Source organism: Rattus norvegicus, chromosome 7 (assembly GCF_021556685.1).
Source record: "Rattus norvegicus strain SHRSP/BbbUtx chromosome 7, alternate assembly SHRSP_T2T, whole genome shotgun sequence".
Classification (NCBI taxonomy): Eukaryota; Metazoa; Chordata; class Mammalia; order Rodentia; family Muridae; genus Rattus; species Rattus norvegicus.
Genome location: NC_141540.1, coordinates 71012611 through 71300968, shown reverse-complemented (window position 1 = coordinate 71300968; position 288358 = coordinate 71012611). Strand labels below are relative to the sequence as shown.

At 40.7% G+C, this 288358-nt stretch overlaps 1 long non-coding RNA gene and 1 other non-coding gene across 10 annotated transcripts; one reads left to right on the top strand and one right to left on the bottom strand.

Moving 5' to 3' along the window:
- Positions 1 to 74103: 74103 nt before the first annotated feature.
- Positions 74104 to 110699, bottom strand: LOC102552423 (uncharacterized). 4 transcript variants are annotated; one of them, XR_015624737.1, is made up of 4 exons: positions 109629 to 110031; positions 109246 to 109426; positions 76073 to 76560; positions 74104 to 74594 (listed from the first exon to the last, which is right to left on the bottom strand). It is a non-coding gene; the product is annotated as an uncharacterized LOC102552423 (long non-coding RNA). The 4 variants fall into 4 exon arrangements; XR_015624736.1 differs by lacking the exons at positions 74104 to 74594; positions 109629 to 110031 and adding exons at positions 108031 to 108100; positions 110544 to 110689 and having other exon boundaries at positions 76196 to 76560; XR_015624735.1 differs by lacking the exons at positions 74104 to 74594; positions 109629 to 110031 and adding an exon at positions 110544 to 110699 and having other exon boundaries at positions 75948 to 76560.
- Positions 110700 to 112376: 1677 nt separating this feature from the next.
- Positions 112377 to 198753, top strand: LOC102552637 (uncharacterized). Of its 6 annotated transcripts, XR_015624740.1 has the most exons (11): positions 112559 to 112835; positions 113153 to 113303; positions 122957 to 123083; positions 139739 to 139877; positions 140498 to 140619; positions 142640 to 142720; positions 164148 to 164279; positions 165444 to 165533; positions 166402 to 166622; positions 171206 to 171325; positions 198650 to 198745. It is a non-coding gene; the product is annotated as an uncharacterized LOC102552637 (transcript). The 6 variants fall into 6 exon arrangements; XR_015624744.1 differs by lacking the exons at positions 139739 to 139877; positions 140498 to 140619; positions 142640 to 142720; positions 165444 to 165533 and adding an exon at positions 112377 to 112411 and having other exon boundaries at positions 112560 to 112704; positions 198650 to 198753; XR_015624742.1 differs by lacking the exons at positions 139739 to 139877; positions 140498 to 140619; positions 142640 to 142720 and having other exon boundaries at positions 112422 to 112835; positions 113184 to 113303; positions 198650 to 198746.
- The last annotated feature ends 89605 nt before the right edge of the window (positions 198754 to 288358 follow it).

The following is a 288358-nucleotide window of genomic DNA, read 5'->3' as shown; positions in this document are numbered from 1 at the left end:
AACTGTCTTGTTGATAAATGTTTTTCAGTAGTTCCATTCTGCAAGGAGCTTGAACTCACAGTTACACATAGCATTTGTTTGTTTGTTTGTTTGTTTTATAGGGGACAGCATTTGATTGGAGCTAGCTTACAGGTTCAGAGATTCAGTCCATTATCATCAGAGCAGGAAGGCAGCATCCAGGCAGGCAGGACACTGGAGAAGGAGCTGAGAGTTCTATATCTAGATCCAAAGGATTCCAGGAGCAGACTGGCTCCTGCATGGTTAGAAAGAGGGTCTCATTCACCCCTATAGCAACACACTTCCTCCAACAAGGCCACAGCTCCTAATAGTGCCACTCCCTGGGCCAAGCATATTCAAATCGTCACACCTAGCATGTTAGCCAAGGAGAGGGAAAGTGACACGGTGACTCAGACAGTAGGAAGGCTTAGCAAGCAGTTGCCTATAAGCAGTTACATCCATTGGGACAGAGGCTTCTGTGGCAGGGGTACAGTACACAGGCCAATAATGGACAACTGTTCCTCCTACCTTCCTAATATGTTCAGGTGTACCATGTGTTGTGAAGTTTCACACGTAGCATTTATAATGATTTCTGTAAATGATGATTTTTTTTTCCCTGCAGCTCCCTTGCACATTTTGTCCTGCCATGGTGTTACGTATATTCGGTATTCCTGGTATTATTTAACTATGGTCTCATTTAATTTTAACAACAACACCTCATCTTATACAGAAAAAAAAGTCTGGGAGAGGTGACAATCATTAGCACAATCGGAGTAAGTCTAGGTTGTGATGGATTAGGAAGAACCAAAGCTCAACCTTGATGAGTTTTGGGTAAGGTTTGGAAAGAAGTCTTCCAAGAGAGCTTGGATTTAATGTGGTATGTCAGTTAGCAAGAAGTCTAACAGTAAAACTGCAGCCTCCCAAATTTTACTATATCTGCAATCTCTCTGACCTAGTGTCTCTAGTTAGATTTTTGTCAAATGTATATGCCGATAAAAATTAATTAGTCTTATACCATATGTTTGTTGTAGAAATTAGCAACGCTTACGTTAGATCTATGGAGTGCAAAAAATACCATCAAAGACATTCACAGGTTACTAAGAGTTGATGCTGTTAAGAGAGACAGGGTGAGCTTGCAGTGTCCCACTGACATACTGGTTTATGAGGATCTGTGTGGCTGGTGACAGTCAGCGGACTTTTCTAAGCTGCCTCTGTGTGCACTCCTTGTCCCATGCTGTACTGCACAGCCATATCCACCCAGGCAGAGAAAAGGCGCTGCCGTGCTTAAAAAAACCGAACAGCTGCTGCTCTTGCAAGGGGCACAGAAGTATTTTATAGCCGACATCACAGTCTAGCAAGGGCTACAATAAAAGTAAAAGAGCCAGGAGATTATAGATGAGGGTGAATGATCACCATGAGGAGAACTGAGGCAGTTTGGAGGAGAGGTTACAATGGATGGCCAGTAAATTCTTCCTAGTGGGCACGAAAAAAAAAAAAAAAAGCTGAACCAATAATGGGGTTAAATTCTGGAGTCCAAGAGATTAATCAAAGACAAAAAAACAAAAAATGTAAATTGTGTTGGCATGAAATTTTATCCATCAGCTGAATAACTGATAGGTTTTTTTTTTTTATTAACTTGAGTATTTCTTATATACATTTCGAGTGTTATTCCCTTTCCCGGTTTCCGGGCAAACATTCCCCTCCCCCCTCCCCTTCCCTATGGGTGTTCCCCTCCCAACCCTCCCCCCATTGCCACCCTCCCCCCAACAGTCTAGTTCACTGGGGGTTCAGTCTTAGCAGGACCCAGGGCTTCCCCTTCCACTGGTGCTCTTACTAGGATATTCATTGCTACCTATGAGGTCAGAGTCCAGGGTCAGTCCATGTATAGTCTTTAGGTAGTGCTTAGTCCCTGGAAGCTCTGGTTGCTTGACATTGTTGTACATATGGGGTCTCGAGCCCCTTCAAGCTCTTCCAGTTCTTTCTCTGATTCCTTCAACGGAGGTCCTATTCTCAGTTCAGTGGTTTGCTGCTGGCATTCGCCTCTGTGTTTGCTGTATTCTGGCTGTGTCTCTCAGGAGCGATCTACATCCGGGTCCTGTCGGTCTGCACTTCTTTGCTTCATCCATCTTGTCTAATAGGGTGGCTGTATATGTATGGGCCACATGTGGCGCAGGCTCTGAATGGGTGCTCCTTCAGTCTCTGTTTTAATCTTTGCCTCTCTATTCCCTGCCAAGGGTATTCTTGTTCCCCTTTTAAAGAAGGAGTGAAGCATTCACATTTTGATCATCCGTCTTGAGTTTCATTTGTTCTAGGCAACTGATAGGGGTTTTAATGAGCAAATGGTGCTTTCTCTGGTTCGGTTCTAAGTGTTTTCCATGGAATGACCTTAACACATTGTGACCTTAACACATCGTGGCTTGTTTGGGTTTCGCAATTTACCCCGTTGAATTCAAGACAATTGACTCCAACAGGCTTGGTAATTTAAAAAACAAAACAACAAAAGAACCCTGAGACAACCAGTTCCTGTGTGGCTCTTCTTAAATGCTAAGTTTCTCTTCTGCAGGGCATGAATAAAATCTTGGCTGTGACCTGTAATATTTCGACTTTTCCAAAATTGTAGAAGTAGCCTGTAGGCCAAAATCTCCAAGCCCCAACTCTGGGAAGTCTGATCGCCTTCAAGGCATCCATAGATGTACTGCTATGTGAGAAGAGTCCCAGTCAACTTTAGAGCAGTAAGTCAGCCTATAGGAGCGATGTTTGAAGGACAGAGAAGGCTAAGCTAACCCCCTGCACCCTTAGGAACTGTGCACTGTAGGGGTTGAGAGTATACATAGTTACACATATATGCATTTTGTTTATATAATGATATATCTAGGTACACGTCATATATGTAAATATGTAAATGCTATAACTGTATCATCTCCTACCTTTCATATTCTTTACTCACTTGCTCTATCCAGAAACTTTTACAGAGAACTTCCTTCATGTTCTTGATTGGATTGTTGTGCATCCAGAGCACAGTCCTGACAACTCTCCCTAATGGATTTTCTACCTCAAAAGTGGTGAGAGCAATGAATCTAAGACTGTAGTAGCATACCTTTGCTTTCCTTGCTTCACGTAAGTGGTTCCAGAGGCTGTGACCCCAACCTTTCTACGCCTCTGCTGCGCTGCCACTGCCACAGGCTGCTTCCTTCTTGAATATCCTGGCCAACCCTTATCCTCTGCCTCTGTATGAGGGCAAATTCCTAATGATGGGACTTGGGGCTGGTCCTGAAAAGACCACACCGAGCCACACGTCCCACATAGGGGGTTTATTAGTAAAGAAAGGGGTACAGAGGCAGCTTCTGGGAGTGAGAGGAAAGAAGGGAGTGGGGGAGGGAGACGCTGACTTTTATTGGGACTGTGGTGCAGGGGCATGGGGCAGGCACACCTCCTGGGCAGCTACAGATGGGGTGTCCTGTCTTAGGGCCCTCACACACTGGCTGTAAAGATGCCTGATTGTGGCTGAGTTATTTTCAGCTGTCCGTGGATGTGCCTGATTGCTAACATCTAACCCTTTTTAATTATTTTCTGTCCTCTGTGGTCGCTTCAAGAAGAGTCCACACCCCCGCCCCCCACCTTCTCATTCACCGTATGTAGGATTTCCCTCCATTATAACTGCATGTTATTCTGAACCTTTTTTTCATGGTTGACTCGGAGCCTCGGGCATAGCACTTTCTATATACTGACTGGTTAATGAAAATGTGATAAACACATGTAAAATTGGGAGCTCTTTAGAAATTATTACTGGAGATTAGATCATATCAACACTGACTCTTGGAGTCTATTCATTTTTCCTTCTTCCTCCTCTTCCCTTTTCTTATTTTAAAACTTTCGAACATTTACTTACTGTGAGTGTTCTAACGCTAACTAAAGCGTAGAGGAGGAGGTCAGAGGGCAGTGTGGTGGTTCCCTCCCTGAGGATCAGACTCAGACTCTCAGGCCTGGCAGCACCTTTATCTGCAGAGCCATCTCTCCAGCTCTTTTATTATGTTTTACAGAGGATCTTTCCACACGGTCCAGGCTGGCCTGGAACTTATGTAACCAGGAATAGCCTCAAACTTGCCATCCTCCTGCCTCAGTCTTCAAGGTGCTGAAATTACAGGCTCACAGCAACATGTTGTCCAGCTTCCACTTCATATAGATAAATCAGAAAGTCACTGAAATCAAAAGGAGTAGGAAGAAGGTTTCATCTTTTTTTTTTCTTGTAAAGAATTGCATCTGAGATATAGCTCTTCATAAAAACGCACAGCAGAATGATCAGGCGGGTGGGGAGACTTGTCTGGGATTCCTGGGGCATTGGGAAGCCACAGGAGTGTGCCCACACCATCAGTTCCTGGGATGCTTCAGGATCAGCTACCCCAGAAGACTGCGGCTGTCTTAACCCACCATGGCTCAACTTCAATCCTGGCTTCTGATGGACTTGGAACCCTGTGGTGACATATTCACTATAAATTTGGTTACAGCTTCCCTTTGAGCCAGCTTGACCACTCTAGCTTATAAAAAAGCACTATAAATACCAAGATCTAGCTGGTACAAGTGTTATTTTTCCAATGGGAAAACCAAATTCAAGAAATGCCCTGCTACATTCTGTTGGATTGCCTTGAATGAGCTCTCTCATGTATGTATGTATGTATGCATGTATGTATGTATGTATGTATGTATGTATGTATGTATGTATATACACACATATATGTATGCCTGTATGTATCCTCTCTCTCTCTCTTTCTCTCCCTCTCCCCGCCCCCTCTCTCTCTCACTCTCACTCTCTCTCTCCTAGTTAGGGTTTTACTGCTGTGAACAGACACCATGACCAAGGCAACTCCCCTAAAGGACAACATTTAATCGTGGCGGGCTTACAGGTTCAGAAGTTCAGTCCATTATCACCAAGGGAGGCATGGTGCTGGAGGAGCTAAGAGTTCAACATCTTCCAAAAGCAAACAAGAGAAGACTGATTTCCAGGCAGCTCGGACAAGGGTATTAATGCCCACACCCATAGTGACACACCTATTCCAAAAAGGCCACACCTACAAATAGTGCTACTCCCTGGGACAGGCATTTTCAAACCACCACAATATGTATAAATGTATGTATGTGCCCATCTCTATCTCTCTTTCTTTCCCTCTCTCCTTAATAGAATATCTTTAAGCAATATCAGGAACTGAGAAGAAAACACAATTAAGAGGGTATTTGAGGAAATACATAAAAAGCTAGATTTTCATCTTTGTAGGTTAGTTAGGAAAATTTCACAAGAAGTATTTTAATAGACAGATGCTATCCCCTACTTGATAAACTCTGAAATATGAATATCTCAATCCAAAACCTCAATCCTTACATGACTATCAGATCCATCTTTTAAAATGATGTTATTTATTATTTTTTATTTATTAGTAGGAAAAATAAAAGATTAAAATTGAATATTGAAGTTGGAAATCAGGAATTGATAGACTTGGGGAACAGCTGAGAAGCCTAGAATTCTAAAAACACCTTCTTGAGGAATTACCATTACTGACTTTCACATGAGTAATTTTAATAAAGCAGTACAAAAATTAGGCCATTAAATAGCAGATTAAATATGTAATGGTTGACAAGAAAAGTAAACTCACTATAGGAAAAATTTAATTCAATGAACTTGTAAGAAAAAGGACTATAGGCAGCAGTGGGTGGGAATCATAATTGAATAAAATTAATTTTTATCATGATCACTTGTTAGGAAGTAATGAAAAACAAAGCAAACAGAATCTATTGAAAATTTCAATCCTGAGACAGAAATGTGGCCCACAGTCACATGCTCTCATGGTTCTCAACCTGTGGGTCTTGACCCCTTCCAAGGTCACATATCAGATATCAGATATTTACATTATGACTCATAACTCTGTCGAAACTACAATTATGAAGTAGCAATAAAATGATCTTATGGCGGGGGTCACCACAACATAAGGAACTGCATTAAAGGGTCACAGAGCATTAGGAAGGACGAGACCCATTGGCTTAAGAGTTAGTCTGCCCTGCAGTGTACACAGGATTCTAGCAGAAAGCCAGAATTGTTAGCTAGAGCACCAGAAAGGGTTTTGGATTTCCAGAGCAGCTGGCAACTGAGGGGGAGGGGTCCAGACAGGAAAATTGATGAATCCCAAGGTGAAGACCACCCACATCATCCTGCACATTGCCCAGAAGTGCATAGAGACACCATTGAGTTTAGCAGAAAGCAACAGCTAGACTGAACACATTAAACAGACATTTCAGCTGCTGCTAAATTAAGCCGGCTAAAACTAATAAAACAGTCGACCATGCAAGTATTTGGGAGGAATTACATCTTTAATATACCCCTGGCAAAAGTGTAAAATGGCCAACCGCTTTGGAAAAATGTGCTGGATCCAGTCGAGCATTCATCAGATACAGGATTTAGCCATTTCACTCTGAGGAATCTGCCAGACTCATGGACATGGAGCCAAGAAGATTCCCTCAGGGGTTGGCAGGCCCTTCTAGTGGGATGGACATTCTCAGGTCCCAGGAGAGACCTTGTCTGAAAAACAAGGCCAATAGTCCCTGAGGACCAGCAGTTGGGTGAGCATGTGCACCCACACTACCACTCCCCCGCGCCCCCACCTCCACAGGCACATCCAAGTACCTGCCGTACTAGGGATACTTACATACGGATGCCCTCAGCACTGACAGGGGACGCTTACATATGGATGCCCTCAGAATCTTCATTTGAAAAATGGGAACAACACAAGAGTTGGGAATGAATGAAGCTCTTGTGGATAACTGTAATGCAGAATACTACTCTGTAATCAAGACGAGTACGCTTCAAATAGACTCATTCCTCAAATCTCTGATATCACTCCGAGTGAAGGAAAGCTATGGGCATAAAGCAATGCACGTCCATCATTACATTTATATTGTATAAGTCACATATTACAGTGACAGTAGGTTGTGGCTATTCGATGAGGGGTGGGCACAGTGAGTTGTTGGTAGAGATAATTACTCTGTGAGGTGATCACAACCTCATTCCCGGATCCGTATGGTAAAACTCATCAATTTGCATCCTCTAATTATTTTCATGTCTATTGCTTTGTTATTAAATGTCAGCGACCATATTTTAAATATTTTCTGGTGAAGCACACAATACATGCCTCATTTATTCTTTCGTTATAACAATATAGCATTGCCCTAAGGGTACAAACCAGCAGTAGACCCCATATGTTGCAGAAGAGTGCTAGGTCAGTTTCCTTCTCTAGTCATCTGGAGATGAGAGGCCTGCCTCAGTATCCGTGGGAATTGTCTCTAGAGCTAGTACCCCTAGTGGTTTGAGATCTAAGTTCAATAAAGCCCTTTATGAGGAATGTCACAGAGCTTATGACACGTGGGCATCTTATATACTAAACCATCATCAGATGACTTCCAGCAGACTATAAATGCTGTGGATGGCTGTCGTTTTGTTTAGCAGATGATAACAAAAAGAACAAAAACTACACATTCAGCAAAACACAATCTTTGTCTCATCATGTTTTTGATTGACCTGAGCTTGTCAGATCCAGAGATGTGGAACCCAAAGTAATAAACAGCCAACTGTAGTAACACTCATGCAGACACATTAATGGCTATAAATTGGAAGTATATATGAAAGGGTGCCACAGAAAAATGACTCCAGGAGAGTCTTTAATCAACCTAATGGAGTATCTTACTGTTAATCCTGTGCACCCACAACCAATACTAAAATGATACCGTCTTTGTGAACAGCCGAATATGAACTGCAGACACCTTGAATGAACGCTCTTCTAAAACTAGAATTTAAAAACAAAACAAAACAAAGAAACCAATCCCCCCACAATCCAAAAAACGTTCCAGACTTTTGTATATGAATGATATGTTTTGATCATATCCATCCTACCCCTTATCTCCAACCCTTTCCAGAACCCCAATCATCCTCTCTCTCTTTCCCTCTGTCCCTGTCTGCTGTCTGTCTCTGTCTCTGTCTGTCTGTCTGTCTCTCTCTCTCTCTCTCTCTGTGTGTTAACATAGTTTACTGAGTCCCTTTAGTGTTGCTACTTGCCTAATGGGTATGAAGCTATCCAGTGAACATGGTCAGCTTGCCAGAGGCCACATTCCTGTGAAAATTACTCTCCTTTCCAGAGTAGCCATCAACTGCCACAGTTACTCAGCTGGGAAAAGTTTCATGGGCTTCTCTCTGACTCATGCTGGAATGCTGACTGCCTTAAGCTTGTTCAGGACTTTGCAAACATTATGCAGGACTTATACAACTATTGCTACTCTTGATTCTGAGTACCATGACCTGGTAATGTCCACAAGAGTCTTTTCTTACTTCTGGTTGTTTCAAACTTTCTCCCCTCACCTCCACATTTTCTCCCCCGGTGTTCACTAAGCCTGGCCTGAGGTGGGGATGATGTAACCACAGAATTCCATCTTTTAACAAATGAATCTTTCTCAATGATTTTAGGTGCTCTAAGGATATGAGCCATGTGTTCATGTTGCAAACAATAAGCTTTTGCATATAGTAGCTTGGTCTCCACTGTGATCTACTAAATACAACAAATATTGTGCCTTGGTCTTGGCTAGCTTTAAAGTATTAATTTACATAATATGAATTATGGGAGCTACGCATTGTAGTTTTATTTTTCTGGATGAAAAACTGTAAAGAACATAGACATCTACTTTCCATAAACAGGCAATATTGAAATCCATCTTAAGACTCAAGTTTCCCTAAAGGGACTGATCATTGATAAGCCTGTTTAGATATGTGCTTCCATAATTATAGTTCAAATAGACCATCAACTTAATGCTACAAAAACTCTACCAACTTTACAAGTACGTCCATCAATTTGGTCTCTATTGTCGATCAGGATCGTTCTTAGGTTTTACGTGGCAGTTTTTTGCTTCATTTGCTTAAAGCACTTTTACATATTTGCATTGACTCAACACCAACACAGTCTCCACAAAAGGTAAAGTGAGGAGCATTAAGTTTCATTTCACAGTTCAGAAGATAAAAATACCGGGTGGTTAGTGGCAATTCTGGTTTCTTAACTTCCCTACCTCTAAATTGCAATTTTCCAAGCATCTTAAAATTTACATTAAAGAATAACCTGGACATAGAGAAAGTACAATAGCTTAGGCATGATTCTTACAGCTACTACCCACACATCATCACTAAAGAAGTTGATTAGTTACAGTCACTTCTCCCTCTTCAACATCTCTCTCCAGGTAGCTTACAAAAAGGTTGCGTTTCAGTTGGAATTTGATATTTGACTTTAGTCAAGCGTCCTGATATTTTTGTCAGCTTGATGCTAGCTAGTTATCTGGGAAGGAGACTTTTGTTAAGAAAATAACTCTATCCAATGGCCTGTTGGAGCATCTGTAGGGCATTTTCATGATTGAGGATTGCTTTGAGAAATCTTAGCCCTCTGTGATTGGTGCCCTCTTGGGCACATGGTCCTTGGATGTGTGAGTAAAACGGAGAAAGCCAGTGCACAGTACTCCTCCATGCCTTAGCTCCTGCGTCTACATTCCTGCCCAGGTATCAGTTTTCGCCTAGATGTCCCTTGGTGAGAGACTATTACCTAGAAACTTAAGATGAAATACAGCCTGGTTGATTTTGGCTATGGTCTTTACCACCTAAGTAGAAACCTAAGACAGGAATTGGTACCAGGGGTGTTGCCGTGAGAGACCCGACCGTGTGTGTTTTGGGGGAGGATTGTGGTGACATCTGAACTTTGGGGAGCACTATTAAGTGAGTGCTCAGAACCTGATTGGCTACAGTTGTGGGAACTTCGGAACTGATGCAGAAGGTAGCACAGGCGATGGAAGCCTGGCTTGCCACACTCCACAGGAAGGCAGAACCTTCACCAGAGCAATATTTTGAGTTAAGGGTTTGTGACCCTGATCAGCAGGAGTTGAAGAATCAGTTAGGATTCAGACCATAGACACTAAAATGAAATCTCTGGAGACAGTGGAGACTAGTGAGCTGAAGTCCAGACCTTAGCAGTGATTAAGAAGAGACCTGTATCATCAAGGTGGAATCTCCTGGGGTACTTCTCAGGGTCAGCACACGCAGGCTGTGCTCCACCGACAGTTGGGGCAGCATCCCACACAAGCTATGGGACTGTCTGTGTGTAAGATACCCCAGCCCCATGTAGTTTTGGTTTTAAAGGCCTGGAGGGGTCATTGTGAGCAGGTGAGGCTTGACGCTGTGTGGCAGGTCTGGAACCCCCTCAGCAGAGGCCACTCATGAGGGTTCAGCCTCAGTTTCAATGGAGAACTCAGCATAGAAGAGATACCAGTGAACGAAGGAAAGAGATAGAATGCAATAAAAAGGTAGGAGGAGAAAGTTTAGGTTTATTGTAGATAAAGAGGAGGGACATCTGGGAGTGGACATGGCCTTGAGCCATGGGGGGAGGGGGAGGAGAAAAGAGAAAGGGGAAAGAAGAAAGAAGAAAGGAGAGAGGAGAAAGGAGAAGGGAACAAGGTGTAGAAGCCAAGAGGGCAAAGATACAAAAGGGCAGATAGTCAAAATACTTGGATTATATAGGGAAGAACAGTCTGGCCCCCGGGGTTGGAGAGTTCAGGGCAGGGGGTAGGGTATGCAACCCAGGAGGACCCTGTCGGAACTGAGAGATTCTGGGCCAGATATGCCTTGATATGTTGAATAGGCATCTCAGTCATTTGTCCCAGGGTTTGAGATTTAACAACCGGTGCCCTGGAGGACCTCCAAAGCAGATGTAGGCTAGAGCCAACTTGAGCCTTCCAGACAAACCCAGTATGCCCTGAATGTGAAGCTAGCCAAGTGCAGTCTCCCAATACCTTTGGAATTACATTTTTGTTGTTGTTGTTTTTGTTTCTGTTTTTTTTTTTTTTATTTAGTTGTGAATTTGCCCATGGTTCTTCCTTCTTGGAGCAACAAACAATGCAGAAGTCCACTTCCAGGTCCTGAGACAGGACGGGGAGCTGGTGAAAGTGAAGACACCAGCCATCTGTTGATGGGCAAGCCAGGGGGTCCGAATAGCTCGAGCTGTCATTATTTATACGATTACAATCTTGCTTGTCTGAGCAGTGGTATCATTGGTTATTTTATTAAAAGAAACCACTAAAACATCTCCATCATTACAAAATGCCCCCAATAGTTTCCCTTCTCCTCACCTGCTTCCTGCTAGGGCAATCACCCCCTAACTTTATTTTGCACTACAAAGCACAATTACAGCAAGTCAAAAATAAATGTCTAGGCAGGCATGTCCCATAGACTCGAGCACATACCCAGCTGGTAGCAAATGCCATTACACAGTTATGCAAGAAGAGAGACAGATTAGACACTTGTGGGTATAAGTCCAGTCACCAGATAGCACCTCCCCCAGTCATAATACCGTTTAAATCGCAGAGACCTAATCATTGTACTAAGCAACCTTCCCTGACATGTGCCTATCATTCCTGAAGTCATCCTTCTAAGAACCATCTTTGAGTCTATTGGTCAGACTTGACTTCCCTATTTTCTAAGTCTCTGTTGATCAGACATAGCTTCCCCATTTTGAGTCTCCATGGATCAGACAGAGCTATGTCAGAACAGTTAGGATTCACCACTCTCCACAATGGACACAGGCTTACTCAGTGTGACTGTAGCTGTTTCTCTGTCTCCAAAATTCACAGGATTAATGATTTCGTCTAGAGGATCGATTGGCGCAAAAAGAGGAGAGGAAGATTTTACCTCTCGAAAGAGTATGAGAAAAAGCACAGAATTGTCCACAGAATTTTGGGCTTGCGTGATCCCGGCGTTGCTCTTGGATGGACAAAGTGAAACTCAATATCACTGTGAATATAAACAGGCTAGCGAAAGCAAGGACAGCCTGTAGCACACACGATCTAGGTAATAAGCACAGAGGCCACCGAGTTCCCCACAGGTTCTTGCCAAGTGGGAAGTGTCTCCGTGGGCCTCACCATAGCACAGTCCCATCAGTGAAGCAGCACTCAGACGCTGTTCCCTGCCGATGCTGCATGGGCCATGGCCAAAGGCTTATAACTTATTTTTAATTTTACAGTAACCCACAGTTGAGAGAGTTGCTCACTTAAAACTGACAGAACTTTTAAGGTTATTTATGCCCACCTAGTGGCGTTAGTGTTGAGATCTTGCAGATGAATGAAAGGGAAAGGTTATGGTGGAATATGGACATGTTTGTTTGTGAAATTGGCAGTCCTTTGTTCTGGTTCATTTTGCAACTTGACATAAGCTAGCCTTAATAGCAAGAGGGATCTTAATTGTGGAAATGCCTGAATCATGTTGCCTATACAGGAGAACGGGGCCTGCCCCTGGAAAGGTGTGCCTGGTCGGTATACGGAAGCAGACTGAACAAACCAATGAGCAGCACTCAGCCTGGACTCTGCTTTGGCTCCAGCCTCTAGGCTTCAGCCTTGAGTTCCCTCACTGAGGGACTGTTAACCGGAAGTATAAGATGAAGTAAGCCGTTTCCTCCACAAGTTGATTTTGGCCAAGGTCCTTATCTCAGCAATAGACGCAGAGCTGGCATGTATGTAAAGTGCCACGTGGCTCTCACCTGTACCCTGGGCTATGAAAACTCCTACCAGTGCAGCCAGCAGTACTGGATACCTGGAGGCTGGGGTGCACAGGTGGGGTAAGCTCTGTTGTCCAAGTCTCTCCTGAGACAGAAGTGGTACCTGTATATGTTCCCCTTTAAGCTAGCTAAGCTTGCGGTTCATGTAGGCGTCTCATCCATATACACACATACTCACAAAGATACACAGACATACACACAAAGATAGGTGCACACACATACACACCTCACACACACAGCCACAAGCATACATATATACACACACGGACACACACAACCACAAACACAGACACATGGACATACAGACAGACACACACAGATGCACAGATGCACAGACACACAGTCACACACACAGACATATATATATATATATATCCACACAGACACACACAGAGACACACGGACATACAGACACACAGACATACACACAGACACATGGACATACAGCCACACAGGCACACATACACAGACACATGGTCATACAACCACATAGCCACACACGCACATAGACACATGCACAGGCATACACAACACACACACACACACACACACAGCCATAGGCCCTCTGCAGACACATATACACATGCACACACACCGCACATATCACACACATCACACACAGACACATGCACAGACACATGTACAATGCACAGATACATGTACACATACACAGACACAGATATCCAGCCACAGCAGCATACACACACACACACACACACACACACAGATACATGCACACAGAGACACATGCACACAAACACACACACACACACACACACACCTACACTTTTAAAAAAAGGGCTTATCCTCCAACAGTTGTTTTCTGCCATAAGGAATCTATTCCAACTCAGCATTAATTGACTTGTGTAAGTGTGTGTGTCCATTCATGTGTGTATGCCAATGTACATATGTGTGCATGTGTGCATGCTTGTGCAATACGCATGTTGATGTGTACAAATCTCAGAAGTTGTTCTCAGGCTGGCTAGCTTTCTAGAAACAGGCATTCTTTTGTGTGCAGAACTTAAAATTGCTCACATAAACAAGTCTGGCAGACTCTGCCAAAGCTTCTAACTGCTGATTCTCTTCTAGAGGTTCAGCCGGAACGGAACTTCCCAAAAAAGTTGTTTAACTTTTCCCATCCTCTTCAGTAACTTGTACAAGCTGAGAGAAAGATACACAGAGAAAGAGGAAGAAAGAAAAGAGGAAGGAAAGGGAGGAGGGCAGGAGGGGGCTAGAGAGAGAAAATGACACACGCAGAGATTGAGAAAAATAAGAGAGAAATGCAAGAAAGAGGGAGGGGAGGGGAAACACAATGAGAGAGGAGGATGGGGGAGAAAAAAGAGACAGGAAGGGAAGAAGGGAGAGAGGGGGGAGGAAAGGAGAGGGAGAGAGAACAGAGAGAGACAGGGAGGGAAGAAGGAAGAGAGGGGAGAGGAGAGGAGAGGAGGGGAGAGACAGAGAGAGAGAGAGAGAGAGGGGGGGGGAGGGAGGGAGGGAGAGAGAGAGAGAGAGAGAGAGAGAGAGAGAGAGAGAGAGAGAGATCCAAAGATAAATCACTATGAGCTGATATCGTTTCCTTGCCCTGTAAACCTGTATTTCTTGGTGTTGCTATGCTAAGTCAGCTGGAGCCATTCACATTTAATTCTTTATAATTTAAAGCAGGTGTGTAAAACCATTGAAGATTGGTGTGTGTGTGTGTGTGTGTGTGTGTGTGTGTGTGTGTGTAAGATGGGAATGTTTACCAAAGGGCGTGAGACACAGTGGGTTCCTTGATTGAATGTCATTTTTAGTCATTTCTCTGTCTTGAATTCCTTCCTCAGAGGTCTGCAGCGAAGACTGACGAGCATCCAGCAGAGGCCTGAGTATCCCCAGGTCCTGCACTGGATCTCCAGATGTGTCTTTTCATGAAGTTGAATGCAGGAAGGATGGGTGTATCTTAATTATTTAATAATCTCTACAGTTCTACCTAAGCTTTCTGTCAAGTAATTTTCCATGCCTTGCCCGAGTACACTCTTGTTTTGACTTCAAATTGTAACCAAGATTGATTGCTTAACTTTAGGCTTAATTTTAAGATGTAAACAATTGGTCCCTAAGCTCTCACAGTTGCGTTCTTTGCTTCTTATTATCCACTCTACTAAATACTGGCTGTCCTTAGAGAATATACATTAACCGCCTTTGTTTTCAGAGTCTCCAGGATGTTCTGCTGTTAGGATCCATATCTTAATAACCTGGCATTCTTGCCTGTCACGAAATGTAAACTCTAGGCATGTAACTATGGTAGACATGCCCAGGAAGTCAGGCCTGCACTTTCAATCTACCATGAAATTTATAGAACAAAAAAAAAAAAAAAAGAGAAAAGAAAAGAAAAAAAGAATCCTCCTTTGCATGTTTGCTTTAGAATAAGAAACTGTAGTCTCTTGAGTTCTAGAGTTTCTATAAGACAGCAGCAGAAGGAGCACTCAGCCAATCTTTAGGCTCCATATGTTTCATTAAAGCGGCCAGATGTCCTGCATTATTAGGGGAAAGTCTCTCCTCTCTCTCTCTCTCTCTCTCTCTCTCTCTCTCTCTCTCTCTCTCTCTCTCCAGTTTTCCTTACCATTCTTTTTATGCCTTGCTTTAAGCATGTCATCATTGATAACTGTTCTTTTTATTCTTTTTACACCCATGATGTCACTGTTTTGAGGAATGACATTGGCAGGGTCTGGCTATCCTTTGTGGCTCTGTGGTTTATTCTTCTACAAGTGTGTATCAGAATTGTCTTCCTGCTTATGACGCCCTATATACCATAGTTTAAAGCAGATGTGATCTAATTTATTATTCTTTAAAGACTCGGGCTCAATGGACATTTGAGATTTTTGTTTCGAGTACTGAATTTAAAAATGCTGTCAACAGAGATATGCATCACGTCCAAGATTTGGAAATGGAAGCAAGGCATTTCTGGGCATCCTTCCTCTCACGCTGTGGATGATTTGTCCATCAGACCCTTCAAAGTATCTCTTTCATAGGTGCTGTGCTAAGCTGTGTGTCTCACACCTTTAACTCAGAACTCCTTGCATTCTTAATTCTAAGCTAAGAAAATGTCCCGTATGTAGATGCAATAGACTGATAATCACCCCATGAGAAATTAGAACTCAACACTTAGAGTGTAGTTGCAAATTTATTTTAATTTACAATATTAAACCTAGCACTTTTAAACATTGGCACTTGCTTATTTTCTGAAAGAGGTTTAAGGTTTATTTATATTTTTAAATTATGGGCGTAGTTGTATCCATATGTGGGTACGTACCCAGTGTTGGTATAGAAATCGAGGCTTGTGTCTGAACAAACCACACCAGGCCAACACGGTCCCAATCGGAAGAGGATTATTTCGACAAAGGGGGTGGGCAGCAAGAGTGGGAGAAGAGAGGGAAGGAGGAGAGAAAAAGAGAAGAGGGAAAAAGAGAAGAGAGAAGGAAAGGGGGGAGAAAGGGCCTGCCTTTTATTTGACCTGTGACTTAACTGATTCCAGGTGAATGAAGGTGGTCGCTGAACCAAATGTATGCTGGGAATGTATGGCTGTTGCTATGGCAACAGATGTGCAGGTGACGTCACTGTTGGAGGAGGAAAGCAGTTCCAGGGACCGCAGGTGTCTGTAGAGACCTCGGGTACCAAATCTCCTGGAGCTGGAGTAACACATGGTTGTAAACCACGGTGCTGAGAAAGGAACAACCGTCCTCTTCCAGAACAGTATGCTCTTAACTGCCGAGCCATCTCTACAGCCCTGAAAACTTTTTATATTTTCCAGTGTAAATTTTCAGAATTAAATATTGAAACAAAGTGACACTAGCTCACGGTTTTGTAAATTTCTGAAGTGTCAGCCTGCTGGGCCATGGTTGGCTGGGCCCATGTCTGCTTTAGCTTCACATCTGCTCCAGTCTCCGTTTTCGTTGAAGTGTTCATAAAAATATTTAGCCCTCAGAGCTGTATCTCGAAGAGGAAGGATGTTCAAACAATCTTTTTATATAAACTTGGACAGTCTTCTTCGCTGTTATTTTAGAAACAGGAGAAGAGTGGATTCTGCAGTAGCATGTCCAACGAGCAATCAGAAACATTTGTTCAAAACCCAGCCTGACACAGTGTCACATGGTTCACTTATTCCACTGAATTATGCAACTTCATGCATTGGTCACTTAGAAATCATTGGCACCGGGCTGGAGAGATGGCTCAGCCGTTAAAGGCTAGGCTCACAACCAAAAATATAAGAAATCATTGGCATGTGGCTAAATATTGATTATCTAGATGTTGATACAGATTACCTAGTACTAAAAATCAGGTATTTTTTTTCACATTACCCATCTTAGACATTTTGCAAATCAAATGTTCTAAAAGCAAGAGCTCTTCTGTCTGTGCTGAAGCCCACTTCCAGGTGTACCTGACATTAGACCTAGGGATCTCACTGAAGTATACAGCCTTTTAACGCAGTATATCCCTTTAGAGCAATAACTCCACAATGATGGGGAAAGTACGTCACATTCAAGCATGCGGGATTCCTCACAACATTGCTCACGACAGAGAGGGATTTAAAATAACTGGAGATTTTTCATAATAGACACAATGGTTAAAGAAAATATTGGAATATAAAAAGCAGAGATCATACTCATTAAATACTGTGAGAAACTGACTATGGCAGCACATACCTGGGTCCTAGCACCCTAGAGGTGGAGGCAGGAGGATAAATGTTTAAGGTTATCCTTGGTTTCCTAGTGAATCCCCAAGCCAACCAAGGTTATAAGAGATACTGTCTCAAAAACAAACAAAAAACAACAACAACAAAAACAAAAACAAGCGGAAACAGCAACCAACCAGTCAACAAGTCAAAGTTCTCTGTGTGTGTATATAGAGACATGAGAAAACCGTACAGAAGTCCACATTTAGCACGTCTCGTTTAGCGTGGAATTTTTATAGGAATGATAGACAATGTTTGAAGGAGATTTATCACCATGGTATCACACACATGCTGGGGTGAGATATTTGGGAAATTTTTTTTCTTTATTATTGTTGAACTTTTGTTAACTGAAGCATATATAAAGTTTTACAGTCAGGGGACATAACGAGCTATTTTCTTTTTGGAGACGAACGCTGGTTTTGTTTCTAAAAGTAGAAGATATAAATGTGTTTTATTTTGACAGCTGATGTGGAGAAAAGTCCAGGGCAGTGAGCTCGTGGTTTATGTGCTTGTGGAAGTGTGAGTGTAACCTTCCCGGAGAGGAGTTTGACTTTACAAGATTAATATTTCTGTCTTTATGAGTTAAGCTGGTTCGCTGTACTAATGGGTCCAGTAGATACACTCGGCCCTGCATCCAAAGACTTCTATAAAGCACACGGGCCAAGCACAAAAGAAATGGTGTGAAAACGTGCTGCCTCTATTTCTTGGCTACCAGGGCGAGGATACTGTGACACTCTGCCTGCTATCAGTGAAAAAAACCTTGTCAGTTAGAAAGAGGTAGGATCTAAGGACGGGGTCGCACCCCTCTATGTGCACTGTTTTCTGACCACGCCCCTCTGCTGCTTTCTGTAGGATCTGCCTTCTGCTCCCTCTTTTCCCTGCTCCTCCTGGACTTCCAATCTTCATGTTTTCTTGGCCTCTGGCATGGGCAAAGCCTGGGCTTTATGTGTCTCTGTGTTTGCCGCTTGGCTCAAAACAGCAGGTACACATTCCTAAATCTTTCTGCTGTTTTACATTCCTAAATCTTTCTGCTGTTTTACTCCCAAGACTGAACACAGAAGGGCACCGTCCTTCTGCCTTTGTTCTACTTTATGAAGAAGTGTGTGAAATTAGTATGCATAGCCAGAGATATCAGAGATACCAGGGTATACACTCTTCTTGTTCCAGGAAAAGAAGTGACTACGTACATAATTGTTAGACTTCTTTTTAAAGGAGATAGTTAAAACATGCATTTTCTGTTCAAGTCAGAGGGAGAATCCAAAGCTGTTCGAATCATCTTGTGCATTTAAGTTTCTTTTTCTTTTTAAAAAATTGTCATTGTTGTTAGTGTGTGCACAGGTATGTACGTATGTGTGGGCATATGTGTGTGTGTATGTGTGTATATGTGTACATGTATGTAAGCATGCATGCATATATATGAAAGAAAGTGTGTGTATATATATGCAAGTATGTAAGTGTGTGCATGTATGTGTGTGAATGTATGTGTATATATGTGTGGGTGGGTGTGTATTTGTATATATTTGTGTGTGCAGGTGTGTATGTGTATGTGCATATGTGTATTTTGTATATATGTGTGTTTGTGTGTGTATTTGTGTATGTGTGTGAATGTATGGGAATGTGTGCGTGTGCGTGCGTGTGTGTGTGTGTGTATGTGTGTGTGTGTGTGCAGCACATGTGGAAGTCAGGAGTCAACTTTCAGGAGTCTGTTCTCTCATGCCACTGTGACATCACAGTGATCATCAGAGTCTCCAGCATAGGACTTTTGTCTGCTGATCCATCTCAGTAGAGCTCTATTTGAGACAGGAAAATCAATATTTTTAATGTACATGTTTGTGTTTATTCTAATAACTAAATTTTCTGGATAAAACTGCTAAGGAGACTTGGGGAGATGTTCATTCATTGCTGTGCAAAGAGAGGATCTGAGTTTGGATCCCTGACATTCACAGGAAGAACTGGGAATGGAGTCACATGCCTGTCTATGGTCCTGCACTGGGGTGAGCAGGCAGCTCTGGGGCCATGCTATCCAGCCAGCCGAGCTGAGATGGCTAAGGATCAAGGAAAGACTTCTGTTAACAATATAACGTGCAGAGTGATAGAGGGAGGAACCCAATATCAGCTTTTGGCCTCTATATCTGCCCATGTAGGCACATGCTTCTGCATACATACCAATACCCACCACACACACACACACACACACACACACTGAAACAGTGTCACCATTAGAATTAGAGTGTTGTTTTTGCAGCTAGACCCTCGCTCTCAAGGTAGGTATGAACAATGTGCTTACACAGTCACCACTATGGTTTTTTTTTTGCCTGTGCTCATAAAGGAGGGAAAAAAATGGAAATCTTTTTTTTCTTTTTCTTTCTTTTTTTTTTTTCCGGAGCTGGGGACTGAACCCAGAGCCTTGCACTTGCTAGGCAAGCGCTCTACCGCTGAGCTAAATCCCCAACCAAAAATGGAAATCTTCATAGTTGAATAAAATGTCAAATGAGCAGTATCCTTTTGCCTCTGTTTTAGAAGTGGTACTTACTCTCTCCACTTCAGTCATAAAAAGATGTTGTCATTATCTCTGGATCATCTCTAAACTTGTCATGAGCTCTCATTCCCTCCTATATCCAACACGTAAATTTTAAGGCAAACACAGAAAGCAATAGAAACAGCAGCCAAGGGGTAAGAACCCACCACGGACAGACTTCACTCATTCTGCCCCACTACAGATGGACTTTGCTCACTCCGCCTCAGCTTCTGGGCGCTCGCTCCTGTTGGTGTTCCTGTTTTAAAGTCGTGTGCCGCCTGTGTCTTGAAAGTGCTAAAGGCTGGGGGAAACCCACAGGGTCTGTGTAATTGGTTTATGCAGAGACCCCCTGCTCTAGTCTTATTTAGGTAAGGATTCAACTAAAATAAAAATTTCCCGAGAAGATGTCATAGTCTTGCTTTTACTGGCCACACTTAGAATATATTATTGTTATTCCTAATAAGAGCAAAGGCCGTGTTGGCATGGTTTAAGCTCCAATCCAGCTCAAGGTCACTTTCAACTTGTGGAAGAACTGCTTCTGTAGCAGAGGAATCTGATCACTGGGCTGTTAGGGTGGGTTGACTATATTTTAGCATGTATAAATTGGAAAAAAAATCATTTTTATTCCCCTGGGGGGGAGTCTAGTCATTACGTATAAATAAAACTATTATATATTTTGATCAATATTATACTATACAGATATTTTATATGTTATAAAATATTCTAAATCACTTTTTTCTAAAAAGCACATTTTTCAAGAAGGTTCTAACGAACACCCTTGTATCACATTTTCCTTCTGGAATGCGCCTGCTTTTGCAGTTTTAAGAAAATTATTCTATGTGTGCAGAGCTTTGTCTGAACGTATGTCTGTGGGCCAGGGAAACTGTATGCCTGATGCTCAGGGAAACTGGGAGAGGGCACTGGAACCCTTGGAACTATACTGGAGTTATAAACTGTGAGGAAGTGGGCTTAACTGGTAAACCAGCTTTAGAGTCCCTGCTTTTGCTGTTTTAACATTGTATGGCCAAGGCTTTTCAGTCACGTGTACTCCATTGTCATACCAAAGAAATGTTGGCATGACAATACAGGGTGATTAATGAAAATGGCCTGTGTGGGTTCACCATCATCAGACACTTCACATTTATATTTTTCTTATTTATCAATGATTCCCCCCCAGGCCCTTTCTGCCTCTGTGTGTGTGTGTGTGTGTGTGTGTGTGTGTGTGTGTCCGCACTCAGGAACCCACATGAGCCACAACACAAAGGACAACTTGTGGGAGTCGGATCTCTCCTTCCACCGGGTGGTCACCAGGGATTGAAGTTAGGTCCTAAGGCTTAGTGGCAAGAACCTGTGTCTTAGGGTTTTACTGCTGTGAAGAGTCACCATGACCAATTCAACTCTTATCAGGACAACGTTTCATTGGGGCTGGCTTACAGGTTCAGAGGTTCAGTCCATTATCATCAAGGCTGGAACATGGCAGCATCCAGGCAGGCATGGTGCAGGAGGAGCTAAGAGTTCTACATCTTCATCTGAAGGCTGCTAGCAGAATACTGACTCCCAGACAGCTAGGATGAGGGTCTTAAAGTCCACCCCTACAGTAACACACCAACAAGGCTACACTTCCAAAATCGTGCCACTCCCTGGGCCAAACATATTCAAACCACTACAACCTGTATTTATTGAGCTATTGTCACCCACCTGGCATTTTATATTTACAAAGATATTTACAGCGTAATTTCTCATTGCTTAGCAAAATAGCTCCATTGTATACACTTTCTGTAGTGTTCAGAGTATAGTGTACAACTCAGAGAAAATAATCATTAGTTAATGGTGGATACAGAAGAAAAAAAATCACTGAGTTCTCCTGACCCCTCAGTGAGTTTTCTTTTCAGGACTACATTGAAGGAGGGATCATTAACTCAGATCCTGGAGGCCATCACAGTGATGTTAATCCTTGATCATAATTGACCTAAATTATTCTGATCTACAGCTGTTCAAATTAAAATTCAACAAATAATTGCTCAACTTCTCTTTCTGCTGACTGTGGAGACCTGCCCTTGGAGGGTCTGGAGAAGGAATCTATTACTCAGAGAATAAAGAGAAGCTCTTATCGGGTTGAATTAAAGTGATTCATTTCCCTTTCCTTCCTTAAAGATCTTTTCATTGATTGTGATTTTAAACAATTCCCTTGGGAAAGTCCTTATAAATGAATCAGTTGATTTTGTGATAAAGCTGAGTTCTGTTACTTGTTTTTTCCCTCTCATGAGTGTTGGGAGCATCCCTTCCTTCGTGACCAACCTGGCTTTCTCTACACACCCCCTGGCCATCAACAGTCTTTTCTAGTCTCTCTACCATTTTAATCTTTTCCCCCATTCACTTAAGGCAAGTTTACTGCAAAGACATTTCAACCAGTGGAGGGGTATTTTAAAATGAAACTGTAGAGAGTATGAATGCCCTCAACACTTGCGTCTCTCAGTAATACTTCTTTTCATTATTGTGCATTTTATCATTTTATTCTCTTTTATCTGTACAGATGCATATGGGTATATCATATGTGTGTGTCTGATTCTGGAGAAGACCACAAATTTGATTCAATGTGGCTGGAGTTACGGAAGGTTGAGACACCCTATAGGGGTTGGGATTTGAACCCAGGTCCTTGGGAAGAACAGCTGTGCATTTAACCACTGAGCCATCACTCCAGCCCAGCGTGTGCTTTTATAAAGGTATTTTGAGCTGAGGAAACCTACGTTTTAGTGAGCCCAGGGACCAGTGTGTCTTTACACTTCTGATAACTACTTTTCAGATTCTAAGTACAGATGAGGCCTGTGTTGTCCAGTAGTGATGAAGACCCAGTCTGTAGGATCTCATGCCTGTATCTATGTGTGGTTGGTGTACATGAATGTGGGTGCCTACGGAGGCCAGAGGTGTTATCCACAGCAGGATTCTTCACAATTGAGCGTTACCCAATGTGGGCTGGTACAATGGTTTGAATGAAGATGACCCCCATAGGCCCACAGGGAGTGACTCTGTTGGAAGCTATGGCCTTATTGGTATAGGTGTGGCGCTATGGGAGGATGTGTGTCACTGGAAGCAACTTCGAGGTTTCAGGAGCTTAAGTTAGACCAAGTGTGACTCTCTCTTCCTGCTGCCTGCTGATCTGGGTGTAGAACTCTCAGCTCCTTCTCCAGCCCATGTCTGCCTGCGTGCTACCATGCTCTTTGCTGTGACAATAATGTACCAAACCTCTGAACCTGTAAGCCAGCCCCGATTAAATGGTTTCCTTTATAAGAGTTACTGTGGTCATGGTTTCTCTTCACAGCAAGAGAAACCCTAAGGCAGCTGAGAATCAAACTCAGGTCTTTTAGGGGAAAAGTATTCACTCTTTAACCACTGAGTCACCTCTCCATCCCTGTCTCAACTATAGTAATTTTTAAAATTCAGACAGAAAATACTTTACAGGAAGTATATGATGTATCTCATCTATACACCACAACACTGAGGTTATTTAAGTTTTTTGATTTTTTTCCGTTTAGCTGATTAAAATATTAAAATTGTGTCTAGCCACAAAGCCAGTTGTTTTTGAGAAGCCTAATTCATGGTTACTGAAGTCATGAGAGCCTATATTTCATTGGTTATGACCTGTGAAGGTTTGATACTTGAGACAGGTGTCTCTAAATGCTTGCTGTTTTTATTCTGCACTAAGCAGGATCTCTTATATAGATCTGTTCTGCTTGGATGTAAGGGCTGGGTTTCTGACAATAGTGTCCTCTGCATCAGGACCTCTGAGTCAGGACAAGCTTCTGTGGCTCACATGAGACCTTAGTCAGGTGGTGAGAGCAACCTGATCATGGGTGGAAATATTCTCAGTGTGGATCCATGTGCCAGTGGCTGAATTTCCTTCCCCTTGAGAATGTGTCTGCAAGTGTACTCTAAATGATGTTCTATCTTTTCTGCTCATCCAGTAAAGCCCTTCCATGTCTCTTGTTGTCGTCAACTTAATCAATAAACTCTTCCATAGGGATGAGCTGAAGAACACAGTCTGACTAGTCAAAGCTAGTTTCTTTCCAGTGTGGCCTGTGAGCGTCACACTCCTGAACCTAGTGCCCTCCTTGGCTTCTCCACATTCCCTAGTCTTCCTGCTGGATTGGCGTGGAGATCCAGCTGAACCAGCAATCTGGAGTTCTTATCTACCCAGTAAAGGAGATGTCCGCTTTCCTCTGGAAAGTTGCCAAGGCACTTTTGATTAGGATAACCCAACACTGTGTAAGTGGAGACGATAATGTTGAATTCAGACTGTTTAGGAATTAAGGGTATTGGACTCTTTTTTTTTTTTGTTTGTTTTTTTGACCATTCATTCCAAGAGTTGATGTTTTCTATATTAGTGCTAAGAGAACACAGGTGTTCATTCAAGCATCTAATCATTTATTTTCTTGTGATCCAGGGCCCTATATTTTTGTATGGATCATATTATTAAAGAATCAACACACATGCTTCAAAGAAACGACCATTTCTGTTGCTTGTCATGTACATTTAACAAAAGAGTCTTATATTAGTTTCAATGACACATACACATCAAATGGTGCATACACGTGGGGATACTTGTGCATAACCATGACACTTGTATGCAAGTCAGGATTAAAAATTGACAAATTATTGCCTGAGCAGGAATGATTCAGTGTTTGTCTCTCAGACGGACAGTGAGCATGAGAAAAGATGAGCACCACCTTCCATCTCTAAGACCCACGGACTGCTAAACAATTGCTTTCTAGGCAACTAAGGGGAGGGGGATTACTCTAGGGCAGAGGTTCTCAACTGTGGGTCACAACCTCTTTGGGGGCTCAAAGGGCCCCTTCACAGGGGTTGTGTAAGACTGTTGGATAACACAGACATTTATACCATGGTTCATAACAGTAACAAAACTACAGTTAAGGAGTAGCAATGAAAATGATTTCATGGCTGTTGGGGTCACCAGACATGAGGAACTGTATTACAGGGTTGTAGCATTAGGAAGATTGAGAACCACTACTCCAGGAAACAAAGAAGAACAGAGAATCAGGAGACCCTGGGGCCAGGAGATTCCTTAGAAGCAGGGAAGGCCTGAGATGGGGAGAGATGAGGGGACTCAGGGTGAATGCCTGAAGATTCAAGTAGGCGTATCTTCTTACTGTGTCCCACGTGAAGAAAATTTACCTTTCCCAGTTGTGCTCATAGTTGTGCGTGCGTGTGTGTGTTTTTTATAATGATCTCTTAATTCCCATGACAACTGTGTGACAGGCATGCACTCCTCTCTCTGTGTGAGAAGGCTGAGCCTCAGGTATGAAGTGGCTCACTTAAAGGTCCAGAGTCCATAATCAATGCAATGGTTATCATGTACTCCCCCCCCCCCCCAGTGCTATCCCTGGTGGACGCAGTTTTGGTCCTGCAACCATGTCCTGTTGATCTATGTCAGTTCCCAACTGACTACCCAGTTTAATGTGGGTGAGTCAGATGCTGAGACCTCCTCTGGGTTGCAAGAATTAGAGACAGGAACAAGCAAAACCTATGCAGGTGACTGTGTTTCTGACATTTGTTCAATGCAGGTACTGTGGTTTAGTACCTCAGTAGCTCTATTGTTTGCATCGCTGTGCTAAAATACCCAAGTGTATTTAATCAAGAGAATAATTATCTATTTTGGCTCACGGTTTCAGTGGGCACGGTCCACCTCGGTGGTCTCACATTCTTGGTGACCTATAGATGTGGAAGTGGGAGCCTGAGGCTGCTCTCCTACATCTCAGAGGAGCAATGGGCAGGGAGCCCAGGCTAAAAGTGGCTATCAACTCTAAGTCATGCTTTCTAGAGCTTTAAGCAAACCCCACCCACCTTCCAGTGATCCCCAAACCTCCACAAACAGCAGCATTAAATGAGACTAAGTATTCAAGTACAAGATTCTGGGTTGGGAGGCCTCACCAGGCATTCAAACTCTAAGGACGATTAGATAGCTTTATGATACAACCTCTCTGTTCCCGTACTGTAGGAAAGCAAAGCGAATTCCTGGCTCAGTCTTGTAAGTATGTGAAAAGGCTTGGCTACCACCCGACTCTCTGACTTCAGAGCCTAGGAGCTTCACCTCTGTGTCCAAACATCTCAAAAGATACATGTTCAGTCCACTCTGTAATAACCCAGTAATTAATAAATAATCCAAACTCCCCACAGAAGCTTTCTAGAATACCGTGTGTGTGTGTGTGTGTGTGTGTGTGTGTGTGTTATTCTATTCTCCACCTTTTAAATAATGAATTTAAAAATTCGTTAATATTGTACACGTGTGCATGATACGTGTGGGCCCCAATAGGACACAGCACATATGTGGAAGTCAGAGGGCAACTTTGTGGAGTTGGTTCTCATCTTCTAACCTCATGTGGGTTCCAGGGGTCAAACTCTGATTGCCGACCTTCTGTAGCGAGTGTCCATGTTTACCCCCTGTGCCCTCTGACCAACCACCATCCACCTTGCATTTTGAGACATCTTCTTTAACATAGCGCCCCCTGATTTGGCTAGATTGGTTGGCCATGGAGCTCCAGAAACCCCACCTGTAGCTGCCTTCCCAACAGAGGGCTTACAGGTGTGTGCTCCTGCTGTGTGTGGGTTCTGTAGAACGAGTTTATCTTCATTTAACTCCATTTATCTCCATTTCTAGACTCTCTAAAAGATAAGGGTGTTCTACTGTATAGACTTGAAGGAAAGATAAAAAGGAGCGGAATCAGGACACTGGCTGGATCCTTGGCTTTCTATTATTCCAAGTTACATTCGTTTCTTTATATTTAAAATGCTAAGTGGGGGCTGGGGAGATGGCTCAGTGATTAACATCACAGGCTGCTCTTCCAGAGAACCCAGCACTGACAACTGTCTGCAACTTCAATGCCATTGTATCTGACAACTTCTTCTGACATCCAGGGCACCAGGCATGCACACATGGTATAAAAACATTTATACATTCAGGGAAAAGAGCCATGCACATAGATATATAGAAAAATTCTTTAAAAATCACTAAGTGATGTGATACATGCACCGTACATTTGGATATTAATGATGGCCCTGTTTTATGGTTTTTCTAGACAGCGCGTGTTACAGAGAGGGAAGTCTAACGTTCTGTCCCTCCTGCCACACTGAAGGAGTCGTGCTTTTCAAAGGGAGGTGGCACCACACTGCCGGACCGTTCTAGCTCACCCTCTAGATGGAGATGAAGGAGAGGCACCTCATCTTCAGCAGACTTGGATCTGCTAGGAATCTCTCTGTCTTCCTGGGGTCCCTGGGTTTTTCCCCATCAAGTAATTAGGATAGGAGGAAATACTAGAAAGACGAGAAATAAAAGAGCATCAATTTCAGGAGATGGAGTACTAATGGTCCGGCCGCGTTTGGAATCAAGATTCCGGGTGAGAAGGAATCAGAGCTCAATCACGTGGTAGATTATGGCTTAAGTCATGAGCTGCTGACGCCATGTGGGGCAGCAGGAACGATCATGGGGAAACCGCAGCGGTGAAGATTCTGAACACACGGCAACTAAAAATTAATTGAAAATCAAACACACGACAGATGCTGGCTGTGCACACGGCCGATGTGTTACCTCACACAGCATCTCTTCAGCCTTTGCTCCAAGCATGCGCACCAGGTGCTGTGTGTGTAGTCAGACCACATAATACCACAGAAGCCTCCTGAAACACCGGTACAGACTCCAGTATCTGGCATGTTCTAAACTGCGGCGTCTTACTGCACACCCAAGATTTTCTGCTCTTATGGAAACATAATTGTTTAATTACGGAAATGAAGACTTTAAAATGTTTTTACCCTTACTGCTCAACATGTGAGAATCAAATCACTACCTCGTGGATTCTATTGCGCTAGGAATGTTTGAGTTTAAAATTGCTGTTTCAGTTGCTGGCTTGACTTTTACGCTCACAAAAATAACATTAATCTTGCCTTGGGATTCGAGCAGGATTTTCAGATTTTCCAACATTTCTCCCAAACTATGTATTATCCTATTTTTGTAAAGCAACATTTTCAGCATCCATCAGTATGGAATCAGGAATCGATCAGCTCTGAAAAGTGTTGCAAATACTCTGTCTTATAGTATTAAATATCTGGACAAACTTTAATTTTTATGTGTATGCGAGCAACCATATTATCTTAGTAAGCACATTTACCTTCCTTCATTTTAAATAGACAGTAAAATAATACCCATCATAAATGACTATATTGCAATAAATTGATTTATAGGTATCAGTAAATATTTGATTTGTATAGATATTTTATATCCCTAGGGACCTACTGCTACATAAAAATTGTCTTGAGGTGGAAGGGTCTTGAATATAAATATTTGCAGGGTCCCCATGGTCAATGAGACGTAGCTGAGGAACATCACAGCTGGTTCTGTGTGGTAGATGACTTAGACAGCGGTGTGGAAAACGCCTGTGTGTGGGGAAGCTGACTCTTTGTGCAGCCCTGTTTACCACAACAATGCTTAGGCAATAGCGCAGTTTATTTCTCCAACACCCCTGGTTTATGCGGTACCGGGGTTTCGAACCCCATGCTAGACAGATGATCTGTCAACTGAGCTGCATCTCCAGGGTTGGATCTAAGGTTTTGAATACTGACATTGATTCTTACAGGCTTGATTTTGTATTAGCAAAATGACATTAACTGTCACTGCTTTACTGAGCTATTGGAGGCCTGTGACGACTATGTAAAACGGACGTCTCTGAAGGTTTCCCTGGTGGTGGTGAAAGTGTTCAGACACTTAATTTCTTACACAATTCTCTACGTTTCGTTTGAATTTCCGGTGCACGGTCTGTGGTGAAGTGGGTGCTACACAGGAGTGTCATAGTCCTGCTTCCTGCAGCTTTCTTCGCTGCACCAGAAGGTTGAGTGTGGTAGTTTAAGATTTTGGAGCTAATTGGCTCATAGAGAAGGCTTTCAGAGAGCTCCACCCCACACCAAGAACTATTTGCGTATTCATGTTTGTTGCTGCTCCCATAGCAATGAAATGTGGTCGTCAGCTTAGTAGCCCATCAATGGACGAGTGGGTAAGGAGAGTATGGTGCCTGTAAGGGTGGAATATCATTCAGCTCTAAAGAAGAAAATCACAAAATTAGGGATATGGAAGGACTTAGGCTGTATTACATTAAGCGAGTGACTCACACAATCGCTGAAAGAAACAAACAGGTCTTATATTCTCCGCCATAATAGCCTGTTAGCCTGTTAGCAAACGTCTGTGTAAGGAAACAGATGGGCGCAGTGCAGCATTTAGAGAGGAGAACAGGAAAGCGAAATTTGAAAGAGGCAGAGCTCATGCTGGGGAGTTTATATAGTATACTTTCAGGCAGTCCTGACTGTCCTCTCAAGGTGTAACACTTTCAGTGCAAACTAAGAACTAAAGTGACCAGTGCCCACATGAGAGTCCACGAGGGGCCGTTAACTGAGAGACCTGAATGTGAAATTATGGTTTTATTGATTACAGGTTGTGGTTCTTTGTAAGAACTGCTGAACTTGGTGTGTTTTCTTTAGGAACAAGAATTTTGGCTATTCAAATAAGACTGTTAGGATCACTGGAAGGATGTTTAAATTATCATCATTCTGAAAATTCTGAGCATCCAGGATTGAGTGAGACTCAAGAGTAACCATGCCAGGCATTTGAAAACACTCAAAAACATGTCTACCTTTCACTTTATGTCCTATTTCTAAAAACATGTCATTGTTGATCAATAAATGTACTTTGAAAACGGTTTCAGAAAGGTGGATGGAATTAAGAAAAATGCAACTTGCTCTCCCAATAAATATCAGCATATTATAGAACGAACGCAAACAGCTGGGGGAGGACCTGCTGTAAAACAGTGCCCTGCGGCTGTTCAAATACTGATGGTTTCCCTTTATTTTTGTGATTATATTTCGATGTCATTACAGGAGAATGACTTCTACTTATCTTGAAACAGAAAGATGTTGTCAAAGTCCTAACCCCACACGAAAAGGTCCTTTAACAATTTAACTTACTTTTATTTCTGTCTATGTGGGTGCCTGTTTCTCTATCCTAACTGCCTCATACATGCAGTTGCCCCGAAAAAGTCAGAAGAGCAGCTCAGAACCCCTGGAACTGGACTTTAGGCGGTTGGCTGTGAGCCACCATGTGTGTGCTGGGAACTGAACCTGGGTTCTCCGTAAGAGCAGTCTGTCCTCTCATCGCGGAGCCATCTCTCAGGGGAAGTAGAAACTGTGACCAGCAGTGGGGAACACCTCTAATGTCACTCACAAACATGTCTCCACCCCCCACCCTCAGCACACACATGCACACTCACACAAAATAAATAAAATTAGAATGCAGTATAAAATTAAAAAAACATGTTCACAAATAAATGAAGTCCTTTACTGTCTTCTTGACCCCAAAGTTAATTTGGTCCTTAGGTGGTGATTTATAGAGAAGTCTCTGACATATTCTAGGGTAGAGCTAAATTTGTGAATCCTCTTACTTGGAGGAAGATTGAAAAGAGATAAGGTTTTATACAGAAAGTAATTTAGCAATCATTTCCAGAATCTCTCTCTCTCTCTCTCTCTCTCTCTCTCTCTCTCTCTCTCTCTCTCTCTCTTTCTCTCTCTCTCTCTCTCTCATATTGCATCTGAGTTCAGACTCGTTTTTCTCGCTCCATCTCAAAACTTGATTCCAATTCTGTGGATGATATGCAGGGGACGATGAACAGGACAGCGCCTGTGGTAATTAACTCGTATATTCCAGGTGAAACCATGCAAGGTCACGTGCCATAAATACTTGATCAGCTGCGGCCACACAATCCTAATCCCAAAGACAAATAATCACTAAGGAAGGAAACTTTTGAGGGGAACAAAATCAAAATCAAAAAGTGTCAAAAGGACTTCTGTCAACTGTCTCCGAATCGACCTTGTTTGATTCTGAGGGAGAGGAACTTCTTGTCCCTTTATCTGTATGAGGTGCAGAAGCTGGGGCTGCACCCGTGAGCAGACAGCTTAAGCAGACATCAAACATAAACTTAACTTCGTATTGGTTTTAGTTAACCCCAAGGAAGAGATCAGCCTGCGTGTTTGATAACAGACTTGTTGAAGAGTATATAGAATCGGGGAGACATCTGCTAGGAAGAATGTGCCATAAAACCAACCAGTTTACAAAGCTGGGGGAACTCGCAGGACCTCAACTCAGACTTCTCTGAGTCCTTCCTGTCCTTCCTCTGGATCCAGACAGGGCATCTCTCAGCTGATGAGAGAAGAGTCAGAGACATTTCTGCTTGTCTAGTCTCAAATTCTTAATTTACTCACTGTGCCTTGGCGCCAAGGATTAGCGTAGCATACTCCTGCCAGTCGTGCCCTGGTTTTCTTTTTTAAAAACAAAAATTTAACAGAAGGTTGGTTTTTCTTTTCCTGTTTGTTGATTTCTTTGAAGAAAGGGTCAAACATTTACCTTCAAATACCAGTTATAGAGATGCATACAAATAAACCAAAAAAAAAAAGTCCAGATTTTAAAGTGACAGCAAAATATCATTTCTCACTTGACTCATTTTTAAAGTTGGAGAATTGTACAGAATGGCGCCTGTGCAGCTGTGTGCATGCGCGCCTCCCACCCCCAATTTTGGGTAGTTCTTTCCTGTACAGGAATAGAAGAGCTTCGCATTTGGAGTTAGTGTGGAGAAAGGCTGGACAACCACACTTGAAAGCCACACTGTCAGTTCAGGCTACTGAAGCTGAGCATCGGGGACGCTGGACCTTGTCACAGATGCTGGGTCCGAGACTCCTGAGATTTCCTGAGATTTCCCTCTGCTCTCTCCCTCCCCCATAGCCTTCCTTTGTTTCCCTGGAGGGTTATTTATGTTGCTGATTCAAGACTTAGACTTGTAGGATAAACCCCCATGCGGTGTGTTTACAGCACAGGCAAGCCGGAACCCTTGGTCCCTTTGATTGGAGATGATTTTCACATGTTTTCTCTTTCCCCTCTTTGTGAAGATTTATCTTCTAACTCGAGGCTTTCCTTCTCACTTCAGACTTAAACTTCTTAAGTCTAGAAAAGCAAAATTGTTTAACCAAACTTACTTCCCTAATAACTTCAGAAGAGTCGGCCAACAAATTGTTTACTTGAGAGGACCATAGCCTTTTCTTCCTCTCTTCAATCACCCGCAAAGGAGATGGCAGATGTGAGTAGCTGGGATGTGGTGAAGCACACCGGAGCGTTTGCCCAGCGCAGTGGTTACTGCCCTCTGTAGGGTAAAATTAGGCTTACTCTAATCTGCTAGATTGTCTTGCCCTCTAGTGGTCAGTACAAAAAAACACTGAAGGATCGGGTCATTTTGTTAAACACAAAAATTTCAAGCGAAAACGATGGCATAAATATTAAGTCTAATTTAAGATGCAACTTACAATGATTGTGTCTCAACGTTCATTTATAGGTAGGTGAATCGAATTATTATTTAGTAAATCAATCTGCTATCGTGCAACAAATAGCGAATGTAGTCGGTCGGGCTTCTGTGTATGTTTTTATGGGGGTATGGAGTATGGATCCGTTGCTCTTTGCAAACTAAGTATGTGCTTGGCCACAGAACTGCGTGTCACAGAGAAGCATCATATTTTATTGAAAATTAAATGGCCACTTTCAAAATTCCTTAGGTGATACATTGCCACATACAGTCATACATTTTGATGGAGCATCAACTTACATTGTGGTATGTGCACATATCACATGATATAAAATCCAGACACATTTATTTCCTCAAACATTTATAATTTTCTGATCATGAGAATAGGTAGAATCGTTCCTTGTAGGTTTTTGAACCACACAATGCTGTTGTTATGCACAGTGACCCCATTTCCTCCTCCATAACTGTACATTAGTGCCTCTTAGTGAACATACTTAACCCACCCTTCCCATTCGCTCCAAACATCTTACTCGTGTTTTCTCTAACTCATACAGATTTCATTTATGAATGAACTCTTGAGGCCATTGGCTTTCTGTTGTTAGATTATCTTATTTAACATTCTAATCTCTGGTTCTATCTGTGTTTAGTTTTTTAATTTTTGAGTGACATATTGTAGTTTGAGTGACCGAATTGTAATCCATTTTAATATGCACTGTATCCATCGATCAATCAAGAGAAACTTAGAGAGCTTCTTCAGCTTGGCTATGGTGGATTCTATTTGTCTTAGTTAGGGTTTTAGTGCCGTGAACAGACACCATGACCAAGGCAACTTTTAGAAGGACAGCATTTAACTGGGGCTGGATTACAGGTTCAGAGGTTCAGTCCATTATCATCAAGCCAGAAACATGGCAGCATCCAGGCAGGCATGGTGCAGGAGGAGCTGAGAGTTCTACACCTTTATCTGAAGGCTGCTAGCAGAATACTGACTTCCGGGCAGCTAGGACGAGGATATTAATGATCACACCCATAGTGACATACATATCCCCACAGTGACACAGCTACTCCAACAGGGCCACATCTCCAAATACTGCCACTCCCTGAGCCAAACACATAAAAACCATCAGCATTTCAATGAACACGAGGGTACAGATAGCTCTTCAATGTGCCCAATAAATTCCCTTTGGATACCCAGTAGTGAGATGGGTGTATCATACAGTAGTTTTATTTTAAGGAGCCCCAATACTATTTTCCATAATGGGTGTATTAGGTTATATTTCCAACAAGGGTACACTAGGGTCCCTTTCCTTCCTGTCCTGACCAGCATTTCTTGGTCTCTTGTTACATTGATATCAATAATTCTTACGGGAGTAATAAATACATGGTAGCTCTAATTTGCACCTCCCTGGTGATTAGGAACTGACGTTTCCCACAATCTACCTGTCATTGTATGTTTTCTTTTGAGAGATATGTATTAAATGATGTGTTTGGTTTCAGACCCTGGAACAAGGGACTAAGGTACATCTTTTACATATCAAAGCAGACCTGGCATTGAGATTCTCCCAGCATTCCTCAGTCCCTACCCTTCCAGCCTAGGGGTTGGGCTGCCCTTCCCTCAGAGGCTCTCCCCTCTATAATCCAGACAATTTGGTCTCTCTCTTCTTCTCTCCTCATGCTCTCCTTTCACCCTCACCCCCTCCATGTGGCGATCTCCCTGGTCTCTTTCCTTGGGGCTGTCTGAGAGCAGCTTTCTGATAAACCTGCCGTTAGTATATTCTAATCTGGCTTGAATTGGCTCATTTCATTGTTGGAGAAATAACCTATCACTCTGTTGCTAATTTTTTTAAAAGGAAAATATATGGAAACTTTAATAAAAACAAATATTATATAAAAGTATACCGTAGTATATTTTTTTACTTCAGCACTGCAATGCAGTGTGGAACATAAAAAACAGTAAGAGAACAATACTCTCATATCTGGTGCAGACCTTTGCTGCTGGTCCTGTGCTTGCTGCTCCAGTGTCCATGAATACATATAAACTTTGGCCAGTTGATAGAGGGTGGTAGCATGTAGTTTTTGTTACCCTGATTTAAGCTCTGGGTAGACCATGCTACCAGCCCTGCCTAGGTTCTCTCAGATCCATGGATGAAACACACACACACACACACACACACACACACACACACACACACACACACTAACTAGTTTATCTTTGGGATGCTTTAGCTCAATGGTTGGGCTCTTCCAAGCCTTCCTTGGCTATGCACCCTTCTTTTCACTCCCGGCTCAGCACCCTGAATCTGCCCTCAGCTTAACTATGCTTCTAATATCCCACCTGCTACCCCAAGCCCAGTCAAGAAAGTGGCCAATGGCCTCTCCACTCTAAATCTCACATGGCTGGTGGCTCCTTCTTCCTCCAAAGCATGGTTAAAACTTTCTCTCTTCCCTTGTATCTGCTAGCCTGCCTGTGGGAAAACTGGAAGTCCCGCCTATTCCACCTAGTTCATTGGCCACTGGGATCTTTATTGATCGATCAAGAACTGGATGGGGAACAGGACTTCAGGGATTCCCAATCAAGACATCAGAAGCACCCCCTACAGAGTGTGTTCTCCTGCTGTCCTCCATGCACTCTGGTCCTTGTATTCCTTCTGACTCCTCTTCCAAGGGGCTTGGTTCCTGGGCTCCGACTCACTGCTATTGCTATTACTGAACTTTCGGAGTATGTTACACGTTTGTATAGTTGGTGACTATTCTTTCTTCTTCTGAAGGCGTCACACTGTTTCTCTTGCATTTTAGTTTGATATAGTCATATTTGCCCATTTCCCCCTCCTATTTCTCTTTTGAACTCTTTCAAATATTCTTTTCCATTCCTATGCCCTAAACATCTCTTGTACATTTCCCCCTAGCTATTTTATAGTTTCTGGTCTATACTTAATTTACTTGAATTGTTTTTTATAACTACTAAGAGATAAAAGTATAGTTTATTTCTTCTGAAAGTGGTTGCCCAGTTTTCAGGCACCACTTCCCAGAAAGACCATCCTGTCTCCTAAGGGTGCTTTTGGTTCTTGGTAGGAATCAGCTGACTGTAGATGAGAGGACTTATGTCTATGCTACACTTTCTGTTCAGTTCCTTTCACCCGTGTGCCTCTGAAATGGAAATGTCTGCTTTCTTTGGAGAATCAGTTGTGTCATATGATTTTTTTTTTCCTGGAAACTGTCTTTTGAGAGAATGGTTTTGTTGAAGCAGACACGTGGTGTTTTTCTGGAAGCATCCTAGGAAAAGGGCATGTGATGTTTTGCTAGAGCAGACACCTGAGAGAACATGTGATGTTTGGAAGGGTAGACGTATAGACCAACAGACAATGGACAAGCCTGGGTGGTAATGGTACACCTTGCCACTCTTTGCTGGTTATCTTTGGGCTTTGCTGACACTGGTCTTTACTGACAACACTATATGGCATTGGTACACCTTGCCACTCTTTGCTGGTCATCATTTGTCATGACTTCATAGACAGAAATGCACCAAAGAACTTCTGGTGCTGTTTCCACAGGTTTTTGCTCCTTCCGATTGGCAGTCTCTCAGTTTCTTCTGGATTGAGCTGCTGTTGCTGATTTGTGAATGGTATCTGTGAGTGGATTGAGCTGCAGCTACCGGTTTCTGTGAACTGAACTGCTGACATCCTGACAATGAAGATTGGATTTCCTCCAAAGAACTCTTTCTAAACACACCCATATCCCCTTTGCTCTATTAACCTTTCCTTTCCACTACCTCTGGTGGGTGGTGGGCTAGCATGGGGGTTACAGCATTTAAGAACCCTTACTGAAAGTAGGTATTGAAAAATCTAACCCTACATACCTCTTTTACACCAATACTGTGATTCAATGATTGTGACAGACTTGTACTGTCTGTATAAGCCAGAAGGTATGATGTCTTCAGTTCTGTTCTTCTTACTCAAGTTTGTTTTGATGATTTAGGGCTTCTTGTGGTTCCATATAATTTTTGCAGGCTCTGTGAAAAATTAATACTTAGATAGAGATTGCATAAAATCTGTAGATCACTTATTATAGTATGGGTGCTGTGGTAATGTTGGTTATTCTGATCTATTAACAGAAAATATGTCTGTCCAAGTTTTGTGTGTTCTCTTCAATATATTTTAAATGTTCATAGTTTACATGAAGCATCCTTTGACTTCTTTCATTGAATTCATTCTAAGCATTTTATTTTTACAGCAGTTTTAAGTGAGATTGCTTTTCTCATTTCTATTTCATGTAATTAGTAATAAAAAACACTATATTTTTTTGTTTTTTGTTTTGTTTTGTTTTGTAAGTTGATTTTGCACACTGAACTTTGTACCTTACTTTTCTATTGCTACAAAGAGACACGGTAACCAAAGCAAATTATAAAGAAAGGCACTTAATTGGGGACTTGCTTATAGTTTAAAAATATTAGTCCCTGATCATCATCATGTCAGGGCTGGCAGGCATGACACTGGAGCAATAGCTGAGAATTTATGTCTTATCTACAAGTTGGAAGCATAGCGAGGGGAGGGATCTGTAGGGAGACTCTGAAACTTCAAAGCCCACCTCAGTGGTACACTCCTCCAACAAGGCCACAACCCATATTCCATCCCAATCAGTTTCATCAACTGGGGACCAAATATTCAAATACATAAGCTTACAGGGGCCATCTCAGTGAAACTGCAACACTATGTGAAATCTATTAGTCCTAACTAACATGTTTCTAGCGAAACCTTCGGGATCTTGTTTTTAAACATTTATTTTATTTTTGTTTGTGTGTGTCTGTCTGAATGTATGGCATATGTGAAAGGGGAGCAGGGGAGACAAAAGAATGCATTAGACCCCTTGGGGATGGATTGCAGGTTATTCTAATTCAATCAATATTATTAAAATACCCACTCTACTGTAAGTGATCCACGAATTCCGTGCACTCTCTACCAAAGGATCAGTTCTTCAAAATGTGGGTGCAGAGCACTGAATTCTGCCGTAAGAGCAGCAAGTGATTTAACTGTTGGGCTATCCTGCCCAGTTTTCTTGTTTTCAAGGTATAGCACTATGCCCAGTGCAAACAGGGAAAAATGACTTATTTTCCAAAGCATGTGCCTTTTTGATTCTTTCTATTTCCTGGTCGTTCTGGCTGGGTTTCCAGTATTATGTTGAATGCAATTTATAAAAGATAAGCATCCTTTTTCTTATTTTAAGAGAAAACGAAAAATTTGTGGCTGCATTTTACATCTGAATCAACTCACTGCTTCCTTTCCCCCCATCTCCTCCCCCAACCCCCTCTCACTACTTCTTCTTCTTAAAATCAATTTTTTTGAAGTAGAATGGAATGTGTTCACTAAGAGCAAGATTCTACCAAGGAAAGCTGAAGTAGGCAATATTCTTTTATTTTTCCCCCTTTCCCCAGCACCCACACACAGTGCCACCTACAGAGGGAGGTAAGAAGGGCTGAGTCACAGTGATTTAAACAAAATAAAAATTTAACTTTTTATTGATGAATAAAAATTCATCAATATTCACAAGAATTCTTTGTGAATTTTATATCACACACCCAATCCCACTCATCTGCCCATTCCTTCCTACCCACCCTCTGCTCGTGCAACTTCACCTCCAAAACGGAAAAAAATCTCGTCATAGAAGCTGTAGTGTGTCACAGTATACTCTGGTCCACACTTCTTTGCCTGCCAATGTCTGTTGCAATGGCGTCATTGGTCTGGTTCAGGCCTCTCTCTAGCTACACTATCAATACTGGAACCTCACTGGGTTCTTCTGGGATAGTCTGTTGTTGACCTGCACCGTGGAGATCCTACCGTTTCGGATCTGTAGGATAGGCCCCTTCATGCAGCAGTTCATAGATGGGGTGAGACAACTCAAAGCCCTGGATTGGGGCATCAGTGGTAGCGGGAGTTTGTCAGCCCACTCAGGGTCTCTGGACACAAACTGTCCGGGTGAGTTCTGCAGCACTGCCCTGGCTAGCTTACCCAATGCCACAACTGGCAAGGGTCAGAGACAGCGCTCAGGCTCTCATGCCCTCAGGGTCAGCTCACTCCATTCACACCAAAAGGGCTAGGTCCATTTTGCTGTCCAGTTGAGGTGCAAGGCTGCTCTCGTGAGTGCCTCTCAACCTCTTGCTCCCTTCAGAGAATACCCTAGGCCTTAGAATCATGAGCTCTGATGAAAGGTAAACTATCATCCATTGCCTTAAAATTAGGTCTGTCATGTGTTGGCCTGGAAGTACAAAACTGCCCACCCTTTCATTGAATTAAAAATGAACGTTTTCTTTAGCGTATTATCCCAAACTTCTAGAGACAAACACGGATAAAGGATAGATTCTATAGGGAAAAGGGGCAGTTATTTCTAGACTAATGAAAGAAATTTACATGTTTTTTTCCTTTTCTTTGTAATAGTGAAGATACCTTATCTGTTGCATTTTATTTATTTTATTGTTTTTTTACAGGTCATATTTGTTGCTTCCAAAATTGTAACTTGGACAGGAATCACCCGAACCTCTCAACTGAGCTAAACCCTTTGGCCAAGTGATGCCGAGGCAGTCCTTTAATCCCAATACTAGGTAGGCAGAGGTAGGCGGGGCTACAGATGGAGTTCTAGGGCAGCCAGGGCTACACTGAGAAACACTGTCTCAAAAACCAAGGGAGAGTGAGTGTACACTTTGCTCTCCTGCACACTTTGCTCTCCTGCCAACAGGGACGATACTCAGCTGGGTAAAGAGTAGAGATTTGTGGTACCGACTAGTTGAGCACTGATTATCTTGGGATGACAGATTTAAAAGGAGAAGCTTCTGTAATTTTCCTCTGTTACTAAGTGCCTGGTAGGAAGCTCACTTTGCCCTCATGGGCAGGAACCCTCTCTGCTGACCTGGCATCAAAGTCTCTTTGACCTTATCTCTGGGAGCTTTTTTTCTCTTTTCTCCTGAGCTGCAGTTCATTGTGAGTTCTAGTTCATATTTTTTCTTCTTTTATCTTCTGCTAGAATGTACACATTTTATGGTTGTGTCCTCACGGTTTTCTTCACTGCTGTGGACTTTATACCTTCCATTTTCTTTACTACCAAGTGAGTTTGTTTAGGAATGTAAAAAGACTGATGTGAGTAGCCTTCCACCACTCTGAAACATGTCCTAACCCAGAGAAAAGAAGCTGAGAGTAGACAGTGACACTGGGTTGCTCAACAATACATGTTTTATCTGATCCTCTTATTGAATTAAACACATTATCTTTATTGATATTTAATAATAGGATATTTAAGTCTCTCTGAGGTCACCTTGGCATGTGTCAGTTGGCTGCCTGGCATCCTTTGTGTCAGTCTCAGCCTATGATGTGCTTGGTTGTCTTCACTGAGTAATTCATGGGGGGAGCAAAAAACACTTCTGAAAACTTATCCTGTGTTAGAAACTGCTTCTAAAACAGAATTAAATTATTTTCTCATTCTATCCCTCAAATTTACATTTATCCACTAAATTAAAATCATGCTAATCTTTATCAATGATGAACACTAACGTTGCCCCTAAATTTAAACACTGCTTAGACCTAAATTCACATTAAGGATCGCCATTCATAGTTTCAGAATTATGATTTTTTTGTATGTGTACTTTTAGAATAAAAGCATTGTTTGACCTGATTGCTTATCATTATGGTTTGAAGGTCATTTTATGAGAATAAGTATACAAGCAGTTTATTTTAAACTCCCAGATAGTGCTCACTGTGTGTATTATAGTTCACACACCTGGCCTAAATGTATCCATTATCTTATGTGTTTCTTCCATGAGCTACAATGTAGTCCTACCCTTGTATATACCTACTGTAGTGAAATAGATATGTAATAGTTATATATCATAGTTTGTATGAACCATAGTTTGCTCTGACTGTCTCTAAAGGTAAATGTATATTTCTAACCACAGTGAATTAGAATCTTTTCTTTTTCACCCCAGGCTAAAGCAGGAAATCAAAGGCCACTGTAGTTTTTACTAATCAATTAGATACATTGGAGCCTTTGTTTCTTCTTGTGACACTTTCTCCTTTCCAAGATGTCCCTTTGTGAAAGATCTCTCTGTCTATCCTGAGGCAATCATAGGGTCAGTGCAGGTCTTCCTGACTCCAGACTGTGCCATCCCATGAGCATTGTTAAGAGTATTCAGAATTCTAAAACAGCATTCGCTTGATTGTTTGATGCTTCAGAAAGAATTTAAAACATCTCAATAAAGAGCAACTTTGTCCTCATACTTTCCTAAGGCTGGAAGAAACCATTGATACCCATTATAGTAAATTCCTGGTTTGTGGTTTACAAGGGTGGGCAAGAAAAACATTGCAGAGAAATACCACTGGATTCAGAGAGTTTTTTTTTAAAACTCATTAACACATATGGATTTCTAACATGCTAATTATCCATTAGTTGAAGCAAAAGTTTAAAAAAAATGAAACTAAGTAATATAAAAATATATTTTTATGGTCAGGTGATGGTGGCTCACGCCTTTAATCACAGTGTCTAAAAGGCAGAGGCAGGCAGATTGCTTTGAGCTTCATTTTGCTGCATATTTTCTCACAACGAAACACTCAAAATGGAGCCAATGAAGTCAGTATATAATAGTTTTTAAACTTTGAAAACATGTAGAGAATACTTGTAAATTATTCTATTTAAAACATACAGCGTATAACACATAAGTTCACACACATAGATAGAATAGCTGTATTTACTATATTTAAAATCTGATAACCATCTTTTAATGTATTTAGGGACTAAACAGCCTGGGAAAACTTTTCGATGTTTAGTTTTGGTGAGAAATGGACAGCTGTGTTGTGACAGGTGTTGTGTAATGGTAAATCACTACAGGGCCCCCAGTCTGTTCTTTCAGAATCTTCCCAGCGAGAGTGAGCAGCATCCTGCCTAGACAAGGAGGGCACCTGTCACATGAGGATCTTCCTGGTATGAAGAATAATAAGGTTCCAGTTTTGGGTTTGTTGTTGTTGTCAATGTTGATGATGGTGATGATAATGATGACGATGATGATGATGATGATGTCTTTTCTTCCTAGGAAAGCTGGCTGGATGGTGTTCTGCTGGGGCGAACCCTTGAAGGACCATTTTGTTAAAGTGGACACAGGTGAAAGAGTAATGCAGACTCGTGAAGGAACATTGTGCTAAAGCAGACACAGGAGAGAGGATGTTCTGCTAAAGCATGTGAAAGGTCACGTGATGAAGGATTTTTCACTAATGACACATATTAGTGGTCTGCCTTACACTGTGTAGTTGAGCTACATTGTCCAGACACCATAGAGAGAAACACAACAACAAAAAAATCTTCTGGTGGAGTGCTGCACTTTCTTGCCTCTTCCGAGGACTCGGGCTGATTGGCAGAGTGATGTTAGCTGAGACAGACGCACGTGCTGAGGTGAGACCTCTGGAAGACACGCGGTGTTTGGAGGCTGTAAGTAGGACTAGAAGGATGTGGAGGGGACTGAGGTAGGCTTGCTTATAGAACTAGTCATACAATGCTTGTGGGTCTTGAGTCTTTGATGATCTTTGCTTCCTTGAGAGAGGCACAGCTGAGAACTTCTGGCATTTCTCAGCGTCCCTCCTGCTGGCTCGAGCCAAGGTTGAGGCCCAGCTGTCTATGCTAGGTCAGGCTACTGCTGCTGATTCCTGTTTGCCATCCTGACTCTCCCAAACTGCACTACTGGTGTATCCGTGAAGTGTTTGTGAGTGTTCAGATCGAGCTGCTACTGCTGAGCTGTGAACTAAGCTTCCGGTTTCCAGACGACACAGCTGAGAGTTTCTCTAACGAACCTTTCTAAACAGGTCCACTTTCCTGTATCCTTTCTCACTACCTCTGGTGGGTGATGGGATAAAAGGGAGTTTAAAGCTTTTATGAACCGCTATTTAAAATAGGCTTAAAAAAATGAAAGTTACATTCTCTATTTAAGATGTATGCTCCAGTTATGCACTATGTCCTAATTCCCTTTGTTTACGGAAGCCATGTATTAGGCAGGGTTGTCTGTGGGAACAGAATGTGTGTGTGCGCGTGCGTGTGTGAGTGTGCGTGGGCATGTGCGTGTATGTTTGTGCGTACTCACCTGTGGGTGACTCCTTGTGTTGTTTTTGTCTTCCATGATAGGAGTTTGCTAGCCCAACAATGCCCTTTGCCCTTTGAGCTCTGGAGAGGAAGAGAATCCAGTAGCTGCTCTATCCAAGAAGCTGGGTGCCTCAGTGGGTCCACTGAGATGCTGAAAGCCTGGAACCTCCCTGGAAAGTTGCTGTTGTGAAAGCCAAAGATTTTGAAGGGTGACATCCGTGAGGAGTTGAAAGCAGTGAAGGCAGGCACAAGCTTACTCTCTTTCCTTTGATCTCTGGGCTGCCTGATGGGGGCCAAGTGCTTTGAGGTCCTCACCCCCACCCCCATCATCCTTACAGGCTCGCCCAGAGGAGGCCTGTCTCCTAGATGATTCTAAATAGTATCATGGGAGAGTCAAGGCCAAACATCCAACATTCTTTCATTGATATCTGCATTGCATACATTACACCCTGAGCACTTCTAACCCTTTACAAATATTTGGCCTTTCTTTATGTACTTACTCTTGAAGTTCTGTGTGCTTTGCCATAATCTCTTCTCCCTTTATGTTTCTTTTATGTTGCCTTCCCCAGATCTCAAGTTCTGAAGAATTTTACATTATTGTTACTTTAACTGTTTTATTTGTGATTCTCTCTTACCTTCCTGTGTCCCCCTTTATTCCTCCTCCTCTTTCTCACTTCATTAATTTTTATTACAGGCATCTATGTACTTGCATGTATTCCCCTAAACACGTAAATACATCCTGCTCAGTTCATCTAATGTTACTTGTATGCACAGACCTGTTCTCAGGACTTTCCATCTGGTATTGGATACTCAACTGTGGGCTCTCCCTCAGGGAAGACTGCTTTGCTTCTCCTGCTTTCTGCATTTCTTAGATACCCATAATTCACTGTCCAAAAACTTTTATTTGACCTAGAACTAAAAAAGTTTAGATGTTTATTTTCCTTTGCCCCACTTTCTGAATGATTGGTGACATTTTCAGTTATGCTTTACACAGTGCACTGATAATTCTAATTATTTTGGTAAAAAAGCACCCCATTCTGTTTCCTATAAAAATCTGCTCCTTGACTCTCACTAGCCTGTAAGAATTACTTCCCACCTGTTCCTTTTGCTCTGACCATCACTGTATGGAGTTTATTAAGTTGCTCTGATCATCACTGTACAGAGTTTATTAAGTTGCCGCACAACTTGCCAGTACCCTGGAATCGCTGGAACCTCGTGGCTCAATTTCTCCCAACAACATTCTCTTTTATAAATGTGAAAAAAGGATGGCATGGGAAATATTCTCTATTTCTTTTATCTCCCTTTCTCTTCTTTCCTCCCCTTCCCTCTCATTCATGATGATGACAGAACCCAGCTCTTCCTTTATGACAGTCATATCCCAGGACAGATTATTGAATTAGCAGAGGTGGAAGTTCCGTGTATTTCTGTTCATAGGTCTTCTGACACTTAACAGCTCCTGCAGGGAACTCACCTCTTACCGTTTGATGGCACATGTATCTTTGGTTCTTTTCGGCAGATAATAAGAGTTCGTCGATGAGATCTTGAGACAAATGCTATCGGGTACCTTAGCCATTCTCTCATTACCAGATTTCAAAAGTGAAATTTCAAACCAAATTTTGCCTCACCTACAAGCACAAGGAAACCAGGTCTTTCTGGATGAGCAAAGGCAATTTTAGCTCTTAATATTTCGTTACTTGTTTCAGCAGTAGGCACGGGTTTACACAGATTTCAGGATGAGCTTTTATTAACCAGGCATTTGAAATTTAAGAGAAAATGTGTAACCTCTAGATTTCACAGTAAGAGAGATAAGGACAGAAGGATTAGTTCGTGTGCTGCTGCTTTGGGTGCAAATGGTCCCCATAGGCTTGTATGTTTGAATGCTTGGCCCCCGTTAGTAGAGCTTTCTGAGAATGTTAGGAATGTTTCTGTTGGAGGATATGTTTTTCTTGAGGTGGGCTTTAAGCCTTCAAAAACCCATCCAGATCCACTGTCTCTTTCTTTCTTTTTGCTTGTAACTTGTGAATCAAATGTGAGCTCTCAGGCGCTGCTCTAACACCATACCTGCCTGCCTACTATCATGTTCCTGGCCATACTGGTCACGGACTAACCCTCTGAAACTATGAACAAGCTTAAAAGCTTGTTAATGGCTTCCTTCATAAGTCATCTTAAGCATGGTGTCCCCTCAGAGCAAAAGAACAGTACCCAAGACAGTTTTTTAAAGCTGACTCCTGCAAGTTAGAGAGACTCTCTGAGCAACACCATCTCGAATAATTTTAATTTCATTGTTGGGAATCTATATATTATATTTATCTATTGTTTTGATACCTTGTTCCTAGGTTACACATATTACTTAAGACACATTGGACAGTGGAGATGAATAAGAAATCACATGGCCCCTTGAGTAGGGACTTCCTCCATGACCTGTCTGACCGCAATCGGACTTCCTGTATTGTTCTAGCTGACTGTTGTTAGCTTGACACATGGTATTAGCCTCTTGGGCTGTGGATTAAGTACTGTGGATCTCATCTCTCCGTCTCTTCAGGTTTTAAAAATGAAGTACAGTGATACTGTAACACTTATCTTCTGAGGAGGCTGCATCATCAAGCAAGAAGTGTCCTGAGGCACTTCAACGCATAGGTCTAACTTTTCCGTGCTTTCTCTGTTCTTCTAACAAGACATCCATTTTCTGTTGACAAGAAAAAAATGCTGACACCTCCGTTCTGTGCTGTGTGTCAGCTCGCTTTCCTTGTCCTAGATTTGTGCTCATTAGAACGCTGTGCTGCCTTCTACCATAGTGGGGTAGCAGGAGGGGCAGACAAATTTAAATTATTTAAACCCTACCTCTTAACACTGTGGAACTTATTCTCCAAAACTTAAAGACATTCGTTTAAAAAAAATTAACTCGTTTAGGTTATATGGGCAAACAAATACATTTCCTATCAATGTTTTCTATAAAATCCTTTAAACACACACACACACACACACACACACACACACACACACACAAGTTAACAGTTCTCAACATCTTTCATCTCCTTATGTAGAAAAAAATGCTCTATAAACAAAAGCAATGAGTTGGAGAAAATTAAGAAGCTAATTAGTTTGACGGTCACAATTTTAGATTTTTTTTCTGTTATTTAATAGGTGGTTTAGCAGTATCAACAAATTGAATTACAAATAAAACAATAGTAGATTATAATAAGTCCTTCAATTGTTTTCTAAATAATTAATAGGGATGCTTGCAAAATAGTTACCATTGTGGAATTTAAACAGTTGATTAGAAGATTATTTACTAAGTCACGGTGAAAGAATCTTTAAAAGGCAAAAAGGACAGAGGAGCAGAAAAACAAATAGGAGAGACTATCTCTGCTTGGGAAAGTAATTGGTCAGCTTCTGGGGACAGCATTTGTCTCGCGAAGAGAGCCCAGAAGGCAGCTCCTCCGGTGGAACGCCAGCTTGTCCCAACCATGTAAAATAGACATTCCATGTTCTGGTTTCCTTCGAAGGCACCATTCTTTGCGGAAGGGCTGAATCTCGAAGTTGGGTTTCACAATCTAAAATCTTCTGACTGTTCAAAACACCTAGGGCTGCATTGGCTGCTTTGGCCTCAATTTGGATCATGCTGGCTTTTTTTTTTTTTTAAATCTTGCTATCTACTGCCTCTAATTATAATCAAGCTGCAAAATCAGCCACATTTAAGCTCTATTTTGAGTGGGCTATATTTTAAAATCACACTGGGATATTCTTGAGGAAATTACAAATACTAGAAAATGAAGTCCTATCTTCACAGCTAATGTCTCACTGAGTGTGAACTATCTAATCACATCACATTTAAAAATAAGCTTATTCAAAACCTCTGACTTTGAAATATATGTCTCCTTGACATGAAGATAAATATAAATATATCAAAGTGTTGGCTGTTCTGCAGACATAACTTTAGGCTAAAATAGTAAGTACCTTTTCATTTACTGTCTTAAATGAAGGAAAAGAAAGAGAATGTCCAAACTCTTCCACAGGTAGTCTGGCTTCACCGATAATCAGCTACGACTCTGTGGCATCATTGAGTTGAAAAAAATTCCAGAGAAATGAATTATTTTGATGAAATAATTTATGGATTGAAATACAGAGAGATCACTCCAAATGTCTTACTTGGCCCACTTTAAAATGGGCTTTGACAATCAACTATAGTGATAATTTTAAATTACTAAAATGGCTCTCCCTCTTTATATCCACGTGATGTTGTAGATCAGAGCTCTGTTGAAACAAACCAAATCTACCCAGTTTTTATTCAACATAATCATTTTCTTTCTAGGAATCCTAGTCTATCATATTCTTATTATATAAATGTAACAGGATCACATTCCGCAACATTCAGATAACTTCAACTTAGTAACTATTTAAGACTGGTTTTTATATCTTTTAAAGTATTACTAAGAGGCAAGTACTATATTATCTTCACATTTTAAAACTCCACATTTAGTCAAGACTTAAAGAAACATACTATAATAAACAGATTTGGTGGGAGGAAGTAAATTTAAAGTATTTTTATATTAGTAAAAAAATGAATGATGTCTGTACTCTCAATTCTATTTTACAATTGAACTTCACAAATAATAAGTAAATGAGTTGCGATTAAACAATTTAATTTAAAAACAATGATAGATTTCAGAAAGAACTCAAAGTCTTCTTTAATATTTGGGAAGGAATAATTTTTTTCTAAGCTATCTAAGACCAGTGAAATAACAGTTTCTGTGAAACTATAGTATATGTTTATGATAACAGTGATGAAAATGTGACTTAGAATATACTTAAAGCCATAAGATAATAGGTAAACAGTTTGTAAATAAAACTGTTTTAAGAAACACAAGACTATTTCTCTCTAATACTATTCATCCAATTATAACATGAGGAAAACTCACACTGTAACAGTTACTCAAATCACTTAGAAAAGTGATTTTGGTTACTCTTGCTACATTGAAATACATTTGATGTCTGTAAATCAACAATTACAAAGCTATTAAAGCTCAAAACAAGTAGCCTCAACATTGTAGTTACTGTTAATCCATTGCTAAACAAAACAAATAATTTATGAATACCAATTTTCTGATGCATCATTTTATACACAATCAGTAATATATGAACACAGAGTTATGTATAATCCATCATCCATCTATATCCATCATCTATTATTCATCTCTATTATCTATCTATCTATCTATCTATCTATCTATCTATCATCTTCTATCTATCTATCTATCTATCTATCTATCTATCTATCTATCTATCTATCTATCATCTTCTATCTATCTATCATCTTCTATCTATCTATCTATCTATCTATCTATCTATCTATCTATCTATCTATCTATCTATGGGGTGGCATCCAGGACTTTACTTTTCTACCCTTAGATGCTGATATTATGGACAAGTCTTCTCTCTAAAGATGGTAAATGTGAGTGTTTCTAGCAGCAAAAAGCCTCAAGCACTGGAAAAAATTTCCTGAACAAAACACCAATGGCTTATGCTCTAAGATCAAGAATCGACAAATGGGATCTCATAAAACTGCAAAGCTTCTGTAAGGCAAAGGACACTGTGGTTAGGACAAAACGGCAACCAACAGATTGGGAAAAGATCTTTACCAATCCTACAACAGATAGAGGCCTTATATCCAAAATATACAAAGAACTCAAGAAGTTAGACCGCAGGGAAACAAATAACCCTATTAAAAAATGGGGTTCAGAGCTAAACAAAGAATTCACAGCTGAGGAATGCCGAATGGCTGAGAAACACCTAAAGAAATGTTCAACATCTTTAGTCATAAGGGAAATGCAAATCAAAACAACCCTGAGATTTCACCTCACACCAGTGCGATTGGCTAAGATCAAAAACTCAGGTGACAGCAGATGCTGGCGAGGTTGTGGAGAAAGAGGAACACTCCTCCATTGTTGGTGGGATTGCAGACTGGTAAAACCATTCTGGAAATCAGTCTGGAGGTTCCTCAGAAAATTGGACATTGAACTGCCTGAGGATCCAGCTATACCTCTCTTGGGCATATACCCAAAAGATGCCTCAACATATAAAAGAGACACGTGCTCCACTATGTTCATCGCAGCCTTATTTATAATAGCCAGAAAATGGAAAGAACCCAGATGCCCTTCAACAGAGGAATGGATACAGAAAATGTGGTACATCTACACAATGGAATACTACTCAGCTATCAAAAACAACGAGTTTATGAAATTCGTAGGCAAATGGTTGGAACTGGAAAATATCATCCTGAGTGAACTAACCCAATCACAGAAAGACATACATGGTATGCACTCATTGATAAGTGGCTATTAGCCCAAATGCTTGAATTACCCTAGATCCCTAGAACAAACGAAACTCAAGACGGATGATCAAAATGTGAATGCTTCACTCCTTCTTTAAATGAGGAAAAAGAATACCCTTGGCAGGGAAGGGAGAGGCAAAGATTAAAACAGAGACTGAAGGAACACCCATTCAGAGCCTGTCCCACATTTGGCCCATACATATACAGCCACCCAATTGGACTAGATGGATGAAGCAAAGAAATGCAGACCGACAGGAGCCGGATGTAGATCGCTCCTGAGAGACACAGCCAGAATACAGCAAATACAGAGGCGAATGCCAGCAGCAAACCACTGACCTGAGAATAGGTCCCCTATTGAAGGAATCAGAGAAAGAACTGGAAGAGCTTGAAGGGGCTCGAGACCCCAAAAGTACAACAATGCCAAGCAACCAGAGCTTCCAGGGACTAAGCCACTACCTAAAGACTATACATGGACTGACCCTGGACTCTGACCCCATAGGTAGCAATGAATATCCTAGTAAGAGCACCAGTGGAAGGGGAAGCCCTGGGTCCTGCTAAGACTGAACCCCCAGTGAACTAGTCTATGGGGGGAGGGCGGCAATGGTGGGAGGGTTGGGAGGGGAACACCCATAAGGAAGGGGAGGGGGGAGGGGGATGTTTGCCCGGAAACCGGGAAAGGGAATAACACTCGAAATGTATATAAGAAATACTCAAGTTAATAAAAAAAAAAAAAAAAAAGAAAAAAAAAAGAAAAAAAAAAAAAGCCTCAAAACCAAACTTTCAGAAAGACAGGTCTGGGGGAGTGAAACAGAGAAGTCAACCTTGCTTATTCCCTCGCTTCTGGAGGCACGGCATCACCAGATAAGCAGGACTTAGACTCAATCATAAATTCTATCTGGACATTTTGGAGGAACTGTAAATAAGAAGCATTATATTTATATAAAGATGTCAATACAATCTTCTAATTTACTGTGTAATTGTGGAACTTGGGCGGGAATTACCAAACATGCGAGGGACCACACAGTATGACCTGCCGCACATGGCTGTGGGTGGACGTGATAAAACAGATCCTTGTTTATCCCAGATTTTCTACTCTGACAGCACGTGGAGCGTGGTGAACCGTGAGGCTAATGCTTATTTTCTGTATTTGATATTTTTAAGTCTGGACTATAAAAAGCAATTGAGAAATGGGTTCTACTGTTATCGGAAAAACTGGAGTTAAATAAACTAGATATAATAGGAATATTAGTTATTGCAATTTGGAAATTAATCCATGCATAGCATGAGAATGGATTTTAGCATGTGTACTTCTCATAAATGCAGAAGAAAGGAACATCTGATTTAATTAATTCATTAATTTTCCTCAATCATTAAATAAATGTTGCATGAATACCTACAACATGTAAATCTTATGCTGGCCCTGTAGGTAGAATAAAGATGAATAAAACATGTCTCTAGCCTGGGGCACTCACTGTCAGGGTCTAGTGAACAATAATATAGAACTAAGTACATGAAGAGAGGGATTTATGTGATCAATCTGTTAGGAATTAAAGCCTGGTAGGCCATCTATCCACAAAGGTGAATTATTGATTTCTACCATATCCTATTCCAACAAGAGGGTTTCGGGAATGAGAAAGACACAATGAAACAAATATAAAATCTGGGCTTATTGAGGAAAAAAATAGCTCATTGAAGAAGTAGAAAAAGAATGAGCCTGTTTGCACAAAAAGCAAACTAAAGCCCAATAAACAAGGTTTTTTTTTAAATTTTATTTTATTAAAGATAGAGAAAGTACCAAGACAATGAGAAGAACACAGATTCCCTTTGGGCAAAGAAGAGAGAGCACGTGTGTACCCTTTAAATATTGTTAAGCTTACTTTCTAAAGCTTCAAAGAATTCAATATCGTTCTCAGTGTGGGATGGTACGCACAAATGTACTTTAAACTCTTCAAAAGGCGACGACAGCACTTACTCTTGGCTGCTTAATCTCTTCGTACATTTTATCTCTTTGTACTTATTGTCAAATTGCTATGACATTAAAAATGGAAAATGAAAGAAGATAAAAAAAAAGCTTAAATGACTGTCATTTTCTCACAGCTTCCCCCAGAGGTTTGGCATCATCTTGACTCTTGAAGCTACTCCAGGATCAGCCACTTGGTGGCCTGTGGCCTGAAGAACCAGAGCACCCTGAGCTCTGCAACCATTTCCTGTCATATCAAACAACTCACACTCTTTCCCTGGGGTCTCTGTGACTTGTATTATTACTGACAACAGAGCATGCATTAGCCTCAAGTCTTGGACTAGCTGCTTGATTAGAAGACCCAAATATTCACTTCACCATTTAGCTGAAATACATGTGCAATGCTTTCTAGGTTGATAAGGTTTGTTTATACCATCCATCCATCCATCCATCCATCCATCCATCCATCCACCCATCCATCCACCCATCCATCCACTCACCCACCCATCCATTAATCCATTCACCTATCCATCTACCATCCATCCATCCATCCATCCATCCATCCATCCATCCATCCATCTATTCATCAACCTATCTGTCCATCCATCCACCCACCATCCACCCATCCATTGTTTTATTTCATTTGGTTGTTAAACTGAGAGGAAGAGTGCTTCTACTGGATGTGGAAAATTAGCAAAAAATGGGTTCTACTAATTCAAGACATATTTAGGAAAAAGCCCAAAAGGGTGTTTCATTTTTACAAATAGCATCTGCATATACTCCCTTACATGATTTTTATTAGCCACAAGTACAGAATAGAAATTATTTTGCAGTTTCTATCTAGAGATCTAGCACTAGAGATCTCTGATCTCCTCTTCATCTTCTTTTATTCATAACATTCCACTTACCTTCCACCAATAATGTAGAACAATTAAGCATTCTTTATGTTGCTATGAAGAAGATACTAATGATCCTTAAGGCCCAGGCTAATTTTTAATGTAAAACTGCAATTTATTAAAATATTAACTGCCTTTAAAACACAAATCCATGCAAAGACAGGAAAAGCTAAAGAAGCAGAAGGTATTTTCCCTAACACAAGTGTAATCAATGATTTTTAACTACCACCCACCAGCACTTATGGTTTACTTGGTTGCTTCTTGATTCTCTAACTTGCTTAATTGCATCCTTTGTGTCTCTACTCATATTTACTCAACAGAATAGAGAGAAATTCCGAGAACATATTCACTAGCTCCCTTGCTTTCCAATGCTCTGATATTTATAGAAATGGGACTTGTAGACAAATAGCCCCATTTCAACTCGGTTTTGTGTTTCAGGTGCTTAGGAGGCATGAGCTAAATGGTGACTGTGTTAGTCATCTCACTGAATAGAAAATTTCTACCATGGCACAAACCTCAAGGAGGAAGTGTAGCCACTGTGTTCCTCACTCTGTCTATCATGTCTGACTCATGCGTGTGCGTTCCTGCGTCTGTGTGTGCACGCGTGTGTTTGTGTATGTGCTATGTGGGGATGTAAGTTACCGTGCAAGTACGTAGCTAGAGGATGATGTCAGATTTCTTTCTCTAGCTCTCTCCACCTGAATTTGGGGAGAACAGTGTCTTTCACTGAACCTGGAGCCTACCTATTTCGCTAGATTGGTTGGCTAGCAAACTACATGGATGTTTCTCCAGTGCCAGAGCCTTGTATATCTCTCAATGGTACAGTACGATTTAACATTTAATGGTCATCTTGGGCTGGAGAGATGGTTCAGTAGTTAAGAGTACTTCTAATACAGAGGGCATGAATTTAGTTCTCAGCACCCACACTAGGCAGTTCCAAACTACGTACAACTCCATCTCTATGTTGTGGTTTGCCCGGAAGTTATCTGTGTTCTGATGCTAACTCCACTGCCCCAAGGACAGCTGCCTAGTCACATACTCAGGACTCAGGTGACTTCACCAGAACCTTCTCCCCATTGAATTTATAAGATACAGGTGAGGGGCAGGTACAGGATAGAAGGAGGCCTGTCATTGGATGGGAAGGAAGGATGGGCGGGAGAAAAGTTTGTAGGAAGAGGAGACTGGAACAGAAAGAAGAGACAGGAGGGAGAGGGAAAGAAACCTTGGCGGGTGACGCTAAGATTCCACACTGTACTTTATAAGTTGTTAAAAATGTTTTTAAGGGATGGATGTGTATTGGACTTTGTATGTTTAGGTGAGCAATTATATCTTATCAATTGGGCCAAAGGTGTTGTGTGGTCTTTCATGTAGCGATTTAAGTGTAAGAAAGTGTGTGGCACCTGGAGACACTGGGCCGCCGCAGAGTTGGGATGTGTTTCTGCCAAGATATCCAGCAGGTATCTTGGGGCACTGCAGTGCTGAACTTAGCGAGGTAAAAGACAACCCTACTTTTTTTATTTTTTATATTTTTACAACAACAGCTCTAGGAAACGCAACACCCTCTTCTAACCTCAGAGGGCATTTGCACTTATAGGCCAAGACACTATGCCATACACAGATACACGTGATTAAAAATAAAGTCCTTTAAACATAGTAATCTTAATCACATTCAGATAATTTTGAATACAATGATGGAACTATATGAAGGCAATCAAGGGTTATTATAGGGTTGTGGTAAGTAAATTCTGTTAGCAAGCAAATACAGATCACCCAATCACCTGAAACATGCCAAATTTGGCTGAATCTTTAACATTATCAGAGCATAGTCCTTATACCAGGACTTCATTTTAGGTATTGGTGAACAATGGCAAAGATGAAATAAGAAGGCTTTTGTGTAGGTATTAAGTACCAAACACTCATGGAGTCACATCACTTAGACAGTAACTGAATTCAAAATCTTAGGGAAGAGACTATGTAACAATACAGCAAAATAAACATATCCAGGTGTGGTAATCCCCGCACTCGGGAGGCTGATCTAGGCAGATCACTGTGAGGTTCGGACCAACCAGAGTTATGCAGTGAGACAGAAAAAGAAAATATACTCAAGATAGAAAAAAGTCTTGACATATGGAGGTCTACACAAAAATGAATGTTACTGGAGATTAGTGAAATAAACCTGGACTGTGATGAGGCCAGAGAAGCTTCCTAGAAACTGCTGATGAATTTAGAACCTGGCTGTGAAATGATCTACCAGATAAATAAGAATATTTCAGGGGCCGGAGAGCAGTTGCTGCTTTTGTTGAAGACTTGGGATTTGTTCCCAGCATGCATGAGGTGATTCACAACTGTCTGTAATTCCAGTTGTAGGCATTCTGATGCCCTTGTCTGACCTCCATGGCCATCAGCACTGTGCAGTGTACTTACAGAAGTGTAGACAAAACACTCATGCAAAATAAATCCAAAAGGAAAAAGGGAGCCCAAGTAATCTTACCCATAATGCTTTCATATATTCACTTGCTTTGAGCAAACAATATAGGTGAACCTTCATTTGAGCTTTGAAAGTATTTCTTTTATGCCACAATAAAAAAGTTTTTACACATGCAAACATTTGCAGTCCTATAATCTTCAGCAATAGGGACTTCCAGGCTGTGTAGTACACAGTGTGAAGACAGTAGCCCAGTGTGATGGTTTGAAGATGCTTGGCCCAAGGAATGGTGCTATTAGGAGGTGAGACCTTGTTGAAGTATGTGTGGCCTTGTTGGAGTGGTTGTGTCACTGTAGAGGTTGACTTTAAGATCCTCATCCTAGCTGACTAGAAGTGAGCCTTCTGCTAGCTGCCTTTGGAACACAAGGTGGAAATCTCAAGTACTCCAGCACCATGTCTGCCTGGACGCTGCCATGCTCCCACCTTGGTGATAATGGACTGAACCTCTGAACTTATAAACCAGCCCCAATGAAATGTTGTCCTTTATAAGAGTTGCCTTGGTCATGGTATCTGTTCACAGCAGTAAAATCCTCACTGAGACACCCAGGGAGTAAGGAAGGGGGACTTTGGGCTGTGAGTAGGTCACATTTATCGTTAAAATAGATGTGAGATTTGTAGGGAGAAGCCACAGATGCTGAAATAATCAAGTCAGAAAGAGGATAACAATGATTGTATGCTAATGGCACGAGCAAAATGAACTAAGTTGATTTTGCATCCAATACAAAATTCAAAGCCAAATATCGTTCTCTCCTTTGAATAACAATTGAGAATCTGCACATGGCTTTGAAGTGACCATACTACTGCCACACTCCTGTAGACTCAGGTTCAGAGCACTGGCAAATAATATTTCCACCCTTGTCTGCACTGCTTAATGAGACAGTGAGAGCAGTTGACTTCAGATGTGTCATGTGGTATAACTCATTGGGTTATTAAGTTTAACAGGGTCAAGTCCTGCTTCCACACCCACTCCACAGCATTAGTGCCCAGAAAATAGCCAGAGAATGTGGAATAATAACCCACATGATGGGTTGTAAGTAGAGTGACTCCCTCTTCTGCATGAGGGATTTAGTTGAAAGAAACATCTATAGGCATCAAAAAGATGATAATCATGAACATTTAGATAAAACCCTGAACTAAATGTCTTATATCTATTCTCTAGTCAGGACGTGAAAAGAATGGAAAAGAGACAGAACCTGTAGAGACCTTATCCAGTAGATAGGCACAGCCCCCAGTTGAGGGATGGGGCCACTAACTCATCTCAAAAATTTTAACTCAGAATTGTTCCTGTCTAAAGGAAATGCAGGAACAAAAGGTGGAGCAGAGACTGAAGGAAAGGCCATCCAGAGACTGCCCCACCTAGGGATCCATCCCATCTGTAGACGCCAAACCTAGACACTATTGGTGATGCCAAGAAACACTTGCTGACAGGACCTGGTATATCTGTCCCCTGAGAGGCTGTGCAAGAGCCTGATTAATACAGATGCAGATGCTCACAACCAAACATTAAACTGAGCATGGGGACTCAAATGGAGGAGTTAGGGGAAAGACTGAAGGAGCTGAAGGGGTTTGTAACTCCTTAAGAAGAACAATAATATCAACTTACCAGACCTCCCAGACCTTCCAGAGACTAAACCACCAACCAAAGAGTCCACCTGCATATGTAGCCAAGGATGGCCTTGTTGGGTACTAATGGGAGAGGAGGTCTTGGTCTTGTGGAGGTTTGGTGCCCCAGTGTAGGGGGATGCTTGGGTGGTGAGGTAGGAGTGGGTGGGTGGGTGGGGAAGTGCCCTTTTAGAGGCAGGAGGAAGGGATAGGGGGTTTGCAGAGGGGAAACTGGGAAGAGGGACAACATATGAAATGTAAATAAATAAAATAACCAATAAAAATTATTTTGCTATTGTAAAAAAAGGCTTGTGTCTATAATCATAAATTATTCAATTCCGGTGACTACCCTAGTCTTTGGTTATTTCATGGGTTCTTATTTTAGTGTCATATTGGAAATGACAGTGCAATTGCCATACCTTTAGTTAGTGCCCTGGGGACTCTCCTCTCTTTCCCTTTAGCTCTTGCTCATTGGGAACAGGCTCTCACTATGAAACGAGTTTGCTTCAGCTTAAAGAGTTCTGGAATTACAGGCAGGAACCTCTTGCTACTATGTATTTTGTAAAGGAGGGGATGGCTTCTGTGTTGCCATATTTTATAGTCTAGAACCAAGATAGCCCAGTGATTGTGAGGATTCCTATCTATATGCTCAGGTAATGTCTATATGCTCAGTCTACAGGGAATGGGGAGATGGCTTAGTTGCAGTGTTTGCTACTCAGGAATGAGACATAGATCCCTAGCACGCATGTAGGGAGCAGGCATGATGGTGAGCATATGTAATCCCAATGCTGGGAGACAGGAGGTAACAACAGGCAGGTAAGCGTGATCCTCCCAGGCCAGCCAGTTTGCCCAATGTATGAGCTCCAAGTTCAAAGAAAAAAAGGATGAAGTATGATTGGGAAGACACCCGATGCCAACCCCTACCTCCCCCCATACGAGTAACTATTTCTGCATAGCTAAGGATATTTGGGTGGATTCCACCTTTAAAATAACCCAACTGGTTCACAGCTTAACAGAACAGCTTCTGTATCCCAGGAACTAAGAAACAAACTATAGCTATCATAATTAGGGAGAAAAGACAGTAAAGCCACCACATTTAAAACACCTGTAAGAAAGCGAACCTACAAATGGGGAGGGGTCCAGGTATGCATAACCAGCATAATCAGTTTCACCAATTTTCTTAGTTAGGGTGTAGGTCTAGCCTCAGGCACCTAGCTGAGGAAGCCTCAGCACTCACTGGGCAAATGGTCTAGATTTAGGATTCCCACAACCTGCAAATACATGAGCTTTATCAAACAGAAGGTTGTGAACAGGGAAAGAAACAATTCTGTCTTTTCTTTTAACACATTGTATCTAACCAAGGGCTTGCCTGAGAGCTCCACTCCTTATAGAACTGTTCTGGCTAAATTCTAAGGGTTTTTTTTTTTTGCCTACCCTCTAAAAATTCCCCGTGTTTCCATCACTATTGGAATCACAGAAATCAACCAGCTAGCCAGCCGGCCAACCTCAGTGGAATATGAGGCGAAGCACAGGCCAAGAGTAATAGTGTAATTTGCCAGTTTTCTCCAGATGAGCCGATCTTGGTAACTTAGTGCTTCGAATTCTATTGTTCCCGCTGATTGGATGGAGAAGGCAGAGGAAGATTTCTTGCCCCTTTGTTCCTTCCAGGCTTAAAAATCCTCAGCAGATGCAGTGATACAAACCTACGTTTAAGTCCCTTGTACTTTTCTTTATAGACGCAACTGTGAATTGCGCTCTTCCCGCATTTGTAATTAGCGGGTGAAGCAGATGGCAAAGGCTGAACAGAAAGAGACGTCCATTAAAGCAACTTGCGCTGCCAAGAGATTGCTCATTCCAAGAACAGATTCAATTTTCTCTATGCGAAATCCAGCAGCACACTCATGCTTTGAAGAAACTTTGCTACTCAGAGCACATAACGCAGGATCCCACCATTTACTGAAAAGTGCATAAATAAGTTATTCACTTTTTTCTTTTTCTTTTTTTTTAACAAACTGATGGTGGTGAAAGTTGAGGCTTGGTTGGAAGCTCTCAAAGATAAATTTAATATGCTGACATGTCCATGGTAAGGCTGCTGTTGTGTACAGCAAAAGTGGAACATTGTATCTTAGTCTTGCCCTGACTGCTCCTGCTCCATTCATGTCCTCACCCGGACTCCCTCATGGCGACTCTCTCCTCTCTCCACTTGTGTCTCCTCACTGGATGGGAAGTCCTGAAGTCTCATCTTAACTCTTTGCCAGCTATAGTCTGAGCAGCTCTTTATTAACCAACCAGAGGATGATGGAGAATGATGTTTTACCAAATACTGAGTCATTTCAAGGTCCATATCGCAACCAGATCTCTGGGTACAGAAATCAGCATGTGAGCACAGAGTACACAAAATATGCTCCAGCACAGAGGTTGATCTCTCTAGATTCTGTCAAGTTGGCAATCTGTATTTACCATCGCAATGGGAAAAGGACCACATACCCATAAAAAGAAAACTCAATTTTTATGATTAGGAAAATGAAAATGGAATGATGTAGTTTTTTTTTAAGTGTTAAAGGAGGGGGTCTACTGGAGAAGAAAATGGGCTAGTGGGAGATGGGCTGGGAAAGAAAGGGTAGAAAAGATGTGGGTGTAATCAAAATATATCTTCAAAACATCAAACATCTATGAAACATCAAAAAAGGAACCTATTGCTTATACAATTAACAACACTATGAGCATTCATTTGATACAGAAAAGGTTAATCAAGTGAAGGAGACACCATTTTCCTCTACTGGACTAGCAGAGATTGAAGGTTGTGAAGTACTAAGCACTCAGGGTTATTTGGGGAATGAGTTCTCCTGTATTGTTGGTTAGTATACAGAGTGTTAGGGATTCAGCAGGGCGATTGGACAGCTTCTGTGCAAATGTGTAAAACACTGAGCATTTCATTACAGAACTTAGACTGCCAGTGGTTTCTCTGGAGAAATGTTCTCACATTTACAAGGTAGTTTGACCTAAAACGTTCTTTGTATTGCTTTAAATGGAAGCAAAATTAAATGGAAGCATGAATGAAAATCCATTCTTCCTAATGAATGAATGAATGAATGAATGAATGAATACTGAGATGTAAAGTTTAGTTGCTATATAAATCATGGCACATTTACACCACAGCGATTGGAAGAGGGATGGAATTTATGGGATGTTATATAAAGATACTCAAGACATTGTTTAGGATGGGTATGCTGTTTGCTCTGGTGTAACTAGTGTAAACACAGTGTTCCATCTATAGTCCAATGTGCCATACCTGATGCAGAAATGGAAAATAGACAAAATATGGCACATGGTGAAATCTCTGCTTGGTCACAGACTGACAATGGCTCCTAACTGGTAGTTTTAAAATTTCTCTTGAAACTATTTTAGGCATATGTCCCTTAAGACATAAAATAAATGATACACTTACACATTGCTTTATTGATAGAATTACTAAGGATGTACTTAATAATATTTGAAATATGTATCATGAATACTTTTAATTGCATTACACATAAAAATTTACATACATGTATATATAAATCATTTGCCTGGCTTTATATGGCCATGTTTTTTTAATAACTGCAAGTTATTTTTATTTATAATTGTTTGTTTTCACTTTTTAAGAATAAATGGCAAAGTGACATCACTATTTTCCAGGGAGTAGGATGAGTTATTGAATAAAATGCTCCAAAATTAGGGATGGTGTGGAATTGAGTTAAAAGAATGAGCTCTGAGCTCCCTGCTCCCAAACCCTGTGGGAGAGAGAGCTCATCACCCAGACGTGTGGGCAGTCCTGACAGTGCAGGGCAGGAGAGACCGCCACATCTATCACCTTTGCCCACATCCATGGCCCAAGAGGAAACTGTATAGGGGCTCTGGGAACAGGAAAATAGGGGCAGTGAAGCTGCAGGAGCCCTGCGGGACAGACTGTGCCTGGATCTGAAGGGACCCAGTCAAACAGCTCCCGTTGGAGGGAGAGCTAGACCTTCAGAGAGGCAGACATGCCTGGGAAACCAGAGGAGACTACTCTCTGTCCACATTTCTGACTCTTGAGGAAAACACCTAGCACCATCAGGGCCCCCTGAGCACAGGGACCCAGAAGTAGGGGCAGGCCCTTCTGGTTACTGCCCTCATGGAGAGCTGAAACCTAGCCCGAGGAGCGACTTCAGGCCTGAGACCAGAGCTAAGACCAACTTTTCTGCCCCAAATGACCTGCCTCATAGACTCAGGACACACGCCCACAGGAACAACTGAAAGCCAGTGGATAGGAATGACTACACGACTGAAAGCAGAACACTCTGTTACCATAACTGGCTGAAAGAAAACAGGAAAACAGGTCTACAGCACTCTTGACACACAGGCCTATAGGACAGTAAAGCCACTGTCAGAAATAGCAGAACAAGGTAACACCAGAGACAACCTAATGGCGAGAGGCAAGTACAGGAACCCAAGGAGTAGAAACCAAGACTACATGGCATCATTAGAGCCCAATTCTCCGAACAAAGCAAACACTGAATATCCAAACTCACCAGAAAGCAAAATCTAGATTTAAAACCACATTTGATCATGATGATGGAGGACTTTAAGAAAGATATAAAGAACACCCTTAAAGAAATGCAGGAAAACACATATAAACAAGTAGAAGCCCTCAGAGAGGAAACACAAAAATCCCTGAAAGAATTACAGGAAAACACAATCAAACAGGTGAAGGAATTGAAAATGAAAATAGAAACAATAAAAAAAAGCACAAAGGGAGACAACCCTGGATATAGAAAACCAAAGGAAGAGACAAGGAGCCATAGATACAAGCATCACCAACAGAATATATGAATCTCAGGAGCAGAAGATTCCATAGAAATTATCGACACAACTGTCAAAGATAATGTAAAATGGAAAAAGCTACTGGCCCAAAACATACAGGAAATCCAGGACACAATGAGAATATCAAACCTAAGGATAATAGATATAGAGAATGAAGACTCCCAACTCAAAGGACCAGTAAATATCTTCAACAAAATCATAGAAGAAAACTTCCCTAACCTAAAGAAAGAGATGCCCATAAACATACAAGAAGCCTACAGAACTACAAATAGATTGGACCAGAAAAGAAACTCCTCCCATCACATAATAGTAAAAACACCAAATGCACAAAACAAAGAAAGAATATTAAAAGCAGTAAGGGAAAAAGGCCAAATAACATATAAAGGCAGACCTATCAGAATTACATCAGACTTCTCATCAGACTGTGAAAGCCAGAAGATCCTGGACAGATGTCATACAGACCCTAAGAGAACACATGTGCCAGCCCAGGTTACTGTATCCAGCAAAACTCTCAATTAACATAGATGGAGAAACCAAGATATTCCATGACAAAAACAAATTTACACAATATCTTTCTACAAATCCAGCCCTACAAGTGGTAAAGAACAACACAAGGAGGCAAACTACACCCTAGAAAAAGCAAAAACTAATCGTTTTGCAACAAAACAAAGAGAAAACAGGCACACAAGCATAATCTCACCTCCAAATACGAAGATAACAGGAAGCAACAATCATTATTCCTTAATATCTCTCAATATCAATGGAATCAATTCCCCAATAAAAAGACACAGATTAAAAATCTGGATACGTAATGAGGACCCAACATTTTGCTGCATACAGGAAACACACCTAAGAGACAAAGACAGACACTACCTCAGAGGAAAAAGGCTGGAAAACAATGTTCCAAGCAAATGGTCTGAAGAAGCAAGCTGGAGTAGCCATTCTAATATTGAATAAAATTGATTTTCAACCAAAAGTCATCAAAAAGATAAGGAAGGACACTTCATATTCATCAAAGGAAAAATCCACCAAGATGAACTCTCAATCCTAAATATCTATGCTCCAAATACAAGGGCACCTACATACATAAAAGAAACCTTACTAAAGCTCAAAGCATACATTGCACCTCACACAATAAAAGTAGGAGATTTCAACATCCCACTCTCATCAATGGACAGATCATGGAATCAGAAATTAAACAGAGACATAGACAGAGTAACAGAATTTATGAACCCAATGGACTTAACAGATATTTATAGAACATTCTATCCTAAAACAAAAGGATATACCTTCTTCTCACCACCTCATGGTACTTTCTCCAAAACTGACCATATAATCGGGCACAGAACAGGCCTCAACAGATACAGAAAGATAGAAATAATCCCACGCTTCCTATCAGACCACTACGGCCTAAAGCTGGTCTTCAATAACAATAAGGGAAGAACGCCCACATATACATGGAAGTTGAACAATGCTCTACTCAATGATAACCTGGTCAAGGAAGAAATAAGGAAAGAAATTAACGACTTCTTAGAATTTAATGAAAATGAAGGTACAATATACCCAAACTTATGGGACACAATGAAAGGTGCTAAGAGAAAAACTCATAGCTCTGAGTGCCTGCAGAAAAAAACAGGAGAGAGCATATATCAGCAGCTTGACAGCACACCTAAAAGCACTAGAACAAAAAGAAGCAAATACACTCAGGAGGAGTAGAGGGCAGGACATAACTCAGAGGTGAAATCAACCAAGTAGAAACAAAAAGAACTGTACAAAGAATCAACATAACCAAAAGCTGGTTCTTTGAGAAAATCAACAAGGTAGATAAACCCTTAGCCAGACTAACCAGAGGACACAGAGAGTGTGTCCAAATTAACAAAATCAGAAATGAAAAGGGAGACATAATGACAGAATCAGGAAATTCAAAAAATCATCAGATCCTACTACAAAAGCCTATATTCAACAAAACTTGAAAATCTGGAGGAAATGGCAATTTTCTAGACAGATACCAGGTACCGAAGTTAAATCAGGAACAGATAAACCATTTAAACAACCCCATAACTCCTAAAGAAATAGTAGCAGTCATTAAAAGTCTCCCAACCAAAAGAGCCCAGGTCCAGATGGGTTCAGTGCAGAATTCTATCAGACCTTCATAGAAGATCTCATACCAATACTATCCAAATTATTTCACAAAATTGAAACAGATGGAGTGCTACCAAATTCCTTCTATGAAGCCACAAATACTCATATCTAAACCACACAAAGACCCAACAAATATAGAGAACTTCAGACCAATTTCTCTTATGAATATTGAAGCAAAAATACTCAATAAAATTCTTGCAAACCGAATCCAAGAACATATCAAAACAATCATCCATCATGATCAAGTAGGCTTCATCCCAGGTATGCAGGGATGGTTTAATATACGGAAAACCATCAACTTAATCCACTATATATACAAACTGTGAGATAAAAACCACATTATCATTTCATTAGATGCTGAGAAAGCATTTGACAAAATTCAACACCCCTTCATGATAAAAGTTCTGGAAAGAACAGGAATTCAAGGCCCATACCTAAACATAGTAAAAGCCATATACAGCAAACCAGTAGCTAATATTAAACTAAATGGAGAGAAACTTGAAGCAATCCCACTAAAATCAGGGACTAGACAAGGTTGCCCACTCTCTCCCTACTTATTCAATATATTTCTCGAAGTCCTAGCCAGAGCAATCAGACAACAAAGGAGATCAAAGGGATACAGACTGGAAAGGAAGAAGTCAAAATATCTCTATTTGTAGATGATATGATAGTATATTTAAGTGATCTCAAAAGTTCTACCAGAGAACTACTAAAGCTGATAAACACCTTCAGCAAAGTTGCTGGGAATAAAAGAAATTCAAATAAATCAGTAGTCTTCCTCTACACAAAAGAGAAACAAGCTGAGAAAGAAATTAGTGAAATGACTCCCTTCATAATAGTCCCAAATAATATAAAATACCTCAGTGTGACTTTAACCAAGCAAGTGAAAGATCTGTACGTTAAGAACTTTAAGCCTCTGAAGAAAGAAATTGAAGAAGATGTCAGAAGATGGAAAGATCTCCCATGCTCATTGATTGGCAGGATTAATATGGTAAAAATGGCCATTTTTGCCAAAAATGATCTACAGATTCAATGCAATCCCCATCAAAATTCCAATCCAATTCTTCATAGAGTTAGACAGAACAATTTGCAAATTCATCTGGAATAACAAAAAACTCAGGATAGCTAAAACTATCCTCAACAATAAAAGGACTTCCAGGGTAATCACTATCCTTGAACTCCAGCAGTACTACAGAGCAATAGTGATAAAAACTGTACGGTATTAGTATAGAGACTGGCAGATAGAACAGTGGAACAGAATTGTAGACCCAGAAATGAACCCACACACCTATGGTCACTTGATTTTTGACAAAGGAGCCAAAACCATCCAATGGAAAAAAAGATAGCATTTTCAGCAAATGGTGCTGGTTCAACTGGAGGTCAGCATGTAGAAGAATGCAGATCGATCCATGCTTATCACCCTGTACAAAGCTTAAGTCCAAGTGGATCAAGGACCTCCACATCAAACCAGATACACTCAAACTAATAGAAGAAAAAGTGGGGAAGAATCTCAAACACATGGGCACTGGAGAAAATTTCCTGAATAAAACACCAATGGCTTATGCTCTAAGATCAAGAATCGACAAATGGGATCTCATAAAACTGCAAAGCTTCTGTAAGGCAATGGTCACTGTTGTTAGTACAAAACGGCAACCAACAGATTGGGAAAAGATCTTTACCAATCCTACAACTGATAGAGGCTTATATCCAAAATATACAAAGAATTCAAGAAGTTAGACTGCAGGGAGAAAAATAACCCTATTAGAAAATGGGATTCACAAAATGCGAATGCTTCACTCCTTCTTTTAAAGGGGAAGAAGAATACCCTTTGGGAGGGAATAGGGAGGCAAAGTTTAGAACAGAGGCAGAAGGAACACCCATTCAGAGCCTGCCCCACATGTGGCCGGAACATATACAGCCACCAAACTAGAGAAGATGGATGAAGCAAAGAACTGTAGGCCGACAGGAACCGGATGTAGATCTCTCCTGAGACACACAGCCAGAATACAGCAAATACATAGGCGAATGCCATCATTAAACCACTGAACTGAAAACGGGACCCCCGTTGAAGGAATCTTAGAAAGGACTGAAAGAGCTTGAAGGAGCTTGAGACCCCATATGAACAACAATGCCAACCAACCAGAGTTTCCAGGGACTAAGCCACCACCCAAAGACAACTGCATAGGTAGCAATGAATAGCCTAGTAAGAACACCAGTGGAAGGGGAAGCCCTTGGTCCTGCCAAGACTGAACCCCCACTGATTGTTGGGGGGGTGAGTGGTAATGGTGGGAGGGTGGGGAAGGGAACACCCATAAAGAAGGGGAGGGGGAGGGGCTAGGGTGATGTTGGCCAGGAAATTGGGAAGGGGAATAACAATAGGAATGTAAATGAGAAATACTCAAGTTAATAAAGATGAAAAAAAAGGGGTTCAGAGCAAAACAAAGAATTCACAGCTGAGGAATGCCGAATGGCTGAGAAGCACCTAAAGAAATGTTTAACATCTTTAGTCTTAAGGGAAATGCAAGTCAAAACAACCCTGAGATTCTACCTCACACCAGTCAGAATGACTAAAATAAAAAGCTCCTGCGACAGCAGATGCTGTGGAGGATGTGGAGAAAGAGGAACACTCCTCCATTTTTGGTGGGATTGTAGAGTGGTACAACCATTCTGGAGATCAGTCTGGAGGTTCCTCAGAAATTGGACATTGAACTACCTGAGGACACAGCTGTACCTCTCTTGGGCATATACCCAAAAGATGCCCCAACATATAACAAAGACACATGCTCCACTATGTTCATAGCAGCCTTATTTATAATAGCCAGAAACTGGAAAGAACCCAGATGCCCTTCAACAGATTAATGGATACAGAAAATGTGGGTCATCTACACAATGGAATTCTATTCAGCTATCAAAAACAATGACTTTATGAAATTCATAGGCAAATGGATGGAACTGGAAAATATCATCCTGAGTGAGGTAACCCAATCACGGAAAAACACACTTGGTATGCACTCACTGATAAGTGGTTATTAGCCCAAATGTTCAAATTATCCTAGATGCACAGAACACATGAAACTCAAGGATGATCAAAATGCAGATGCTTCACTCCTTCTTTAAAAGGGGAACAAGAATACCCTTAGGAGGGGATAGGGAGGCAAAGTTTAGAACAGAGGCTGAAGGAACGCTCATTCAGAGCCTGCCCCATATGTGGCCCACGCAACTAGATAAGATAGAGGAAGCAAAGAAGTGCAGGCTGACAGAAACCGGATGTAGATCTCTTCTGAGAGATACAGTCAGAATATGGAAAAATACATAGGCGAATGCCAGAAGCAAACCCCTGAACTGAGAATGGGACCCCTGTTGAAGGAATCAGAGAAAGAACTGAAAGAGCTGAAGGGGCTTGAGACCCCATATGAACAACAATGCCAAGCAACCAGAGCTTCCAGGGACTAAGCCACTACCCAAAGACTACACATGGACTGACCCTGGGCTCCAACTGCATAGGTAGCAATGAATAGCCTAGTAAGAGCACCAGTGGAAGGGGAAGCCCTTGATCCTGCCAAGGCTGGACCCCCAGTGAACTGGATTCTTGGTGGGAGGGCAGTAATGGGGAGAGGATGGGGAGAGGAATACCTATAGAGAAGGGGAGGGGGAGGGGCTAGGGGGACGTTGGCCTGGAAACTGGGAAAGGGAATAACATTTGAAATGTAAATAAGAAAAAAAAAAAAGAATGAGCTCTGTCTTCAACATTCATCTCATAGAAATATGTGGGTTGTGTCTCCATGTAAGGTTTTGAGGATTCAAGTATGCATGTCTCACACCACGGTGACTCATAAGAGGACAGAAAGATACACTAACACCAGATGCATTCTGTTAAGTTTTCTTCCTGTTGATTTGCCATTAAAGTACAGTATTTCAAAGTTGGAGTTTGGGAACAACTTAAAGTAAGGTGGTGACAAATGTTGAAACAGGGTAGATGTTTGCTAGCTGCACTCCTCCCCCTTTTTTCTCTAGTAACAGTCTTAGCATGATCTTTGTCTTGAGCTCTTCAAATTTACTTTAGTTTTTATTGTCTCAGTTCGATATTGAAACAGTGAAATAAAATTACATCACAGCCTTACAATGACAAATACATAAAAAACTGTGCAGATACGGATTCTGGAGTCAACCATGTTACCTCTGTTGTTGCTTCAAATAGTTCTCAAAGTGTTGAGGTTTAACAATGTGTCCAAATTGGCATTTACATTCAAATGATCTTGAGATCCGGCATTTCTCCTCCTGTGCTTGCAATTCTGTTGCAAAAGTTATTTTGTCAAATGGAGCACTTCTAGGGAGTAGTAGTTATTTTGTTAAATGTACTTACATTTTAGGGAAATGATTTCCTTCCTTATAGGGAATGCCATCAGATATTTCAGACTATGTGTGAATAACCTGAGGATGGGCTTGTACAGATATTTATCTGACCTGAGGAAGAAGAGAATTTTCCCAGCCGTGAGCTGGCTTCCTAGGATCAATCGCTGTCAAATTGTGTTTTAACCTTGGACTAGTGTGGGAACCAGCCTTAGTTGACCCAGCTGCTCCCTACAGGGAGGATCCAAAGCTACAGCATCTGACCCCATAGAGGAAGATACAGGGAACTCTGGCATCTGTCAACACATACAGACATGATTGGGACTTTCAACTTTTTAAAATATATATTCGTTTAAACCTCTCTTAAAAGAGCATGCTGAAGAACAGGCCCACAGTGAATGTGCCCATTAAGACAAATGTCACTTGAATTCTGACTCCATCTTTAACAGTGGTGGTGGGCAGTTTTATTTAACTCAGAATCAAGCTCATAACTTTCTGATAACGACGTCCACTCCAGGTTGTCATGTGCCTCAGTCTCTTCATGTTTCAATATCAAAATTCCATGAATTAAGTCTTTCAAGCAACAATTATTTCTCTCAGTGCTCAAAGCTGAGGAGTCCAGAGCCAAAGTATTGGTGCCCACTCCCTGGTTGATAAAGAACATTGTATCCCTGTATTCTTGTAAGACATAATGGGAATGGCAGCTCTCTAGAAACTTCTAAAAGGGCACCAAAGATATCAATGGCAGCTCCACTTTTATCCTTAATTACCTCCCCAAACCTCAGTTAACATAAGAGGTTTGGAGGGGACACACACTCATTTATTCTGTACAACATTATAAGTAAGTGAGAAAATGTCTTTAAAATATTTCTCTCTCTCTCTCTCTCTCTCTCTCTCTCTCTCTCTCTCTCTCTCTCTCTGTGTGTGTGTGTGTGTTCTTTCTTATTCTTTCTGAACTCTGGGTGGCTGGTTCAACTCAACTCTTCTGGCTCAAACTCCTCTCCCAGCTGATTTATTCAACCTGGCTTTTCTCAGCCTCTGAATTGCTTTATCTGGCCTGATACTAACTTTGGCAATGTGTTCTAATCTTCTGGCTCCTTATTCTCTGGATCATTCTATCTTCAACCTGTCTCTGTGCCACTGTCCCATTAACCGCCTTCTTTCTTTCTCTGCACTGCTCTCTTTATGTCACTTCTATTTCCTCTCTCTTCTCATGAAGAGTCAGGTATGTCCTATTCTGTCAAATCCTTCTCTGATTTGTCATTTTGTCTGTCACTCAATTACACACGACTTTCAAACACCACTGATTCCTTTTATAAGCTAACTTTACAAGGGGCTGAGGATTTAGCTCAGTGGTAGAGTGCTTGCCTAGTAAGCACAAGGCCCTGGGTTCGGTCCTCAGCTCCGGAAAAAAAAAAAGCAAAATAAGCTAACTTTACATTCCTTGCTTGAGATTAAAGGTGTGTGTGTGTGTGTGTGTGTGTGTGTGTGTGTGTGTGTGTGTGTGTACACTAAAGGGCATGTCTGCATTCCAACCAAAGTGATTAAAGGCGAGCTACACTGCAACTAGAAATAAGTTTTCCCAGTAAACAACACAATCTCAAGGTTCACAGTGTAATCAGATATCCTTCAACCAAGGAGCCTAGGTGAAAAATAAAGGATTGGAGGGAGGTAGTTGAGAAGGACAGGACAGGTGGTAAAGTGCTTGTTTCATAGGTGTGAGAATGAGGTTTTGCTCTCCAGAGCCCAACTTAAACACTGAACATGGGGCACACTTGTAATTTCAGTGCTGGGAAGGAAGAGATAGATGGGTCCCTGGAGTTTGTTGGCCAGGCAGCCTAATCTACTTGGCAAGCCCCAGATCAGTGAGAGACCTTGTCTTCACAAACAACTAATAAACAAACTAAAAGATGGGCATCAACTGAGGAATGACATCATTTCTGGTCTGCATATTCATACACATGTATGTGCATATGTATCTGCACACACACATATGCATGGACACAAATGACTTACATGCTTTGTGAATTCCAATTAAAGCAGGTGAGATTTTTTTAAAGATGAGTGTGGGCCTTAAGACATTGCAATTGAAATATAGAATCCCTGCTCTCTGAATAGTCTCACCAGATCTTTCAAAAACTTAAAAAAATCTCATAAGGAAGTAAAATATTATGTGAGCCATAAAACTTGACTCCATCTGACCCAATAAGAGGGCATTTGTAGTGTTTATATGATCTATGGAGTGCATTGACACTGGACACTGTGTACTAATGCTTCACAACTCTGTACTTGGAAAGATCCATTGGGGGCTTGTATCTTATGACACTTGGACAGTCTCTAAATTTGAGAAATATATGATTAAAGGTGTGAAATCATACATTTGGTTGGAGAATAGTTTTGATCTTCATTGGAATTGCTGTCTGAACGCTTTAAAGAGAAATTGTGGGGACTTTATTTCACTACACAAATTACCTTGAGAACCAAAGTAGGAAATTGTAAATTAGTGGGTGAGCGATGTCTCAGTTTGGGGCAATGGGTACAAAAACTGGGCATCTGTTCTCTTTGTTTGTTTCTTTGTTTGTTTTTGGTTTTGTGAGACAGGGCCTCTTGGAGGATAATCCCCTACCACTGGACTATCCAGAGACAGGAGCTCTTGTGGCCCAGCCTGCTCTTGAACGCTCTATGTTACTGAGTTACTGAGGTAGACCTTGATTTCTCCACCCTCCTCCAACACTCTAAATGCTGGGATTAGAAGCCTGTGCTACCCCCTGTTGGCTCCAAATATGGATTATTTGAGTTTTTGTTTATTTTTCTTTAGATATGTTTGTATTATTTTCAAAGCCTATGATAAATATCTTAATCAATGAGCCAACTCATTACCACTGTAATTCCTTGTCTGGAAATTACATACGCTCAATACCTGTTTACAATTGATTAGACCTGAAGCAGACAGTGATCCATGACCAAACAAATCAATAGACCGGCTAGATCTTTGTCTTCTAGGGTTGGACTTTAGATGAGCTGGCATCTATCTTTCTTTTTCTCTCAGGAATCTGATACAATGTCATGATGTCGTAAGACTTAAGACCATGGAGACTGAATTTAGAGGGAGCCTTTGTTATGAGGTGGGGGAATTGTGACCGAACAATCTACGAAAGTAGAGTGAAAGCAGCAATTATTTCATGGGAGATGGTAATTCAATGAAGGAAAGAAATCAGACGCCAGGAAAAGGAAGAGTCCTTAGCTCGTTGCTAAGGCTTTCCTAACTCCTGCTTCTGCCAACTCCCACATGGCCCTAGGAAGCTGCTCTGTTGTGCTTTGGATTCAGGTGATTTGAATCCTCTCTGTTGCTTCCAACTGGCAATGAGTCCTAACTAAAAGGGTATCATGGGTTTAAGATACTTACACTAAAATCCAATTTTGATTAACTCTGCTAGGAGTTAATACCATGCTAGAAAAAAGAAATACAGCTTACTATCTAGAGATATATAAAATCTGGGGTTGACAATGTAGATAAATGTCAATTTAGTTGTCTTACTCTTAGGGGAAAAAAAATCTTACTTCCCCTTCTAGTATACAAGCATTTATAGCTAATTCTGGCAGCTGTATGCAGCCACGTACGTGAGAGTCAGCTTATGGGTTTTGTGTGGAAGTGGGGTGTTGTGATTAAAGCTGTAGAAACGCTTTCCTTTCTCCTACTCATGGTGATGATTAGTGCCAGGAGATGTCAGAAACCAGAAGATGACCTCACTGTCTCTATCAGACTGGGTCAAAGTGAAACAGGAATACCACCTGACCCATTATATAAAACTCTCACCTAAGTCTGAAATAAACATCATGTAACCCATTAAAACCTGAGTATTTATTTCTAGAATGGGCCTAATTAGTTAATCTCTTTAATTTCCAAGTACAGAAAAATGCCATCTAATTCTAACCTTTCCCAGTTTATATTTTCTTTTGAAAATATATTTGAGAAAAAATATAAATGTTACACAAATAAAATATTGAATTGTTTATTCTAATTTATCTGCAATAATCATTTTATTATGATTTGAAACATGTTTTGCAAATACAATACTGTTTCATTGAAGTGATTTCAGTTTCATGGCTATCTGTTTTATTTTTTTCCACATTTGTGTTTATGAGATTTGTCATTAAACATTGACAAAGGGAAGGTTGTTTCTAGACAGGAGGCATCCTCTAAAGATATCATGTGTGACTGCTGTGACAAAGCCCAGAGCCAAGGGATGGCCTGTGTATGTCTTGCATATTTTTGAAGTTCTTCATTATGACACTTTTGTTTGTTTGTGACAGGTTCTTACTATGTAGCCCAGAGTATCCTGGGGCTCCCTGTGCAGTCCAGGCAGACCTTGAACTAGTTAGTGTCAATCTTCCTGCCCCAGCGTCTAAAACACTGGGATCACAAGTGTGACCCACCATAGGGCAGCCTATATAGACAAAACAATTTATCACACACCACACCCCCACACACACAAACACACACACACACACACACCCGCATGTTGATACCACTGTCTGTCTTTCTCTTTCTTTTTTTTTTTTTTTTGGAGCTGGGAACCGAACCCAGGGCCTTGTGCTTCCTAGGCAAGCGCTCTACCACTGAGCTAAATCCCCAACCCCTGTCTGTCTTTCTCAAAGGAATGCCCTCTGCAATTCACAGCTGTTGTGCTAGGAGAGAGAGGGGAACTTCAGGAAGTAGCTCCAGTCCCGGGCAGGGCCTCTCCCTCTAAGGGTCTGAAATTCCTTTCTTCTGTAGGGTCTATTGTTGGGCTGTTACTCTTGAATTCAGTGTCACAATAGTCTCTTATTGTCAGAGAACAGTTTGCACTGTGTTTGCATTATTAAGTGTATCTTGCAATATAAAACCAGTCCTTCTAATACGTCAAACAGTAGTGTGATTGAGTGCTAACTAAAGTCAGTTTACAGTGGGTTTGTAACAACTGACTTTGCCCTTACTACCCACAATTCATTCCTTCAAAGTACTGCCTATGACTCTCAAAACACAGATTTATCAAATTCCTTTTTGGATCACGTCCCAAAAAATTGCTTAGGAAGTTTATTTGTTATGGATTTTCATCATTAACTTTTCTATGTTCAGTAAAATTCCCAGTTGTCCAATTTGGGGCATAATTTCACCTGTAAAACAATGTTTATAAGAGAACACTTTCCCTAAATAGAATCAATGGCGTTTGGACCTTAGAGATTGCTGATTATGGAGCTGGAGTGATGGCTAAGGAGTTAAGATCCCTAATGACCTTCCAGAGAATCTAAGTATAGTTCCCTGTATCCATAGCAGAAGTTTACAATATCCTATAACCAACTCCAGAGGATATGGCTTCTTCTGGCCTCCTTGGGCACTGAACTTATTTTTTTTTCTTTCTTTTTTTTTTTTTTCCAGAGCTGGGGACCGAACCCAGGGCCTTGCGCTCGCTAGGCAAGCGCTCTACCGCTGAGCTAAATCCCCAACCATGGGCACTGAACTTATATATGAACACATATGAACTTATATGAATACATCCCCACACAGATATATATGGCATGCTATCACTGGTGTAATGGAGGGATGGATGTCATGGGACTAACCAGTACTTTTCAATTGGTCTTTGATTCTACTGGATGACTGGCACAAGATCTGCTCAAGATCAAGCCAACCTACATCTAGTATAGATAGGGAGGGACTCATGAAATCCTACCCCTAACTGTAGAGCAATTGATAACTGCTGGTGGTGAGACAGTCAGTTTTCTTCAGAGATGCAGCCCCAAAGAGATCTGTGTACCTGCAGGCAGCACCAAGTAGGGTCAGGAAAGGTAAGTAGAGGCAGGGAAGGAGTTGGAGGGAGGGGATGGGAGGAGTTGATTTGATCTGAACACATTATCTAGACATATGGAAATCCAAGAATAAGGAGATTGTAAAAAAAAAAATCTAAGAAGAAATTATTTCAGTGTGCAGTTCAGTTTCCAAACCTTCTTTCTGGCAAGGCTGTCCACCCCTTGCCTGTATTCATTCTCTTTTGATGACACCTGTGATCCAGAAGAGTTCAAGACAAATTCCCTTTGGTTCTGTTTCCTGTATCTTAGGCAAAATGATTATAAAACAGAAACTCGCAACCACGCGTCTGAATTAAAGTAAAGTTATCTATTGCTTGGTTTCTGAGAGAATCATTTTTGCTTAGGTAGAATCTGTCACTATTCAAGAAACTTGGTACACCCATAAGACTCTCAACAATCTTTCTCTCTTTTCCTTATCCAGTGAGGTGAAGCAGCATAATCTGATAGGGATAATAAGTGGTCTAAAAGAAAAATCAATTTATATCCCATTTCTGATACTTGGTATGAACGTTCACTTGACCTCTGAGACCCAGTTTAGCCTTGTGTTAATGGGAAGGCTTGCAACACTCACATGAATTATGTGTTAATTACATAGGTCTTGTTGAATGGCATTCAACAAATATTGTTGCTACAAGATGTTTGTGCACTAAAGAAGCTAATGTATTTCTGTAGAACACACTGTGGAATTTATTTATGAAAGGCAAAGAAATATGCCTATTTGGTCAGAACGCATTGTGTTGTGCAGAGTTCATATGCAAACAATATGGTTTGCTTAACAATTCATATCATATTTAAAAAATTATATGTAAACTAGGAAATACTATATTTTAAACCACAAGAGAAATTAAAAAAATGACTATCTTCATCTAGAATTGTGTTTTCAGTGGTTCATTAGAGAGGAACAAAATCCCATGAGGAGACTACGTCCTTGTGATGGTTTGTATAGGCTTGGCCCATGGAGCTGCATTATTAGGAAGTGTGGACCTTGAGAGTAGGTGTGACCTTGTTGGAGGAAATGTGTCACTGTGGGTGTGGGCTTTGAGATCCTCCTCCTAGCTTCCTGGAAGCCAGTCTTCTGTTTGCTTTCAGAACAAGAAGTAGAACTCTCAGCTCCTCCTGCACCAGGCCTGCCTGGACACTGTCATTCTTCTGCCTTGATGATAATGGACTTTACCTCTGAACCTGTGAGCCAGCCCCAATTAAATGCTGTCCTTATAAGAGTTGCCTTGGTCATGATGTCTGGTCACAGCACCCTAACTAAGATAGTTTTATCTCTGGTAGTGTTGGAGATTGGAGTTGATCACGTCAGAAAAATGGTAAATCATCCACAGTTTCTTTAATAAGAGAAGGGGAACCATGGAAGAACAACACAGGGCTCCATCTCAGACTGACCTTACAAGCAGAGGTAGAAGCAGGACTTCCGTGCTAAATCTGGGGGTTGGGGGATGCTATTGAGCTGGTTTGAATAGGAAATGGCTCCCACAATCTGGCATTTGACACTTGTTCCCAAGTTGGTAATGTTGTTTGGGGAGGTTTAGGTGAAAGGGTCCATGGTAGAGGAAATTCAGCACTAGGGGGTGGGCTTTGAGATTAAAAAACTCCAGCCACTTCTAGTTTGTTTTACCTGTTTGGTGGTTGAGGATGTGATCCCAGGACTCAGGATGCAGAGGTGGAGTGGCCACAGGTTCTAGACCTAGCTTAGCTACCTAACAAGACTCAGTCACAAAACATCTGAGGCCTGATGGGAGCTGAACATGTAAGCAGGAGACCACATTTGCCATGACTCTTTGCCAGTTCATATCCCTGAAAATAATGATATAATTTGCCTTATTAAATAGGAACAAGGAAGAAACTTTCCCAGACCCATATGCCTAACTAATTGTGTCTATTTAGAGAAATTGTAATCTAGGAATGAAATATCTTTTGGTTCCTTCCAGCTACTTGCCATACTTGTAAAAAAAAAATCATTTATACAAATGACTCTGCATGTTGTAAATGACCAAGATCATTACCACCTAATTACAATCATTATCATTATCTAATGGTATTTCTGAAAGAGACCACCTGCCTGTCCTAGCAGACGCTCCAAGTGATGGATTGGTAAGTAGATCATTATGTTTGGGTGCATTTGAACTGGTTAAGGATTAAATTTGGAATTAAACTGGAGTAAGCTTGGTAACACTTTCCTAAATAGGAAACATATTTAGAGAGAGAGTTTTTTTTTATGTTATTGGAATTTTGAAGTTTGGTTTTTTTGTTTATATAAAACTCTATGTAGCTGAGTCGACCTAAGAAATATATGAGGCGATGCATTGCTTGTGTGAATTCTGCCTGGAAAACGTGTGTCACATGGGGAGCTTAATTAAATAGAAACATATGCGTTATAAGTGGGCTTTTACAGTAGGAAAGCACTGGCACATAGGCTCCCTCTGAAGGATGTGAAGAAGCATTACCTTACATGCCAAGACAAAGAGAAAAAGAAAGGTTAGCTGGTCATTGCTGGAAAGTCAACAAACCAGTCACTCGGGGGCCAACTGAGAGACATAGCTCTCTTGGTATGGTAATTCATCCTTAAAATATCGGGCTAAGATGTATAAATGAGAGTCCAGCTTAATCACTCCAAATGTATTCATTATCGAGCAGCATAAGCAACGCGGGTGATGTTCTCAGGCTGCCGACTTCAGAGCAAAGGCTGTATTTAAGTGCTGTGTCCAGCCTAAGTGAAAGTAGATGGAGCACTGTGGTATTCCACACTGGACATGTTGGGAGCAGTCAGGAACAGTAACGCTTCAGACATGTTTAATGATATGGTGAATATGAAGTTGTTCCCTGTATGCAACAACATGATCCTTTTCAGCAAAAGACGATTAAAAGAATCCATCGTGTAACAAAACTTCTCAGTCTAATGTATGCTCCACTAAACTCCAGGCTCAGGAAAGTACAAGTACAAGCTATGAGGTAAAGGGATAGGCTTTTCCCCCACACATTAATGTGAGGTGAGACTGAAGACAAGATATGCCTTGAACAACTGGTGTCTATTTCCGCAAGAGAAGCCTCTACCTCTGCAGTACAGAAAACCCTGAGCCAATGAAAATGCATGCTCTAAGGTCAACTTTGTTGGTAATTTTAAAATATAAGCTGGAATTCATAAGCATCACCAATTTAACTATTCTCCTTTATAAAAGAATGACCTATCATAGCGATCTGTAAGATAATCTGAAAGTATGTAGACTTAAGGAAAGAACATCATAGTAATAATAACTCAAGAAACATATCCATACCAGAAGAATGGTGGCTGGGGACACCCCTCAATGGTGGCATAGCAGAGTGCTTATGTATCTTCTGTGCCATTTAGCACACATTTGAATGTTGGGGAATCTTTAAAGATCAAATGCAACAAAGTATCGCTATTTGAAAGAACAGATATGACATATGATATTGAACTCTACATGAATAGACTTTTGCTCCATGACAAGAACTTGGAATATAAAATAACGAGGTGAATTAATCCAGACAAGAGTCATGGTGAAGACTTTGGGCATTAAGACAGTTCTTTAGGTTGTTGACTTAGGCATGGCACATTAAGATGATTCCTTAGGTTGCTGACTTAGGCATTGGTACCCTCTCCACTCTTCCAGTGACTTCTGTCATTTCAGTGCCTTGAACTGTACCAGCTTTAAATAATCTTTGATGTTATGTGATTTAATCTTCTCAATGAGCTGCAAATCTGCCATCTTTGTTCTGGCCTGACCAGGGAGCAATCTTTCTCCTGCAGAGAAAACATAAATTATGAGTTCAGGAGGGGAAGGGGGAGACAGAAAGAACAAATGGCAGATGGATAAGATTGACCATGATAAGGCACACGGAAAAATTAGCACTTCTCACAGCACACTGGAATGTTCAAAAGATGTGAGCGCTATTCATGATTAGATGAAATGAATCCATCCTTAGGAGCTTCATTAACTTGTGTTCTAAGAGGCCATTTGAAAAACATCGAAATAATATTAAATTAAACTTCATGAATATTTATTAGACGAGTCTGTACATTTGAATACACATGCTTGAGTTAAAGTGATTTCAGTAAATCACTTTTATTTTTACACCATCAACTGAGAGTTCTCTGTGAAAGTTTGACTCCAGATACTGCATGTCTGGATGATCTATCTCCTTATTGTCTCATGTTTTAGGAACAATGAAAGGATCATGCTATACTGTTTGCATAATTTTTAATTTGATAATTAGTATAAGAGATGCCAAAATACAGGAATGCAATTCACTCTGATTAATAAATGTATGCATAGTATAGTCAATGCTTATGAGTGTGACAGAGAAAAAAATTACTAAGAAACCAAGTGGCAACAATAATAAAAATTATATGTAAACTTTTATATATATAATATAATATAATATAATATAATATATGTGTATGTATACATGCATATGAACTGTGTTTTGGCATATAAAATGAGAAAGACGTTTTATAAGGAGGAGTACAATTGCAATTATTGTGACAATATAGAAGGGACATAGCACACAAAGCAGATACACAAGCACCACCATCATTGAATAGTCTGCGTAGACTGACTTGATAAAATAATACTGTTTAAATTTCACTCCACCATAGATTTGTACATGACATTAATTTTAAGAGAACTTTACCTTCAACCTTTCAAAATAGCGTTAAGACCTTAAATCATAAAATGACTCCAAATGTCTCTTCATTTTAGCATGTAGAGACACTGAGAGGAAAAAAGGCGAATGCCTTTGAGATACAAATTCCCTGAGAGAGTCTTCTGCCACCTTTACTCAGTGCCACAAACTCAGGTTTAGTCTGTCGATGCCTGGGACGTCTACTCTTAGGAATACTGTTTATCCTGTTTCCGTTTGTCATAACCGGTGTGATAGATGGACACAGTTCAACATCCGCTAGGATCTGTTAGGCAAATCCACCAAGTAATGAGCTGAGCTAAGACCAGATCAACCTCATAACTGTTCCTATTCTTCATTGCTTCTTCTCTTCGGGGAAACATTCTGCTTTATTCATTTATTTATTTTCAATTTTTTAATTGGATTTTAAAATTTACATTTCAAAAGTTATTCCCTTTCTTGGTTTGCAGGACATAAACTCCCTATCCCATCCCCCTCCCTTTCTTCTATAAGGGTGTTCCCCTCCCCATCCATCCCCCTTCCTGCTCCCCTGACATTTTCCTACACTGGGGGTCTAACCTTGGCAGGACCAAGGGCTTCTCCTTCCACTGGTGCCCAACAAGACCTTCCTCTGCTACATATGCAGTTGGAGCCATGGGTCAGTCCATGTATAGTCTTTGGGTACTGCTTTACTGGGAGCTCTGGCTGGTTGGCATTGTTGTTCCCATGGGGTTGCAAGCCCCTTCAGCTCTTTCAATCCTTTCTCTAATTTCTCCAATGGGGGTCCCATTCTCAGTTTAGTGTTTTGCTGCTAGCATTCACCTCTGTATTTGGCATGCTCTGACTGTGTCTCTCAGGAGAAATCTATATCCGGTTCCTGTTAGCAAGCACTTCTAAGCTTAATCGATCTTATCTAGTCTTGGTGGCTTTATATATATGGCACCTGTGGGGCAGGATCTGAATGGCCATTCCTTCAGTCTCCACTCCAAACTTTGCCTTCCTATGAATATTTTTACCACCCCCCCTTTTTAAGGAGTGAAACATCCGCACTTTGGTCATCCTTCCTCTTCAGCTTCATGTGGTCTGTGAGTTGTATCTTGGGTAATCCAAGCTTTTGGGTTAATATCCACTTATCAGTGAGTGCAAACTATGTGTGTTTTTCTGTGATAGGGTTAACTCACTCGGGATGATATTTTCTAGTTCAATCCATTTGCCTATGAATTTCATGAAGTCATTGTTTTGGATAGCTGAGTAATATTCCATTGTGTAGATGTACCACATTTTCTGTATCCATTCCTCTGTTGAAGGGCATCTGGGTTCTTTCCAACTTTTGGCTATTATAAATGAGGTTGCTATCAACATAGTGGAGCATGTGTCTTTGTTGTATGTTGGAGCATCTTTTGGGTATATACCCAGGAGAGATAAAGCTTGGTCCTCAGATAGTGGAATGTCCAATTTTCTGAGGAACCTCTAGACTGATTTCCAGAATGGTTGTACCAGTTTGCAATCCCACCAATAATGGAGGAGTGTTCCTCTTTCTCCACATCCTCCCCAGTGTCTGTTGTCATCTGAGTTTTTGATTTTAGCCATTCTGACTGGTGTGAGGTAGAATCTCAGGGTTGTTTTGATTTGCATTTCCCTGATGACTAAGGATGTAGAGCATTTCTTTACGTACTTCTCAGCCATTGGATAATCCTCAGCTGAGAATTATTTGTTTAGCTCTGCACCCCATTTTATAATAGGGGTTTGGCTCTCTGGAGTCTAACTTCTTGATTTCTTTGTGTATTTTGGATATTAGCCCTCTATTGGTTGTAGGATTGGTAAAGATCTTTTCCCAATCTGTTGGTTGCCATTTTGTCCTAATGACAGTATCCTTTGCCTATAGAAGTTTTGCAGTTTTATGAAGTCCCATTTGTTGATTCTTGATCTTAGAGCATAAGCCATTGGTGTTTTGTTCAGGAAACTTTCTCCAGTGCCCATGTGTTCGAGATGCTTCCCCACTTTTTCTTCTATTAGTTTGAGTGTATCTGGTTTGATATGGAGGTCCTTGATACACTTGGACCTAAGCTTTGTACAGGGCCATAAAAATGGATTGATCTGCATTCTTCTACATGCTGATCTCCAGTTGAACCAGAACCGTTTGTTGAAAATGCTATCTTTTTTCCATTGGATGGTTTTAGCTCCTTTGTCAAAGATCAAGTGACCATAGATGTGTGGGTTCATTTCTTAGTCTTCAATTCTAATCCACTGATCTAACTGCCTGTCTCTGTGCCAATACCATACATTTTTTTTTAAATCACTATTGCTTTGTAATAGAGTTTGAGGTCAGGGATGGTGATTCCCCCAGAAGTTCTTTTATTGTTGAAGATAGTTTTTGCTATACTGAGTTTTTTGTTATTCCAAATGAATTTGCAAATTGTTCTTTCTAACTCTATGAAGAATTGAGTTGGAATTTTGATGGGGACTACATTGAATCTGTAGATTGCTTTTGGAAAAGAATTTTTTTAATATATTAATCCTGCCAATTCATGAGCATAAAAGGTATTTCCAATTTCTGAGATCTTCCTCAATTTCTTTCTGCAGAGACTTCTAGTTCTTGTCATACAGATCTTTCACTTGCTTAGTTAGAGTCACATGGAGGTATTTTATGTTATTTGTGACTATTGTGAAGGGTGTCATTTCCCTAATTTGTTTTTCAGTCTGTTTATCCATTAAGTAGAAGAAAGTTACTGATTTGTTTGCATTAACTTTATATCCATCCACTTCACTGAAGTTGTTTATCAGGCTTAGGAGTTCTCTGGTGGAACTTTTGGGGTCAATTAAGTATACTATAATAACTTCTACAAATAGTGATATCTTGATTTCTTCCTTTCCAATTTGTATCCTTTGACCTTTTCTTGTCTGATTGCTCTGGCTTGGACTTTTGAGTACTATACAGAATAAGTAGGGAGAGAGTGGGCAGCCTTGTCTAGTCCCTGATTTTAGTGGAATTGCTTCAAGTTGCTCTCCATTTAGTTTGATGTTGGCTACTGGTTTGCTGTATATTGCATTTGCTATGTCTAGGTATGGGCCTTGAATTCCTGATCTTTCCAGTACTTTTATCATGAAGGGGTATTCAATTTTGTCAAATGATTTCTCAACATCTAATGAAATGATAATGTGTTTTTTTTCTTTGAGTTTGTTTTATATAGTGGATTACATTGATGGATTTCTGAATATTGAACCATCTCTGCATCCCTGTGATGAAGCCTACTTGATCATGATGGATGATCATTTTGATGTGTTCTTTGATTCAGTTTTCGAGAATTTCATTGAATATTTTTGCATAGATATTCATAAGGGAAATTGGTTTGAAGTTCTCTTTCTTTGTTGGGTCTTTGTGAGGTTTAGGTATAGGCATAATTGTGGCTTCATAGAAGGAATTTGGTGGTGCTCCACCTGTTTTTATTTTGTAGAATAGTTTTGGCAGTATTGGAAGTCTTCTATGAAGGTCTGATAGAATTCTGCACTAAACCGATCTGGTCCTGGGCTCTTGTTGGTTGGGAGACGTTTAATAGTTATTTCTATTTCTTTAGGAGTTATGTGGTTGTTGAGATGGTTTATCTGTTCCTGGTTCAACTTTGGTACCTGGCATTTGTTAGAAAATTGTCCCTTCATTAAACCCGTCGTAGGACACCTCATCGCCCACAAGGTTCCATGCCTTAGGTAGAAGTGAAGTTGCCCGTCGCTGGGCAAGGTCATTCACATATACTTAGAGGCGAGGTGCAACTAGGTCTTCTGAATGACCGTAAGCCAGGCTTGAGGGGACTGTCCTGCTTCAATGGCTGTAAATGTCTGTACCACCATAGCCGCGTGCCGCCTCTGAACAAACCTCATTCTACAGAGACACCACAGGCTCACTAGGGAGACCAGCAGCAAGAATCTAGCTAGGGCTCCCATACCCACCCACTCTCTAAGATGATTCATAGCAGCAGCAATCCAAGATGACCAGTCTAGCATCTGCATGTGTGGAGTTCATGGTCACGATGGCTACACGTATCTGATCCATTAAGAAATCGAATTCTCCAGTCCACTTACCTAAAAAATAACTTGACAACTATTTAGATAAATTAGAGGAGTGGGCTTAAAGGTCATGACGTATCGTCATGGGTCTTGGGAACACCGAAAATTGGCAGCAGCCTGTTCATTGGCATATTCAATTAGAAAAGCTCTCCAATCTAGATACTGTCCTGGACTAAGGCACGCTCGCACCAGGGTGGTCCAATCATTAGAAGTCATGCAAAATCTGTGTAGAGCCTCTATCTGAGCAATAGTAAAGGAGGCAGTGATACCATATGTCCTGACTGATTCTGCCAGGGACTTGATCACCTTAAAGTCTAAAGGCTCATGATACCTTTGTTGATTAGCATCCACATAAACAGGATAGGCCAGATGTAGTTCTGTGTGGACTGCCTTCCACACTTCTGGGCAGAATGTACTACCTGAAACTCTACTTCCTCCCTCTACTACATTGCAGGGAGGAAGAGCCGAGGGGAACCGCCCAGGAGGTTCCTCCACCATTTTAGGCTTTTTCCTTTTCTTCTTCTGTCTATTCCTTAGAGACTGTTTCCGCATTTGTTCTATCAACTCTTGTAACTCTTCTTCTGAATCTGTTTCGTTTGTTTCCTGCTCTGTATCTGTCTTTTCTGAGTCTGTCTCCTTTGTGCTTCCCTGCTTTTCTGACCTCTCCTCTTGAAGTATTTCTAGGGCAGCTTGCCCCTTCTTTATAGCTGCCTGACAACATTTCTGATCCTCAAGGCAACTAGGCACTAAGCGCCACGCTGGACGGACCCCAGGTCTTAGAATCCCCTGTTCCCGGGCAAAATCAAGGTCTTTCCCTAACTTGTCCCAGCTCTCGCCACCGTGAGATTACCAGAGGCTGCAAACCAGGGTGCAATGGCATCGCATTCGCTCAAAAATCTCTCTATGGTGCTTCTTTTTATTTTTAGTTTCTTTCGCTCAAACAGCTCTTGAAGAGCCAGAAAAATTGGACGAGACTGTGAGGTTCCCCATGACAAAAACTTTCTATGCTGCTACGGCTAAATTCACCGCGCGTCTTGCTACTTTCAGTTCGCTGCTACCGTGAACTTTACTTTCAGTTCTCTGCTACCGCGAACTTTACTTTCGGTACGCTGTTACTGCGAACTTTGCTTTCAGTTCGCTGCTCCTGAATAAATTTTTCAGGTGGTCTACCTCTATCAAATCTGATCAGTATGACTCTGTGAGGTTTCCAGAGCCTAATCACTCCTTTTAAAAGCACAAAGACAAAATCTTTATCCCAAAATACTGTGTCCCTTAGTCTGAAACCGGAAAAGCTTGTATCTTGTACTCTCTCCCAGAGTAATAATATAACCATAAAACTCAAAGTCACACCCATCATAATATCTGCTTGTTCCTGGAGCAAATCGACCCTTTGATACAGCAGCAAAATTCCCGCTTTTAACTATTAATATTACCCTGAACATCTAAAGCTTCTGCAACACCTGCGGATAGATTACTTATAGCTGCAGAAAAATAATTTACAGCTGCCGCAGTCTGTACTACGGAGGTATGGGATATGGCCGCAGCAATGGCTGAGGCGGCAGAAACTGCTATCAACAGTAACAATGGCTGTAGTAATGCAGAAAACTCTCCAGATTTCCAGGTGTAAGCTATGTCCCTCTTAACTTGTCCCAGAACTGGGAACCTTATAGTCTCAATCCGAGAGCTTTGCGACTTGTCCCAAAACCTGGGAACCTTATTGTCTCAATCCGAGAACTTAACCCTCGTCCCAAAACCTGGGAACTTTATTGTCTCCTTTTGGTTCGCTGTTACCGTGAACTTTACTTGCTCACTACCCTGAGACTTTATAGCCGCTTATTTTCCGCGGTCTTTATTGTCCCACCTTACCTTGGGAGCTTTCCAGCGCTGCCCTGACTACAAGAAGTTCTGATCTTGGAGAGAGTTGAGTCCCTTTACAGTGGATTCGAGGATTCCCTGTACGGGCCACCACTTACCGCGCCCAACCTCGACCAGCAAGGTAGACACAACCACAGGAGATCTTCTTCAAGGAGTTTTACTCAGGAATCATGATACATCCTTCTGACTCTCTCTCTCTTCTGGCTCTGGCTCTGGCTCTGGCGCTCTCTCTCTCTCTCTCTCTCTCGCTCTCTCTCTCTCTCGCTCTCTCTCTCTCTCGCTCTCTCTCTCTCTCGCTCTCTCTCTCTCTCTCTCTCTCCCTCTCTCTCCTCCTGGGGAACACCCTGCACCACACTTAAATAGCTAGCACTGGCCAGTCCTAGCAAGCCACGTGGGTCATGTAGATAGGCTGTCACTATGCGGAAGCTAGTGGGCCAGGCAGACATAGCCAAATAAGGACTTGTTTACTGCAAGGAGTGCTCACCGTTGGGAGGGTGGAAGGTGGAAACAAGCACCATCTTTGAGGCGTGGCACATCGCAGCTCTCTACATTTTCCAGCCTTTTACTCTGAGGAAGTGTCTGTTTTTGCCTCTGAGTTGTGTTTCCTGTATGTACCAAAATGCTGGGTCCTCTTTACGTATCCAGTCTGTTAGTCTTTGTCTTTTTATTGTGGAATTGAGACCATTGATGGTAATAGATATTAAGTAATAGTGATTGTTGCTTCTTGTTATTGTCGTTGTTAGGGGTGGAATTATGTTTCTGTGTCTCTTCTTTTGGTTTAGTTGCAAGGAGATTACATTCTTGCTTTTTCTAGGGTGTAGTTTCCCTCCTTGTGTTGGAGTTTTCCATCTACTATCCTTTGTAAGGTTGGATTTGTAGAAAGATACTGTGTAAATTTGTTTTTGTCATGGAATATCTTGTTTTTTCTATCTATGTTGAGAGTTTTGGTGGATATAGTAGCCTGGTCTGGTATTTGTGTTCTCTTAGGGTCTGTATGACATCTGCCCAGGATCTTCTGGTTTTCATAGTCTCTGGTGAGAAGTCTGGTGTAACTCTTATAGGTCTGCATTTATATGTCACTTGACTTTTCCCCCTTACTTCTTTTAATATTCTTTCTTTGTTTTGTGCATTTGGCGTTTTGACTATTATGTGACAGGAGGAATTTCTTTTCTGGTCCAATCTATTTGGAATTCTGTATGTGTCTTGTATGTTTATGGGCATCTCTTTCTTCAGGTTAGGGAAGTTTTCTTCTATAATTTTGTTGAAGATATTTACTGGCCCTTTAAGTTGGGAGTTTTCACTCTCCTCTATACCTATTATCCTTAGGTTAGATTTTCCCATTGTGTCCTGGATTTCCTGAATGTTTTTAGTTAGTAGCTTTTTGCATTTTACATTATCTTTGATGGCTGTGTCGATGTTTTCTATGGTATCTTCTCCCCCTGAGATTCTCTCTTCTATCTCTTGTATTCTGTTGGTAATGTTTGCATCTATGACTCCTGATCTCTTCCCTAGGTTTTCTATCTCCAGATTGTGCTTTCTTTATTATTTCTATTTCTAGTTTTAAATCCTGGCTGGTTTTGTTCAATTCCTTCGGCTGTTTGGTTGTATTTTCCTGTATTTCTTTAAGGGATTTTTGTGTTTCTTTTTTAATTGTTTCTACTGGTTTACTTGTATTGACTTGCATTTCTTTAAGGACATTTATTTATGTCCTTCTTAAAATCCTCCATCTTCATCATAAAATGTCATTTTATATCTAAATCTTGCTTGTCTGGTGTGTTTGGATGTCCAGTATTTGCTTTGGTGGGAGAACTGGGCTCTGATGATACAAAATAGTTTTAGCTTCTGATGCTTAGGTTCCTGCCCTTGCCTCTCACCATCAGGTTGTCTCTGGTGTTACCTTGTCTTGCTGTCTCTGACAGTAGCTTGACTCTCCTATTGCACTGTGTGTCAGCACTTCTGTAGACCTGTTTTCTTTCATCTAGCTCTGGGAACAGAGAGCTCTGCTCTCGGGCATGTAGGCGCTCCTGGCAACTGGCTTTCAGCTCTTGGACCAGGGATATTGGAAATGTTGGCAGTAGTGGTAGTCTGTGCTGAAGTCTCAGTGTGCTCTGCCCTTCTGGGTGTTCAGCTCTCTTCCCCGTGGGATTTGTGTGCAGGGAGCTGTTGGCTCATTCAGATTAGTTACGGGCACAGTCAGAAACTGGGAGTGCCCTGTCCAAGAGGACTTCTGCCTTTGTGTGTCCTGAGTCCATAAGTTAGGTCGCTTGAAGCAAAAAAAGTTGGCCTTACCTCTGCTCTCAGGTGTGTAGGTGCTCCTAGTGACTGGCTTTCAGCTCTAGGTGCAGGCAGAAGCCCAAAGGGTCCTGCTCTTGACTGCTCCTAGGTCTCTGTGCTCAGGGGCCACAGATGGTAGTAGGTGATTTCATCTTGGGTTGGGAATGTGGGCAGAGAGTAGTCTCCTCTGAGTTCTCAGGCGTGTCTGCATTTCTGAGGGTCTAGTTCTCTCCTTACATTCTGTCTTGAAACTACATTAAGGTCCCCTACTTTCTTTCCTCCCCTTCATTATAGAAAAAGCTTCAGCTAGCAATCTGCCTCAAGTCTGTTGTTCTGCCTCAGTGAAGAGACTTTGTCTATGTGCATTCATTTACCAGTATGGAGGTGAGGAAGAAAAGGAGCAGAATACATAGTCAATTCTGATAAATGGTGATAAGCATGATCTGATGTGCCTATACATAATTTCCCAAGGCAATGGCCTGTTTGGTATACTCCAGATCCCTTCATCTGTACACAAGAGAAGCAAACCAGAACAAGACGCCAATGACATTCAAGACCCTGAGAAACCCTGAGCCTCATGACCTTTATCTCACCAAATAAAGCTGAATGGCCACAGTCTGGCTGTCGATGTTTTCTCTTTTTTCAAATCTTAGTAAAGCGAATAATATTCCCCAACTCTATGCCATTCCCAAAGAAACACAGACAAAATAATATAGTAGGTGGTGGCTTTTGAAAAATGATCAATGCAAGGGTATTTGACCATAAAACTTGATGGAGGTATGAATGCTCTTGCTTCCTAGGTTGATCTATTCGAGGAGTTCAGAGCAGTTGTGTTCCATTAAAAATGCTTCAGAACAGGAGCTGAGGCGCTGGCTCAGTTGGTAAGGTTTTCATGTGCAAGCATAAGTTTACTCCCCAGAACTCATGTAAGAGTTCTAGACAAGGCAACATGCCTTGTAACCCGAGAGCTGGACGGCAGACAGGAGGACGCTGGATCCTCTTTGCTAGCCAGTTGGTGAGCTCCAGATCCAGTAAGGAATGCTCCTCATGAACTAAGGTGGAGAGGCATTGAGAGATATAGCCAGTGTTGATCCCTGACCTCTTCCCCCCCACACACAGTTGCATACCTGCATGCACATGCACACATATACCATGCACACACATGTGGACCCATACACAAGTACCTGCGTACAAACATGTATGTGTGTTTTGAACATACATATACATGCAAAATTTGAGACACTTCACAAATTTTTTTTCATACTAATGAACTTGCATAGAAAATAAATCTTGGAAGTGTTGTGCTTTGGATGTACCTTGTCTCCCACAGGCCTATGTATTTGAATCCTTCATCCCCAGCACATGTTCATGTTTGGAGAGGTTGTGGAGCTTTGGATCAGGCTGGGTAAGTGGAACTTTGTGATCATGAGACCGACCCCTCTTCCTGTCTCCACTCGGCTTCCTAATCCACTTAGGTGACATCAAATTCCCATTCCTACAGCCGCTGTCTCCTCTGGTCCCCACGTGTTCCATGCCCCAGCTACCTACATCCCCTTTCACCATGAGCCGAGATGGATCTTCATGCATTAAACTGTGTAAGCCAGATATGCTGTCACTGAAATTAGAAAAGCAACTAAGGAGAGGTATTTTTGCTTTAATTTTTCTCTCTAGGAGCATACAGTTAGAATAGTGCCACAGTACCTTTATTATTTAATTTAATAAATCTTAGTTATTTTTGTCTTTGAAACATAGACATTCAGTTCTTTAGGTAGAATCCAGTCTGCGAGTCAGTTGCAAGAAAACAAATGCATTTTCCAGTCACAATTTCAGCTCCTCATTATGATATACACCTATCCTTCCTGAAAACTTAATTTAAAGCGAGTCTCTATTTTAAGAATAATCAGAAAATCACTCACGGTTGAGAAAATGCCCTTATTGCTCTAACAGAATTTAATTTAACAATACTTAAGGAAGGCAGGACTCGGCTTGCTTGTGTTCATCTGCTTTTTTATAGCGAGCAGCTACAAAGTATCACATAAGGGTTCTTGTTTGAGTTTAGATGAAACTAGGATCATGAGGAAAGAGTGATTAACACACTTGGCTGACCAGAACCAGGGGTGGCAAACATTTCATTGTCAGTGTAGTTAAAGAATAGACAGCTATAATTCAAACAATGTAAATAGGTAAAAGTGCACTAGTGGCTGAGTACTTGAATACATACGTTAATGTAGTTTGTCTAAACACCTCTCTTTGCTCTTCCCCATTCATTAAAACTGGAGACAAACCAGGTAGAGAAACTGCATCTCTGCGGCGTCACCAAAGTCCTGATCATCAGACCTTGCACAGATTGAGGTTATAGGGAGGTTAAGTAGTAAAATGGGAGAAAATTAACTTGTCAGTATAAGGCTGTGAGGCTGGCGGGCGATGGTTGCTAGGTCCCTGTGTGGGTGCGGCACACTGACTGAGAGGTGCACCTAGCTGGAAGGAGGTCACAACCCCCTAGAGTGCATGACAATCACCCGATTTAGCCACCAGCCCAGGGTCAGCATGGTTTTACTAAGTAATCTCTCAGACAGGGTGTACTCTGACAGGGTGTGTTTATGAGGATAAATTCCAGTCCGGTGCACCCCAGGAATGGCTTGCTGTTGAATGTGAAGGTGAAAGAAAGACAAGTTTAACTAAACAGAGTGCAGAAGAAGCCCACTGCTAAGTGACTATCAAGTCACAGAGAGAAAAGTATTTATTTTCGTGTTTTATAATGCAGGCTGTTGAATTCATTCTGTTACAATGGGGTTTTATTTTCACATTCCATGTTTAATATCCTATTAGTAATGACAAAATTGTGGTTTGTGTATGTATATATACATAAATAATCTTACGGCCTAACAGATTTGCAAAAATGAATGCATAAATCTGACAATGTAATCTAATGGGTTAAGACTGGGAAGATGGGTGGTTACACACATTACTGCTGGTCAGAAACTATAATTTACACCACCTATGAATGGTAGCTCAGCACTGTTCCTTAACATTCATGTTAAGTAACCTCCCATTTTCTAGGAATCATTCTCTAAAATACCTTAAAATACACACACACACACACACACACACACACACACACACACACACACACGCACACACGCACACACAAGTGCATACTGTCTTGAAACCATTCACCACAGATCTACCTGTGAGAGTGAAGGACTGGAAAAGACTAAACATCCTTAGTGGGATTCTTGCTGAATGACGCGTGGCTCTGGGAACAGATCTCTAAAGGATAGAAGGGATATTTTATGTTCTGATATGCAGTGGTTTTCAATTTTAGGGTAGGGAAGAGCACAGTGGAACAGGTATGTATTGTACAAATCCATTTGCTCATGAAAGAGTTGTGAGATTAAAATATATACGTATTTTCTCCTGACAAAACCAATAATCCAATATTGAGCAGAAAGTTACTGACAGGGAAGATTTAGAAGAGGTATGAATAGAAGTCACCTTTCTCTGAATAAATCAGCTTTTGCAGACTGGGTTTTGACACTATGTAAATATTTTATAACGCAATTAAATTAAACTTTCAAAATGCCATCCTTATAAAAGAAAAGCAGAGCCAGATGAGCCTAACTGTGTTGAGGATGAGCTCTAATTACACACACTAGTTTCAAATAACATTAAAGCACTCTTGCTTCACCACGTAACTATGAGATACACCCAAAACCTGGAGCTCTAGGCTATAAGAAGTTTAGGTAGAAAAATAGTTCTCATTAACTTTGTCATTCACATACATTTGAGTATCTTTTACTTTTTATATTAAGGCATATTCATAATCAGGCTGATGTTTGATAGGGAGTGAGGGAGTGGGGAGAGAGAGAGAGAGAGAGAGAGAGAGAGAGAGAGAGAGAGAGAGAGAGAGAGAAGAGAAGAGAAGAGAAGAGAAGAGAAGAGAAGAGAAGAGAAAAACATGACCAAAGGTAGGAGAACTCTACAGTTTGAATTCGAAATATCAGAAGAATTTCGTATTTTATCTTAGAAGGATATAGAGTATTTGGAGAAGTAGTTGATTTCCATTTTGGAATGAGAAATGTTCAAGAAGGTTCTGGGATGTCATGCCTGAGGAGGAAGGGAAGAAGTTCTCCAGACCCAGTGGTGGAGTTGGGTCTGGAGAGGGAATATGCTGATTTCTAGTGATTCTGGCTTGACAAACAGGAAGGAGCCTACATGTGGGTCAGAGCAATAAGTGCGAGCAACTAAAAACACCTCAGAAGTATTTGCTTCCACAGATCACGGTGAGAGTAAAATGGGTTGGATAAATGCCAGCAGATCCTATAATTAATAATTACAGCAAAAGCTGTTAAGTAAAATGAGGCAAATTAATATCAGGAGGAGAGCACTGAGCCCTATCCTGTCACTTGAATTTTTTATTGGATTTTTTAAAATTTATTTACAATTCAAATGTTATCCCCCTTTCCTGGTTTCCCATCCAGAAACCCCCTATCCCATTCCTCCTTCCCCTTCTTCTACGAGGATGTTCCCCCACCCAACCATCTAACCCTTCCCACCTCCCAGCCCTGACATTCCCCTACACTGGAGGTTAGGCCTTGGCAGGACCAAGGGGTTCTCCCATTGGTGCCCAACAAGGACATCTTCTACTACATATGCAACTGGAGCCATGGGTCTGCCCATGTGTACTCTTTTGATGGTGGTTTAGTCCCTGGGACCTCTGGTTGGTTGATATTGTTGTTCTTATGGGGTTGCAAACCCCATCAGCTCCTTCAATCCTTTCTCTAGCTCCTCCAATGGGGACCCCATTCTCAGTTAATGGTTGACAAGGAGAGTACACCTCTGTATTTGTCATGCTCTGGCAGAGTCTCTCAGGAGACAGTTATATCAGGCTCTTGTCAACATGCACCTGTTGGCATCCTCAATAGTGACTGGGTTTGGTGGCTGTATATATATGGGCTGGATCCCCAGGTAGGGGCAGGCTCTGAATGGCCATTCCTTCAGTCTATGCTCAAAACTTTGTCTCTGTATCTCCTTCTATGAATATTTCTGTTCCTCTTTCTAAGAAGGACTGAAATATCCTCACTTTGGTCTGTCTTCTTGAGCTTCATGTGGTCTGTGGATTGTATCTTGGGTAATCTGAGCTTTTGGGCTAATATCCACTTATCAGTGAGTGCATACCATGTTCTCTCTCTCTCTCTCTCTCTCTCTCTCTCTCTCTCTCTTCTTTCTTTCCTTGTGATTGGGTTACCTCACTTGGGATGATATTTTCTAGGTACATCTATTTGCCTAAGAATTTCATGCAGTCATTGTTTTTGATAGCTGAGTTGTATCACATTTTCTGTATCCATTCCTTTGTAGAAGGACATCTGGGTTCTTTACAGCTTCTGGCTATTATAAATAAGGCTGCTATGAACATAGTGGAGCATGTGTCCTTGTTATATGTTGGAGCACCTTTTGGGTGTATGCCCAGGAGTGGTATAGCTGGGTCCTCAGGTAGTACTATGTCCAATTTTCTGAGGAACCTCCACATTGATTTTCAGAGTGGTTTTACCAGCTTGCAATCCCACCAACAATGGAGGAGTGTTCCTCTTTCTCCACATCCTCACCAGCATCTGTTGTCACTTGAATTTTTTATCTTAGCTATTCTGACTGGTGTGAGGTGGAATCTCAGGGTTGTTTTGATTTTCATTTCCTTGACGACTAAAGATGTTGATCATTTCTTTAGGTGATTCTTTGTTGAGAATTCTTTGTTTAGCTCTATTCCCCATTTTTAATAAGGCTATTTGATTCTTCTAAGTCTAACTTCTTGAGTTCTTTGTGTATTTTGTATATTAGCCCTCTATCAGATGTAGGGTTGGCAAAGATCTTTTCCCAATCTGTTGGTTGCCATTTTGTCCTAATGACAGTGTCCTTTGCTTTACAGAAGCTTTGCAATTTTATGAGGTCCTATTTTTTGATTCTTGATTTTAGAGCATAAGCGATTAGTGTTCTGTTCAGGAAATTTTCTCCAGTCCCCATGTGTTCTAGGCTCTTTCCCACTTTTTCGTCTATTAGTTTGAGTGTATCTGGTTCTATGTGGAGGTCCTTGATCCACTTGGACTTGAGCTTTGTTCAGGGCAATAAGAATGGGTAGATTTGCATTTTCTACATGCTGACCTCCAGTTGAACCAGAACCATTTGTTGAAAATGCTATCTTTTTTCCAGTGGATGGTTTTAGCTCCTTTGCAAAGATCAAATGACCATAGGTGTGTGGGTTCATTTCTAGATCTTTGATTCTACTCCATTGATCTATCTGTCTGTCTCTGAACAAATACCATAAAGTTTTTTTTTTTTTATCACTATTGCTTTGTAATAGAGCTTGAGGTCAGGTATGGTGATTCCCCCAGAAGTTCTCTTATTGTTCAGGATAGTTTTTGTTATCCTGGGTTTTTGTTATTCCAAGTGAATTTGCAAATTTGTCTCTTTAACTCTATGAAGAATTGAATTGAAATTTTGATGGGGATTGCATTGGATCTGTAGATTGCTTTTTGTAAGATGGCCATTTTTACAATATTAATCCTGCCAATCCATGAGCTTGTGAGGTCCTTCAATCTTCTGAGATCTTCTTTATCTTCTTTTTTTTTTTTAGAGACTTGAAGTTCTTGTTGTATAGATCTTTTCCTTTTTGATTAGAGTCACACCAAGGTATTTTATAATTTTATATTATATGTGACTACTGTGAAGGGTGTTCTTTCCCTAATTTCTTTCTCAGCCTGTTTATCCTTTGACTAGAGGAAAACGAATGATTTGTTTGAGTTAATTTTATATCCACCCACTTTGCTGAGGTTGTTTATCAGGCTTAGTGTTCTCTGGTGGAACTTTTGGGATCACTTAAATATACTATCATGTCATCTGCAAATAGTGATATTTTGACTTCTTCCTTTCCGATCTGTATCCCTTTGACCTCCTTTTGTTGTCTGATTGCTCTGGATAGGATTTCCAGTACTATATTGAATAAGTAGGGAGAGAGTGGGCAGCTTTGTCTAGTCCCTGATTTTAGTGGGAGTGCTTCAATTTCTCTCCATTTAGTTTGATATTGACTACTGTTTTGCTGTATATTGTTTTTACTATGTTTAGGTATGGGCCTTGAATTCCTGATCTTTCCAAGACTTTTATTATGAAGGGGTATTGAATTTTTTCAAATGTTGTCTCAGCATCTAATGTTCATGTGTTATTTTCCTTTGGGTTTGTTGATTATGTTGATGGATTTCCATATATTGAAGCATCTCTGCTACTTGATCATGATGGATGATCATTTTAATGAGTTCTTGGATTCGGTTTGCAAGAATTTTATTGAGTATTTTTGCATAGATATTCATAATGGAAATTGATCTGAAGTTGTCTTTCTTTGTTGGGTCTTTGTGCAGTTCAGATATAAATGTAATTATGGCTTCATAGAAGGAATTGGAAAGTGCTTCTTCTGTTTCTATTTTGTGGAATAGTTGGACAGTATTGGTAATAGGTCTTCTATACAAGTTTGATTGAATTCTGCACTAGACCCATCTGGTCTTGGGGCTTTTTTGATTGGGAGACTTTTAATGACAGCTCCTATTTCTTTAGGAGTTATGGGACTGTTTAGATGGTTTATCTGTTCCGGATTTAACTTTGGTACCTGTTATCTTTCTAGAAAATTGTCCATTTCCTCCGGATTTTCCAGTTTTGTTGAGTATAGGCTTTTGTAGTAGAATCTGATAATTTTTGAATTTCCTCCATGTCTGTTGTTATGTCTCCATTTTCGTTTCTGATTTTGTTAATTTGGATACTTTCTCTGTGCCCTCTGGTTAGTCTGGGTGAGGGTTTATCTATCTTGTTGGTTTTCTCAATGAACCAGCTCCTGGTTTTGTGATTCTTTGTGTAGTTCTTTTTGTTTCTACTTGGTAGATTTCAGCCCTGAGTTTGATTATTTCCTGCTGTGTGCTCCTCTTGGGTGTATTTGCTTCTTTTTGATCTAGTGCTTTTAGGTGTGCTGTCAAGCTGGTAGTGTATGCTCTCTCCAGTTTCTTTTTGGAGACTCTCAGAGCTATGAGCATTGCTTTCATTGTGTCCCATAAGTTTGAGTACGTTGTGGCTTCATTTTCATTAAATTCTAAAAAGTCTTTAATTTCTTTTTTTTTTAAATTTCTTCCTTGACCAGGTTATCATTGAGTAGAGTTCCATGTGTATGTGGGCTTTATGTAGTTTTTGTTGTTATTGAAGACCAGACTTAGTCTGTGGTGATCTGCTAGGATGCATGGGATTATTTCAATCTTTTTGTATCTGTTGAGGCCTGTTTTGTTATATGGTCAATTTTGAAGAAGGTGCCATGAGATGCTGAGAAGGTGTATTCTTTTGTTTTAGGATGAAATGTTCTACAGATATCTGTTAAATCCATTTGGTTCATAACTTATGTAAGTTTCTCTGTGTTTTTGTTTGTTTTTTGTTTCCATGATCTGTCCATTGATGAGAGTAGGGTGTTGAAATCTGCCACTATTATTGTGTGAGCTACAGTGTGTGCATTGAGATTTAGTAAGGTTTCTTTTATGAATGTGGGTGCCCTTGCATTTGGAGCATAGATATTTAGGGCTGAGAGTTCTCCTTTGATGAATATGAAGTGTCCTTCCTTATCTTCTTTGATTACTTTTGGTTGAAAGTCAATTTTACTTAATATTAGAATGGCTACTCTTGCTTGTTTCTTGAGATCATTTGCTTGGAAAATTGTTTTCCAGCCTTTTACTCTGTGGTAGCATCTGTCTTTGTCACTGAGCTGTGTTTCCTGTATGCAGCTAAATGCTGGGTCCTCTTTATATATGCAGTCTGTTAATCTATGACTTTTAATTGAGGAATTGAGTCCATTGATGTTGGGAGAGATTAGGGACCAATGATTTTTGTTTCCTGTTATTTTTGTTGTTAGAGGTGAAATTATGTTTGTGTGGCTATCTTCTTTTGGATTAGTTGAAATTACTTTCTTGCTTTTTCCAGGGTGTAGTTTCCCTCCTGGTGTTGGAGTGTTCCATCTATTATCCTATGTAGGGCTGGATATGTGGAAAGATATTGTATAAATTTGGTTTTGTCATGGAATATCTTGGTTTCCCCATCTATGTTAATTGAGAGTTTTGCTGGATATAATAGTCTGGGCTGGCATTTGTGTTCTCTTAGTGTCTGTATGACATCTGCCAAGGATCTTCTGGCTTTCATAGTCTCTGGTGAGAAGTCTCATGTAATTCTGATAGGTCTGCTTTTATATGTTACTTGACATTTTTCTTTTACTGTTTTTTTTAATATTCTTTGTTTTGTGCATATGGTGCTTTGACTGGAGGAATTTCTTTTCTGGTCCAATCTATTTTGAGTTCTCTAGGCTTCTTGTATGTTTATGGGCATCTCTTTCTTTAGGTTATGGAACTTTTCTTCTATGATTTTGTTGAAGATATTTACTGACCCTTTAGGCAGCAAATCTTTGTTCTTTTCTATACCTATTATCCTTAGGTTTGGTCTTCTCATTGTGTCCTGTATTTCCTTAATGTTTTGGGTTAGGAGATTTTTGAGTTTTACATTTTTGTTGACTGTTATGTAAATGTTTTCTATGGTATTTTCTGCCTCTGAGATTCTCTCTTCTATCTTCTGTAGTCGGTTGGTAATGTTTATGTCTATTACTCCTAATCTCTTTCCTAGTTTTTCTATCTCCAGGATTGTCTCCCTTTGTGATTTCTTTATTGTTTCTCTTCCAATTTTTAGATCCTGGATGGTTTTGTTCAATTACTTCACTTGTTTGTGTTTTCCTGTAATTCTTTAAGGGATTTTTGTCTTTCCTCTTTATGGACTTCTATCTGTTTATCTGTGTTGTCCTGTATTTTTTTAAGGGAGTTGTTTTTGTACCTCTTAAAATCCTGTAACATCATCATGAGTTGTGATTTTAAATCAAAATCTTGCTTTTCTGGTGTGTTGGGGTATCTATGGCTTGTTGTGGTGTGGGAACTGGATTCTGATGATGCCAAGTGGCCTTGGTTTCTGTTGCTTAAGTTTTTGCCCTTGCCTCTAGCCATTTGGTTATCTCTGGTGTTAGCTAGTCTTGCTGTCTCTGACACTATCTTGACCCTCCTGTAAGCCTGTGTGTCAACACTCCTGGAGACAGGCTTTCTTCCAGCAGGATCTGAGTACAGAGAGCTGTAGGACCAGGTCATCTCCAGGCGCAGGTGGAAACTGGAAGGATACTGTTCCAGACTGCTCCTCGGTTTCTGTGTCCGGAGGGCTCCAGGTGGGTTCCTGTTGGGCCAGGAATGTGAACAGACGTGGTGGTCTCTACTGTGCTCTCAGGACTGTCTGCATTTCTGAGAATCCAGCTCTCTACCCACAGGGTCTGGGTACAGAGAGCTGTGTCCCAGGGTCAGCTCCAGGCACAGGCCACCTGAACTTTTTATAATGCAAATTGACATTCATTGACCTCTAAGTTCCACATTCTGTCCCCTCACTCTGTTGGGCCTGTGACTATTGTCTGTGAAATCCAATGCAAGGTCATAAATTATAGCAGAATGGTCACTTCTAGATATCAATAGCCATGATGGACAAAGTCAAAGAAAGATGAAGTATTCCAGATGATAATTGGAGATAAAGCTCCCAAAAGACTGCAATCCTGCTCCCTATGTATGAGAATATGACTTTCTCTGTCTTGAGCCAAGTAGCTGAGAGCAGCTGACCCCAGAATCATGAGAGGTGATAACAAAGTAACCGTGATTGTTTGAGCTCACTAGATTCAGGGATATACTATGTAGCTATAGATAACTGCATCATGGGAGAATCTCCATTTTCCAAACAGTGATGTACACCTCAGGTAGCAAGGAGATGGTAAGAAGATTTTAGAAATAATTATTTTAGCTAATAAGTGCAGAATATAATATAGTGTGAATAAAACATATAATCTATATGGATTTAGGCAATGCCACCTATGATATGCTCTGCCCAGGGTGTGGCCTTGTAGTAAATGTGTCACTGTGACCCAATTCTAGCTACCCGGAAGTCAGTCTTCCACTAGCAACCTTCAGATGAAGATGTAGAACTCTCAGCTCCTCCTGCACCATGCCTGCCTAGATGCTGCCATGCTCCCACCTTGATGATAATGGACTGAACCTCTGAGCCTGTAAGTCAGCCCCAATTAAATGTTGTCCTTACAAGAGCTGACTTGGTCGTGCTATCTGTTCACAACAGTAAAAGCATAACTAAGATAGCACCACACAAAGTGAACATTACACAGTTCTACCTGCCTCTTATGAACCATTCATTGCTTTTACGTTTATTTATCTGTGAGGTGGGGGGCATTTATGTGCTCAGGAGAGAACGTGGCGATCAGGAGATGACTTCACAGAATCAGTTCATCTCTCCCCTTGTGATCCTGGGAACCAAATTATGTCTTCTGGTTTGGTGTCAAGGGCCCTTAATTACTGATCCATCTCTGACACCCACAAGACACTCTTGTTTAAAAAAAAAAAGAAACCTGAATCTAATTATCTATGCTTGTAATTATAATTTTACACGAAATACACAGTACCATAATGTTTTCAGGACCTGAGATTGAGTTTAGGGCATCAGACACAGGAGGCAAGTACTCGGTGACATGAAGCCCCCTCAGAGGAAGGTGCTCAACCACCAGAGATACATCCCTAGCCCCAGACACACAGGGACCATGTCAATACGATCGTCAAACTCTAGCTGTGGGAAATGCTATAGAAGAGATGACCTGATCTTTAAACAAGGGTAGGAAATATAGAGAAGAGATGAAAACCAGCAATTTAGAAAATAAGCAACCAGCTGCAATCATTGTATCCTTATTCAGTCTGACAAACTAGTTAAAATTTATATTGCTATTCAGTATTTCCAGATAAAGAACAATAATTGAAACACGAAGTTGACGTGGGTGATTTTAAAGGGAAATTCCAATATTTTAGAAATGTGTTCCAAAGTATATTGCTGTGTAATGATTGCTTGGAAATAATGTAGGGCATCCACATAGATGAAGAATGTTAGGTCATGGGTCAGGGTTGAGAACAGTGAGGCAGAAGGAGAGAGCTTCCTATTATTCAGCTGTTGCACAAGTTCGAAACTTTCTATCATGTAAAGTTTTTTTTTAAATGCATTTGGACATCTTATCTCTTGAGAAAAATCCATTCCCACATTATGGTGTCCCCAGTCGATGAACCAGAGCAGCTGAACGTGACCATAAAGACTCCTAAAGGGAATTCTTACAAGGGCCCAGAAAGAAAAGTCTCTTAAGTCTTATGTTTTTCCTTCCTCCAGTGATTTCTACCCAATTATAAAACTAAGTAAGGTGAAAAGTCTAGGCATAAAGACAAAATAAAAGTAGCAAACAAATGAAAACATTGCTTCAGAACTGAGCAAATTACCGGAGGCAGTATATTGGAACAATGTATTGCTGAGCTCAGTGAAACTAGATTCCTTTTTCTAGCAATTCCACTAATAAGGGAGTGACCTCAGGCAAATTATATAATTCTGTGGCTTACTTTTTCTTATCTGTAGAATAGCCCTTTTGTGCTGCTGTTTCTCTATAATCTAGAAACCACAGGATCTTCATCAACTCATTGTTCTTCCCTCTCCCCTGTTAATCCCCCCCTCTCCCCGCTCCCTCCCCCTTCCCTCCCCTGACAGCCTCTCTCAGCCCTTTCCTGTAACCTTCTACCTTCTCCACTCTATGCCATTCCATTCCATTGTGTTTGGTTTGGATCTATTCTGTTTTCCTTCCCATATGATTTGTTTAAAATATGAATGCAATGTAAACATTAGTATACATTGTCTAGAGATGGTATTTGTGGGCAGGGTTTGTGGGAGACATTCTCTAACAATGAAAGAAGAATCTTATTGACCATGTCAGCAATTAGGGCTAGGAGAGATAATTAATTATTTTTATGTATCCACTCTAGTAACTAGGCTAGACATAAAGTGATACACACATCAATATTTCAGTCCCTTTTAGTGAGGGAATTCCAAATTCCAAATACTTTAGCACTGACATTGTGCTTCCTTTTTCTTCAGTGTGATTGAAAAGTTCTAATTAATTCATGTGACAGAGAATTTGCACAGGGTGATAATAAGTCTCAGTTTCCTCTTGTGAGCACTACAAATGTTTCTGTAGCTTTGGGCACCTTTCTTCATCTAATATGGGCACACAGAATCTCTATCACTGAGGGTGATATTAAACTTCCTCTTGACACTCCCATGAGTATCATTAAAGTAATATGTAAAAGTATCTTTTATTTGCCTGACATAATTGTCTCTGAGGCTTACTGGTGTTCGGGGTCAAAGTCCTCTGCAAGCTGATGATTTGAAGGACTTCTCTGAGCTTCAGACTGAATTGCTCTGCTTGGAAACACAGCTTCTGAACTCCACTAAGGAACCCAGTGGCACTCAACTGCACTGTACAGAACTGTTTTACTCAACTGACCTTATCTAAACTTAACTTACCTTCTCTGCTCTCTCCCTGCACTGCTCTTAAGTAGCCTCTCCTCTGTTCTTGGAGAGTTGAACGTATCCTGTCTCTGACCCATTCTGTCAAATCTTTCTCTGATTTGTCACTTTGTCTGCCTCTCAATTAGAGACATCACTTTCAACATGGATGCCTCCTTCTACAATGAACTTTGCCTTCATTGTTTGGCGCTAAAGGTGTGTTTGCACTCCAGCCAGATGGATTATGGTGTGTGGCATGTCTGGTTTCCAGGTGGATCACACATACCTACGTCTTTGATGTGATCTCCTGCCAGAGAAAATAAATCACTGGATTAAAATCCCTCTACGGTAATACTCCTTGCATTTTGTACTCCTCGTGGTCCCCATTTGCTCCACTGTTTTCCAGCTGATGAATTTGCCAGAAAGAAATGCACATGCTCAGGCCCCTATGGTTCTGTAGGCCTGCTCTCAGAGTCTCTTCATCCTCTGCTTGGGGTGCTTCTGCTTGCCAGCCCTGCTGGGCTCTGTCTCCCTCTTGCAATGAAATTTGAGTTAGCACATTTGTTCACAGATCTAAACTGATGCCACACTTAGTAATAGGATTTCACTGCCATTGCTCCCAAAGTGAGTTAAGCTTCACTTTTGGGTCACAGATGAGAAGACTAGATCTCAAAGACATGACTGATTCATGATACCAGCAAGCTTTACAGGTGAGCTCTGATTCCATGGGGGAGTCTATGAAAGACCACGAGAGGTATGGCTTCAGCCTTTTCCTGGAGCACACTGGGTAATGAATCTTGCAGGTGCAGATGGAGGACAGGGATCAACTGTACTTTTATTAGGAGTTAACATGGAGCATGTGCCTTGCTAATACCAAATCTCAGAATTATTCAGGGTTGCCTCCATAGGTATGGGTCAGACTGCTAAACAGTTACACTTCTTAACCTCTTCGTATCCCTCTGTCCTGAAGCCCCCAGGGAAGATCTGGCCTGATGAGTTTTGATGCAGATTTCAGAGACTGGGAAGCCTTATTCCTGCTAGTGGCTTATTCTCTCACTCTGAAGAGAGAGGCGGGATAAGCCTGCCTGAATTGGTGCTCTCAGTTTGGCAGTGACATATTACTCAACTTCTTCTGAGATGGAGTGCAGAGTTATACTGAGGGTACAGTGTGAAGGAATCACCAGGTGTGGAGAGGAAGTGTTCATATCAAACTCTCAAGATTCACTTTTCTCTCAGTCCATGAAAAATGAAATCATAACACATATTGTATCCTAAGGACGTAAGAAGGAGAGATGCATACGTTTCAGGATGGCTAACATCCTTAGCCCGCCATCCCTTTTTATTCTCTTGGTGCCCCAGACTGCTGTCTAGAATTTGCTTCTAGAATGTCCTAAAATATGTATGTGTACTTCATTAAGCAAGTCAATTTTAATGCCAGTTGCAAGACAAAGCTTAAAATCCATTCTGTTCTCGTTCCATCTCTAAATCATGTCTAACTTCATTTTTCCAACAGTGTGTCACAAATTCTTCAAGGAGAATTAATGATAACAAAAAGAAAAAAGTATAAAATTTTTCTGGTTGTAAGATGCCAATACCAGAGAAAATACCTCAAACTTTTATTATAAAGGCCCCTAATGCTATAAAAGTCTCAGGGCAAAGCTGAAGTTCAAAGATTAAATCTCCTTTCAAGTGAAAGTCAAAATATATTAAAGTCTGATATCAAATTATTTCCTCTGTGGAATTAAATGTTTGAAGTTTGAAACTTGTAAGTTGTAATTAAGACTTAACTCTCTTCGTCACTCTGTAACTTAGCCCCTCCCAGAGATTCTGGATGCCTTCCTGGACTTGATCTTTTAATGGCTGTGTTTCTGGGTGTACTTCCACCCAATACACACATGCACAGACAGAATACATAAAGCACACATATGTATTAATGTATAAACATATGCAAACACACACATACATACATGCACACATATACATACATGCATATAAACAAACATACACTCATGCACACATATGAATACATATACACACATACAAACATACACACATATGCATAAATGCATACAAATACACAAACATACACATACCTACACATGCACATACATGCATACGTGCATAAATTTATAAAAATATACATACACATAGCACATTCATGCATGCATATATACATATACATACACAAACATATACACTCCTACACATGCACACATACATATACATACACACATAGATGCATGCACACATAGGCATACATGAATGCACATGCAGACATGCACATACATACACACTTCCTTAGCAGCAGATTTCTAAGATGGCTACATACAACAGAGAAAGGTTGAAAGTGCGGTCTTCATTCCTGCTCCCAAGCAGTAGAAGGGCTCAGAGATGCTGATGAGATCCAATTTATCCTTTACAAAATCTACAAGATATCTCCTTAGAGAAGGCAGAGGAAGAGACAGAGAGTGTAATGTTCATGAACATATGTATGCACATGTGTACTCTCAAGGAAAGAAATCTTCCTTTCATCCCTACAGCCATTTCCAACCGGTAACAACTCTTTCCCTCTTGCACTTGCTGACAGATGCACATCTCATAGACAGATGCCCACCTTTACTAACCTACTTAGTATTTGAGATTCCTGGGTCCTGGGTTATACTTCTATAAAACAATGTACAGGTCTGGACAAATAGAGCAGAACTAGACTCAGCAAAGTACAGTTAGCTAAAGCCCAGAATGCTCAGAGGCTTAACGCAGCCCATTGCAGTAGTGGCACCTCATGTTCTCCCCACTAATTAGCATGGAGAGCAAAGTCGGTGTGAAGCAGTATTATGAAAGGAACCAACCCACAGGTCAGTGAAGAGGCAGAGGAGAGCCAATGAAGAGAATTTTATTCCTATTTCATTCCTGTTGAAATGGTCTTCTTTATTTAAATGCTTGACAACACTTAACGGAGCATAGTAGTCAAAGTTGTAGGAACAAGCCCCCTTCAACCTTCCTTCTCCTCTATTTTTTATCTGAGGAGGAATTCATGACACATTTTCCAGAATAAGTCAAGCGATCTTTGTTTCACTACGCCTGTTGGTTCTGATTTGGGCCACAGACATCCACATTGCTTTAGATCTGTTATTTGCAAAAGAAACTGAACATGCTATAATTAATAGCACTGGGGAGATGGAGAGCAAATAATTCTAATGGGATAAATCATATACCATTTACTAGAACTATTCTTTGGGGCTCACTTTATGAGTCACAACAGCACACTATTTAGCAACCTCTAACAAGTTTCAGGGGGAAGTGTTATTTTGTGACTATACAAAGAGCCTTGGTATATAGCCTAAATTAGACAGCACATTAAAAATTAATGGTAGGCCAATTCCCTACAACTATACTTTTGTCAGGGGAGCAGAGAGCCTGGTTTTCATGATATTAGCAACTTTTAGCAGTGAATTATTTTTTCCACACTTTCAGATGGTTCAATTTGTCAATGAACAAAAATAGTTCGATGCTTCTGGGAAACAAATTGAAATTGTCTGTCAATTTATTTAAGAATATGGGAGAACAGTGGTAGACACTAGGATGAATTGCCTGGAACTCTCTTTGAGAAATGAAGGGCTGATTTGCACAGTTTCACAAATCATGCTAAACTTCAGCTAGTAGCACCAACTCTTAAGGTGATTGTCTCTAGTGAAGGAGGTTGTTTCATCCAAGGTTTCTTCTCAATGGAACCCACACCTTATGGCTACCAGTGTGGTCATGTAAAGGTTTGGTCTTCAGCCACTAAATTAGATAACTTATAAGTTCAAGGTACTGATGGGAAATTCCCCTGCTAACCCAGGACATGTTACCCAGCAAGGCTGTCGTTTAGAAATGAGAAAGAAATGCAAACTTCTCCAGACTAGTGACAGCTTAAGGACTCTACCATCATGTGGCTTGACAGACTACACTCTTCTTGAGTGTTTTAAACTGAAAGGAAGACCGATCACTGGTAATAAGATACCAGAGTGAACCCACAGTGGAATGAAAGTACACAGTCTCACTGGTAATTCTACAATCCCATATGGTGTGTGAAGTCACGTTACCACCACACAAGGATTGAAACAGCACCCTTGGTAGCAAATTTCACTTTCTGTAAATTACTTGACAAGTTAGAAGAAGACAGAATATGTCTGGGACATATTGACACTAAAATAGGATAACACACTGCAAGAAAATTAGAGACCAATATTTCCCAAGATAAAATATATCTTTAACTACACATTAGCAAACTGAATGTCTGTGTGAACATTGATGCACTTAACGTGTATCATATATGCTGAAGAGATGCCTCAATAGGTAAAGATATAGTTACTTTCCCACTCAACAAAGATCCTCAGGACACTGCTTAAATTACACAGCAGATTAAAAATTAAAGACAGTCCAATTCCCTACAATTATTCTTTTAATTGTTCTCTCACTGCCAGACTTTAATACTTGGCATGGTAGAAGAGGAGAAATGATTCCTACAAACTGTTGAGTTCCATGTGCCTACAGTGGCACGTGTGGCACACACATGAGCGCACATGTGTGTGCATGTGCACACACATGCACACACATGTGCACACAAGCACACACACATGCACACTGAATAAGAAAAATATTTTAACAAGTTCAATGTGCTAAGAAGTAGAAATAGAACTGCTAATGCTCTAGAAATTTTTCATGGTTGTTTTAAACACGCCTATTCACTCTAACCTTGAGGGCGATTTTTCTTTTTCCTGATAATTTGAGGAGAGGATTTCATGTGATAAGGGAAGCTGGAAGAAAAAGTGCCACCCTTAAACACTCTTGTAATCAAGTGTCATCCCTGTGAGAAACAAAAGGGAGGTTTCCTGATTTTCAAGCTATGTTTTATTTACAGTGCATGTTGCTCTTAGTGATAATTTGTCGAAGCATGTATCTGGTTAGACCATGGGGAGACTGCCTTTAAAAACAGATCTACGATGACACGTTATGCCACGGTCCCTCCCCCATCAAGTCATCCTTGACCCAAGTCATCTATTTGCACATACACACACACACACACACACACACACGCGCGCGCGCGCGCGCGCGCGCGCGCGCGCACACACACGCACACGGATTACAGAGGACATCAGAGTGTCCCCAGGATGCAGAGGAGACTTCTTAAGTAGAGTACTTGCTCTCCTCGAGCTGGTGTACTGGCCAGAGAGCTATAGTCATGGACAATGTGAGTCACTGAAGTTAGAAATACAAAAAAAAAAAAAACAAAAAATTCAAACATTCCCCAGCAGTGGAAACATGGAGAGTATAGAGCACTCCAAACCCTTCCCCACCTCTTGTGACTTTGAACATGGAATATAAGTATGAACCGTGCCATCTTAAATAATTTTCTCGATATCTCCAAGCCTTGGTTCTTTTATTGTATTAAGAACACTGTGTACTTATTGAGTGACTCCAGTGGGATGAAGCAGAAGTTCCTGGCACATAGTAGCTGTTTAATAAATAACTAATTTAGTCTTCATCTTCCCCTTTAATCTCTCATGCGGAATATGTGCTAATCTCGGAAGAAGCCGTACGTTTCTATGTAAGTCTTCCTGGGTTGAAAACCACAGGGAGAGACAATTAAGTTTAATCAATGAGCCGATGTAAACACCCATTAACAGATGCCCCATTTATAGTGGCAAAGGCTGACTGCTCTGCAATTGCTCCTTATAAAATATGACATTAATCAAGAAGACTAATTTTGGTGCTGATGTGGTTTAAAGTGTTTCCACTCAAATTCCACCAGGGGACAGTAATATGTTCATAAATGGCAGCCGGGGGGCAAATCCCTGTTGCTAATCTTACCTATATTAGCTTTCCCACCCATGGGAGTGTGATTAATTTCAAAGTCTAACAGAGAAAACAGGATGCAGAGAGAACTGAAAATTTAATTTTGTGATTAGACAACATTTTGGTTCTTAGGACATTACACATTGCTTTCTTTTCTTTTTTTGTTCATTTCATTGGCTCATTTGTTTTTTCTTTTATTACACACACACACACACACACACACACACACACACACACACACACCAATACATCCTGATTATACTTTGCCCTCCTTCTACTCTTCCTAGTTCCTTCCCACTTCCCTGGATCCACCCTCTTCCTGTCTCATTAGAAAACAAACAGATATCTAAGGGATAATAATAAAATGTAACAAGATAAAACAAAACCAACCACATCAGAGTAGGACAAAAGAAGCAAGTGGAAGTAAAAGAGCCCAAGAGAAGGCACAGGAGACAGACACAGACACAGCTGGTTTGAACACTCATTAGTCCCATAAAAACACAATGCTGGAAGCCATAATACATACACAGAGGACCTGTAGCGATTAAACAACCACCTTCCTGCCCCCCCCCCCGAAAACATCAAAATAAAAATCAAGATAAAGTAAATGAAAAATGGAAAATGAAAAAGCCCTGACGCCACGTTACAAGACTTTCCAAAGATGATGTTGGTTTTGTTTCTGTTGGGCGTCCACGCCTGGGCAAGTATCCTAACCTTAGGAGTAGTTTGTTTCTTCAGCGAGAAAACTAAATTTTCATTTGCACTGTGGTTGTTCATAAAAGAATGTTTCTGAGTTAGGAATGGGGTCATGTGTCCATTTCTTCAATCTCTACAACTCCCTTTGGCTCAGGCCTGTCCTTCCTCAGTCTCTTGTGAGTTTGTTGGTCCTGATGTGTTGAGAAGGCCTTCTTTCTGTGGTGTCCTCTGTCCCTTCAGGCTCTTACTATCTTTCTGCCTCCATTTTTGCAGAGGGTCCCCTGAACTCTGAGGGGAGGAATTTTAAAAAGACACTCTGAATAGAACTAAGTGTTTCAGGGTCTCTCACTCTCTGCACATTGTCTGGCTGTGGGTCTCTGTATTTGTTCCTGTCTGTTGCAGAAGGAAGCTTCTCTGATGATTGGCTGAGCAATACACTAATTTATGAGTATAGCAGAATGTTGTTAGGGGTCATTTTATTGCTTGTTCCTTTAGTAGAATAGTAGTATTTGGTTTTCCCCTAGGTCCCTGAGCTATGTAGTCTTAGGTTTTTGGTCACCCAAGCAGCAGTCTTGGCTATGGGTTTCATTTCATGGAGTGGACCTTAAGTCAAATCAGATGTTGATTGGTTACTCCCACAAGATTTGTGCAATAGCGTGGTGTATACCATTGTAGACAGAAGGTTTTGCAGCTGGGTTTGTGTTTTCCCTTTAATGGCATGCAGGGTACCTTCTGATACTGAGAATAAGGGATGAAATCTCATGGTATGGACCAGCTGGAGCTTCTGTATTCAATGACTTGTGCATTGAGTGTCCTCAGCAAACGGGCCTTTCTGTCAGCTTGTGGAGAACAATCCTCAGCCTTGGCAACAGCTTGGGATGTTTGGGGCTCTTAGTGGACCCCTTTAGCCAATAGCTCTATTGGATGTAGCTAGTTCCCAGTTCTGGAAACTTCCTTTCGATGAGAGAGTCTTTTAGCTGAGTCTTTTCCTCCTGTTTGGTGATTTCATATGACCACCTTCCTATGTGTATGTGTATATGATATATATGTATATATTCTACTGTAGTAGGTTTCCACACTACCCATCAAATGGCTCTTAATGTTAGCTGTCTCTGCCCTTATTTCCATTTGATCTTTGGGAATGGGGGCAGAGATTGAGGAGGGGCCACAACAAGTTCTCTTCTGATACAGAGCTGGAGATGAGACTGGGGGTTAGAGTTTGAGGAGAAGATGAAGTGGAGGTAAAGATGTTAGGTTAGCCTACCTGCTTCCAAAGGACATTCTAAGCATTTCCCAAACTACTATTTGGTGTGATATGATCAACAACACTCCTATGGAGGACCGAGCTGACCTACGCTTTCTACTCATAATCTCTTCCTGCATCGGATAATGAAATTTCACTATATTTTATCACTTAAGACATCATATTACATCCCAAGTCTTGCTTATACATTTGGCCATGCACACAGATTCCCGAAGGGCTCCATGTCACGATGTTGTTTTCTGAAGCGTGTAGAATTGCAGCTTGTACGTAGGGATAAACAAAATGGAACCATAGCCATTCCGCACCACAGAAATGAGGCATGGATTCACAACAGCTCTTGAAAAGAAATGCTTAGAGAAGTTTTACTCGGTATTGACTTACATTTCAGATACTGAAGCACCACAAAACTTGCACAGATGTCCGGTGAGCGGGAGAGAAATGAGCTCGGAAAGCGATACCACAGCTGTGCAGGTAAGTTAGTGTTAAGTCCCCAGCACAGAGTCCTGGACCAGTCCGCTTACCTTCAAAACTACTCCTGTCTCAGTTTTGTGTGACTGTGTGCTGCTTAATTCCACAGGCACGCCTGTGAGGGACAGTCTGACCTAAGTTAACTGAGGTGAGAGGCCCGTCTTTGCTGTGGAAAGCATCATTCTGTGAGCTTATGTCTGTAGGATAGTTCAAGTTCCTGTCAATAGAGAAATCCTCTCATAACACCTGTCAATAAAAAAGCCAATGGCCAATGAGCTGAAAATAGGAGGTGGGACAGTGGTGGGAAGAGAAGATTCTGGGAAATAGAACCATGGGAGATTTAGGCCGGAGCATCGAGGAGCAGTAAACCTGACGGCAGATGAACTCAGGACAGAATAAAGAGGATTAGCCCGGAACTTGGATACATTCTGAAGCAAGGTAACTAACCACGTGGAAGACACAGAATAGTTTGAATGGGGTAAATACATTACTAGAGCTAGTCGGAGAATGAGCTAGAGCTATAGTCTAGGCATTTATTAATAAATAAATAAGTAGTCTCAGAGTCATTGTTCCTGGAGCAGAGACTGGGAGGGAAAACTGATTCATTTTTGACATCTACCATGATTCCTCCACCACACTGGTCTGTACCTGTGAACGTTAGCCAGCATCCATAAGTCAGCATCCACCCTTTCTTCCCGAATTTGCTTTTGTCAGGTGTCTGTCGGAAGGAAAGAGCCATCTAATGCTGATAGATTGTCGAACCTCTGCAAGCTGTCTATTTTCCTTATTTCAAAAATGGGCAGGGAAATAGTTGACACCCCCTGCCCCCAACATAGGATAAAGCTTTGTACAGACACAGTGTAGGGTTTCAAAAGAAAGCCACAGGCAACTATGGTTAGCTAAGAGTAAAAAGGGATGCTGGGATTTGTCGTGGACGTCTCCAGATGCCTAGGAACCTACACAAGCCTTGTGTAATTTCCCGCATTAGGAGCGGACACGCGTGCTAAGGCAGCGTTTCTCTAGTGCTTATGTTACAGGGAAATGGATTTCTGTATATTTAATTAGGGTTTCTAATCAGCTCTTGTGAGATTAATTAAAACAGATTATCTGGTGGGCCCAATCTGATTCCGGAAGCCGTTTAGAAGAAGCGGTTCTCTCTGGCTATGACTTAAAGGGAAGTCGGAGATTTACAGCAGGTGAGCATTCTGCTCACCCGCCCCTGATGATCAGGAGGCATCAGGCCCCAAGCTGGAGGCTTGTCTCACAGTCGGCAGGGAGTGAGGACTAGACTTACAACCCCATCACCCCCAAGGATTTGGCCTCAAGCCAGGCATACCTCGGTCTTGTCTACAGTATGCAGAAAACACCTCAGTAAGGCTGCCCAAAGTCTCAACCCTCTCAGGACTTCCCCCAAAGAGCAGCTGTCAAACATGCTTGGATTTTTATCCCCGTGGTCAGTCACATGGTAAGGAAATGTGCAACAGATAGGCCCATGGGGTTGTAGACCACGGCTACCCAGCATCAGCTAATAAAAAGATTCTTTTTTTTTTGACTTTTTGTCAGGAAATCTTTGAAACTGTTTATCTTAAACATGACTTCCCTCCTCTCTTTCCATTTCTACAATGTAACAGGCTTGGTTTTTAGCTCTTGGGGTCTTTGCTACTTCGTGAACAAGGCGGTTGGCATAATTTCTTCCTTTTTAAAATTGGTTATTTTATTTATTTACATTTCAAATGTCATCCACCCCCCTTTCCCAGTTTCCCCTCCGCAAGCCCCCTATCCCATCCTCCCACCCCCTTACCTCTATGAGGGCGCTCCTCTACCCGCCCTCCCACTCCTGCCTGAGCGTACCATTCCTCTTACCTACAATGGGGCATTGAACCTTCACAGGACCAAGGGCCTCCTTTCCCATTGATGCACGATAACGGTATCCTCTGCCACACATGCGGCTGGAGCCATGGGTCCCTCCATGTGTACTCTTTGGTTGGTGGTTTAGGGTTAGCTAATAAGATTCTTATGGCTTTCTAGAAAACAGGCTAAGATGCTGCAAAGAGAAATGACAGAAATTACCGGTGGGCCGGGGAAGAGAGACACCAACAGCTTTAATCGAAAGGGATGCACACATGGGATGGAGGTGCGATCTTGGAGGGCCAGAGTGGGGAACAGAGATAGGCTGTCCTGTGCTAAGCCCTGACTCTGTTTAACCCCCTCTGTTAGTTTCTGTTCTTGTTGCTGTGATGACACACCTGACATGCGTTTCCTCCAGCATCTCCCCATATCCTAAGCATTCTTTCACAAACGATGCCTCCAGCTGGTGGTGCACACAGTCAGACGTTGGACTCAGTTAATTCTGATTGGTAAATAAAAATGCCAGCAGCCAATAGCTGTGGAGATGTGAGAAGGAGGCGGGGTTTAGGTTTCCTAGGCTTTAGGATTGAGAGGGAGAGACAGAAGGTAGATTCTAAGGGAATGGAGGTCAGGCGGTTAGTTGCCCAGCTGTTGTGCTGCTTAATTAAAATCTAAAGGAGGCATGTGCCTTTCGTTCAGGAATGTAAATGCTGAAAGGTGGGAAGAAACCCCGCGATGGGATTTAAATAATATTTCATACTGCAGTTTCTGATGTTTGTTAAGCCAGGGATGGATATGGTGCTGAAATCCCCATCTTCTGAATATTTGGAGGAACGGGATACATCCTTGCAGGACTGCTGAAACGTCTGCGTCATAATAACAATATTAATGTGTGAACTTGTTTCGTGATGTGTCCACAGACTTTTCAGAGAGATGAAGACTTTCGGACCCAATTTTTAAATCCTAATTTTGCAATTGAAAGCTGATCCTGGTCAAATAAAAGAACCCCTCCGTAGAGGCGCGGTTCATTACAGATTTCCTAGTGTTTCGGGAGATTTCCTAGTGTTTCGGGAAGATCTCAGAAAGATGATTTTCACTTCATACCTGCGATGTCGCATTGTTACACTGGCGTGTGAAGATTCCCGTTTACTTAAGATAAAAGTGCTGTACTGAACTCTGCAGTAACCTTTCTTCATTTGAAAGTAAACTCTGACGTTTTAAAAGAAGCATCTTTACGCAAACCAGAGCTGCACTGAGATCCCGCTCTGCCACATTCGGAATCGAAGTAATTAAGAAAATAAATGCAGGCCTACCCGGGTGTGTGTGATCCCAGAACCACTGAGGTGATATTGCAGGTGGAGACGGAAAAATGAGAACAAAGTCGGTTAGCCTGGAGCACACACTGCAGCAGCAACAAGAGAGACCCTTCCTCGCATGGCAGCTACTCCCACGCCCTTTGGGGTCCATGTGTGTCTCATACACATACGTCACACAGGGATGATGATGATGATGATAGTAGTGATGATGATGGTGGTGGTGGTGATGGTGATTGTGATGATGATGAAGAAGATGATCAATAATAATTTTAAAAGAAATAACAAATGCTATAAGGACAAAATCAATCAAGCAAGCAAAAACCCCCAAACAACCCTAAACACCGAGGGTGGGAATATAAAATAATCCATTTCTGAAGGAAAAATATGCAGCAAAAAATATATCTCCCATGCGATGTTTATATATTTGTGGGTATATCTCTATGTAGCACAGAGATATTTGTACATCAGTGTGTATCACAGCACTCAACTAGTTCCAGTAATCGATGGTAATTATACAATAGTCAATATTTATTGTGACACAATCCATGATAGTGGATTATAGAACCAGCCTGTGCCTCCTCTTTGCATAGTCCAGAGATGGACCCAATTGGTAAGGGAATGAGCAACAGGCAGATAAATGGACACATAATGGGGTGGCCTATGCTCTCAAGTGGAGAAGCTGACACATCCTAGATGCTCAGCATGTTGATTATATAGAGTTGAACAGGGAGGCGGTGTTATCACACACAGCTGGACAGGAGTCGGGGTATCAGGTGCATGGCAGAATCAAGGAAACAGGTTTAGCCAGTCTTAGTAGGAATGGACTCCATAGCAGGCCATCTTCAAGCTGTGAGTGTCTGGAGGAAGTCATGGTGGTCATTTCCTGCTCATCTTGTTAACATTCTCACATGGACCAGAAAGCTAGGCCACTTCTGGAGCCTAACCTGGGGAAGGGTTTGCCATTTCCTGTGGGTCTGAGGCTCATGTCAATGGCATCCATTCACCCAGGGTCCTTTTCATTCCCCACAAACCCAAGCACAGAGGGCTACATAAACAAATGTGGTAGATGGGTGTCTCTATGAATATATATCTATTGTTCCAGCCTGAAAGAACAAAGTCACCTTGGGAGGGAATAGGGAGGCAAAGTTTAGAACAGAGGCAGAAGGAACACCCATTCAGGGCCTCTTTTTCTTAATGTCGACAGATTTCTGTTTTTTTGCCATGCGGGTGTTCCTAACATCCCTTGCTTCTATGAAAATTTATACAGATAACATAGTTCTTGTTTAAAATAATGGATCTTACAATTTTTCTGTCTGTCTGTCTGTCTGTCTGTCTGTCTGTCTCTCTCTCTCTCAAAATAAACTTTACCTTCTATAAAGTTTCTGTGGAGTATATTTCCTTCCATTCATGGCTAGTTGGCTTTCTGTCTGATGAGGTCTGTGTATATGACCTCACATCACACAACCTTCCCCTTTGACATTCTTTTTCTCCCTCCTAAGAACACTCAAGTGAAAAGGAATAATGAAACAAAGACAAGAACAACATATGAAATGTGAAAAAAAATCTAGTTTAGCCAGTTGTCTCAGCACTCTTCACATCAGACTCACATAAGGTGCTGGCATTTTAGGAGCTGTGCTTGACATGCCTTGCTTACGTTAGAATTTCATTCTCTAACAGTGTTCATTGCTGATGTTCATGACTGAAACTTACATTTGATTATGACTATGGCTTCCTTTGTCAATTAGTGAAGGGTTTTATTCACTAATTAGCCTTAGAGTTCCTGTTTACATCATAATAGGGGGAGGGGACCCCAGAGGCCTTAAGAAACACAAAGTTCTAAATATGCCAAAAAGAACTGCCCTGTGGTTAGTTCCTTTTGGGTGGTGTCAGCTGAAAAAATACATCCTACCCCTGTTTTAAATTTATCATTGTTTTAGGTTCCCGATGTTGCTGTGACCAAAACCCTGACTATGAGCAACTTAAGTGAAGAAAGGTTTTGTCTTTCACTTCCAGGTCAGAGTTCATCATTGAGATCCATCAAGATGGGAATTCAAGGAAGCTCTGCTTGTTATTCCACAGAGCAGTGCTACCACCCAAGGAACCCACTTCATAGCCAGGAAGTACATCACACTTGCGTACCGTGTGGAAGCGTCACCTGGTAATTAAAAGCTGATTGGCCTATTAGCTGAGACAAGAAGTAGAAGGCAGAACATCTGGCAGAAAGTTGGAATTCTGGGAAAGAGTCAACCCTGAAGTTTGAGGAAGTTGGGTGCATGAAGCTAAGGAGAGGTAACCGAGCAAGTAGCAGGCATGGATTGAATAAATGGGTTATAAAAGTCACGGGTTAGTCTGGGATTGAGTCAAAGCTTTTGGCCTAGGCATTCATTCATAAATAAGCCTCAGAGTTGTCATTCTTGGAACGCAGAGACCAGTTAGGAAAGTTCATGGTTTGAATCAGAATGGCTACCTTAGGCTCATGTGTTTGTAAACTTAGTCCCCGTTTGGTAGAACTCTTTGGGAAGGATTAAGGGCGGTGTGCTATCATTGGAGGTGAGTTGCTGGAGGTGGGGTTTGAAGTTTCCAAAGTCTATGCCTTTTATCTCTAGCTTGCAGATAAACATGTGATCCAACTTGCAGATCAGCGTGTGATCTTTTAGCCACCACTCCAGCACCATGACTGCATGCCTGCTGCCATGCTTCTCGCCATGATGATCGTGGACTCTAACCTTTCAGAACCATGACTCCAACAAACATTTTGTAAGTTGTCTTGGTCATGGTGTCTCCTCACAGCAATAGGAAAGTAATTAAGACAGACCAGGACCATAGGCTCAGTGAATGGCAACCCCCGCTGTGGGTACATTCTTACATTAATGAACAAACAAGTACTTCCAGGCATGCTCAAGGGTCAATCTGATCTCATTTCCTTAATGGAGGCTCCCTTCTCAGGTGATTCTAGGCTGCCAAGTTAATAGTTTACGGTAACCTCGACAATCATATTACAAACATGAAAGTTGTTTTACCTACGGAATAAAGTTAATATTTTATGGAGAATCCATCATTAGGGAGTAATTCAGAAGCAGTGGAGCCGTGTTATTTTTACTGGATTCTACTGACTCATGTTTGGAGATTGCTAGAACTGGCCTGTGGGTATCCTGTCAAAGAAGAGTGGAATCTCCCCAAGGAATTACTTTTAAACAGACCCACAACCCCCTTTTCCTATTAACCTTCTTTCTCCCCTACCTCTGGTTGTACATAGCATGTAATTTTAAAAATCCACATTGGATCCGGCTAGGTGCGGTCTGGCCCATTCCCCACAACTAGCTTGGTGCCATGTCACTCTGTCCGCCAAGGTCTGGCTGTCTCTGTCTCTTCCGGCCTGAGACTGTGAACATTGACGTTTCTCCAGGCAATGGCTCTCTCACAAATGCTGGCTCTGCCTCTCCAGAGCTCGGAGTTTGCTCTCTCGCCACCCAACCCCACCCCCCCAGTTATCTCTTTATCTGAGCTTTGCCAGACCAGAGCTCCAGTCTGGCTCAGCTCTGCCAGACTGCCCATCTGAATCATTGCCAATGGAAAACACCAGCCCATCTTAATATTAAAATTAACCAGAATGACACAACCGCTGGACATGGAATCTAGCGTCCTAAACTGATCATCTATTTTATGTAGGCAATTTTTTCGGTGGATGTCCGACAATTCCCTGGCCTATATCCTGCACCCTTCCCACTCTCTACCTTGCCAGAAAAAAAAATCCATTCCTTCCTCCTGTGTCCCTTTCTCAGACAGGGAAAGCCTACCTTTCTCCTCTTTGCTCAGAGATTGGCATCTTGTCATCTTTATTAGCCAATCAAATAATTAGGGGAAATTCCCCTACATCTGGTCAGTGGGCTAGAAGGAAGGTTGAAGCATTTAAGAAACCTAAATCAAGTAGGTTTTGAAAAAAAAAAAAAAACCTAAGCCTACATTGTAAAGACTAGGGAAGATCAATGGGAAAGTATGTTTCAAGAGGGTGCTTAAGGATGATGTCATCAGTAGGAGCCACAAGGAGGGGGCCTCTACCTCAAGAGATTGCTTAGCGATGACATCATCATTAGGAGCCACCAGGAGGGGGGTGTCTCTGTTTCAAGAGGATGCTTAGTGATGATGTTGTTAGTAGGAACCACAAAAAGGGGTTCTCAGTGTAATATAATATGAACCTTTTTATCAACAGTGATTAGAAAGGTTCCTGAGTTGAGAAAGGCAGACCTTCTCCCCAGATACTGGCCAACCATTTTTTAGTCAGGCCACAAACAGGAGAATTCAGAATAATACATACATATTATGTGTGTGTGTGTGTGTATCAACATGGGGCCTTGCTTCTGTCAAAGGATTTCTGAAAAAGTTACAACACCCCACTTAGCACCTCACAATAAAGTAATCTCCTATTTTAGGGTCACCCCTTTATATTTCTATCCATTAGCATTAATTGAAACTTCAGTCAGTGCCTTGACTCTGTCATTACTTGTGAGGACAAAATTACTGTATAGGGGGGATCCAATCCTCATCAGGACATGTTTTCAACTAATAATAGGAAGTTCTAGGATGCATTTAGTAAAAATTGGTGAAACCACCAGAAACAGGTTTGCACAAGCAGTAGGGAGATCAATACAAACTGAAATAGCTGACCTTGAACTTGTCTTCTAGAATAGATGAAAAATTACCAAGTGCTGATCTTGAAAACAGGCATAATTGCTACATAGTGCTGAATGTAATCGACAGGAGTTCATTTTGAGTTAGTAGTATGTAATAATAGATCACACTATACGGTGGCATTAAAGAAAATTCTACAGCCAAGAGGGCCTTAAGAGTAAGATAAAATTTAACATTGTGTCTGCCATTTTTGAGGAAGATATATTTTTCACAGTAGGGTTAGAGGTAGCACCATTATCCATTTAATGAAACTAGATACGGTTAAAAGTTATTTCAAAGAAAATGTTAGCTCTTGGTATCACATGGAAGGAACAAAATCTGTAGTGATTTATTTGTATAGAGCGGAAATTTGGTTCTTTGCTGGAGTTACTTTTGTCTCTGTCACAGTTTTCTATATGACTTTGCCATTTGCACACCAGGTACATGGCGGCTAGACCCCACCAGCTCACCACAGGGAAGACCAGTTTGGTTTTATCGTATCTGCAAGGTGAAGTTAAGGGTCCAGTACAGCATTCCTAAGAGCACAGGTTAGATTCTCAGCATCCAAGGCCACCAAGAACAACAGAGATGGAATTGCTACCGAGAGGAAATCAGGGTGAGGACAGAGGGCTTCCTGGAAGGAGGTAGATTAGTTTACTTCTAGGTGTTGTCTTCATAGGAAACAAGTAGAAGGGAGCTAGTGGGAATGGTAGAAAGAAAGAAAGAAGGTGAGGCCACCCATGAACATGAAAGTTTACTAACAATTCCAAAAAGGATCTGACCCAGCGTGACCACCAGCTCTTACCAGCAGAAATGTGGGCCTCATTCAAATTTTCTTTTCTTTCTTTTTTTCTTCTTACAAAGAAGAAGGGGAAGGCATTTTAAGTTAGAGTTCTTTATCTTTGAGGAAAGCAAGCATTAGCAAAATATGTTCTTAATATTTTGTCCTTTTTCTCTCCGACACAGTAAAATTGATTTTAAACCATCCCAGTCTTTAACATAAGAATCACCCTGTGAGATTGAATGAACTAAAGACAAAGGCTTCCTTCTTCCCCAACGTGCTTCGGCTGACTGGGCCAGTGGAGACAGAATAAAGAACAGCCATGTGCATTTGCTTTAAAGCTTGAGCATGTATTGCTTATCTGAAATAAGACAACACAATGGTTATTAATTCTCCTTTTTGTGAAGTTTTGCTGAACAAAGATTTATCCCCTGGTGATGTTGACTTGCCTTTCAAGAAAATCGTAAACTCATCAAAAGTATCCCTGGACCTGAACACCTTTATGACAGATGATGTGTATTAATTCTGAGAGTGCTGGTGACACAGTCTCTTTCACGGGCATCATGTTGGACACTGTAGTTAAGCTGACTCAGGTTCAGTCCTGTGAATCCTGAACTACACAACCCGCATGCCCACAGACCAATTACCTTATCCTAACTTTCCCCCTCATAGCAAATTTATTTTTTTAAATATATAATTCTCAGAATATCATAGTCCCTTTTCAACTTGTTCAATGTGATTTCCACCTTGACCCCTTGGTGACCTCAATGTTGTCAAACCCAATGAAAATGAATCCACACACACACACTCATTCATATGAAGTATGAACTTCAGCTGATTTCCTGAAGTACTTAAACTGATTGATGTTTCCCCTTAAAACTATCTCCTTACTTGCTATAAAGTATAAATAAGATAAAATTCAACTTTCCTTGTTCTTTGTGAAGACTTTTAGCTTTTCCTCCATCAACTCATTATGAAATTCTTAATTATTGCAGATTGGTGATTGCAATTATTAATAAGATCATCATTTATTTCAAATTCTGGTTTAAAACTAATTGAAAATCAAATTATCTTGAATGTCCTTTCTTTTCCCTCAAAGTCAGAGTCCTCAGCTTATGTCCGGTCACACATTTCCCTAGGTGATTTTATTTCAACCTATCTGTAAAGATCCTCAAACGTATTGATCCAGGCATGATCTCAGTCAATGATCAATAGGAGCTGCAAGTTATGAAATGAAAAACAAATGTCCTTCCAGGATAGAAAGTAAGGGTAACATCCCGTAAAGACTAAAGAACATTAAAGTAACTTTGAAGTATGTATGCCGCTTTACACCTGTATCCCAGCACTTGGGAAATGGGTAGAAAGATGGTCAAAGATTCTAGGTCAACCTGGTTTACAGGAGTGACCCTGTCCCACACATGTGCATGCACACACACACACAAACCAGCATCACCACCACCACCATCACCACCAACAACACAAAAAATAACAAAGCAAAACTTTGGAAAAGCAGAAGAATATTTGCTCATTTTCCACACCCCCAAAAATGGTTAACGGTTGCAGAGTTGTTTAATTTCATTTTAAGCTTTATTTATGTAAAGAATCATTTAATATATTTTTCTTTTTAAGATTATAATATAATTGTATCATTTATCCCTTCTCTTTCTTCTTCCAAACACAACCATGTATGTGTCCTTTCTCTCCTTCAAATTCATGACCTATTTTTTTTAATTGTTGTTACATCACATAAGGAAATAGATGTGTGCATAAGAAAATAGATGTGTGCATAAGAAAATAGATGTGTGCATGTGTGCGTGTGTGTTCTTAAGTACAACCTGACCAGTACAATAATATTACTTATATGTATGTTTGTAGGACTATTTGGCACTGGGCAACAACTTGTGCTCTTCTCAGGGAAGGCTGCATCTTCTCCCAGCATTCCTTGGTTGCCTGTAGTTCTTTGTTTAGGATTAAGGCTTTTCCTGTCCAATTTTTGCCTGTTCATTGGTGTCATTCTTGTTCATCTCAGGTTTGGACAATAGTGTCAGTGAGATATTACAGGTATAGCTCCTCAGACTGGTAGGAAACTCACACTCCCTGGTCTTCTGGGTCTTACAGTCTTTCCAGCCTCTCTTCCACAGTGTTCTCTGAGCCTTAGGTACTGGATGGATCCACTAGGCCTAGGCTCTAGAACTCTTTGTTTTGATTGGTTGTCATTTTCTGTAACAGCCTCCATCTGTTGCAAAGAGAAGTTTTCTCAATAAAGAAGGAAGACTACATACTAAAAATAAGCAAATAGCCATTAATCTGCAAGTGAGCAAGGAGGGGAATAAAAATAACTTTTAAAATGTTCTCCCTTGAAATAATGTTAGCTATTGCTGAAAGAAATTAGAACTTTCTCCAATTTTTAAAGGTAGTAAATTTGGGAAATTTAGTGTGATAGTAAAAATTCTAACAGAAAATACCAGAGTTTTCTAACTTCTGTGATAGACAAGGAATGTTCTGATTGTATAAAATTCAAAACACAATTAACATTTAAGGCAAACTCTGTATAGAGAAGGCACTTCTGTTGTGTAACCTCAGAAACAGATATTTGTCAAAGAACACTGTGTTGACTGAAGTGATAAAGGACAGCTTGGGCAAGAAAGGGGAGCTGACATATTGGGCTTCAAGGACAAGGCAGCATGGAAGGCCAGGGTCAGAACACAAAAGCTAGCTCAATATTCCACAGGGAATCACTATTCGATCCTTTTAAAGTACTCTGTGCACATCCCAAACAATCTTCTATTAGAAATCTCAGCAAGAACAATTTGCAAATTCATCTGGAATAACAAAAAACCCAGGATAGCTAAAGCTATCCTCAACAATAAAAGGACGTCAGGGGGAATCACTATCCCTGAACTCAAGCAGTATTACAGAGCAATAGTGATAAAAACTGCATGGTATTGGTACAGAGACAGACAGATAGACCAATGGAATAGAATTGAAGACCCAGAAATGAACGCACACACCTATGGTCACTTGATTTTTGACAAAGGAGCCAAAACCATCCAATGGAAAAAAGATAGCATTTTCAGCAAATGGTGCTGGTTCAACTGGAGGGCAACATGTAGAAGAATGCAGATCGATCCATGCTTATCACCCTGTACAAAGCTTAAGTCCAAGTGGATCAAGGACCTCCACATCAAACCAGACACACTCAAACTAATAGAAGAAAAACTAGGGAAGCATCTGGAACACATGGGCACTGGGAAAAATTTCCTGAACAAAACACCAATGGCTTACGCTCTAAGATCAAGAATCGACAAATGGGATCTCATAAAACTGCAAAGCTTCTGTAAGGCAAAGGACACTGTGGTTAGGACAAAACGGCAACCAACAGATTGGGAAAAGATCTTTACCAATCCTACAACAGATAGAGGCCTTATATCCAAAATATACAAAGAACTCAAGAAGTTAGACCGCAGGGAAACAAATAACCCTATTAAAAAATGGGGTTCAGAGCTAAACAAAGAATTCACAGCTGAGGAATGCCGAATGGCTGAGAAACACCTAAAGAAATGTTCAACATCTTCCCAAAAATCAAAACAACCCTGAGATTTCACCTCACACCAGTGAGAATGGCTAAGATCAAAAACTCAGGTGACAGCAGATGCTGGCGAGGATGTGGAGAAAGAGGAACACTCCTCCATTGTTGGTGGGATTGCAGACTGGTACAACCATTCTGGAAATCAGTCTGGAGGTTCCTCAGAAAATTGGACATTGAACTGCCTGAGGATCCAGCTATACCTCTCTTGGGCATATACCCAAAAGATTCCTCAACATACAAAAGAGACACGTGCTCCACTATGTTCATCGCAGCCTTATTTATAATAGCCAGAAACTGGAAAGAACCCAGATGCCCTTCAACAGAGGAATGGATTCAGAAAATGTGGTACATCTACACAATGGAATATTACTCAGCTATCAAAAACAACGAGTTTATGAAATTCGTAGGCAAATGGTTGGAACTGGAAAATATCATCCTGAGTGAGCTAACCCATTCACAGAAAGACATACATGGTATGCACTCATTGATAAGTGGCTATTAGCCCAAATGCTTGAATTACCCTAGATCCCTAGAACAAACGAAACTCAAGACAGATGATCAAAATGTGAATGCTTCACTCCTTCTTTAAATGAGGAAAAAGAATACCCTTGGCAGGGAAGGGAGAGGCAAAGATTAAAACAGAGACTGAAGGAACACCCATTCAGAGCCTGCCCCACATATGACCCATACATATACAGCCACCCAATTAGAGAAGATGGACGAAGCAAAGAAATGCGGGCCTACAGGAACCGGATGTAGATAGCTCCTGAGAGACACAGCCAGAATACAGCAAATACAGAGGCGAATGCCAGCAGCAAACCACTGAACTGAGAATAGGCCCCCGTTGAAGGAATCAGAGAAAGAACTGGAAGAGCTTGAAGGGGCTCGAGACCCCAAAAGTACAACAATGTCAAGCAACCAGAGCTTCCAGGGACTAAGCCACTACCTAAAGACTATACATGGACTGACCCTGGACTCTGACCCCATAGGTAGCAATGAATATCCTAGTAAGAGCACCAGTGGAAGGGGAAGCCCTGGGTCCTGCTAAGACTGAACCCCCAGTGAACTAGACTATGGGGGGAGGGCGGCAATGGGGGGAGGGTTGGGAGGGGAACACCCATAAGGAAAGGGAGGGGGGAGGGGGATGTTTGCCAGGAAACCGGGAAAGGGAATAACACTTGAAATGTATATAAGAAATACTCAAGTTAATAAAAAAAAAAAAAAGAAATCTCAGCAAGACAACAAAAGACAAACCTTCTGCTTTCTCGATATTTTTAATACTTCTTATATGAAAAAAACCCCACATCATTACTATTTCCATACAGAGGAACTAAAACAAAATGCCAGATTCAAATTTACTTTATCATTCATTTTATTCTTCATGGTGTTCAGGTCTAAAGTACTTTCTAGGTATAATTCTATACAGATTAAGAAGGCCCCAAGTAGAAATTGAATTTATGTGGATTTTCTGGAAATTTCCACCTTCATTATTTCCTGGGAGATTAGTTCTCTGTATCAAGGGAAACAGGAGAAATCTAAAACTGGATTTCAATTCACATGTCTGACCCTCAGTATTTGAATGTACCTAAAGGAATCTGGCAGTAAAGACCTTCTCATCTCTTCATTCTTAGCCATTACTAAAGGCTCTCTTTCTAGACTTCATACTGTATAAACACAGTGTGATGATCAGTTGGGCTTTTTCTTTTCTCTGTGGTGTAAGAGAGAAGAAAAATTATGATTTTGAAAATGCACAAATAAATGCATCTCCGTATCAAAACCAGACAGAATGGACAGGTTCTGACGCTCAGGTATAACAACTCATAGAGACATTTAGTAGATTCATGAAATTGAGATCTGCAGAACAAAAACCTGCAAATATTCTGGTTTGGCTCAGTTCATACTGTCTCACAGAAAACCCCTGAGAGGTAGGCTGTCCGCAGAAATGTACTTCTGAGAAGGAGCGCTGGACTGGATAAGCTGTCTACCTCTCAGAATGCTTTGAAGGAGGCAGAGAAATTTCACTTAGGGAGTAGGATTCAAGCTGGGTTACCACCTTGCCAAACTACACTCATTCACCATAGTGAATCCATGCACACTGGGATGTCAAATTCTCTTACGCTATTCTATTTAAGGGTAGAATGAAGACTGAAAAAAAGGGTTTAATATTTCTCCAGAAAAGGCGCAAACAGGTAAGCTGAGAGGGTAGTTAGTCAGTATAAAACACCAGTGTCTACTAGTTATCTGCAAGTCTGGAGATCCAGATGCTTGGTGTCATATTAACTAAGATTTTAAATGAATTTAAACAACAGTTAGGTGTTTTCATCCTTCAGATTTTTCTAACATGTCTGTGGTGGAAAATAAAGTAGTCCATTTTGGAAAAAAATAATTACCGTTTGGTTGCAGGAGATACGGGATCGCTGATATAGGATGACTTTAGCAGAAGCAGCCAGAATAATCTGGAATACCATGAGAGGTTCTTTGGTGCATTTGTCTCTATGAAGTGAAGCCCAGTGAAGCCCAGTGAAGAAGTGTAGTGTCCCAGTGACATTCCAAAACAAGAGTGTCCTCTCCCTGTTTGTGGGGTTCTACTTACATTCTTTCTAAATATCATGTGCCCTCTCAAATGTATGTTTTCAGGAAAATATCACATGACTTCTCACAAGACAGCTTCCAGAGAAACATCATGTGGCACCACTGAGTTGTTAAACCACAAATTCCCACCTCATATCCCCCTTGCTGTTTTAAGAAAGTTGTCTTTTTCTCTAACCTTAACAATCTACACACAATAGCCATAATTATGAGAACAATAAAACTAGAACTTTATATCACAGTTTAATTAAACTTTTAAAAAAATTGTTTATCTTTAAATTGAGAAGTAATGATCACCATATACATATAAGGTAGAATGTGTTTATCTTGGTTCATTTGTGCATTATAGAAAATTAACAAGGTTGTTTCTATTTAACCAACTTAGTGTTATTTATTTATTTTTATAAAAAATGTAAATTTTGGTCAAAGGTCAGCATACTGTATGTCCCACACTATCATCATTTTTTTATTGGATTTTTTTCTTATTTATATTTTGAATGTTATCCCCTTTCCTGGTTTCCCATCTATAAACCCCCATCCCACCCTCCCTCCCCCTTCTTCTATGAAGTCAAACAATAGTCAAACAAAACAACCTTTAATTTCTCTCAAAATATATAATTGATACCAACATAAAATATTTACGACTACCATTTTTATTTAATTAATTAATTTGAATTATTATTTTTGTTATTATCACCCCCCCCCTTTTCTCTCTTTTTCCCCATTATTAGAAAGAGGAGAGCGATCCCTGATTTAAACTTTGCATCGTTTCCTCCCTGACAGTAACCAACAAGAGTCGACCACTCTAGATGATGACAACCACAGCACATCAGATGACTGAAAACATCTATCCCATAATTTGGGGGAACAGGGGAGTTGTGTTCTGAAAATTACTTGTCTGGAGACAAAGGTACCTTTTGGCTGAAAATTGGGATATTTGCCAAGTCCCAGGAAAGTTAGCTGTATCTTTTTCTGTCGAGTGTCTGTATTGTCTATCTTCTCTGTGAGATTGATCACTGGGGCTAGCCTTTTTATTTACATGCTTATTTTGGAGTGATCAGTAACTGAGACAGTCTGTGAGAATGAATCACCTGGGCTCTTTGTGAAGATATTCATGTCTCAGCTGACAAGATGTCTTCCCTGGTAAGATATGATCTTTATAAGTTTTCTTGGTAACCCTATTTTTTTCAGTCCCTGTAGATACATAAGCATAACCATATCACCATCTTAAAAATTGCAGGTTTCCATTCTAATGTCAACACATCCTTATAGCATATTGGTTGGCCTAGTTTCTCAGTTTTTTCCAATAACCCATTTTCTCTCTTCTGCTGTTGTTCCTTTGCCACCAACAATAAAAAAAAAGAATTAACAAAGAATTATTTAGACTGTCCCTGTTCCTTTTTGTTTAATAAGTATCTGTTTTGAGGTATGATTGACTCTTTCTATAACTGCTTGTCCTGTGGGATTGTGTGGTATACTAGTAATATGTTTTATATCAAGAATTGTTTCATTGTATTAGATACATATGTGGGGGCATTATCAATCTTAATTTGGGCATGTATCCCCATAATTGCCATTATTTCCAATAAATGTATAATTACACAATCAACATTTTCAGAACTTAAAGCAGTTGCCCATTGAAACCCTAATGTGTGAATGGTGCATATACCTTTGTTTTCCAAGTTCTGCAAAATGTGAAACATCCGCCTGCCAGATGTCATTTCTTTTGGTAACCCTAGGGTTACCACCAGCAGGCAATAGTTTGGTTGTATAGAGAATACATAGGATATTTTTTAAATCATTGTTTTGGCTTATTGCCAAGTGATAGAAATTTTTTTCTTTAAACCTTTCCTGTTAACATGCAATGCTTTTAAATTTTGAGGCTTCTAACACCTTTCCTATTAGTAATTGGTCAATTTCCTCATTTCCCCATGTTTTACTTGACCTGGAAAATACATGGGGCTGAATATGAGTAATATATAAAATGGATAGTTTCCACTTCTGAGGGCCTGATGCAATTACACAAATAACAAAGCTAATTCTGTGGTATCGGGAACAAATTCAGCAGTCTCTACATGAAAAAAAAACACTCCATCAGCATATAAAGAATCAATAATTATATTAAGAATTTCAAGATAATCTAATAAGTCCACAGGGAGAGCATACAATTCTGATTTTTGAACTGAGGTATATGGACCTTTGATCACCTTGCTCATTTTGTCTGACTTATAACCTGCCATCCCCAACTTGTTTGTATTCGTATAGAATGTTGGTGCCTCTGGGATTGGTGTTCTCTTTACAATAGGTGGGTAAATCCAATTAGTTGTTTTTATGATCTGTATACATTTGCCTTTCAGGTATTTGTTATTAATTTCTCCTAAGTAGTTACTCTAAGCTCCCTGCCAATCTCCTTTGATCACTCATAATGACACACTCTCAGCATGAGTAAGAAGTATAACAGTTTTGTGTGGCTCTGTCCCTGACAATTGCTGGTAGTCCTTCCTCATCTACCTTTTATAATTAATTCAGAAATCTTTTTACAGAAAACTTTAATTTTTCCTTTGTTTGTGAGCTAAGGAAATACATTCCATAATACTATCTTCCCTTTGCATGGTGATCACAGTAGGAGAATGAGTTGAGGGTAAAATGACCAGAACGCAATTAAGTTTAGGATCAATTCAATCCACTCCACATGTGGATATTGCAGTCTTTGTTGTACAGGAGTTAACTCTTTTTCTGTTTCAGGTGTTAGACATCTTGGACTGTTTAAAATGGAATCCCCTTGTTGAAAAAATTACTCAATCCAGTTATAGGCCTCAGCCAGTTAATATTATCCAGTAATTTTGAAAATCATTAAGAGTTCATGATTGGTCCCAATGGATTTATACCTTTTGTTGTTGGATGTTTTATTGATTGATTTTATAATCGCAATAGCTAAGTGAATCTCTTCTTTGTATTTTTTTTTCTGGAGCCATCTCTAACTCTCAGCATGGTAGAATTCTTTGTGTTTTCTTTAAACATTTTCTCTAAAGCATCTTCATCATGATTAGTTGACAAAATGCCATCCACGCAATGATAAATGATAGATTGAGGCAATTGCCTTCGAATTATTTCTAATGTTTGTTTCACAAAATATTGACATACAGTTGGTCTATTAATAGTCCTTGTAGAAGTATCTTCCAATGGTATTTTTTATTAGACCACTGGTTTTCAGAGTGGGTACTGAGAAAGCAAACCTTTCCCTATTCTGAACACCCCGAAAAGTTCCTTGCTGGATTTCTCTCCACAAAGTGAAGACCAGAGAAGACCAGCAAAGCATTGCAGGTTGTAGCAATGCAAGAACATCCTTTGATGGTTGGGATTCCATTTATATTCTTCCTAAACACCATGTGCCCTCTCAAGTGTCTGTTTTCAGTAAAACATCACATAACCTCTCATAAGACAGCTTCCAGAAAAAAATGTCACATGACACAACTGAGTTGTTAAAGAAACTAGAAATTTCCACTTCCATCCAATATGTCCTCATATTTTCAAATAGAGGTATTTTGTAACACTTAGTAACTTTTCCACAAATTATCTTAAGGTGAAAATTATTCTTTTACCAACAGCAAGGATCAGGATGGAATTTAGTGCTGGCCAGTTTAATTACTCAAGGACAGCATAGAAAATCGCAATATTTTTGCTCCCCTTTTCTGTTCTGTCATCCTGGTGGTGGTGTGTTTAGATCTACGGTCAGATGATCTCTTTGCATGTATCAGATCAGAGAAGGATGATAAATTATCCTTTCTCACATTTCTCTATTGAGAATGAAGACATTTTCTCCCCAGATCCCTCAGCAGGTTTCATGCTTCTTAGTAAAAATGCATGCCTAGAGCAATCCTGGGGCAGGGAGTTAGCCCTAACATAATTGGTTTAGAAAGTATGCTTTCTGTTCTGTCCGTTCATCTTTGTCAATTATCAGTCACTGGATCTTAACCCTCTCTGCACCGTAAAACAATTAATAGTCACTAGGTTATCACCAAACCAGCTCTAATAAGAAACCCTTACTATAACATTTTATAAAATTCTGGGAACCACAGAATGCACCTTTTCATTAAGTAGAGGGGACTGAGTTAAAGAGGAGGTTCTCCATGGGAAAAACATCTATCGTTTGTGTACAACCTGTAAACATCCTTAATATCTTCTCATGCATTGTACTTTACAAAGGTTATTTTAGTTTTATATTCTATCTGGTATATAAAAGCACCCCACACTTGGATATAAAAATTTAGTGTGCTAAGTTATAAATGCATCTAAAAGAGCAGTTGGTTGTTCTCCAGCATATAAGGCATCCACGTCAGTGCGTGGTGACCATTTTTTTTGTTCTCTTTAATTTAAACTAAATATATTTACCTTGTGTGTGAGAGTTTATGAATGTGTGTGGGGGAAGGAAGTGCATGTGCCATGGTGCACACATGGAGGTTCAAGGACAACCTGCCTTCTCTTTGCATGAAGGGACCTGGAAGCTGAAACGCAGGAACTCAGACACAGCTGAAACTGCCTTTATGCACTCAGCTCTCTCATGGTCCCTTGTTATTGTTCATTTTTGAGGAAACAAATGACAATCTCAGGATTTTAAAATGTTTCTTTTCCACTAGGCTAATTCAGGGTAGTAATTTAATGTATAATTGGTAAACTAATTGAGAAGTACTCATGCTTTAGCGCTGACACTAATTACAGTAGGATGTGCACAATTGCCAAGGCAAAATAATCACATTAAATAGAAACAAAGCAAACCTCAAGATGGCTAAGCTCATTGCTCAGACAGAGTTTCACACAGAAAGAAATTGTTTCAGTAAGATATACCAGCTTTAGATTTACAATAATTGAAAATTTCTGATAATACAAGGCCCCATCAAATACACATACAAACATATTCACGAATAACCATAAAGCCTAAGTGAGAAAAACTATTGAGTTTTCCTCTCATTGTGTAGATAATTTCTTAGCTGTCACATAAATATTTGGCAGAGTACACAAGCTCGGTAGTTACAATATATTATTCAGGAAACACGTTTTGTTTTTAAGTGTTAGAACATTTTTCCTTGTATTTATTATCTTATTTGTCAAATAAATTTGAACAAAGCCTTTTTACTAGGTGCTACAAAGGAGGATAAGAATTAGCTCTTCTCCTTCTGATTGTATTATTTATAAGGCTAATTTTTATCTCTTACCACCTGAAACAATGAAGCAAATGAATAATGAAGACGTAGTTTCATAAAGGTGATCTTTGGAGAGAAATACACGGTGGGTAAGAAATGCAGACCAACAAATGGAAGATTGGAAATAGGAGAGACTTGAGGCAAACACCCTCAGTTTTCTGTTACCCTCCTCTGCCAAAGGTTACCCAATAAAAACCAGCAGGCAGAGCCTGGAGGAAGTGTAGTGAAAGGACTGTGTGCTTGTGGAGGCCTGGAATGACCTGGTAGAAAATAATCCCCCAAAACTCTTCAGCATGTGATTCACTCCCTGCTAAGAATACAACATAGAATCAAATCAGAAGGTGAGACGAACCCAAGCCAAGGTAAAGGTGAAAACTGGTGGGAGGAGGGTTTGTTGGGTGAAACACTACAGCAGCTACTAAGTCAAAAGGGGTTAAGCTGGCAGAGACTGAGGGAGAATTCTTTGGAAGGGTTGTAAGGGCCTAAGAGTTCTCCAGAGTTGTCTCCCTTTGTGCTTTCTTTATTCTTTCTATTTCCATTTTTAAATCCTGGATGATTTTGTTCAATTCCTTCACCTGTTTGGTTGTGTTTTTCTCTAATTCTTTAAGGGATTTTTGTGTTTCCTCTTTAAGGGCTTCTACTTGTTTACTTGTGTTGTTCTGTATTGTGTTGTTATTTGTGTCCTTCTTAAAGTCCTCCAGCATCATGATAAAATGTGATTTTAAAGCTAAATCTTGCCTTTCCAGTGTGTTTGGATATCTAGTATTGCTAGTTTGCTTTGGTGGGAGAATTGGGCTCTGATGATGCCAAGTAGTCTTGGTTTCTGTTGCTTAGTTTCCTGTGCTTGCCTCTCGCCATCAGGTTGTCTCCGGTGTTACCTTGTCTTGCTGTCTCTGGCAGTGACTTGACCTTCTTATAGGCCTGTGTGTCAGCATTCCTGTAGACCTATTTTCTTTCAGCAGGGTCTGGGAACAGAGAGCTCTGTACAGGCATTCCTGGTGACTGACTTTCAGCTCTCTGTGCAGGCAGAAACCTGAAGGGTCCTGCCCATGACTGCTCCTAGGTCCCTATGCCCAGGGGGCACAGATGTCACTAGGCAATTTTCTCTTGGGTCAGGAATGTGGGAGAAAGTAGTTGTCTCCTCTGGGTTCTCAGGAGTGTCTCTCCCACAGTGTTTGGGTGCAAGAAGCTATGTGATCAGTTAAGTTCAGTTCAGGGAGCAGGCAGAAACCAGTAGGTTCCTGCTGTTGACTTTTCCTATATTTCTGTATCCAGAGGCACTATATTGTTTCATCTTGGACAGGGATGTGGGCAGATGTGGCAATCTGCCCTGCAGTCTCACGATTATCCACACTTCTCATGTGTGTGTGTTTTAACAGAGAAAGAGGGAGAGAAAGTTTATTATCCAGTCAGGATCAACATATCACTTCATTCAGGCAATAGAATCAGTTATTCTCACTTAGAGATCACTGAGGCTGGGCAGATGGCCCACCAGGTAAACAGCTCCAGGTTCAGTGAGAGACTGTCTCAGCATGGTGATGAAGAGAGACCACAGGAAACTTCTGATTTGTTTTCACATTTCCACACACCCACATGCCTAAATACCCTCTCTAGTGAATATGCACACACACACATTAAACAGAAAACAGTATAATAAAGACTCAACTTCAAAGGAGGAAACTGGCTGAAGACTCCAACAAGCTGGCCAGGAAGGCCTGATGGCCCCAGCCCTCTTGAGAAAGACACATCTGGTCCATCCCTGCCTTTTCTCTTAGCACCAGCTCTGGAGGAGTATAAATGAGTGGCCGTCGTCAGTGAGTAGGGAGAGGATGGTGGAATGTGCGGCCATAGGGAAGAATAGATACCTCCTTCTTGTTGTGAGGTAGTCAAGATGCCACACGGAGAGACCAGCATTGTCAAGACAGCCAGGCGATCAAGATGGATGAGTTTAATAGTGACTTGGAGCAGGAAGAGAGCCTTGTGAAGAACATGGGAAGAGATCTCAAAACCAAACCTACCTCATCAGAATCTTGATCTCTGTAGCCTCTAGATCTATTTGAAGCAAGTTTTTATTTGCTTAAACCAACCAGTCTACAGCTATTTGTTATGTGATCACTGAACATGGTAGTGCTCAGTACTCTCTGTGGCAAGAGCAAATTATTGTGTATTTTATATTTTTTATGCTAAGGCAAATGACAACTACTTTTTACAAAACCATTTTTATTTTTGCTTCAGGGAAGTGTAATTGATTTCTGTGCTTTGATCCTGTATCACTTACTATTGCTAATACCACTTAGAGGCAACTACTGTTCAGTAGATGGTTAAAGTTTTCCCATAGGAGCAATGGGATCTGTGCATGATGGAACTTAGGCTTCTTCCTTTGCGATTTTGATTTTGACTTTACAATGGTGCAAAAGTTATGTGCTTTCCATAGAAATCATGTTCCCAGTTATGATGCACAGTGATTTCCCAGTAGCAATCACTAGCAGCACTGGCCCACGATGCTGGGTATTGGCTATAACTCTCAGCTCCATATCAGTCATAAGGGTAAGCTATCATGTCTGATAAGTTAAGTGAATAGAGTGAATTCTTAACATATTTTTGACCTCCCATAGCGATTCCAGATATGACCACCATCTATAATTTATCAGCACACACAGTAATAACTTAGATTTGTGTTTTAATGGCTTACAGTTGTTTTGATGGGCTCAATGTTTCCTGATGATGATTTATGAAGAGTCAGATTTATCACCACTTTAGCAACCATGCTATCAAGATTTGGGTCAGGAGGGAGGGGCCTCCAAGAAAAGAATAACATGAGCTGGTGGCATCACTGGAGAAAGGAGAGTTGAGAGATGACATGGTGACATTTAGCCAAATTGATATAAAAGTCATGCACTCCAAGCTTGCAAGGAGCTGTCCTGGAAACTCTCTATTGTGCCTCATGTCAAAATTGGATTACACCTAGCCTACTGAGCCACCTTTTCCTCTGCTCTCTACAACAGGAAATGCCACTGTCCATCAACGTGTTTGCCCCTTCATTAGTCTCCATGAGCCACATTCACTAACAGTAGTTCAAAGGAGGAACATTTCTTTTGCAAAATAAAAGTCTTTGGGAGAGAACAAATAATAAATGACATGATTTCAGAAGAATTCTGAATAATTTCAGAATAGTCATGAGATAAGCAAAGGTGCAAGAGATAGACTGAACTGAATTTTAAAAAGAGTCAAAAAGAACCAAAATGTGAAAGAAGGAAAGCACAAAGTATAGTCTTAGGCCCTTAAAAGACCACTCATGGCAGAAGGAGCCACTAGGTTGCAAGTCAGCCCTGCAATCAGTTCTGCAAGATCTCAATGCTCAATAATGAGAGTGTCTTAGGGGAAGGAAAAAAAATCTCCAAGGGTTTCCCTGATGGTCAGCTTCCAGGTATAGAGTTAACTCCAGTTCATTTTGTCTTAGAGTAAAGGAAGAAAAAAGTACTGGGACCTTAGAACCATTAACAAACTGTTACTTGGGCAGGAGGTACCAAGAATACAAGTTAAAATAGCAGTGAACACAGAAGAGAGGAATGAGTGTGAAGAAAGCTAAAAATAAAAGAAAAAAGTAATTCTCAAATGTAAAAGTCACTGCTGGAGGTCAGCACAATTTTAGATATTTACCTTACACATCCATTTTGAAGGAGACTCAGGTAGTAAAATATTCCACAGTATCATGTTTCTAATTAAGTCTTCATCAGAAAGATCAAAACAGACAGCTGGTGGTTCTGAGACAAGCTGTGCTCTTTGGAAAAATACAAAGCTTCTGTTGGTGTCAGCCATGAGTAAGCCAGGAGCTCCTGCTCTGACGTCATCTGAAATTTTGTCGGTGTCCATGTTCATTTGTGGTTGCCATACAATTTTTAAAGAAGCAGCTGAGCGGGTTGGATGTGTCAGGTCTTTCAAATGCTGCTGTCTGGGTGTGGCTTCTGTTGGAAGAGTATAGCAATCACATTCTTGGGGTCCAGAGAGTCCTCCTCTGAGCTTCTGTGAGGCACAAGATGGAGGAGAAAGGGGAGAGGAGGGAAGAAGAAGATAGGGAGGAAGAAGGAAGGAGGAAGGAGGAAGGAGGAAGGAGGAAGGAGGAAGGAGGAATAAGGAAGGAGGAAGAGCTCTTTACCTCCATGTTTTCCAGAATCCTTCAGACAAACTGTAACTTCTGCTCTGCATTGTGTAGAAAAAGAACCAGAACGCTGTTCATTTCATGTGTGCCTACCTCCTTTCAAACAGAACAACACAAGCTTGAGCTATGGGGAAGTCAATATTCTCTCTCTCTCTCTCTGTCTCTCTCTCTCTGTCTCTCTCTCTCTCTGCATGTGTGTGTGTGTGTGTGTGTTTGTGTGTGTGTGTGTGTAACTGTCTAAGGCAATGACGACATACTTAGAGTAGTTCACGCTGTCATTAATTGACTTTGTATGTTCTATGATTTAGCATCTACACTCCTACCTTGAGGTATCTGTTACTAGTTTGGACTTCCTTGTGTGGATCAATGTCTCAATTATCTACTTTACATTAAGAGTGCAGGGTCCCTTTCTAAGCATTTATTCTGCATCATCTCCCCAGCTGCTCCTGCCCTTGCAGTCACCTGGCTCCCATTACATCACCTTGGTTTTGGAGTCTCAAAGTCCCTAGCTGAAGACTCAATAACCTTAGTTTGCAGCACTTGATCAGCTGATTTCCTCCCCTGGGCCTTCAGTGTCAACTTTTCTCCAAGTTTCTTTAGAAACCTGTAGAAATCACTGGCACACTAGGATTATTTAATCCACATCACTCTCTTGTTTTCCTTGTAACTCTGGCCTTCTGGCCTGTTAACATTTATCCTTGAAACAAAAAGTTAGAACCAGGCTCCTTTAATCCCTATTACATTGTCTTCTTTGATTATCAATAGTTACATGGTCAACATCTCTCCATTGAAGTCCTGGGCTTTTTCAGTGCTGTTGGCCTTCACTTCATTGACGTTAGCAAGCTGTCCACACCCAACCCTTGTGCTGTGATTATGTGTTACAAGACTCTAATTAAAGACTCTAGGTCCCTGGCAACAATCTATCACTTCAGTGGTCCACTTCCTTAAGGTCTTTACTTCTTCTCAGATCATTGCTCTTTGCTGGATTCATTTTGTTCCTTTTTTCATACAGAGTCAAACATCCCCCCCCCCAACTCCCCCTTTTTTTTTATTAACTTGAGTGTTTCTTATTTACATTTCGAGTGTTATTCCCTTTCCCAGTTTCCGGGCAAACATCCCCCTAATCCCTCCCCCTCCCCTTCTTTATGGGTGTTCCCCTCCTCATCCTCCCCCCATTGCCGCCCTCCCCCAACAGTCTACTTCACTGGGGGTTCAGTCTTAGCAGGACCAAGGGCTTTCACTTACACTGGTGATCTTACTAGAATATTCATTGCTACCTATGAGGTCAGAGTCTAGGGTCAGTCCATGTATAGTCTTTAGGTAGTGGCTTAGTCCCTGGAAGCTCTGGTTGCTTGGCATTGTTGTTCATAAGGGGTCTCGAGCTCCTTCAAGCTCTTTGAGTTCTTTCTCTGATTCCTTCAACGGGGGTCCTGTTCTCAGTTCAGTGGTTTGCTGCTGGCATTCGCCTCTGTATTTGCTGTATTCTGGCTGTGTCTCTCAGGAGCGATCTACATCCGGCTCCTGTCAACATTCCCCCTTTTAATTCTTATTTCGTCATTGCTTCCAGATGTTTGTTTTCTGCCTTGGTGATTATACAGACTTAGTAAGACCACAACCGTGGATCAACATATCTTTCTGTCACTTCCATTACAAACTATTGCCATCCAGGTTTCACCACCTACTGGGTGAAAATCACCGTCCTTGGATAGTTGGCCGGCTACCATCTGTGTCTTCTGTCATCTGCTGTCATCTCTGCACTCCTGACCATCTTCAAAGAATCTTTTGTCACTTCCTGTGAAGATTCCTGGTCTCTGCCTTTCCTGCTTGTCTAATTTCTTCATGTATTTCTAGTTCTATTGTATCTTACTTTTTATTAATTTATTCTTTCATATATTACATCCCGAATGCACTCTCTCACCCCCCTTTGCTCTCCACTCCTCCATCTCACCCACCTCTTCCCTCCCATCCACTCCTCCTCCATTTCCCTTCAGAAAAAAACTGGCCTGCCAGGGATATCAACTAAAAAACAGCATAACAAGTTACAATAAGACTAGGCACAAACTCATATTAAGGCTGGAATATGAGGCAATCCAGTAGGAGAAAAAGGGTCTCAAGAGCAGGCAAAAGAGTCAGAGACAGTCCCTGCTTCTTCTGTTAGGAGTCCCACTGAAAGCATCAAGCTACACAACAAAAACATATATACAGAGAATCTAGGTCAAACCCATGCAGATTCCCTTATTGTCTGTTCAGTCTCAGTGAGCCCTATGGTTGGTTTGTTGATTCTCTGGGGTTTTTATGTGGTGCTTTGACTTCTCTGGCTCTTACAGCTCTTCCACCCTCTCTTCAGCAGGACTCTTTGAACTCTAATGTTTGTCTGAGGGTCTCTGTACCAGTCTTCACTGCACGGTTTCTACCCCCACCCACTAAAGTCTTGTTTGGTTGAATCCTAGATTTCTGGGCCGTCTGGCCTCTGGTTCCTAGACCTACAGGCAGTGCCAGGTGAGGGCTCCTTCCTGTGGCATGTGTTTCAAGTGAACTATTTAGTCACTGGTTAGCCACTCCCACAATTCCTGTGCCACTATTACCCCAGCACATAATGCTGGCAGGACAAATTGTAGGTAGAAGGTTTTATGGCTGGATTGATGTGCCAAACCTTCCACTGGAAGTCCCACCTGGTTATAGAAGATGACCAGTTACTCCGAACCCCCCATTACTAGGAGTCTTAACTAGGGTCACCCTTGTAGATTCCTGGGAGTTTCCATTGCTCTGGGATTCTACTTTGCCCCTAAGCTGCTCTCCAATTCCAGTTGTCTCTCCCAGTACTCTCTCCCTCCATCCTCTCCCCACCTGATCCCTCCTGTTCCCAACTCCACCCAACTCCAGTCCACCAATAATATCTATTCGATTTTCTCTTCCAGGGAGATCTATGCATCCCTGCTTGAGCCTTTTTATTACTTAGCCTCTTTTAGGCCTGGAGATATGCCTCAACCAGTAATGGCTAGGCTTACGACCAATTTTTCTATTTTAAATATATGTTTTTGAGTCACTTACATAGAAGTATATCTTGTAATGCCTTCCATCTGCCTCTGCAATACCACCTGCTCAGTGTTTGATCTGCCCTCCCTACCCAGAGGAAGAGGATTGCCTCATTTTGTCTATTACCATTCCCTCCCCACTGAGTCCTAGGGCTTCAGTCTTTATATTTTCTTGTGATATTTATTTACCACCTGTCTCTTCATTACCATTGATCTCTTTATACCTATTTTTCCCAGAACCTAAAAACAGTTCATTACTCCACACCTTCATGCATGTTCTTAGATAGTAAATGTTTCCCTAAAACAAGACCACACTAACTCTCGTCCTCATCAACTTTGATTCTCTTGAAAGGGTTGTAGGCCCACATCCTGTCTTCTCCTTGTCTCTATTCATCTTCCACACATCAGATCATTTTGAATAACAATGCTGATTTTTTCTGTAACTTCACTGGACCATTTTGTGTTCCTCCCTTCCTTGCTACTTAGCATGTGACAGCATTTCACTTCATTCTTTTGTTTTTCCTCTATCTCTCTTCCCCTCTCTCTTTCCTGTCCTTTGGGGGTAATGATCCAGGTTGTCCTTATTTGTTATTTAAAGATATTCATTTCTGTCTTATTCTTGTGTGTATAAATTTCTGTGTGGAGGTGTATTTGTGTGTAGGCTTGTGTGTTTGTGTTTGTAGGTACTTCCTGGTTGCAGAAGAGGGCATGACATCCCAAGGATTCAGAGTATCAGGCATTTGTGAGTTACCAGATGTGGGTATTGAAATCCAAATGCCAATCCTTAGGATTGACACAAGTCCACTCTGATGTTGAGCCATCTTCCCAACTCCTCATCTGTTCTTTAAGTACTGGTATTTCTGAGGGCATCACCCTGGCCTTTTGTTTTTAATACCAACCAGTTATAGTCATGCATATTTCCATACACTGTGATCAACAAACCCCTGGAGTCCATCCATCACCTTTTGAGAGTAGGCCTATAAGACTTCTGAACCTAAATTGAAGTCAAACTATGCTGCTCACATATAATGAAATATTATTTATAAAACTCACTGAGGTTCCCTTACACAGCACCACTGAGAGCAAACTTGAAAATATATGTGAAAGTGAAATATTGTACATTTTGTATTAAATATTCCACAGAGACAAAAAGCAAGACAGTGGCCACCAAGAGCTAAGTCAACAGGGATGTAAGAGAAATCAGTCAGTAGATGCCAAGAATTTTGAGGGGACAAAAGTGCTTTGGATCTAGAAAGATGATGGTTGTACATCATATGCATCCTGTAATACCCCTGAATTATGTGCTTTATTTACTTTTACTTTTATCTTATGTGATACTTACCTTAACAAAAAGTTTTAATGTGTTTATTACCCACCCTTCACTGCCTAGGACTTCCACAGGGATTACCTAACTTCAGCTTATTATTATAGTATGGTTTCTAATTACTTTGTAGTCTGCAGTGCTCTGTAACTCTCCCAGTGTCTGTAGCATATTAGGGTTTAAGATGATAACTCTGCATAATCACCTCTCCATTTTATCCAAAGCAGTACCCAGCCTGAAGACCACAGCTAGTTGATAAAACCGCGCAGATCCAACTAGGTGTGCTGGTGTGGTGAAGTTCATTGTGAGCCTTTGCTACATGGCAAATTGCAGGCCAACACTGGGGTGCAGAGTGATTCCCTCAAAACAAATAAACAAACCAAAACAAATAAAAATCTCGCAGAAGTACCAACTCTGTATACCCTTCCCATGTTAAAAATGTTCTCTTAGAAGGTATCACAGCTGTATTTTTGTCCGTGTTCAGAAGACATTTACAGTTGTTTTTGTCAGTGTTCTGCTTCATCTTTTCTAGCCCCTCTTACTCAGTAGGTGTCACCAGCCTCAGCTCTTCTGCTAACACTTTCCCTACCAGAGAGGCTTCAGTCCACTGGAGACTTCTCCTGGATGAGTGATGGCTGACTCTGCCTTGCATCCCGCCATGTCTTCTCTCTGCACTTAGGCATTCTGTCAGTCAGCCCTAAAGTCTTTCTTCCCAAAAGCACACCATACTCGCTGTCAGTCTGTCTCTGTCACACCTGATTTGATTTAGTTCTATAATTTGTAAACCTGGGTTCTTCATCTGAATCTGTGTTGTCTGTATATCTACCTCTGGTATTTTCTAGAAATGACGCCTATGAAGACATGGGCTGCATTGCTCTGGCACAGTACAGACGTAGAGATCATGTTTATTAACTGGACAAACACATCGAAAATTCCCTTTCATGCAGAACTATATTATACCCCAAAAATCCAAAGTCATTTACATAAATTCTATTATGGACAAAAAGTATATCCAATTTAAATCATTGTTCGTATTTTAAGTGATTCCTAAAGTTTAATTATAAATAGTTAAAATTCAAGTATTTCTTTACCCAAGATGCATATACTCCCCCATATATATTTTTGTTTATATAACAAAGGATAAAAATATCAGATTGAAGTTCTCTCAATGATAGCTACATTATTGAAAGAAATAAAATATCATTATTAATAAAATTAGACCTTTAAATAAAACATTCAATCATTGGTTTGGTTTACAAGCTGTTGAAACCTAATAAATTTCTGCTCCTTTTTTTATTAGAAAGGTTACTGTTGTAAAAAATACTTATGTAAGTATCAAGAAAAATAATAATGAAAAATACTACTTGATATAGATGCAATTAGATTTTTTGATAGAAGTATGAGTCAAGCAGTGTCCCCGTACAACACAAAATAGTAATACGGCAATAGAAAAGAGATTGGAAAACATCTTGAAAACTCTGTGTTCTCCATGATAAGTAAAAGGCATTAATTTTAAACAAACTGACTTTTTTTTTGTCCTTTATCCCAGTTCAGGTGACCAGCCTTTTAGTCTTGAATTTTTGTGGTATCCTGTAACTGGACTGTTTAGTCTCATTTCACTCTGATAGATTTTTAACATGCAGTCATGACAGTCTTTATAATATATCCTTTCTTTCTAAAGATTTAATTCCTCCCATGGGGCTTCAGTAGAACTGATATAACTAAAAGGTAAAAGACGAAACCCTAACTTTACATGCTATATCTACTTTCTCATGTCTCATTTCTCCACATTTGTCACATGTGCATTCGATCAACAATATTTCTATATGAAAATACATTGCTAGGTGGTGAGGTAGACGTTGTGTGGGAGAGGCAGAGTCTGACTTCACAGAGAATGCATCTAGCATGAGACGGTGACATTTTTAACTGCCCCCAAAATAGTCCTGTTTATCATCACACATGAGCACTGCTCTCAGCCCTTGTCAGAGAAGATTCTTTTGGGCATGGGCAGAGAAGGTGGGATCTCCTCGTAAGGGGACAAAGAACTGAGAAAAACCGACTGTTGAGAACATGGGTCTAAGTGGGATATGTATGTTACTCCTTTCAAAGTTCAGAGAAGATGGTGTGAAGGGGATAGGAGAAATCATTAGAGCCAGAAGATAGGAGAAGTGCCTGGAAATGTGGCCTTATGGAAACTACATGGCTATTGGACTCACACTCATGACTCACTCAAGAATGGACCCAACATTCCATCATGGATGGGAGAGGGAATCACTAAGGGACTGCAGGCAGTTGACGGCTGCTCATCTCTCAAGTTACTGCTGTCATATTCCTCAGGACAGTAGACATTTGTGAGTTTCCCTTGCTCAAGAAAATAACTCTGCTCATAGTTGTGAATAACCACAGAAAATGCAGACTCACAGACACAGACACACACACATCTTTGTGCACACACACATGAATGAGATAGATAGATTATAGATAGATAGATAGATAGATAGATAGATAGATAGATAGATGGATATACAGGTAGAGGGAATCAAGAGGGTGACTTGTTGAGGAGAACAGGGTTTTGATGGGAGGGAGAGGATAACAGGATAATGGGAGAATGTAATTAAAATACACTATATGTGAAAATAAATTAAGAAACCATACAAATTATATAATGCAACAGTAATGAGTGGCAGAAAGGAAAGAGACAGGATGACAGGAGAATAGAAGATTCTGGAAGGTTGGAAACACTTCCCCAGGTAGATGATAATTGTTTGGATTTCAGGACTGACTATGAGTTGTAGTTATGTAGAGTATGGAAGAATGATTTCAACCTGTGAGTAACATGAGCTCCCACCTAAGTGAGATAAAAGATAAAACACGTGACAGACTAAACCCTGTGTGTGCTGGGCATAGTGACAAAGAAGAGTAGAGCACCCGGGAGCTAAAAGGTGATGGACAGCTGGGATCTAGCCTTTATCCTCCAAATGCTCATCTTTCCTCTGTTTCCTAAAATGGTTCTTCTCACTGTCATGCTCTCACTTCTCATTACTGTACCCTTTGTTTCTGTTGGGAGTGTTTTCCTGAACTCTCTATTTCATTCCATCCTGGAAAATTCATTAGAGCTCTTCTGGCTGGTACTAGGCTTAAGTACTGTTTGAGCTGATTAAACTCTACATAGCACATTCTATGCTGGAAAGCTGAGCTTTATGACCAGCACACAAAGGCCTGGAGGGAAGGAATGATGTCTCATGTGTCTTCTTGTCCCTAGCACCTAGCCCCTCTTCTAGCCCAGCTTTAACAATATGGACTCACTGAGTTCTCACCCTAGAAGGTACTAAAAAGAGTTCCCAGAAGTACGCTTTAAAGACCCCATAGGTCATGAGTTCACTCAGAATGTCTTTACAGTTAAAGACATCAAAGTTCTAATTTAGATGGTCCAAATATGCTGTTGCTAACCCTTGTGTTCAGTTTCCTTAGATTTCTCCTGTCCTATGAAAATTCTGTATCTTAAGAAAAATAATGGAGCCCCACAGAACAAAAGTGATAGATGGTCACCAGTGTCTTGCTACATTTTCCAACATGTGCTGCAGGGAATATCAACCAACAAGACAAACGGTGGAAGTACCCCATGCCTTAAGAAGTTTGAGAATTAGTACTGTAGGCCTTTTTTTCTGGAGAAAAAGTTTTAATGTTAATCTTAATGTTCCTACAACACCAAAGTAAAGGCATCCATTGACACCATACAGAGATTTTGCCATAGACTTCTATTTTCTGCTGCTTCTCTGGAACAATAGAGCTAAAACTGTACAAGCACTTTGGGGAATGATGATCTATTAATCTCTTTACATTTTACAGGCACATCAGGTGAAACTGAACTTAGCAACAGCATAATGCCTCCACTCAGACAGTTATGAGTACAATGTGGATTAAAGTTTAGCTTTTCCCTCCCAATTGTGACCACAAGGCTCATCTTCTCTGAGAAGAAGACAGAGAGGTATGCACATAACCATCTGTGGAGTCCCTCAATTACTAATATACTGTATATGAAACAGATGGCTCAGTTAATGCTAAGAATTAACTAAGCTTAGGTTTAATATCACTTTTTATAACTTTAAAATATACCAGTGAAAAACATTTTTATTGGCATTTAAGAAGGATATTAAAATAATCTACCAGCAATACCACATGAGACTTGGGCTATATTCTGTTTGGTAGTTCCAAATTGAAAGTCATATAGTTTTATACAGTGATAGTGAGGATGTATTTCAATAAAATATTTGGCAAGGATTTTATTTTACTTATAAAAAATGAATCTGATATCTAAATACTAAACCCTGTTAAGATTTATTTTATAACTCATAGGATGAGTAACTAACATACTTTATTGATTGATGGATTTAGAAAGTACAGAGAAAACTTTCAAATACTCTTCTTGATCTTGCCCCATCCACAGCTGTCTTAGTTAGGGTTTCTACTGGTATGATAAAAAAACCATAACTAAATTCAACTCAGGAATTATCTTAGTCAGTGTTCTATAGCTTTGAAGAGACACCACAACCACAGCAACCCTTATAAAGGAAAATATTTAATTGGGGCTTTCTTACAATTTCACAGGTTGAGTCCATTATCAGCATGGCAAGAGGCATGGAGGAACACAGTAGACATGGTGCTGGAGGAGGAGAGTTCTATATCTAGAGAGAGAGAGACAGCTACAAAGAGAGACAGACACAGAGTAGGTAAATGCCTACATGCATTTTAGTTGACATTTATTTATTAATCCAGTTCTACAACTAAAGTATATGTACAACTATATGTTTTTCTAAATGTTAGCTTCATTATAATCAAAATATTGATAAAACACCACCAACAAAACCTATAAAAGTCTGATCTAAGATTCATGGAAATCTCTTACCTGTAATCTCTTGTAGAATCTAAGCAGACAGAACCCCATACTTCCAACATACAGTGGATATATATATAATATATAATATATATAATATAATATATATATATATATTATTCCAAAAGGGAGGAAAGGGAGCGTTGTGAAAAAATACTGGACAGTGCAAGTCCTAACACCAGCAGGCCAAACTCCAATGTCTACATCTCCACATCTGATGTCAAAGGGCTCTTCAGCTCTCCAAATCTTTTCATCTTTGTTGACTGAAACATACATCTTTTCTCTTGGGCTGGTTCCACACCCATTCTGCAGTTTGTCTTAACAGGTATCACACAGCTCCGGTATCTCTGACATCTTTGGGTCTCCAAGGCAACCCATGCTTCAACTTCATAGCTTCACACAAAGGCTTCTCTGGATCTCCACTCAAGGACACCACTGACCCTTGCCTGACTTCGATGGCTTTTCTTAGCCATACAAGGAGATTCCATAACCTTTTCCTATATCTTTAATTCTAAAGCCAGAACCACGTGGCTGAAGCTGCTATGTTCTTCTGGTTTTTGGAGCTGGAACTTGGCTCTTCCCACTCAAATACATTTTCACAAGCTTTGTGTTTTCAATGGTTTTCTTCATGGCTTAAGCTAGTGGTTTCCAACATTCCTAATACCGTGAGGCTTTAATACAGTTGCTCATGTTGTAGTGACCCCTCAACCATAAATTATTTTTGCTCCTACTTTATAACTGTAATTTTGTTACCATTATGCATTGTAATATAAATATCTGTGTTTTCTGATAGTCTTGACCCCTGTGAAGAGGTCGTCTGACTTGCCAAAGGGGTCATGATCCACAAGTTGAGGATGTATAAGCTTTTCTTTAAGTCCTTTTCACATGTTGGAAACTTCGGTGGGTGGGGTCTTTCCCTGAGGCTGACACTCTCTTTGTTCCATTAATTTTGGGCTTTTCTGTAAATGTTTTATTTCCTTAAGCTCTAGATTTAGCTTCCCACTACCTGTTCTCCCTTTCTCTACAAAATGTATGTTTTGATTTTTTTTAACTCAGATGTTCCTTTTTATTGTAGATCTGCAATAGAGTGATCACTAATAACCACACAACACAGTCAACACTAGGTTGTCTTGAAATATCCTCTGCCAATGCTCTTAATCCAAAACTTTTCAGTTTAGCCTCAGGCAAATAAATAAATTTATTTATTTATTTATTTGTTTGTTTATGTATGTATTTATTTATTTTTGTGACAAGAGTAGAAGGCAGCTGCAAATACACAAGAAGGGTCTCTAAGTCAATTACTAACATTCTTCTGCTCTGAAAAACCTTGAGTCTGGTGGTCATAATTTTCATTGCTCTCAAAGTCCCTGTCTTCTAGGCTCCCTTGAACTCTACTTAATGTATTCAACTGCTTTCCAAATTCAAAGTGCCAAAGACCGTAGTCTGCTAACAAGATCATGGTCAGACCTGTCACAGCAGTATCAACTTCTCTCTTAGTCAGGGTTCTATTTGCTATAAAGAGACACCATTCGTGTGGCGAAAGTTACAAAGGAAAGCATTTAGTTGGTGCTTGCTTACAGTTTTGCACAGGGGGAAGCATGAAGGCACATAGGCAGACATGGTGCTGGAGAAAGAGCTGAGAGTTCTACATTTGGATCTGCAGGCAACCTGGAGAGAGAATCTTCAAAGTCAACTGCAGTAACTTCCTCCACCAAGGCCACACCTACTCCACTAAGGCCACACCCACTCCACCAAGGCCATACCTCCTAACTCTACCTAAGCCTTTAAATACGTGAGCCTAAGGAGGCAGTTATTCAAACCACCACAGGGCTGAAAGGGCTTATTTCATCTTACAGCTTCATCACCCAGGAAAGTCAGGGGAACAACTCAAGCAGGGAAGGAACCCAGAGGAAGAAACTGCTGCAGAGGCCATGGAGGTATGCTGTTTACAGGCTTTCTCAAGGCATTCTGTGTCTACCAGTTGCTTGCTGGGGAGGGGGCACTGTCCATAGTGAGGGAGACCTGTCTACATCTATCATCAACCAAGAGAGTGCACCACAGGCTTTGCAATAGGCCAATTTGGTTAGGGCATACTTTTAAATAGAGGTCCCCTCTTTCCCGGCAACTCTAGCTCAGGTCAAGTTGACATTAAACTAGCCAGCACAGGGTTTTCATTAACAACTACAGAGAAAGTATAAATGGACGGCTAAAAAGCTTAAGGACGTAAAACTTGAGTGAGCTGTGAATCATTTAGGAATTAGGGTGCAGGTTTAATAATATTCGACAGATTGTAGTTTATCAATCACAGATTTGAAATTGGACAGGTGTAAATGTGAGATCCGAATTACTAGGAAAATAAAGGATTAAAGAATAATAAAAATAGCAACAAACTGACACTCAGAGTAGGAAGGCCACCTGGTGAAACGTGTACATCCCCCATCAAGGTGCAGTAAAAGTATCTAACACATTGTATTTCAAGCACTCAAGGATCTGAGGTACGAGAAGATAGCTCAGCCTGGTGAAGCTAAGAGGAGGTAGATTTTAGGATCAGGAGTACAAAAATTTAGATCATTTGGGATACAGGTTTGGAGAAAGGAATTCAGCTGCGTGCAGTCAGTATTGATATCAATCTAGTTAGTTTCCTTATATCCAGTGCAGAATTTTTAATATAAATTCTACTTCTTTCTCTCTGTTTTTCCTTCTCTTTCCCTTCTATCCAGTTTCTTTGATGCCTGCTCTGCATAGTCTCTTTTCTCCACTTTCCTTGTTTTATTTTTTTTTTTACTTTCCATCCTTTCTTTCACATAAACATAAAATTTTATCTTCTATATTTTCACTTATGTGGAATTCAAGATGAGCAGGCTCCTAATGGTAGCTGATTTCACTCATCATCATCATGTCAGCAATAGACTTGTCATCGTGTCCCAGAATGGATGGTAGCTCAGGATTGACACTTCCAGATATTATTCAGTGACTCAGTTTATGGTAAAATGGGATGAGGAAATGCTAATATTCAAGTCATTAAAATCCTATTAAGTTCTTTATCATATTGAGAAAATACTCATCAACACCAATTTTTTAAATATTTTAATACAATTGAACAGATACACAGTAACCCACAAGGTTACAATGTTACTAGTTGTTGATTTGTGTTAAAATAAGATACTCAATAATGTCTATTAAGGTAAAAGAGTCCTTTAGATTAAAATATAACATTTCTAGGTGAAGTTGATTATGTCTCTGTTTAAGGAGGTTTAGCACTCTTTTAGAAACTGAGTTTGAATATATGGTTTGACAAATAGGAGTGATGAGGAACTATTTTTTTTTTAGTTCAATAGAATTTACACTTTGGTAGTAGATAATGACATTCTACAATATAGAAATAGATTTTCCTAAAATCTCCAGTAGATAGCATTAATTCAACTTTTCATGTGGATTTATTTTAATACATTTACCAATTTTATATATGTATATTTAACATTTATATTTAAACAATACATAAAATAATTCATATGCTCTAATGGTTTACCATGTTACATTTTATATAAACTTGTATTGTATAATTTTTCAATCAGATAGACATATCTATTGTCTCTAACAATTTCTCGTGGTGGAAACATTCAACTCCTTTCTCTTGCTTTATTAGATTTTTGATGTATTGATCTGATTTTCGGTCACCTCACCATGAAACAGTGATTCAGAATTTCTTATTAATGTCTACCTGCATGTCAGAACTCATCTCCTTTCTTCCCTTTTCCATTTTTCATTACTCCTACTCTTCCCAGCCTGATGTAACAATCATTTCACTCTCCAACACTCTGAGATTAAAATTTTAGATTCCATAAATGAGTGAAATATGATACACAAAATATAACTCTAACTATGTGACTAGAGTTTCTGTGACTAGGTTATTTCACTTAACATGATGATTTTCTGTTTGTCTTAGGGTTTGTATTCCTGCACAAAACATCATGATCAAGAAGCAAGTTGGGGAAGATGGGGTTTATTCAACTGACACTTCCATATTGGTGTTCATTAATCCAAAGGAAGTCATGATAGGAACTCACACGGGGCAGGAATGTGAAGGCAGGAGCTGATGCAGAGGTCATGGAGGGTGCTGCTTATTTGATTGCTTCCCCTGGCTTGTTCAACCTGCTTTCCTAGAGAACCCAGGACTACAGGCCCAGGGATGGCACCACCCACAATGGGCCCTCACTCCTTGATTAATAATTGAGAAAATGCCTTACAACTGGATCTCATGGAGACATTTTCTCAAGGGAGGCTCCATTCTCTGTGATAACTCCAGCTTGTGTCAAGTTGACACACAAAATCAGCCAATGCACTGTTCAAAATGGGTTGGTAAAAATGACAGTATTTCATAATTTTTTCCTAAAACATAATATTCCATTGTGTATGACTCCACTGCCTTTGGTCTTCAGTGAGAGAGAATATCATGGTGGTACACACATGTGGTAGAGGAACTTCAACCTCCGTGGTAGAAAGGGAACCAAACAAAATCTAGGAATATGCCAGAAACACCATACCATTCAAGAACAAGCTGTTTTCCCTGTGGCCTACTTCTCTCAACCAAGACCCGTTTCCCAAAGTGCCAACAAGGTGTGACTCCATCAGTAGACCCTTGATTATGTCAGTGGCTTTGTGATCCAATCTTCTCTTAATGGTTATGTCTTATCACCTGGGGAACCAAACTTCAACACTGCCCCCAGTACCCAAATGTGTATATCCATTTCTGGAGTCCCTGAAACTTTAACAATTCCAACATTCCTAAAATGTTTGTGTTCCAAGTTCCCTCTGAGACTGAAAACCAGCTCTCAGCTATGGACTCCCACAAACACCACCCAGATTTCATATTTCCAAAATTATAGTAGTAAAGAGTCAGTATTTTAATTTTAAAGCAGGGATGGGGCATGAAATGGAGGGTGTGCCCGAACAAGACTGTCCCTTACAGGATAATCATTAAATCTTGTAGTTTCGCGTCTAGCATCTGGAATATGTGATAGCGTAATGCGAACTTCAGTGGGTTTTAGCACCCATTCTCTGTGGCTCACTTAGCTGTGGCTCACACAGATTGTCTCTGGATTTGGTTTCACTCAATGGCTGTAGCCTTCCCTCGCTGGCAGTTCATACTCCTACCCTTGACATCTCTACATTTTGTGGTGTTTATTGCAACTTCAGGTCTACTCTCAAAGCTTCATACATCACTTGGTCAGAAGACATATGCAGGAAACTTGACCCTGCTCTATATTGTCTGGGTGAAAGCCTCCATGACCTTGTATCTGCTATGATCTGTAGACATGCAAAAACAAAACCCAGGAGTGAGGTGGTTGCCTGTCACTGGCTTAGCAATAGGTGGGAGTACTTAAATCATGGATGCTGTGGTCTTGGTGCATTTGAATGGCAGAAAAGGGGAAAACACTGGTGTGCTGCTGTGTGGACATAGAATGTATACCCTTTCTGTTTTCTTTTAAATCAGGTGCATTTTTCTAACATGGAGTGTGGGGATTTCTCAGATTCCTTTGAGCAATAATTTTTTTGTTGTCCTAGTGCAACACTGCTTTTTATTAGTGACAATCGTATAAACCATAGCTTCTTTATCACCAACTTTGTGATGGCTACAGGTTGTTCACATCTTACATTCTGGATTTCCCTCAACTTTTGATGTAGGCACCACTATCTATGGGGTGGGCTGAATGCTGAGATGATGCCTAGGAATTTCCTACAGTAGATTAACTAATCCATCTCCTTTCAACTCCTCTGCCTCAAGAGTTTCGTGGCATTGCCAATCAAAGATGTTGTCTATGCAAGTGCATGACATGAATGGCCTCTAGTTCAATTTCCAACAGTCTCCATTTCTATCTGAAGCCTCAGGAACACAGTCTTACTACTTGCTTTTTTAAATATCTATCATTGGTCAACAACTCTGTCTCCTGTGTGGAATATGTGTCGGCCCGGAGATCCCCATAATAGATCTCCGTAATAAACCTCACCTTTGCTTATTACATCCAAAATGGTCTCTCTGTGTCTGGGGTCCACGATTTCCCAAGACTTGAGTAAGGATCTTTCATTTGGGGGCTCGTCCGGGATCGGTGTTTCCTGGGGCGCGCCATCTTGAGACTTGAGCTAGGATCTTTCATTTGGGGGCTCGTCCGGGATCTTCGCGACCACCTCAGACTTCGAAGACCCCTTGGAGGTGAGTTGGATGTTTGTCTGAGTGTTTCTGTGTGAGTGGCGCCGCATTTGTCAGTCTGTGTCTGTCTCTGTTTTGGTTCCGCTGTGTGTGTATATATGTGTGTCTGTGTCTTAGTACCGGTCAGTGTTAAAACAGTGGATGTGGAATCCCACTCAATGTTGCCTCCTAAGAAAGTGGATGTGGAATCCCACTCTGTAGGAGAGGAGAGTGGATGTGGAATCCCACTCTGTGCAGCTGCCTTTGCGATCCATAAGGATCCTCTGGCTGTGGAAGGGGGGACGCCCAGAGCCCGCAAGCTGCAGCCCCTGGAAGACGTTCCACGGGGGGAGAGCAGTCAGGAGAGCCTGACTGTGGGCAGTCAGGAGGACCTGACTGTGGTTTTCTGGAACAAAGGAGACGGAGTGCTCCTTTTACCTAGGTGGGAGTGGACGAGGAATCCCACTCCGTCGGAGGTCACGTTCGGCTGCCTATGTAAGTATAGGCTCGGACAAGTGTGCTTGGATGTGTTAGTGTCTGTTGTCTGTATTCTGTTTCTGTGTTTGGTGTTCTTTTTCTTTGCCATGGGGCAGAATGTGAGAACCCCTTTTTTTGGTGGACCATTGGACAGACGTTAGGGCAAGAGGACACTCTGGAATCTTGTTGGGAGGTAGAATCAGATGGTCTGTCTCATCCCAGAAGCAGCTAAGGTTAAGCTACAGTTTGGGCCAGGTACTGAAGGTACCAGGCATCTGTGGAAATTGGTTATAGGATGCTTTGTCTTGGTCTTGTTTGTCTGGTTTGTTTTCTGTGGTATTGTCGAGTGTCTTTTTGGCTTTTGTTTCATTTTTGAATTTGGACTGACGACTGTGTTTAAAATCTTGGACTGATGACTGTGTTTAAAATCATGAAACTGTTTGCTTTGTTCGTCAAAGAGTTTTACTTGGTCCTCTTGGTGCTTAAGTTAAAAGTTGAAAATAATTTGCTTGAGAGAAATTGTTTTCTGCCAGGAGTTTTATCTTTCTCTCTTGAGCCTCCTCCCCAAGGAGAGATGCCCCAGGTTGGGGGGCAGAGAAGCCCCTAAAATAGTTTCAAAAAGAATCTACAACAAACTGTGAAAAACTTTGTTTTGCAAGTCAAAATTTAGAATTCAGGCTTTGGCTGTGGCCAAGGTCAGGATTAATGTTTTCTTTTCCATGGACCTTTAACCCAGTGAGACAGCTTGGTGAAGGACTACTACTGCAGTCCTGGTATTCAGAGACACGGAGAGAGCTATAGTTTTTTTTTTTTTATTAAAGGTTGGTACTATAGTATTAACAATCTCTTTATTAGAGGTAAGAGACAGGAAGCCCCAGGTGAACTGGTTACAATTCTTTTGTCAGCTGCTTAGTATCTAGCACCCAGGTTCTAACCATCTCTCCATCCTTTTGTTATTAGTTGTTACTAGAAGCCTAGTGTCATTTGGAGGCTGGTTCTCTTGAGAGGCAAAGCCACCAAGCTGACACTGAAGAGAGGTACTCCTTAAGGGAAAATCTAAGTCCAGAGAGATAGCCGGTAACAGATAGGCTGCCCCTCTGCTCACCTTTCTGTTTCATAGACAAAGCTTGTGCTTATTTTTACAATGACCTTTTGGTCCAAAAAAGGCCTCCTGGTTTAGCTATGTGACTAAATGCTATTTGTCCTCTTTAGTGGACCTCTATTCTCTAGATTCCCTTCTTGTTTTCTCACCATCCCACTTGAGATGCTTGTTAGTAACTGTTACAGGTCTTCTTTACCACTGAGGAAAGACAGAATCCTACTAGAGGCCAGAAAGAATGTTGTAGACATGGATGGAAGCCCCTCACTCCTGACTGTTGACTTCAATAACCCTGAAGGTAGGGAGTACTCCGGGTCTGCCCCCAGGCTCCAAGGGTGGGCCTCCGAGGGGCTGGAAAATGCCCCACCAATCTGGCTAAGATAAGGAAAAGATATGAAGAGAAAGTTACAGAAATTTGAAGGGTTAAGCTAAGTTGCTGAGAGTTAGTTTAAGTTACAGAGAAAGTAAGGTTAAACAGAGAGACTGAGAAAGAGAAAGAGAAAGAGAAAAGAAGGTAAAAAAGAGCAGGAAACTAAAAGAGACAAAAAGAAGAGGAAGCTAGAGAGCTAAAGAGAGATAAAAGACAAGAGAGGAACATATACTGGCCACAGTAGTTAGGGAACCTAGGAAGACAGTACCTGGCATGAGAAGAGAATTCCTGGCTAAAGGTCAGTGTGCCTAATGCAAAGAAAAAGGACACTGGGTCAGGGACTGCCCCAGAAAGAACAAGAGGGGCCACTGGAGAGCCTCTCGGTCCTAGAGTGCTGGCTATGTGCAGAGATAGAAGGGAAGCCCGCCCAGTTGTTTTGTGAATACGGGGGGGGGGGCAAACACTCTGTGCTCCTACGCCCAAATGGACTAGTGTCCAGCAAAATACCTTGAGTACAAGGGGCTACTGACAACAAACAATACTTATGGACTGCCCGAAGAACAGTGGACTTTGGTGTGGGCCGGGTAACCCACTAGTTCATGGTCATCCCTGACTGCCCCTATCCCTTGCTCATGAGAAATTTGCTCTCCAGAATGGCTTGCGTGGGCTGAAATGGCTGGGTGAGGCCATGTGTATGCACATCTGCAGACTGTGTATGTGGAGCTTAAGACCTGTGTCAGTGAACCATGACATGTGTCAGTACCTGATGCTGGGAGATGTGTGGCTTAGTGCTGTTCTGCCTGGAACACACCATTCCTGCCAGCCAGGCACTAACAATTATTACCCAACCCAGGACTTAAACTGTGATAGAGTGGCTGATGTTTTGCCTTTGAGTAAAATGTCCCAGAGGATGGGACCACTGGTCAGCTGCCATGGACTAGATTCTCCACTGGTTGGGGGAAATCTGGTCACCTTGCTGCCCAATCCTGACCTGGAACCACCATAGCACGAGTGTCAAGTACTGGCAGAAGCCCATGGATGGAGGAAAGACCTCTGCGACTGGCTGATTGACCCCTGCTGAAAGTCGAGGCTACCTTGTCCACAGACAGGTCTCTTCATGAACAGTTCTCTTCATAAAGTCAGAGATAAGTGGGTGCTGCTGTGGTGGACAACACAATGTCATCTGGAATGGCTGAACCCCAACCCCCCAGCACATCAGCGCCGCAGATGTCTTTGCCATTTCTTGGATGCCCTGATGAAGCCAGCAACTGTGAGTATTATTCATTGCCCAGGACATCAGGAAGGAAGAGATTCAGTGGCATGGGGCAGTAACAAAGCAGATAAAGTGGCTCGGGAAACGGCTATGCAGGAGCCTATCCTGGTTACAGACCTGCAAGAGACAACCACTGGGAACTGGGATTGGACTAAGGGATGGCTTCACTTAGAATGTACAACAGAAGAAAAGGCTTAAACGAAAAAAAAAAAAAAAGGACAATGGCACACTTGAGGGAAAACTATATTCTTCAGAGAACAAACAAAAGACTCACTTTGCCAAATACAGAAATAGACTCACTTAGATAAGAAGCTTGTCCAAATAGTTAAGGTGTATGTAATAGACTTTAAGATTCTAGCCAAAGAGGCAGTAAAAAATATAAGGTATGTCAGTAAGAGAATGCTTAGCAAGCAAACAGGGCAAAGAGACCTAGAGAGTTTAGCAAGAAGTCGAAGTGAACTTCACTGAGAAAATATGGTCACAAGTATCTCCTAGTGCTTGTAGATACCTTTCCAGGAATAGATAGAAGCTTTCCTCACCAAGCAAGAGACAGCCTCGGTAGTCATCAAGAAGATACTAGAAGAAATCTTCCCCAGGTTTGGAGTGCCCAAGGTAATCTGGTCAGACATTGGCCCTACTTTTGTTGCCAAGGTAAGCCAGGATGTGGCCAAGTATTTAGAGGTCGATTGGAAATTACGTTGTATTTATAGACCTCAAAGTTCAGGACAGGTAGAGTAAATAAATAAAACTCTAAAAGAGACCCTGACCAAGTTGACGATGGAGACTGGTGCAGACTGGGTGGCACTCCTTCCCTCTTGCTCTCTTCACAGCAAGAAATACCCCTTCCAGATTCAGCCTTACCCCCTTTGAGATCTTGTATGGGGCCTCAGCTCCTCTGACTGTATTAGATGATGTTACTGAACCAACGTGTCAAGGTAATAATGATTTGTATGCCAGGCTAAAAGGCCTACAGGTGATACAGAAAGAAATCTGCTTAGAGCTAGCAGCAGCCTATGCCCTAAGACCCCCGAGACATCTCATCAGTTCCAGGTCAGAGACTCGGCTACATATGATGGCACCGAACCCAGATACTCGAGCCTCACTGGAAAGGACCGTACCTGGTGCTGCTGACCACCCTGACAGCCATCAATTCTCAGCCCTCACCAGCCGTGTACTAGCTGTTGAGGCTGAGAGCTGGGACCTAGAGGGAAACTCAGATCTTCAAAAAGCTCCCTAGACTTAATTTCATGTTTGCCCTGGATTCTATCAAGATAGGTGTGGGGATAGGCTTGCTTTCTACTACAAATGATGTAGCATTGCATATGTTAGTACTCCTAACACTTCTTGGGACTGTGCCTCAGGGATCACAATCTGTATAAGTTTAGAAGTTCTAAAAGCTAGTCATGACCTTGGTGTGGAGGTTTAGATAGTGTCCAGATTGGAATCCTGATGCTAAAGACTTAGTAAGCCAAAAAAGAGTTGAGAATTACTTAAGGCTATCTAGGTGCTGCAAGGGCAGCACAAGGACATCTGCTGTTCCCCTGCAATGCAAGGCTTATAGAGAATTCAGAACTGCCGTTGACTCAGATATAAAAAGAGTGAAGGACTTTTTAGCTGACCTCCAAGAATACCTAACCTCCCTCTCAGAGGTAGTCCTTCAGAGTAGGAGAAGATTAGACCTGATATTCCTTAAAGAAGGAGTCTGTGTGCTACACTGAAAGAAGAATGTTGCTTCTATGCAGACCATTCAGGAGTAATTAAAGACTCCATGAATAAACTTAGAGAAAGGTTAGACAAAAGAGAGACAGAGAAGCGCATCAGGGATGGTTCGAGAGCTGGTTTAGTAGATCTCCTTGGATGACTACTCTGATATCTTCCCTTATGGGACCATTCTTAGTTTTGCTTCTGCTTCTGATTATAGGTCCATGTGTGTTAAAGAAACTAGTTAATAGGTTTGACTCCTACAAAGAGATAGAGACGCTCAACAAGGTTGGTTTGAGTCTTGGTTCACTCGGTCTCCCTGGATGACTATCCTACTCTCTGCTATATGGCTGGGCCATTACTAATAATTTTCTTGGTTTTAGTTTTTGGACCCTGCATGACAAACAGGTTAATTGCTTTTGTTAAAAATCGAGTGGGTGCTGTGCGGTTGATGGTTCTGAGACAACAGTACCAGTCAGTTAGGACAACTGGTGAGACCAAATACGAGACTTGATATCAAAATTCTAAGATTAGAATTACTTAGTAGAAGAAGAGGGGAATGAAAGGAAAATTATACAGATTTAAGGTTTAAAAATAAGAAGTTAAAAGAGTAAGTTTCAAAATTCACAGACTCAGGGCTAAACACTGTGAAAAGCAAGTCCAGGCAGCCCCGCCCTGCTGCTAGGACTAACAGACCATAAAGATAAAGAAAAGGAATGCAGGAACCAGCACGAGTTATCAGGACTGACTCAAACCATCTGGCAGAAGGGCACCTCCCCCAGCTTACTCAGAGTCACACCTTAACCAGATGTCCTTCAAACCCTGATATGCCCCTAGCTTCTAAAATCCTGTATGCTCCAGTCAATATGTACTCTCCTGCTGTGCTGTAATCTCACTGCCATGTTTAAATGAGCCAATCACTTATAGCCACGCCAGAAATTAGCCAATTGTGTGTAACCGCGCCAAACCCCCTAGCATTCCCTATATAAATCCCTGACTTTTGAGCTTCGGGGTCGACACCTCTGTCTCCTGTGTGGGCTACGTGTCGGCCTGGAGATCCCCATAATAGATCTCCGTAATAAACCTCACCTTTGCTTATTACATCCAAATAAATAAATAAATAAATAAATAAATAAATAAATAAATAAATAAATAAATATCATTGACTTTTTCTCTCATTCCATAGGCAGTCTGCTCACTCTGTTGACTTTTTTTTTAGCCATCTGGAGACCACACAGTTAGAGGTAATTTCAATGATTAATTTCATCTTGTTTCTTCTTCCTTGAGAGTCCTACCTAGATTCTCTACATCTTAGAAGATTGCTCCTCTACATGTCCTGTCTTAGGTTAGACCTTTCCACACAGCAGGTAAGAATGTTCAAAGACAGTACATTGTAATTCTTAGGCAGTTTCCACTCTCTACGGCATCATTTCTGCTCTTGCTGCCTGCGGAAACGTAAGTTGGATAGCCATGGTCAGAATGCACTTCAGAGAGTGCTGCACAGGACTTGGGTCCTTGAGGGCCAGTAATACAGCAGCACAGATGCGCTCCAATCCTAGTGGTTTTCATTTGCCCTACCCACTAGCAAGAATAAAGCGAATTCTCCTCTTCACCTTTCAACATACAGTTCACAGTGGTGAGGCCATAGAACAAAAATATGTAAAGAATATGAGGTATAGGACCTTCACTACTCTCTGCAATTCTATGGTCTAGTTTCAAACTTTGTCAGGACAAGGAACATTGTCCTAGAATCTCAGAACATTCCTTCATTGAGGCCCAGTTCTGCTTCCTGAGCCCATTCTTTTTTTTTGTTCAGAGAAGATATTCTAGTTTGTTGTACCTTATAGCTCTCAAAACTGGAAAAAAAATCTTTACTTGCTCATAAAAATCGGTGGTGAGCCACCCACCAACCATGGAGCCTGCATGGGACTGATCTGTCCCCTTTGCACATATGGTGCAGTTTTGTAGCTCAGTCTTCAAGTGGGACTCCTAACAGCAGGAGCTGTCTCTGACTCAGTTGCCTGTCTTTTGGATACTTTCCTCTTACTGGGTTGCCTCTTCTAGCCTCAGTAGGAAAGGATGCACCTAGTCTTACTGCAACTTGCTATATGCCAGGGCTGGTTGACACCCAAGGGGGGCCTCTGTCTGCTTTTCTGAAGGGAAATGGGGTGAGGGGGAGTAGGATTGGGAGGAGAGGAGAGAGGAGGGGAAACTGTTAGGGTATTAAGTAAATAAGGTAATAAAAAAAGTTGTTGGTGGTTTTCTCATCTTCCTTCTTGCCTTTAGAAATCTGGGTTCTGGAGTCCTCTTTGCTTTTGAGTTGTCTCTGATCCAACTAAATAAACATTCAAGACTTTAGTTCACATTTTAAGTATGTCGAAAGTTTTAATATATACATTTAGACCACAGTTCACCCCAATAGATAAAAGACATATTTATAATTTCTTTCTTATTTTAACAGATCTGCTAGGTGTCCTAAAATTATTTTGGAATTGGATTTTTTTATAGAACAATAGGTTAAAATATTTGAGGTCTTCTCTCAAGGTGAGAGTGTAGAAAAGGATCTTCCTTTACTATTTCATAAACTCTAATAAAACATCTTAACATTTTTGATGGAATATTTAGTAGGGAACTGCTTCCCACTCTGATAATGCTTTCCTTTCAAGTGAATCCAAAGACATGAAGTATCTCATACTCAGGCCTGTCAATTCCAGCTTCTCAATATTCCTCCCCAATTTACTTGAAAATGTAGTTTTTTCTTTAATACTCGTCTCCTCACCCTGTGCTCTAACATTTGCCATTATAAGAAGGTGATTTATATTTCAAATCTATCATTTGTTGTAAGATGATTGACATTTTGAGTATTAATTTAGAAACCTTAGTAGCTCTGTAACATATTTATATATGGCATATATGATATATAATTCACATATAATATATAACATAATATATAATATACAATACATAATATTTAACACTTAATATTTAATAATTAATGATAATTAATAAATAAAATATAATCAATTAATGTGATATATGATATAGGATATAGGATATATGATGATAAGTGATATGTGGTATATTATATATTGTATAATATATAATATATAACCTGTAATGTGCAACTTGCAATGTGTAACATGTAATATATAATATATAATGTATACAGAGATATGCATATATAAGTTTAATAAATAACAATTTGTCTAATTGCTTTTATAAGCATGGCTACCGTTTCTTCCAAATCCAGTTTCCTCAAAATAAATTTCTTCACTTATTTCCTTGTCATTAACATTTTAAAACCTAAGTTACTTTTTAATTATATTTTCTTTATATTTTGGGCAGCCTGTGCCTTCTATCCAATCCCAAAATGAGCTGTGTTGTTTCTGCAGAGGCTTGTGTAATACTCATGAAAACAGTAGCTTGGGAGGTAGGTTCGTGTACCTCAGCATCTGATTAGAGTTATTGATGAAAGAATTAATTTTAACTAATCTTAACAAGACCTCAAGGCTCAAAATTTAATAAGTCCTTCTAGATACCATGCCCCACATTTAAATTTTCTGCTATACTATAATTTGAAACAGAAAAATATAACTTAACATTTTAAAATGATAGATCTCAAATTATATTTGAACAGCACACTTCCTAAACAAAGCACCAACTCGTGTAAAAAAAAAAACATACAGATGGGACTAAATAATTCATAGCTTCAAATAACATGTACCAAGCATGATTCTTTCAGCCAGAGTCATACCCTCACTGTCTAGCATTTCTACAGTATTCTGACTATAATTAAAGACTATTATGCAAATGGATTGCATGAGATATGAGGTTGTATTGCCACATAAAGTTTTTATTTACACTGGGTTTATGGTGAATTCATTACAATGCCCCATTTCCACACATTACCCATGTAAATAAATCATAGCACAGTGGTAGGTTGAGAATTACCAGGATGAAATATCGCATTAAGATAGCATCATTCACAGAAAAAAACCACAGGTTTATGGTTCATGACCTAAGTGAGTTAAAAGAGAAAGAAAAAAGCCTTCCAACACTAACATAATTTTAATCGAGAAGATTCTGATCCTTCCTCTAAAATTATGTTAGCTAGACTAAAGAGGGAAGTTATTTTTCCTAAAGCAACACCAAATAATCTCGGATCTGAAGAAACATTAGGAGTTATCTTTGTGAAACAAGTTAGACCACAGGAAAGAACATTCCAGACAAAGCATGGTGGAATGAAGAATGTCAATGACTGAGAACTGAGCACTGGGGTTGTGGTGGAGAGGGAGGGGTCATTTGCAAGGGCTAGCCTATAACTGGTCTTCTGCAAGGGATGGTCTGCAAAGGGGCCTTCTGCAAGAGATAGTCTGCAATGGGGCCTTCTGCAAGGGATGGTCTGCAAAGGGGTTTTCTACAAGGACGCTCTGCAATGGGATCTTCTGCAAGGGATGGTCTGCATGGGGGTTCACTGTGAAGGGGCTTGAGGAAACACAATGTGAAACATAGGGATCATGTTAAAGAATGTTGGTCTCTGTCCTAAGAGTCTACAAATAAATCTTAGAAATTCAGATTCTATTTTGGAGAAGTTATTACAAGCCGCAGTGTATACAATGGGAAGACTAGATCTGCCAAATAGAAAGCAGGAAGGTTTTGAATCTGACAGTTCTTGTTCACTTCTCTCTGGGCCGTCCTCTCTCATGGTCTTCAGTTACTTGCCCCAGTCCAGCCTCAGTGACTTCAGGCCCATCTATATAGGTCTAGTCTCTATGGTAATTAGTAATTTAATTGTGAGGCTTGACTATAGCAACTCACTATATATTATAGTTTCTGGCTTTCTTGACTAAGGATGGATTCCCATGAATTTTAACAGAATGTGGGAATCTAGCTTTTCAAGTTCAGGTCAAAGGGATCAAGTATTATTATTCCAAATTTTATGAGGTCATGTTAACATTAGCAGGCAGGTGATAGGAGGGAAGGATGGAACAAATATCCTCTGCTCCCTCTTTTCCACAGACTATACACTATGGCTTGACACAGATTCGTTGCATATATCTTTCTGTATGTAGAGCTATTTTTAGTAGTGAGCACCAATTCTATTTTGGAGCAGATGGAATTAGAATAATCAGAATGCTAATCTGTCACACTACATTGCTTTTTAACTTTCCCTCTTACTTGGATGTGTCTTTACCCTTTCTCTTCTAGGAATCTAGGATGGCATGTCTAAAAGTAAACATCAGTGCTAATCTTTCCTCAGCCTCCAAGAGGGGAAACATTGAATCCTTATAGTAGTGTATATGGTAAAGTTGTAGTGCATAGGGAGAGTTGAGATTGTTAGTCTTGAAAAACAAAGTTCTTCAAACTAGGTTATTTAAAAAGAAAAAAACAAAGACAATTTCTTATTTGTGTATTTTCAATGGAGGGGGCAGAGACCCCAGCCTCCTGTGAAGTGCTTTACCCCTAACACACATAGCAATGGAGTCACAGTTCTCAATCTTTAGGTCACAACTCCTTTGGGGGTTGAACAGCGCTTTCACAGGGGTCATATATCATATATACTTCATATCAGATATTTATATTGTAATCCATGAGAAGCAAAATTACAGTTATGAAGTAGCAACAAAATAGTTTTACGGTTTGGGGTCACCACAGCATGAGTCACTACATTAAAGGGTCAGAGTATTAAGTAGTTTGAGAATCACTGCAAAGAAGTTTTATTATAAATGTGACAGTTTTAAGTCCTAAGTAAACTTGCTGGTGTTATCATTCCCTCTTCCTTTCTTCCTTTTTCCTTTCTCTTTCCTTCCTCTGTCTTCTTTAGACAGAAAATCCTGCCTTTCTTCATTCTTGTGTCCTGTAGTTGCCTAGATCCTCCCTAAACATACTGATACAAATGTCTGTCTCCAACCTTTGTCTTCAGCTTTGCTTGACTTTCCCCCTTGTATGTCTATGCACAAGTCAGTTTCCCTCTTCTTATTAAGACACTAGTCGTTGGATAAGCATCTGGCCACCAAGCCAAACTGATGCAGAAATAAACTCTATTGATTTCTTAGGGCTGACATTAAAAAATAGATTATGGGGTAGGCAGTTAAATAATAGAAAATGTATTGTCTGTGACAGTTCTGGATGCTGAAACAAGGCATCAGCAAGACTGCACTCTGGCTGAAATCTACAAGCAGAATCTTTCCTACTCTTATCTGGCTTTTCAAATTAACAACCATGCTTGGTACTCATGGCTTATAGGTACATCAGTCAACCAATATCTGCCTTTGTGGTCACATGGCTGCTTTCTTGTCTGTTTCTTCATTGTTCTACCCAAGAGTTCAGCTGTGTCTGAATTCATTTCCTCTTCTTCTTCTATCTGTCATACTGGAGTCCGTCTTTATGATCTTATCTCAACTACGTCCCCAAAGACCTTGTTTTCCTTTTAAAAAACCTATATATACAGTATGTTTTGCCTAGATGATGGCATGTCCCAGACTTCTCCCTGTTATTGCTCTTTAATTCTTTCTTTTCCTTCTTATGAGGAATGGAATAGACATCTCATTAAAGTCTAAGTAATCTTTTCAAATCTCACCTGTCCTCATCCCTTCGAGTAGCCTGATCTTGTGCTTGCTTGCCACCATTGATTGCAGAGAGAAGCCTCTCTGATTAAGACTGAAAATAGCAGTTTTGATGGGTATAAAAAAATAAATGTTGATGAGTCAGTTTTGTACCAAACCAATTAACCTGAACAAAAGTAAAGTCTTAGGACTGAAGGCCTCCCCACATGTGGGCTTTTGAGTGGGTTATAGTACTAGGCATGGATTTCCCATCTTGAAACCAGCCTCAAATCTAATCAGAGAGCCAACCATTACCACCATATGAGTTCTGCTACTATTGAAACAGGCCATCCTTTTCAGGCAGCCTCTGTATTGTAGGTCATGAAGTCCACAGGTGATTTAGAGTGTTAAGGTTTTGTCTTTTACTGTCTATTGTAATGCTAGGTGCGAAACCCCCACCCCCACCCCCCAAATCCTGGAGTCTGCATGTAGACTCTGGGACTCTGACCCCAAGTTAATTTTGATTGATGAATAAAGGTGCCAACAGTCAATAGCTAGGGAGAAGAGACATGGGTGGGGTTTAGGTTTCTTGGGCTTGAAACTACTAGGAGGGAGAAAGGATAGCCATTATGGGTTAGCTGAATCATAAAAAATGTGACCATGTGGGAACCAATTGGAGCTAATTGGAGTTAAGAGAAGCCCAGATAAACATAGTAAGTAATAACTTGGGTTATGGATAAGAAGTTAGAGTCTAACAGCATGGAGGGTAGACAGTTGCTCAGCTGTTGTGCTGCCTAAGGCATAATTAAAAATATGAAGACTTGCTCAGGGCCAGCCCTGGTGGGTCTTCTTTTTTGTTTTTGGTTCTTCTTGAGGCAGAGCTTAACAATTACTATAAATTTTGGAATTCTTATGGGACCATCATTAAAGATTGAGAAATCATCTATTTGTCTATATAGCATCATGACAGTACAGTACATTTTCATTGTTTTGAAGAGATCTGCTCAAAAGAATGGGCTAATATCTAGTGATTCTTATACATGTTTAGTAATAACAGGAAATCATATTAATAGCAACAATCTTTCCTGAAATAATTTTTCCTGGGCCTTGCCTACCAGAGCAAATCTGTTGTAGATTTTTTTTAATCCAAGGTGGACCATCTCGGAATAATCAACTGTTGTTTGCTTCTCTTATGTCAGCTTCTGACAAAGGCTGTGTATGTCTTTCTTTTGGAACCATGAGTGGTCAAAGGCAGGTAGACACCCTGCACCAGGAATTTTAATATTAATTACTACTTCTTTTCTTCCCCAGCAACCCAAATAGCACCTTCCACCACTATGAAACCAAAGGGAGGATAGTTCCATCTTAGATCCAGTTTAATTTCCCTAGAGCTTATTATCACAATATGTGGTGCTTTCATCAGCAGGAAGCACCCTATTTCTGAGTTATATAACATTATACTTTGATGCATCTTCCGTGTTACTTGAGGGGGCACATAATTTGAGCCACATTACAAGCCCTTTGGCTTTGCGTGGAAGGAAGGAAAGGCCATAAAAAATGCTCTGCTGTGCTGGCTAGTCTTATGTCAACTTGACACAAGCTAGAGTTATCTGAAAGGAGGGAACCTTAATTGAGAAAAATGCCTCCATAAGATCCAGCTGTAGGGCATTTTCTTAATTAGTTATTGATGGAGAAGAGCCCATCTCGTCGTGGGTGGTTTCAAGCCTGGGCTGGTGATCCTGGGTTCTATAAGAAATCAGGTTGAGCGGCACCCCTCCATGACATCAGCTCCTGCCTACATGTTCTTGCCCAGTTTGGGTTCCTGTCCTGACTTCCTTTGATGATGAACAAGGATGTGGACCCTTTCAGACCCAACTTGCTTTTTGATCATAGTGTTTTATTGCAGTAATAGAAGCCCCAACAAGACATTTGTCTATTGAAATTTCAGAGTGAAAACAGGTAGCACAGAACAGGAGAAATTTCCCAATCTTTCTATGATTACTGACACTTCTGAGAACATTTCTGTCTTATTTACTTTTCTACTACTGTGAAGACACACCATGAATGAGACAGCTCTCAAAAGACAGCATTTAATGGCAAGTGGCATGGGGAGTTTTATAAGGTTGGTTTAAAATCATAAAGGCAGGAAGAAGTCAAATATGATGCTGGAACAGAAGCTGAGAGCTTTGCATCCTGATCTAGAGACAGGAGAGAGAGAGAGAGAGAGAGAGAGAGAGAGAGAGAGAGAGAGAGAGAGAGAGAGAGAGAGAGAGATATGATTGGTCCTAGTGTAGGGTTTTTGCAACCTCAAAAACTATCTCCAGTGACACGTTTCCTCCAACAGAGCTACACTTCCTGCAATAAGGCCACACCTTCTAGTGCTTCCTAGAAAATTCTCCAACTGAGGACTAACCTTGCAAATACGTGTGTATATTGGGCTCATTCTCATTCAAACCTCCACAGTTTCAAATATGAATGCATACAGATACTTGTACCAGGTTATCTACCTCATAATATTTTATAATATCTAAATTTATAAACAATTGAAAGAGCCATTCATTTATACACTTTATGTATATGGGTGTTTTGTCTGCATGTACATTTGTACACCAGAAGAGGCCATCGGATCCCATAGTACTAGAGTTATAGTTGTGAGTCACCCTTTGGGTATTGGGATTTAAATTTAGGGCCTCTGTAAGAACAACCAGTGCTCTTCACCATTGAGACATCCTTCTAAAAGAACCAGTAACAAACTATTGGCTGAGTGCTTTGAGATTTAAATGGTTAAAATAGAATATCATTTTTCATTTTAAAAATAAGACCAGTCAGTAGTCTCAACTAACCTGGACCCCTGGGATCTCTCATACATTGAGTCACCAAACAGGCAGCATACATTAGCTGGTCTGAGGCTCCCAACACATATACAACAGAAGACTGCCTGGTCTGGCCTCAGTGGGAGAAGACATGCCTAACCCTTGAGCAACTTGAGGCCTCAGGGAGGCGGGAGCTCTGGTGGAGGGGTGGGGAAGGGGACCATTCTCTTGGAGACAGGAGGAGGAGGAGGAATGTGTTGAGGAGCTATGACAGGGCAGACCACGAGGGAGGGAATGACTGGGCTGTAAAAATGAAAGGAATAATACAAAGAATAAGGCTGTTAAATATTAGGGACATAACAGCCAGTATGTTAATGACTTAAATACACGAGTTGCTCATCAGTTGTTGGATATTGTGCTTCTTGTTTTTCTATCACTGTTATTTCCAGGAACTAATTCTATCACTTTTATCATTTTCTACATGTTATTGGCCGTGGCTAACAAGGTTAAGATTTGCCCAGTCTCCCACAGTGTATAATGGAGATGTTGCAGAAATCCAAATAGTACAAAGACAGGCCCCATGAGAGTTAGCCCCTCTGCTCCTGCTAGTTGGAGAGTTGTGATGTTACATATAGATTCTAAAAAGCAACAATGTAATTAATGTGTGCTAGGAACACTGATTGGACCTCCCCTGGGAAGCTTATAGAAGTGGTGTTGAGGAAGAGAGAAAGTGAGTTCCTATATAGATGGCCAGAATGTTGTGAATTATAACAGAGAAAATATGACTTAATATCCCTGTTAGTCTCTGTGAATAAAGGCAAACTAACTAGGAAATATGAAATCTTGGAGATGGAAGTGTGCGCATAAATGGTTTTGTACTCTCAATGCATTCTTCCTACTCTACAGTCCTCAGAGGCTTTCCACATTCTAGCCACTTTGGCGGGTGACAGATCTGCTGTCACAACAGGCCTCCACAAAAATTACATTTGGCTCTGTACAGGAAGCAGAGATACAGGATTCATAATAGCTAGTTTCCAAGGGCTGAGAGAATTTGTTTGATCTGCCAGGAGAAAGAATGGTGGGATGAGAAGGGGAAACTTTCTCCTCCTTTCTCTAATTTGGGGGAAGGAGATGGTGACTTGGAGGGATTTGTGGCCCTGGCCTCCTAGGGTAAACAGTAGTCACAACTCAAAGTGCTCATTAAGCTGCTAAAGGAGAAAGAACTGGGGAACTCCTCACAGGAGGAGGCAGTGGGATTCTGACAGTAACAGTCTGTAGATGGATGGAGGTATTCAGCTATGGGGAAGCAATTGAATCTTTGAAAAGTGGCTCATGATTAGAGCCCAGTGGTTTTGACACACTGCAATCAAGCTCCAAGGAAACACTGCATGGTTGGGGATAAGCTTATCAAGGGAACAAAAACCAAGTGCATGCAGGTGGAATTGAGCTAGAGTTTTGAGAGAGAGGAAAATGAATTAGCCACTCTAATTTGAGATGGCTCTGTTTTGAGTTAATTCAGCCATTTAAGAACAAAAAAATGTAATAAATTATCCCTCTTCTTAGAGACGTACATAAAATTACCTATAAAAATGAAATACTATAAAGCTATTTATGAGAAGAGAAATACCCCCAACAGATTCACTCTTAAAGAGGGGATAAGGAGAAATATAAATAATGAAATATTCCTAAGTGGTATTTTTATAGGATATAAATCATTCTACCTTCAAAAAGACGTGCATTGTCTAGTGTTTGAATGTAAAATCTTCTATTTTTGATAAAGAACATGGATGCTTGACTCAATAAAGCCATGAGTGCAATGTTGAACTTCTTGATTGACATCAACACATAGTAATATTAAGGCTTATCAGTGACTACAATGTCAAAACAGTGCCGTAAGCAGCTTTTCTTAGCCACCCGCTCAGTTCTCACAGCAAGCATATGTGGTAAGTACTATTATCAACTTCTATTTGAGGTACAAGCTTATTAAGGAATCTACTCAAGAATGAATAGTTACTATATGTTTATGGCTTTTACCTAGACAACTTGTCCCCAAATCCGGCACCTTCTTAGCATTCATACTTCAAAGTAACTCAAGGGCCATGAGTTGTGTAAGGCACATGCTTAAGGCTATTCAATGCTCAGATTCTAAAAATATTTCTAAAATAACTAACTATGAAGTTAAGTATCTACTCAGACTGCTTGAGAGTGGTGTATTGAAGTCATTCACTATCACTGTGTTGGACTCAATCTATGGTTTTTAGGTCTAGTAAAATTTTTTTTATGAAATTGGATGCAATTTTGTTTGTTATACATGTTTAGAATTGTAATATCTTCCATGTAATTGTTCCTTTAGCGAGCATAGAGTGACATGATATAACTATCGTACACATGAACTCGGCAACTGTGGTTACCCACACAAGACTAAGCCAATACAAGGCTAAACCAATTAAAAGCTGGAACACACAGGAGGAATGGTTCCAAGGCGCCACTCCTAGATGAGGAACTATTGACAGGTGACTGCTAGAAAAGAAACATTCTCTTTGTTTTGGGGGAATGGCCACTGATTGTCCTAATGGATGATCTCACAGAAAGGCACATATGAGAAGCATGAATTGGTCTTAATGGTTGAAAAACATAAAAGACTCAATGCTGGAGGGAGACATATTAGGGAAGGGGACTAGGGTAGTTGAGAAGGAAGGTATAAGAAGCTGGTTGATGTTGTATAGATGAGAACTGTCTTCCACAGGCTTGGGCATTTGAACACTTCACCCATTTTTGGTGGCTCTGATAGAACAGATTTAGGTATAGCCTTGCTATAATAAGGCATATGTCAGTATGGGAGGACTTTGAGAGTACATCACCCACCTCACTGTTCTCTTTCTCTGCTTCATGTTTACAGTTCAGGATGTGAGATATCAACCTCCAGCCTCTTGCAGCCATATCTACTTACTGTTATTGCTCCTGCCCTGATAGAGGTTCCCTCTGGAATCATGAGATCAAATGAACTCTTTATTCTGGTCAACTTAGAGAAGTAAGTATGGAGTTTTCTTCCAGGAATAAGATTGGACTAAAAATTACTGAAAGCTCTTCCTTACCCTGGACTTCAAAGTAAATTAAAAATTCCAACTTCCTTTACAAAGTTGCTTTTCTCATGGTCATTGAGGCCCATGTGATTTTGTATTGAAAACAGAACAAAAAGGACACTTTAGTTCTTTTCTTTTATAAAAGTGTTACTTTACAAAACAACTTTTCTGATTATTAATCATAGTAACCAAACAAGAGTGTTAAATAGCACTGCATCTAAATATCACCACCAGAGGCACTATCACGGTGATTTTAAATCAAGGCTGTTTCCGTGTGTGTGTGTGTGTGTGTGTGTGTGCATTTTGTTAAATAACTTTTCAGTGGTGTCACATAACTATATCTCAAGGTCATGACTGTGATAACAAGGCCTTTTGTTGTGAGCAGAATCCTAGGTTATAATCTCTCACTAATTACTTCCAGGGATTATACAGATACCCTGGGGCTCTGCTATCTTTCACACTTACCCTGCTTAGCAAATTACTTATCCGTGGGCAGAAAAGGCTGGGAAGCTTCTCCTGTTGTTAAGCCTAGGGAGATCTTAATTAAAGGCAGTCGAATTTATCTGTGGTCTTTGACATTACCCGGAATACACTGGCAAGTCCTCTTGGAGACAGTATTCACCAGGCTCCTTGCTGTCACTTAAGCACTGACTCAGACATTTACAGGGAAGCCGCTGATGCATTTTTCCACTCTGCTCCTAGTGATCTTTTTCAGAATGACTTTAAGAAATTCAAGCGGTCTGGATGGAAAAGTTAGGGCTGCATTTTAGTGTCTGGAAGCTTCATCTGTAGTTGGTATTTTATTCGTGCACTGACCTTCGCTTGTCTGTTGACACACAGAAAGAGACTAAATTTAAACAATCCTAGGGACCCAGATTTGGTTACTCCATGTAGAATGGATTTTACCAGGGATAGGGTGGAAGTCAGGATGCTTCAGAAGATACAAGGGTGCCATGACTTAGACTAAACAGATTCTTCAAGCCTTTTGCATTTTAAAGTGTGAGCCAATTTTCATATTTTTCCTTTTACATTCCTAGGGTAAAAGGATTGCAATTACTAATTACTTCTTAATGCTTAGGCAGTATAAGAACTCTGACTTTTTATTCCCCGAGGCTTTACCAAGGGCTGAGATTTCTAGTGATAACTGTGGCTACTTCAGTGAAGGAAGCTGACACTATCCTGAGTGGACTCACATAAGGGAGGTAAATATTAGATATTTAAAGAAAATAGTAATTGCTAGTTGTGACTAAGTTACTTTTTAAAAGTAACAAGGAACACAAGGAGTCTGTTTGAGGATAGTCGGTTTCATTTTGGAGGACTGGGCACTGAACCCAGGGACTTGTACATATGAGACAAGTGCTGTATTACTGAGCTCTCTCACCTGCAAGATAGTCTATTTAAGACAAACATGGAAACCAGAAACGATAAAAATAATGGGGGTAGGAACTGGGAGTTGTTGGAGGAAGGGAAAGAGTATCCTCAAAATATATTATTAAAAATTTTTATACATTTATTTATACATACACACAAATATATATGTATAAAATCTATTAGGTGGAAATGAGGTGACAAAAGAATTTCTCTGGATTTACACTTGAACCCCTTAAATGTATAATTATAAAACTAATTAATTTATATTTAGGATTAAATCAAAATTTAATTAATTAATTTGATTATCTATTTCATATTTGTCATTTTGTATGGAACTGTTTGACTGTGTAATCTAGAATATGTACCCTGAGAATAAAAAAACAACCTGCAGTGAGATCCACTCACTTGATTCTTCTTGACACTGGTATTGATAATACGATTGCTATAATTCTTGAAGCTACAGTCCTGAAAATACGTTTATGTATACATAATATAGCAAAATAATCTTGTCAATGGAATTTATATGCAGCTACTGTACTTAGAATCAAGATCTTCAAGTACATGTGTTTAAAAATAGACTTAAAGAGATTAAGTAAAATCCTTAGAATATTAAGTCAAAATTTAGATAACCACATAAGCTCTTGATCTAGTTTTTCGAGACAATACTTAGATCTCTCACTATATCCTTCCCTTCCCCAGAAAGAATGGTCAACTCTCTAGCAATGAGCAGCAGCATCTTATAGGATGCTAATAGCATCATCCACAAGGTAAACCAGAGACTGGAGAGATGTGCATGGACTGGCTAATACATGACATCAACATGGGAATACTGTTACACTAGAAGGGAAGCAAGTGATTGGGACTACTGGAGTTACTTCACAAAGCAAGGGACAAAGTTAAAAGGCTTCGATTTACCACAGGTGGGATAATCTGAACATCCAAAGGAAAATATCTGAAATCGGTTTTCTTTTCTTTTCCTTTCTCTTTCTTTTTTCCCTCCCCCTTCCTTCCTTCCTTCTTTCCTTCCTTCCCTCCTTCCTTCCCTCCTTCCTTCCCTCCTTCCTTCCCTCTTTCCTTCCTTCCTTCCTTCCTTCCTTCCTTCCTTCCTTCCTTTCTCTCTCTCTCTCTCTTTCTTTTTTTCTTTTTGTGTTCTAGACACCAATTCTCTATTAAATGCAAATCCTATCTGCAAATCTTGCTATGGCTAACAGGGGCCTCCCTGGATGTGGCCCACCATCTTTGTATGGCTTATGATGAGAGAGCTGTAAGAGTCAAGGTCTCAAGAGACTTCATCCCAGAACTGCCTCTGAAGCTGATATGACTTTTATGTCACTATTTCTTAGTGTAAGAATTCCTGGGCATTGACCTACACTAGAATCAGATTTCCTGCAGATCAAGATGAAGATGAACTTTCTAAACAGTTAATGCTGTTTAGATGAATTAATGACTTTATATAATTCCTAATTTGATTCAAATAATTTTAGGAAAAAGTTTTAAGATATGGTTTTAGTTGTTTTTCCAGAAAGATATGATAAAGTTAAAATCAAGTATAGAATGTACCCATTTAGTAATGGCTGCATAATAAGGAATACAATGAGCTTTCACAATTACACTAAAAAGAGAAATAGGCTTGGGGCAAATTTGTGATCAAGGAAAAACATTCATTCTAGGTCAATCCAAGGATGAAGCTACACTGGTGTCCACTATGTCATGTGAAGCAAGGTCATGTGAAACTGTTGCTTTGAACTTATAATGAGCTTACAGAGTGAAACACTACTTTTAACTCTTTATTAGTAACCTTTCATTACTCCCCTTTTATATAACATTTTATCTATGAGGTAATTCTTACATAGAGGGTTTTTTTTTCATCTAAAAGCTATAAAGAGGCTGAAAGCAATAAAAGAAAGGCAGGGCAGCCATTTTCTGCTTCACCATTTGTGTGTGCGTGTGTGTGTGTGTGTGTGTGTGTGTTTTGTCTGTGTAAATGATCTTGTTCCTTTCTTTTCTTTCTGGTTCAAAAAGAGTTAACAAACTCCATCCTCTCTGGTCAGTGAGGGGAGAGGGGAAGGGAGTAGTCACCTGGCTGACTCTCCAGAGAAAGTAGCTCTACCAATAAATCCTTTTATTTAATTATCAGTTACTAAACAGCATGTGGTAATTCACCAGAAATTAACACTTATTTAAGTACAAATAATAAGACAGTTAAAGAGTTAAGTTCCTAGCACTTATTAAAGCACAGAATAATAATAAAGTTTTTAGCAATTACTAAAACACAAAACAGTAAGAAAGAGTTAAATATACAGTTCTTACTAAAGCACAGAGAGTTATAAAGTAATCAAATACAGACAGTTATAAAATATACAGCACTTATTAAAACACAGAGAAGTGGGAAAAAGAAACTAGTGGTTTTCAGCCACAGAATAAGCAAGAGAGGGTTAGGTTTCCAAAAGCCATCAGCGTCTGACCCCCAGTATAGTTAGTGACAGTTATAAGTCTAGATTAATCAGTCTTTTGGCCTCTGTCTAACTCTGTGTTCCAACTCAGCTCTGAACCCCAGAAGGCATGGACAGGCCTCTGCCATGCATGCTCTTGGAGGAGAGAAGATATCAATGGTCTTACCTAGCTCTGACCCCTGCATGCTACAGTACTGACATGCCAAGCAAGATGTGCCCACTCATGTAGTAGTGGCATGACTATTGTAGGAGGAACCAACCATATTCTGATTGGCCTTAAGACATGTTTCTCAATAGCCTTGTGCTGTTAAACAGGTGAAAAGGCCATGGCAAGAGAGAAGTCTCTAGGGAAATCCTGATTTGGGAGTAATTTACTGTTCTTTTGATAAATGGCTATGTCAAACTTCCTTTTAAATATTTTATTTTGTATCAACAGACTAATGCTGCCTTTATTGGTCTTCTGGCAATGGTTGGTGGTTATTATTGAGACTCACAACTAGACAAAATGCTGAGAACAAGTGATTACAAGTGCTCAGTCTTCAATGGGATATCTATGTCAACCTTCCATTCCAAAAGCCTAGGGAATATCATGGAAAGGGTTTGGAAAGAATTTAAGATCTGGAGGATGGAGATTAAGGCGATAAAATGTCGTCTTCTGCATACAACATGGCTACTGCACTAGTGGACTCACAGTAGCTGTGGTTTTCTGCACAAGTTCAAGTCAGTGAATATCCCAATAGTGATGGGAGTAGGATTCACAAAGGCGCACCCATAAATGAGATGCTGAGATGATACTAGCAAATGACAACTGGTGGAGAAACTTGTTTTCTTTATTGAGTGGCCATTAGTAGATGGCTCATGTTCCAGTGGATGTCTCTGTACCCATGAGCACACACTCAACAATAAGTGGTTTCAGTGGGTTATAAAGAAAAGGACAAAAAACTGGGAGGGAGTAATATATTAAGGGATTGGGAAGGCATGATATGTTAGGGGGTTGGGAAGGCATGACATGTTAGGGAGATTGGGAGGGCATGACATGACATGTTGGGGGTTGGGAAGGAATGACATGACATGTTAGGGGGATTGGGAGGGCATGACATGACATGACAGGGGGTTGGGAAGGCATGACATGTTAAAGGTTTCAGGGAAACTGGCAAAGAATGGAGCTGGATATCACCAAAACACACTAAACACATGAGCAAAATTCTTAAAGACCAAATTAATAACATTAGAAAAAGAAAGTAATTTAGAAACACAGCAAAGACAGTCAAAATATACGAGTCATCTTACAGCAAAAATAAAAACCATCTCTTATACTCAGTCTTCATATAGGAAGAATGTCCCAGTTCTGGTGAAGGATGAATTTAATATTTTCTCAGATTCTAATGAATGTACTCTATCTGAGAGTAAATAATTGATAAGATGAAGTTTGAGTTAATTGACCAATTTCAAGTATCAAATTAAGACTTACAAAAATCGCAATATGCATATTTTGGAGTCCGGTGAAGTGAGAGGCGATTCCTGCCAATTGTTGCCGATTAGCATCCAAGGCAACCAGAAACTGAATTTCTGCAGGGATGGGACACGTGGATGAAATCAATTGCTGAGAATCTGAACCTGAAACAGAATCCAAATTGTAACTTTGGAGCTCTAACCCTAGGGTGAGAAAAATGCAAATGCAGAGAAATACACTAGGCAGACTCAAGGGGCACATGATCTTGAAGAGGAAAACTTCAGAAAGCGTACCTCACTTTTACACAACTGGCACCTTTCATGAAAAACAGAAACAAAAACAAAAACAAAAACAAAAACCAACCAACCAAACAAACAAACAAAAACCAGAGATGAGCAGAGATTTCAGAAGCCTTTCAGCTCACTCTAGCGTGCTGGCTTTGCGTAATTCAGAATGTAGTCAATGGCAAACAATGACGAGTCCCCGAGAAATGTGGGTCCCATGAACACACTCGGTTATGTGAAAGCTCTATTAATTATTTCATGTGTGATTACAGAGATCAGTAACAATTTTAACATTTTATCTTCTTTGTATGTGTGCTCATGTATATGTGCTAGCTTTCTGTATATGTATGATGTATGTGTGTGTCCTCCTGTCTCCTCTCCGCAGTGCTGAGATAGCAGGCTTGCAGCACTGTATACTGGGACATTAGCTATATAGCATGTAGTATGTACACATACATGCACATATGAGCTACTGAAGAAAAAAAGAGACCATGAATTTTAAACAGATCAAAAGTAGGAGATGCACAAAGGAGTGTGGGTGGAGGCAAGGGAATGAAAAAATGATGTAATTACAATCTCAACAATATTTACAAATATTTCCTTCAATGATCTTTACTTCTAAGTAGTCATCTTCCCGAGTAACCCTATCTGTAACATTCCAATGTAACCCTGACCGGAGTTAGTTATGATCAGTGCCCTAGAAATGACTTTGTGTGACTTCTGAAGTTGTAACAAAGCACACTGAAGTTTCTACATTGGCTTTCCCTATTTCTGTTTATAGTAAAACTAAAAGCCCGTCATGCACTGTTCAACTGACCCAGTACACTTCATCATGTATGGATAAGAGGAAGAGTCCTCACCAATATAAGCATGCGGTTATAGAGAAACTGAAGAAACTGTCTGGAAATGCTTATGAATTAAGTCTTATGATGTCTGAGATTTCTTTTAAAACATTCAAGAGAATAAAAATGATCCAGAATAGAACAAATAATGAGGTATAACTGCTTATTGAGACTGGGTAATGGACACCCAGAAGCTCACCGAGCCATCTTCCCTACTTTCGTGTTTCAGTGTCCATGCTCACACACACATACAGGTGTCCTCAGGGGCCAGAAGGGGATGTCAGATCCCCCAGAGCTGGAGTTACAGTGTTGTGAGCAGCCATTTGGGCGCTAGGAATTGAACCTCTGTCCTCTAGAAGAACAGCCAGTGCTCTTAATCCCCCCTTTCCTTGTTTTTGAATGACAGAAAATTCTGATAATAAGATAGCCAATTGATCTGAACTCTGTAAATTATGATTTTATTTTCAATAGTGACTGTGGACTTCACCAAAGTATGATGTAAATTATTAAGCCTCCAAATATCCATAGTAACTGCACTTGGAAGCTATGGGAGTGAATATGTACATCAAACCATTTCAGCTCCTGACCGAGGTGAGACCATAAAGCCTGTTGCATTCTACTCTTTCAGGATACATACATATACATACATACACATACATACATACATACATACATACATACATACATACATACATACTTAGTTAATCCAATTTCCTGATACTGATGGACTTATAACAGCTTATCTTCTATCCAGTGTTGCCTCTCCCATCTTTTTCCTTTAAGAAATAATGGTCTTTGGACAGCATCTCACTCCAAATGTTTTGGTACCTACTGTTAGATTAGAGAGTTTAGCAGAAAGTAGCGTAAATATAGAGGGTGACTTACCTTCACCATATTTCTTCTTCATGTGAATTAAAACATTCTGATATTTAACAAAACTTACTTTCGCGGCATTTCTGGGATCATGTCCTTTATGTGTTCAGTGAAGACATTTGAGAGTCACTGAAAGGAACATCTGCTTAGGATTCTGTGTCTTCACTTACTCAGTACCTAAGCCTGGTACCTTAACAATGGCGGCCTTCAGGGACCAGAGAGCCAAACTCTCAAACCTTCACTGGTGCCGTACCGTTTTTGTAACAGAAGGGCTGAGGGTCTCAGTACCTGCTCGCAATGCTATCTACTCCAACCTGCTGCCTCTGCCCAGCCTCCGCCCAGCCTCTGCCCAGCCTCTGCAGCGGCGGCGCATCACTCCTTCCAAATGCTGAAGAATACTAAAGCTGCCTATCCTCACCCCGCTGTGATTTCTCTTTGTTTAGAACAAGATAAAACAGAGGTGTTCAGTCACACCTTTGCCCCTATAACTGTCTCCAGGACTGGGCTTCCGATTCCTTCCCACAATGCCTCTCTGCACGGGTGGTAAACCATGTTCACGGACCTTACCTGTAGGCAAAGAAACACATCTTTGAGTTGCTAGAACTGTGTACCAGCTCTTTCCTTGGGTTCTTTATTTTTTTTTTAAAGATTTATTTTATTTTAAATGAGTACACTGTAGCTGTCTTCAGACACACCAGAAGAGGGCATCAGATCTCATGACAGATGTTTGTGAGCCACCATGTGGTTGCTGGGAATTGAACTCAGGACCTCTGGAAGAGCAGTCAGTGCTCTTAACCGCTAAGCCATCTCTCCAGCCCCGGGTCCTTTATTTTTTTCTGCATAGCTCCCGCTCTTACTTTATAATGATGCTGAGGCTTCCCGTCCCACAACCATCTCCTAGAAATTGGACTTCCTACTGACCACTCCTCATTCCAGTGCCCCCCCCCCCACTCCTGCGCCACACACTGCTCTTTTAACAGTCTACTCGCTCTGTGTGCTTATTTAGATTGTTTGTCAGCTTCACAACTGGGACAAGAGAGTGGGTTATTTTCTCTACAATTGCTAGGAAGCACCCTAGTGTCATGTCTGACAGATCAGAGGTCTCCACTAAATACAGATTCACCAATAAAGTTTTCCCGTTGGTTCCCCAAGTTCACCTATGACTCAGTTGTCTTTGGAAGCTTTAATTGGCACAATCTAAATCCCCTCACACGAACTCTGGTTAATACAGAGAAATAGCTAAGTTCTTTTTGAAGTGATTTATAGAGTCGATCAACAGAGACTGCCTATGTTTGTGATTCAGATAATAAATAATTAAGTCAATTTTACGTAGAATCGGAAATAGGACCCACACTTAAGAACGCTCACATTTTCAGTTTATCTACATAAATCAATGCACTAAAGTCTTCATTTTAGGAAATGCTGTGAAGGTGACCAGGCTTCCTAGGTATGGCTGAGCTGCTGCTGCTCTCTAACAATACGGTAGGGTAGTGAGACTGTAAGCGTCAGAGAAGAGACTCTGCCATCCAGAGTCTTACCTTGCCAGGTGCATCTGTTTTCCCCTCAGATAGAGTGCAGCACCTGTCTCTAATGTAGGAACTGTTCATTGCAATGGATGAATCTGGATTAATAACACTCTTCAACATCATTTTCGCTAATATTGATCTCCATGAAGGATGTCTGGAAAAGTAGGGCATGCGCTCAGCCAGATATTTTAAAGGTATTATAGAATCTGCCAGATCAGCGAAGACTGATTACCACATAGATTTGGATGGCCCCTCCTTCCCTCACATTTCACAGTTTACTATAATCCTCTCTGAAGGAAGTTGTTGCTGGAAGTCTCTCTGACAATGAGAAAAGATGTTCCCCAGGAACTGGCTTGTTTCATTTCATGTGCACGGGCCAGCAGCCTATCTGACTTTCTCTGATCTAGCAGCTAAAGTTGTTTGGATAAACACATTGTTAAGATCGTCAGAGTATATGAACCCGTGCCTCTGGATACTCTATAGGATGTTCAAACACACGCTAGTGGGTACTCGAGGGAGTAAAGACTTTGATACAGAGAATTGATGCTTTGCACTGTTAATGATAGGCTTAGTGTGTAGCAGGATGGCAGGTCTCACTGACATGCTGGTGCCGCTTCCTCATAAATGTCAGTAAACAGTGAGTAGGGTCACGCAGCCACAGAGGTGACTTCCATAGGAGGGTCAAACTGCAGCCTGCCTGAGAGCCTAAAGACTGGTGACAGACAATGTCAGCCAATCAGGAACTGCCACTTGGTTGCTTGGGACCAATGGGACCCAGTGGAGGGTACAATGGGCACTCCCAGGGGATTAATAAAGGAGTTTATTAATGCTGCATTCTGGGAGCCCATATCTCACCCACAGAAGTAGGATGTCATTAGTGTTTGCATGACCCAAGTCTTCAATATCTTTACTTATTTTTACATTTTAAAAAATATCTAGATGATTCATAAGTGGATATTTGTATGTGGCTAAGAGCAAGGGTGTTCTTTAACTTTCTCAGCCTTTCTGTCCTCGGCACCATACTTTACAATTCTAAGTTGAGAGGAACAAGCGATGTGCCTAGCAATCTACTCGTGTCGTTCAGATGGAGTTTGTCTCCCTGTGTCTCATGTGAAGGAGTCGTGATCACTAGCATGCTGATGCTGAAATGTGGGTGGGCTCTTTAAAAGGCGGGGCATAATGGAAAGTCTTTAGTTCATTGTGGTAGTTGCCCTTGGGATTTGAAGAATCCCAAGATTTCATATAAAGAGAGCAAGTCCAGTCTCTGAATTGCTCCCAACTTCCTGTTTCCTTCTCCCGCACATGCTCCTGGTGTTGGGACACCATTCACCACAAGCTCCTGGTTTTGGGACACCATTCACCATGAGCTTCTTGTCAAAACTTAGATGATTCTGACACAACACTCTTGAACTTCCAGAAATAAAAATAAATACATTTTTCTATTTGTTGTTTGTAAAGTTAGCCTACTTTCAATGCTTTGTTACAACAATTAAAGTAATGTATCCTATAAAAATGCGTTCTCCTGCTGAAAGTATTTTTTTTTAATTAACTTGAGTATTTCTTATATACATTTCAAGTGTTATTCCCTTTCCCGGTTTCTGGGCAAACATCCCCCTCCCCCCTCCCCTTCCTTATGGGTGTTCCCCTCCCAACCCTCCCCCCATTGCCGCCCTCCCCCCATAGTCTAGTTCACTGGGGGTTCAGTCTTAGCAGGACCCAGGGCTTCCCCTTCCACTGGTGCTCTTACTAGGATATTCATTGCTACCTATGGGGTCAGAGTCCAGGGTCAGTCCATGTATAGTCTTTAGGTAGTGGCTTAGTCCCTGGAAGATCTGGTTGCTTGACATTGTTGTACTTTTGGGGTCTCGAGCCCCTTCAAGCTCTTCCAGTTCTTTCTCTGATTCCTTCAATGGGGGACCTATTCTCAGTTCAGTGGTTTGCTGCTGGCATTCGCCTCTGTATTTGCTGTATTCTGGCTGTGTCTCTCAGGAGCGATCTACATCCGGCTCCTGTCGGTCTGCACTTCTTTGCTTCATCCATCTTGTCCAATTGGGTGGCTGTATATGTATGGGCCACCTGTGGGGCAAGCTCTGAATGGGTGTTCCTTCAGTCTCTGTTTTAATCTTTGCCTCTCCCTTCCCTGCCAAGGGTATTCTTTTTCCTCATTTAAAGAAGGAGTGAAGCATTCACATTTTGATCATCCGTCTTGAGTTTCGTTTGTTCTAGGGATCTAGGGTAATTCAAGCATTTGGGCTAATAGACACTTATCAATGAGTGCATACCATGTATGTCTTTCTGTGATTGGGTTAGCTCACTCAGGATGATATTTTCCAGTTCCAACCATTTGCCTACGAATTTCATAAACTCGTTGTTTTTGATAGCTGAGTAATATTCCATTGTGTAGATGTACCACATTTTCTGTATCCATTCCTCTGTTGAAGGGCATCTGGGTTCTTTCCATTTTCTGGCTATTATAAATAAGGCTGCGATGAACATAGTGGAGCACGTGTCTCTTTTGTATGTTGAAGAATCTTTTGGGTATATGCCCAAGAGAGGTATAGCTGGATCCTCAGGCAGTTCAATGTCCAATTTTCTGAGGAACCTCCAGACTGATTTCCAGAGTGGTTTTACCAGTCTGCAATCCCACCAACAATGGAGGAGTGTTCCTCTTTCTCCACATCCTCGCCAGCATCTGCTGTCCCCTGAGTTTTTGATCTTAGCCATTCTCACTGGTGTGAGGTGAAATCTCAGGGTTGTTTTGATTTGCATTTCCCTTATGACTAAAGATGTTGAACATTTCTTTAGGTGTTTCTCAGCCATTCGGCATTCCTCAGCTGTGAATTCTTTGTTTAGCTCTGAACCCCATTTTTTAATAGGGTTATTTGTTTCCCTGCGGTCTAACTTCTTGAGTTCTTTGTATATTTTGGATATAAGGCCTCTATCTGTTGTAGGATTGGTAAAGATCTTTTCCCAATCTGTTGGTTGCCGTTTTGTCCTAACCACCGTGTCCTTTGCCTTACAGAAGCTTTGCAGTTTTATGAGATCCCATTTGTCGATTCTTGATCTTAGAGCGTAAGCCATTGGTGTTTTGTTTAGGAAATTTTTTCCAGTGCCCATGTGTTCCAGATGCTTCCCTAGTTTTTCTTCTATTAGTTTGAGTGTGTCTGGTTTGATGTGGAGGTCCTTGATCCACTTGGACTTAAGCTTTGTACAGGGTGATAAGCATGGATCGATCTGCATTCTTCTACATGTTGACCTCCAGTTGAACCAGCACCATTTGCTGAAAATGCTATCTTTTTTCCATTTGATGGTTTTGGCTCCTTTGTCAAAAATCAAGTGACCATAGGTGTGTGGGTTCATTTCTGGGTCTTCAATTCTATTCCATTGGTCTATCTGTCTGTCTCTGTACCAATACCATGCAGTTTTTATCACTATTGCTCTGTAATACTGCTTGAGTTCAGGGATAGTGATTCCCCCTGAAGTCCTTTTATTGTTGAGGATAGCTTTAGCTATCCTGGGTTTTTTGTTATTCCAGATGAATTTGCAAATTGTTCTGTCTAACTCTTTGAAGAATTGGATTGGTATTTTGATGGGGATTGCATTGAATCTGTAGATTGCTTTTGGTAAAATGGCCATTTTTACTATATTAATCCTGCCAATCCATGAGCATGGGAGATCTTTCCATCTTCTGAGGTCTTCTTCAATTTCTTTCCTCAGTGTCTTGAAGTTCTTATTGTACAGATCTTTTATTTGCTTGGTTAAAGTCACACCGAGGTACTTTATATTATTTGGGTCTATTATGAAGGGTGTCGTTTCCCTAATTTCTTTCTCGGCTTGTTTCTCTTTTGTATAGAGGAAGGCAACTGATTTATTTGAGTTAATTTTATACCCAGCCACTTTGCTGAAGTTGTTTATCAGCTTTAGTAGTTCTCTGGTGGAACTTTTGGGATCACTTAAATATACTATCATGTCATCTGCAAATAGTGATATTTTGACCTCTTCTTTTCCGATCTGTATCCCCTTGATCTCCTTTTGTTGTCTGATTGCTCTGGCTAGAACTTCAAGAACTATATTGAATAAGTAGGGAGAGAGTGGGCAGCCTTGTCTAGTCCCTGATTTTAGTGGGATTGCTTCAAGTTTCTCTCCATTTAGTTTAATGTTAGCAACTGGTTTGCTGTATATGGCTTTTACTATGTTTAGGTATGGGTCTTGAATTCCTATTCTTTCCAGGACTTTTATCATGAAGGGGTGTTGAATTTTGTCAAATGCTTTCTCAGCATCTAATGATGAAAGTATTTTTTTTAAATCTCTAGAATGTGATTTTCTTTTACTTAGTAGAAAATGATAGAATGTAGGATCAAGAGAAATAAATATTAATAACAAACTTTTCAATTAAAAGTTGAGGCCAAATTTTCGGTGCATGTACTGCAGAGTATCATACTCTCTAGCCAGCCATACAAGCCTGCCAGTGAGCTTTCAACCTCAGTTTATGTTTTCTCCTCCTTTCGTATTTGGAAAAACTCCAAATATGTTTCATTTGTTTGAAAATAAATGGGAATTTTAAAAAGCAGTGCACTTTTTACAGGATCACTTCAAATTAACTACTGCAAGAAGAGAAGAAATGCTCTCCCACTTTTTCTTGGGTTGAACATTATTTCTTCGCTATCTGGTTAGGTACAGAAGTCCACACTGACCTTTTCCATATTTGCTATTTATAAGAAATGTATTTGTAAGAAAGAGCTATTTGTTAAAGCAGCAGTGGTGACGTCATTGGGGCGTGGGCTTTGCCTTCATGCTAAGGACTTTGCTTAGTCACAAGTTTTAAGAACGGTTTGGAGTGAGAGAGGGACAGCGAGAGCTAATGGCTTCTCAAGTGGCTTTCAACAGGACTCTGGTGGCAACTACTCTGGTGTGTTGGCCAGGCAGAGAGAGAAAACAGCTTTGATTTTGCCAGGAGTTGTCTGCTCTATTTATCTTTTTCATGACCCGTTTGTATGCCTCGGAATCCTAACAAAGTCCATTCCGAAGAATAAAGATGTCCCTGCGATACCCTTCTCAGAGAATTCTGACCAGGATCAAAGCACGGTGGGAAAGGGCCTGTTACTAATAGGAACTACTTTAAATTCTGACAATGTCTCCTCCTTCCTGTGGCATTGGACAAATGACCCAGCCTGAGGAACCAAGTGCCCTTTCTAAAATGAATTAAATTTCATATCCATAAGTAATAGATTATAACCCTTACTTCCCAGAGCTCTTGGGAAGTTTAAATGAGGTAATGCACTGTGAGGGTTGAAATTTGCAGACTGTACCGATGTCGTTTGCCTGAATAAGCAACCTGACTCAGACATGAACGGTTGGCGCTGAAAAGGCTTTGAGAGTCCACTGCATCCCTACTTAAGTTGAAGAAAGCCAAGCGCTGTTTACAGGGTTTCTACAACAAAGGCATCCACCTAGAATAGATATTGGCGTATAATAGCATTCGCGCACCTGCAGAGGCAACCCAACCAAAATAGATATCTGACACACACAGAGCTAGTGCCACCTGCCATGACACAGCTGGGCGCAGCGGGCTGGCAATCATAGCGTGTTAACATTCTCATGCCCTTCCTAATTTATTGGATTGGTTTAATGAGTTCTTGAGTCTGTAGGCATATTACAATTAAACTTAATTGGTGTTCACGAGCAAGTCACAAAAGAAATACTTTTACTGTTCTGATTACCAGGGGTATCTCCCCAAATGTCAACAGAACGTATGCATATTTATTTATTCACCAAGACTTGTTTATATGTGGATAGACAGGAAGGTGGGCCAATGGAGAATACATGGGTAATTTACTGGTCTGTGTACAGTAGGCAGCACTGGCATCAGCACTGGAAAAGCAGCATTTTTCAGGCACCACACGGTGTACTACCATGTTGGTAGAAGCAGCAGACATTTGGTGACTCTGCAGTAACTCAGTTTTACCTTCTGGACCTGGTTTTGTGGTACTAAACTCCGAATACCAAGCTAGGGCACAGAGTTTCTGTGTGCGGGAGAGTCACCCAGGTTCCTTGTAGCCTTTCCAAGAGCGAGTGGTAGGTGTAAGTTAATCTGAGTAGCTAAACTTTTGGGGTGACTGGAACAGAGACTGGCCTGCCCAGATGGACGGATGTATGGCATGTATATAACTTACCTATGTATTGTTAGAGTACTGTTCTCAGTTAAGATGCCGGGCAGCCATGCTTCCTTGCTGAAGCCTTCTGCAACTCACTTCTCAGAGACTCCTGCCTGACATGAACAATACAGAATTTTAGGTCCTGCTGCACAGATAGAACAAAGCCGTCTTATGGAGAACTCATGTCTGGAAACATCCTCTCCCCAAGACAGAAGAAAGGCGGCATCTTTTATGAGGGGTCAAGGGGAAGCTGGCACAACATCTTTTGTTTATTACTTAGCACCCTTGCACACCTCAGAGTCATCTTGGATCTGTGTAGATTGACCTGGATTTTGATGTTTTGTTCTTTGTTTGGGTTGCTGTAGAAGTCAGTCTGGCTACAAGAGCAGAGTGGACCTTCATACAAATGAGAGAGGGCATTGGCCAGAAACTTCTCAGAGCGGTCGAGGTGGCATTTTGCCTATGTATCTTTAAGTTGTATTGATTTTTATATGTATCAGTTTACTCAGAACATCCGATGAGATGCTTTTAATTTATTAATTTATTAGTTTAATTAAATGCACATTTTAATATCATAACAATAAGTTTATAAGTGGAGTTGTGATAAGTTATACTCCGACCAACAGTAGATAAAATTTTCTACTTTTTAATGCTTTTCTTATCCTGTGTGAACTTTTTTTTCTTGGCTGTTGATTAAGATTTTCATTTGGTTGTTTTGTTTGCTTTGTATTTTTATCCATTTGTAGTATATGTGAATGTTGAAAAATCTCTCTCTCATTCAAAGTGACTGGGTTCCCTCCACCCCCTTCACAGAGACTGGTGAAATCTTTGCAAATTCCCCTAGTTACCTGTACTGTCCATATAGCATTTGTTGGTTCTTTGAAAATTCTTTCAGTGGGAAAAAGAACCTAATGTACAGTAATTTTCCCCATTGGTTTTGCCTTTTGATGATCCCCGTTCTAAAAGTCCTGTTGCAAAAATACTAGTTTCTGTTTTTATCCATATTGGTTCATAGTAACCTGTAGTCAGTGTTTGCTACTTCATGGATTCTTCTTTTTTTCTGACCCTTTGTCCCCCCAGTTTCACACCTGTCACTAGATGAGAGAGAAAGAAGGATGGAGGGAAAGAGAGAGCTAGAGATCTGAATCTAATTTCTTTCCTTTTGTTTCTTCTTTGAGCATTGACTACTAACAAACCACAACCCACCCTCTTGAATGACCAACAACCACTCACCCTGACTATCAGGGCCCTAGCATTTACATACCCTCTGAAAAGTTCTCAGAATTCCAAATGACACAGAATCACAGAAACTATTTGTAGGTGGCAAAACCATGCCTCTGCTAGAGCATAAGCAAATCATAGTCACCTGCTGCAGAAAACCTGAAGCAGCCCCACATCTGTACACCTGGAATTAAAATGAAGAAACATGCTTAGCATATCTTTGTGCCTTCAAAGAAACCAAAATTTCCAAATTGTCACTATAGCAGCTGCTTCACTCTATAGAGAACTGTGTGTTTTTAGTCCCTAAGCATTTAGTTTCACAATAGCATTACTTCCAAGGATAGTAAAAACAATAGAAATTATGTAGAATGATATAAATTTTATAAGTAATCTTTGTAGCTTAACTGTCACATGTGTGACAGTTGAATGAAATGTTGACAGAAACAATTCTACCCAGGTACCAACAAGCTAGCCCACTGCAGTGGATTTTGGTTTCCTGTGCAAGACACTTTCACATGATGTTCATGTGGCATTTACTGTGTCTGCCTTCTGTGGTTCTTCTTCATACAATACCCCTATTTACTCAAGAGCTATTCATACGAATTTTATCATACTACATGGCCTGTTAGTATTGACTGTTGTATGTCTATGTACTTAAAACTTAAATGTCTTTATATTTTTATTTTGTGTGTGTGCAGGAATATATGTGCTCATGTGTTCTCGAATATGAATGCGTGTATATGTAGAGACCAGTGGGGAGAAATGTACTCTGAAAAAGTAGAGAGAGCATGAGAGTCTCTCAATGGCCTGTAACTCACCAACCAGGACAATGAGGGCATTTGTCCATCTAGCAGGTCTGTCTATCACCACTTCCCAGTGCTGGGATTATAAGTGCATCCATGTTCATACTCACACTTTTCAGGTCAGTTCTGGTCTTGAACTCTACTTTACTAACAAAACCATATCTTCTCTAACTCTTGGACACTCAGCAGTAAGATCTGGGCAAGTTAATTCCCACATGTCTCAGGATCATGTGAAAAGTAGACTTGTGTCTATTGCTTTTCACATAAAAGGTAATCAGAGCTGGCCTCCTAGCTCACCCAGAAGCTGTTTCCCCTTGATACCTGCTTGGAAAGGAAAAACAGTTTTCTCTGCTAGTGTCTCACCAAGAACACAAGCCACATGTAAGGACAGGCCCCTGCCCAGCAGTAGTTGGCCAACACAAAATGAACCCTTTGGCATTTTTGTAAAATTTATCTTGTCTCTTATTGCTTTACTTGGGCATCTTTTGTTTCTACATTATGGTTTCTGGTTTTATATGTTTAGGATTGTGTGCGTGTGTGTGTGTGTGTGTGTGTGTGTGTGTGTGTGTGTGTGTATGTGTGTGTGTGTATGTGTGTATGTGTGTGTATGTGTGTGTGTGTATGAGAGAGAGAAAGAGAGAGAGAAAACCTTGTGCTTTTTCTTTTTTGTGTTTCTCTTTGTTTTTAAAATTCTTTCTTCCTTTCTTTCTTTCTTTCTTTCTTTCTTTCTTTTTTTGCCTATTTGCTTTCTAAAGAAGGAGAGAGGGGAAAACATGGAGAAGAAATCATTGTCAAAATATATTATACGAAAACAATTTATTTTCAGTTTAGGAAAGGAAAATAATGTATACTTTAAATAATGTAAAGAATCTTTAGAAATAAAGTGAACATAAAATTGTTGAGATCATCAAAATTATGTTTTTGTTTCTATACATGCACATATGTCCACCTATATCTGTACTGCTGGTCAGGGCAGAGGATGCTCATGGATGTCTTGGTGAGCCCCAAGGCAACTAGAAATTCAGAGGTGATTGAGTATGTTATAGTTCACAAGAGCCTGCAAGATCCAGACAAGTGATGCTGGAGAGTGAAGCAGGAGGGATGTAAAGTTGTTGAGGGGCAGAGAGGGACGGAACCAGCAGGAGAAGCTGAGAGCAAGAATGGTGTGGCTCGTGATGAAGATATCCGAGGAGAAGCCAGAATTACAACAGAAGTGCTGCTATGAGAAGGGTCAGTGGTCAGTGAAGGAGCACAAGAGGCCTGACTATGGGATTGCCTCCCAGGAAGCTCTGGTAACCACTAGTCAATAGATGTGCAAATCAGAACAGAACCTCAAGTATACATCAAACCAAAAGGTCAGAATTGTAAGGATAGATGCATTCATCTACATTTCTCTTACATTTGATATGCCAGGCAGGAAAATAAAATTTAAACAATACAATTAATTAGAAATTTATAATAAACAAATGTAGAACCTCTTACAAAACAATTGGCAAGCATACTTTTCTCAAGAACATAGAGGTATTTTTTCAAATGATTTGCATTCCAAGGCATAAAGTAAATCTCAACTAGTTTTAGAGGGTTGGTGTCAGATATAATCATCTCTGTTTATGCAGTGTGTTTATATTAGAAATAAATAAGTAGATTAAAGTGATTTGAAATATGTTTGTAAAATTTTCCCAAACATAAGTGGCTGGAGAGACCCAGAACAATTTTAATTACTATTAATATTCTTTCTATCAGCTAAAATTGTGTAATTTCATAAGAGAAGAAAAACATCTGAAAGAAAAAAAACTCAAGGTTCAGCTAAAGAAACATTATAGAAAATGTTAAAGAAATTCAAAAAGTAGCTGAAAACAATATCAAAACAATGAGAAATGAAAAAAAAAAAAACCACTACAGAGACCCAGGAAGGAATAGTGTAGTCTTTAAAAACAATGAAACAAAGTATGATTTCAAGAGAACAAAGAATCAAATGAATAGAAAATTGAAACATTGTCCCCTTTGCCCAGTCCTTTCTGCTGGGACAGACTGCTAACTAGTCTGCTCCCCAGAATACACCATATCCTGAGGCATCCCAGAAGATCCACTGCATGCAGAGCATTTGATACCATACCCTGAGGAATCCCAGGAGATCTGCTGCACCCAGGGCATCTGAGACCACAGCCAGAGACATCCCAGGAGATCCCCTGTACTCAGGACATTGCAGCTTAAAGGCATCCCTGGAATTCCTCTCTACACAGGGCAACTGAGCAACCAATACCACAGTCTGAAAACCTCCCTTCTGAAGACCCCACAGGTATTCTCCTACAGCCAGAGCCACAGGCTTACGAGGAGACCTGAAGCAACCCAGGGACAAAAGAGACAGAATAACTCAGACCAGCAAACATTGGGGATAACCAGATGATGAAAAGCAAGCCCAAGACTATAAGCAACAAAAACCAATATACATGGGCATCATCAAAACCCAGTTCTCCCACCACAGCAAGCTCTGAATGCACCTGAATACATCAGATAATCAGGAAGCTGACCTAAAATCCTATCTCATATAGATAATAGATTCCTTTAGTGAGGGTACAAATAACTCACTGAAAGAAACACAAGAAAACATAGGTAAACAGGTAGAAGCCCTTAAAGAGGAAACAAATAAATCCCTTAAAGAAATACAGGAAAACACAATCAAACAAGTGAAGGAATTGCATAAAGCAGTCCGAGACCTAAAAGTGGAAGTAGAAACAATGAAGAAAACACAAATGGAGGCAAACCAGGAAATGGAAAACCTAGGAAATAGGCCAGGAATTATAGATGTAAGTATCACCATCAGAATATAAGAGATAGAAGAGAGAATCTCATGTGTAGAAGATACAATAGTAGAGATTGACACAACGGTCAAAGAAAATTCAAAACATAAAAACTCCCAACCCAAAACATCCAAGAAATTCAGGCTACAATGAAAAGACCAAATCTAAGAATAACTGGAATATAGGAGAATGAAGATTCCCAGCTCAAAGGACCTGAAAACGTCTTCAACAATATGATCGAAGAAAACTTCCCCAACCAAAAGAAAGAGATTGCCATAAAGGTACAAGAAGCCTATAGAACACCAAACAAATGGGACAAGAAAAAAATCCTCTTGTCATATAATAATCAAAACACTAAACATAAAGAACAAAGAGAGTATTAAAAGCTGCAAGGGAAAAGGGCCAAGTAACATACAAAGGTAGACCTATCAAAATTGCACAAGACTTCTCAACAGAGACTATGAAAGCCAGAAGAGCCTGGTCAGAGGTCATGCAGACTCTAAGAGAACACAAATGCAAGCCCAGGCTACTATATGTAACAAAACTCTCAATCAACATAGATGGAGAAATCAAAATATTCCAGGACACAAATTCAAACAGTATCTATCTACCAATCCAGCCCTACAGAGACTCCTAGAAAAAAAATCCCCAACACAAGGAAGGTACCTACACTAAAGAAAAGATAAGATATTAAGAATCTCACAACAAAGCCAAAAGGAGAGAACCACAAGCACATAAATCCACCTATGAAAACAAATATAACAGGAACCAACATTCATCTCTCTTTAATATCTCTCAATATCAATGGACTGAACTCACCTATAAAAAAGACAAGATCCAACTTTTTGCTGCTTACAAGAAACACACTTCAGTAACAAAGACAGACACTATCTCAGAGTAAAAGGATGGAAAAAGTTCTTCCAAATAAATGGTCTGAAGAAACAAATTGGAGTTGCCATCTTAGTAATAAAATAGACTTCCAACCAAAGTTATCAAAAAGATAAGAAAGGATACTTCATACTCATCAAAAGAAAAAACTACCAAGATGAACTCTCAACTCTGAACATCTATGCTTCAAATGGAAGCACAACCACATTCCTAAAAGAAAATTTACTAAAGCTCAATGCACACACCGCACCTTATAATAGTGGGAGACTTCAACACCCCACTCTCATCAATGGGCAGATCATGAAAACAGAAACTAAACAGAGACACAGTGAAACTAACAGAGGTTATGAAACAAATGGATTTAACAGATATCTATAGAACATTTCATCCTAAAACAAAAGAATATACCTTCTCAGCACCTCATGGTACCATCTCCAAAATTTACCATATAATTAGTCATAAGACAGCCGCGACAGATACAAGAAGATTGGAATAATCCTTGCATCCTCTCAGATCACCATGGACTAAGTTTGGTCTTCAATAACAACAAAAACAACAAAAAGCTCACATACACATGGAAGCTGAACAAGACTCTACTCAATGATAACTTGGTCAAGGAAGAAATAAAGAAAGAAATTAAAGACTTCCTGGAATTTAATGAAAATGTTGACACATCATACCCAAACATATGGGACCCAATGAAAGCAGTGCTAGGAGAAAAATTCATAGCACTAAGTGCCCTAGTAAAAAAACTGGAGAGATCCTATACTAGCAACTTAACAGCACACCTAAGAGCTCTAGAACAAAAAGAAGCAAACTCATGCAAGAGGAGTAGAACCTGGCAGGAAATAGTCAAACTCAGGGCTAAAACCAACCAAATAGAAACAAAGAAAACAATACAAAGAATCAACAAAACCCAAAGCTGGTTCTTAGAGAGAATCAACAAGATAGATAAACCCCTAGCCAAACTAACTAAAGGCCTAGAAGCAGTATCCAAATTAACAAATCAGAAATAAAAAGATAGACATAACAACAGAAACAGAGGGCATTCAAAAAGTCATCAGATCCTACTACAAAAGCCTATACTCAACAAAATTAGAATATCTAGATGAAATGGATGATTTTCTAGACAGATGTCACATACCAAAGTTAAATCAAAAACAAGTAAACTATCTAAACAGGCCCATGTCTTATAAGAAAATAGAAGTCATTAAAAACCTCCCACCAAAAAAAAAAAAGCCCAGGGCCAGATGAATTTGATGCAGAATTCTACCAGACCTTCAAAGAAGACCTGATACTAATATTCCTCAAACTATTCTATAAAATAGAAACAGAAGGAACATGATCTAATTCATTCTATGAAGCTACCATTATTCTCCTACCTAAACCATACAAGGGCCCAAACAAAAAAGAGAACTTTAGACCAATCTCATTTATGAATATTGATGCAAAAATACTCAATAAAATTCTTGCAAACTGAATCCAAGAACACATCAAAACTATCATTTACCATGACCAAGTAGGCTTTGAAAGGTTGGTTCAACATTAACATATCCATTAACATAATCCACTATATAAACAAACTCAAAGAAAAAAATCACATGATCAACTTTTAGATGCAGAAAAAGTATTTGATAAAATACAACACCCCTTCATGTTAAAAGTATCGGAGAGATCAGGAATTCAAAGCCCATACCTAAACATAATAAAAGCAATTTACTGCAAACCAACAGCCAATAGCAAATTAAATGGAGAGATACTTGAAACAATCCCATTAAAATTGGGGATAAGACAAGGATTTCCAGTCCCACCATATCTATTCAATATAGTACTTGAAATGCTAGCTAGAACAATAGGACAACAAAAAGAGATCAAGGGGATACAAATTGGCAAAGAAGAAATACAGGTATCGCTATTTGAACATGATATGATAGTATACATAAGTAATCCCAAAAATTCTACCAGAGAACTTCTCCAGATGATAAACAACTTCAACAAAGTGGCCAGATATAAAATTAAGTCAAATAAATCAGTAGCCTTCACTTACACAAATGATAAACAGGCTGAGAAAGAAGTTAGGGAAACAACTCCCATCACAATAGCCAAAAATAATATAAAATATCTTGGGGTAACTCTAACCAAATAAGTGAAAGATCTGTGTGATAATAATTTCAAGTCTCTCAAGAAAGAAATCGAAGAAGATCTTAGAAAATGGAGACATCTCTCATGCTCATGGATTGGCAGAATTAACATAGTAACATAGTAAAAATGGCTATTCTACCAAAGGCAATCTACAGATTCATTGCAATCCCCATCAAAATTCCAGCACAATTCTTCAAAGTCATGGAAAAAGCAATTCTCAAATTCATCTGGAAATGCAAAAACTCAGAATAGCGAAAACAATTCTTAACAATAAAAGAACAGGGCTGGGGGAAATCACCATTCCTGACCTCAAGATCTAGTACAGAACAATAGTCATAAAATCTGCATAGTATTGGTACAGAGACAGGTTGATAAATGGAATAGAATTGAAGACCCAGGAATAAAACCACACACTTATGCACACTTGATCTTTGACAAAGAACCCAAAAATATTCAATGGAAAAAAAAAAGCAGCTTCAACAAATGGTGCTGCTCTAACTAGCAGTCTGTATTTAGAAAAATAAAACTAGATCCATATTTGTCACCTTGCATAAAGCTCAAGTCTAAGTGAATCAAGGACCTCAACATAAGACCAGATACATTAAATCTAATAGAAGAGAAAGTGGGAAAGAACCTTGAATTCATTGGCACAGGGGGAGATTTCCTAAACAGAGCTCATGCTCTAAGATCAAGAATTTAATAAATGGAACTCATGAAACTGGAAAGCTTCTGTAAGGCAAAGGACATAGTCCATAAGACAAATCAGCAACCTACAGATTGGGAAAAAAATTTTCACTAACCCAACATTGGATAGAGGGCTAATATCCAAAATATATAAAGAACTCAAGAAACTAACCATAGATATGGGATATGGAACAGTTAGAGGGTGGACTGGGAGGGGAGTAAAATCTGAAGTATAAAATAAAAAGAAGAAAAAATAATAGTAATTTTAAAAATTGGAACACTCATTATTGCAGTCATCATAGAGATACAGCACCAGAGGCGATGTCTGTGTAATCAAAGAACTGTATGTTCCTTTGTATACAAGCAGAAAAGACCATATCTTTCTACATTTCGTCTGGATGAACAGAACAGGTGCTCAGATGTGAGCCTTCCTAGGCGTCCGGTTGAATTTCCACTTAGTGGTAGAAATATGAAAGAGGTAAAAACAACTCACTAATGATTAATGTAATAAAGTTGAAAAGTTAATTCACAACTGAGAACATATATATATATATATATATATATATATATATATATATATATATATATATGAAAGTGATAAATATCCGATAGTTGATAGCATTTGTTTCCAGTGTTGATGGCTTAGAAAAATATGATTCATATTTTACCTAACCGATGTAATAACAGTAAAAGGCAGTGAAGCTTTCCACTAGTGTCAAGACAGTGTGTGTCATTATGCCTTTGGAATAGACTCTGTGAGCTATAGGCATCTGATTGAAATAGACTCTACACAATCCTAGATTTAACAGATTTCCTAACTATATTCCTCTTCACTCAAAAGAACAGAGAAAAACATTTCCCCTTCCCCCTAGAGGGGAGCAGAAGACCTCACTTCAAATTTTGCACAAAGAGAATTAGTCACTGAAAATGAACATGGTAAGTAACAGTATCTCTTTTTAAAGAATTTTTTTTTAAAAAAATCTCCTTTCCTAGATAGCAATAAGGACCTTCCTTTATAAATGGTCTTATATTAGGAATTTTCTCTTTGACAGATCTCCGTCCTTGCCATGATTAAATGGGCTGTATGATACAGAGAATCAAAGGACAGAGGCAGGAGATTCCCTGCCTCTAGGGCTTTAACCTGGATGGCAGGGAAGGCACCTAAAGTGCGGATGAAAGGCGTCCTTTTCCGCCTCATCCCCGCACAGAACTAACCCCACGCAGGGCACTCGGAATTCATTTCCTTCTCATAATTAGTATTTCCTGAGTGTTTTCTTTCTTTCACATTTGAATTTTAATGACACAGTAAAGAATAGTGGGGAGGATCACTTGATGGAGTCAAAGATTGCATTTAATTCTAGTGTGTGTTAATTGGCTTTATTAAAAAATTAGCATTTTAAAATTTCCAATTCTCTTCCTAACACATATGAAATGTCACTCACTTTCTCACGCATCGAATCGTAATTAAATTTGCATAGGAGTTAATTTCATTCGCCTCTGTTGAGGAAACACCGAAGAGCCGCCTGCACAACAAACACGGGTATTTCCGAGTCTGCACGTTGACAATACAATATTCATTAATTTAAATCACTACAACAGCAGTACACAGGCTGCCGTTGTAATTACCATTGCTTAGTAACAGTGTGTCTCGGGATGACAAGGGAATTAACTGAATAATTATTACACGTGCCTCCGCTTGAAATACTCTCCCAAGGCAGTTCTCGTCCCGGGGTAAGAGTTGTGGGAATAGACAAAGACGTTTGAGCCAAATGCTGGTGCTGCTCCGCAAGCCGTTGGCGTCATCTGTTCCAGACCAATGCTGCTCCACAGTTAATCACACAATAACCAGATTCTTGCTTTGGTGTCAGGATGCTAGAACCTGCACAGGAAGCGTCCAGGAAACGGTTTTCCAGGATGAAATTCCTGATGAGGATTTAGACACCACACAATTATCAGACAAACAGGGCAAAGCCCATGTTTCATGCTCTGAATTCCTTAGAAGTGCGTTGACTCTGAGGTTCCCATGGCACATCCCTTCACTGAAGCATTTCCTGGTCCTTGCTGCCTTCTCTCCTAGGCCACCATTGTTCTGCAGCCTCCTCCTCTGGAATCAGTGTTCCAGATGGGTGACAAATGACAGGAGGCCGCTTCGATCAATACTTTTCATTTTTTTCCTATAGATTATTTTAGGACAATCAGTGATTGGTTCCCATGACACTATTATGTTATCTGCCTTAAACATGTTTTTTAAATGTTATTTTATGTGTACAGGTATTTTGCCTTTATGTATGTGTATTTCCTACATCAGCACCTGGTTCCTACAGAGGCCAGAAGAAGGCTTAAGATCACCCTGGAACAGATATAGCTGGTTGTGGGCCGCCCTGTGGGTACTGGGAAGTGAATTGGTTTCCGCCAGAGGAGTATCCCATGTTCTTAATTCCTGAGCCATCTCTCCAATCCCTACATTACATGCTTTGACAGATAATTCTAGTATCTATGCTTTATGGGTGTTTTTATCCTGCTTTCCTTCACTTGATGGCTTTTTTAGGATCCCGAGGACTTTTAGAGTGTATCTCACATATTTGAATCATACGCTCTGTGCATCTTGCTCTTGTTAAATCTTTTATTTGAATTACTAGAGGCTATTTTCAGAACACCATGCTTCTGATACTTCTTGGGGGCTGAGGTCAGATGTGAGCTTTGATTCCAGAACCTTCATATGCTGCTCTGGTCTGCCTTGCTCACGTCCTATTAGACAAATCTGAGACCTTGGTGGTGTCCCACACCACAGACTCTTCCAAACCCTGCTTTGAGTTTTGTTGGTTTATGCATGAACGTCTTGGGGGTAGGCCTTGAATTTCAAGTGCAATCTTGAAAGGTTCCTTCCCTCAGCCCAATCCTTTCTGGAAGCCCCCTAGTACTACAGCTGTAAGAGAAAGGGGTACCAAGTTTCTGCATTCACGTGCTTTCTTCAGGGTGATGAGGGGGCCCACAGCAGGGTTCTGCCTCATGTCTTACCTTTTATGTCTAAAGAGCTTTCCTTGTTGAACCAAACAGCTCAATTTATATGTCAAAACACTGAATAGCTATTGTTTTAAGACACACCAGGAGAATATGCCTTCCCTAGTGGTATTTGACTGAGGGTTAATGTTAGATGCAATTTCCTAAAATGAAAGCTTAATTTCCATGTCAGGTTTCTGTGACATGTGTCCCTTAATGTCCCAAATGCTTGTCCATTCAAGTATCTGAAGCTGTTGGGTATGAGCAGTTTGGTTGCATGATTGACAGCTGGCAGACCCTTTTCTGGTGCCCAGCTTTGGCTGATCTAGAGCAAAGGTGGTGTCTACTCAAGGCCAGGAAAGGGCAAAGGCCAAATTTAAACTTTTAATAAATGGGCTTCTGTTTGTTTTTGTTTATTTTTGTTTTTTGTTTGTCTTTTGTTTTTTTTTTTGTTTGTTTTTTTTTAAGAATCTCAAGGGAGGTGAGACTACACGGGTATTGCTACCCATGACTATTTTCCCGGCCCCAGCAGAGTGCCAATCAAACAGTCACGCCTTTTTGTTTCCCAGGGTTGATTTGAAAACTCTGAGGTTCCCTAGGACAAGCCTTTGCCTCTATCATAGCTGGCTCAGATGCTTGCCATTGTTCTAGAGACATCCCCAAGCTCATGGAAGCTTCAAATGACTCCTGCCTATACACCCCTACCCCCTACTCTGCAGGCTCCCTCAATCACTTCAGGAAGCAATGCCTCCTCCCTCACAACTCATGGTAGCCAATGCACTTGTGACTACTTGTGTGCACCAGTCATTCTTGCACATCCCAGCTCTACCATACCCTCCCTCTGTGCACTCTGCTCTCTGCACTGCACCCTCTATCCCAACACAGCCTCATCTCAGTTTTTACTACTTACTTATGGCTCTTACAATGGGTAGAGTGGGCTGATTTGGGAGCACAAAGTACAGATAGTTGTCTGCCGTGCTGTCAGTCACAGGATACCCTAGCAGTAGGTAGAGGGTAACTGAGAGTTCCAACGGATAGCTGGACCAAGGCTGCAATGGACTGTGGGAGGCAGAGGGTGAGGACAAGAAGGTACGTCACCGTGAAGTGCTAAGAATACAAGAATGGAGAGTCATGGAAGTGTTGTGGCTCCCAGCCACTGGGAGGGTTCTAAAAGATTGCCCTCTCTGACTGGTTCGAGCATCCAAGCAGTTGTCATGCTAACCACTGACCATCTTGTTCAGCTCCTGGGTTGCTGGACCTTAAAGCACCTCCTTAGAACAGAGGAGACAACACCCTAGGTTCAGAGATGCAGACACTAAGAGAATTAGTTTGTGTACTAATGACCTTCTCAAAATAGGACAAAAGGAGCTCAGCTAACTGGTGAGCTGTTTTCTCTCTTTGCCTGACAGTCTCCCTTCTTCTGGCTATGTAAATGCCTTTGACTGCTTCAAAGAGGTTCTGAACCTTCATGGGAGAAAGAGAGAGTACATGTTGATTAATATTTCAAACTTTTGTCATGCATATTTCTCCTTGACGTTGGACGATTCTTACTGCTTGAGGGGGGTCAAAAATTTACAGAAGAGAACATACACATGAATTAGTGTTAGTACTTCTCAGCATGACTGTCAGGGAGACGTGGAGACATATGAGCTTGAGTGCCAGATACAGCTTGAGCTTTCAGAATGCACTTCCGCTCACAGGTCACCCAGGACGTTAGCTGTGGAAAAGCACTTGCCTGTTTGTAGTCTGGAGATGTGCTTCACATGGTTCTGAAGCTTTAGTGGCTTTGGTCAGAGGTGACTACAACTGAGGGTAGCATTTGGGGATCACCGATCTAATTAATAAGAGTATTCCATGTTCATCAAAGAAATGAAGGTTTACCTGTGTAGCTCAGCTTTCAAACTGACTTACCTGTAAATAGGTGCCCTATATATTTCAAGAAGTTATTTACTACCAACTCCCCAGGGAGTCCACTTTGGCTTCTTTGAGAGATACACATCCCCACAGAAGGACAGTGAGGTCTACTTAATGCCACCAGAATGATGGAGACACACCTTGGTGCCACATCTACCAAGGCAGTTCTCCAAAACCTACAGAAAGAGGAGAGAAGTGTGGCTAGGGATGAGAAACTTAACATTTAGCATTTAAAGTTAAATTTATGTTCCATGCCGGAGCTAGATCAAAAGAGGCCTTTTCACCCCACTTCTCCCTCTTCAGACATTTGCAGCAGCCGTAGGTGTCAGAGGGTTTGCCTACTCATTCCACATGTCCAGAGGCAAAGCGGGGTCAGAACTCTGCTTCCCTCATCTGCAAACCGCTACCCGTGCAGCTCACACGAGGCTCTCTAGAATCGAATCTATCATGGTTCTTGACCTTTATGAGTGGTCCCGACATTATAAAATGTGCACGGGGTGTATACGCTACAATATTAATGTGTCACAGAAAGATACTAATAGCTAAAATGTTAGCCATGACCAACATTCAGCATTCAATACGGAACACGGCTCTGCTTTGGAACACAGGAACTTCTGGGGATAAAACATCAGTAACACAGAGATTGCATCAGAACGTTTCATGTATGTAGACATACATATATTCTCACAGCAGAGGCATTGTGAATTATTCCATTTAAGGCTTCTTTACAGATCATGGTTCTGCTTTATTTTGGTCTTTTATTTACTTGTTTGTTGTTTGTTTGTTTTTTTTTCAGTTACTACTGTACTTTATTGTGTTCAACCAAATCACCATGTTACAAAAATAGCAAGCTGCCATAATAAAAAATAAGGCTCCTCTATCCAGCACCAGATAGCATCATTTTACTTTCAAGCCTAGAAATTGCACACTTGTATATAAACCAACCGAAGATGAGGATTGAGAGTTCATCTTGGTGGATTTTTCCTTTGATGAATATGAAGTGTCCTTCCTTATCTTTTTTGATGACTTTTAATTGAAAATTGATTTTATTTGATATTAGAATGGCTACTCCAGCTTGCTTCTTCTGACCATTTGCTTGGAAAGTTGTTTTCCAGCCTTTCACTCTGAGGTAGTGTCTGCCTTTGTCTCTGAGGTGTGTTTCCTGTAGGCAGCAGAATGCAGGGTCCTCATTGCGTATCCAGTTTGTTAATCTATGTCTTTTTATTGGGGAGTTGAGGCCATTGATGTTGAGAGATATTAAGGAATAGTGATTATTGCTTCCTGTTATATTCATATTTGGATGTGAGGTTATGTTTGTGTGCTTTTCTTCTCTTTGTTTTGTTCCCAAGATGATTAGTTTCTTGCTTCTTCTAGGGTATAGCTTGCCTCTTTATGTTGGGCTTTACCCTTTATTATCCTTTGTAGTGCTGGATTTGTAGAAAGATATTGTGTAAATTTGGTTTTGTCGTGGAATATCTTGGTTTCTCCGTCTATGTTAATTGAGAGTTTTGCAGGATACAGTAACCTGGGCTGGCATTTGTGTTCTCTTAGGGTCTGTATGACATCTGTCCAGGATCTTCTGGCCTTCATAGTTTCTGGCGAAAAGTCTGGTGTGATTCTGATAGGTCTGCCTTTATATGTTACTTGACCTTTTTCCCTTACTGCTTTTAATATTCTTTCTTTATTTTGTGCGTTTGGTGTTTTGACAATTATGTGACGGGAGGTGTTTCTTTTCTGGTCCAATCTATTTGGAGTTCTGTAGGCTTCTTGTATGCCTATGGGTATCTCTTTTTTTAGGTTAGGGAAGTTTTCTTCTATAATTTTGTTGAAGATATTTACTGGTCCTTTGAGCTGGGAGTTTTCACTCTCTTCTATACCTATTATCCTTAGGTTTGATCTTCTCATTGAGTCCTGGATTTCCTGTATGTTTTGGACCAGTAGCTTTTTCTGCTTTACATTATCTTTGACAGTTGAGTCAATGATTTCTATGGAATCTTCTGCTCCCGAGATTCTCTCTTCCATCTCTTGTATTCTGTTGGTGAAGCTTGTATCTACAGCTCCTTGTCTTTTCTTTTGATTTTCTATGTCCAGGGTTGTTTCCATGTGTTCTTTCTTGATTGCTTCTATTTCCATTTTTAATTCCTTCAACTGTTTGATTGTGTTTTCCTGGAATTCTTTCAGGGATTTTTGCGATTCCTCTCTGTAGGCTTCTACTTGTTCTCTAAGGGAGTTCTTTATGTCTTTCTTGAAGTCCTCCAGCATCATGATCAAATATGATTTTGAAACTAGATCTTGCTTTTCTGGTGTGTTTGGATATTCCGTGTTTGCTTTGGTGGGAGAATTGGGCTCCGATGATGCCAAGTAGTCTTGGTTTCTGTTGCTTGGGTTCCTGTGCTTGCCTCTCGCCATCAGATTATCTTTAGTGTTACTTTGTTCTGCTATTTCTGACCGTGGCTAGACTGTCCTATAAGCCTGTGTGTCAGGAGTGCTGTAGACCTGTTTTCCTCTCTTTCAGTCAGTTATGGGGACAGAGTGTTCTGCTTTCGGGCGTGTAGTTTTTCCTCTCTACAGGTCTTCAGCTGTTCCTGTGGGCCTGTGTCTTGAGTTCACCAGGCAGGTTTCTTGCAGGGGAAAAGTTGGTCCTACCTGTGGTTCCAAGGCTCAAGTTTGCTCGTGGGGTGCTGCCTAAGTCCTCTCCGAGGCAGCAGCAACCGGGAAGATCTGCGCTGCTCTTTCCGGGAGCCTCCGTGCACAGGGTTCCAGATGACGTTTGGTGTTTTCCTCTGGCGTCTGGATGTGCACAGAGTGCAGTCTCTTCTGGTTTCCCAGGTGTGTCTGCCTCTCTGAAGGCTTAGCTCTCCCTCCCACGGGATTTGGGTGCAGAGAACTGTTTATCCGGTCTGTTTCCTTCAGGTTCCGGCGGTGTCTCAGGCGCAGGGGTCCTGCCGCTCCTGGGCCCTCCCCTACGGGAAACCAGAGGCCTTATACAGTTGCCTCTTGGGCCAGGGATGTGGGCAGAGGTGGGCAGTGTTGGTGGTCTCCTCCGCTCTGCAGCCTCAGGAGTGCCCACCTGATCAGGCGGTGAGGTCTCTCTCCCACGGGGTTTGGGAGCAGAGAGCTGCTGCGGGCCGGGATCCGCGGGTGTGGGACTTCCCTGTTGTTTGTTTTTTTAAGACAACGTTTCTCTGTGTAACAGCCCTGGCTGTCTGGAACTCACTTCTGGACCAGGTGTCTGTGAACTTACAGATCTGCCTGCCTCTGCCTCCCAAGTGCTGGTGCGTGTGTGTGTGTGTGTGTGTGTGTGTGTGTGTGTGTGTGTGTGTGTAGGTCTAGGTCAATGTACAACTTGCAGAAGTCAGTTCTGTCCTTCCCTCCATGTTGTGGGTCTCAGGAATTAGACTTTCAGTCTTGGTAGCAAGTTCCTTAATCCCAGTTTCTGAATTTTCCGTCCCATAAATATGATGCTGACTGTGGAATATCTGAAGGCATCCTGAGGACTTTGGAAGTAATTAAGAAACTTCACAGTGGGGTATTAGGGGAATGGCCCCAGCTAAGATCATTGGCTGCTCCTCCAGAGGATCTGGGTTTAATTCCCAGCATCCACATGGTGCCTCACAACAGTCAGTAATTCCAGTTCCAGGGGGCCTAATGCCCTGTTCTGGCCTTTGAGGGTATCAGGTGTGTGTGTGTGTGTGTGTGTGTGTGTATAAAACATCCATAGACATAAAGTTATAACAAGAAAGTTTGTGGTATTTATTCTAGACTAGGTTGGTCTTCTATAGGAAAGTGTTTTAATTATTATTACTTCTTGTAATCCATACCCAATCTGATGCCCTACAAAACAACAAAGTTAACATGCATAATTGGGTCTGAAGAAAGGCAGGATGTGGAAGCTGCTTTCCTTTCCGCCCACGCTCTGACCTTGTATGGGGAATAGGGCTTTTCAGTCAGGTAGTCCTGTTATCAGGAATCCTGCCACTTTGCACTGCATTGTGTTTGCACATGCTCACTGAATGACTGACTGAGTTGGCCCTGGCCTTTTCCTTTGAGGCAGAGCGTCCTGGAGGTGAAGCTGGAAAGGGTTGTCTACACAAGATACCGCTGTGACCAAATACAGCAGTCTGCTCTGCCCAGGTCTACTAGGACCCGATTTCCCCCAGGCCTCTATCAACCAGAGCAGATTTGGCAATTTTCACATACCCATGACCCAGCATTTTACCACCGGATACTTATTCATTTCACTTCTGAAAAGCCTGTGGTTTTCAGATTTGTTTGTCGTTTGCTTGGTTGGTTTTCCTGTGAGTCAGGATTGGAAAAAAAATCTGATTTATATGGATGTATCACCAACCGCCTTCGTTGAATTATGCTTTCGCTTAAATTGTGTTAGCCAGTACAGCTCCATCTTCTGTCCATGGCCCATCTTAAAATAAACATTCTGTGGGATCTCCAGCACCGGCTCTGTTTACTGTTCATGAACACAACTCACCACTTTCCTTTTGGTCCTCCGAGCTTGGGATATCATACCTGAACTCTCGGCTACTACTACAGCAAGTAAAACTTTCCAACTATACCCTTATAAGCATTTTTCAGTCTTTATAATATCTAACTTTCAAACAGAATTCATCATTGTAACCCTTGCTCCCAACATCCACTGTGTGACGTGTGTGTCCCTATAGAATACATCCGAGCATGGCTGATCAAATTTCCCAGTTTCCGTCCTCTGTGTTGAGCCTAGTATTGAGGGATGCATGGATACATTCAGCACAGGCATGCTTTTGGGGTTTGTATGAAAGACCCTAAGCCCCAAGAAAGACTAAAGGTGTCAGATTCCTGGTAGAAGTCACACAGGTCCTTAGTTGGCCTTTTCAAAATCATATCCTGATTCCTGCACAAAGGTTTGAAATATAAAGACCAGGTGAGTACTGAAAATCATTCCCTCTTTAAGCCTGCATGAGGCCTAGGCATGGTGGTTGTAAATCCCAGCAACTGGGAGACTGAAGCAGGAGAATATATATATATATATTCCTCCCAAATAATATACGCACATGTATATATGCAAGCTATATATGTAAATGGAAATAGATGATAGATAGCTAAAAGTAGATAGGTAAGGAGGGAGAGGAGAAACAGTAAGCACATGGGACATTGGAAATGTCATGGTTAGCAGTTGTGGAGGTTACTGTGGTGACATCACAGGAATAAGGATGTGGAGAAGCCCCAGGAAGGACAGACATCTGTCTGTCCAGGGAAGAGGATGTTGATGTTTGCTGGGGTCTGCTGCTGCACAGAAGTGATCAGCCCCAGCAGCACCTGTGGGGGCACTGTCATTGGGTGGTGCCCACACATCGCATTCAGGAGGCAAGACATAAGGGACAGACATATGATAGAAATCACCAGAGAGGCAGCAAAGCCTTGGGGACACTTAGGCTTCATTGCTTAAACTACACTCCTAGGCTGAAGAATGACAAAGACACCATCAAAATCAGCTTATAAGAGGAGGGGGCGAAATGCCTGGCCTGTGCACTTGGTTTATGGCGAGTTCATTGGAGGCCCTTTGGGAAATCTCAACCATGTGGCAGCGTTAGAAGAAATATGGTTTTATTAGGTGAAGGTAGGAAAAAAATAATGTGTTTTGCACAGCCCCCCCCCACCTTTCTAGTTCCTCTGTAAGCTTCCATGGCCCAGAAAAGAAGAGCACATTTTCTTAAGGGGTATTATACTACCTAAATGTTTTGTTTTCCAAGGGATCTTAAGAGAAAAGGGATGGTAAAAAATTCCATTTGGGACATGTATAATTTGAAGAGAAAAGAAATGGTCATTGCTTTTTGAATTGCAGCTTTTGGGGTGGCTTTAGACTATTTTTTTAACATGGCTTCTCAGTAACCAGTCCTAATTCTTTTTTCTGCAGATGCTGCTAAATGGCTAAATAAATGCAGAGTTGTCTGAAACTGTGGCTCGAGTCTTATACCCCAAAGACATAACAATAAAATGGCATTTTTATTTTATGCTTCGAAACCCAAATAACTATTTTGTGCACTTTTCAAAGCAGTGTGCATCGGGGAATGTGGTTCCAGAAGTGGGCACGTGCATCTCCACAAAACAAAGGGGAAAGAGGAAGAGGATGTGGTGACTTGAGATAAAAGATACGTTCCTAGAATGAATCCCCCAGGCATTTTAAATGTTTACCACCTTGGGGCAGAAAAGCATTTAAATGAAGTCAGTGACACGTTTCAAATGAAGCAGGTTGCATTTGGAAACTTACATTGTCAACAGGATTTATCATTTTCAATTTTCATCACGGCAGTTGAGCAAAATGGTGGGTTTCTTCCCTCCTTTCTGCAAACCCTTCCCTGTGTCTTACAGTCAGCATTAGCATCTCCTGTCTACTGAAGATCAAAATGCACACAAAACAGCTCTGAAGCAGAAAAAATCGATGGGTAAAAGAGTTTTGACTTAAAGTTCAAATTGAACTTCTCTTGACACATCCAGGTGAGGGGTTCCCACCTGTGTCACTCCCTGTAGAGCTTGTTAACAGCCTCTGTAAACTAAAATGAATTCTCAGCCTTTATTCTCACTTTGAAGGGACCATGATGCATACCTAGTGGTCACACTTTTGCTCATTGTTTGCTGAATGCGAACACTGTGCCCACCACTGTCTCTATGAAGTCTAAATCTAGCCAGGTTAGTCCAAACTTACAAGTGTTTCCTGGGGGAAAAGAATGTCTCCATCACTGTTGGTGTACACAAAGAGCAAAAGAGCAGCCCTGTTTCTGAGTGCCATGTGAACGCATGCACACAAGCATACAACAACAACACGCACCACACAAGCATTTTGACTGTACATATAAGTGTATATGGGCACATGTGGATGTTTATATTGAGCTTGGTGAATCAACACATTAATAACAACACCAAAGCTTTACATAACTCAAACCAAACTGCTGCATTGCGATATGCTAAGTTGGGGGGTGGGTAGAGATGGCCTAATCATCTGAACACTTTCTGCTCCTCTAAGGACCTGGGTTTTAGTCCCAGAACCCAGATGGCTGCTCACAACCAACTGTAACGCCACTTCCAAAATAGCTGATGCCCTTCTCTGGCTTTTGTGGGCACCAGGCATTTACCTTTGCTGGAGGAAGAATAACAGAAATATTAGTAGAATAATAATAGAACAACAGAAAAATGCAGGAAAACATCCATGCACTTAAAAACAGTTAAAGCCAAAATGTTCACTTCAATATCAAGTAAATAGTTTGTGTATGGTAAAGGAGACTTGACAAATGCACCAGACAGTCCTCTCTTTCCCATGAGAGCTCACTTAAAAAAATAGACAGGACTAAAGCAGAATTTAGAACATCTAAGCACTCTTGGTTGCTTTAGAGTAATGCGATCTGGGGCAAGACTCTCATGAGAGGCATTCTTAGGCTTCTTAAACTAGATCCTGTGATGAGACTGCTCTTTCCTATGTAGTCAGAGAAGCTCCTGAGCCCTGGCGATTAAACACAGGGCTGCTATAGTGTGCTCACTCCATGGCAGACAGTCCCTGCAAAGAGATGCAGTAGCAAAGATTCTTGTTGCTCTGCCCAAAACCCTCTGGAGAAAGCAGCTCTAATCACAGAGCCTTCTGCTAGGCATCAGGGATATTTTTTATGACACGGGACTACACAACACTGCTTTAGTGGCTCTCTGGCATGATGGTGACTTTTCATATTGCTCATTTAGCTAATTACAATGGGGAAAATTTGAATCAATAAATGGAGAGAAGCTTGCACAGTGCTCTCTGTTACTACAAGAGCCAGTCTTTTGGGGAAAGATTACAGGTCAGATCCAGCTCAGGTCTTCTGGGTACTATATCTGATGTGCATGGTGTCTTCAGCAATAGACTTAATTTCCACCTCTGGGGAGCAACCAAGGACAATGACAATCTCCTATAATGTTTTGGGAGTCTCTTGGACAACTTGGACCAGTGACGCAAGAGAGAACTTCTCATGCCTGGTGTCCAGGTTTTTATTAGACCATCTACAGCTCTGTGGGGACCATTGCCAGCCTAGATGGGAAAATTTTATTTAAACTATGTATGTACTAACTTATTGTATGATTGCCTTTTAGGTAGATATCTAATATGTGATCTTTATGGCCCTCTCCAACATCCTTTCTGCTATTCTACACCCCTCTCTCAGTCTTCTGTGTTTATCTCCCCTTTCCCTCCCTAATATGGATTCATGAATACACATGTGTGCATGTAAACACCTCAAACACACACACACACACACACACACACACACACAATTTTCTTACAAAATTTCATGACTAATGATGAGGGATAGGCATAAATAATCTATCAAATCACATAAATTATCAAGTGTAAAATTAAAACTCTACCTTTAAAAAAACCCTGTTGTAGATATCATATAGTCTTCCTGATTTTAGATACATCATTTTATGGGTTGTATTCATGAACTTACTAATGATGGTCTGAACAATGTCAACTAACCAGACCACCCAGAGCTCCCAGGAACTAAACCACCAACCAAAGAGCACACAGGAGGGACCCGTGGCTACAGATACATATGTATTAGAGGATGGCATTGTCTGGCATCAGTGGGATGGGAGGCCCTTGGTCCTGTGGAGGCTTAATGCCCCAGGGTAGGGGGATGCTAGAGTGGTAAGGCAGGATTGGGTGAGTAGGTGGAGAAGCAAAGGGGAGGGAGAAGGGAGGGATGAGATAGGGGTCTGTGGAGGGGTAACTAGAAAGGGGGATATCATTTGATGTAAGTGAATAAAATCATTAATAATATCAATAATAGATAGTCTCTCTTCCTTCTTTCTGTGTGCATGTGTTCTTTATGTTTGTGTGTGTGTGTGTGTGTGTGTGTGTGTGTGTGTGTGTGTGTGCATACTTATGTGGGAGTAGATGTATGTGTTCATGTACATGAAGTCTGGAGAATAATCTCAGGGATTGACTTAAGGAATGCTGTCTACTTTCTTTGAGACAGGGTCTTTCCAATTCTGATCTCACCAAATAGGCAAGAGTAACTGAGGAGTGAGTCCCAGTGGTCTTCCTGACTCCACACTTCCACCACTGGGGTTCTGGAGACTGACCGACCTCTGTGTTTCATGTGTTATGGGGGTCAAGCTCATGCTCTCGTACTTGCATGGCAGATACTTCACCAGCTGAGCCATCTCCCCAGCCCAAGGCAGCTGTCTTCATTAATATAAAATATTTATTTCTGATATAGACAGCAGAACCTCCTGTGTTTGCCAAGGAATCTTCCTCATTCTGATTTTTTGGGACATTGTTACAGTCTCCATGGTATGTCTCTATACTGATGCCCCACACAGAAACTCTACAGTCTCTTTGTTTCCTTTTTAATTTTTGATATTATAATATAATTACATAATTTTCCATTTATTCAATCAAAACCTTCCTATATATCCTCCTGGCCCATTTTCAAATTCATGGCCTTTTAAAAAACTGTTCTTTTACACACACACACACACACACACACACACACAGACACTCACACGTGCATGCACACACAAAGGAAAAGAGCTACCTTTAGTAAGTAGTTAAACACAATTCATAAAAGAATATGTCCACAATAGGCGAGGCATGTTAAAATGTAGACTTAATTTTGCATATCATGTATGCAATTTGATAGGATATGCCTTTCACTCATCATTGGTCTCAAGTTTAAGTAAGAGCTTAAACTTGTCAAAAATGCTTCTCTGTAGCACTCAGAATGAAACACAGGGCCTTGAGGGTGGTAGACCAGAACTCTGCCTCTGAGCTTCACCCCAGCCCCAAATTATTTAAAATGAAAAAAAAAGTTACCACATTTTTCTTCTTGAGTTGTCAATGTTACTTAAAAAACATTATTACAGAATCAATGATGGACTGGAATAATTTATCTTCTTTATTTTCAGACGGAATTGGCCTTTAAAATGATAGTTGGTAACTAAGTAGATTCCATAGGAGCCTGTCCTCTGCACAGCTGCCTGCCGATGTCTGTGCACTGCTGGTATAATGATCTTGATGTGTCCCTAACATGTATTCTGGCAGTGCTTGTCAAAATGTGATGGGCACCTTCAATAGAGACTTTATAAAGGAAATAAACCATTTTGTGAACAATTGCTGTTATCAATAGTTTCTGAGAAAGGAAACACAGGAAGAAATTCTTTGTAAATTTGGGAGATGGAGAGCAGCAGAGATGCTCTGGAAAGGTGATAGGAGACACGGAGGGTGCTGATTGTTGGTGTCAGGGCCATCCTGCAGGCATCCGTAACTCTTAGTAATTGGGATATGCAGGAACTCCCTAGAGCAAGTACATCAAGGTAAGTTTCTAGGGTTATAAAGAGATGTAAATGTCATTTTTTTCATATATTATGCTACAGAAAACACAGGTTGTTAGAAGGTCATTTAAATCCAAAGATTATTTGATGGCCTGCTTTATATGTGGCTATTATATTTTATTTGTTTTTTTAAAATAAAAACAATTTTTTGGTCAACATGGAAATTCAAATCAAAACAACCCTGAGATCCCATCTTATACCCATCAGAATGGCTAAGATAAAAAAAAAAAAACTCAAGTGACAGCACAGGCTGTTAAGGATGTGGAGCAAGGGGAACACTCCTCCATTGCTTGTGGGAGTGTAAACTGGTACAACCACTCTGGAAATCAATTTGATGGTTTCTCATAAAAATAGGAATAGTTCTACCTGGAAACTCAGCTATTGTGTTCTTGGGCTTATACCCAAAAGATGCTCCACCATCCCACAAGGACACGTGCTCCACTATGTTCATAGCAGCTTTATTCATAATAGCCAGGAGCTGGAAACAACGTTGATGTCCCTCGATGGAAGAATGGATATAGAAAGTGTGGTTCATTTACACAATGGAATACTATTCGGCTACTAAGAACAAGGACATCGTGAATTTTGCAGGCAAATGGATGGAACTAGAAAATATCATTCTGAGTGAAGTTACCCAGATGCAAAACAACATGCACGGTATGCACTTACTGCTAAGTGAATATTAGCCATAAAGTACAAGACAACGATGCTACTCCACAGACCTTAAGAAGTTAAACAAAAAGGAAGGTCCAAGTGACAATGCTTGAATCTCACTCCGAAAGAGGAGTAAAATAGCCACAGGAGGCAGATAGAGGGAAGGAACGTGTTGGGAGAGGGGAGGAAGACAGGAATGGGAGGGCCAGGAGCCGATGTGGAGAGACATAAGAGAAATGGCCAGGGGACCAGGAGAATGTATCAAATGTATCAGAGGATGGCTTGTCTGACATCAGAAATCAGAAGGCGGCAGGGTTGGCAGAGTGGGGACATCTCTAGAATGTGGCAAAGACCTGAGATGGGGAGGCTCCCTGGAGTCTATGGGGGCAACTCTAGCTGAGACTCCAAGCAGTAGGGGAACCTGAGATATCCACCTCCTGTACCCAGGCAGGAAACCCAGTATAAGGATAAGGGCACCAACCCACCTCTAAAACCTTTGATCCCAAATCAGGAACAAAAATGGAGCAGAGACTGAAGGAATGGCCAAGCACTTGAAATGGCCCAACTTGAAACCCATCCCGTGGGCAAGCACCAATCCCTGATACTATTACTAATAGTGTGCTATGCCTGCAGACAGGAACTGGTATTTCTGTCCTCTGAGAGACTCCACTCAGCAGCTGACTAAAGCAGATTGCAGACACTCACAGCCAAACATTAGACAGAGCTCCGGAAGTCTTACGGAAGCCTCGGGGAAGAATTAAAGACCTTGAAGGGATAGAAACTCCATAGGAACACCAACAGCATCAACTAACCTGGACCCTTGGGGGCTCTCCGGTACTGAACCACCAACCAAAGAGCACACACAAGCTGGACCTAGCCCCAGCCCCTGCAAGTATCTAGCAGATGTGCAGCTTAAGTCTTCACGCGGGCCTCCCAACAACTGGAGCAGGGGTGGTCCCTAGAGCCGTTGCCTGTCTGTGCATCCTGTTCCTTTAACAGGGCTGCCTTGTCTGGCCTCAGTAAGCGAGGATGATGCACCTAGCCATGAAGAGACTTAATGTGCCAGGGTCGGGGGATACCCAGGGCAGCCCTCCATCCTCTCAGAGGAGAAAGGGAAGGGTAATAGAGGGAGTGATGGTGTGAGGGGAGGACCAGGAGGAGCTGGGGGTAGGGTGGGGAGGGAGGCAGTGATTGGAATGTAAAGTTAATAAACAAATTAATTAATGGAGAAAAACAAGCACTTAGTATTTTTCCCCTTCTTTCTTTTAGTGGTACTTTACAAATCTATAACTAATGTTTTTACAATAAACAATTCCCTGACTATGTAGTCACCTGAAAGAATGCAGCGAGACACACAGAAATGAGATCAGTATGTATATGAAAGCTTCTTTTGTTCAGTTATTAAATTAGTAATTATGACAGTTTTGGAAAATAAATGAGACCATATTTTACAACCGCGGGCTATGTAAGAAAATATTGGTCTTCCGGAGTCAATAAAACAGCGTGATTAGTAAGTACTGCTTTAATTAGAATTCCACATACGGGGCTTACTCAGAACTCGTAACTCAAAACCACATTGTTATCGAAAGAATCACGACACTCAATTTATGTTTAAAAAAACTTAAAACTACAATGGGATAAGACGGAAGTGTTCTAATGTTGCAGATCTATAACAATGTGTTCATCATGGAGAAACGGAACGAAGCGATTGACCTGGCGTCTGAAAATACGCGATCCACAGCTGCAATTCACGTGACCTGTCATTCCTACGGAACTTCTGTTGTACAAAATGGCAATCAGCACTTCATATGATTCAGATGCCTTTTTTTTTCCCCAAAAAGTTTTTCTCTTCAGAAAGGCTCTTGCTATGTAGCACAAGCTGGCAGTGCTGTGTCACACAGGATGCCCTCCATCTTGGGGTGCCTCTGCTTCAATTTCCCTAATCTGGGATTGATTATAGACACACCGCCAAACCCAGCTACAACGGGGAAGTCAAGTGTCCCTTGAAGGGCCATCTGCTAAAGGTTTGGTAGTCAATCTGTATGGCTATTAAGAGACAATGAAATATATAGAAGATGGGGCCCAGTGGAAAGAAGTTAGGTCCTTGGAGATGTATCTTTGAAAGGATTACTGGAACCCAGTCCCATTATTCTCTCTGTCTCTCCTTCTCAGCTATCATGGAATTAGCCTTATGGTCTCCTCCATGATGTCTGTACCACCCTAGGCTCAAAACGACAAATATAAGCAACTGTGAATTCAAATCTCAAAAAAAATCACAACCCAAAATGAAATTTCTATTTCTTTAAGTTGAGTGACTTGGGATATTTTTTCATAGCAAAAGACTGAAATGTGAATAATACAGAAAAACTGGTACCAAGATACGGAATCATTGTTGAAGAAGAATCAGGAATCAGTTCCCCGGGGTCCAGGAAAGCAATGACGTCATGCATGCCTGAGAAGAACTGAGGGCCTAGGTGACTGCTTTACTCTTTAATGTTCTTCCTCACGGCTGGCACCATGCCTGATGGTGTGCGTCACCAGCTTTGGGATACTCTTCTACACTCAGGTCATTGACCCACATGTCTCCCATTTATAAAGCACATTCACAGCCAACCAGAAATGCGCCTTACCAACTGTCAAGTGAACACCAACAGTAGCCATCATTGCTAATGATATTTTAGTCAATATTTTCATTTTATCTGCTGTTTCATTGCTATACACATTTTTGTCAGGGCCTGAATGCTGGTCTAATTTTGACCAATAGGAAAACATTATAGATTGCTGCATGTTAATGTCTTCTTCCTTATGGTAATTACAAAATCTTTTTTTTTTTAGGTTTCATTTCTTTTTTTTTTATATATATATATTTTTTTATTAACTTGAGTATTTCTTATATACATTTCAAGTGTTATTCCCTTTCCCGGTATCCGGGCAAACATCCCCCTCCCCCCTCCCCTTCCTTATGGGTGTTCCCCTCCCAACCCTCCCCCCCATTGCCGCCCTCCCCCCACCAGTCTAGTTCACTGGGGGTTCAGTCTTAGCAGGACCCAGGGCTTCCCCTTCCACTGGTGCTCTTACTAGGATATGCATTGCTACCTATGAGGTCAGAGTCCAGGGTCAGTCCATGTATAGTCTTTGGGTAGGGGCTTAGTCCCTGGAAGCTCTGGTTGCTTGGCATTGTTGTACATATGGAGTCTCGAGCCCCTTCAAGCTCTTCCAGTTCTTTCTCTGATTCCTTCAACGGGGGTCCTATTCTCAGTTCAGTGGTTTGCTGCTGGCATTCGCCTCTGTATTTGCTGTATTCTGGCTGTGTCTCTTAGGAGCGATCTACATCCGGCTCCTGTCGGCCTGCACTTCTTTCTTCATCCATCTTGTCTAATTGGGTAGCTACATATGTATGGGCCACATGTGGGGCAGACTCTGAATGGGTGTTCCTTCAGTCTCTGTTTTAATCTTTGCCTCTCTCTTCCCTGCCAAGGGTATTCTTGTTCCCCTTTTAAAGAAGGAGTGAAGCATTCACATTTTGATCATCCGTCTTGAGTTTCATTTGCTCTAGGCATCTAGGGTAATTCAAGCATTTGGGCTAATAGCCACTTATCAATGAGTGCATACCATGTATGTCTTTCTGTGATTGGGTTAGCTCACTCAGGATGATGTTTTCCAGTTCCAACCATTTGCCTACGAATTTCATAAAGTCGTTGTTTTTGATAGCTGAGTAATATTCCATTGTGTAGATGTACCACATTTTCTGTATCCATTCCTCTGTTGAAGGGCATCTGGGTTCTTTCCAGGTTCTGGCTATTATAAATAAGGCTGCGATGAACATAGTGGAGAACGTGTCTTTTTTATATGTTGGGGCATCTTTTGGGTATATGCCCAAGAGAGGTATAGCTGGATCCTCAGGCAGTTCAATGTCCAATTTTCTGAGGAACCTCCAGACTGATTTCCAGAATGGTTGTACCAGTTTGCAATCCCACCAACAATGGAGGAGTGTTCCTCTTCCTCCACATCCTCGCCAGCATCTGTTGTCCCCTGAGTTTTTGATCTTAGCCATTCTCACTGGTGTGAGGTGAAATCTCAGGGTTGTTTTGATTTGCATTTCCCTTATGACTAAAGATGTTGAACATTTCTTTAGGTGTTTCTCAGCCATTCGGCATTCCTCAGCTGTGAATTCTTTGTTTAACTCTGAACCCCATTTCTTAATAGGGTTATTTGTTTCCCTGCGGTCTAACTTCTTGAGTTCTTTGTATATTTTGGATATAAGGCCTCTATCTGTTGTAAGATTGGTAAAGATCTTTTCCCAATCTGTTGGTTGCCGTTTTGTCCTAACCACCGTGTCCTTTGCCTTACAGAAGCTTTGTAGTTTTATGAGATCCCATTTGTTGATTCTTGATCTTAGAGTGTAAGCCATTGGTGTTTTGTTTAGGAAATTTTTTCCAGTGCCCATGTGTTCCAGATGCTTCCCTAGTTTTTCTTCTATTAGTTTGAGTGTGTCTGGTTTGATGTGGAGGTCCTTGATCCACTTGGACTTAAGCTTTGTACAGGGTGATAAGCATGGATCGATCTGCATGTAGAAGACATGTTGACCTCCAGTTGAACCAGCACCATTTGCTGAAAATGCTATCTTTTTTCCATTTGATGGTTTTGGCTCCTTTGTCAAAAATCAAGTGACCATAGGTGTGTGGGTTCATTTCTGGGTCTTCAATTCTATTCCATTGGTCTATCTGTCTGTCTCTGTACCAATACCATGCAGTTTTTATCACATCATTTATTGCTCTGTAATACTGCTTGAGTTCAGGGATAGTGATTCCCCCTGAAGTCCTTTTATTGTTGAGGATAGCTTTAGCTATCCTGGGTTTTTTGTTATTCCAGATGAATTTGCAAATTGTTCTGTCTAACTCTTTGAAGAATTGGATTGGTATTTTGATGGGGATTGCATTGAATCTGTAGATTGCTTTTGGTAAAATGGCCATTTTTACTATATTAATCCTGCCAATCCATGAGCATGGGAGATCTTTCCATCTTCTGAGGTCTTCTTCAATTTCCTTCTTCAGTGTCTTGTAGTTCTTATTGTACAGATCTTTTACTTGCTTGGTTAAAGTCACACCGAGGTACTTTATATTATTTGGGTCTATTATGAAGGGTGTTGTTTCCCTAATTTCTTTCTCGGCTTGTTTCTCTTTTGTGTAGAGGAAGGCTACTGATTTATTTGAGTTAATTTTATACCCAGCCACTTTGCTGAAGTTGTTTATCAGCTTTAGTAGTTCTCTGGTGGACCTTTTGGGATCACTTAAATACACTATCATATCATCTGCAAACAGTGATATTTTGACTTCTTCTTTTCCGATCTGTATCCCCTTGACCTCCTTTTGTTGTCTGATTGCTCTGGCTAGAACTTCAAGAACTATATTGAATAAGTAGGGAGAGAGTGGGCAGCCTTGTCTAGTCCCTGATTTTAGTGGGATTGCTTCAAGTTTCTCTCCATTTAGTTTAATGTTAGCAACTGGTTTGCTGTATATGGCTTTTACTATATTCAGGTATGGGCCTTGAATTCCTATTCTCTCCAGGACTTTTATCATGAAGGGGTGTTGAATTTTGTCAAATGCTTTCTCAGCGTCTAATGAAATGATCATGTGGTTTTCTTCTTTCAGTTTGTTTATATAATGGATCACGTTGATGGTTTTCCGTATATTAAACCATCCCTGAATGCCTGGGATGAAGCCTACTTGATCATGGTGGATGATTGTTTTGATGTGCTCTTGGATTCGGTTTGCCAGAATTTTGTTGAGTATTTTTGCATCGATATTCATAAGGGAAATTGGTCTGAAGTTCTCTTTCTTTGTTGTGTCTTTGTGTGGTTTAGGTATAAGAGTAATTGTGGCTTCGTAGAAGGTATTCGGTAGTGATCCATCTGTTTCAATTTTGTGGAATAGTTTGGATAATATTGGTATGAGGTCTTCTATGAAGGTTTGGTAGAATTCTGCACTAAACCCGTCTGGACCTGGGCTCTTTTTGGTTGGGAGACCTTTAATGACTGCTTCTATTTCCTTAGGAGTTATGGGGTTGTTTAACTGGTTTATCTGTTCCTGATTTAACTTCGGTACCTGGTATCTGTCTAGGAAATTGTCCATTTCCTGAAGATTTTCAAGTTTTGTTGAATATAGGGTTTTATAGTAAGATATGATGATTTTTTGAATTTCCTCTGAATCTGTTGTTATGTCTCCCTTTTCATTTCTGATTTTGTTAATTTGGACGCACTCTCTGTGTCCTCTCGTTAGTCTGGCTAAGGGTTTATCTTGTTGATTTTCTCAAAGAACCAACTTTTGGTTCTGTTGATTCTTTCTATGGTCCTTTTTGTTTCTACTTGGTTGATTTCAGCTCTGAGTTTGATTATTTCCTGCCTTCTACTCCTCCTGGGTGTATTTGCTTCTTTTTGTTCTAGAGCTTTTAGGTGTGCTGTCAAGCTGCTGACATATGCTCTTTCCTGTTTCTTTCTGCAGGCACTCAGCGCTATGAGTTTTCCTCTTAGCACAGCTTTCATTGTGTCCCATAAGTTTGGGTATGTTGTACCTTCATTTTCATTAAATTCTAAAAAGTTTTTAATTTCTTTCTTTATTTCTTCCTTGACCAGGTTATCATTGTGTAGAGCATTGTTCAATTTCCAAGTATATGTGTGCATTCTTCCTTGATTGTTATTGAAGACCAGTTTTAGGCCGTGGTGGTCCGATAGCACGCATGGGATTATTTCTATCTTTCTGTACCTGTTGAGGCCCGTTTTTTGACCAATTATATGGTCAATTTTGGAGAAAGTACCATGAGGAGCTGAGAAGAAGATATATCCTTTTGCTTTAGGATAGAATGTTCTATAAATATCCGTTAAGTCCATTTGGCTCATGACTTCTCTTAGTCTGTCTACATCTCTGTTCAATTTCTGTTTCCATGATCTGTCCATTGATGAGAGTGGGGTGTTGAAATCTCCCACTATTATTGTGTGAGGTGCAATGTGTGTTTTGAGCTTTAGTAAGGTTTCTTTTATGTATGTAGGTGCCCTTGTATTTGGGGCATAGATATTTAGGATTGAGAGTTCATCTTGGTGGATTTTTCCTTTGATGAATATGAAGTGTCCTTCCTTATCTTTTTTGATGACTTTTAATTGAAAATCGATTTTATTTGATATTAGAATTGCTACTCCAGCTTGCTTCTTCTGACTGTTTGCTTGGAAAATTGTTTTCCAGCCTTTCACTCTGAGGTAATATCTGTCTTTGTCTCTGAGGTGTGTTTCCTGTAGGCAGCAGAATGCAGGGTCCTCGTTGCGTATCCAGTTTGTTAATCTATGTCTTTTTATTGTGGAGTTGAGGCCATTGATGTTGAGAGATATTAAGGAATAGTGATTATTGCTTCCTGTTATATTCATATTTGGATGTGAGGTTATGTTTGTGTGCTTTCATTCTCTTTGTTTTGTTGCCAAGATGATTAGTTTCTTGCTTCTTCTAGGTTATAGCTTGGCTCCTCATGTTGGGCTTTACCATTTATTATCCTTTGTAGTGCTGGATTTGTAGAAAGATATTGTGTAAATTTGGTTTTGTCATGGAATATCTTGGTTTCTCCATCTATGTTAATTGAGAGTTTTGCAGGATACAGTAACCTGGGCTGGCATTTGTGTTCTCTTAGGGTCTGTATGACATCAGTCCAGGATCTTCTGGCCTTCATAGTTTCTGGCGAGAAGTCTGGTGTGATTCTGATAGGTCTGCCTTTATATGTTACTTGACCTTTTTCCCTTACTGCTTTTAATATTCTTTCTTTATTTTGTGCGTTTGGTGTTTTGACTATTATGTGACGGGAGGTGTTTCTTTTCTGGTCCAATCTATTTGGAGTTCTGTAGGCTTCTTGTATGCCTATGGGTATCTCTTTTTTTGGATTAGGGAAGTTTTCTTCTATAATTTTGTTGAAGATATTTACTGGTCCTTTGAGCTGGGAGTCTTCACTCTCTTCTATACCTATTATCCTTAGGTTTGATCTTCTCATTGAGTCCTGGATTTCCTGTATGTTTTGGACCAGTAGCTTTTTCTGCTTTACATTATCTTTGACAGTTGAGTCAATGATTTCTATGGAATCTTCTGCTCCTGAGATTCTCTCTTCCATCTCTTGTATTCTGTTGGTGAAGCTTGTATCTACAGCTCCTTGTCTCTTCTTTTGGTTTTCTATATCCAGGGTTGTTTCCATGTGTTCTTTCTTGATTGCTTCTATTTCCATTTTTAATTCCTTCAACTGTTTGATTGTGTTTTCCTGGAATTCTTTCAGGGATTTTTGCGATTCCTCTCTGTAGGCTTCTACTTGTTTATTAATGTTTTCCTGTGTTTCCCTAAGGGAGTTCTTCACATCTTTCTTGAAGTCCTGCAGCATCATGATCAAATATGATTTTGAAACTAGATCTTGCTTTTCTGGCGTGTTTGGATATTCCATGTTTGTTTTGGTGGGAGAATTGGGCTCCGATGATGCCAAGTAGTCTTGGTTTCTGTTGCTTGGGTTCCTGCGCTTGCCTCTTGCCATCAGATTATCTCTAGTGTTACTTTGTTCTGCTATTTCTGACAGTGACTAGACTGTCCTATAAGCCTGTGTGTCAGGAGTGCTGTAGACCTGTTTTCCTGTTTTCTTTCAGCCAGTTATGGGAACAGAGTGTTCTGCTTTCGGGCGTGTAGTTTTTCCTCTCTACAGGTCTTCAGCTGTTCCTGTGGGCCTGTGTCTTGAGTTCACCAGGCAGCTTTCTTGCAGCAGAAAAGTTGGTCTTCCCTGTGGTCCCGAGGCTCAAGTTCGCTCGTGGGGTGCTGCCCACGGGCTCTCTGCGGCGGCAGCAACCAGGAATACCTGTGCCGCCTCTTCCGGGAGCTTCAGTGCACCAGGGTTCCAGATGGCCTTTGGTGTTTTCCTCTGGCGTCCGAGATGTATGAACAGAGATCAGTCTCTTCTGGTTTCCCAGGCTTGTCTGCCTCTCTGAAGGTTTAGCTCTCCCTCCCACGGGATTTGGGTGCAGAGAACTGTTTATCCAGTCTGTTTCCTTCAGGGTCCGGCGGTGTCTCTGGCAGGGGTCCTGCCGCTCCTGGGCCCTCCCCCACGGGAGCCTAGAGGCCTTATACGGTTTCCTCTTGGGCCAGGGATGTGGGCAGGGGTGAGCAGTGTTGGTGGTCTCTTCCGCTCTGCAGCCTCAGGAGTGCCCACCTGACCAGGCGGTTGGGTCTCTCTCTCACAGGGTCTCGGAGCAGAGAGCTGCTGCGGGCCGGGATCCGAGGGTGTGGGCGGTAATTACAAATCTTAATAGTTTCACGAACTATCTTATAAGCCGAGAACAATACCTGGAGTTATGGGGTAGATTTGGTGCTGTGCACAGCAGTATATGATGATATGGCTAACTCGTGCTGTAGGAGAGAGGTGGAGGGCTCTTGTGTTTATTCAGGTTACTCAATACATTGGAAATAACATGTCTGCCCTTGTGCACCATTGTTTAAAGGACTAGTTGCTGGGTATCTTTATAAGTAATAGACAGAGTGGTAAGTTTGGAATGGGTGTTTACCTAGATCTCAGTCCACCTGCACACAGGGGGACAGTATTCCCTCTACTTAAATGGATATCTCCATTCACTAGAGCAAATGTGTGTGTGGTTCAAAGTGGCCCAATTGCTACACTGTTCCTTTTAAAATGTCCAAAAAGCTCAAGGAGCAAAAGTTGGAGTGTATCATGTGCATAGTAAAGCAGCATGGATTTACATGAGGAGAGCTTTCAATCCGTTTTCTTTTACAAGTGAGTATGGAGTAACAGTCTTAAAGTGTAGATGAGGTGGGTACCACATTTTCATATATTATGACAAAACACCTGCTGATCCAATCAAGGAGAACTTTTTAAAAAATGTGGGACAAGGGATTGAACCTATGGCTTGGGCTAAGATATCTACCACTGCACTAAAACCCCAGTCAGACAAGGCATGCTTTTGTGATGAAAATTGGATACTCCTAATACCAATGTAGACCAACCAATACGGGAAAGATAATTAGGGACTGTGTATTCTTTGTTTCGCAGCGCACAAAACCCAGTGTCCATGCAATTTTGTCTTCTTCTTTGCTTTCTTCCTTCATCAAAACTTGCACTAAATAATCAGAGATGTGGCCTGGTCTTGGACCTCCAATCCATCCAGGACTTCCAGGTCTGTGTTCCAGCTGATTGGGGTATGCACACAATGAGTAGATTGATATTCTCTTCCATCAGGGATGGGGTTAGGTGAGGCCATTGTTACAGAATCTTATCCCACCTTCACTGAATCATATTGCTATATCCTTTTCTTCTGTGACTATTCTTAGTAGAAAGGGAGAAAAGAATACACAATTAAAAGTAATCTACAGTAATTCACACCTTAGCCATTTACATAGTATAAAAAGTAGAAGAAACAACATCTCAGTGGCCAAAGGTTTGACATTTGCCCTCTGTCCAGGATCTCATTTATTCTTCTTGCTGTTATACAAGTGGAGCCACCAGCGCAGTTCCAGGGTCCCCTAGGTACTTCCCCTGGAGAGGTATATCCCAATTGTCACACCTAAAGACTCCACTCACCTCAAAAAAAAAACATACACATCAATACCCTAATTCCCTAAATGGCAGTTAGGATGACTTCTTCAGAGTGGGTAACAGTAAGAAGAGGAGATAGAAACTAGTTAGGCAGACTTAGAGACAGAACCCCAGGAAACAGCAGCTCCAATAATGTCTTCTGTTCTCTGGCCAGGAGAGAACTTTCTTTCTTATCTCCTAAATGAACACCCTGGAGGCTGCGTGTGATGTGGGAACTGAGACTCAGATCCAGACATTATTCCCTCTGCAACAGCTTTGTAACTGAGTCTCAAGATATTCACAGTGAAATGGTTTACATCTATCGTGCGACTTCAATACATTTCCTAAATGACTGTAGGGTCACCCTTTCAGAAGGAGGGATGCCACCCTCTCAGTACAGGCCCATTAAGAGAAAACTTTCCTTTAGGTAAAGAGAATAGAGTCTCTGACCTGGGTGGTGACCTAACACTCCAATTGGACAGGTCAGTCACCCTCCAGGAAGGTGGGACCACCTTAAGTCACACTAAAGAGAGAGAAAGAAGAATTGTTTCTTTAGTAAGATGTTCTAGTTCTTCATCCCAGATTCCCCACAATTTGTGCAGTCTCTTTCCAGAGTTTCTACAGAGTCTGCTGGTTCTGACGAGTTTTCTGAGTTCCAGTTCAAGCAGGTATAATTTGTGTTACTTCTCTCGTGTCCTTCTGTTTGGACACTGACCAGAGCCTAGATGCTTTCTCTATCACCTTAGCACTTTTACACTTATCTCTAGCACCCCGCCCACGCATGGCTGTGCGTCTATTAGGTGATTGACCACCATACTGGCTTAACTCAAATGATGAGGCTTCTTCTCCATCTACCTCCTCCAGACAGCAGCTGAGACATACAGCTTGTTGCCTTGTGGTTTTTTCTTTTAAAATCTGATAAAGTCTTTTTCATGCTCTGTAGTGGCTGTTTCTTGTTGTCAGCTTGACTCTATCTGGAATGAACTACAATCGAGAATTGGAAGGTTCACCTGTGATCCTGATCTTGAGGCTGGGAGATACAAGTTTCTGACCTGGATCTTAGTGTGGAGATCTTGAGGCAAAGTGGCTATGAAATCTCAGGAGTCTAAGGCAAGGAGATCTCTGAGTTCAAGGTCATCAGGACAAAGCAAGTCCCAGATTCAGGCATGGTGGTACACGCCTTTAATCTGGGACATATATTCTGCTGAAGATCTACATAAGGACATTGGAAGAAGGAAGAATCTCTCTCTTTTTGCCTGCCTGCCTTGTGGGACTGAGCCACCACTAGATCCTTGGACTTCCATTCACAGCTGCTGCTGACCATGGTTGGGGAGTTGGACTACAGACTGTAAGTCATCAACCAATTCCCTTACTATATAGAGACTACCCGTAGTTCTGTGACTCTAGACAGCCCCGACTAAGACACACTCCATAAAATTAATTAATTAGTTAATCAACTATAGACGTAAAGAAGGCAGTGACATGGTTTGAGAGCTACCTCTATGAAGCTTTGCCTGCTTGGTTATTTTATTTATTTATTTATTTTATTCTTTACATATCTTCTAAGAGCCTGGGCATACCTTTCACCACCCTCAGCTTTCTCACTTTCTATTTGAAGCTACTTCCTCTGTCTTACCTGCCATGTGGTTGGTCACAAACAACTGTGGTTGTCTCCTTCTTCTCTATTCTACTCTTCTTCACAAGTACTAAGAAGTGCAACTTGCCCATCATGCTGTTTTTTCTCTCAAAATTTAATAAAATTACTCCCAATCCCCCTTTGAATATGTTTTAAAATTCTTTTATTAAGAAGACTAACAACCTAAGAAATGGATCTGTTTCCCAAGTAATGCCTGATGCCCAAAATGGGGCACCACATTTCCAGCAGCATTAGTTATTCCTAATCCTGATTATAAACAACTGCAACTCTCACCAAATGATGGAGGGGCATGTGAACAAACGTGGTATATCAATACAGAAGAGTATTATTAAGCTGCTAAAAGTATATTATGTGTTAGACTTCTGAGACGGTGTAAAGAGACAGAGGCAGAAAGAGACCAGAGTCTGCCTTCAAGAAATGAGACTTTATTAGAGTACATAATGAGGGGTAGCCTCTCTCCTAAGGGAGATTGTTGGGTCCTTTGGGGGAAACTGCCTGTGACCACATGTAGGCTCATATGAGGAGCTTGGGAAGGAGGGACATTTTGCATCTGTAGCCCGTGGTTCTCTCCTGCAGCCTCTTCTTCCTGGATTTGTTTGCACAAGGAAGACAGAGTATCTTGGAGGATTGACAGTCTCAATAGACATTCCCTTCTGTGGTGACAGAAAATAGATGAGGAACGTCATCTATAATGTTATAGAAACCCTGTTTTACACCCAAGGCACTCTATCATTATGCATAATACAATATGAACCATGAGCACATGTTAACTGAAAGAAGCCAGATGTAAGATACAACACATTTTCTTTCCATTTATTTAAAATATGCATGAGAAACCATTGCTTAAGCATGAACTATATATATATATATATATGTATATATATGTGTGTGTGTGTGTGTGTGTGTGTGTGTGTATGCTTGCATGCATGTGAGTTTCCTGGGGAGACTCCACATGCATGTTGGGACACACAAATATACACACACATATGCACACATACACATGCACACATACATGTACACTCATATCCACAAATCTGCATACACACATATGTGCACACACATGCATACATACACATATACATGTGCACACACAGACATACATGCACACACGCTCATGCACACATGTGCCTTTCACTATAAAAGTGCCCACTTCTCATAAACACATAATTCTGGCTGCTTGGTTTCACCTAGTAAAAACTGCATCTCCTTAGCATAGGATTGTTCTTAGGATGAAGAAGAGTAGTCTCTAAAACATGAAGCCCTTTCTCAGAAAATAAAACGTCAGCACACTTACATAGGTTTGTGCAAGTTGGATGAAGGGTAACTACATTTTCCTAGACACCAAAGAGGGAATAAATGTGTGGACTCATTCACGGATCCATGCATTTATCATGAGGAAAGCCAAAGACGCAAACATAGCCAGCCAGTGCAGTTGCCCTAAGCCTTAGCCTTGTGGGCCAGCATGAGGAGAACAGTGTGAAGCACACTCCGATTACAGGAACCATAAGGCATTTCAGATGTTTAAACTAGAGATGTGCAACACAGGGGAGGGGCCCAGTATTCCCACGGTTTGATGTGGTTTATCCGTTTAATAGGGCTTCCTTTGGCTAGAGAAGTAACTTTATTCTAGATTTTGAATTTTCATTGTTTAGTAGTAAAATTCCAGTACCACTCTGGCTTTGAAAATAATTTAAAAAGAAAAGGCACTTAGAAAACGTAACCCGTGTCCCATGGCTATTCTAGGCTAATGCAGGTTGCAGTCCATGTCTTTCAGGGTTTTGTTTCTTCTTCTTTCCAGTTTTTTATAACACAGTCTTCTGTACCATGTTCTTGCATGTTAATAGATTCATGTGTTTATGAAACTCTACCAATATTTATACTTCTAAAAACATCTTTCTCCATTTATGAGTTTCTTTACCAATACACGGACACATAAAAACATCTTGCACATCACAGCACAGTAGGTAAGATGCCACTGAAGGTTGGAGAGAAACAAGAGAGATTTACACACCAGGGTCTTACCCATCCTCCTCTCTAATCTGTAATCACCAACTTCCTTTTTCCCCTGGCCTCCATCATCAGCCACCCTCACCATGCTCAAATCACCTTATTATGCTGAACAATTTAGTTCTGTAACATGCTTGGCAAGGCTCCAGGCATAATTTTGAATATGCAAAGACTCAAAGCCTTGACTAAAACAATGGGCTATTTCTGCCCATTCTTCCTTTTCAAAGGGAAATGTGGCAGTAAGGTGACATTCTGCGTTTTTATTCTTCCATTTGTCAGTCTCTCAGTAAGAGGGAGTGGCAGAAAGATTTATCTGCCCTTAATTAAAAATGTATTATCCCTTCACAAGGATTAAGTGGCACTAATGAAACAGATTTTAAAAATAGTGCTTTGTTATCTAAATATCGAGAACACCCTCAGAATTTAGATACCTGCTTTCCAACGTTCCGAGCGAAGGGTTTTGATCAACACTTACAAGCTTTACCCGGGTGAAATTTATTTTTAAAAGTGTTTGACAAAATAAAGCAGGTGAATAATCAAGCAATCATGGGACTCTAGCATGTCAGGTGGTCTTAAAATTCTTACTTTGAGAATTGTAATTCTCTTGCTTGAAACAACCACACACATGCACACTCAGACACACATACATGTACATACACACTCATACACAATACACGTGCATGTTTATACACACACACTCTCACACGTGCATGCACACTCACACACTCATACACACAAATGCATGCACACAAACATACACATACACATGCACACACTCATACAATACACTCTTACACACACATACTCTCACACACATGTTCATATATATGCAGCACACTTACATACACACACAAGTACACGCACTCACCCACATTCACATATATATATATACTCACACACATATACACACTTCCATATACACACTCATATGCACACATACTCACACACGTGCACACTCACACACACACACACATATTCACGTTCACACACGTGCAACACACTCATGCATTCATGCACATGGAAGAGTTCAAAGGGCCTTTACTCTTCAAATATGTTTATCACTTGCAGTTTGCCATGACAATTACCAATGGGTGCTATCATGCTTCCTTGACATATTTACAATATCTAAGTCAACTATGACTGGCAGCCATGTTTCCTCCTTTGCATCTGCTCTTTTTTCTCCCTGAACCATGCACATTTATCCCCTCAACCACCACCCCCCTTCTGCTCTCAGTCCACATTTCTATTAATTAATTTTGGTTATAGTGTTTGAAAACAAGAACTCTGTATGTAGCATCACATCGGGCTTAAATTCTTCATCTTTCTGCCCTGGCCTTCGTAGTGCGGGAATTATGATCATACAGTGCCAAGGTTGTTTCTACATTAATTATCTGTTTGGTGGAGAGTTGGCAGAAATAAAATTGCTTTCCATTTTAATTACTCCTCCCATTTCTTTTTCATTTGTGGGAAGGCACATTTGTTCTTTTCACAATGCTTCCTACACTTTCATACTGTGTGCTACATTTCTGCATCCTTGCGTCTTTCCTGTCTCTCGCACCTCAGGTGCTGAGCATCTTGAAGCAGGGTCTGCACTCACCATTGCTGCCCTGATCCTAGCACTTGTCTGTGGAAATATTTGTTGAGCAAATGAACTCAAAAGAGAAAGGAACCTGGACCTGTGGTGCAGTTGTAATAGCTTCTCCATTGTTCTGTTCTTAAGAAATACATTGTTCCTGTCAAGAGAGGCTTGATGTCAGTGTTTAAACAGAAGATGTAGGAGATGACACACTGGCCTGCTGCTGGAAGACTAGCATTCCAGCTAAAGTTCTCTCTTCCTTCATCCTAGATTGTTCCTGTGTAGTTCTGGATGTTCCCTGCAGCTCTAATTCCCGACCGCCAACAGTCCTTTCCATCAGTCTCTGCTGGGGGCAAGCCATCACCAATGTTTAATACCTCACATTAAAATTATCCTGTTCCTGTAGGGGATGGTAAATGGGGTGAAAAGAAGGGCCTCCATCTAAAAGATCCTCACTAACTTGGCTTAAATAGAGTTGTTATTTAGAACAATGATTATGTGTAAAGTATTAAGTAAGATGCTATTTTAAATAGAGTTGCTTCTCCAGAGTAATGAGTGAGTGGAACATTAAGGTGTCACCAAACTCTGCTCCTATTGACTATGTGTCCCCATCAGTCTTGCTAATGTCATAACTTCATATTCACGATTTAGATGGCGCTATGAACATCGTTTGAAACTAGGTGATGAGCACACATACTCTTAGAGAAAGTCAGTGGGTGGCTTGATGCTTACTCGATGAAGTAACAGCTAGATTATTCTCCTTTACAAGGCATTGATTTTCTGTCTTCAGGGAGTTCTAATTACCATCTAGATAAAAGACAAGTGGACCCACTCCTTTGCTGAATGCTCAAATCTTCACACTTTAGGCTGCTTTAAAATGCCACCTTCTTAAAACAACATCTTCATTTTAGCTCTGGGGAATGTAAATAAAGCATGTTAAGCAGACTCAAACACGCTATCTCCATGAACAAACCAGACTTTGAAGTGGGAGCAAGGCACCTCGCATTTAACAAGTAGCTTGGTGGAAAGATACTCGATAAATGGAAGAGACCCACGATGAGATTTTTTTATTCCAAATCTTTTTCTTTTATTGAACTTTTTATTTACATTTCAAATGTTATCCCCGTTCCCTGTTTATCTTCCAGAAACCCATTATCTCCCCCTGCTTCTATGAAGGTGTCCCCCACCCACCCACTCCCTCCTACCTCCTCGCCCTGACATTCCCCTATACTGGAGTATTGAGCCTTCACAGGATCAAGGGCCTCTTCGCCTATTGATGCCCGACAAGGCTGTCCTCTGCACATTTGCAATGGGAGCCATAGGTCCATCCCTATGTACTCTGGGGATGGTGGTTTAGTCCCTGGGAGCTCTGGGGAGTCTGGTTGGTTGATATTGTCATTCCTATGTAGTTGCAAATCCCTTCAGCTCCTTCAGTCCTTTATTTAACTCCTCCATTGGGGATCCTGCTCTCAATTCAATGGTTGGCTGTGAGCATCTTCCTCTGTAATTTTCAGTCTCTGGCAGAACCTCTCAGGCTCCTGCTAGCATGCACTTCTTGGTAACCACAATATTGTCTGGGTGGGGCAGGTGGGACAGTCTCTGGATGGCCTTTCCTTCAATCTCTTCTCCAAACTTTGTCTCCATATTTCCTCCTGTGAATATTTTTGTTCCCCCTCCTAAGAAGAACTAAAGCATCCACACTTTGGTCATTATTCTTCTTGAGTTTCATGTGGTCTGTGAATTGTATCTTGGGTATTCCAAGATTTTTAGCTAATATCCACTTATCATGAATGCATACCATGTGTGTTTTTCTGTGATTGGGTTACCTCACTCAGGATGATATTTTCTAGTTCCATCCATTTGCCTAAGAATTTCATGGTCATTGTTTTTAATAGCTGAGTAGTATTTTACTGTGTAGATGTACCACATTTTCTGTATCCATTCCTTCGTTGAAGGGCATCTGGGTTCTTTCCAGCTTCTGGCTATTATAAATAAGGCTGCAATGAACATAGTAGAGCATGTGTCCTTGTTATATGTTGGAGCATGTTTTGGGTATATGCCCAGGAGTGGAATAGTTGGGTCCTCAGGTAGTGCAATGTCCGATTTTCTGAGGAACCTCCAGACTGAATTCCACAGTGGTTGTACCAGCTTGCAGTCCCACCAACAATGGAGGAGTGTTCCTCTGAAGGTCATCTTCATATTCTCTTTTGGTGACGTGAGAGACTGAATGTCTGACTTCTGATTTTGAATGTGTCTCTTCCAGTTGCTCTCTCTGCATCCTGTTCACTCAGCTGCAGGAGTGTTCACACACTGGAAGAGTTTCCATGTGCTTTCTGTCTTCTCATTCCTGTTCTTTACCCCCTTACCTGATTGTGGCTTTTGAAGCTGTCTGTCATCATTCACTTTCTAGTACTAAACCACTCTCCAGTCCTTCAGTCCTGCCTGCATGTATTGGCTTCCTGTGTCGTCTAAACCTTATCTGTAGTTATTTGTGAACGACAAAGACCTTAAGAATGCCCTGTTTCTTTTTCTTTACATTTTTTTTGTTTTTGAAATTATAATATGATTAAATCATTTCTCCACTTCCTTTCATCCTTCCAAATCCTTTCGTTTACCTCTCCTTGTTCTTTCAAATTCACAGCCTCTTTTTTAGTAATGTTACATGCATGTATGTGTAGGTAATACATAGGTATTCCTAAATATAACCTGCTCTAAACCCTCCCTCTGTCTGTAAACAGCTGCCACTCAGAACTTCTTACACTCCTCGAGAACAGCAGAGCCAACAGAACTGTCGCCAGCTGCTGGTAGTGGCTGCTTTCTTTGTTAATCCACCCCACCCCAGTGCCACTGTTGTTCAATTTGCCAAAATATTACTGTTTTCAACTTTTATGGGAACTTTATAACATTACTAGCATCTATTTCCAAGTTAAACTCCCTTGACCTGTGAACTACATCTCTCTCTTCTGCCCTTATAACCTTAATCTAGAAAGTAGGTAGTCACTCTGCAAGTGATTCAGTCTGATGACTTTTTGTCATTTACCCTTGAAATGGACAGACCAAAGACACACTGGGTAGTCTGTGCTTCACAAACTTAAACTATCATTTCTGAAAGGGTGCGATGACGCGTTAATCACACCCATTAATCCTCGCCATCATAGAAGAGGATAGCATCATATTGTTGGATTGTTTTGCCAGTCAGGCATCAGTTTTATTTGGTGAGTTTAATGCCCTCTGTTACTTATGCATCCATTAAATTATAATTTATTTCTGTGCTTTTCTTTCTATAAAATTTTTATACATACTTCCTTCATTGACTCATTCGTTTCTAATATTTCTGCTTTCTTTCAGGTATTGCCTGCAGTGGTTTGGATGAAAATGGCCTCACAGGGTGTGGTCCAAGTTGGAGGAAGTGTTTGGGAAGGGTTAAGATGTCCAGTCTTGTTGGAAAAGTTGTGTCACTAGGGGTGTGTTTTAAGGTTTCAAATGTTCCTAGTGTGTGCTCCCTCTCCTTCTCCCTCTTCCTCTCACTCTTCCTCTCTTCCTTTCCCCCTCCCATTCTCCCTCCCCACTCCCAGATTCCAAGGACCAACTAAATACAATATTAAACTTCTCTCACTGTGAGAACAAAATGTGATTTTTGATTTACCTGAAAACTACTCTACTTTTCACCTAGTATGATCCTTAAGTTATCTTTACTGGCTAGTACAATAACTTGGATTGTTTATTTTGCACATTTACTGTTACATTAAGAGCAGCTAAAAGACATTAGGTGAACTGCAATATACAGATACCTCATAGTCGTAACAGTGAATAACTTGATCAGTTTCTTAAGTGGCAGTATATAATCAAAATTAGTATGTTGGCTTTTATGTATAGCCAAAGTGAACAGATTTCTATTCCAAGTACCTACCTGAGCACACACATACATACACATGCACACAAACACCAGATTGATTGAAGATATAAATAAATCAAATGTATTTAAATATATTTGGGTTATTATGGGCAGAGTTGTAGCTCAGTTGGTAAATGAATAGGGGATTTTCCTTGGGGGAGCACATACAAATCAGTTATTCAGTGCCAAATGGTGAGCCCTGAAAATAAACATACAGATGACATTATATGGACTCAAGAGGTTATATGTAGAATACATATGCATGTGCACATGTAACAACAACTAATAAAAACAAGAGGTCATGTGTTTGATGGAGAGTGGGGAAGGAGGAGAGTGAAGGAGGGGAGACATTATGATTCTATTATAATCTCAAAAACCTTTAAAATGTCTAAACAGAAATGTTGCAAAACATTCATGATGTTCTGGTTTCAGTTCCCTGGATCCCACACACAAAGTATAATTTGGTTAGGCAAATTCAAAGCTAGCCTGGGAGAAAGGAGATCTCGAATTAAACGTCAAAGGTGATCATATGGGTCACAGGGATGTGAATTATCAGCGCTAATAGAAAGGGGGTGGGAAGGATTAACACTGATTGATGGGGGAAAGCTAGAAACAAACCAAGAATATGCTGCTGTTTCCTGTTTTTGTGGATCTGTGCTACATGCTACAGGCTTTGAAGCACAGCAGAAAATCAGTCCTGACTTTTATTCCACAGATGACAGTACTTAAACTAAATTTCCAAGTTTTAAACATCATGAAACTGTCAATACATTACAGTATATCTAAATGTCAAAAAAACTTCTCAAAAACAAAACAAAACAAAACAGCACTGCCCCTCCCCCCAAAAAATCAATCTCTAAACAACAGTAAGTTGACATACTGCAAAATTCTGTCCTCAGCTGTTTATGTAAGAGAATTTTAAAGTATTAACATGAGTTATAATGGTATGTACTAATCAGCATGCAGAAGGAGTAGAGAGTGGACATCCGGTCAAAGTGATGTAAACCTGTTGATTAAAACAAGCTAAGCCTCCCATCTCTCGTAGCTCCTCTCCCTGGGACCCATATATAAACCTGATTGGATTGCATTGTGTCTTCAATTTTTTGTTTTGTTTTGTAAAATTTTGTACAAATCATTCTGAAGCTGCTTTTCTCTGAAGCTGTTTTGGTAATCTGGACTAGGGAAGCCTATCTGTTTCTCTTCTTGCATTCAGATAAAAGCTAGTGTCCTGGTGTGCTTTTTGTTGCTGTCATAAATTCCAGGACCAAAATCAATGTAGAGGACAGAAGGGGTTATTTCAGATGTACTTTCTGCTCACTGCTCAGAGTCCATCGTGGAGGGAGGGCAGGGCAGGAAATTGGAGCCAGGGACCATGAAGAAACGCTGTTTACTGCCTTACTCACGGGCGTCCTCTCAGCTTAGCTTTCTCATACAGACCAGACCCCACTGCCTAGGGGATGTGCTGCTCACAGTGGGCAGGGCCATCCTAAATCAACCATCAATCAAGAGCATCTCTCACAGATATGGCCAAGCTGACCTAAGCAGATCTTCTCAGGTAACTCTAGGTAGTGTCAAGTAGAAAATAGGAAGTTGCTAAACTTCTAGGGAGACCTCAGCTAGTCAGTGTGATCTCCCTACCAATGTGAAATTGTTCTTTTTCTTGAGAGAGTGAATTGTCAAAATGTGTAACCTTCAGAATTTTCATGCCTTTGGCCTTTGCTCTCTTGAGAGAAGGCTGGGGAAGAATCACTGCGATCTATCTTTCTGAATGACAACACTTGTTTTTCTCTAGGAAGAGCCTTAGAGAACCACACAGAGACTGCAAAGTGTGACCACAAGTCAGCAGGATAAACTCATATCCCATGCTGCAGAAGAAAAGACATTCGGATTCAAACAGACCTCTGTGATTTCTTTCATCTAGGGAGCTTTGTGGATTTTATTATTCTAATTAAATTTGTATTGAGATGTACTGGAGGGCAAGAGGAAACATAACCAAATAGCTGAGTATGGGCAGCCTTATGTCATGAGGAATTGGGGGACATCATAGCATTTGAAAATCCTCTTGGAGACAGGGGAGGAGGAATGGGATGAGAAACTATGAGAAGGTGGGCCAGGAGGGGGATAATGACTGGACAGTAAAAGAAAGATTAAAGATAATCAAAAGACAACAACAACAAAACCCTACAACAGTAACTAATAAAAAAAAAGAAACGAAAACTGAATTATGAGGTAAATTTTGAACAGAGGCCTAGATACATTGCTCAATGACTGGGCACTTGCATAGCCTGTAAACACACCTGTCCTCATCCAATGAAGAAACAAAGTCTGAAAAGAATATGAGCATGAAATAAAATAAAAGAAATGTACTGCCTCTATGAGATGGTGGTATCTAAAAATCTTCAGAGAGGGAGTGTAGACTATAAGACAGAAACAAAACATACTTTTAGATTATGTTTTTGTAGGATGATGTCATACACATGAAGGCAGGTATAGGTTAGAATGAGGCCTGTCATTGGATGAGAAGGAAGGATGGGGGGAGAGAAGTTTGAGAGAGGGGGAGGAGACCGGAGGGAGAGGAGGATATAAGAGAGAAGAGCGGGTGAGCTGCTTTGGTAACGGAGATGAAAATATCCCACAGATGCCATGGGGCACCACATTGCAGAACCTACTGCTGGGTAAAAGAAAGCCCTGTTTTAAGATGCTGCAACATGTTCTAGAAGTTGAAAGAAACATTATCAACTTGATGGAACACCCAGGAAATGCTAAGGCTTTTGTGGGCATTCTCAAAAATATGCCATATTCTTTGACTGAGTGCCTCTGTGTAAACATCCTTTCACTCACGAGATTGATTCTTCCAAATCCTGACGTAACTCAGACAAAATGACAGAAGTGCATCGAGTGCCCTATATTACAGGTCATTTCCTAAATAAATACTTTCCTAGAAAATGCCTCCTGGATGTCCTGCCTAATGTAACGTCTCCATCTTTACTTGATCCTGCTCAATCCTGCTCAACGATGAGTAAATTTCATCTCCATCTAAGCAATTAGTGGCCAAAGGAAGTACATCTGGTGTAAGGGATTTACTGCCTCCAGCACGCGAAGTGATTTTCTGGTGATTTCCACAAAATTACATACCTAGTTTTCTCTTAACTGACTGCTTCTGCCTCGTGCATCCTCCCTGGCTGGGATCACTGGGGTCTTAAGAACTCCAATGGATTTTCCTTCTGTCCTTACTTGATACCTCCAACTTTAGCCTCCTGACTCCCAAGTGTGTGCAACTGAATTTCCAGTAGATAGTGTAACTCAGAGGGTGTGTGTGAAATGATTAGTCCACACATGAAAATTTTCAGGCATGTAACAATCTGTGTGTGTGTGTGTGTGTGTACATACATGTATATATATATATATATGTGTGTGTGTGTATGTGTGATATACATTGTGTGTGTTGTATATATATGTGTGTATGTGATATACATTGAGATTATATATGTGCATATATAATCTCATATAATCTCAATTATACAATATATAACACTTACCAATTACATAATCACTTTCTGTATTTCCATTTCTTTCATACAAGAATAAGTCAAGCAACTTTTCCTAGATTGCTTAAATGCCTTCCACGTCTCCTGCTATTTCTGCACTTGGTTTTTCACTAGCAATTCACAGGCAACACAGGTAACATACATAGCACAATGTATCCAAACTGTTCTAAAATATCCCTAGCACACTCAGATGATAGAAATTCCTTACATGACTTTAAAATTTCTGCAAAAATAGGGTTCCATGGCACCTTAAAATTTTTAAAAATGAATTAATGTTTTGATGTATGTATGTATGTATGTATGTATGTATGTATGTATGTATGTATACTACTTTCATACCTAGTGCCCATGGAAGCCAGATGAGGGCTTGGATCTCCTGGAACTAGAATGGCATGTGGTTATGTGGGTGAAACCCAAGCCCTGTGAATGAGCAACCAGTGCTCTTAACTGCTCAGTAGTTCCTCCAACCTCAGCCCTGGCTCTCCCTGTGATCTCCTTTTCCTTTTCCTACTTGGTTGCTCCAGCTAAACAAAACTAACCCTCTTCAGCTTCTCAAGGTCATCAACTCTCAACTCAGGGCCTTTGGATTTAACCTCCTTCCCAAATACTATTTCTACAGTTGCTCACCATTTGCTTTTTTTCCCTCTATTGGGAGAATCAAACACCTACCAAACATCTACAGCAAGAGTTCTTGTAAAGAAAGAATTATTTTGTTGAATCTGTTTAGCACACACATTAAGTACACATTGCTGTCTTATTGTGTTTGTCTGGCTAAGATTGACCCATGGAAAGTGGCACTATTATGAGGTGTGTTTGAATGGGTGTGGCCTAGTGTCTTTGAGGGTTCCTAGTGCTCAAGTCCTGCCCAGTGCAGAAGAGACCCTCTTACTGACTGCCTGTGGAAGACAGTATCCTTCTGCTGTCCTTTGATAAAGATGTAGAACTCTTGGCTTTTCCAGAACCATGCCTGCTTATATGATACCATGCTTCCCACCATGATGATAATGGACTGAACCTCTGAAACTGTAAGCCAGCCCCAATTAAACACCATCTTTTATAAAAGTTGCCTTGGTGATTGTGTCTCTTCATAGCAATGTAAAGACACTTATTTAGTTTATGTTCCTATATGCTACCTATAATACTAGCATGGAGTTGTAGAACTGTTTCTCATTTACCTGATTATTACATCAATATAAGCTTCTGAAGAGCAAGTTGCCTTGATCAAAAATTTTCTGTAGCAAGCAGCATTTGTTGGCATGCAGTAGATGATTTTTTATTTTTTATTTTTTGCTGGAAAAAACTGTCAAAAACAAATATGTGATAATTCGTGACTTTTGAAAGAGGCCATCGGAATTTAAAACTGGGTTCTTCAATGAGTGTGAACTGAGTTCAGAAATAAATTACTAGATTGCTATAACAGTGAGACCTCAGAGCAAGAACTAGGCTCATACACAGTAGCCTGAACCAGGTTCAGCGGAACATGTTTGCAACATTATCCAAAAATATAGTGGGATATGTTTAAGTGCAATCTATAATGCTCCTCCTACTGAAATAGAAACCAGACCATTTATGTAAAGTTTCAATCATGTTAGAAGGTACATGGGGACTATAGAAAATATTATGATAAACTGAGAAGGAAGTAGATACTTGTAACAAGACGCAAAGCTCAAAATATGTTAAATAAAGGGTGGGTATGATTTTTTTCTGAAACCCTAATGTCAAACTTATCTCCATTAAAACACACCCTGAAACAGAGAGTATGACCAATTGCAAACTGAGAGAAGCTATTCTAAGCAATTTAGGTACACACTTGGTGATCTAGAATCCGAAGGGAATGCATTCTCTTATTAGACAGTAGGGGGGGAGTATGGGAAAAGGCGTACATTAGTAATACACAGTATAAAACAGTGTGTGCAGCTCACTCACGTTTGTGATGAAGGGACGAAGGGGAGAAACCACAGGTAAGCTGCAATTTGCCATCCATTTGTGAGTCAACCTCTTGAACCTGGGAATACTGAATTTTGACAGGACTACTTAGCACTCAAGGATCAAGGGGTAAAACCCTATGGAGGTCAATGTTGAAGTGTGCAACACCATTGATTCCTTCTTACAAGCCAAACAACACTGGTAATGAGGAAACCCAGTGAAAATCTTGGCCATATATAAAGAGAAGAAATGCAGAAGAATAAATTTGAGTTGGTTAAGTATTCATGGAATTTTTTAACCTAAAATAATATCCCCTGTACACAGAGCCGTTCATGTCCAGAGCCACATCAGTCATTTGGGTGCTGTGTTCTGAATATGGCGTGAAGGTGCCTCTGGGGCTTCCTGTGTTCAAATTTCATCCCCCCACCCTTGTGAAGTGTTAAGGTGTAGAAATTTAATCCACTGTGTCTTTTAAAGGTGATGATTAAGCTGAGATAAGGCCAGTAATTCTGAGGCCATAACTGAATCTGTGAGACTTTATTGGAAGGGAGAGACTAGAGATGACACAGCACGATCCCTGTCTTTTGTCATGTCCTCCTCAGGACTCAGCAGAAGGAAGGCCACCACTAGATACAGCTGATCCTCGCTGTAGGAGGGAGAGCTGAGCTAAACTTGTGTTCTCTGCAATTTGCCCACTGTGAGAGGGTTCTTTTTTTTTAACTTTTGAACAAATGTAAAAGAGCTAGAATAGTTGGTGCATCTGTTAAAATATAATAGCAAAATATAATATATAATGATAGTATATAAAATATAATAACAGCTTACGAAAGTAAGAAAAAGCACGAAATGCTCTGTTACTTAGGAATATATAGATGCATTGCTATGTGAGTTTATGTGTCTTTTATCACAAGAATATAATTATTGAAGGTCAAATGAAACAAGCACACTTAGAGGAAGCACCAGTTTCAAACATAAAGAATTAGAGGCGTGAAGAAAGCTAAGAGTGTAGGGAGAAAGATAATCTCACTCTGTCACCCGGGCTGTTCTGATTCACTAGCAGCCCTAGTTAGCCTTGATCTCCTGGCAACTCTCTCACTCCAGTCTCCAGAGTACTAGGAGACAAGATCAGAAAGATGTATTTTTTTTCCATCATGAAGAATAATTGAAACTTCCTATACCATGGAAGCTTCTTTGATTCCTTTTCACAAACCTAACCAAGTTATTGTATAATTTGCCTTCTATGCCATCTGTGCACTGGACTTTGATGGGGGAAACGAGGCTGCCGAAATACTGGAGGCAGGAGGTGAGGTGTCAGACATGTCAGGCAACCACTCAAACTTCGTCTCTGTTTTACATTTCCTTGGGAGCATCGTGAATTTTTTTTTTTTTTTACTGAGCATAAATCTCAAGGTGATATTGTGCTGTAGTTTATTATAGTTAAGTACAGGTTAGATGTTGATGTCAATGTAAGCTGAAATAAACTTATTTGTATGATGCTAAGAAAGTTGATGTTCACGTGTAGCTGGAAACATCAACAGAATTGTCCTTCAGTGTGCTGTACTTAAAGCACACCTGTGTCAAGCTGTTTATATACCTAGGCATGCACAAAGGTAATAGAAGTGTATATTTTCCTATAAAATGTTTGTTTATTTACTAGTTATACCCAGGAAGAAAACACTGAGATTTGAAACTATCAGCAGTGCTCACACAGTAGAAGATTCACAGGATGCCCTTTGACTAGGTATTTTGGCAAAATACAGGTTACTACTGATGACCAAGTTTCAGTCATGTGAATAGCTGCCCTTTGACTCTGTAAGAAACCAAAAAGGCATATAAGGCATAAAGTTTCCCAGTGCAATACAGTTAAATATTTGATGTAGATAATCATCTAAATCATAATTTTAAAATATCTCCAGGAATTCTGCTAGGAGTTATTTGCAGAGACACAAATTTCCTTTTTACGAATTGAATCGGCAGCACCGGATTCTGAGTGTGGTGTCACGAAAGCGCACAGGACAAAATAGCCTAGTCACTGAAGACGATGCCGCATTCTAATTTATAGACCCAGAACCGTTACATGATAGCCTGCAAAGTGCCAGACTTGGAGGGAACAAGTACACCTCTTAAAAGAAGCTGATGTGGAAAGGAAGGAAGCAATAAAAGTTGAGAAGTCCTCGTAACGCAATTTAATGTGATAACAAGAACTGCTCTTTTTTCTGCCTACAAGAATGCCCATAAGAAGAAGTAATTATGAAAGCGTAAGGATTTACTGCAGTAAGCTGAACAAAACGCTTAAAATTTTAAGATGCTACACGCCCGAGATTAAACATGAAATACTATGGAGCGCACGTATTTGCACTTATCTCTTGTAGAGCATATGTTGCCTTTCCAGCTGTACAAAGATTTATCCTTGGCCCTAGCCTCACACATTCAATATTGCCAAATGCTCTGAGGCACGCACAGTTCATAGATGTTTTGAAGGCTGCGACTAAAAACACAAAACCTGCTTTAAATCCATCTCCATTCCATTAATTGATAACGTGAGTATCACTAAGTTACATAAAGGCAGCCCGTGCTCCTTCTTTGTAATTCAATAGTGAATTATTAACCTAGAAATGCTTACAGGCTCAGTTGCTGTATCTCAGTTTTAACTCGATGAAGTAGCATATTAGAAACTTTTTACAAAGCAGGGAACCATTTTGTATACAGTAATTATTAGTGTATAATTTTTCCTATTCTTTGTACAACTATGTCTTTATGTTTTAATTGGCTTCTGTTTTTTTTCAAAAAGCTTTTATGAAAACCAATTCCCATTCAATTGCAAGATGCCATTCATATAACTTTAATTCTCCCTTTTCTCTCTTAACAGCGGAAATACCGCACTTGGAATGTGGGCACATGGTTCCTCAAGTGTCTTCTTGTTGGTAGCAAGAATTTCTTTTTGATAAACTATCCTATAAAACAGTAGTCTTGTATTTCCTTACACTTTCACCAAATGACAACTGATGCCCGTTGATTCTGCTTATATTTTAACAAAGTTGCAATTCATCTCTTTTTTTTTTTTCTGTACCTTACTTTTGCTTCGTCTGCCCAGGGTGACATAAACATCTATTGCATATACTTATGCTAAAAATAAAAAAGCTCAACTCTCACAAATCAAGCTGCTTTGCAGAATTATAAGCAGTTCTTTAGAGCCTTAGCGTTTAATGGGGGTATAGCTAAATGCCCAGTTCATAACTTAAGGGTATCTATAGGACCTGGTTTTTAAAAGGCATCATCTCGCAAAGTGGCACACCTTTGTTTTAAAATGGAGCAATTTGGGGGGGGGGGGATGATCAGCCAAAGCATGATGAGACTAAAAGCAAAACAAAACAAAACAAAACAAAAATAGTAGTCAAACAGGGAAACAAAACTAAACCCGCACATCGTTCCCCAACAGCCTTTGTGCTGTGTTGGCGATCTGCTGCAGGGGATGGGGCTTGCCCTTAAGTATGGCTTGTATACCCAGTGAGACTGCGTTGGAGAAAACTAATTTTTCTTTTGCGAGAAGTTATCAGTTGGAGAGAGCTTCAGGGTTAGGGATGAAGGGTTGTGTTCCCTTTCCCTCTCGGGCACTGAGACCCCATCTGGCTCAGAGCCTGTGAATGCTGTCACCGTCACTGTGAATTCATGAGTGCATTGGCCTTATTGTGTCTGGAAAGTCTTCTCTCCTTGGTATCCTCCATCCTTCTGGCTCTTATGATATTAATGTTCCCCACCTCCCAAGCCCCGACCCAGCCTCCACATAGTTCCCTGAGCACAAAGGGGAAACGTTCGGTGGAAGCACCTGGATTCCATCTAGGACTGACTTCTCAAGGTCTCTCTCATGTTGTCCCGCTGTGGGGCTCTGTGTTTGTTCCCACTGACTGCAGGAGAAAACTTCTGAGGATGGCTAACCCTGGCAGGTCTTTTGATTAGATATGATGGCTCCGATTTTGCATCTTTACGGGATTTCTGTGTCTGTTCTTTCGACTTTTCTTTTGCTGTTTTCCTGTCCATTTGTTTTGTCCTACTCAGGTTTGGTTTCGTTTCATCTTGTTTTACTACTATTCTTTTTAAAGGCACTTGTTTATCTTCTAACAGGAGAGCAAGAGAGGGTGTGCATTTGCGGGAGTGGGGAGTTTGGGAGGATCTAGGAGGAGTGGACGGAGGAACGGAGGGGAAAATAAAATCAGAATATTTTGTATAAACTCTATCTTTAATTAAAAATAAAATGAAACAATCTGCATACCACGTTCTAGTTGACAAATTGTCTTGGACACGCTGCATATGAAAGAACAGATCCAGAACTGCTTCCGAGGCAAACATCAGTTACATTGCAAAAAGGCTTTCTGATTGGCTCTAGAAAGGTTGCTGAAACTGGAGCAGGCTCTTAAACGGGGACAGGAAAGTCCACTTGTTTCCTGTCTGGCCGTTGCTCCAGCTCAGCTTTGGTCAGGGTGGTGGTTGAGGGGAGGGGCTAGAGGGTAACGGTAGGGGGTGGGAACCATGGTTCTTACCACGTAAAAACAGTTAGTATTTACCCCCCTAAGCTAGTTTGCTCATTTGAAAATGTGACATTCCACAAGCTCCCATTCATACCAAAAGCTCCCATGACCTCACATGAACGTATTTGAAGCCACAGAATGTGACTGAATTAATTCTTTGTGTAATTTCAGCTCCGCGTTTCCTGATCTGACTGGGTCTTATGGTCCCTTAAAGTTCGTCTTGGAAGGAAGTCTTTTCCTTTGCTAGGTCTCATTCCCACCTGCACATGTTTCCCGCTTTACAGAATCGGGTGTACAGATATCTATGCCTGTGCGAGTTCTCACTATTTCATCAATGTTCAGCGCATTTATTAAATGATTATTTGGACTTCCTGCTTTAGATATTAAAGTTCACTTTGTGGCCACGGCCCCTCACATGCTCTGTCTCTTTTAGTTGTTGGTATTATCATTTTATAGGTTCTTCCAACACAGCCCTGGTTGGTTTTCGAATGAATGACTGACATGTGGATCTGATCCCCTGTTGTCTGAATAGTGCACCTTCTGGCCAAAAGTCCTGCTTGTAAATCATTCCTATAACCCAGGCCCAAGGGAAGAGAATCTCCTTTTATGAGATGATTTGATTTTTTAATTTAATTTTCACGGGTTATAAACTATTAACAAAATAATTTGGCGTCTGCATAACTAAGCCATTTTAATGATACTGTCAATATTTATATCACCCAGAATGAAATAACATTTTATACCTAGCCTCCGGCAGAGCCCATAGAAATACTATGAAAAAAAAATCACCCTTCTAGTGAGAGTACAGTTATTAACTATATTGACTTCATCCAAAATAGCCATTTTTATAATTAAAATACAAACATTTCTAGGAAATAACATCGTTTAAAGGTAAAGACTGGGGAGATGGCTTAGCGAGTGGCAGTGTTTGCTGCACAAACAGGAGAAATTTGAATTCAAAGCCCTGCAACCCATTTAAAGCCCTGCCTGGCGGAGGGAGAAGGGGTTCGTGGGCTCCCACCATTAGCTGAGGAGCTGTGAACAGTTGGTCACTTCTGGGAAAGGAGAGTCAGATTTCTTTACATCTGTAGACCTTGGTATGATCCAATTGATGGCTCCATATTCAGAAGTATCTGGGTTATATTAAAACAAAACAGAATAGAGTCGTAGGGGCAAAGGGTGTTGGGATGGATCTGGAAGCATCTAGAGGGAAAATCGAGGGTGAAATAAAATCAAAACACATGAAAATTCTCGAAGAATTAATAAAAGCGTCATGTTGAAAACAAAGCCACCAGCGTATCTGAGGCATGGGGTTACCACGCCATGCTGGTTGTGGTTGTGGTTCATAAGCAACATGTCTAATAAGAAGTCAAGATGGAGGCTTTCAGTTGGGCTCCAGTTCAGGGGCCTCTGGGTCCGATGTTTGAAGTGCATGGTGTCTTTCGGCAAAAGGGCACCTTTGAGGCACAGTCAAGGGTAACAGCAGTGGTCTGTAGTGTTTTGGGAATCTCTTGGTTAGGAATACTGCCACATGTGAGCACACACCCCTACTCTCCGACCCTCACACCAAGGACCACCCATTGCAGACAGGAAGTGGCCTGTGGCTTCTCCCTTTGAGGTATAGCAGTAGGTGGGGCTGTGCCCACAGAGGGTTCTCTTAGCCCTGAAGATCCGGCTCTTAGGGTAGTGAGCTTCTAGTCATGGCTGCGTTATTTGGTGGCTTCAGGTTGGTCAAAGAAACGCACTGGGTGTAGGTCTTGGGGACTAGGGACATTGGAATAAACCAAATGCTTTGTTTACTTATTATGGCCCTGAATTAACCGCTAGGCTATTGTCTTTTCCTGCTGCCTGAGCTTAACTCTATCTGACAGTCCTTCTAAGTGAATTAGTAAATTCCCGAATAAAACCTAGCTGAGGTGACTTAAGTTGTGATTCCTTTGTCTGAACGGAGAGTGCTCCCACTGCTGTCCCCCCTCACGCTTACTCAAAAATATTTAATCACAAAATCTGGTAGGGGTTGTTGTTGTTGGATTGGCTGGTTGTTTTTGTTTTTCCAACTTTAAATTTGTTGGCCGTGGGATCCCCCCCTTTTTTTTCGTTCCTTTGTTTGTTTTGCCTGAATGCAGATATTAGAATCCCAAGCTACATGGAATAATAACAGCTGAATTTAATTTTTGATATAATGTTTACATATATGCATGCATGTATGTAAATACATAATGTATTTACAGTTCATTCGCTCCAATTTCCCTGATTTCCTTCATGTTCACTTTCCAATTACAATGCCCTAATCTTACTTTGAATTATACTCATAGAAACATTTCGATTTTAAGCATAAAAATGGTTAAGCATGAAGTTCCAGCGTAAGTACAGAGCTGCTTTATCAAAGCGTGGATTCTTACTAATTTTCTGAGGTAAAGATTTTGCTTTCCAGGGTATTTATTTAAAATACTGAATTCTCTAGTTTCCTACTTCAGTCACACTTAAAAGAATTCACCATTTTGCACATATTGGAAGTACTCGGTTTTTAGCTTGAGGTATCTGAGACGTTTTTTGACAGGATTTTATGAACCACCACAATACTTCACTCTTCCTTTTCTTTGCCCTGTGCCTGGATTTTCTAGATATAAACATTGTACCTTCATTTACCACTTCTTTTTTTTCTTTCTTTTTCTTTTTTCTTTTCTTTTTTTTTTTTTTGGAGCTGGGGACCGAACCCAGGGCCTTGCGCTTGATAGGCAAGTGCTCTACCACTGAGCTAAATCCCCAACCCCATTTACCACTTCTTTACTTTTCAATTTTTATTGAATATTTTGTGCATTTACATTTCAAATGTTATCCCCTTTCCTCCCTCCCTGCTTCTATGAGGATGCTCCCACTCCCACCCACCCACTCCTACCCCAACACCCTGGCATTCCCCTACATTGGGGAAAGGAGCCTTCATAGGACCAAGGACTTCTCCTCCTATTGATGTCAGACAATGCCATCCTCTGCTACATATGAAGATGGAGCCATGGGTCCCTCCATGTTTACTCTTTGGTTGGTGGTTTAGTTCCTGGGAGCTCTGTGGGGTCTGGTTGATTGGTATTATTGTTCTTCTTATGGTGTTGCAAACCCCTTCAACTCCTCAGTTCTTTTTCTCACTCTTCCACTGGGGTCTCTGTGCTCAGTTTAATGGTTGACTACAAGCATCCTTATCCGTATCCGTAAGGCTCTGGCAGAGCCTCTCAGGAGACATCCACACCAGGTTCCTGTCAGCAAGCACTTCTTGGCATCAACAATAATGTCTGGGTTTAGTGGCTGCATATGGGATAGATCCCCAGGTGGGGCAGTCTCTGGATGGCTTTTCCTTCAGTCCCTGTTCCTCTCTTTGTCCCTGTATTTCCTTCCACGACTACTTAAACCATGCTGAGAAGTATGGAGGTTACATCTCTGGAGGAAAAAAGAAAGCAAAGAAGGAGCAAGGCCACTGCTGCTGTGTTAACTGCATTCCTCTATCCAAAAGAAATCCATCACTTCAGTTATTAAATATTCTGACTCTCCAAAATGAAACGCTTTTTACTGATTAAGTTTAGGACTTTGGAAAATAAAATCTCTAACAGAAAGTTGCGAACTGGTAACATTTTGCCACAGACTATGTGATTATTTATCGATTCGTGATAATCTCCCTACAGTTTCCACTGAAACAAGATGAGGAGAGAGACACTGTGTCTGATTAACAGGTTTGCTTTCAAATGCCCCACCTATGGGTAGGTGGCTGATCAGCCTTTATGTTCAAATAAAGGCTGCTGACGAAGAGATTCTAACTACAGCATTAATTGAAGCAGAAAATAAAATAAAAATTAAAGTGGTCCTATGTCACCTTTTGTGTATTTACTTATTGCCTGCAGTTTCTGTGAAGGGTGGCTAATGAATTTTGAAGTGAACTGGCAAGAGAGTCGGAAACTCTATGTTATGTAAGAGTTGCTGAGTATATTACTTTCTTGATTAACTCTTTGAGTTGGAAAATACCCATTCATGAGAATTTTATATTTTCTTTTTAATTAATTAATTGATTAATTAATTAATTAAGTAAGTAAGTATATCTGAAATGCTGCTCCCTTACAGGTCACCCCTCACAGAATTCCTCTCTCCATCCCCCTTGCCTCTAAGAGAGTGCTCCCCATATCCCTCCACTAGTAGTATCAGGGATTGATCCCGGTCTGTGGGAAAGGCCTCAAGTTGGATTGGTCACTGGTTGGTCATTCCTTCAGTCCCTGCTCCATTGTTGTCCCTGCATTCCTTTTAGAGAGGAACAGTTTTGGGTCAAAAGTTTTCCATGGGTGTCGGTGTCCAATACCTGCCTGACTATTGGAAGTCGTCTCTTCAGGTTCTATATTCCCACAGTTGAGTATTTTGGCTAAGGTCATCCACGTTGAGTCTTGGGAGCCTTCTGCATCCCAGGTCTCTGGGACTTTCAAGAGGCCTCCCAACCCCCACCCCTCCAGCTGCACATTTCCATTCAGTCTCCTGACCCTCTGGGCCTCTCTCATGTCTCTCCCCATATCATATCCTGCCTCCTTATTCCCTTTCCCTTCCCCTCTCCTTCCCAGGTCCCTTCTTCTGGCTCCCATGACTGTTTTGTTCCCTCTTCTTGGTATGATTGAAGCATCCTTGCTTGGGCTTTCCTACTTGTTTATCTTCTTTGGGTCTGTGGGTTGTGCCATGGGTGTTCTGTACTTTTTGGCTAATATCCACTTATAACAGAGTACGTACCATGCATGTCCATTTGTGTCTAGCTTAGCTCACTCAGGATGATATTTTCTAGTTCCATTCATTGCCTGCAAAGTCCATGAAGTCTTTGTTTTTAATAGCTGAATAGTATTCTACTGTGTAAATGAATCACATTCTCTGTAAGCATTCTTCAGTTGAGGGACATCTGAATTGCTTCCAGTTTTTGACTATTACAAATAAGGCCACTATGAGCGTAGTGGGGCATGTGTCCTTGTGATATAGTGGAGCATATTTTGGGTATTTTCCCAGGAGCAGTATAGCTGGGTCTTCAAGTAGAACGATTTTCTTGAAGCTCAAACCTCTGGAGAGTATTTAAAGGATGGTGTTTCATCGTTTCTCTTCCGAAGGTATTGATTGGATTTAAATTGCAGTTCTTCACTCCTGACAGCAGGGACATGTGCTCTAGAATGGGGCCTTTCCTGAGGCTTTGTATCCACATGGCCTGTGATGCACATAAAAGAGTGGGCAACACGAATTACTTCTCACATTTCTTCTTTTGTCTCCTGTATGTGTTTGGGAGACGGGCGATGTTTCAGTTAACGCAACCTGAAACATTATGTAGAACATAACCAAGGAAAATAAGAAAAAGTCTCAGTGAGTTGATTTAGTAGGTGCTGATGCCTTTGGAGAAACCAGAGCTGATTAAAAAAATGAAATATGTAAAGTTTATACAGTGCACCACATATTGGTATTAAGGTATTTATTGAATGTGTGTGTGTGTGTGTGTCTGTGTCTGTGTGTGTACATACATACACATATAAATACACACACAGATAGGCAAGAATTCTGATAATTTGCCCATGTCAATTAGTTTCTGATTATGTAATAATATGATAAAGTAATTACTAAACTTACATATTTTGTTTTTCTATACCTGCAATTTTTGACCCACTGTAACTAGCGACATGCCATGGTCTTTACTCCCTTCCCCAATACATCTGTTTTCCTCTTGTCAAAGGGTACTTTTCACCTTGAATAACTACCACTGTGACCAACCAACATGTATTAAAACATATCTGTCGATTTATTTAACAGGATCAGGAGTTTCCTTTTTCTCCTGTTAGTGAAGTAGTGCTCTGTATCCTTCATGGAGGAGAGCCTCTCAATTTTCTGCAGACTCCACTGAAAACGTGTTGGCGCTCTCCAGAGAACCTTAGCATTTTTGGGTTATGGCATTAGTTACTTTGAGCTCTGCTTTCTTTTCCTAAAGGAACACATTCCATTAATTTGCTGGGAACTGCTCTAATAGACTTAGCTCTACTCCTCCCTCTTGACCTCAGCAACTCACTTAGCACATTATTGGACATGATCAACCATAATAGCATCAGAGAACAAGGGATCATGATACTTGCCACCACAAGGATTGGACTGAAAACTTTCTCCACACATCCAAGTTCTGTGGCCTTGATTTAATACAAAATATTAACCCACAGCTTATTTTTCTTTTCTGAATAACTGGAATTGTATTCATTAGTGAAGTCTGGTGGAACGACCTGGAGCCTGCCAAGGTACAGTCACGTGGACCAGAGTGAGGGGCTATTTGGAAAATGACTGACCAAGTGAACCCTGCTGAACTTTTCCCTATGGGAGATTAGAAAGTTGAAGAGGTAGCAAGAACGAAAATGGTCAAAAAGCCATGCCATGTGTCTAAATGCAATAACATCATTTAAAAATCTTTGGTTATGTTATAATAAATGCAGCTGAATATTTTTCTGACTCTCTGTGTGTATTACTTTCTTTATCCCTCCTCTGTTTTTCTCTGTCTCTCCGTCTCTGTGTCTCTGTCTCTCTGTGTCTGTCTGTCTGTCTGTCCTATTTCTCTGACTCTGTGATTCTCTCCCTACTGTCTTCTCTCTCGGCTCTCCCTTTCAAACCTTCTAAAATGCTGTGGATTAGATGCCCTTCTTGTCCTGGTAGCATGGTCTTTGATGTGGATCCCCGGCTGCAACTTTATGAAAGAATTAAAGCAGACCTTTCAATGTGATGCTCCTCACAGCTGTGGGCTACTCCCGGTAGAGTGGGCCTTGATATCACTATCGTGTTGCTTCTTGCCTCACCGAGGGGTATTTATTTATTGCATGTCCGGGATTGTGACCCAGCGGGATTGGACCTCTTCATATGTCAGTCCTGTCATTCTTTCCTCCACCCTTATATGCCAAACAACCCTCTTTATAAGGAGCCCTTCCACAGCAGCATTAAATAAAGGAAAACACCAAGGTTTGACCCTGCGATTTCTTTTTATCACAATCCCTCTGTACTTCATTACTGCTGTTTACCACTGTGGTAATATGTCATTAATGTTTCTAAAAAAAATGTATCCTGCTTTTTGCAGCTGAGCTCACAGGGAATATGAAGAAGAAATGGTTAGAAAGGCTGACCAGACACACAAAGACAAGGTGGAAGTTGCCAAGATTATGTAGAGTGCCTGGGACATCTATAGACTGAGAACAAATGGATTTGCCCAAGATGGGAAACAAGATCAGACGAGAAAACAGTAAGTGCTGGCCTGATAGAATATGATAAAATCAGGGAATCCAATGTGTAATTATTAAAATGTGTTTAACAAATGCTCACCAGGTGCCTATTATAAACTGTGCGTCTTTCCAGGCATTAAACGTGAAATAGGGAGATTCGATTCCTTCGTCTCTGAAGTATCTTTTTTCATGGCAGATACAGGAATTATGCCATAAGCTAGCATGCATTGTAATAGTGGAACTGAGAGGAGGCAATGTTTGTCCATTGCATGATAAGAACCAACAACAGGAAATGGAGCTGCTCAGAAAGGTGGGGGAAGGGAGGGCGGTGTGTTTGAATTAAAACCTGAAAATGATCAAGAATAAATGAGCTAAGGACACATGAAGATCACGGGCAGATCAACAAAACATCCAAAGAAGCGTCTAGCCTCTGCACGTCTGTGGAAGCACTGAGATGTTTAAGAAGAGATGTCAAGCGGATTTTATCACATGCATAGTAAAATTTGTAACACGTATCAGAGAACCAGTAAAGTTCCCCAAATAAAGATGTAACTGGAAATTCAACTGCAGTGTGAGGAGAGGACGTGAGTTTAGGCCAAGACCTGAGAAATGCATTTCCTAGGTATAAGGGAGACATAGGATCACAGAGCTTGGTGCACCCGCGCTTAGGGAGAAAATCTAAAAGAACATTGTGTCTAAGAAATTGAAAGGAAAGCATTTCAAGAAAAATGCATTACTAGTACCAAAGTAGAACCTGAAGACTGTCAGTGGCAGGGACACTAATCCATTGAGGAAGACAGTAACTGAAACGGCAGGAGTGGCTGCAGGAACATGAGGAGAGGGGGAATGACATACAGGCTTGTGCTGATAGAAAGAAAAAGAAAGAAAGAAAGAAAGAAAGAAAGAAAGAAAGAAAGAAAGAAAGAAAGAGAGAGAGAGAAAGAAAGGAAGAAGAAAGATATAGATACATAGATGATACATAGATAGGTAGATAGATAAGAGATAGATAGATAGATATAGATAGATAGATAGATAGATAGATAGATAAGAGATAGATATAGATTGATGATATAGCTAGGTGAGATAGATAGATAAGAGATAGATATAGATTGATGATAGATAATGATAGCTAGATGAGAGATAGATAGATAGAAAGATGGATAGATAGATAAGATAGGTAGATAGAGATAGATGATGATACTGGGGTTGGTGATTTAGCTCAGTGGTAGAGCGCTTGCCTAGCAAGCGAAAGGCCCTGGGTTTGGTCCTCAGCTCCAAAGGAAAAAAAAGAGATAGATGATGATAGATACATAGATACAGATAGCTAGATGAGAGATAGATAGATAGATAGATAGATAGATAGATAGATAGATGAAAGGATTGTAGATACCAATAGCTAGATGAGAGGGAGATAGATGATAGATAGATAGATAGACAGACAGACAGACAGACAGACAGACAGCAATGTGTATATGTGAGCGTGGGGCGAGCGCTTAGTATTGAACCTCAGGTCTCACAGATTTTCCCAGGCTCACTTTGAACTACGTCTGGTACATGGTGGCCCTTCTGACCCAGACTCTGGAGCAGCTTAAATTATAACCTTTGCCATTGTGCCTGGCTTCTGGAAATTCCCTTAGAGGGCTATTATATGGTGATTTCTGACAAGGGAGAGGAGCAAGGAGAGTTCTTTGAAATTCCTTTTCCTTTACTATAAAAATTAAGCCTTTTAACAAGTAGGAATAATATGTTGAAAGAAAAAGGTTTATAATCAAACAAGATGATTTAAAAGTATTTGTTATTTCCATAGATGGAAAGGAACAGTATATCCCAAAGTGGTTGGTATGCTGGAAAGTTTTTTATGAAGGTAAGTGCCATCTGATGGATTTACCCTTTTTTTGACCTTACGCTATCACTGTCAGATGTAGCAACAGGACCCAATGTGTGCTTGTAATCACAGCAGAAGAGACAAGAAAATGACCATTTAAGGTAATTCAAATCCCCAGGAGGCAACTGGAGTGGAACAGCCATTCTTGAGGACAGTTTAGCATGTGGGAGGTACGAGGAACTTCAGAAGAATCCTGAATCTAAGCAGGCACTTTTCTACCAGAAGCAACAGGACTTAAGACACACAAATGATAGCGTGGAGAAGGGGAAGGTCACTGTAGAAACATTTTTATGGGCAAAATACTTTCTTCCTAATTTCTTCCCACTGTTTTGTTTATGTCACCTATGGGCCTGAAATAACACACACAGCCAGGCATCAGTTTTCTTTTCTATCAATAAAAGGTAGTTAAATAAAAATTATACTTGATATGAAAGATAAAAAACTGAATCTTCCATTTTCCTTTTTCAATGGATATATCTCTTTATCTTTGAGTAATTTCATTCATGATAGGTGTATTTTAAATAATTTATTTTTAAAAACTGCTGTGTTCATAGTTGAATCCAGGTGTTGAGTTCAGGCTTAGCCCTAACCTACGCTATTCCCTCCATATTGTGTAAAATGGTAGGTCCTCTCCCCACCCCCAGCCTATATTTTGCCTCAATGGACTATACCCTAAGGGTAAGCGGTAGCAGGGTGACTGCATCTTAGGGAGAACCTGGCATTAGCCACCAGTCACAGACAGACAAGACAGGGTGCCACTCTGCAAATTGATCACAGAACCGAGACAATAAGAACACATGGGAATATTAAATTATACCACGAAAACAAACCTGAAAGCTTATCAGACACATGAGACAGGAGGAGTGGCCAGCTCTTACCACCGAGAGTCCCTAAAACTGCAATGGCAGAAACCCGACAGATGTACCCTCTGGTCTTGATGTGTGCATCCTGGACATGTCGCCTGCCCCTACTGTGGGCATCCAGCAGGCTGAGAACTCCGACTGACTCCAGGCTTTCACTCCACTCAGTGACTGTCTTACCCAAATCGTGTGCTTTCGTTCACAAGCTGGCTATTCCAGCTCAACTCAATGCCAAGGCCCAGGTGGCTCAACCTGGTAACCTAGCAATGGACTACAGACTCTGCGACAGCATTCTGATCCTGACAGTTACGTCTCCAACAGGCTGCCAGCAGGGGGCATTAGCTGAGCCTCCCAGTTTCTGCTTCTCAGTACTCTGAGGACTCCTATCTCTGAGCTCTTGATTTGAGTAGAAAACCTTATACCTCTGCCTACATTGACTCAGTGATATAGATCTATCGGACAGAGTGCTGTTAATGAAATGTACACTATGATTTTATTACTAAATACTTCTGACAGTGGGGGGAAAAAGACACAACACCAGGTCTTGAGCTACACTCTAGCCCTCACCCATTGATTCTGAGAGAAAATAACAAGAGCCAACTTTAGAACAAGAGGGAGTCCATTTACTTTTATAACTTCATTACTACTCAGCGTGGGCATATTCTCTGGGGACTGAGCTGTCTGCTTAATATAAACTTCTGCAAGCCTAGGTACCGACAGAGCTAAATAGGGTCTACTCAGTTGTGAATCAAAGTGAAAGGAATGATTTCACAAGTACGTTTTTGTATTTGAGCTGTGTAGGGTTGTTACTTATTAGATTATTATATATTTATGAGCTTGACAACTTGTAAAATTACCCTAGTTATATATAATATCCGTGATGGGGTACACACACACACACACACACACAGTCATATGACAAAGAACATGCATCATGTATGATCTATCTTTTTATCTGTTTGATTTGTCAGTTTTGGTGCTGGGGTACTCTGTGTGTGTGTGTGTGTGTGTGTGTGTGTGTGTGTGTGTTTGTGTGTGTGTGTGTGTGTGTGTGTGTGTGTGTGTGTGTATTTCTATGTATGACATAGTTATCCTATAGCCCCTTGGATTAGAGACTGCATTGAACTGAGAGCCATGGCAACTAACAGAGAGGAAAAAAAGGGGAGAACTACTTATGGCAATCACATGAAGCTATTGGCCCTCATGGTCAAAGGGAGGGCACACTACCATAACTGAGGATTTCTGGATAAGTCTTTCCTGTGGCACTCCAATGGCAACTGACCAAGGCAATGCAATAGCAGACAAGAAGTGGGACATTAATGACAGTCCATAATACAACTCTTCTGAGGTCCTCATCATATCAAGGTCAGACTTGGTGTGGATGCTGTTGGTGTGACTGGTGCCACCATGCTCCTGTCATAGACCCACACCCATGTTCTTGTAAGTAAGCCCAATTATATAAAATAAACAAATATATCTTTTCTTTAAAAAAAAGTTCAAACTCCTAGGGCTGGAGAGATGGTTCAGAGGTTAAGTGCACTGAGTGGTCTTCCAAAGGTCCCGAGTTCAATTCCCAGCAACCACCTGGTGGCTATCTCAGGTTTGCCCCTGTGGACTTCGGTAGGACAGTTGCTTCAGTTTGTCTTTGGCATCTTATCTGAGTCATTCGATGTTCATTCATGTCTCCCTAGGGAAAAGTAACATAGCACGGAAATTGGACTTAGGATTCTGCATGCCGTGTGTACATATTCTTCCATCGAGTCCCTGACTGCATTTCATTTATTGCTGTCGGGACAACGCTGAGAGAACTAATCTTTGGTTATTATCCCAGAACCACTTCAGGAAAATCTAACACATGTGTCCCACACCCGTCATGAGTGTGCTACTTCAGAAACATAAGCAAATACCCCTGTGCCACTAAATAGTATCAGAATGTTTTGAGTAACATTAATTTACAAGGTAGGGTGCTTTCACTGGTAGCCATTTGTCAGATATGTCTGCTTCTCTTGATAATTCTTGTCAAGTCGAACACGGGTATTTCTCTTTGAATATTGATTAATACAAATTTTTAGATAATGTATTATACACCATGCAGTAAACAAATGACCCCCTTTATGGGGGTGAATGTGCATGTATGCTTGTATAATTTGCAAATTAACTACAAATGTTTAAAGATGGAAGGATTTTCAGAGCCCCGAGAAGTCACAACTAGAGGATGAATAGGAATGTCAGGGTCCCTGTGTTGTTGAGAGAAGCTGTGGAGTTGAATCCAGATGCAGAAGCTAAATGACAGGACCAAGTTTAGCAAAGGATTGGAAGACAGACAGACAGCAGACCCAGAAAAACAAACAGGAGGCTGAGGAGGTGGCAGTTGAGCAGGCCAACGTCAACACATCACATCACATCACATCACATCACATCACATCACATCACATCACATCACATCACATCACATCACATCACATCACAACACATCACAACACATCACATCACATCAACAGTGGGGAATGAGCTGAGCTGAGGTCCTCTAGGACATTTGAAGGTTCCTTGAGAATCTAGATGGTTGGTGCACATACCTTGGGACCATGTGGCAAGTAGATGGAAACCATTGCCATCTGTCTCAGTGCTGGATGCCTCTCTGTGGATCTAGGTAAGGGAGTTCCATGCTTTGCTCACTGTGATATATCTGATACATTCTTTGGCCTGGATTCCCTGCTATGACTTTAAGACATTGTGCCCATGTGCAGTCATGATTTACCGTGATAAATTTATAAGGTGGCAACTTTGCCAATCCCGAGAATACCTAATTTACCAATCTGTACTGCATGGGTGGTCCAGGACAGTGGATGCCATTCACAAATCCACGCAGGAGTCATCCTCCATTTTCCGAGTAAAAGCCTGCTAATAAAGTGTTGTCTCTTGGGGCAAGGCACAGTTGAAAAAAATCACCATTTTACATAATACAAAGAAGTAAAAGGAAGAAAGAAAGGTCTGATTCCAATCACTCCTCAAAATATTTCAAGAAACCTTGATTTCCCTAGAACTACATATGCTGACACTCCCTTTGGACCTATTGTAGAGGCCACCCTCCCTTGTGATGAGTTTTGTGTCTGTTTCCTATTAAGTAAAGAATTTAAAAGTAACAGATTCTTAGTATTAACAGCATAAATGGTATATTTCTGTCTTAATTCTCTCTTTTCTTTAATGTGAATAATTTTTTTGGTGTTTAGAAAAGCAAAGGGGCCTATGTGAAATAATATTGGAGCCTATTTCAATTTATTGAATAATGAATATAAATACCATTTCATGATATTCTACTACACGCTAGCTTTATTCATCTAAATTAGCAATGTTTACATTTTTGTTTATTTATGACAATTGTAGGGCAATCTGGAGACAATATCTGTTTCTTGACAGACAAATGATTAACAGTACTCTGATTTGAAAATAAAAGGTTTTAGAGATCAGGAAAAGGGTTCATTTCCTTCCTTCATGCAAAATCTATATTGAAGGTGCTTTAGGTTTGAAGTCTAATTTTTCAAGTGACTTGCTTTGATCATGACACTGGGAACATGTATCCTTCTGCCAATCTCCTCATTTGAAAAGCAGGAAGAGAATTGACCTCGTGGAGAGTCGATGAAAGTGGCAGCTATTTGCAATCATGGTAGCAAGGAAAGCCTTAGAGTCACTGTGTTTAAGATCAGAACATGAGGGTCATGGTCCAGATGCTGGGTTAATGTCAAACAATTGAGAGAGATAACCGAAGATGCCTTATACCAGGATAGAAACAGAATTCTTCCATCCACCATAGAGGAGCTGTGACCTGTGCAAATACAAGAGATAAAGAGGTGAGAGATAGAGCAAGCATTGACTACATTTCTGATTTATTAAGTTATAGTTATTGATTTGTGTCCCAGTGATCCATTCTGGCCCCTTCTTATTATAATGAAGAAGGGGAAGAAGAGAAGTGTTATTTGGGAACATTTCTTTCTCTTCAAGGCAACAATGGAATCAATTTATGTCATATGACTATCATTTAATTTTTTGATGTATTGAAAATAAAAAGAAAGGAATGAATGAATGTACACTGAGATCTCCGTTGGCTAAAAAAAAAAAAATGGTAACGATTCCCTGTTAGCATCAGTGCGTTAGCATTCATTTAAAAGATGAGCTAAAGGTATGTAGAAATGATAATCACATTTATGCAAATCATGATTAAATCCAAAAATAAAAATGACTAAGTAAATAACTGTAAGTAGATTGTCCTAAGTCTCCTCCACTTTCCTGGATCAGGAGACCATGTTAATGGACAAGTAGTCTTGCCTTCATTGTACAAGCTTGTAAGAACTGCATTCAACAATTGATCATCTAGTGTGTTGGGAGCAATGACCTTAAAACCCTCCGCTATTGATGTTAATAGTTAGAGTTAAGTATGACTGGGTTCGTGGAATATCCCCAGCCAGCTGCAAAAGGCTAATCTGGTGGTCAGGATGCCTAATGATATGACAAACTTGTGACCTTTCTGAGAAACCAACATCTGGTGGTCAGGTTGCCTAATGATATGACAAACTTGTGACCTTTCTGACATCCTGTTGATGTTAGCTGATGGGCTGACCACAAGAGCAGTGTCCTTGGTCTGCGGAAATGTTTCCCACTCCCCCCTCTCTGTTACCCCTACTATGGTATAAATTCAGCTTTGGGAAAAAATAGAAATTGTCGCCTTAATCAGATTCTTGTCTTGGAGTACTTCCTCACGTCTCTTGTCCTCCATTCTCTACTAGGTAGTCCCCAACCTCCGCTGACTGCCCTGTGAGCCAGGGCACTAGTGCACTGTGTTGCAAGAAGAGTTAGTGTAGTTTGGAGTCAGTGACATTTTATAGTACAGGGTTCTGTCTTCCCTATTGTTAGTGTGGGTTTGAGGGATCAAACCTATCTCTTCTATCTTGGGGCGGGTCTCCATTTTAAAAGAGAAAGAGCATGAGAACTTGACCTGCAGCTGAACCCAAGTTGTACCCAAGTACCAGGAAGAACCACCAGCTTGAACCTGGCCCACACCCCAGAGTTCCTCCCTAGATAATCCCTAGCCACAGCCAATCAGGATTAGTTTGATAGTTCAGACCCACTTTCAGACCCTTTGTGATTGTTCTTGATTTTACCTCAGAGCATCCACCCATTAGCTTATATATATCAGAGTAGTAATTCAATGAATTGTTTGCCAGCCTGGAAACCCCCTCACACGCCCCGTTTCCTATTAAAACCTTGTCCTGCTGAAGGCTCCGGTCCACCCTCTCATCCTGTGCATCAGGAATAGTGGTTAGCCCAAGTCTGAGCTTGAATAAAGACGCTAGCGTGATTGCACTGGAATCGGGTCCTTGGTGGTTTTTTGGGGTACATGGATACTTTTTGAGCAGACACAATTGGTTTATAGAGAAACACGCACTGATTAAATATTAGCATATTTAGAGGCTGTGTTTCTCTTAATATTGGCGAAGCGATAACCTGTGACGTCACTTAACAGGCCATACGTGCTGTGGACTTGAGTTTCTGATCTGGAGCCCTCTTCTTTCACAGATCTAAGTGGTTTGTTCTAGCTCCCACAGAACTCTTTTATGTTTCTCGGTAATTATTGCCACTTCCGCTCCAGCCCCACTTACATGTCCCTTCGGAGAAGCTCGAACTTCATGGTGATCAGATTTGCTCAGCTGTGAATGTGCTGCAAACACTGGTCTTTCTGTAGCCTAACACAGGGGTTAGGAACCCATGACTCCAACACTGTGGATTAGAAACCCTGCATGAGCCTCCTGTCAATCAGTCTCAAGAGGGCTTGACCGTGGTTTCATTTCAGCTGCTCTGTTGGGTTGGCAGGGATATCTTTAGTTCTCAGAGACATTTTGCAAAGATGTACACAGGTTTTAGTCAGTAAAACGGCAATTGAAGGTGTTTTCTGGTGATCAGCATTGAAAGGATATTAATGGGTTCCTCATATGGGGACTACCATGATCAGCTTGTTTTTTTAGAAATATCAGCCTGCAAACATAGAAAATCCTGTGGAAAATGACACTTGTGTAACCCTGAGTAGCGGAAATCGGTGGCTGAAGAACCCAACATTTAACAGCAGTCTCTTGTAGTCCTATTTTAAAATATTTTTACACTCTCTTTTTCATTGTCATACTTCACAATAATAACAGATTTAGCCAGAGCCCCTGCTTCTTCTGACACTGAGCACAGGGAGGTAATTAATTTCCATGGTGATTTCGATATGTGTTTGGTTAATTATCCTGTCACAGTCACAACATGCCTCCTGGTAAACTTGGGTTTTCCAGAGGCATGCACGGCAGGGAGAGGAAGAAAGGACTCTCATTGAGACTGCTTTGGACTGCTCCTTAACATAGAGATCAACTGGAAACCAGAACCAGCCTGTCTGTGAAGTAGGTTAGGCTGACAAACAGAAGTCTTGTATTTTCTTCCATATGCGGAAGGAATAGGAATGTAAAGGGGGATAACCGGGGATATGGGAAGAGAAAAGGCAGGGGAGGGAGGAAGACAGGGATGCTTTGGTAAACATGATTTAAGTTCATTGTGTGTATGCATGAAAGTGCCATAGTTGATCCCATTGCTTGCACCATTAATCTACAATAATTGAAATGATATGCAGAACTTAACTCAGCCCCTTATCTAGTTCAATTTATTCTTTGATGCTAGATCTAAGAATTTACATTTCAAATCAACAATCAAATGGCTAAAATACAGGAGAGCCTCCTCTGAATGAATTCTTCTACAGAGCACTTTTCTTTGACAATAATGGCAGTCATTTTCATCAGACAATAGAACTCCTTGCAGGAAACCTTTAAGATCAGGCCCATTGATGATCAATATCCCCCCCCCCCCAGAAACAAGAGAGGGGAGTGTCATTCCAGCTCTTTTACTTGTACCCTTCAGTCTACTGTATGTGATTCTTTCCTAACTTGCAAGTACCTTGTTCATTTTGGAAGGTGGTGGCGTGCAAGGAGTGTGGAAGGTTAGATTAATTGGGGTCCCCATCCATGTAGCTACGGGGAAGTCATCATCTAGGTAGAGTGAGAGCTCCCTGTGGCTGTAGCTGCTTTGGGGTCTCCTGTATTCCTGTAACTTCCTATCTGTGCTCTTTAAGTGAGACCAATAAACTCTTTGGCTCCCCGAGTTGGGCTTTGTAGATAGGGTTTTACCTTCTTTGTTGTCAGTGCCTAATAAGGAGGAGTTAGACATTTGCTCATGTGTCCAAGGGGAAAAGATATAACAACAAATTCCAACAAAAGATGACCCCATTCTATGAAGTCACCCAAACGCAGAAGGCAGCCCATCCTAAAAGCTGGTCTTGGACAGGTGATGTCTGCTTCACAGACAACCTTCACAGTGAATCTCGAGCAGCCCGGAGACCACCTTCTTAGGAAATCTGCCTAGTGTTGGTCCTGTGGGCCTAATTTCCCCACGCTTGCTCTTTACTTGATCTTGAGCTGATCAGCTCATTCGTGCTGTGTGCCCTCTTTCTATTTTTTAATTACATATAACATCTTTTTGTTATAGGCACCTGTGCATCTCCTCAGCACAGCCTTCCAGGGGTCCTTAGATTGTTCCAACCACGTACTTGAATCAAACCTGGCCATACATGGGTAGAAAATTCTAGTGACTTTCATTTTTCCTCGCACGTGAATCTTTGGCACAAACCCCAACATTCTTGAACCTGTGCAAATTGTGGAGACTAATTGTACCATCAATTAGTCTACCACACTTCACATTTAAAATGCGGTTAATATTCAGATATTAAAATGCGTTTGTGTGTTCCCCATCTCCCCCTTCTGTCCTGTTCTTGGATTAAGAAATCCAAGTAGTGCCTTAGGTTTTTCCTTTGTGTGCCCATCGGCTTCTTGTTATAGGGCTTGAGAAATCTGTAGAAATTGTGAACATTGTTTGCATTTCACTGGAATATTTTTTTTTGCTGAAGGGGATCAAATCAATAAAATATGATGGAAACCATATGCTCATTATTCAAAGGAGAGCAGCTGCTGCAGGGGATATGGGAGACTTATCAATTCCACCAGAACCTCTCAGTAAAGCTGAATATCTCCAAATACCTGACTTCCCGAATAAAATGGAAGTCGGCAGGAAAAGTTCACATGTAGAGTTTTCACTGATAATCGGCTTACTCATATGCCATAATTAGGTTTAAGGTCAGTGAATTGTTTATTTTAAAGATGGCAAGTGAATAAAGTCTGTTCAGTGGAGTGGGTTCACAGCATGGTCACAAGTTGGACATACCATAGAGGAGGAGGGAGGGTATGCCAGAGCGAGTGTGTATTACTGTAGGTTCTGATGTATTTCATCATCTTTCAGCCATCTTGGTGCCTAACCACCTGGTCTGAGGGTTGTGTGTCCTTTCTTTTTCTTCCTTCTTTTCTTTTTATTTTATGTATATGAGAGTTCTACTGTGTGTGTCTGTGCATGGGTGCAGCATCAGTAGTGGTCAGCAGGTGTCAAATGGTCCGCAACGGAGGTTATAGATGCTGTGAGCCACCAAGTGGATGCTGGGAATTGAACTCAAGTCCTCTGGCAAAGCAGTCTTATGTGCTGAGCTGTCTTCCCTGCCTCTTATTCTATCTCCTTGACCTCCCCCATTTCAGAAGAACAAGGCGACAACTGTTCTAGGGAAGGTATATATTCAAGGATCACAGTATCAAGAGCACAGAGAGGGTACCAATGCCCTTAGTTACCAATCAGACATAAATTCCTATACACATCCATCAGCATTTAAAGTGCTTTAATATCATCACCGAGACTGTCAACCTCAGTCAAAAAAATTTAAAAATATTTACAGAAAGAAGGCATTTAATCTAATGATACTCTTTGTTCCTCAAAACAAAACACAAGTAAATAAAAAACACTTGTGAACCAAGAGAAAATTTCAGAATCTTTGTGGAATTTAGTACTATTGTAATGTACTCCACCATAATCGTAAAAATGCAAACAAAGAATTTTAGGCTTTTTAAAATTGTTATTGAAATAAAGTTGACAGGCCTTGAACTTCACATATTTGAAGAGTATTTTAATGACTTTGGACAGTCATACACCCAGGATAGTAAACACGTCTATCAGCCCTGAAGCGCTCACTCACAGTCTTGGATGCTCCTTCCTACTCCTGTCTGCAGCCAGATGCCATACTTCCCTAGAGTCTTATCAAACTAATTCCTACAGCAGGGCTTCTTCTGTCTGAACCTCCTTCCTTCCCTTTTCACTAGGGTCTTGCCATGTTTTAATAGTGACAATAGTTTGTCCTTTTATAGTTGAATACTAGTTTGCTGTCTGATTATACCTTGTATACACTCACATATTTCTGCTTGCACACCTCTTGGGTAGATTCCTTGAATGGTATTTATTTATAGTTGGACAATAACATGTGATCCAGCCACTGAACCATTGCCATTCTACAGTGGCTCTGCTATGTAGTATTTCATAACCTTTATGTACAGTTTCCAAATAACCAATGATTTTTGAATATCTCCTCATGAGCTTCCTTTTCCAACACATCTTCTTTTCTGTGTATTTCCTAAATATTTTTTGCCCGTTGTTAATTTAGTTGTTTATTTTCTTATTGCCGAGTTTTAAATCAAGCTTCTAAGTTTAATGTGCACATTCGCTATAGAATAAATATCTCACCCCACCTCCCAGCTGATGGCTTGAATCTAATTTTCGGTACAGTAATTTAAATTAAGAAAATCTGAAATTTGGCAAGGGCTACTGGTATGCTGAAGTGGTTTTGCTTTTGGTATGTAATGTAAGAAGTGTTTGCCATATCAAAGTGCTGTTCTATTTAAGAAGTTTTAGGAATTTAGATCCTTCTATCACAGCCATGATTCATGGTGAGGTTTTTATTTGGATGCAGTACAATCAGAATAGATAATAATTTTAGTTTTTGCATAAGAATGAAAATAGACTTAGCTTACTGTTGTATGGTTAAATTATTCTTATTTGAGTTTCCTTTTCACGTCTGTCAAATTAAGGTTGGCGTGTTTTTGTGGATTTATTTTGGGATGTTGCCTAGCTCTACTTATCTATAAGACTTCCTTTACATCACTACTCTGGTCTTTTATTAACTGAAACTTTACAACACTTAAATTCAGGTGAAATGCCCACCCTCATCTCATATGTTCAAAGCTGGATTGGTCCCTCTGGATCCTTTCTATTTCACATATATTGTAGACTTAGCTCTTCAGTTCTTCTAGAAAAGCTTAATATTGGTAAGATCATACAGAATTTATAGACATATTGTGGAATACTTTTGAGAACACAAAGTAAAGACATAAACTGAAAACGTATCCACATGCCAGTCAACTGCCGTGTGCAGACAACACATTCACAGAGAGAGATACTATCAGTCATTTAAAAAAAAATCAACACATTCAACAATATATATATAAGTCCCAAGAACTATCATCTAGGTGAAATCAACAAAGACAAATGACTATATATTTTAAAATTCTCTTCATAAGAGAGTTTAGGAATAGCAAACATACAATGAAAAACGATGAGTGGTTTTCAGGAGTTGACCACAAGAGCAAGATCCTATGAAGGTGTATATTAGAAAGTGGGGTTGTTTGTTTGTTTGTTGTTTGTTTTGTAGGGTGATGGGTATTTTCTCTGTCCTGCTTGTGGACACAGCTACATGGATGTGTGTATTTGTTAAAGTACCTGTAACTGGACACTTAGATTTTTGTGCGTCTATGTATTATATGAAAAAAATGAACCTAACAAAAGTAGGTAGCACAGAAGGCATAATGACTGGGTCTCCAAATATTAAATGTTGAGAAGGTTGAGTGTCTGCTCTGACAAATAAAACCGTGTCATCCCTGATGCTGGATTTCCTAAGTATGGCTATTAGCTATTTAACACACTACAGCTGCTGAGGTAGGACATTCAGTGACCATTTAAACCTAGGGGAGAAGTTTAGATAAGCCCGAAAGCCTTGGTATAGTCAGTAATTCGGTAAAAGCTTGAAGTTAGAGATTGATCTTTATGTCCCAACCACAGTCACTTTTAGAAGGTTTAAAATTAAATATCTCTATGCTGTTTCCCTTGGAGGAATCCTTTCCACCTGATCCAGAGGCCTAAAGCAATGGCTTTCTCAGCTTCAAGTAGCCACACATAATTTCACTGCAGAGGGGCCTGGAGTTTTCCCTTTTGGTGACAACTCTTTTCCCCCTTCATTATGAAAGTGCTTCTCAGCTCAAGGAGGCTTAACAGTTGGGCCTTTCTAATGAAGCATCAGCATTTGGTGATGATGCTAAAAATACTTTTGAGATGTTTACTTTGTGTTTTGTGTTAAATGCTGTGCATGGAGGAACCATATGGCTAAGCATTTCATAGCTTCTTCTTTTTTTTTTTCTCAAACCGGTATTATTGCAAACCTAGTACCCTGAATGTAACCGAGAATATGTAAAGTCTTACTAAAATTTAAATACTCAAACCAGAGACACATTGAGTTAGTGAAGATGCCAGGATACAATAAAAGCCCATTAATTTACGAGCTACTGGAGGCGAACACACTTTAAAACCGGTGTAAATTAAGAAAGAGAATCTGCTTGTTTTTGTGCAAGAAATACACAATTCGGGGGAACAGAAGTTTTCTTGTTATCACAGTGGCAGAGTTAACATTTACATTCTCCATATCTCATGGAGTTCATAGATGAAACATATATATGTTTCCCCCTTCTACTGGAGATTGCTTTCCACTGTGTTAAAGACAGGGAAACCGTCCTAAATCCTAAAGCTGTCTATCTGGTTGTGAGTCACTTGGCATCACTCAATTCTAGCCTGTAACTGTGGGGCTTATGACATCTCCCCCAGGAACATTGCTCCTTCAGAATCCATTGCAGAGCTGCCCCTGTGTGCTGACCTCCTAAACAATCGTACAGATAACATTTCAAAAGGTAAACCCAAGGTTTTTAATCTCACCACCAATAATGGTGGAAAACTAGACAAGGAAAGGAGACGTGGACAGAAAGAAGGTGTGTTTAAAATACCATAGCTGTGTCATATCCAGTGTGCAAGTGAAATTAGAGCAAAATATAAATATTAGTCAGATATCTGAAATCCAAATAGTGCCTATTATATAAATAATGCATAATAACATCAAGTTATATATGAAAAGTGTGACATGCTGAGGTCTGGTAAATCTCTTCTCTCTCTCTCTCTCTCTGAATGAATGAATGAATGAATGAATCTCTTTTATTGCATTTCCCTTTGGAAATTATATCAAGACTCAAGCTAAGCTCAATTGAGACTAAGTCTTTTCCAGAAGTTGAGTATTTGCCTTGACCTCCTCCCTTCTCTCTCTAGGGAGAGTCTTACACACCATGCTATTGCCAGATTCCCTTATCTAAGAAGCAGGTGCAAAATGACCCCAAAAATACATATTATTAGCAAAATCACTCAGTTTTGTAGTCAGGTATTCAACAGAAGGACAGCATGTTCTTTCTCATGACTGAAGTGTCACACTCACTTGGTTACCGAGCAAGTTCAGTTCCAGGAATAAGCGGTGAGCCAAAGCTCTCATACTCTGTAGTCCATAGCCTACATGCACTCTTACTTCCTGGCCTTATAAATGGGGTACAGCATTTAGAAGTTTTTAAATAAGCCTTTTAGTTGGGCTCTTTCTTTCTGTCCCTCTCTTTCTCCCCCCTCTCCCTCTCTCCCTCCTTCCTTCCCTCCCTCTTTTCCTTCCTTTCTTCCTGTACAGGGCTATACAAGGGCATTTTCATGCAGGTATACAATGTATTTTAAGTAGAGGCCACATATTCTTCTCCCCTCCTGCCGGTTCCCTTTGATCCTGGGCAGATTCACTTGTACATTTTTTTAACATCAAAACATGCTTTCAATTATGTCTATGTACCACCAACCACCCACCAGTGAGAGAAGCCTCACGTCTGTCTACGCAAGACTGACAGTTTGCCTATCGTGGTGATCTGCAGTCATACCCACTTTTCTTCAACTGAAATAACTTCATTCATTTGGCTTAAAATGTCTCGTGTGGTTTATACACACTTTAAATCCATCCCTCCATTGTCAGACATGGGGACTGCTCCAAAACCAGGCTGTTATGAACAGAGTTGTAGTAAATACCAATGCACAGGCTTTACCTGAGCTGTGTTAACTAAGAAGTCATGGGGGCTGCAGTTGAAGTGACCAGAAACAGAGGTCAACCAGCCAAAGACAGGTATGGACCAATGAGTCTTACTGGATTAAAAACAAAAACAAAACAGAGATCACTGATGGTAGAAAGAGTTCCAGGATCATTACATTAGGACTGGTGATCACACCCTCCCGCATCTTTCCATGATGCTGATACCAAGGGTTCCTTTCTTCTTCTATCCAGATTGCATTCATTGTCACTAGGTAGGTGACTGATGATTGAATTCGTGTGCCTAGTAACAAAAATATGATTATCATTACAGGGATTCAAAGATCAGTCAAAAATATTAACTACTAATCAGGTCCCTAGAGATAGGCACAAAAAGTTTGAGGAGTTTTAACAGGAAAAGATTTTTGCAAAAGGAAAAGATGTTTTTAATCCTGTCTTATTTACTTCTGTATGTGGGTTACCATGTATCCCAGGGAACCTTAAAAAATGTTGCTAAATACATAAGGAAACAAACTATATATAATATCATATATATATATAATAAAATGTTGCCCATTTTAATATATAAAATAAAATGTAACCCATTGTTTAAAACTCTATTGGTAAAGATATAAACCAGGAACTGTAGAAAGCGGCATACCCAGATGCTATATCCTGACTCCTACCGGGCTGACAGCTTCACGTGAACTCGGAACCTGTAGGTACAGCTGCCTGCACGCCTTCACCTTTCCGTCCAGTTCAGTTCCGCTGTGTGGCTCTGCTGCGCGATGCCCTCATCCACATTTCTCTCAGGCCCCCACTCATTTGTGCCTTTTCTATTTCATCTCAGCGTCTCTGCTGACCGCTCCTTCTTTTAATAACTTCTCTGTCCACAAAGGCTGAATTCATCAGAACTTCCTTTTCCGTGCTCCAGGCGTTGGCTCTGTTTGGGGAATACTCCTTGATAGATGATTTTGCTGTTCCTACTGAGGCCCCAGAGTTTTCCTCTGGTAAGAATGAGGTGTTATGTATATGTTTGTTTAATATAAATTGGTCTGCAGCACTCCATTGCTCAGAATCCTCTAGTGGTCTAACCTCATTTCAATTCCGGTCTTCCTTCTATCTTTTTGGCTACCATTTTTCTGCCTCTGTCCCCACACATAGTGTCCTCCAGCCATTTGCTCTCTGCGGCTCCCACAGGTGGACCAGCCCATGATAACCTCAGGCCCTTTCATTTGTACTTTTATATCTTTACTTTCCTTTGGTTTTATGTTTACATTCTTCTTCCATTCTTGTTGCTACACAAAATGTCACCTTCTCGGAGAAAGATCTGGTTTACTCCTTATGCGAGATTCTCAGCTTTTCTTGAGTTTTTCTCTCTCTCAGGTTTCACTCATTAATGATTACTGATCACTTAAGAATTTATTCTGTTATTTCCTTCAGCATGAAGAAGGCAGGGGGTAGGGAGCCTAAGTGGGATCAGAAATATTCTTTCTAATGGAAACACGGAGGTGGCAGCTAAATGGCATAGCTGTTTGTCAACAGCTTGAAGCTACAGTGGTCTGCACAGGAATTTACAGAAAGGAACGAAGTGTGTTTCCTTCGGATGTGCTAACCCCCAACATTTACTACTGTGGAGACAACTCAGGAGAAGGAGTCCTGCTGCGAGGTTTTTCAGTGTGGTTTGCCTGGGTCACGTGGGAGTGGAACCCAGACAGTCTATGTGCTTTTGATGGGTCATCGGGCTGAAATAAGGTAAATCATTAAGCAGAAAGGTTTATTCAAACAAATCCTAGCCTGATTCTCTCCCTGTACTTTCAAGTGGCAGAAACATTAGACTTGTGCAGAAAGCCTGTTCGCGACCTTAGGGCTAATATTTTTTCTGAATTGCTCCTCTTTTCCCTGATTGTATTATTCGCTGTTCTTAAGTAGCTGCCGTCCATCCACAGCTGCCTTTCATTGGAAGCATGCACTCTTAACGCCCGATTTTAGGAGAGAATGGGAGCCTATCTTGTTCTCATTCACCACCCAAATAAACAGAAATGTTTCATTCCATCAGTTCTTTGAAAATGGCTGAGTTAAAAGCACATTAAGGTTACAAAGTAGACCTGTCACTTCAAAAGGAGTGTAGCTTAAAAAACACACGATTATGTTCCCTCTGTTTTAACATTTAGATCATCTACAATCAAAGACCGAGAGGAAAAATATTTGATTTGTACACATTTATTTTAGAGCAAGCTTAGATGGGGAAGAGATATAGAGGCAGTAGCGAATGCTTCCCCTCCTTGTGTTGATGTCATTATCAGATGTGGTACGTTCCTTGCACAGAGTAAGCAAAGCTCAAGAAATGACACTTGGACCTCTTACTGCTTATTGGACTGGGCACCTGTCACCATCTAACTTGGTCCGGAGACATGAACTCCTGGGATCTTGGAAAGCAGAGAGAAGGGCTGACTTTTCACTCTCCAGGAAACCCTGGTCCTGTGAGTACAGGGCAGCTACAACATTTCAGCGCACACACCAAGGCTCGTGGAAGTACTTCCGGTCCTCAGTACCACACTCAGTATAGTTTCACATAGCAAGATGGCCTTTGATGGCCTCTTGAACTTTACTCATTTAAACCCTTCCCCGGACTTAACTGACTGTATTGCTTATTCGGATTTCACTTTTCCTTGTGTAAATCTACCCGGTACAGATGTAGTAGTGTTTTTTTCAATCCTCAAAATACATTGTTCAGCGAGGGCCTTTTGTAAGAGAAATCCTTTATTTCTCAGTGATTGGCATCAAGTTGTGGGTTGATCCCGAAGCATGCTTCGGGGATTCCTGCTTCCCTCTTAAATCTCAAAGCAAACCTCCATGGACCACAAAACCCAAGAATTTTGCTCTGTAGAATTAGTTGAGTTGACTTGAAAGGTGGTAAACACTGAGACAGCGCTGGTGTCAGCCTGTTCCCAATTTCCTTGACATTCTCTTTACTATTTTGAGGTAATTATGGAATAATTGCCACTTGCTTATTCTATTTCCTTAAGGCAAGTCACTTGATCAAATCATGGGCGCAATAAGTTCGTATTTTTGAAATAGTTAAAATTTTATATTTTACTAAGGGAAATATTAATGGAAAAAAAGGTATGGGTGCTTTTTCTTTTTTACACCAAGTTCTCTTTTTTCCCCCCATGGAGGTAGTTGGTTGGACATCCCCATGCCTTTGGGAAGGACTGAATTCTGTTCTTCTAGCTCACTGATTCTGTAGCTGTTCATCCAAAGTCTGCACCAGAAAAGGGCTCCATTATCTATTGCTACAACGTATTGTTTTTGTCAGTTATCATGCCAAAAATCATTTCTTCAATGATTTTGCCAAGAAGTGGCAACAGGATAGGAATGTATTTTCTTTTACCTAGATACTCTTTGACTTCACTTCTTCTTTTTTTTTCCTTTTTCTTTTTTTCGGAGCTGGGGACTGAACCCAGGGCCTTGCGTTTGCTAGGCAAGCGCTCTACCACTGAGCTAAATCCCCAACCCCTTGACTTCACTTCTTACTGAGGGAAAATAGACACAAACTTTAAGTAAAATACAGTGGGGAAATAACTCATTTTCTTGTACTATACTTTGGGCAAAGGAAAAATAGAATGTTAGACTTATTCTAATATCTTCAGACTGTAAATATTTTTTCTTTTATATATTCTCGTGCTAGGAGCTGATGCAAAGACCCTCAGCCAAACATTAGATGAAACTCAGGGAACCCCACAGAAGAGGGGAGGAAGGATTGTAAGAGCCAATAGGGTCAAAGACCACAGAATCTAATAAGCTGGGCTCCAGGGGTTTGCAGAGACCGATGACATAATTATGGTGCCTACAGGGATCTGCCCTAGGTCCTCTGCATAAATGTCCTGGTTGTGTACCTCGGTGCTCTTGTGGGACTCCTAATCTGTGAGTGGGGTATCTCTGGCCCTTTTGCCTACTCTTGGGATTCTTTCCTCTTACTGGGTTGCTTCAACCAGCCTTGATATGAGTGTTTATACACAGTTGTATAGTAATGTGTTACTCAGTGTTCAGCCGATATCCTGGAAAGCCTGCTCTTTTTGGAAGGGAAATGGGAGTTAGGGGTGGAGGACTATGAGGAGTTGAGGGAGGGGTACACTGTGGGAGAGAAGGATAAAATAAAAAAATATTTTTGTGCTAATTATAGTCGCTGGACTCAGAGGAATACACGAAATCCAATAAAATACTTTAAACAATCAAATATTTTTTTAAAAATTTAAACTTTAATGTTTAAAACACAAGATACAAATGGCTGTTTTCATAGGCAGTATACTACTTATTCTTTTTTATTAAATTAAGCACTATTGATACATTGTGATAGCCAATAAACATGTAGTTGGAGAACCACGAGACAGTGGTAGATCTATGTATGCCATAAAAATACAGAGGCTTCCCAAGTATCTGCTACTAGAACAGTTCCTCACACAAGTGCTTTATCTTCCTTTTTTATTTATTATTATTTTTTATTGATAACTTCAGTAAGATTCTTGAATTCTCCCTTCAACTACATATACTCCCAATTCTCAAATATTGCACACGCCCGTGTCGCTGCACATTTTGTTTAAAGGTGGGCTGCAAGCAAAGTAATTTTGACTGTTGTTTCCAACAGACAGCTATGATTCTGTTAGACTTGTGTTGCTATGGCAGATACACACTGGCGGAGAAACAACTTCAAGGACTTTGTATTTTCAGGGGCTCTAATCCACGGCTGTGGCTCTACTGATTCTGGACCATGTGTGGCTGAGGAAAACATCACAGAGAAGGAGCCTATTGAGGGGAAGCTGCTCATCTCAGGGCAGCCAGGAAGCAGAAGAGTAAGAAGGAGCCCAGAGATGCGGTGTCTCTTTTGGGAACACACTCCCAGTATGACCCACCTCCTCCAGGTAGGTTCTATGCCCTGCTTTCTGCTACATTCTAATAGCGCCATCATATCGGGGCTCCATCAGGGAGATGCATACATTTTATGAAGGCAAAGGTCTCACCATCCTGTTTCCTCTCAATGATACCACTAGCTGTGATTAATTTATGCTATATTCTTCCCGTTCCTAAGTTTCTTCCAGACTTTGAGCATGAAGATATTTCAGACCTTATCAAAGACTGAATTTGACATCTATTGAGATGATTGTGCAAATCCTTGCTTAGTAAGTCTGAGGAGACATCTTCCATAGGTCCTACTTTTGTTGTCTGGACACAATTGTTTTCTTCTTACTCTTCTGTGTGGTTTCGGTATCTATCTTTTCTATCACCAACACACATGAGCTTAAACACAATGACTTAGACGTGCATTTTACATTTTTGTTTTTCCTTTTTTATAATATTACATTTTAATTTTTCATAATATACCTAAAGCATGATTTTGTTAATATTCTTCCCCTTCTCCAAGTCCTCCCAGACCCTTTCCCACTCCTTACCCTCCCAACTTTCTTTCTCAGTAAACTAACAAAAACCCAATACAACAACAAAATTCCCCAAACTAAGGAAACAAAAGGGTAAAGGGAAATAACTAAACTGTCATTCACACCTGCTGGGAGAGGAAAACCAGTTTCCTCCAATAGAATGACATTCTGTGTTTCACCTGCTCTATGACAGGCCTCATGTTCAGCAGGAGTTGGCCAATGGATAATGGACTTCATACTTTTGTTTGTTTGTTTTCTTCTCCTTTTCCCTCTCCTTCTCCCTCTTGTTTTTCCTCTCCTCCTTCTCTTCTTCCTTATTTCATTCAGTTGCAATTTGGTGGGTCCTGCACACCCTTCCTGCCTTGTGCATGGTTAATTTATTTATTGTTTTATTTATCTTCAGGCTTCTTCATTTTCCTTGGATATATAGCTCCATGATTTTTTAAATTCCCAGCATTAACTCTTCACATACTTCTTCTTTGATGTGTCTTGGCTGGCTACATGGGATTCTAATTTTATGTTTGTTGTTGTATTTTATAATGATCCATATAGAGATCTTTTCTTCTCCCTGTCCCCTTCTCTCTGTCTCTCTGTCTCTCTGTCTCTCTCTGTCTCTCTGTCTCTCTCTCTGTCTCTCTCTCTCTCTCTCTCTCTCTCTCACACACACACACACACACACACACACACACACACACACACACATTTTTCTGTGCCATGCCCCATTTCTTCTCTATTAATTGCTCTGGCTCAGCCACAGATTCCTATCTCCGACTTATAAGTGATCAGGTGTATCATTATTTTATGTGGCGTTTCCATGTTCCTCTTTGTCAAAGTCCCCTGGGCTCATGCGTGCTGCATTTCCTACTGGGACTGTTATCTTGCTCATCATATCATTTTAAATCCCCTGCTTGGTTCTGTTGGTTGTTGGTTCCCGGACAACATCTCGTTTGGTCAGTTCTTTCTTCCATCTTTTGTATGTTTCTTGATGTTTAGAACTAAGGTGTCTGACAGTCCCCCGCCTCCTTTTCTGTCTATGGAGCCTGATGGGTGCTTACTTTGTCTCTGGTGCAGTTCTTCAGATTTTATTGTTTCAATTCATCTGAAGGTTATCATCACTGCTGTCCCCAGTGAGTCACATGCTCAGAAGTCTTCCAGTGGCATCTAGGCTTAGTTAGGGATACATGGAGGCTACTTTTCCCAAGCTCCTGTTCTACCCTCAGTTTGAAATGTGCTGTAGAGGCCTGTGCCCCCCTAGTACACCATGGTTGGCTGTTACTGGGTGCTGAGTAGGTGCAGAATAGTATATGTTTATTGTGGCAGTTTAGACTCTTTAGCTAAGCTAAGCTAAGCTAAGCTAAGCTAAGCTAAGCTAAGCCAAGCTCCACATCTCTCAATGAAGGGGTGGTATTTCTTTCAATGATCTTACCTTTTACATGGGAATAAAGTATTAGTTGTTCAAGAAGAATATATTGTCTTTTTAGCCAAAGTGGACAGATTTTTTTCTTTATGTTTCTAGAAAAATGTGTATTTTCTCATGCTCCTAGATGTGGTGTACACACACATACACCACACACACACACACACACACACACACACACACACACACACACACACACACACCACTGTGATGAGGTTTGGTTTTTTCTTTCTAACCGTTGATGTCCAGGTTTTTGTACCTCTCCCATGATGACAGCAACCACTCTTTCCTCAAATCAACATCTGAAGATGATTTTCCAATTCTGGATGTATTTCATGAACATCTGATGAAATCCTTACAGAAAATCATTTGAATAGCTGCAAAATCAAACACTAATCCATACTTAGTCCTTAACGGGTGCTTCAAGGCCAAGGTTATGTAGTTAGCCATTTCCTTCGGAAAGCTAGCAATTGGAGATGGTGTCTGTCTGTCCTTAGGTTTCAGGCTTATTCACTGGCCTGTGATCTTTGTTTTTCAGTGGCTTCTTCAAAGTTACTGTTTGTTAGATTAGCTGGCTTTTTCTTGTAGTTGATTTAAGATTAAGCTCTCACCAACTTTAGATCCTCAACCAGAAGCTGAAAGTCCACTTCCATTTTAAAGAACTTTTGTATATTTTTCTGGATAAAGAAGGTTTTGTTGTGTCCTTTTTGTCTTGTGTGCTTTTGTGTAAGAAGTCTGACTTTCCTTTGTTTTATAACACCCACCCCCTCCTGCCCGCACCAGGTTTCCTCTTTGGGTTTTTTAGCTGCTCTGCTACACTTTTGTTCGTGCCTGCATTTTGTTTGTCTTCCTGAATCTGGGAATCAAGTTTTCATAAAATTTGGATTTTTTTCCTTTCATTTGTTCTGTTGTTTAAACTTCCTGTGCTCCACGTAGCTAGAGCAGCTAGATGTTGCCCCTGAGCCCCTCCTTTCTGACTGTTAGTTTTTCTTCCCTCTGTGCATCTCAGGTACTTCCGTTTGTACTGTCGTGGAGTTTCTTGATTCTCTGTCATCTTTGTACCCCACCGTCTATCGCCAAGTCGGCCTGGCCTTGTGGATACAGAACCATGGAAATTTGAGAATTCAGATTTCCAATGTGTCACCATTTTTCCCAGGTCAAAAACCAATGTCTTGACACAGCCACTCCATGCATCACTTCCATAGCGTGCCACGTGCTGGAGAGAGAGGTGACTGAAATCATTACCCTCGTGCCCCGGTATGAAAATTATACAAGTAGGACAATCCATGTTCAAAAATTAGCCACATTGAGTCAATTTATTGAGTCTGGGATTTGAAGAAAATGCAGAGGGGAAGCTGTCTTCTCCCGAATCCTTGTCTTTTTTCCCCTGAAGACAAGGTAGGTGTTCAAATTTTAAAATGTAAGTCAACAGCGGTCATTGAAAAGTAATAACGGCAAAGGTCAAGGTGCCTAGGAATGAGCTGCAGAATACTCGGTTAGTTGCTAAGTCAATAAGCATACGTCTCTGAAAGCCAAAACCATACTTTCCAGTCATGAAGTTCATTGTTTCCAATGGGCGACCATGGATGTGCTCATGAGGCACCTGGGTACAATCCCACCAGGTGCTCTGAACATAAAAAACATCCATTGCTGTGGAAAGTCTCACCAATCAGGCCTGACCTAAACCGTCCTTACTTCCTTTTATGCTGGGGACTTGGTCTTCATACAAAGGTGTCACTGACATCACCCAAAAGATGATGTCGCTGTTCAAGGAATAAATTCTTAATAAAATCACCTCACATTAAGAGTAACATAAAATTGGGCCAAATGAATAAAATATCAATGTTGAGGTCAGGGTTGAGACATGGCTACATCCTGGGGAATGTAGAGTTCCCTACGCAGACATCAACTGTGCTAAGGGCCAAGGGAAGATCATCCAAAGTAGACATAAATTAAAAAAAACTAAAATGTTAGGGCTGATGAGAGGGTGACAGGGTTCTGTGGTCACTGAGGAGAATGTTTTCCCAAGTTACTTTGACTGGAGGACATCTGCCTTTTATGAGTAGCTTGGAAGACACTGAGCCAATACCAGTTCTGGTTTCAGGACGTGGAAGAAAAACATCTGACTCATGATATTCAATGTCACCACAGTCTGATGTGATGTTTTGAATTAGCTGGCCTTCATACCTACAAGAATTAATCCAATCCAAAGGATTCAATTCAATCCAAGGGATTGAACTTGGCCAGGGATTAAAGTCATGGGCATAAAACAAAAGCAGGCTCACTCGGTGCCATCCAAAGTCTCTCCGTTTTTATCTTTGGTACAAGATAGTTGGGAAAATAAACCTTCTAGTCCCTTTCTAGCCTTTCTTTTGTTTCTAAGTTTTGATCATGTTTCTATGCATGATTTCTACATATGATTTACATACTAAAGAATGAGCAGCTTGGGATGAAGGTAAACACTGCTTCTAAGAGTCTACAGGCAAACCACAGGGCAAGTCCATAAAAGTTGTTTGCTATGGCAACTGTTATAGGGTTTTGTTCTGCTTTTGATTGTTTCAGTGTTTTAATCAGCCATCTATGGCCACCCAACCCTATATAGCACAGCAAAACATTTCCATTTCTCTGTTGATCCCGTTTTCACCATAATATCCAGAGTTATCTCAGTGACAATCTTATATTGTATATTTGAGTTTTTCTTACCCAGATAAAATAGGTCATGTTGTCTGAAACTGATAATGGAACACACAGGCAGTGCTTCTGGACTTGTAGAAAAATGTAACTAAAAAAAAATATTTCTCACAAAAGCAAATAAAAGAGGAAATAAAGCGGCCAGTCTGAAATAAAATAGAGGGCACTGGCACTGATCCCACATAAAGAAAAGGAATTAGAAGGAAATATAAAAATGCGGTGTCAGGAGACAACTTTGAAGCAAAGGGCAAATTTTTTTAGGGGGATATGATTATCAAAATTGAATCAAGGAAGCAGAATCAAATATAAAGAGATCCACTACCGAAACCACATTGAATTAGTTATTTAAAATATTCACACAGTGACAATTTAAGCATAGGTACCTGTGGTGGTTTGAATAAAAATGGCTCCTGTAAGTTCACAAGGAGTCATTCCACTGTGTAGAAGGATTAGGACCTTTGTGGAGTAGGTGTGGAGGAAGGATATCAGTAAGGTGGGCTTTGAGGTTTTCAGATGGCTAAGGCAGTTCCAGTGGCTTCTCTCTCTTCCTGCTGTCTGCAGTTCTGGATGTAGAACTCTTAGCTCCTTCTCTATCATCCTGTTGGCCTGTGTGCTGCCATGTTTCCCACCATGATGATAATTTCAACCTCTGAAACTGAAAGGCAGCCCCAGTGAAATGTTTGCCTTACAAATGTAGCTGTGGCTGTGGTGTCTCTTTACAGCAACAGAGCACTGAGAGAGTTCCTCTCTTGGTAAATTCTATTAGGAATATCAAGCCTTCTCATGTGCTTTTCAAGCAATGGAAGAAGGAATCCGCATCAAGGGCTTATGGAGATGAACAAAGAAACGTGAGAATTAAGTCTAATATCTAAGTGCAACCTTGAGAAGTCCCTAAGGATGTTACAGTAAAGGCCATTACAGTGGGGATGCTTGGACACCCATCTTTCTCTAGTTTTGTCTATTTTCTTCTGTCATGGTCTTGTGCACTGTAAGTATGACAGTACTGTCCTATGCAGTAATAACAAGACAATACTGTCCTATGTAGTACTAACATGTAGTACTAACATGACAGTACTGTCCTATGTAGTAATACTACAGTACTCCAGTAGACAACAGCTATCTGGGTCACTGTTGGCATTGCTTTTCATGACTTCTGACCTAGGATCATGGATAGCAGCTCCCACCACACCACTCAGCTCTTGTGAAGGCATCGCTTGACCCATCTCTCTCTTTCCTTTGGTTTTATAGAATTGATAGCTAAGAAAAGACTCCCACTGGAGAATTATGCAGTTCTGTCTGGGTTTCCAGACCATTGCCTGTCATTTCTGTTTTTGTTAACACCTTACTTTTCAGGCTTCAGGTGACAAACCAATTGCCCCCTGGGTTAAGGTGGCACTTAAAAGGCAGAAATGTCAGCTGGCCCTCTAGAACCTAGATCTCTAGGGAGCAATTGATTTTTTTTTAACATTTGTTTGAATTCTCTTCAACACATAGTACCATAAATAGACAGGTACTCAAGGGAGAGCAATGCTATGGTTGTGGTATAGCTTCTCACACTACTTTTAGGGCAGATTTAAGAGAGATATGGTAGAGCCTATGTATACAGAGCACGGTATGCTATAGACCACCGAACACCCACATAGCCTTCAGTTCCGCTAGAGGGCAGTATTGCTTAAGTCTGGATGACTACCTGTCACTGGTGTAGTTATGGGCGTTCTCCCAGAGTTTCTTGAAAATGGTAATAATTTCATATTCGGAATGTGTATTTTTCTTTGCAAAAGTTATTTGCAAAGATAAACCTTTTCAAATATGGACAAAAAAACTAAGGTTAAGATGTCTCTACTAGATGTCTTCAAACTCCAAGATCCTCAGAGGTCTGTGTTCCAGAGGCTCACCCGTCCTTTACAGCATCCCAGACCCTCCTCCTCTGTGTAGATAACTCATGTGTATCCATCTCACTTCTTCACGTTTTGACAGTGATACCTTCTCGCCTGAACTCCCCTCATACTCCACTCCCCTCAAACAGTGAACAGGTTTTCCTTAAAAAACGAAATTCATGGAAGTGGGAAAAAGTTCCTGTGCTCTAAGGCGTTTTAAACATGTCTTTATAACAGTATTACACACTGTAGGAAACAAATTCGGAAGTGCTACACAAGAGTACCCGAGACTAAGATTTAAAACATGTGTGCCCTGTTTCCTTTGGGGCAAAAAGCATCGGACTAGTTCCTAAGCAAATGAAGTCCTCTGTAGGGGATAAGACTGGAGCAGGTGATCCTCCAGCACCCACCAATCCCAAGCAGCTCATCAGTTAGGGGTGTGGCCTCACGCGTTCGTCTCCAGCCATGCTGGGGTTTTAGTTGATTTGATCTTGTGCAACTCTTAAGCACATAGTAATAGCAGCTGTGAGCTCATTTGTACAACAGTCCTGCTTAGCGGCAGACGTACATCACCTCTGGCGCTTAATTTTTTTTCTGCCCCCTATCTCTGGATGATTAATCAGCTCTTCGGGGAAGGAGATGTGATACAGCTCTCCTATTTAGAGCTCGGCACTCTGTAGTCTCTTATTCTGTACACGGTGACCAACTGTGGGTCTGCAGTAACTACCACACAACAGAAAAAGAAGCTTCTCTGACCAGAGCAGCTCATATCTATGGCTAGAAATGTAAACCACATTAAGGCAGCTTGACGATATAGCCATTTAGGAAAATAACACTAGCCAGTTTCCCCCACCCTGAGGATTATGACCTCCTCAGTCATGTGCTTTTGATCAGGCCTAGAGTTGCAGCATGAATTCTCTGTTGAGGAACAGGCCTCACGTCTAGTAACAAAGCAGATTAGCCCGCATCTAACAACGAGGCAGTAGTTTAGCCCGTAACAGCTCCGACTGCACCAGTGGTTCATCTTGTTGGGCAGATTGGTACTAGAGTGCTCAGGATCCAATGCTGGGTCAGTCCATTTATATCTTTTCCTTCCAAACAGCCTACAGAGCACCTTCCAGGACCATGGAAGCCAGGCAGCAAGGGAGAATTACCTAGCCTGTTCAGTTCAGTTTCTGTATGTCCGACAACAAACCTGTGTGGTGTCTTCCGCCAAAGGTTTCTGCCCTTTAGTCACTGTGGACAATCAAGAGCAATAGAAGTAGCTTGTGCTCTCTCCAGACCCCAGGACTTCCTTGAACAATGGCTCCTACACGGAGTAGTATCCCATAGACTCTTAACTATTTGTTTAGTGCAGTGGATCTAAAAGTTTGTTTAATAAATCAGGTTGTTGCACAAAATTTGGATTTACTTCAAAGAATGAGGCAATTGTTTAGATCATTATTTGAGCAGAGCAAGCATGACTTCTGAAAGCCTGTGGATGTCTAGACAGACTAAATGTGAGGGTGAAAGTCATGGGGTAATTGCTCGAATGGCAAACATGCTGTTAAAAGGTTGAGAAATTCTATCCATGGGTCTGTGAGAAAAGGGAGTAGGCACCAAGAAATCACTGTTTTCTTATTTTCCAGTAAAAAGCATCTGTCAAAAAATAATTCTTAATATGTACTATGTGGAAATTGCCCAAATGGGAGCCCATTTTTATGTTCCCAAGAGCTGCACAAAGATACCTGATGCTTTAAAGAGCTATTTACTGTGTTTTCCTCATGAAATTTTAGAGTTGGGGTTTTGAAGATTAGATAATGTCAATACTAATATAGCAAAACAAGATCCTTCTTTTGTTTTATTTCCTGCTCGATTCATATACGTTTTTAGGCTTACTTCTTCCCTTTAATTAAATTATTCTGCATGTGGGAAATACACAATTATATCGCACTGGAGAACAAATCATATTAATGGGATTGGAAACAGAGACCTTTGCCCATCAGGTCATCTTCTCCCTGCTGGATCAGAGTGACCAAGGTCTGGCCAACCCATAGCATGACGCTAAATGCTGATCCAAGTGGGAAGAATTTCCATAAACCCAGAACTTGGCGAGGCTCCCGGATGGGAGGTCTCCCATTTACATGCACATTCATGTAATCAGCCCATTACATTCTACTGCTGTTTCCAAAATGCACATTAACTAAATAAATCCTGTGTGAACTGCACCCTGAGTTCTGGCACTGCCTTCTCTGTTCTGCCTTCTCTCCCTCTGAAGAGATGAGTTAAGGTTTATCAACCAAACACACACTGAACTAAATAATGCATGCATATACATTAAATCGAGGGATGGCCTTATTTTATTACGTCTACTTCCAGGAAGTTCTGAAGCACTTCAGAGAATGGATAAGCCAATCCGGTCTTAAAACATGGATAAGCCAATCCGGTCTTAAAACATGGATAAGCCAATCCGGTCTTAAAACATGGATAAGCCAATCCGGTCTTAAAACATGGATAAGCCAATCCGGTCTTAAAACATGGATAAGCCAATCCGGTCTTAAAACACTTGAAACATTCAAAGGGAAAGTTGAATAAGAGGTTAAGAATTTTTGAGGTTATGATACAAAAAAGACTTAAAGGAACTAATACAGAAATGGCAGATCATAAAAAGTCATTACAGTGTGTGTACAATTTGTATATGCATTGTCATATGTAATTTCTACAGTAACTTTGAATCCTCCTTCTGTAGATGGGAAATGGGAGTCCAGAGACACTGAATTATTTGCTGAAAGCCACATAGCTTCTTGACAGCAGAAGGTGATTTCTTATGCACATAGAACTATAGTTACTGGATCATGGTTCTCGAAGACAGCTAGAATTTAAAACTACAAATGACCCCGGGGAAGCTGATAGTTGAGTAACTACATACGCCAGGAGCTAAACAATGTCTTGTTTCGATGACAGACATGGTATTTACAGTGAAATTGACCTTTTTTTTTTGTATGTAAGAGATTCAATATAGGATTCCAGTTACTACAAAGGGTATGAAATTGAGGGGTGAGGTTTCGCCTTCCTTAGTGCTTTCATAGTAAGACCAAAGAAAGAAAGAAAAACACCAAGCCTACAATGGGCTGATTACAAATAGGGAAAGTGTGGCTTGAATTACAGAAGTTTGCTGCGTGGGACTTGTCAAGTGTACCCTAGCACAGTAAGCCATGAAAAATGGCCTTTCCCTCAAGTCTCCTTGGTCAGCTCTTTCATCACATCAGCAAAGAGATTAATTTATAGATCTCAGTAATGTTTTTAAAAGTGACTATCCTGACTCCTTTGACCAGGGCTCAAATCTAAGATTGCTCTCAGAAAGAGTTGAATTTACAGCATTGTGCTGTAGCCCACTACATAAATGCAAAGAATCTCCCTATGAACTCAACATTCCAACTCTGTGTTGGGTTTATGAAGACGTCTTCCATAAACTACAGGAATTACAGTCACTTAAAAGTTAATTTAGAAGTTAAGATACAAGTATATTTATACATTATAGAGTTCTATGAAAATAATATTGTACTGGCACAAAAACAGGCATATAGACCAATGGAATAAAATAGATGACCCCAATGTAAGTATTCAAACCTAGCAGTAGCCACTTGACCAGAAAGAAATCCTACACTGGAGAAAAGGCAGCATCTTAAGTAAGTGGTGCTGGTCCACATAAAGAAGAATGAAATTCCACCTGTATCTATTATCCCACACAAAAATTAGCACAAAGTGGATCAAAGACATATATGTGAAACTTTAAACACTAAAACGACTAGAAGAAAACATGAGAAGTAACCTACAGGATATAAGTGTAGGAAAAGACTTTCTGAATAGGACTCCATTTGCCCAGGAATTAAGGCCAACAATTAACAAGTGGAGCCTCATAAAATTAAAAAGCTCTTAAACGGCTAAAGAAATAATCAGTGAAGTGAAGAAAAACCCAGAGGATGGGAGAGAATCTACCAGCTATACATCTGAATAATGTATTAAGATCCAGAATATAGGGGGTTGGGGATTTAGCTCAGTGGTAGAGCTCTGGCCTAGGAAGCACAAGGCCCTGGGTTCGGTCCCCAGCTCCGAAAAAAAGAACCAAAAAAAAAAAAAGATCCAGAATATAAAAAGAAGTCTAGGAAATAACCCATTTAAAGAGAGTGATTGGAAAGATCTAAGCAGAAATTTCTCAATAGAAGACATGAAAATAACTAAGGAATAACTAAAAGGTATTCATCAGACTTGGTTGTTAGAAAATTGCCAATTAAAACAACATCAAGATTTCACCCAGTAAAAATGGCTAAGATCAACAAATCAAAAGATAACAGATGCTGGTGAGGTTGTCGGGAAGAGAAACACTATTCACTGGTAGTGGGAATACAGATTGCTCTCTCTCTCTCTCTCTCTCTCTCTCTCTTTCTCCCTCCCTTCTTCCCTCCCTCTTTCTCTCTCTCCCTTTCTCCCCTTCTCTCCATCCCTCTTCCCCTCCCCTCCCCCCCCTCTCTCTCACACACACACACCTCTAAAATTCCATCCACCATAGGAGCCAGCTATATCATTCCTTGGCATATGCCCTAAGAATTTGACATCCTCCTCCCCACACTTATCCATCTACGCTCATTGCTGCTCTATTCACAACTTCTGGGAACTGGAAACAACCTAAATGTCCTTCAACAAAGGAGCATGTAGTGAAACTGTGGTATGCTGTGAAACACAATTATTTGAAAAGAAAAATAAAATAAAAATTGCAGGTGGATGGACAGACCTAGAAAGTTTTGCACTGAGTGAAGTAACCTGGACACCAAAGACAAACAGTGTGTGTTCTCTTTCTCCTCTGCTCCTCTTAGCTTCACTTCTGCAGATGTGGACACAGAAACCGGGAAAATATAAAAAGGGCCTGGTGAGTGGTGGCTTGAGAGGGGAGTAGCAGGATATGGGAGTATGAATCTGGGAATGAAAAAGAACAGGAGGAGGGTTCAACTCTGTCGGATCAATACAGGAGGAGAAGAATGGAGCAGGGATCAATGACACCAAGGTTGTTTGATAAAGCCTCAAGGAATCTTCTTAGTTTATATTTACCTCACCTCATATCATAATTACACACACACACACACATACACACACACACACACACACACACACACACACATGAACATGCACACACATATACTCACAATTGGACAGAAGGAGAGAACAAAAGATGGTGGTAAACAGTCCTATTTCTATGGTTTAGGAAGCATGGGAGAATGGACCAGAAATTTATAAGAGCCAGAATACCAGATAAACGGAAGCCTGCTGTGAAATAGTCTCATAAAAACAGAGTTGCATAAACAAGACCCAAACAGTGGCAATATTAAGAGAGAAGCTAACAAGGAAGAAGAAAAATCTCTCCTAGGGTTACACTTTTGGCAACTGATGCCTGCTGGGTGTGGGGCACGAGCCTCTCCTGTGAATTACTCCATACTTTTTTTGTCCAATATAAAATGACAGCCCTGAAACACATAAATAACACAAAACTGACAGAATTGTTTATATTTACATGTCTGTTCATATATATACATGCCTATATATGTAACATTAATCAGGAAAAAGGGGCTATAAATGTCAGAGTGAGAGGAGGTATGGAAAGAGTAGGAAGGAAGAGATTTGGGAAAGGTAGGAGGGAGAAAAGGGAAGGGGAAAGTAATATAATAACATTTTAATTAAAATATGTAGAAATACACACGTGTTTAATGCATGACATCCTCTATTTAAGCACTGCAGTGACTATGGTGTCAAAATATGGGGACAAAACCCATCTTTGTTTGAAGAGTAAAGGTAGATATTGAAGGAAATTCATTGGTTTAATCTGATTAGCATTTTCCAGACTAGAGGTTTCCTTCATCTGCATATGTGAGAGCACACAGGCACACATGCACACATGCACAGGATGTAACTAGTTAGTGAATATTCAACTAGGTAGACGCACATGAAGCTAATAACTTATCAGTCAAGAGCAGATTTATGGAGATTCTCAAAAGCTACTTTGTATACACAAAAGGGAGACAGTTTCTACTGTACTTTCTTTGTCTTTGTTTCTCAGTACGGTGATGAAATGCCATTGAGGGTAAGAAAATTCATTGCAGTATTAAGAGGTAATATTTACTCTTGGAAATAAGCAGTAAGTTGACATTTTTTGAATCTCACTAGACTTACATATATCTAAGAGGGGGGAAGTCAAATATAAAGGGTGAAATAGTACAGTTTCATCTTCACTGTCTTTGAATTGGTTGAGAGAATTCATTATTACTTTTAATTTTAGTAGAAATATTTCACTAGAACTCATTTTCATAAAACAGATACATAATATAAAAATATGCACTATTTAAAGGCTAATTTATAAAATTCTTAGAATAATGTTTTCTTGAGCCAAAGAAAATGATGTTATTAACTATAATTAGCAATTTCTTTGCAATTAAAATTAAACCTAAAATTATTCCAATTACAGATATTATAATGGCTTAAAAAAGGAGTCATTTCATAGATACGTTCCTTTTTATTTTGAGTAACTCATAATTATATCTGAACCTGAGATCTTATCACCAACATGCTGGTACTCTCTTAAGATAATGGCTCATTTGTATGAATCATTTAACTGACATTTAGGTAGCCAGGCTTTGAAGAAGCCGCCACACCCTCTAAGTGATTCAGGAACAAAAAGAGCTTGGTGTGTGTTTTCAAGGGTTGTCTGCAGCCAGGATCCCCTGGTGCTTTGCTTTCTGAAGTTTCTGTCACCCTGCTTAACTGCAGCTAACACTGAGCATCATCTTAATCAATATGAAGTCTCTCTGGTCATGTCCTAACGCACTGAATAAACAAACACATTATAAAAGCCAGGGATGCTTATGAAAAGATTTATGAAAAAGGTAGTTCCCATTGGGTGCCTCATAAGAACTATTTGCAAAGATTATGATAGACCCACTGTGTGGTATGAAGTCCACTTTAGCCTCACAGGGCAAATGATATTGCAAAGATGTTGGCCAAACGGCTGCTCTCGAATCTTAAGGTTGTGCCACTCTGCCATTGGTCCTTGAAGACAAAGAGGACTGTCTCCAGAAGTCTGGTATAACCATTTGTGTCGTGTCTTTACTTAATGCTCACCACAGAACAGTTATTTCTGCTGTACCGCTCAGTTTTTCATGGCTACACTTGTTAATCTTTGGAGAATGTTTGTGTTATTTAAGGTGACAGTCTGACAACACTAAATGTGATCTTCCGCAAATAAACAATTATTTTGAAATTATTCATGACTACACCCATGGAAACTACCTGACTGCTAGTTACTTAGAAACTATACTGGCTGTCGGGTTGACTATGATGCGTGGCAGTTCCTGTGCGGTTCCTGTGCTGAAGTAGAGGAAGCCACAGGGTGCATGAATGAGCCAAGGGAGGGAGCGCTAAGGTTTGTGTTTTTGGGAAATGTCTACCACAGTCCTTGACTTAAGGGCGCAACTCTGCATTGAAATGCCTATGGGGAGAGCCTCCATTTCACGTGCTCTGCTCTGCATCTTCCTACATCATCAAAAGAGGGTGCGTTCACTCTGCAAGCATCAACTGTAGGGGTGATTTCATTCACTTAACTTGTATAGTATGTCCTTATAAATGTTGTTTTATTAGTAGTTATGTTAAATTACCATCCCTAATTTATAAGTAGGTATGCATTGTTTTTTTGTTTGCTTGTTTGTTCATTTTGTTTTCTTTTGTTTTAAAGAAATGATCACAGACACAGGGCTTGTTGCTGTCTGTGGTTTCAGGCATCTATTGGAGTCTGATGGGCAAGGAGGTGGGGACCAATGTCATCTTTTGTTCTCGGATTCTGCATTTTTAGCATCCGACAGGTAGAGGAGGGTTTATGTTTGTTCCACTCTAGAAACCGTGTTTGTCTTTTTTTTTTTTTAAGCCAAAATATTAGCTTGAGTAGTGGTAGAAGACAGGAGACTCCAAGGTCATGTGCTAAGGCATTGATATTCACAGTGCAGCCAGAGGCTGTGAGCATCAGCAGACTTCATTGTAGTTCCTCCGCTCCCCTGCTCTCCTCAGGGAGTGTGCACACAGAGAGGGGATGGGCCTCCGCAGACATCCTTGCGCTGAGGATCTAGGCCCTGAAGTGGAAACACTGTTTGAACCCCCTAGCTTCCCTCTGGCCAGACTTTCAGGTAAAGGTGACCAATCAGGCCTTCCTGAGGCTACTCTTAGGAAGAAAAACACACGCCAAGGCCAGTAAGCCTTAGGGCATTTAATAGTGTTCTAAGAGGAACAGGACGAAGGAGAAAACAAACCAAACAAAAAGCACTTATACAGGTCGAAATACTGACAACAGTGTTCCATAAACGAGAAGCCAACAGCCTGGTGGTTGTTGGGTCCTCGTAGTCAGATACCTTAGCTGTCCAGTCTGGTACCAGAAGACCTGGAGGGTTCCGGTAGAGCTCCTGGTCCTTCGCAGTTGATGCAGATTGAGAACCTGGCTTGGTTCTGACATCAAAGAAGAAATTGGCAGAGGAGGCCACAAGGTAAATTAACTTGCCAATGGAGGGAAGGTAAGCCTCCTCTTGCCCCGCCCTTTCCATCAGGACTGCTGATAGGAAGCTAGGAAGCACTGCTCACATTTGGGGCAGGTCTTCACTATCAGTTTAGGAGATCAGGACACTTCCTCAGGAAAAGCTCCTTACTCAGCCGGTTTTATTTGTGGCAAGCTGACGACACTACAACCACGATACAGCAGAATCTCGAATTTTCAAAACTGAGTTTTCTTTTCTCTTTCCCTTTTCTTTTTAGGTTCTGGCCATTTAGACCTGCATCTCACAATAAAATAAAACAGATTTCCCAAAGTTGGCTCCTTCTGTCTATCTTTGGACTTTTTCATTCCCTGGATCGTGGTACAAGATTTGTGCCACGTAAGTTGAATGCTTCCTTCTGATTCAGAGGGCAGGAGACTTTCATAAAGGTCTGGATGACAAAGGCAATGTGGGGGTTTGGAATCTGACTTCCTATTGGTGGGTTTCGGATCCTGACTTTACCTTCCTGGTTTTCCTGTATGTCCTAAGGGATTATAATAATGCAAATATCATAGGATGGATCTGAGGGGAAAGTAGGATGAGACATAAGACATCGAGAACATCAGTGGCTGATACATATGGCAACTGCCACACATGGACAAATAGAATAAAATAATCCACAAACTCAATCCGGCTTCCCTGGATCAGGAAGCAAGCCGAATATCTGTCCCGCCTGACACTCAAAGCTAAATAATTTTCTCTTTGGAGTTTATAATATTTCAATCCCAAATCTGTTACAGTTGTATCTCATCTGTCTTTCTCATACACTCAGAATGTTCCAATCTTAGTCCTGGATGATAATAAGCTAAAAATTTGCAATTTAGGGCTCTAACTAACTTAAAAGGTGCTCAAAAGCTATGAGGACATTGCATTTAAGGGCACATAAAATTTATGGAGAAGTAGAAGATATATACCTCATGGGGACGTTTTCCTCAAGTGTAACTGAAAGCAAGGGTGAAAGGCTGTAGATCCATTGTAAAAAGAACAAGGTAAGTAGTTCAGAGGTGTTAACTTGACTTCTTAACTTGACGATTTTGTCGTGCATGTGCTTGGAGTTTACCTGTGACGGAAGCTGTTTGAAAGAAGGTAGCTTCAAAATACTGTGCATGTTCCCACTTCAATTGGAACAATTTCTTATCACATTTCTGTTTCTTTCAATGCAGGTGACTTCCAAAGTCTGGAATCCTCTGTCCTGATGATCTTTCTGAATTTCTGAGTTTCTATTGGGGTTGGGTTGAGATTCTGTTTTTCCTTGCAGTTAAGATATTTTTAACAAAGCCTCTTTTTGTCCGAATCCTGCCCAATTAGCATGTTTCTACTAAATTATTATTTTTTTCAGAAGTTCTATCAAGTATCTAAATTTTATGATTTAGAAACTCACGCTCAGTTGCCTTCTCTGAGTTTCTACTTCAATTGTCATAATTTTTACAAACTTCCAGCTATTTCCCAAGGTACTGCGACTGGAGGACATCTGCCTTTTATGATTAACTTGGAAGACACTGAGCCAATACCAGTTCTGATTTCAGGACGTGGAAGAAAAGTATCCAACTCGTGATATTCAGCATGAGTCTTGTTCAATGTCACCACAGTCCGATGTGATGTCTTGAATTAGCCGGCCTTCATACCTACAAGAATTAATCCAATCCAAAGGAGAGACTCCAATCTGACCTTTGGGAAAGAACCTGTGTCAATATGAACTCCACAGTGCAGAGGGATGCCAACATACAAAAGGATTGGTAAAATTATTCCAAAATATGCCAGGCAAGGTCGTTCGCTTCTTGAGCACATTGAGTTTCAGAATATACTTGCATTTTTAGAGTCAAAAAAGTTGACAGCATTCTGTTTAGATGAAAATGTTGAACAATGATTTCAAATTGTTTGTATATAGAATCTATCTATACACATTATACATAAACACATACACAAACACACACAGACACACATATATACGTATGTATGTATGTATGTATGTATGTATGTATGTATGTATGTATGTATGAATTCATTAGAATAGAAACAGCTGCTGCATTCTCTTGCTTTATTAACCCCATGCTTCATGCTTCTTATTCCCCAGGAAGCATAGTTCCCAAGTCAGGCAGCTTTTCTCCCTGTGGGGCATCTGACAACATTTGCAAAATCATCAGGGTTTGCAGTTGGAGATGGGAAAGGCTGCTGGCATCTGGCATCAAGAGTAGAAAGCAAGAGTGTTGCTAAGCACACAACAATGAGTGGTCAATAGTGCCAGAGGAAGCATGATGGGTATCGAAAACCAGGAAACAAGGTCATTTACAACTGAAGACTACAGGGAACCTGGAGAAACTTTAGTCACCTTCATACAAAAAAAAAGTGACAGAAATTTCAAAATACCTTCTCAGAATGCTTTCACTGTTTCTTTGGTTTCCTGATGTAGGGCTTTGGGAGAGGAGAGGACTGTGACTGCTATAAGTCACAGGAAGTGCTTTGTAACATGCAGCTGCTCAAGTGCTGTCATGAAGGTAATGCCCATGGCATCCTTGAGAGTTTTTGTGGCTAGTTCTGGGCTTTCACTGAACTCTGAGCTTAATCCTTACCTATTCCCTTTCATCTGGTACTTCTTGTCGGTTGCCTGGCTGTTGTCACCCCACTTCCCAGACAGCACAGTGTGCTGATTTTGGTATGAAGCCCTAGTTTCTCAAATGCCATAAGGTTCGGTTTCCAGGTCTATTTAAATAAGCGAAACTCCCATTAGCTAGTAAAAATTTGTCTGAGGGTGAATTTCCTGGGAGTTGGCAGGACAGTGAATCTCTCTTGCTTTAACATGATGAAGATGTTTGAAGGGCTTCCGTGACAGTTCTCTTCAGACTTGTTGGTGTGGATCTAGATCTGTGGTAGGGAGTAATTCCTGTTGCTTACACTGGAGCTCTCAACTAAGGAAGCAAACGCTTTCGAGGGTTGAAGCTGTACTTCATTCACAAGCAAAGGAAACCAACATAGGCAGAGATTCATGTGCTCTCACTGTTTTTAGATGGAGAACTTTCGAGATTAACAACCTTTAAAATGAGAGCTAGATAATTCTATCATTGATCATTTATTGATTCTGACTCCTTTAGAATCAGTATTTCCTTCCATCTATGTCTATAATTTTCGACACTGAAAAGAACCCCTATTCTAGCTTGAGTAACCAAGTCTTGACTAGCTACAAGTCAACACTCTACTGGATTAATGAAAGAAATATTTATTATGTGAGCCAGCATTGGGCTGTTCAGATTTTCATACCTCTATGCTCTAAATTTTTTTTACAAGGCATGGTGAGTTAGATTGAAATTTTAAAGGGGGCAGTTAAGGCTGATTTATTTCTAAACACATTCTCCCAAATCATTCTTCATAAAAGCATTTCTCTGGCATAGTTCTTTTTGGATGGACATGTAGTCCATCAGACATTTGCTAAGCCAACTTATGAGGATTCAGCTTTGACAAACTAAGTAATCTGCTATCTCATTTTATAAACCCACAGGAAGTGTAGGAAGGAGCAACTGAAGTCCAAATGAATGTATATTGTGACATGGAAATGTCCCTGCCAAGGATTCCCAAGACCTTTGACACATGGAGAAATTGACAAAGCCCATCACTCATAAAGCTCAGACTCAGGAGGAATGGCAACGCTATTTCCTGCCTATGTTATTTTCTAGGAGTGTTTAACAATTAACCAGTGCATGCAAATGCTAGGAACCATAGCTTTCTCTTCTGGGGGGAATCCCTTTAGGATCACAGTCTACAATGACTGGATAGTGCCTCCAAGCTTCTTGCAAAATGGAGGACTCCCTGTACCAGCAGGGCTTCCTCTTCTCTGACCTTCTCTGGGGAACCTTATCTCCCATCACCCTCTACCTGGAGAATGTTAAGTAATCCTTGGCAGACCTAAAAACTTCCTCCCTCCCAAAACCCCCTTCCACCCCTCGCCCCCCAAATAAGAGCCTGTCCAGAAACTACCTGGGGTTCCTGGAATGCCTCTCCATAAAAACGAGGCATTCACAGAACTTTGAACTCTAGCCAATGATTTTCATTTATCCTGAAAACTCCTGACTCCTGAAGGTCCGTATGTCTCACCCTGAGTAAAGTGTACGAATATAAGTCCATCCCAAATAAAGGTATGTGCACAAGCTAAGATCATCTCAGAGAGCTGCTTCATTGAAGGTGAAGAAGACAGAGAAGGCCCTCAGCTTCATCCTTCCAGTCAGCTGTGCAGCAGGAGTGCATGGACGCCCTGAGAAGGAGGAGGCAGGGGACAAGGAACCACAGCTGGTCTCCCAAATCCATACCATGCTATTCCCAGATGTTCACAGACAGGAGTCTGTTAGCATTCCTTCTAGGCTCCACCTCACGGTTACCTGGCAACAGCCAGGTGTACCAGACTCACTATAAAAGGGGCTGCTTGCCCCCTCCTCACTTTCTTACCCCTTCTCTTCCCTCTCTGTCCTTTCTCTCCCCATTTCTCAACCCTCTCTCTCTCTCCATGTGTTCCTGGCCAGCCTACCCCCCTTCCTCCCTCCTTCTCCCTCTCCTTTTCCTTCCTCCTTCCCTCCCTTCCTCCTCCCTTCCTCCTTTCCTCCCCCTCTCTCCCACCCTCTCTCTTTCTCTGCCTTTCTCTGTCTCTACCCTCTCAAATCTCCCCCCTATGCCCTAAATAAACTTTATTCCATAATATATCTGTCATGTGGCTGATCCCTCAGGGGAAAGGGATGTCTCAGCATCTCTGTGGACGCTGATCAGCAGAAGCACCCTCTTCCACATTACCATACCTGCGCCTCTACCAAACATATTCCTGGTCCTCCCTCCCTCCCTCCCTCCCTCCATCCCTCCCTCCCTCCCTCCATCCCTCCCTCCCTCCCTCCATCCCTCTTTCTTTCTTATAAAACATTACAGAGATTGCTCATCTTTGTATAATATACCTTATACAGGGACTAGCCAACCCCTTCCACTGGGCTGTACACACATAATAAACACACTGAGGGTCCAGGTTGCAATGGTAGTTTTAGAGAATCCCACATGTCTTGGCCTCACTGTATCTGTGTGTATGTCCTTTTTACAATCCCTCAGTTGTCCTTAGCCAGGGTTCTGTTGCATAACCCATGTGAGCTGACAAAAGAGAGTATTTGACAGTATGGAATCTATTTGAAGAGAAAATACATCAATGTTTTATATACGTGTGTATGTGTGTGTATGTGTGTGTGTGTGTGTGTGTGTGTGATTTAATTAATAGCTACTTATCTCCAGATTGAATGTTTTATTTATAAGCAAATGGTTATAGATTATTTCCTGTCAGTATTTTGATACCAAGCACCAAGTATTAGCAAAATAAAAATCTATAGTCAGAGCTAATCACAAGGTTGACACGCCCTTCCCAAGTGGCCCTGTGATGTGGTCATCAACTCTAGAAACTTTTGAAAACTACATCTTATCTAGGTACAGGTATTTTTGCCTAGGAAGTTTCCAAATCTTAGCAGCATAGAAAAGCTGCATTGTGAGTTCCAGGCCATTCTGGACTGCATTATGAGAGCTGGTCCACACATTTAAAGCAGCTGAGAAGGGTGTCTGGTATAGAGGGCTGCCTATAGAAAGAATCAGCAAACTTGTATAGAAGCTGATGGCTCCCAAGGCCAGATTTTGGGATTATTCTCACCTCCCCTGACTTAACTTCTCTTTCTACTGATATATAGGTTTCACTATGTAGTCTGGGACAGCCCAAGGAGATCATATAACCTAGACTTGGCCTTGAACATGCAATCCTCCTGCCTCTGCCTCAGAGTGACTTGGATTATAAATGTCAGAATCTTCTTTTCTTTCTTTCTTTTTTTCCTTTTCCTATTTATTTTTTGAGACTGACCTTGAACTTGTCGTATCGCTGTAGATGATTGTCTGATCTCCTGACCTCCTCCCTTAGAGTCAGACTGTATGTTGACATGACTCAACACTCCTGATATGAACTGATTTGTTATTATGGTAATTTTATATGCAGTGATTACTCCACTGCTATTCTTTGGGGTTTCTTTATTTTTATATCTACATATATTTTTATTATTTAAAAATTTAGAGATTAATATACTATGTCATTTTCCCCTTCACTTTCAAGTATATACTCTTAAAAATAGCAATTTAATTCTCTCTCTCTCTCTCTCTGTCTCTGTCTCTGTCTCTCTCTCTCTCTCTCTCTCTCTCTCTCTGTGTGTGTGTGTGTGTGTGTGTGTGTGAGTGTGTGTGTCCTTTTCTCTTCTTTTTATAGGTGGGCTATCCACTATTCCTTTCTCTCTTCTCATGGAACTGGAGAAAAAGGACTTTATCTCATAAGGTACAGTAGAATATACAGTGGGTTCTTTTCTTTGTCAATTATTACAAGGGCCCTCCCTATGGACATACCTTTATAGCTTTCTTTAATTGACTGACCACGACACAGTTTGTGTTCCAGTTCCGTTTCTGGGGCTCTGAAATAATCTCTGACTAAAATCAACTTAAGGGAGCCAAGAGCTCATTGGCTTACAACTCCAGGTCAGCATCTTTCATTTCATTAAACCAAAATATGGATCAAAGGAAGCAACTTGTAAGCTGACCCACCTACTATTCCACACAGCAAAAGAACTCACTTCACTGTCAAACAAGTGTGACACGCCTATACTCATACCACTTTCTTAGGAAGCCAGGACTACGTGGCTAGGGAATGGTTCACATCCTTAGTGGCCTGGACCCTCCAGTGCCAATTAATAGTTTAAAGAATCTCTCCCAAATCTGCCACAGACCAATGTGTCCTAGGCAATCCCTCATCTAATACTATATTCTCGGTAAATTCTAGGTTGTGTCAAGTTAACCTGGAACCATTCGGTGTCTAGTACCCATCATAGAGTTCTGTGGTGTTTTAAAGAAGGAGTGGACATATTGTTGCTTTTACTCTTAGTTCCTTTACTTTTTCTGCTACCCATTCCACTTGCCTAATTTGGTTCCCTTACCCTCTCACCCCCAAAGTGTTCTTTGCTTACTGAGACACCACACTCTTCATACAATTCTCCTGGCTTTCAGGAGCTTCTTTGCTGTCTGACTATGTCATTCTCTGCTTGATTACATTTCTTAACAAGTAAAATCTACTGAACTCCTGATCACCACAGTTGGGATTCTCCCAAATCTTAAGTCTTTCCCTGTTCAGATTTAATTCCAACTATCTTATGAAAATCTCCAAATGGGTTTTATTAAGACTATAAATGTTATATCTCCCTCAATACCGAAGTCTTTCCAGTTGGTACGACTGCATCTTCCATGGGTTTTCTTCTTCCTTTCAGCTATTCACCTGGAATCATTGGATAGCATTCCACTTTTAATGTAAGCATTGTGCCTTAAGGGGAGACTTCTTTATCTCTGTCTTAGTTATGATTAAATAAAACAATGAGAGAGAGCAACTTTGGGAGGACAAAGCTTATTTCATCTTATATTTTACAGTTCATCCTCTGGGGAAGTTGGGGGGAGGACCTTAAGACAGAGGCCTGGAGGGAGGTTCTGGTTCCAATGCATACTGAGTTTGCTTTGTTATAGCACCCAGGACCCCCTTGCAGGAATGGTAACTGCCTACAGGGAGCTGAGACTTCTATCTCTACTGTCAACTAAGACGCTGTACCAAAGTCTTTCCCACCGGCTAATCTTGTGGAGTCATTCTCAGGTTGTGTCTTTCAAAATGACTCTAGCCTGTGTCAAGGTGGCATAAAACTAGCCAACAGAAGCCCTCTAAAGATGATTTAGTTTTTACTCCTCTGTCTTATGGCGAACCTTTGACCATATCTCAACTGTGCAACTTACTATATTTATTGACATTATGGGCTTTATATTTGCTCCTCTAAAACATTTGTGGTAGTGAAACTCTACTGAACACATGCTTTTATGGACAGAGTTCAAACACCAAGATTTTCTTCCATCTCCTTGGTTATTTATTAGAATATTTGCCAATTTTTCTCTCTCTGGCACACAATTAAGTGTTGAGCTTTGGAAAATAATGTTTGCAACCAGTGACTATATAGCCTATGATCAGAAAAAGGAGACACTATGTTGTTTTCTTCTTTCTCAATTTAATGCATGAATTTGAGAAAAGGAAGAGGCTTAGTGTAGAAATCCTAACATCGTTGAACTTTAAATACTCTTTTAGTGAGAGGCAGCAAGACTTATGCTGCTGAAACCCCCTAATTCTCCAATTCTGGGTTTCAGATAGATAACAGTCACTTGTTGGAAAAGCCTGGGTCATTTAGTATTTGAAGAATCCTTGAATTTTCAAGTCACTAACTTCACTATGTCTCTAAAAATTATGTTCTCTTTATTTAACATGTCTCTGTGAAACGGGACTCAAGCACTGTCTGTCGATTGAAGGGGCCCAGTATTTCTTTTCAGCTCTAAACTTTAGCAGTTCATTCATGGTGTGACAGTGAATACAGCAAATGTGTTCGACCCCATATGAGCAAACAAGTGAGAGACTCATTCCACAATATTGCTAATTGGTAAGTGTTTGTACATTTATCTTTAAGTTTTGCCTGTATTTCCAATTTTAGAATCACTCTGGTTTCTTTTTCCCTCATAGATCTTGTCATTTCTGTGAAAATTTAAAAGATGTTTGTTGTTGACTTTAGGATAAACTGTGTTCTGTGAGCACAGCATTTTCAGCTCAGAATGTCAAGGTCAGTCTGTGTCATGCCATGAGCTTCTCTCTAACTGCTAACCTGGCCTCATCTTCATTCTGGAAGGAACCACTAAGTATTTCCTTGTTATCCACTATCTGACTCCTTCCTTTTTGTATGGGCTTAGACTCTTGGAAGCAAATTTTTGTACGTCACATATGCTGAAGAGAAAATGGACTCCCAGGTCCCCATTTTCCACACGAATCAAATGCTGCTCATTTCTGATTTGCAGATTTTTTCCTTTCTTCCCTTGTTTCCTTTTCATTCAGCAAACACAATGGCATGCTCCAGGCCAATGTCAACAATTCATAAATTTGTCGAACAGAGAGAAGCTTATATAATCACGTAATTTCCTTCACTGTGCTTAAATCAGGAAAAAACGTCTTAAAAATAAAATATCTTGGGGTTGGGGATTTGGCTCAGTGGTAGAGCGCTTGCCTAGCAAGCACAAGGCCCTGGGTTCGGTCCCCAGCTCCGAGAAAAAAAAATATCTTTCAAATTCCCTTTAATTATAGGTTCCTTATAAAGAAAACATTTTCAAATACCTCTGCCACCCAGGGCTTATGTTTTCATTCCAGGTCAGCTGGCCCCACTGGTTTGGGGTCCATGATGAAGCAGAACATCAGGGCAAGGGGCAGGTGGTTGAGCAACAGTTTGCCTCTTGAATGTTGAGAAGGAAGGAGAGAGCAAGGGTGACAGAGAGGGAAGGATGGAAAGAGAAACAAAGGCAGTAGGAACCAGGGTTCCAATATCCTCTTCCTGGGCTTTTTACCCCTATGATCCAATCAGTATACACTATGATCTGCTTACTAAATTTCTACTGGCTCCCAACACTGCCATCAGCTTCAATACATGAACTCTAGGGCAAGTCCAAATACCTCAGCCACAGGGAAGTGGTTCAAAGGCTTGCCAAGCCTTCTTTTGGTCCACATGTTGCTACCTATAGTGTGTGCAGAAAATCCTGCCAGAGCTTTCTCCCAACAAATGTTTGCAGTCTGAAGATGGCTTAGCTACAGAGACTGCTACTCTGAAGGTTAGTTCAACCTACCTCCTTGTTCAGCTGAGTCTAGTAACCCTGTCTCCTGACTCAACTGTATATAATAAACATGATTAGAATTCTCCAAGATGGCAGCCTACCCAATCCCAGAGTTCCTGTGTCCAAGTGTCCTGGGTTTGTCCTTTCTCTATTCTCACTCCCTTATTAGGGTTCTGGGACTCAAGCCATGGAAGGACTTGGCAATGAGCCTTTGCAGGGCATTTGAGATCAAACTGGAGCAATGCCTATAGCTAAGAAGTAATTAAGATGTACCTAAAATGTTGTTATCTGCTCCAAAAACAACCATGTGGAATCTCAAAAAGGCTTTCTTCAGACGGGCATGTCTGTTGCACCTGCTTTGCATACAGAGCTACTGAAGCTTACAGAATTTAAAGAATGTGTCTGAGATCACACAGGGAGTGGGAAGGGAAACTCTAAGCCTGAGACATTGCTCACAATGTCCTTCTTGCCCATTTTCCAGCTAGGCAAATGTAAAATTCAACCAGGCTTGACACAGCCACGTTTATATGGGAGGAGGATCACTTACCACTGCTCAAGTGTCAGAGGAAACAAGAGTGTCCTGAGTTCTTAAAGCTCAGCCCAGGATCCAGTTTTGTTACCTTTCCTCAGAGAAAAAGTAGACAGTCTATGAAATAAAGTGTCAGCAAAGCATCTTCAAAATATATACTCATCAAAAGAACAACCTGACATCTCAACAACAAAATAATGGGCCCTCTGTAATCAAGGCCGACTGGAATAGAGAGGACCTGCATATTTGGAAATAACTTCGGGCAAGAGGGAAGAAATCATTTCAGATAAAATTGACATTTTCACATCATATAAATTTACCCTGTAGCCTATCTTCTTTTGCAAATACAACTTTATTTACTCAGAAACTATTTCATAAATGTTTTTTCAGTTATTCTAAAATTAACTCTTTAGTACTTGTTAAGGGCTTTAGAAGAGGATTGTTTTTTTTTTTCTGTCTCCTGTGTGATGTTCATATTTGATCTCTATAGGGCAAGGGCTTTTAACACCACTCTTTATTCATTTATTGGCTTCTAAAATCAGACATTATTTTGTAAGTATACATATTTAGACTGAACTGCAAAAAATTCTGACTTCCAAGATATAAAACCACAGTCAGGCTTGCTTGGCTGGCGGGCACTAGAGTTAATGATGCTGTGAGAGTCTGGGCATTTGTTTGTTTCTTTATGATACCAAGACTGAACTCAGCCTCTCATTCATGCTAAGCAAGCGCTTTATGACCAAGACACACGCCTGGTCCACGACCATGTTTCGAGTGAGTGGCTAACCTGACCCAAGTGCCTCTCAGATGATGAACATGCAGTTATCAGCCTTGCTTGTGCAGGTTTATGAAGACTAGAAAATGTGACAAAGTGGACAACTGTTGTGGAGATTGCTGCAGGAATTGCTTTTGCTCATTGTGAAAGGCAGTTCCAATTGGCTATAAGGAAGAGCTGTGTAGATAACAGTGGCTAGGAAACTTTCTGGAGTCATAATAAAAGACAGATGGCGTTCTGAGTTGGCATTGGTTCAGAAGTAGAAATATGAACATTGCTCTGGGTAAGTAAGTGAGTTTGGCCACGGTCAGTTTGTGGGCTGCCAGGGTACCCATCTCCACAGTTCCTGATTTCTTTTCTTGAAAGCTGGAGAGTTTCTTCATATTTTAAAAACCACTTTGAAGTTAGAAAATAGCAATACAAAAAGTAGATCGGGCAATATTCCGAAACATTGTATTTTACGTCTTGTCAAGAATTTAGTGCTTATTTCCTACCTGGTTTTACTGTGATATGTAGATCTGAGATCAGTCTTTGCAGTGGAGAAGATAGCTTCAAGATCAGGGAGAAACAGTGACTTCCAGAATAAACCCCACTCTAGTCAGTAACTGAGATCAATATACATTGACCAGATAATAATTGTTATACTGATTTTAAAGATCTGGATTAATTAAAGAGACAATTACTAAAACATAGGACTAA